The sequence below is a fragment of the Oncorhynchus mykiss genome, chromosome 30 (assembly GCF_013265735.2).
Source record: "Oncorhynchus mykiss isolate Arlee chromosome 30, USDA_OmykA_1.1, whole genome shotgun sequence".
In the NCBI taxonomy this organism is placed as follows: Eukaryota; Metazoa; Chordata; class Actinopteri; order Salmoniformes; family Salmonidae; genus Oncorhynchus; species Oncorhynchus mykiss.
Window position 1 is genome coordinate 31409229 of NC_050570.1, and position 251968 is coordinate 31661196.

Consider the following 251968-nt stretch of genomic DNA (forward strand, 5'->3'; position numbering starts at 1 on the left):
GGGAGAAAGCAGATATTGTGTCCATTCATACAGTATGGACAGTTCTAGCAATACATATCATTTTTGATATAAAGTACCAGTCAAACGTTTGGACACATAAAACTCGTTCATGTTTCTTTATTTTCACTATTTCTACAATGTAGAATAATACTGGACATCAAAATGATGAAATAACACACATGGAATCATGTAATAACCAAAAAAGTGTTAAACAAATCAAAATATATTTTAGATACTTCAAAGTTGCCACCCTTTACCTTGATGACAGCTTTGCACACACTTGGCATTATCTCAATCAGCTTCACCTGGAATGCTTTTCCAACAGTCTTGAAGGAGTTCCCACATATGCTGAGCACTTGTTGGCTGCTTTTCCTTCACTCTGCGGTCCAACTCATCCCAAACCAATTAAGGGGAGGATAAGGTCTGATACAGCACTCCATCACTCTCCTTCTTGGTCAAATAGCCCTTACACAACCACGCAGAGATCATCAGTTCACCTACTCTGCGTCTCACAAAGACATGGCGGTTGGTACCAAAAATCTCAAATTTGGACCAAAGGACAGATTTCCACCGGTCTAATGTACATTGCTCTTGTTTCTTGGCCCAAGAAAGTCTCTTCTTCTTATTGGTGTCCTTTAGTAGTGGTTTCTTTGCAGCAATTTGACCATGAAGGCCTGAGTCTCTGAACAGTTGATTTTGAGATGTGTCTGTTACTTGAACTCTGTGAAACATTTATTTGGGCTGCAATTTCTGAGGCTGGTAACTCTAATGAACTTATCCTCTGCAGCAGAGGTAACTCTGGGTCTTCCTTTCCTGTAGTGGTCCTCATGAGAGACAGTTTCATCATAGCGCTTGATGGTTTTTGCGACTGCAGTTGAAGAAACATTCAAAGTTCTTGACATTTTCCAAATTGACTGACCTTCATGTCTTAAAGTAATGATGGACTGTCGTTTCTCTTTACTTATTTGAGTTGTTCTTGCCATAATATGGACTTGGTCTTATACCAAATAGGGATATCTTCTGTATACCACCCCTACCTTGTCACCACACAACTGATTGGCTCAAACGCATTAAGAAGGAAAGAAATTCCACAAATGAACTTTTAACAAGGCACACCTGTTAATTGAAATGCATTCCAGGTGACTACCTCATGAAGCTGGTTTAGAGAAGAATGTGCAAAGCTGTGATCAAGACAAAGGGTGGCTATTGTGTTATTTCATAGTTTTGATGTCTTTACTATTATTCTACATGTTGTTGAAAATATGTTGAAAATAGTAAAAAGAAAAGAATAACGCTGGAATGAGTAGGTGTCTCCAAACTTTTGACTGGTACTGTTTATGATTGACCCTGTATTCTGATTATGGCTTCTATAGGCCACAGTTAAAGGTAACGGACAAAGCATTTATCATTTACACAATGCTGAGGTGTCAGTTGTCTCATTTGGTAATGGGTTCAACGTACTGACTGGCTGCTAAACAGTGCAAAGAAGGAAGCAAGAAGACACATTTAACATGTGTACCTGTTGCAAGATGGCAAGATTACCTGGAGGTAAAACTTCACCTAAACATAGGAAAGTAGAAGCGGTTACAGAGTGCAAACGTTCGGTTAGAAAAGTTGAGATACAAGGTTCTGAACTGACTACTGTTCTAGCTTCAGCGATTGTTGGCATTTTTGCATCTCAAGCACAAGTCTTTGTTTCTGTACATAGAAGTAACAAGATCCATCATATACAGTATAGAGACAGGTCTTATAAAATAGAGGGAAGGGCTGGTATTGTGCATATTAAGAAAAACATATAGCTTTAGAATTGTTCTATCTATCTATATTTCTATGTGTCTATCCATATTTACATGTAGAGGATAAAGATATAAAGTGAAAATGTGTAAACAACCGTCTAGTTCAGGACGCCACTGGAAGAAGCTCTGGAAAGGACGTGGCCGTGTGCTGCTCCAGGCTTGGGTGCTCATTGGACGAGGGGTGTGCATGGTGCAAGGGATGCTCATCATGGAGCTCAGGGTGCTCGTGGGTTTCGGGGTGCTTGTTGGGCAAGGGGGGCTCCTGCTGGGGCAAGGGGTGATCATGAGGAGAGGGGTGTTCCAAGCAGGAGTGCTCATGGTGCGTCTGGGGCTCATGAGCCGTGGAGGGCTCATTGGATGTTGGGTGCTCCCGAGAGGGGTGCTCCTGGGGGGGCAAGGAGGGCGTCTCTTTGTGTAGTCGCAGGACCTCCACCATGCCAGCTCCTGTGCGAGGGACACTGGTGTGCATGAGGTGCCTCTGTAAATGCCTGAGCCAATCCTCCTGGATGGACAGAGGACCCTGGAAGACGAGGTCACAGAATCTGCATAGGAGAGAGAGAGTTAAGTTAGGCTAGGTTATGTTATGTTAGCATACATATGGATACTATTAAGCATCTGAAGTGGCAATAACATTTTCCTGTACAGGTGTACAATATATTTTAGAACCGAAGCATGACCATTTCACAATATTAAAGGAGCAATCCGTAATGTCTTTGTGCCTTGTGGCCACAGGGTGGAATGCACAACAAATCAATAAGCATATAAAAACAGGGAGGGGACAGAGAAGCTTGTTGTGGTCCTACATACCTGCAGGTGAGTCTATACATCTCCTCAACAGCACATGGGAGAGCTGAGAACAGGGTGTTCTTTGGTCCAGCCCTCAACCTAGGCTTCTTCAGTATACAGGAATAGGCTGAAAGACACAAATCATCTCATTACAGACCAAGTCAGTACAGACCAACTTACTATAAACAACTCTATGCAACTTAGCAGACTGACACCAGGACAAAGAGAGTCACAGGCTGTGTCACAATGGGGGCCCTGGTCAAAAGTAGGGCACTATACAGTACTGTACATTCGGAAAGTATTCAGAACCCTTGGACTTTTCCGCATTTTGTTACATTATAGCCTTATTTTAAAATGTTTTTTTTTTTATTATTTAAAAAAAAAATCATCCTCATCAAATCTATACACAATACCAATACCCCCTACATTTTTGCAAATGTATACAAAAATAAAAAACAGAAATACCTTATTTACATAAGTATTCAGACCCTTTGCTATGAGACTCGAAATTGAGCTCAGGTGCATCCTGTTTCCATTGATCATCCTTGAGATATTTCTACAAATTGATTGGAGTCCACTTGTGGTCAATTCAAATGATTGGAGATGATTTGGAAAGGCACACACCTGTCTATTTAAGGTCCCACTGTTGACAATGCATGTCAGAGCAAATCCAAGCCATGAGGTCGAAGGAATTGTTCGTATAGATCAGAGACGCGATTATGTTGAGGCACAGATCTGGGGGAAGGGTACCAAAACATTTCTGCAGCATTGAAGGATCCCAAGAACACAGTGGCCTCCATCATTATTCAATGGAAGAAGTTTAGAACCACCAAGACTTTTCCTAGAGCTTGCCGCCCGGCCAAACTAAGCAATCGGGGGAGAAGGGCCTTGGTCAGGGAGGTGACTGAGAACCCGATGGTCACTCTGACAGAGGTCCAGAGTTCCTCTGTGGAGATGGGAGAACCTTCCGGAATGACAACCATCTCTGCAGCACTCCACCAATCAGGCCTTTATGGTAGAGTGGTCAGATGGAAGCCACTCCTCAGTAAAAGCCACATGACAGCCCGCTTAGAGTTTGCCAAAAGGCACTTAAAGGGCTCTCAGACCATGAGAAACAAGATTCTCTGTTTTTCAGCTTCAGGTACTGGGAGAGTAATAAGGATCGAGGGAAAGATGAACGGAGCAAAGTACAGAGAGATCCTTGATGAAAACCTGCTCCAGAGCACTCAGGACCTCAGACTGGGGCAAAGGTTCACCTTCCAACAGGAGAACGACCCTAAGCACACAGCCAAGACAACGCAGATCTGGCTTTTGGGACAAGTCTCTGAATGGCCTTGAGTGGCCTAGCCAGAGCCCAGACTTGAATCCGATCGGACATCTCTAGAGAGACCTGAAAATCTGACAGAGCTTGAGAGGATCTGCAGAGAAGAATGGGAGAAACTCCCCAAACACTGGTGTGCCAAGCTTGTAGCATCATACCCAAGAAGACTCGAGGCAGTAATCGCTGCCAAAGGTGCTTCAACAAAGTACTGAGCAAAGGGTCTTAATACTTATGTAAATGTGACATTTCTAAAAACCTGTTTTTGCTTTGTCATCATGGTGTATTGTGTGTAAATTGATGAGGGAAAAAAAATGTAATCCATTTTGGAATAAGGCTGTAATGTAACAAAATGTAGAAAAAGTAAAGGGATCTGAATATTTTCCGAATGCACTATATAGGGAATAGGGCACCATTTGGGATGCAATGTTCTGTACATGTTCAATAAGGTACACTGTTCAATAAGTTACACTGTCATTTCAGAAAGGTGCCTTTATGTTCTTGACTTTTGTGACCAGGCTTAGTGAACTTACTTGTCCCTTCTAACATGGCAACCCTCTTCCTGCGTGCGTAAGCGCGAAGATGATTGGACAGGCTAACAGCACTGGGAAATGTTGTGTTACAGTGAATACAAATCTTCTTATTAGATGCATTTCTCTCTGGAAAGTGAGAGAGACATTGAAAGAGAGAAAAATCAAAAGAAAGCAAAGCACACAGAAGTTGAGTTCAAAACTTTAAACATGTTCCAGAAGCTCATTGACAACACTTTTCTTGCAAGGAGAACATCTTTGAACAAGTGTCAAGAGTGTAGCATCGAATCAAAATGCCTCCGGATAACCATGCTCTGTTTGTTTTTAACTTCATTAGCAGTTACCTTCCATTAGAGACACTTTGTTTGGATGCTGCCCACTTTTTAAAATAGTTCAACTTCTACACGCATTACATCTGAATTAATTGCTGCTTGGGTTTCAGGGTCTTTGATAAGCGTCTTTGAGAAATGAAATCTGGAGGTGAGTTGAGGTGACTTTAAGGGAAGAATCTGAAGAAATATAAGAAATATGACTACAGAGCACATAGATGAACATGAAGTACAACTGCTATTCCCTGAGTGCCATCACCTCTCCCTCCATCTGTTTTCATATTTTAAAGATCTGTTTTGCACTTAGCAGTTGGAGACGTGTTGTTGAGAGTAATGTTTATCACAATCTAAGGACTCCAGGGTGCCTATTTTCACCTGTAGCAGAAGATTTACGCAGGGTTTGGAACAATTTGGGGCTTTAAAATGTTATTTCGGCTATGACAAGAAATTCGTACTGTGCTGATTGTGTCAATATTGCACATTAATTACAATGGTTTGGCATGGCACTGCAGGCTACATCTAGAGCATGTTAAATCGTAAAAGCGTTAGATTATGAAAGGTCTCTTCGAACACCTGTTAAAACAGATTTGATTGGGTAACAAGCCCACACCGAGTTTCTATGCAGGCTGTCCTGAAGCTACTGGCAGTTGTGTGAAAACAATAGCGACAGCTTCCCATTCATTTCACACCTAATAGGTGAAAAAACATCTGCTACAGAGGTGTTTTTTAACCATGACAAGCTACTAAAGGTTATTTAAATTACCAGCAAATTGTTTGCAACAATTTGTTTGCAAAAATGTGTGTTAAATCTCCATTTAACATAACACTGATTACAGCGATATGGTGTAGAAGCCATTGTTAGATGGTTAAAACCAAATGCTTGACTCAGTCTATTCTACCTTCAAGGTTTCAGCTATAATGTAAAAAGTAACTATGACATTCAACACTGTCAGTCACAAAACGGGCAATCACTAGAATTCTGACAGACCCCCAAAGAATTGCTATCCGATTTAAAATCTTTATTAATCATTCTGCAAAAAGGACTCTTATTTGGACAGACATTAAACAAAGTTGTGTAAACACAGCTGATGTGCTTCCAGAGCCACATCAAAAGAACGTGGCCCCTTTGGTGACATTCATTATTTTTTTGTGTGCGTTAAAATAATTAAATTGACTGTGAACTTTTCTTTTTTTCATGTTTCTTTTTATTTTTTTTTTATCCAAGTCCATTTGATTGACATGTTGTGATTTAACGTGGGCTCCTGTAAGTAATGAAAAGCTGTAGAGTTAGTAAAACATACAAAACAGCTGTGGAACAAGACAAGTTTGTGTTTCATTAAAGCAAGCTAACACTGTAATTGGTGTGCACAAGTCACATATTATCTTCATCTGTTATCATCGCACCTCTATAAAACTATTCCCGAAGAACACCTAAACGAATCATACTCATCTGCAAAGGACTAAACTGATCAATCTTATGAATGAAGATAGAACACTGTGAAAAGAACAGACCGCCGACACAGTTTAGCTAATAAAGCTGTGTCTGTCACTTCTATCCGTCATCTATCTGCCTTACCTGGATTTCTTGTCTTCTTTGATTCTAGTTGAAACAGACTGATCATATGTCATATATGTTTTGCCATCACAAAGGGGGGCCTTGTTGCACTACAATAATAATGACCATCAAATAAAATATACTTGGCAGACAAAGTAACTGCAGTTTGTAACTCTATAGTTTTTAACTCCGTTATTTGGCAGAAAACAGAAAAATGGCACATTTTGGTTAACTGGGTTCAGTCTCATCACAATAAAATAATGTTGTTTTTTTTTGGGGGGGGGGGGGGGGGTGACATGTAAAAATACCTTTTCAACTTTACCATGATGTCACCAATTTTGAAATTGTACAATCTCAATGTCTTTTTCAGTTCTGAAAGTGCTCTAAAATGCTGATATTCTGATGTGTATAGAAATGATTTGTGAGGCTTCTTTACCATGGGCCCAGTGTGTTTCCAGGTTGCTGGCCTGTTGGTTCTGTCTCCCCTCAACCCTCTCTTTGGTCACAGTAAAGTGGTTCTTATCCGCATCATCCTTGTCCAACTTCCTCTTCCTCAAAAGCTTGCCTAAAGTGCTCCGGGAAGGTTCAATGACACCTCCTATCTGTAATAATAATAATACATAATACATTTTACTTGCACCTTTCAAGATACCCAAAGACACTTACAGAGTCAAATAAAATAAAGATATTGAACATAAGCAAATCAAATCGTATTTGTCACATGCGCCGAATACAACTGGTGTAGACTTTACCGTGAAATGCTTGCTTATGAGCCCTTCCCAACGATAAAGAGTAATATATATATATATATATTAGTTGAAGTCAGAAGTTTACATACACTTGGTTGGAGTCATTAAAACTTGTTTTTCAACCACTGATTATTAGAAAACCCTTTTGCAATTATGTTAGCACAGCTGAAAACTGAAAACTTTTTCAGCTGTGCTAACATAATTGCAAAATGGTTTTCTAATGATCAATTAGCCTTTTAAAATTATAAACTTGGATTAGCTAACACAACGTGCCATTGGAACACAGGAGTGATGGTTGCTGATAATAGGCCTCTCTGTACGCCTACATAGATATTCCATTAAAAATCTGCCGTTTCCAGCTTCAATAATCATTTAGAACATTAACAATGTCGACACTCTATTTCTGATCAATTTGATGTTATTTTAATGCACAAAACATGTGCTTTTCTTTCAAAAACAAGGACATTTCTAAGTGACTCCAAACTTTTGAATGGTAGCATATACATTTAACTTTTACTTTTTTTAATTTATATATATATAAAATAGCATGGTACCAATACAGCACAACAACAGTACCTCTATACTCTTCCTCTTAGGAAAGAAATCCTCTCTCTCAACTCCCTCCTGCCTGGGTGTATTTGCACTGGGATCCCATGGAGTGGGAGTGCCATTCTGGCCCAGCTGGCAGCCATGTTGGATCTTCACTGGGATCCCCATCGGTGTTAGGAAGAGCCCGTCGCTGCCAATGAACTTCTGGGAGATGATTGGTCGAGAGATTAACTGCTTCCTGTTCAGGTTTCAAATAAAACACAACAATGATATAGCCAGAGAGATACATGAAAAAGTACAATAAAATAAAAATAGCCATAATGAAAAATAAATACAAATTAAGACAAATACAAAAAAAGAAATCCTATCTACAGTACCAGTCAAAGGTTTGGACACACCTACTCATTCAAGGGTTTTTCTTTATTGTTACAGTTTTCCACATTGTAGAATAATAGTGAAGACATCAAAACAATTAAATAACACATATGTATATCATGTAGTAAGCAAAAAAGTGTTAAACAAAACAAAAGAGATTTTAGATTCTTTGCCTTGACGACAGCTTTGCACACTCTTGGCATTCTCTCAACCAGCTTCACCTGGAATGCTTTTCCAACAATCTTGAAGGAGTTCCCGCATTTTCTGAGCACTTATTGGCTGCTTTTCCTTCACTCTGCGGTCCAACTCAACCCAAACCATCTCAATTGGAATGAAGTCAGGTGATTATAGAGGCGAGGTCATCTGATGCAGCACTCCATCACTCTCCTTCTTGGTCTAATAATACACCACCTCCTCCATGCTTCGCGGTGGGAACCACACATGCAGAGATCATACGTTCACCTACTCTGCGTCTCAAAAAGACACAGCAGTTGGAACCAAAAATCTCAAATTTAGACTCATCAGACCAAAAGACAGATATCCACCGGTCTAATGTCCATTGCTCGTGTTTCTTGGCCCAAGCAAGTCTCTTCTTCTTATTGGTGTCCTTTGGTAGCTGTTTCTTTGCAGCAATTTGACCATGAAGGCCTGATTCACGCAGTCTCCTCTGAACAGTTGATGTTGAGATGTATCTGTTACTTGAACCCTGTGAAACATTTACTTGGGCTGCAATTTCTGAGCATGATAACTCTAATGAACGTATCCTCTGCAACAGAGGTAAATCTGGGTCTTCTTTTACTGTGGCGGTCCTCATGAGAGCCAGTTTCATCATAGTGCTTGATGGTTTTTGCAACTGAACTTGAAGCAGCATTCAAAGATCTAGAAATGTTCCGCATTGACCGACTTTCATGTCTTAAAGAAATGATGGACTGTTGTTTCTCTGTCTATTTGATCTGTTTCTGTCATCATATGGACTTGGTCTTTTACCAAATAGGGCTATCTTTTGTATACCAACCATACCTTGTCACAACACAACTGATTGGCTCAAATGAAATTAATTCCTCTAATTACATTTTAATTTCATGAGCTGGTTGAGAGAATGCCAAGAGTGTATAAAGCTGTCATCAAGGCAAAGGGTGGCTACTTTGAAGAATCTCAAATCTATTTTTATTTTTTTATTTTACCTTTATTTAACTAGGCAAGTCAGTTAAGAACAAATTCTTATTTTCAATGACGGCCTATTCTTCTTTTGGCAAACTCCAAGCGGCCTGTGCCTTTTACTGAGGAGTGGCTTCCATTTGGCCACTCTACCATAAAGGCCTGATTGGTGGAGTGCTGCAGAGATGGTTGACCGTTTGGAAGGTTCTCCCATCTCCACAGAGGAACTCTGGAGCTCTGTCAGAGTGACCATCAGGTTCTTGGTCACCTTCCTGACCAAGGCCCTTCTCCCCCGATTGCTCAGTTTGGTTGGGCGGCAAGCTTGAGGAAGAGTCTTGGTGGTTCCAAACTTCTTCCATTTAAGAATGTTGGAGACCACTGTGTTCTTGGGAATCTTCAATGCTGCAGACATGTTTTGGTCCCCTTCCCCAAAACAGTGTCTAGACACAATCCTGTCTCGAAGCTCTACGGACAATTCCTTCGACCTCGTGGCCTGGTTTTTGCTCTGACATGCACTGTCAACTGTGGGACCTTATATAGAAAGGTGTATGCCTTTCCAAATCATGTCCAATCAATTGAATTTACTACAGGTAGACTCCAATCAAGTTGTAGAAACATCTCAAGGATGACCAATGGAAACAGGATGCACCTGAGGTCAATATCGAGTCTCATAGCAAAGGGTCTGAATACTTAAGTAAATAAGGTATTTTGTTTTTTTGTTTTTAATACATTTGTAAAAATGTCTAAATACCTGTTTTCACTTCATCATTATGGGATACTGGGTGTAGATTGCTGAGGATTTTCTTTTTACTTAATACATTTTAGAATAAGGCTGTAATGTAACAAAATGTGGAAAAAGTCAAGGGGTCTGAATACTTTCCGAAGGCACTGTATATATACATATATATACAAACTACATGACCAAAAGTAAGCAGACACCCTACTCATCGGACATCTCATTCCAAAATCATGGGCATTAATAAATGCGGAAGACACCCCTTTTGCTGCTACAATATCCTCCACTCTTCTGGGAAGGCTTTCCACTAGATGTTGGAACATTGCTGTGGGGACTTGCTTCCATTCAGCCACAAGAGTATTAGTGAGGTCCGGCTCTGATGATGCATGTTTATGCCTGGCTCGCAGTCAACATTCCATTTCATCCCAAAGGAGTTCAAAGGGGTTGAGGTGAGGAACCTGAGCAGACCAGTCAAGTTCTTATACACCGATCTCTACAAATCATTTCTGTGTGGACCTCATGTTGTGGACGGGGGCATTGTCATGTTAAAACAGGAAAGGGCCTTCCCGAAATTATTGCCACAATGTTGGAAGCAGAGAGTTGTCTTGAATGTCATTGTATGCTGTAACATTAAGATTTCCCTTTACTGGAACTAATGGGCCTAGGCCGAACCATGAAAAACAGCCCCAGACCATTATTACTCCTCCACCAAACTTTACAGTTGGCACTATGCATTGGGGCAGGCACTATGATTGCATTCTGTGAGCTTGTGTAGCCTACCACTCTGCGGCTGAGTCGTTGTTGCTCCTAGATGTTTCCACCTCACAATAACCACACTTACAGTTGACCAGGGCAGCTCTAGCAGGGCAGAAATTTGACGAACTGACTTGTTGGAAAGATGGCAACCTATGACAGTGCCACATTGAAAGTCACTGAGCTCTTCAGTACTGGCAATTCTACTGCCAGTGTGTGTCTATGGAGATTGCATGGTTGTGTGCTTGGCCATGTAGTACATATACAAATTATACTAATTTTGTGTCACTGATTTACACACAATACCCCATAATGTCAAAGTGGAATTTAGCTTGAAGAACATTTTAGAAATCCATCCAAAATTAAAAGCTGAAATGTCTTGAGTTAATAAGCATTGAGTTAATAAGCATGAAAAAAAAACAGACATTGAATATCCCTTTGAGCATTGTGATGCTATTAATTACAATTTGGATGGTGTATCAATACACCCAGTCACTACAAAGATAAAGGCGTCCTTCCTAACTCAGTTGCCGGAGAGGAATGAAACCACTTAGGGTTTTCACCATGAGGCTAATGGTGACTTTAAAACAGTTACAGAGTTTAATAGCTGCGATAGGAGTAACGTGAGGATGGATCAACAACATTGTAATTACTCCACAATAGTAACCTAATTCACAGAGTGAAAAGAAGTAAGCCTGTACAGACATCCTGTTTGCTATAAGGCACTAAATAAACTACAATTCGGCAAAGAAATTTACTTTATGTCCTGAACACAAAGCGTTATGTTTGGAGCAAATCCAACACAACACATCACACATCACATTTTTTTTCAAGCACAGTGGTGGCTGCATTATGTTATGGGTATGCTTGTAATCGTTTAGGACTGGGGAGTTTTTCCAGGATAAAAAGTACCAGAATGGAACTAAGCACAGGCAAAATCGTAGAGGAAAACCTGGTTCAGTCTGCTTTCCACCAGACACTGGGAGATTAATGTACCTTTCAGGGCAAATCTACACTTGAGTTGCTTATCAAGAAGACAGTGAATGTTCCCGAGTGGCCGAGTTACAGTTTTGACTTAAATCTGCTTGAAAATCTATGGCAAGACCTGAAAATGGCTGTCTAGCAATGATCAACAACCAATTTGAGCTTGAAGAATTTTGAAAATAATAATGCACAATCCAGGTGTGGAGACTTACCATAAAGACTCACAGCTGTAATCACTGCCAAAGATGATTCTACAAAGTACTGTCTCAGGGGTGTGAATACTTAAATTACATAAATTAGATATGTCTGTAGTTCATTTTCAATAAATTAGCAAAAACATTTAAAAACATATTCACTTTGCCATTATGGGTTATTGTGTGTAGATGGTTAGAAAAAAATATATTCAACACATTTTGGATTCAGGCACAACAAAATGTGGAATAAGTCAAGGGGTATGAATACTTTCTGAAGAGACTGTATACATGATATAGGTTAGAATATTGTATTACATCCCTTAAAGGTGTGGACAGTAATTTTTTCGAGGAAATGTTTACAGTACCTGTTGAGAATCTGGAGGATGTTCTGGTGTTCCTGCTCGTCCTTTAGCAGCTCATTGAGAATACACACTGGACTCTTACTGGTGCTGGTGCTGGTCTTCCCTATTCGCTTCAGGTGGCCCCTCACGTGGTTGGAGAGGCCTGTCTTGGTGTCGAACCAGCCCCAGCACAGGGGACAAGTGTGCTCCGCCTGAGACTCCGGCTTCTCAGCTGAAACATGAAGATCATAAAAAAGGTTACCATTTAACTATCTACATTTACATGTATTGCTCTTATCGCTCTTATCCAGAGCAATCTAGGTAAATTACTAGCTAACTTTGGGGTAACTTTGACCACTATCTATAGAAAAATAACATGACACACTTGACTGGGAAAAAACTGTAATAAGTATAGTTACTGTGTAATTACAGATTACTTTAACCCGATTACAATGCAATAGTGCAGAAAACAATAAGTTTGCTCACCTTTTTTGATCCTCCGCACCACAGAGGGGACCTTCCTGCGTACGCGTGGCTGTCGGTCCTGTGAGGCTACCCGCTCAGGTGACACCACATGGCGAGCGTCATAACTCAGCCCCAACCTGTACAGGTGCCCTCGCACGTGATTGGATAAGCCCACCCCAGACTCAAACACAGCAGGACAGTAGGGGCAGGACTTCCTTTCTGTTCCAAAAGAAGGGGAGAAGTCATAGTCATAGGAGAGACTCTGGTTGTGTGTGCCGGTGGTGGTGGGTGACTCTGGAGAATCGTCACACACTGAGCTTTCTATACACTCTTCTTTGATGATAAGCTTCTGTATGTCATCGCTGTCATACTCCCCGTCCTTGTCTTCAGTCTTATTAAAATGGTGGTCAACCTGAACGGCGTTCTTTTCCAAACGGCCGATGTCAGCAGCAGGTGCAGGATTCTCTTTGATAGAAGAACCCCTCTGTCTGCGTATGAAGTAGCTACGGGCGTAGGGGTTCCTCTCGTTCTCACTACTATCCAGGAAGTTGGCTGTAGCCTCGCTGGTGTAAGCACTAAAGTCATACGTGTCCTCATAATCACCGTCTCCCTCTGTGTCCTCAGGAGTGGTAGTCTCTTTTAATGGGTTCAGTTTTGGCAAAACATTATCAACCACCTTGTCCACACTGTTGTGGAAGGGAGTGGACATTTTTCTTTTGGATGGGGTCTTTTGGGTAACAGCTTGTGCCTCTGACTTCCTGCCGGTCAAGTCGTTGCTACCTCCCTGACTCTTGTCAGAGTTGTAGCTATGATACAGCATCTGGCCTGGTTTAATCATCTTGGATGTAAGCAACACATCAACATTTGAGGGATATTTTGTCCTTTCGGAGATTCCTGAAACCACATGGTCGTATAGTTGATTGTCTTCCTCAACATAAGGGAGACCTGTTGTCACGTCTATTTTCTCTGTTGGTTTAGGATATAATTTGCTTGGCTTGTCACTCCTCCACAGGGATGGTGACAGCTTGTTTGCTGAGCTGACAATGCTGCACTTGAACTGAGAGGAGGTAAGACCTTTGTAAGACTTCTGTGTGTCTGCTGTCTCTCTCATGTAAAAGTCAGCTACACTACCGGACCAAAAGCGAAAATCCGCTCTTTTCCAGAAAGCAGGCTTTTTAATACAGAACTTTGGCTTTAGCTGCAGTAGTTTTAAATCTGCTGCTTTTTTGGACGGGTCAGCTAGGCTATATTGATCTGGTCGGTTAAGTGCTTTTTTAAATGGCGGATTTTCACATTCATCATCAGAATCAGACTGTTGGTGTATCAGCTCACAATGCCTTTTAAGGCAATCTTCATTCTGGGTGCTGAAATGGCACACTTTACAGTGAAACAGAACATGACTGGATTCATCATTGTTATCTGTAAGAAACTCTGACTCCTCATCTTTGATTACGTTCTTGTACTTGGACTTCAGTGTGTCACAGTGCATCGCGTACAGGTGTGCTTCAAGCTCCCGTTCCGTCAATGCCACGTGGTTGCACTCCGCACAGAGGTAATAACGTTTATCCTTGTTGTGTGTCTTGGCGTGCTGGACAAACGTCTTGGGGCAATTGGTCCCGAACACACACTGCGGGCACTGGAGCTTGGCGTTCCTGCCTTCGTCTCGGAGTTTGTTGAGTCCCTGTATCTCCTCCATGAGTTTCTCCCGTCTCTCCTGGTGGATAATCATGTGCTTGAGGAGGGAGCTGCGATCGCGGAACGAACGCCCACACTCCCTGCATATAAAAGGCCGGGGAACTTTCTCGTGGTGGCGTACCTGATGATTTTGCCCATCTAAATGATACATCACATGTCTATGCAAATGTCTTTTCTCCTTGAAATTAACATTGCACATTGTGCATGGGAAGAATGATGGTTCTTGTTCGGATTGCTTTGTCTTAAGCTGTTTGGGCTTTCTACTAAAGAGGGAGACGGAGTGATTGTCCTTCGGGCAATCTGCTCTTACAATCAGCTTCTTAATGATTACAGGGCTGTCACTGGGATGCTCTTGACATGAATTCACAGAAGATTGTACATCAGCCTTTTTACAGGAGGAATCATCTTCATTTATGTTGGAGATGTCAAAATCCTCATCATCCTCCTCCTCTTCAATATGCCACTTTTTGTAGGTGAGATTTGTGCTGCAGCTGTAAACTTTTTCAGGAGTGCCTGCCGTACCCACCAGGTGTATTTTACGCTTCCTCTGTCTTTGGTTGGTAAGCTGAGACATCACTCCCACTCCTGCAGTGTTTGTCTCTAAGCTGCTGTCAACTGTGCGATTCTTCCACAACGCCCGTATGAGCTCTTTCTGTGAATCCCAGTGTAGTGCATCAGTCCCATCAAAACCGTCCGACGAGCTCTCAGAGGACTCTGTGGTGTTTAAGTCCCATATAGATCTAGCTCTAGCCTCGACTCCCTCGGCCGTCCATATTTGGTTAATTGGCGTTTGGTGTGATTGTGGACTGTGGCCTGACAAGGTGGTGTCGAGGGCCTGGTAGGGCAGTTCAGCCTCACTAGCCTCAGAGTCTGATGGTGACGTGTTGTTGGCCCCTGGCTGCGTGGTGGTTAGTGTTTTCAGAACGAGCCCTGCTGGGTTCTTCAGGGCGTCTGATTGAAGCTCACTGGGTGGTGGTAACACCTGAGGGCTTGTGTCCCTCCCAGATTGTCGTAGTTGGGCGTCCTGGGCCTCCACCAGGACATTGTTGGACATTGTGCTGTTTTTGTTCAGGCCACAGCTCTCCTCTGAGGCGGGGTGTGAACCAGGTCCATTAACAAGTGCTCCTGAAGGCAGTGAATGGGCTGCTTGGGCTGTGTGGGGAACAGCAGGGACACTGCTGGGTACAAATGAACTGGGCTGTGCTCCATTTAAAGGGTTTGGGAGTCCGTCAGAAGACAGCTGCTCTGACAGACCTGCAGCATTGTTCTTCAGGGAAGACGTGTGACGCTGTAATGGCTCCTGAGTGGCACCGGAGCTGTCACACACTGGTTCCAGCACATCTCCTTCTTTGTTCTCTTGTGCATTTGGCTTTATATCAGCCATCTCACCAGTATGTTCTGAGAAGAGGGAAACAGAGAGAAATAACCAAATCAGCTTTAAACATGCTCAATAATTTATGTCATGTTTTGAGAGCTAAAGGCGGTGAAAAATGCATTATTAAAATGTGTCAAATTGAAATATGTACAGCCCAACCCACCACAATTATCATATCACTACATTGTATATCGTTTCAAAATCAAATGCAGGCTAATACTACGTTGAATAACAAATCCAAACAATTACTATTTTATTCACAGTGTTAAGTTTCAGCTCTGCCTACTTTCTCCCCAACTGTTCCACACAATGAGAGTTTTATCCGCATTACTTCAGCGCTCCTCTCTGGTGCTGCATTATGATTTTCCTCACACCCTCGTCCGCCACTTCTCTTCACAACAAACCCTGCTGTTAGCCCCAGATACCCCGGTGAGGGCTCTTAATTACCAGAGCACACCTCTGGGATACAACCTTCCTGTTCCTCCCCCGAAAGCTCCCAGACGCCTGCTAAAATTGACCAATTTCCATGGGAACAAAGTAGACTTCCAATGAGATCATACTCAGTCTTAGCACTCTGTGATGGTGCCAACACGGGTCCCAGCACGACGCTGTTGTTGCTCCAATCCTGACAAATTGGCATGCGTCGGGCTACACAATCAGTCTGTCTCACACAAACACACGCATGAACACACACACACACACGTGCACACATGCATGCACGCGCACACACGCACACACACAAACACACACACACACACACACACACACACACAGATATAAAACACACACACACAGCTATTAAAAAACACAAATATATAAACAGAAAATCAATAGTCGTCAGGACAGATTGCTGAATGTAATAGAGACTCAACTGTTTAAACAAGCCACTTAAAAGAGTGAAAATACATGAATAAAATCTTCTAACATTTAACACTCTTCCTAGCCTTGTAATAGTCAAGCTGTGAGACTAAGAGACGAGGTGATGTATTTTACAGCTTGGTAGAATGTGAAGTGTCCAGGCAGGGTTGTTGTAGCCCTAGCTGATAGACATAGGGTTGCATCCCCAATGGCACCCTATTCCCTATTTAGTGCACTACTTTTGACCAGTACCCATAGGGACTCTGGACAAAAGTAGTGCACTATAAGGAATAGGATGGCATTTGGAATAAACCGTAGTGTAGTCCACAATGTATGCTCAGTGGATTTGACATGATCCAGTGTTGGCTGCTCTCTACAGGAAGCTACGTCGCTAACGAAGTGGTAAATTCAGTGTTAATGAGTGGCTTCACTGTTACCACCTCTGAGGTAAAACCTTCCGAGCACCATATTCCCTCCATCTGCTGTAGTGTTACTGTAGGGGCTTGGGTTAGCAGGGAGGGAGAGGCAGAAAAGACGCTCTGCATTTAAAGCTAACGTCACTGCTACCCCCCTTGAACAGCAGGGTGGCAAATCCATCAGAATATGATTACAGCTTTACATTTAGAGGCTCATTAGCAGCAGTACCAGCCAGGGGTGAAAGTAAGGCGGTACGGTCCGGTACCGGGGGCCCAGGAAAAAAATTGTGGGGGTATGCCGTACTGGTAAATCATGAGCCTATCACAATAATGCAAACAAAATATCAAGAAAACTGTTGGCTATTACACCAATATTTATCAGTAGGCTATCACATGTCAGAGGCATGAAAAATTATCAAATGGACTTGAAAACGGGTGGTATAGCCTGCACTCCAAAATGCAATGTGTTTCAACGAGAACAACGACATTTTGCCAAGGTACAGATGAATGGCCGACACTGAGCTGTGCATGGATAGTAGTGGAAGCATACATTCTGGACTAATGACTATCGCCTAAATGTCATTAGACTTTGTGGTGTTTTGTGTAACGGAGGCCTCTTTCCATTCGTCACTAGTAAAGGAGTCCTTTGAATTGACTGGTTGTGTTTACGCCCCAATCAATCACATTTATAATATAAAGCCCTTCTTACATCAGCTGATGTCACAAAAGGCTGTACAGAAACACAGCCTAAAACCCCAAACAGTAAGCAATGCAGGTGTAGAAGCACGGTGGCGGGGGAAAACTCCCTAGAAAGGCCAGAACCTAGGAAGAAACCTCGAGAGGATAAAATAAGTCAAACATTTTAAAAGTTAAAGGACACATCTTTACAACTAGGCGCACAGAGATCCTATTGAATTATTATGGATTCTATATGTAATTATTGGATTACGCGCGTGCATACATAAGAGGTCACCTACCGGGAAGAAATTAAATCTACTTTCACCCCTGGTACTAGCATACAATATGACTCTCCCCTCTTTCTGTTCCAAATATAACAACCACAAGCAAGCAGCTAGGGTTCAACAGCAATGCCATTTTAAAACATGTATTTGCTTTCATTTACTTCATTTAGTTCATGTGAAAAAGGCTGACTTTGCATTGCCAGAAGCTATTTACAATGATTATAGGCTTAAGTACATTTAAGTCGTCTGCGTAGATCGATCGCTATCTTTTCTATGAGATGTATTACTATTAATCCAGCTCTACATCTTTCCCCAAGACTGGGGAAACGGTATACTGTATATGCGAGAATGTTCAGTAATCATTATGTTCTAGAACATTCTTAAATAAACGCTTTGTGTTCAGCCAAATTCTTCTGAATGCATTAAAAATAAAAAACTTGATGAAAGACTTCCCAGATATGTATAATATGTCACTGGGATTTTTCTTTCTTTGAATCCTTTTGGTTCTGGGTGTATCAGCACTTGCAGTAACACTCGTATAGCACCTCATCTTGAGGTTACTGCAGGAAAAACAGTGAGGCGATAATTGCATATTATCATAATTTTTCTGTATTCCCTGAAGATACATAAATCTTTCTGAGATATTTTATAATCAGCTTGTCTCAGCGACCCAATGTTTTTAAAAGCATTGTAGAAAAGCATTTCAAACTTTAGAACATCTTACTTTTGATCTTACACCAAAACCTGTCGACAAAATACACTACACTGAGGGTACAAAACATTAAGAACACCTTCCTAATATTGAGTTGTCCCCCCCCCTCCCCTCCTTGCCTTTGGAACAGCCTCAATTCGTCGGGGCATGTACTCTGCATGGTGTCAAAAGCGTTCCACAGGGATGCTGGCCCATGTTGACTCCAATGCCTCCCATAGACTGGATGTCCTTTGGGTGGTTGACCATTCTTGATACACACAGGGAACTCTTGAAACTGTTGAGTGTGAAAAACCCACCAGCGTTTCAGTTCTTGACACAAACCGGTGCACCTGGCACCTACTACCATACCCCGTTCAAAGGAACTTAAAAAAGTTGTCTTGCCCATTCCCCCTCTGAGTGGCGCACACACAATCCATGTCTCAATTCTCTCAAGGCTTAAAAATTATTCTTTAACCAGTCTCCTCCCCTTCATCGACACTGATTGAAGTGGAGTGGCATTAATAAGCGATCATTGCTTTCACCTGGTCAGTCTATGTCATGGAAAGAGCAGGTGTTCTTAATGTTTTGTATATTCCGTGTATATCACATTTATTACAGTGATGAAACATTTTTATTTCAATTTTGTGTCAAAACGATCATATCAATCATATTGTGTCCCTGAAATGGCTCAAATCTCACGTGAACAGACTGAAACATCATTAAACAAAGAAAGAGCCAGGCTTAACATCAGCAGAGAATCAGTGTTAAAGGCTTTGAGTTTTGGGTGTCTAAGGGAATTCCCTCTCCCCAACTGGGACCAGTCAACCAGACCAGTTCAACCGCTGGAGCTGTCTGGATGGATCAACAGACAGCCACCCATCCCCACGCAGTATATCTATGCCTCCACCTTCACCGGGAGAGAAAACACACAACTGAACCAGGCGGGGCCACTGCCCCGCAAGTGCTGCAGCAGCTCCACAACTTCCTCAGCTAATGGGAACTATTGATTTACTTGACACAATGGGAATTTATGAAGCCGCCTCTCAAGTGTGAGAAGAGTATCAAAGCCCACGGCTCAAAACAAACAGGCAGAGATTCAGCCTGACACAGTCCCAAGGAGAGGAGAGCATAGTGTTGTTCAGCCACAATTCCACAGCGAGGAGGAAAGGCTTGGTTCAGTTCACATTCTGGAGAGTAGTCTAAAGTCTACTGTACCACATAGACCAAGATATACCAGAACACCTTATATTTTGACAAAGGATGGGGTAAGCTTTTGAGGCATTTAGAAGTTATATACTTCAAAAAATCAATAGTTAATACCACAGATTGCACCTTTACCCACACAGACCCATACAGAGACACCAGAGAAAGGCCCAAAACGTTTAGTGTAGCCTACAACCTTCCTAATAGTCTATGGAAATAATTCACTAGTTTCCAGTTTTATTACTCCTATGTACAGGATACACATGGTATACATTACACAGTCCAGATAAATGCTTACTTGCAGGTTCCTTCTCATCAATGCAACAACAATAGTAAATAATAAAAGATAAGAATACAAATATAAAGTAAATGGCTCGGTAAAACAGAATAAACTTTTAGCATAAGTATAATACAGGAAGGCACAATTTATAGTCCAGTATTTACACGTATTTTGGGGAAGTGGGGATTAGGGGGCAGTGTTTCGCAGTAATAATAATAGTCTGTTGTAGTCAGGTGTGTGTGTGTGTGTGTGTGTGTGTGTGTGTGTGTGTGTGTGTGTGTGTGCGCGCGCTAAGGTTCAGACAACTACAGCTATTCAGTAACTATTGTAAATTTAGAGCTCACAATATTAGTTGACAATACATTCAATGGTGCTTGCATTCACAAAGAGAATAAAGTGGACAGTTTCATCCATGACATTTGGCTTGAATATTTATTATCCAGATCGTTTGTCACCAAAAGGTAATTAATGGCATCCACTCTCTCTTTTTGGGGTGTGATTGTGTACGCCTGTATCCTGATTCGGTGTGTGATTATGTATGCCTGTATCCTAAACAGACACACTCAGTCCTGTCAGCCTGAATCGTGATAATGTGTTTACAGAAAGCCTTTGATAACCAAACAATATCATCCGCTGCTAGAGTAACAAGACATATATATGTATTTGACTCAAATGGTTCTAATTAGAAGATATGCATGAGTCACTGGCTACATCCCAAATGGCACCCTATTTCCTATATAGTGCACTAGTTTTAATCAGAGCCCTATACTATTTAGGAAATAGCAAGTCATTTGGGACTCAGGCACCACCGTTATGGATAAAAAAAATGATATATTAATAACTGAAAGGCCTATGATCTAAAATGGGTTCTGGTGTTTATTATTTGGACGCAGTAATCAAAGGTTCAGAATAATTAATTAATTAAGTGATACTGCACTTTAAGCCGGTGTTTTGAGGATATATTGTCACGGGTGTTGTTAGTTCCGAGACGAAGTCCATTCGGAAAGTATTCAGACTCCTTGACTTTTCCCACATTTTTTACATTAAAGCCTTATTCTAAAATGGATTTTAAAAAATAAATAAAAATCCCTCATCAACCTACACACAATATACCATAATGAAAAGCAAAAACAGGTTTAAATAAATCTTTGCAAAAGTATGAAAAATAAAAAAGTATTAAGAACCTTTACTCAGTACTTTGTTGAAGCACCTTCAGCAGCGATTACAACCTTGAGTCTTGGGTATGACGTTACAAGCTTGGCACACCTGTATTTGGGGAGTTTCCCCCATTCTTCTCTGCAGATCCTCTCAAGCTCGGTCAGGTTGGATGGGGAGCGTCGCAAAACAGCTATTTTCAGGTCTTTCCAGAGATGTTCGATTGGGTTCAAGTCTGGACTCTGGCTGGGTTACTCAAGGATAAGAGACTTGCCCCGAAACCACTCCTGCATTGTCTTGGCTGTATGCTTAGGATCGTTGTCCTGTTGGAAAGTCCTGAGCGCTCTGGACCAGGTTTTCATCAAGGATCTCTCTGTACTTTGTTCCGTTCCTTTTTCCCTCGATCCTGCCGCTGAAAAACATCCCCACAGTGTTATGCTGCCACCACCATGCTTCACCGTAAGGATGGTGCCAGGTTTCTTTCAGATACCCCAGCAGTCTTGCAATCTAAGCTAGATGCCCTCAATCTCACACAAATCATCAAGGAACCCACCAGGTACAACCCTAAATCCGTAAACATGGGCACCCTAATAGACATCATCCTGACCAACTTGCCCTCCAAATACACCTCCGCTGTCTTCAATTAGGATCTCAATGATCACTGCCTCATTGCCTGTATCCGCCACAGGCCCACGGTTAAACGACCACCCCTCATCACTGTCAAACGCTCCCTAAACCACTTCTGCGAGCAGGCCTTTCTAATCGACCTGGCCAGGGTATCCTGGATGGATATTGACCTCATCCCGTCAGTTGAGGATGCCTGGTCATTCTTTAAAAGTAACTTCCTCACCATCTTAGATAAGCATGCCCCAATCAAAAAATGCAGAACTAAGAACATATATAGCCCTTGGTTCACTCCAGACCTGACTGCCTTCGACCAGCACAAAAACATCCTGTGGCGGACTCCAATAGCATCGAATAGCCCCCGCGATATGCAACTGTTCAGGGAAGTCAGGAACCAATACACGCAGTCAGTCAGGAAAGCAAAGGCTAGCTTTTTCAAGCAGAAATTTGCATCCTGTAGCTTTAACTCCAAAAAGTCCATGGAGAACAAGAGCAACTCCTCTGCCCACTGCACTGAGGCTAGGTAACTGCCCACTGCACTGAGGCTAGGTAACACGGTCACCGATAAATCCATGATAATCGAAAACTTCAACAAGCATTTCTCAACGGCTGGCCATGCCTTCCTCCTGGTTACTCCAACCTCGGCCAATAGCTCCACCCCCCCTCCCCCCGCAGCTACTCGCCCAAGCCTCCCCAGCTTCTCCTTTACCCAAATCCAGATAGCAGATATTCTGAAAGAGCTGCAAAACCTGGACCCATACAAATCAGCTGGGCTTGACAATCTGGACCCTCCATTTCTGAAACTATCAGCCGCCATTGTCGCAACCCCTATTACCAGCCTGTTCAACCTCTCTTTCGTATCATCTGATATCCCCGAGAATTGGAAAGCTGCCGCCCTCTTCAAAGGGGGAGACACCCTGGACCCTAACTGTTACAGACCTATAAAGCTAAGTTAACAAACAGATCACCGACCATCTCGAATCCCACCGTACCTTCTCCGCTGTGCAATCCGGTTTCCGAGCCGGTCACGGGTGCACCTCAGCCTCGCTCAAGGTACTAAGCGATATCATAACCGCCATCGATAAAAGACAGTACTGTGCAGCCGTCTTCATCGACCTGGCCAAGGCTTTCGACTCTGTCAATCACCATATTCTTATCGGCAGACTCAGTAGCCTCGGTTTTTCTAATGACTGCCTTGCCTGGTTCACCAACTACATTGCAGACAGAATTCAGTGTGTCAAATCGGAAGGCATGTTGTCCGGTCCTCTGGCAGTCTCTATGGGGGTGCCACAGGGTTCAATTCTCGGGCCGACTCTTTTCTCTGTATATATCAATGATGTTGCTCTTGCTGCGGGCGATTCCATGATCCACCTCTACGCAGACGACACCATTCTGTATACTTCTGGCCCTTCCTTGGACACTGTGCTATCTAACCTCCAAACGAGCTTCAATGCCATAAAACACTCCTTCCGTGGCCTCCAACTGCTCTTAAACGCTAGTAAAACCAAATGCATGCTTTTCAACCGTTCGCTGCCTTCACCTGCACGCCCGACTAGCATCACCACCCTGGATGATTCCGACCTAGAATATGTGGACATCTATAAGTACCTAGGTGTCTGGCTAGACTGTAAACTCTCCTTCCAGACTGATATCAAACATCTCCAATCTAAAATCAAATCTAGAGTCGGCTTTCTATTTCGCAACAACCTCATTTGGCCGCCTTTCCTTCCAGTTCTCTGCTGCCTGTGACTGGAATGAATTGCAAAAATTGCTGAGACTGTTATCTCCCTCACCAACATTAAACATCTGCTATCTGAGCAGCTAACCGATCGCTGCAGCTGTACATAGTCCATCGGTAAATAGCCCACCCAATTTACCTACCTCATCCCCATACTGTTTTTATTTATTTACTTTTCTGCTCTTTTGCACACCAGTATCTCTACCTGCACATGACCATCTGATCATTTATCACTCCAGTGTTAATCTGCAAAATTGTAATTATTCACCTACGTCCTCATGCCTATATATGCCTATATATGCATATATATATATATATACACACAATGTATATATATATATATATATATACACACACAATGTATATAGACTCTTTTTTTCTACTGTGTTATTGACTTGTTTATTGTTTACTCCATGTGTAACTCTGTGTTGCTGTCTGTTCACACTGCTTTGCTTTATCTTGGCCAGGTCTCAGTTGTAAATGAGAACTTGTTCGAAAGAAAAGAAAACTTGACGCTTGGCATTCAGGCCAAAGGGTTCAATCTTGGTTTTCATCAGACCAAAGAATCTTGTTTCTCATGGTCTGAGAGTGCTTTAGGTACTCTTTGGCAAACTCCAAGTGGGTTGTCATGTGCTTTTTACTGAGGAGTGGCTTCCGCCTGGCCACTCTCCCATAAAGGCCTAATTGGTGGAGTGCTGCAGAGATGGTTGTCCTTCTGGAAGGTTCTCCCATCTCCACAGAGGAGCTCTGGAGCTCTGTCAGAGTGACCATCAGGTTTTTGGTCACCTCCCTGACCAAGGCCCTTCTCCCCCACGATTGCTCAGTTTGGTTGGGCGGTCAGCTGCAGTAAGTCTTCCAAACTTCTTCCATTTAAAAATGATGGAGGCCACTGTGTTCTTGGGGACCTTTAATGCTGCAGAAATGTTTTGGTCCCTGTCCCCAGATCTGTGCCTTGACACAATCCTGCCTCGGAGCTCTAATTCCTTCGACCTCATGGCTTGGTTTCTGCTCTGACATGCACTGTCAACTGTGGGACCATATATATTGACAGGTGTGCAGTTTCCAAATCATGTCCAATCAATTGAACTGACCACAAGTGGACTCCAATCAAGATGTAGAAACATCTCAAGGATGATCAATGGAAACAGGATGCACCCGAGCTCAATTTCGAGTCTCATAGCAAAGGGTCTGAAAATGTACATTTCTTTGTCATTATGGGGTATTGTGTATAGACTGAAATAGGGGGGATTTTTTAAAATGCAGTTTGGAAAAAGGCTGTAACGTAACAAAATGTGGAAAAAGTCAACGGGTCTGAATACTTTCCGAAAGCACTGCATGTTCTACAAACACCAGCTTCGAGGGCATTATCACTTTTATACAAAGGGTTACCAACATATTCAAATACCAATTGACCCATTTTCATTACAAACGTTATTTTGATGAAATTATTCATACTATTTCATTATTCCACAAGATATAGTCCCGACACAAATCTAGGGTTGCTACCAAGCCAGCCGGTTGTTTGTTCTATCGGTTTGGTTGCTTGAGAAGCGACCCAGTCGTTCATTCTGAATGTTCCATTGCCATACTGGCTGGCAACGTTCTTATCCTTTGCTTGCTAGCTAGCCAACTAGCAAGCAAGCGATGCACTGGGATGTACACTACAGCCCAGTACATCACTGGGGTCAAGCTTCCTGCAATCCAGGACCTACAATACCAGTCAAAAGAAATGACAGACCATCATTACTTTAAGACATGAAGGTCAGTCAATCCGGAAAATGTCAAGAACTTTGAATGTTTTTTCAAGTGCAGTCGCAAAAACCATCAAGCGCTATGATGAAACTGAGGATCGCCACAGAAAAGGAAGACCCAGAGTTACCTCTGCTTTAGAGGATAAGTTCATTAGAGTTACTAGCCTCAGAAATTAAAGCCCAAATAAATGCTTCACAGAGTTCAAGTAACAGACACATCTCAACATCAACTGTTCAGAGGAGACTGAGTGAATCAAGCCTTCATGACTGAAATTGCTGCAAAGAAACCACCAATAATAAGAAGAGACTTGCTTGGGCAAAGAAACACGATGGACATTATACAGGTGGAAATCAGTCCTTTGGTCTGATTAGTCCAAATTTGAGATTTTTGGTTCCAACTGCCATGTCCTTGTGAGACCCAGAGTAAGTGAACGGATGAGTGGTTCCCACTAAGAAGCATGGATTAGGAGTAGTGATTAGGAGTGGTTCCCACTGTGAATTATGGAGGAGGAGGAGGTGTGATGGTGCTTTGCTGGTGACTGTCTGTGATTTATTTAGAATTCAAGGCACACTTAACCAACATGGCTACCACAGCATTCTGCAGCAATACACCATCCTTTTTTACGAAGAAGGAGATTGATGAAGTGCTGCATCAGATGACCTGGCCTCCACAATCATCCGACCTCAACCCAATTGAGATGGTTTGGGATGAGTGAGACTGCAGAGTGAAGGAAAAGCAATTAACAAGTGCTCAGCATATGTGGGAACTCCTTCAAGACTGTTGGAAAAGCATTCCAGGTGAAGCTGGTTGAGAGAATGCCAAGGGTGTGCAAAGCTGTCATCAAGGCAAAGGGTGGCATCTTTGAAGAATCCCAGAATTGATTTAATACTGTTTTGGTTACTACATGATTCCATGTATTATTTCATAGTCATTATTTCACTATTATTCTACAATGTAGAAATTTACAATAAAGAAAAACCTTTGAATGAGTAGGTGTGTCCAAACTTTTGACTGGTACTGTATATACCAGGCGGTGTCAGGGAAAGGCCCAAAAAATGATCAAAGACTTGAGTCAACCAAGTCATAGACTGTTCTCTCTTCTACCACACGGCAAGCGGTACAGGAGTACTAAGTCCAGGTCCAAAAGGCTCCTTAACAGCTTCTACCCTTATGCCATAAGACTGCCGAACAATTAATCAAATGGCAACCTGGACTATATACTTTGACACCCCCCCCCCTTTATTTTTACACTGCTGCTACTCACTGTTTATTATCTATGCTTAGTCACTTTACCCCTACCTACATGTAAAAATGACCTCAACTAACCTTTACCCCCGCACATTGACTCTGTACCGGTACCCCCTGTTATTAGCCTCGTTATTGTTATTTTATTGTTACTTTTTATTTTATTTTTTACTTTAGTTTATTTTGTAAATATTTGCTTAACTCTATTTTCTTAAAAGTGCATTGTTGGTTAAGGGCTTGTAAGTAACCTGCTGTGAGTAACCTTTCAATATGCGCCGAACCTGCTGTGTTCGGTGCATATGACAAATCAAATAAAGTAGCAGCATTTGCATTTGTTTTAGCTGTTTTCTAGTGACATTTATTTGGATACATCCATAACAATGAGCTACTGAGGCGCGATTTCGCCTGCATAGGACACTGTTGTTCAGAGAGGAGCTAGCCAAAAACACAGCTAACACAATCACTTCAAACTGAAGCTAGAAAGACTGCAAACTTGCTACACTTAATTTCATTTGACCTTTTTTCAATTGACCTTTCAATTGACTGGCTGAGAAACGCTGCCTGCCTGTCTGTCTCGTCCCGACTCCCAACACATTCATTACTATGGGACAGCTGAAGATTGAATTTGAATATTCAAACAATTTTGCAAATATCGGAGACAGACAGCAAGGTTTATACAAATCTCCGCTGTTGAAAATGAAATGTTAATCTAAAAGAAATGTGAGATAATGTCTAGATACTTTTTGTAGTAGAGATCACGTTTATAAAGTGCCTGGCTGGGCTGATGAGACAGTGGATTGCGCAGTCAAATGGAACAGAGTAAATATATTTTAACATCATAGATTTAGCCGTCGGTAACTTGTGGAATAGACACCGGCTGGAATGCGGTTTTAACCAATCAGAATTCAGGATTAGACCCACCCGTTGTATAACAGAATAATAGAACATGCCTTGAGCTTTCTTTCTCTTCTATGGAAAAATAACAAAAACAGCTAGAAAGAAACACTGATTACACACACAACGATGGCAATAGTGACGTAAAGTTGTAGCAATGTTCTCAAATTTGACGAGCCCCGAATTTCACTTACCAAAATAATAAAAGTCCGGTCAGTCCAAACCGAGTGGACAAGTATCCTCTCAACGAGTTAACACTAAGAAGCATGACTAAAAAAGCACACAACCCTCTCACCCCTCACCCCAAACCTTCCCATGCCCACTATCTAAAAAACACACAACCCTCTCACCCCTCACCCCAAACCTTCCCATGCCCACTACCCAAAAAACAGACGAGAATAAATGAAACGGCTGTGATGGGTAGATTTACTGATGAAAAAAAAGGTGTAGAGAGAACATTGGGAGTGATAAAAGAGGAGAGGGAGCGAGTGACAGTTGGGTTAAGACAGAAGTCATGTTCAATAGCAGGTAGCAACATCAAACGCTTGAGTTCACAGGGAACCTATGCAACCTTGTCTAGCAGGAGGATTTTCTGTTGTGTGGAGGAGATTATATCTGTTCAAACCGCTGACACGGCCTCATTTGCTGCCCGTAGTGTTAGAGGGGGGATTAAACGATATAAACTTTGAAGCTTTAAACAATACCTTTCAAAATTAAATGGATTAAGGGAGGGATGTCTGATGGGGATTTCCCTGGGCTTTGTTAGTTTTAAACTTCTCTCCTTTTTAAGGAGAAAGGAGGAGAAGGGGAAAAAAAGAGGTCTGAGGTTTCTCAGGCATTCATGTGACGGTTTTAATGAGTTCTCTCTCTCACGTTGAGGAGGAGGCCAGGGCCAGTGGCCACAGAGGAGCTGTTTCTGTGTATGTCCCAAATGGCACCCTATTCCCTACATAGTGCACTACTTTTGACCAGAACCCCTATGGGTCCTGGTCAAAAGTAGTGCGCTATTTAGGGAATAGGGTACCATTCGGGACACAAACACAGTGAACACTACAGCAGACAGATGGCCTCATAAACATCATATCTGCTCTGTTTAGATACACGCACACCAATCCACCCAATACTGAGAGGAAAGGACTCACTAACCAAAGCATTGCCGCAAGACTCATCTACTTGGCTGGTTCTGGCAAGCTGTGCAGTGCTGTTCATGCCTGTTGAAAGTGGCACATTTCCATTTACTACTGTGTTTGTTTCCCCCTTCATGACAATATGCATGAGCTGTTCATTCACCTGTTTTGAATATGTGATGTACACTTAGATGTTGAGATTGCATTGGTAGCTATGCTATTTTTGTTAAAAAAAACAAAAATGTAGTATGAATGTTGGCTTTTATTAAATGTGATGATTACCATATACTCTAGAGCTTACTATATATAAATAGTTTGGGGGTATATGCATGATACAAGCAGTTGCTATGATTATGATTGGGCATGCTCAGATTGCACCCTGTCATTTTTGGTTGAGATGGAATCCCCCAAAAATATAGGCCAATCAAACTTTGTCGCTACCGCTTTGCTTTAGTCAGACACGTGACCAATCACATGAAAGAGAAGTCAGTGTCAAACTTCTCTCCAAACGGAGGACAGGCTCCTCTCTCTCTGCCGAGTGAGCAGACATCAGTACGCTTAAATCTGGAGAAATGTCAAGCGTCGCACACATCAGGATGAAACACCTCTCATTACCTTTCTTTAAAAACATAATATGAATATCTGGCTCCGTAAGTCGTACAGAGTACATGGCAAGCATGGATCAGGCAGAACAGGGTATACCAAGGACCTCTCACTAGCTAGCTATAGTACAAAGCAACCCAAACTCAATTGATTTATCATTATCAATTAAACAGAACATTGTCCTGATTTAAAGTACTTTTGACTTTTAAATCTGTGTGTTGTCCAATATATATTCTGCCGTTTTAAAATTCTTCCAGCAATGTGTGTGTTCTCCAGCTAAATAATGTGTAATCTATCAGGGCGTTAGAGTCTTGCTACATTGCTACTGTGTTGCAGCTGAGCTAAACTATATGGCTGACCAGAAGTGGGGATGTGGTTCTTAGTCCTAGCTAGGCCCATAACCAATAAGCAAATTCTCTGCAACGTCTAACAACATTAATAACAACTGGGCCTGAACTGTTCCACTGGCTAGAAGGAAGAGATATGGCTTTCCCATTCCAAAGAAAGCAATAACATAATAAAATGCACCTAGATATAGCCAGGGATACATAGTAAGCAAACAGAAACCTGTCTAATCAAACCAAATGGGTGGTCAGAGACACTGAGCAACTTGAACGCACTGACCCTGACATCACTGGGATTCCCTCTTGTCATTTCTCAAGGTCCACCTATCTAAGCTGTGCATACACACATACTGAAACACACAGACACACACCTACACGTCCCCCTCACACTCACACGCACATACCACCCCCCCACCTCCCACACACACACACACACCGAGAGACAAACACACAAACGTAACATGAATATTCAGTCATGGTTGTCAATTGCACCTTTCTTGCGTGGATCAAGGAGTGGCCTTGCACCAGGGGTCCTACAACAGGACCAGTCATTAACATGGGACTGCCACTCCATCAGCCCAGCCTCCAAATAAATCAAAGGGTCGGCCGGGGAAGAAAAGAGGCTAATATTTCCTCAATAACCCCAGAGAGGCTCCATGGAGAGATGCAAATTGCCTCCCAGGAGACCCAAGGGGGATGTGGAGAAGAAGGGAAGCTGGCTGGGAGGCACCGCACTGGGGAAGCTAATGAGTATAATGGTAAATGTATACAAGGAGAGGTGGAGGAGAGTAGAAGAAAGCCCTCTCTATTCATACCAATTAATATAATCTTATCAATGGAGGTACACCGTGGAGAGGTGGGGTGGGCTGGCATATATGGTCTAACCCTTAGCCACTGATCACAGGCGAGGGTTCGACACAGACACACTCCCCACATCCACCTCCTGAGCATGTGTATTATTCAACACAGCCTGTCAGGCCTGGGGGGGGTTAAGGAGATTTATCTTTTTAACTCCCCTCTCCTCTCCAGATCAAAACAAATCAGATCAAATCAAAGAGGTTCACAAATGTTCCTTTTTTTTTTAGGAGTGAATGATCCCCCATTGTTCTGAGATCTTATCTTTTATAGTACGGGATGTGGCAACGTTACAACTGTACTAAATACCACTGTAAGTGGTCTTCTTACACCTGTAATCTGTGCTTTTGAATGTAGATGAATGAATTATATACAGGGGTTTATGGCATCTATTGCTAATACATGGTATGACGATATAACTTCATGTATTATTATGCTGCTTTAAGAGTGATTGCATCAGTGTGTACACATGCAGAAAAAAAACATACACAGAATAAGGATTTTGTGAAAAATGATTTGATCTTCCATTCCTTTTATTTATTTATTTCATTCGTTTGTTTGTTATTTTCTTCTCACTAACTTTCTCTTTTATTAACCGAAGCCGCGGGATTCATTTCAAGTTGACTTTTCAAAGACTCCCACTCTGCTGTTCCCCAGGCAGTGTTTTCATCAACAGCATTAGGTTTACACACAATGCACACCTGATCTTGAAGCCCTCAACACATTTTCAACTCTGACGACTCAGCTTATTAGTTTATTACCGTTAAATCACTATCAAAGTCAAACATGAGTGAGTCTTTCGAAACTGTAACATAGAGCTTGTTCAAAATATTTTCCTCTCTTAACAATTCAGTTTATTACTATCAATCATTAATGTCAACCAGTTGAACATGCGTATCTGTAAGACGCTCACCCTTCATCAGTTTCTGTTTACATACTACATGTCTTTTCATTTCTATGCATCTTTACTTCAATAGAGCAGGCTATAAGCAATAAAGCAGAGATTTACCAAACTGTCAATTACCTCAAGTCATCAGATAACTGAGTACTGGTATTAACTAACATTAATCAATGACTGTTGTACTCACATGGGCGCACTAGAGAGATTTGTATCGTGAGAGGTATTTCACCGTAACCTGATCACATGTATGTGGACCTCTTCCAATACCAACCGAGACCAACAGATGGCCCTGCTGCAGCCTTCCGGTCAGAGACTCCACACACTATGAAACACTAGAAGACTGAACTGTGGGTCAGCAAGGTACTGTGTACTTCATTCTATATAAGCGGTAAAGAATAACTGTACCAATGGAGGAAAACAACATCTATTTTCACTCCTATCTTCATACTATTACATATTAAGTCCAAAGATCTGAGTAGGATGCTGTCATTTACCAGATAACAGTCTTTCAATGCAATTGTATTAGAATGTATAATAGAACCTCCCTGCATTCAGAATAATGAGGTTTCCAGCAGTTTAGTACAGCAGCATTAGTATGGACAGCTGACTGTGTGGACGTCTTACCCCTCTTAAGAAGTGAATACTCAAATCAGAACAGGACTTAGTTTAAGGGAGCATTTGCACTGCCCTAAAAAGGGCAAAAAAATCCTTCAAAAACATCATATGAAATAAAGTCCCTGATCTATCCTTCTGAAGGTCATTTATAAATATAGATGAACAGAACGTGTCCAGAAGGAGCTGATTGGACGAGGATGTCTCCCTGAGATGGTTGAGAGGAGAGAAAGGAAGGTTAATCACGATGAAACTACCCATAGGTATAACGGTAGGCTTAGAATGCCATACTTCATTCAGTGTACCCATATGAACCTTAGCATCAGCATAATTGTAGCTAACCTGTGTACCCCTACACTCAAATCTCTAAAATATCACATCAAACTAAAGAATAAATGGTAAATTTAATGAGGAGGACCACAACCTTGATAGATATCACAGAACGGTCCAGCTGCCTTGTTACTAATGTAGTGGCTAACTTCTGCCTTCATCCTTTCAATCAATACAGACAGAGGATTTACATTTTTGGTTAATTGGCGCTCAATGAGTGAATAGCTTCTACATCAATAGAATATTCTTGCGGCCTTGGTCGGATCGATCCTGGAATCTGCCCAAGCATTTACAAACATGTATTTTCCAACTTGGCTTTCTTGTCTGTGGTCTAGCATGTGGTTACGTTTGGATTACATTTTGTGGTCACATCATTTTGTGGATTATATTATTGCTACAGAATGGAAATACGAATGATTGAAAAATCACTAAATGTACATGTAAATATTATGTGCATTCAACATACTGAAGATATATCTATTTCAGTCATAAGTAAAACATTGTATACAGTTAACATCTCAGAAAGAGTTTAATTTAGTATGGAAAACAAGGAAGTGTCCATCAGTTTTCTCTGAAATATTGAGAAGGAACAAAATGGATCGTCTTGTAAGGACTGCCTTCACTGTTGTCAGACTAATACCTGTCTTAAAATGATAGACTGCAATGACAAATCAAAAATAGTAATGAATCACTGATTATTAGGTGCTTTCTATAATGCTTGCTTATGCTATGGGCCATTGTTCATCTAGGCTTGTGATTCAACTCCTCTGAATAAGGGGTTCAAGCATTAGTGATCATAGTGTGCCCCTTAGTGGTGGGAACGCTCTGTAACCTGACAAGGCTGTTGGAGGACAACAGCCCGAGAGGCTGGATTTGTAGAAACACTTCAACAGGCCTGTGTTACTGGAGTGGCCAGTGAGGTTAGGGGTCAAAACCCCAGCAGACCTTCTAGGGGCCAGGGCCCTCTCTCTACACATGATGCACTATATAGTCCCGGTGGGGGACCAACAGGGAACATTGTGAATGTTATGAGGACATCACGTTACCTGGGATATAGATCAAACATACCATAAAATAAATATAATATTAATTTCAATATTACTTCAATATTACTAGATCACACACAGAGCCTTCAGAAAGTATGCATACCCCTTGACCTATTCCACATTGTGTTGCGATACATCCTGAATTTAAAATGGATGAACCTTTTACTGCAGCGTGCTAAATCAGAGTATTTCTTGTTAGTCTTTAACAAATCTATTTTGAAACAAAAGTATACACCTCACACATATAGTTATGGGCTTAAAAAAAGAAGACATGTCAGATATAGAGATGAAATGTATTCAATTTCGAGTTTGCATCCCAATATTACACTTTATATACATTACAGAAGACTGAAATGTAACAAGGAGGATTTTGTTAAATAATGATTACTAATTTGGAAATTCTGAAAAATGTTTTAACATTCCATCAGTAGAGGGCGATTTGGTAATTTGACTCCAGGAAATGGATATATAGAGATGTTTTTTCTCTCACCCATTTATAAACAATACCATAATGACAAAGTGAGAAAACATGTTTTTAGAAATCTTTGCAAATTGATTGAAACTGAAATACCTAATTTATATAAGTATTCACACCCTGAGTCAATACATGTTAGAATCACTTTTGGCAGTGATCAAAGCTGTGAGTCTTTATGGGTAAGTCTCTAAGGGCTTTGAACACCTGGATTGTACAATATTTGCTCATTACTGTTTTCAAAATTCTGAAGTTCTGTCAAATTGGCTGTTGATCATTGCTAGACAACCATTTTCAGGTTTTGCCATAGATTTTCAAGCCGATTTTAGTCAAAACTGTAACTAGGCCACTCGGGAACATTCAATGTCATCTTGGTAAGCAACTCCAACTCTCATACCAACCCATCTCAATTGGGTTGAGATCGGGTGATTGTGGAGGCCAGGTCATCTGATGTAGCACTCCATCACTTACACAGCCTGGGGGTGTGTTGGCTCATTGTCCTGTTGAAAAACAAATGATAGTCCCACTATGCGCAAACCAGATAGGATGGCGTATTGCTACAGAATGCTTGGGTAAGTGTGCCTTGAATTCTAAATAAATCACAGACAGTGTCACCAGCAAAGTACCCCCACACCATCACACCTCCTCCTCCATGCTTCACGGTGGGAACCACATATGCGTCATCCGTTCACCTACTCTGCGTCTCGCAAAGACACGGCGGTTGGTCTCCAATTTGGAGACCAAAGGATAGATTTCCACCGGTCTAATGTCTATTGCTCGTGTTTCTTGGACCAAGCAAATCTCTTCTTCTTATTGGTGTCCTTTAGTAATGGTTTCTTTGCAGCAATTCGACCATGAAAGAAAGCCTAATTTACGCAATCCCCTCTGAACAGTTCATTTTGAGATGTGTCTGTTACTTGAACTCCGTGAAGCATTTATTGGGGCTGCAATTTTTGAGGCTGGTAACTCTAATGAATGTATCCTCTGCAACAGGAAGTCCTCATGAGAGCCAGTTTCATCACAGCACTTGATGGTTTTTGAGACTGCACTTGAAGAAACTTTCACAGTTTTTGACATTTTCCCAGATTTATTGACCATGTCTTAAAGTAATGATGGACTGTCATTTCTCTTCGCTTATTTGAGCTGTTCTTGCCATAATATGGACTTGGTCTTTTACCAAAACGGCTATCTTCTGTATACCAACCCTACCTTGTCACATCACAACTGACTGGCTGAAATGCATTAAGAAGGAAATAAATTCCACAATTAACTTTTACCAAAGACCAATGTTAATTGAAATGCATTCCAGGTGACTACCTCATGAAGCTGGTTGAGAGAATGCCAAGAGTGTGCAAAGCTGTCATCAAGGCAAAGGGTAGTAATTAAAGAATCTCAAATATAAAATATATTTTCATTTGTTTAACACTATTTTGGTTACTACATGATTCTATATTTGTTATTTCATAGTTTTGATGTCTTCAGTATTATTCTAAAATGTAGAAAAGAGTAAAAAATAAAGAAAAACCCCTGGAATAGGTAGGTGTGTCCAAACTTTTGACTGGTACTGTACATTTTACTAATGGGCAATTCCATGCCAGCAGGAGCGGAAAATATTTATGATATCTCAGATTGTTCAGGCAATTCTCACATTGAAACTTCATTGGGAGGAAGTATGATTGACATGCTATTTACATTAGTATCACAATCCATTTTATAGAAAATTATGATGACAATCATGGACGGTAGATAGCCTAGCGGTTAAAGAGGCCAGGCAGAAATCGGAGGGTTGCAAGTGAGCTGGCAAACAAAGGGTTGCTAATATCAAATACTAGATGCCAGTGCCTGACGTTGTGCCCTTGATCAAGGACCTTAACCCCCCCCACGACAACAACTCCCCGGGCACCCAGTGTGCCAGCACCACTCCAAAAACCTGTATATGTATGTGTCATTCAGAGAGGTTGAGTTAAGAGCGGAAGTCAAATTGTGATTGGACCTTGTGTGCAATTGATTAACAAAAGTTAGTTTGATGTTCATCATGATGAAAGTGGCCATTTTAGGCCCTTTTTAGACCTATACATGCCTCCTGTGGTACCTTATGATCCGTTGATGATACAAACAACATCGTGTTGTCGTTATAGTCATTATAATGTGCTCTCAGTGGTGTCATGCACCCATTAATTTAGAAGGGGTATGAAGTACATTAGGATGGAAGCGGGTGGTGTGCCCCCTTCTGGAAGTTGGAGAATTTTGCATTGTTCAGACACCTGAAACAGCTTTTTCCTGAAATATAAACCCATAATCATTATCCCTAATTCTATATACAAAAATATGTATATTATTCTGCATTGGTAATCTTAGTTAAGATAGTTAAACAAGCTACTCTAACTTGATTGATAGTCTGAAATGGCTTGGTAGCTAGTGATGAGGTTGGAAGATAGGGAACCTACTAGCTGGCTAGCTAAAGTCAACTTCATAAAAATGGATTGGTGGCTAGTATTACAGAGAAACAATCCACACATGTTTTAATTATTCATCAAGAAGGAATCAACACAGCTTGATCAAATTAATTTACGAACTTACCTCCGGCAGCTAAAATACATTATTGGCAGCTCAAACCAAATGCTGTGTAAGTCACTATACGCTGTGTGTGTTCTCTTTCGCCACCGACAATACTGCACACACTAGAGTAGCCTTGTCCAGACAGTGTTCCAGGGGGCATGTGCCTGTGTGCCCAATGTGGGCATGACGCCACTGTCTGCTCTAACATGTGGAGTATGTCTAGATTCTGAAATACACATTTTCACATGAATTTATTCAACATTAAAAATATTAACATGAATATCTCAAACCAGCCCTTTTAGATTGTGTTCATTTTAAGACATATTGCTTGGAACAATAAAAAAAAGTTAAATAAAATAAAATAAAATAGTAAAAATAAATGTAAAAAAATTCTGGGACACTGTAAAGTCCATGGAGAATAAGAGCACCTCCTCCCAGCTGCCCACTGCACTGAGGCTGGGAAACACTGTCACCACCGATAAATCCAATATAATTGAGAATTTCAATAAGCATTTTTCTACAGCTGGCCATGCTTTCCACCTGGCTACCCCTACTCCGATCAACAGCCCTCCCCCCCACAGCAACTCACCCAAGCCTCCCCATTTCTCCTTCACCGAAATCCAGATAGCTGATGTTCTGAAAGAGCTGCAAAATCTGGACCCCTACAAATCAGCCAGGCAAGACAATCTGGTCCCTCTCTTTCTAAAATTATCTGCCGAAATTGTTGCAACCCCAATTACAAGCCTGTTCAGCCGCTCTTTCGTATCGTCTGAGATTCCCATAGGGAATTCCCATGGGGCGGCAGGGTAGCCTAGTGGTTAGAGCGTTGGACTAGTAACCGGAAGGTTGCGAGTTCAAACCCCCGAGCTGACAAGGTACAAATCTGTAGTTCTGCCCCTGAACAGGCAGTTAACCCACTGTTCCCAGGCCGTCATTGAAAATAAGAATTTGTTCTTAACTGACTTGCCTGGTTAAATAAAGGTAAAGGTAAAAAAGGTAAAATAAAATAAATAAAAAAATAAAAATAAAAAATAGATTGGAAAGCAGCCGCGGTCATTCCCCTCTTCAAAGGGGGAGACACTCTAGACGCAAACTGCTACAAACCTATCTATCCTACCCTGACTTTCTAAGGTCTTCGAAAAGCCAAGTTAACCAACCGATTACCGACCATTGAGAATCCCATTGTACCTTCTCCGCTATACAATCTGGTTTCAGAGCTGGTCATGGGTGCACCTCAGCCACGCGCAAGGTCCTAAACGATTTCATAACCGCAATCGATAAGAGACATTACTGTACAGCCGTATTCATCGACCTGGCTAAGGTTTTGGACTCTGTCAATCACAACATTCTTATTGGCAGACTCAACAGCCTTGGTTTCTCAAATGATTGCCTCGCCTGGTTTACCAACTACTTCTCTGATAGAGTTCAGTATGTCAAATCGGAGGGCCTATTGTCCAGACCTCTGGTAGTCTCTATGGGGGTGACTCTCTTCTCTGTATACATCAATGATGTCGCTCTTGCTGCTGGTGATTCTTTGATCCACATCTACGCAGACGACACCATTCTGTATACCTCTGGCCCTTCTTTGGACACTGTGTTAACTAACCTCCAGACGAGCTTCAATGCCATTCAACTTTCCTTCCGTGGCCTCCAACTGCTCTTAAATGCAAGTAAAACTAAATGCATGCTCTTCAACCAATCGCTGCCCGCACCTGCCCGGCCGTCCAGCATCACTACTCTGGACAGTTCTGACTTAGAATATGTGGACAACTACAAATACCTAGGTGTCTGGTTAGACTGTAAACCCTCCTTCCAGACTCACATTAAGCATCTCCAATCCAAAATGAAATCTAGAATCGGCTTCCTATTTCGCAACAAAGCATCCTTCACTCATGCTGCCAAACATACCCTCGTAAAACTGACCATCCTACCGATCCTCGACTTCGGCGTTGTCATTTACAACATAGCCTCCAACACTCTACTCAACAAATTGGATGCAGTCTATCACAGTGCCATCACAGTGCCATTTACTACCCACCACTGCGACCTGTATGCTTTTGATGGCTGGCCCTCGCTTCATACTCGTCGCCAAACCCACTGGCTCCAGGTCATCTACAAGTCTCTGTTAGGTAAAGCCCCGCCTTATCTCAGCTCACTGGTCACCATAGCAGCTCCAGCAGGTATATCTCACTGGTCACCCCCAAAGCCAATTCTTCCTTTGGCCGCCTCTCCTTCCAGTTCTCTGCTGCCAATGACTGGAGCGAACTGCAAAAATCACTAAAGCTGGAGACTCTTATCTCCTTCACAAGCTTTAAGCACCAGCTGTCAGAGCAGCTCACAGATCACTGCACCTGTACATAGCCCATCTGTAAATAGCCCATCCAACTACCTCATCCCCATACTGTATTTATTTATCTTGCTCCTTTGCACCCCAGTATCTCTACTTGCACATTCATCTTCTGCACATTCTACCATTCCAGTGTTTAATTGCTATATTGTAATTACTTCTCCACCATGGCCTATTTATTGCCTAACCTCCCTTATCCTACCTCATTTGCACATGGTGTATATAAACTTTCTCTACTGTATTATTGATTGTATGTTTGTTCATTCCATGTGTAACTCTGTGTTGTTGTATGTGGTGAACTGCTTTGCATTTTCTTGACCAGGTCGCAGTTGCAAATGAGAACTTGTTCTCAACTAGCCTACCTGGTTAAATAAAGGTGAAATATATATATATATTTTTTTAAATAGTCTACAAGTACATACAATTTCCAGAGTGGGCTCTCTTCTAATTCTGAAGTTCTGACGATACATTTTATGAGCACCAACAACACAGTGAATGGTAAATGGATTCAAAGGGAACTCGCTCTACTGGTGATTTTCTGAACGTGCAATCCTAAAGGACGGCTGTGATTGGTTAAATAACCTATAATGTACATTTCTATGTATAAAATGGGTCATTTAGTTATAAGTACCAGTGAGCCCACTCTGGAAATGTTATGTATTTAAATAGTATATTGTTCCAAACAATGTGTAAAAATAAGCTAAATCAAAAAAAGGTTGTTCTGATCTATTCATTTTAATATTTGTAATGTTTAATAAATTAATGCAAAAATGTGTATTTCAGAATCCAGACATATTCCACGTGTTATAGCACACTATAGCACACTATAAGGAGTATATTGACTGTCACACCTGTCCTTGTGATTGTCTCCCCCCCAGGTGTCGCTTATTTTCCCTGGTGTATTTATCCCTGTGTTTCCTGTCTCTCTGTGCCAGTTCGTCTTGTATGTCTTTGCCCTTGCCTGTTTTCTGGACTCCGTACCCGCCTGCCTGACCATTCTGCCTGCCCTGACCCCGAGCCTGCCTGTCCCTCTGTACCTCCTGGACTCTGAACTGGTTTTTAGCTTTTGCCTGTCCATGACCATTCCCTTGCCTACCCCTTTAGGAGTGATTAATAAATATCAAAGACTCAAACCGTCTGCATCTGGGTCTCGCCTTGTGTCCTTATAATTGACACCAAGATGTTGTCTGTATCATATACGGTTCACGGATCATAAGATCTTACAGGAGGCATGTATAGGTCTAAAACGGCCCCTTTCATCAAGACTTTCTCTAAAATGGTTTGTGATACAAATGTAAAAAGCATTGTGGAATACCCTAATGCTTATGGTTTACTAATAGATGATTCCAAAGCAGTCATTACTTACCAGTCTATTACAAACCATTGGTTCCACCCTACGGTCTTCTGAAAACCCACCTGTAATAAAGAAATAAACATTTTCTTGATATATTCATACACTAATATAACACAGTATCATAACTTGCATGATAAAAGTGATACAGAAATGTTCCCTCAATGGCAATGGTCAATGGCAGTGCTGGCTACGTAAGTAGCTTCAACAGGACATTTCCAAGATTCAATGGTAATGTTCTTAGTACTATATCCTTCCTAAAGAGTACAAAAAATCTTATCTCTCTGCAGCTGCTAAATCAGGGCAGTGTACTCCCATTAAAGTAGTCCCTGGCCTCTTCATTTATAGCAGTATGAGTGCCTACAGACTCAGAATGTGTTCCAAATGGCACCCTATTCCCTATATAGTGCACTACTTTTGACCATAACCATATGGGCCCTGGCTAAGAGTAGTGCACTATATAGGGAATAGCATGCCATTTGTGATGCTGCCTCTGTAAACATGACTGTTTTGCTATGCCGTGCATTCTGGGAATTCTGGCAGCTTGGTTAAAATATTTGACCTTGTTGAGTAACATATAATCAATTTGCGGTTAACTTGCCTAGTCAATCTGATGTATTGAGTCAAACTGTGAAATTAGTTTACAAGGAATTTGCTGTGTGTGACAGAATGTAGATCAAGTTTCATATAAAGTAAATATAATTTGATTTATGTCATAATCATAGCTTAATCTAATATATTATAAATGCTTTGGCATTTGCATGTATTTCAGGTATAGTGTAATTGGGGTAAGTTACTCCCATACCTACCAACTGAAAAGTGTTCTTAATGTGGGCCTAATTCATTATATCCTAGCAGTTGCTGTGGCAGATGCCCTTCAAAGAGCAAAGATGTCAGTGTCCTTAAAGTAGGCAACTGCAGGAATCTGTTTCTAGAAAATCTGTGTCAATAAACAATGGTGTAGAAAACAGCAGGGCATTCAGAGACATGCTCCTCATATAACGCATATCAGATATTGGAATGTAATGGACACAGTGGAGCAAAGTGACATGTATAGGACTACATGCAAATAGGACTTGATTTCTATGATATTCTATCATTAGTATTCAATGAGTGTAGACTATTACATGACAGCAGAACAAAATAATGTTTTAGAATAGAACAGAACTTTAAGGTGGAACTGACAGCGTTTTCACTACTCTGCAGGTATGAAACAAACAGACAGTCATAATATTAGTCCAAAATATCAATTCCCCAGTTTATGCTACAAAATCAACTTCATAAGAGGTTTTAAAAATAGGTTATATTTGACAAAAAAATCCATGATGTACAGTAAGACATTGTTGGCTGAATAAATGGATGCAGTTCAATGCATGATTAATATAAGTAGTCCAACAAATATTGCTATCAGGTTGTAAATCACAGTTGGCCTGGTACTTTGTTTGCTGCCTCCACCCATTCGGAACACAATGTAACTAAGGCTGGGAATGTCAATTACAATCAAACTAGTAAGGGCAATGATCACAAGTCAGTCATAATGTGGCTAATAGCCTACTGTATCTGTTTATTTAACAAGTTAAAATCACGGAGCCTAACGTTAGCTAACTAGCTAGCTGCTGGGAGGATGTCATGTTATTGGAGGAGTGGATGAGTGAGAGACTTATTCCCTCATATAGTTTCAGTGGCTACAGCTAGAGATACGGGTGTCATTTGGTTAGCTGGCAAGACATTTGAATCGCTATGCTAGCTAGCTATGCTGAACTTGAACGACTGTTAGTATATCTCTTGCGTTCGTAAATTCACTCCGGCTATCTACTCTTGATTTCAAAGCACTCTCTTCTTGAGTGTACCAGAGCGCAGAATAACTGCTGAATTTATGAACGCTCAACACCCGCTGAATATAACCTGTAAACGTCGGCAAAAAAAAGTTAGTACATTCTTCCGTGCAGCACAGTTAGTCACTAACGCTCTAGATAACATGTAAACGGTCTAACCAGCTCTGCTAGGGCGAGTAAAATGGTCAAGAGTGAGGTGTTCTCTCATTTGTGTCTGGAAGTCGCAAGCAAGCTAACCACCATTAGCCAGTTAGCTTGGGTGATTGACTGCCGTTGTGGGGAACGCTCCGATCAACCCTACACCTCTGGCCTGAGCATCCAGTGTCAATAGTGCAGTGCGCTCGGAAAGCGAAACGTTCTCAATTTACCAGCAGACAATCTGACAATGCTCTGAATTTACGAACACAGAGCCCACTCTAACACACTGGAGGAAATTTACGAGCACACCCTTAGTTGTCAATCAAATGTATTTGGTATCGATCAAATGGGCATGCAGGTAAATTCCCATTCAGTTGTGCGTTGGGATAAGCATGCATTGGCAGGCAAGCTACAGAAAAACACTATTCCCGATTGTTTATAAGTGCAATTTTGATGGCCAACTAGCTGAAAAGGTTTCAGAGGGTTCATCCAATGTTCCCTCGTTAGAGTTTAGCTCATCTCACTCTTGTTAGTATTAGTTGTTGATCTTGTTGTTATTGATGAGCATAACTGAGGGAAAGCGAGCCTACCTTTTCATGGTTGTTTGATCAATACGTTTCCAAATATGAGAAGACGCCAGTGCTACATATTTGCAGAAATCCATTCTGGTTCATGTTGTGGCTTTTGGCGAATGCATTCTAATGATCTAAAGTTATGCTGTTGCAACTGTCTGTAAACAAACACATAGTCCAGTTCAAAGTGAATTATGGCAGGCCAGTATGCTGCTTAAAGGCCTACTGTAGCTCTGATTGGCTATGGCTCACTGGTCTGGGTAGTCTCTGGTACTGGACAAGACAGGTGTTTTTATTAGGTTTTATTCACTGCAGTGTCTATTAATTGTCCGTCTATTAATTGTCCAAATGCACGGCCGCTTTCCCACTCTATATTGCTATAGAATTTTCACAAATACCTTTACATCATTCCCAAACATTTTATGAATTTATGGAAATGTGAAAATGGCTACATTCCCACAGAGTAGGCTACAGAAACAAGAAAGAATATATTTAGTAAAAGAAACTAAACACTTTTGGAATGGTGCTCAACTACTGTAGCGGGCGGCAGGTAGCCTAGTGGTTAGAGCGTTGGGCCAGTAACCGAAGAATTGATGGATTAAATCCCCGAGTTGACTAGGTAAAAATATGTCGTTCTGCCCCTGAACAAGGCAGTTAACCCACAGTTCCCCGGTAGGCCGTCACTGTAAATAAGAATCTGTTGTTAATAAAGGTTAAAAAAAAATATTTAAAAAAAACAAAAAACAATTACAGTCAGGACTTAAACAATGGAGTGCATACATTTGTGAATGGCAGTCAAATCCATCAGATACTGTCGATTATGAATGTCGAGCCCAGTGTCTTGCGTTAAATCATCTCTATGCCAGTATGTATGGTGCCAGTGTGTCCCCGCTATGTTCCCTGCCCAATAAAACCAAGAGCTACCACGAACCTATCAACATGACAACAACCGATACGTCAATATACTAATCAATTGCCTATATGCGTGTGTATAAAAGCATGAAACTTACCTTCCCAATGCAGAAAACAATAATAATTAGAACGTTTGTCATTACACTTGACATTACGTTTTTCGTCCTCCATCCACTACACTGTCGCCATTTTGCTTAAAATTCTGCAGGTTAAACTATAATCTGAGAGGTATTTTCGCAGCGGATAATTTTTTTAAATGTCAGTTGAATAGCACAGCGCATGGGACTTCTCTCTCGTTGATACTGCAAAATGCCATGAACATAATGTCATAGAATCTGTATTTTATTCCACTCCTGCTCAATTTAATTGTGGCAATGATCTCAACAAAACGAATCTTCCCCTATTCAAAATATGGATCATCCCAGAACCAGATCACTGTAGAAAAATCGTTGGGTTAAATTGAGCTTGGAAGATGGTCAAACTGTGGGGTGTAGTAGAGTGATACAGTTAACCAACACACACCGTCAAATATTATCATAACACAGTAGAACATTACATTGTAGCCTGACACCATCAAATGTTACATATTACTGTACATAGATTTCACTCAACATTGTATTGGACAGGTAGCCTCTTACAAACCCTCTTGATCTCGCGAGTTTACATTCTATTTGGACAGAATGTAAGCTTACGTTCTATTGTGGGCACGAACTATCTTGATCTCGCGATGGTTCGTACGAGGCTATTGGACAGGTGGGAGTGGGGGGAAAGGACATAATAGCGAAAGTACATTAAGACATTACGTAATCGTTTGAGCACTACCCACAAGAGGTTTCTTTCTTTTTTTTATTGCAGCTGCCTTGTGGCTAGAATTGGGATCATGCACACTGATGGAGATTTCCAGTCTTTTCGGTGAACCACATCATTTGGCTCCGTTCACGTAAAAGAACCGCTTCATTTGCAGCAGTGTAAAGTACTGTAATCATTTTGCAGTAATACTTAAGTATTTTCGGGGGATATATGTACTTTACTTTACTATTTATATTTTTGACAACTGTTACTTTTACTTCACTACATTCCTAAATAAAATAATATACTTTTTACTCAATACATTTTGCCTGACACCCGAAAGTATTTGTTACATTTTGAATTGCTTAGCAGGACAGGAAATTTGTAAAATTCGCACACTTATCAAGAGAACGTCACAGGTCATCCCTACTGCCTCTGATCAGGCGGACTCACTACACACACATGCTTCGTTTGTAAATTATGTCTAGTGTTGAAGTGTGCCCCTGGCTATTAGTACATAAATAAAACAAGAAAATGGTGCCTTCTGGTTTGCTTAATATACTTAAGTATATTTTAGCAATTATATTTACATTTGATACTTGAGTATATTTAAAACCAAATACTTTTAGACTTTTACTCAAGTAGTATTTTATGGGGTGGCTTTCACTTTTACTTGAGTGATTTTCTATTAAGGTATCTTTACTTTTACTCAAGTACATGTATGACAATTGGGTCCTTTCCCGCCATTGATCATTTGGCCCCAAATCGACCTGCAATTGCAAATGTCCAATGTAAAGCCAAAAAAGTAAGCTACCATTATGTCAGAATGTGATATGCATGTTCAAATAAACGTTTACTTGGCCAAATTATTAGATCGCACTGCTAAAATGAGCGTGGACCAGAATGACATGCTCTCCCTACTATTATTTTTTTTTCTGCAGTGAGGATTCACCATCTTCAGATAATGATTTAGTAACTTATTTATATAAAAAAAAAGCAGCAGTAGCAGTATGCATATCCGGGAGCCAGCCTTATACCCTACAGTTTCTTTGTGCATTACTTTACATGTGGCTGAACTGTGCTGTAATCAATTACATTATATTACTGTATGTCAGGAATGGATACCTGTACAAGTCTATTCCATCCTTATTCAAAGACAAACTTGATAAATAACTGGTCTCTCACTCACTTTATCACTTTTGAACGCATCACTCCTAAGAACTGATAACCCTGTGGGGGGTTACTGTTAGAACTTCACAACTGTCTAATAATACCACTCGCATATCATGTATCATATGTCCAGACTCTGTTTGTGACTAAATAAATCAGGAAAACACATAGTAACATGTACTTTCTACAGTCATTGGAAACAAGGCTACTGTACATTTTCAAAGCAGTATATTTGTGAGTTGCCACAACTTCATTACAGTTGCATATAATATTCAGCAGGGTCTGCAATTTAGTAGGCTATTTCTCGACAAAGCACAGGTAGGCCTACTGTAGTCTATCTTGACCAATCTATCAAGTTCAAGAGGAAAGGCGAAAAGGCGAAAAGATAGGAAGGATAGCTGCCAGCCAGCAAAGCATTATAGTGTATAACATCCTCTTCTACGGGTCTAAGGTAGATGATATGTAGCCAACAGTACAGTATATCGTTATATCCCCTGATTGTGACTATGCTGTCACGGTCGGCTGTTGGACAGAATAGGGATTACAGTAAATTTGCCTAATGAGCTGGTCCTTCTAGAAACTATGTGAATTCTAAAATGTTCCATGTTAAATATTTTACTGGTGAAAATGTGCTACTATTGTATTTTTAATGCCTCGCTGCTCTCACACAAGTAAACCAGTCAGCTTTAACCCTCATTTAAATGTTATAATGATGATAACACACGGATTATACATTATTGATGTGATTACATTATTTGCCCAAACAGATGGCCCCAACCATCCATCACGTTCTCGTTGCTGTTGCTATGTTTAAGTAAACAGCATATTGAATGTTTCTACAGTTACGTTTTTAAATATTTTCCAAACCTCTTGTGTCTGAAAGGGAGTGTGTTGTCAACAGGCTACTTACGCTGAACTAATGATGCACATTCTTTAACAGCAATGTTATAAGAGTTGATCATTAATACCTGCAACATTATAGTGTACCCACACAAATGATATTGGGGGCAGAGTTGCAGAGTGGATGTGTAGACTGCCACTGTTCTATTGTTCTAAGTTAAGTGTGTCAAGCTACAAATGAGAGTCATAATATACTGTTTTACTACATAATGTAAAGCATGCACTCTAAAAATGTATTGGTTTAAAACAAACCAATTTGGGTTTTTCGGTAATCCAGTGCTGGGTAAATATTGAACAGAACACACGCTGGTGTACGTTGACCCAGCCCGTTGGGTTGCGTGAATAACCCAACATGTTGGGTTGTTTGGATCACCCAAATATGAGTTCATTTAACCATCAGTTGGGTTTGCATGTAGGTTATATACAGTGGGTGTTGCCTATGAGGGGCATGTCTTTGAGTGAATCATTTGCACGCTACATATTTTGATGTTTGATAGTTACATATCCCAACATTGGGGTTTGGTATAGGCTCTATCAAAATTGTAATAATACAACCCAACTGATGAACCAGAATGACATTTACTCTCACAGGTAGCAAAAAAAAAACTATCTGAAAGCCACTCCCCTACTAAGCCACGCCTCTAGTCTTCTGAGCTGACCTGCTGGGTCATATCTCAATAACCCAGGATCAATAAACCAGCAACCAGCATCAATAACCCAGCAGTTTTTAAAGAGAACAACCCAACTAAGTGACCCAAGGCCTGCAAAACAGCAGTTGGATCAACCAAACAACACAGACGTTTTTATAATGTGTATAACACAACTTCCAATTGGCACCTGTATCCATATGGTTCATCCATCCATATGGTTCATCCATCCATATGGTTCATCCGTCCATATGGTTCATCCATCCATATGGTTCATCCATCCATATGGTTCATCCATCCATATGGATTGCTACTATTTTGACTCAAATGTTTATATTTCTTATCATGTAATCTGGATCATTTTCATTTCCTGTTCAATTGTGTATCTTTAGTGTCTTGTTTACTCCATCATGAGACCTCATTTATATTTAATCAGAAGATAAATCCCAATATCAGGGACAAGCTGGCGATAAATGGTTTCATTTTAAAGACCTTGGTTGAATTTCTTCCAAATGATATTGCTGACAGAGCCTCAATTACATTTAAACTAAACCTTCTGGATAATAGCCTCAGCCATGATCAATTATAGCAGTAATACCTAGGAAATTGCTTGTTTTATCCCCTTCTCCTCCTCCTTCTCTCAGGTCAGACTTGATTTAGCCAATCCCTGTTCTTCGTTCTAATCTAATCTAATCTGATAATACTAGTAATTTAAATGTATATCAAGGATTGGCTAACAGTGCCTTGGCAACAATACTTTGAGGCGTCGAATCAGGGATTTGTTCTTCAGTAGTAATTATGTTTTTATCCCTAAAAGTTTGATGGCTGTCCTGTCTCATTACCAATGTGAATCTAACACTGGATCTTTACATGTCCCATTTAAAACTCATTTAACTAACATATGATGAAAGCAAGGTCATTCTTAAATCACACTAAGGTGACCTTTTACACAAAAAATACATTAAAAAATATATACAGTGGGGCAAAAAAGTATTTAGTCAGCCACCAATTGTGCAAGTTCACCCACTTAAAAAGATGAGAGAGGCCTGTAATTTTCATCATAGGTACACTTCAACTATGACATACAAAATGAGAAAAAAAATCCAGAAAATCACATTGTATGACAGAGGTCAAACATTTTCTGTAAGTCTTCACAAGGTTTTCACACACTGTTGCTGGTATTTTGGCCCATTCCTCCATGCAGATCTCCTCTAGAGCAGTGATGTTTTGGGGCTGTTGCTGGGCAACACGGACTTTCAACTCCCTAGGCCACTCCAGGATCTTGAAATGCTTCTTACGAAGCCACTCCTTCGTTGCCCGGGCATTTTGTTTGGGATCATTGTCATGCTGAAAGACCCAGCCACGTTTCATCTTCAATGCCCTTGCTGATGGAAGGAGGTTTTTACTCAAAATCTCATGATACATGGCCCCATTCATTCTTTCCTTTACAAAGGGATCAGTCGTCCTGGTCCCTTTGCAGAAAAACAGCCCCAAAGCATGATGTTTACACCCCCATGCTTCACAGTAGGTATGGTGTTCTTTGGATGCAACTCAGCATTCTTTGTCCTCCAAACACGACGAGTTGAGTTTTTACCAAAAAGTTCTATTTTGGTTTCATCTGACCATATAACATTCTCCCAATCTTCTTCTGGATCATCCAAATGCTCTCTAGCAAACTTCAGACGGGCCTGGACATGTACTGGCTTAAGCAGGGGGACACGTCTGGCACTGCAGGATTTGAGTCCCTGGCGGCGTAGTGTGTTACTGATGGTAGGCTTTGTTACTTTGGTCCCAGCTCTCTGCAGGTCATTCACTAGGTCCCCCCGTGTGGTTCTGGGATTTTTGCTCACCGTTCTTGTGATCATTTTGACCCCACGGGGTGAGATCTTGCGTGGAGCCCCAGATCGAGGGAGATTATCAGTGGTCTTGTATGTCTTCCATTTCCTAATAATTGCTCCCACAGTTGATTTCTTCAAACCAAGCTGCTTACCTATTGCAGATTCAGTCTTCCCAGCCTGGTGCAGGTCTACAATTTTGTTCCTGGTGTCCTTTGAAAGCTATTTGGTCTTGGCCATAGTGGAGTTTGAAGTGTGACTGTTTGAGGTTGTGGACAGGTGTCTTTTATACTGATAACAAGTTCAAACAGGTGCCATTAATACAGGTAACGAGTGGAGGACAGAGGAGCCTCTTAAAGAAGAAGTTACAGGTCTGTGAGAGCCAGAAATCTTGCTTGTTTGTAGGTGACCAAATACTTATTTTCCACCATAATTTGCAAATAAATTCATAAAAAATCCTACAATGTGATTTTCTGGATTTTTTTTCTCATTTTGTCTGTCATAGTTGAAGTGTACCTATGATGAAAATCACAGGCCTCTCATCTTTTTAAGTGGGAGAACTTGCACAATTGGTGGCTGACTAAATCCTTTTTTGCCCCACTGTATGTCATGGTCATCTATCGTGTTGTCCGCCTTGATAGATAATACCTTGATATAAAATAAGTTATGCCAAAATGTATCTCATTATATATCTTATCTAAGCTATTCTTAACTTAATGTTGTGAAACATATGGAAACATATGCAGTCTCTTACACTGTGTACAGAATACATTTAGGTGCGTATAGCAAGTACTCCTAATCTCTCGCAGTTGTTACATTATGAAATATTCATTAAATGAAGCCAATGTTTAGAGCAAAGTCTTTGTACTGTGTGCACAGTGTGGAGATAACGATGTTGGGAGCAACAGCCATTATCTACAAGAAACAGTATGTGGACACAGATTCTGAAATGTCTGAAGTATTTGGCCTATTGAATATTAATAGGAATTCAATTATTAAATGTGTGGATCATTAATCATGAATGTGGAAAATGTGGAATATTTGCAATGCAATACCAATGAATTTTTTTTAGGCACAGTTCTTTATTTAACGGTGGTGGAGTTCAGAGATTCATTATATGTATTTAAAGAAAAATACACATAAGATGAGAGGTTATTTATGACTTAGTCTTTCTTTTCCCTGCGTATACAGTATTATTGTATGTACTCCGATGGAAGAGAGAGCACAATGTAGTTAGTAAGCACTCCCAAAGAGTGTGCTGTCTCTTTGTGTGAGGTATCAGAATTGACACCAAGCCTCTGTTTTCAGAGCACTAAATCATTGTTTTAATGGTCTGCCAAGTGTACGCACATTCCTAAAGTGTGATTTTGGTCTGCAAAACGAGGAGCTCAAAACCTCGGTCAATATATTATGCTGTTTGTGCCTCGCGCTACTAGTTATCATCTGCAATTTATTCCCTACCTTGGGGTACTTTGTGCCATTTTTTCTCCATCATTCAGTGGCTCACTTCTTTCTGTGATCCTGTGTGCTGCAGACTAAACTCCTGCCTCCAGCCATGGTGTCAGAACATCACAGAAAACTACATCATTATACTGAAATCACTTAACAAAGAGAGAGGCAGAGATTCGGTCTAAATCATGAGGCACAAGAAAGAATACATACGATTACAGAGTTCAAGGGGGAGGGAGGGAGGTTTGCTTGTAACGTGGAACAGATAGAGAAGAGAGGACAAGACTCCGGCATTTTGTTTCATCCCTTGTACTGAAGGGCTGCCTCTAAATGTCACAGGTAGTATTGTTGCCATGGCACTGTTAGCCATTCGTTGATATACATTTAAATTACTAGTATTATCAGATTACATTACAACGAAAATGTTGAATCTATTTGGCAAATCCCACCAGTCTCACCGTGTTTTCATGTGTTTTTGTCCGTGTTTTATTCAGAAAGGCTGGCTACACTCTAGCAGCTTCAGTCGAGATGGGGTACTCTTAACCATTGTATCATGTTTATTGGACAGTGCCTTTTGGTGCGTTAAAGATGTGCTAGCCTGAATACCTCTGGCCTAAAGAGATCATCTTTACTGTCCCCTTTCAACATTTAATGTGTGTATATTTCCCTCTGACACTGCCAAAGGGAGACACATACAGCAGACTTTTCTTGTTGATGAATGAGGAGAGTTCAGCCTCAAATCAGCTGGGCTGACCCACCTTTGTTCATCACATACTTGAAAATCTATCTTGATTCTCTCCTTCTGTCCTTAATTCATATCGTCAATTGTTTGTATCATGAGGGCATCACGTGTGAAATTACAATACATATAATAGTCAGAGAAATGATATTTCTACATATTTTATGGGAATTTTTCCTCTCTATGCAGTGGGGGCATATAGCCACAAGGTGGCAGATGATCTTGTTCTGTAGCCCTTTGAGGTGTGCCATTTCAAATTAGACCTATAAAACCAATATTACATCAGCAATCTGAAAATCATATTGGATATGTAAAATGATTTTTAAAATGCATATTATATGCTGTTTTAATTCTTAATATCAGTAAATATGGCATATTAGAGTCTTTAATACTCTTCAGAGGTTAACCACCAGCCACTCGTTGCCTGTGTGCTTTATGCAGGGATTCAGCTTTATCAAATATTTATTCTTCTTAACTTTCTCTTTTAAGAAGATTTCTTTGAAGTTGCTGTAATTTCTAACAGCCTAAGCAAAACTCTGCGGCTAGTGCTGGTGCTGGTGCTGGTATCCGTTGGAAAGCAGTCCAAGGGGCATGTTTCATTGATGAGTGGCGTAGATCCATAGACTCCCATCCATTTTTTTTATCCTATAAAACTGTCATCAACACTACTCAGTTTTAGTCATGAAATCAGAAAACAGCTTGTTATTTTGCTTGCTCTCTCTGCTCCTCTTTCTTCCTGTGAGGATGTCTATGGTCATTCCAGGGACAACTGTCTTCACACCAGGAGTGTAAACGTTTGTGTGCAGATAAACTACTAGAACATATATGTTATATCACAACTGTTGTGCCAAATGTGTTGTATATCAGTTGTACAACCTGAACATGTACTAGGCCATTGTTGAGGTGAGCACAAACTGAGCAGTACTGAAGGTTGATATACAGGCATTTGGCAAGTCATCCTCACATATAATGGCAACCAATAACAGACAGGCTACAGTGGCCTACCACTGCATAATGTAGATCAACATTTAGTTTCAATTTGAAACGGTCATATCTGTGATTTCTCTCGTTTTACAGTTTTTCTCAATTGCTAAAGCAATTCGCAGGAGGGCAGTTGTATTTTTTTGTCTCTATGGTATGTGTCTTGTATTCAACAGTACATTTGTAATTTAGAAAGTTCTGCAAACATTGAGAGACATAGAATTGGCAAATAACTCTACTTTGACAATGCTTCTACTTTTGGCCAAGCCCAAGCAAAAGCACACAGATTCAGAGTTGATCTTCCCTGCATTGTTTGAGGAGACATATTAGAGAGGCAGGTATGGCAAAACAGAAAGTTTAAGGTTATCGCACCAATTAAATTATTCATCACAAACAAGATAGCGATGTTGGCCCATGGAGTTTGGGAATTGATCTTTCTGTTAAAGCAAGCAGGATTTAAGTAAATTGAAAAAAAAGACGGAGCACTCTTTAAAGCTGATGTGCCCGTTCCCTTTCATGTTGCCTGGCGGGGGGGATGAACAATGTTAATCACATTGGGAAGACCTTGGGTGAGTAACGAAGGCAGCCTGTTTCGCTCACTTGAGACGAGGGCCGCTTTGGAAGTCTGCAATAATATTTGTTTTCTTCTTGGCTGGATATCTGTGGAAAATAAATAAACAGAATATTTTATATATCACCAATGTGTTTGTTCTCTTCCAAACAGAGAAACATCTTGTGATTCTGTTTTGTGGTGTTTTTTTAGAGTGGGTGTCAGAGCTTGGATGCACGTTCTAATTATTTCAAAAAGCCTATTTGTGCCTCTCAGTCTCGTGCATTGCTCTCTATAAAGAGAATTGTGGATGACCCACCATATTCTCCAGTTAATTCATCATTACAAAATAATACTAGACAGCTGTGGATAGATAGGACTGAGGCTAGGGTGGGACGATGGAAACAGGGAGCGCACAGTCCCCAGTCAGTCTGAATTGCTAACAAGAATATTGCCCCAATGCCTGATGGAATTGCATGGTTACATCCAAAGAAATTGAGTCCTCAGGTAGATGGTGGAGTTAAGGGGGTTGAAGTAATTATATTGTTTATATTTTATAGTTTATATTATATTTTTATCATGTTTTTGGGTCATCTTGAAAATGTTTTACTAAAAGGAGGATTGATTGATAATCATAGCACAGGTTCAGTCGGCTTTAGTGCAGTTGGATTGTACTATTTTGCCTGATGAAAGCATTTGTCTGAATTGAAAAGCATCGGGGAATAAGTACCACCATTGGGGGAACCAAACATGTGCCTGTTCGAATGACTCCCCAGTCATAAGACGTTAGACTACTGTTTCCTCAACAACACTACTGATATGACCTCAATGAAATAACAACATACACAAAGTGAATAGTCAATGTCATGTGTTTGGTTGTTAGGTGTAGTTTTCTCAGGCCTATGGTCTGCCATAATGGACGCCTCTATATTGACATAATTCAGGGAACTGGCCACAACAGTTTTGGTAATTGTCATACCTTATTTGGAAAATCAATCTATACTGTTGTCAACCCATTCATTTACTAATGTTTGGTCTATTCTCTTCTTAATAACAACAAGCACCTCTTGAGAAGTCTGCATAGTATGGCATAAATGTCTCTTGCAGAAGCATTTCATAGGAGTGTGTCAGCATACTCCCCCTGGCTCTGAGGAGTCCCAAATAGCACCATATTCCCTACATAGTGCACTACTTTTGACCGGAGCCATATGGACCCTGGTGAAAAGTAGTGCACTATATAGAGAATAGGGTGTCATTTTGGAAGTAGACTCTGGCATGGTCCACACAGACAGTGAGCCAAGCAACTTCCTGAACAACCAGCTGCAGGAGTAACTGTGCTGTCCTACTCAGGACTGTAGTATGCTGCTATGCTGTGCTGGAATGCTGACTATTGGCCCGTGGATGCAGTCTGCAGTCGTCTGGACTCCCCAACATGCATGCCCCTCACTCAACTGTTGTGTAGTCTGCATCAATGAGGTTCAATTCTGTTCAAATGGCTCATATGGTTTTGTGTGTCATTTATTTGCAATGTGAGAGGAGACCGGGAGGACGGACAAATGTGTGTCAGAAAAGGCACTCTCTTCCTATATAGTGCACTACTTTTGACTATGGTACATTTGGGATGCATAAATCCTGTAGCATTTAATGGACTGTAACCTCTAGGAAACAAATTGACCTGGGTAGTAATTTGCTCCAAAGTACAGGTCTGCGTGTGGGCCACTTTATTAAAAACTGTTCTTTAGTCGTAGTGTTCTTAGTTTAAATGTGCTGTTCCTGTCCATTAGGGCTCTGTATTATGTCATGGTCTATGTTTTGTGTGGACCCCAGGAAGAATAGCTGCAGCTTCTTCAACAGCTAATGGGGATCCGAATACAAATCATCCCGCAAAGTGATTTACAGCGCCTTGACTTTTTTGATTCACACCCCTTGGACTTTTTTCACATTTTTATGTGTTACAGCCTGATTTTAAAATGGATAAAATTGAAATGTTGTGTCACCAGCCTTAACACAACACCTCATAATGTCAAAGTGGAATAACATATTTAGAAATTTGTACAAATTAATAAAAAATGAAAAGATTAAATGTTTTGAATCAATAAGTATTGAACCCCTTTGTTATGGCAAGCCTAAATAAGTCAAGCCCACGGACTCGCTCTGTGTGCAATAACAGTGTATGACATGACTGTTGAATGACTACCTCATCTCTGTACCCCACAAATACAATTATCTTTAAGGTCCCTCAGTCGGGCAGTGAATCTTCAACTCAGATTCAACCACAAAGGCCAGGGAGGTTTTCTAATGCCTCACAAATAAGGGAACCTATTGGTAAATGGGTATAAAAAAATCAGACATTGAATATCCCTTTGAGCATGGTGAAGTTATTAATTACACTTTGGATCGTGTATTAATACACCCAGTCACTACAAAGATACATCCATCCTAACTCAGTTGCCGGAGAGGAGGGAAACCACTCAGGGATTTCACCATGAGGTCAATGGTGACTTTAAAACTGTTACAGATTATAATGGCTGTGATAGGAGAAAACAGAGGATGGATCAACAACATTGTAGTTACTCCACAATACTAACCTAAATGACAGAGAAAAAGAAGGAAGCCTGTACAGAATACAAATATTCCGAAACATGCATCGTGTTTACAACAAAGCACTAAAGTAAAACAGCAAACAATGTGTCAAAGAAATGTATTTTATATCCTGACTAAAAAAGCGTTGTGTTTGGGGCAAATCCAACACAACACATCACTGAGTACCGCTCTTCATATTTTCAAGCATGGTGGCGGCTGCATCATGTTATGGATATGCATGTCATTGGCAAGGATTACGAAGTGTTTTAGGATAAATAGAAACAGAATAGAGATAAGCACAGGCAACATCCTAGAGGAAAACCTTGGTTCAGTCTGCTTTCCAACAGGCAATGGGAGACAAATTCACCTTTCAACAGGACAATATATACGCTGGAGTTGCTTACCAAAACGACATTGAATGTTTCTGAGTGGCCTAGCTACAGTTTTGACTTAAATCGACTTGGAAATCTATGGCAAGACTTGAAAATGGTTGTCTAGCAATGATCAACAACCAACTTGACAGAGCTTGAAGAATTTTGAAAGTAATATTGTGCAATCCAGGTGTGCAAAGCTCTTAGAGTTACTCAGAGAGACTCACAGCTGTAATCGCTGCCAAAGTTGATTCTAACATGTATTGACTCAGGGGTTGGACTACTTATGTAAATGAGATATATTTCATTTTCAATACATTTGCTAAAAGTTGTATAAACTTTTTCACTTTGTCATTATGGGGTATAGTATGTAGATCGGTAAGAGAAAAACAACTATTTAATCCATTTTGAATTCAGGCTGTAACACAACAAAATGTGGAATAAGTCAAGGGGTATGAATACTTTCTGAAGGCAGAGTATAATGCAGTTTTACCTGCTGTTGTCACCTAATCTATCAATGTTGTTAGGTGAGAGATAGAAGCAGAGAGAAAGGGGGGTGAAGAGAGGTATCGAGAGGGGAAAGAAGAAAAGAAATTGGGAGAGAGAGAGGAAGAGAATGAGAGAGAGAGGAAGAGAATGAGAGAGAGAGAGGATAGAGATGTGATAGAGTAAACTTGGTGCCTCTGGGCAGACTAAACACAGCAAGGTTCTGCATCATGCTGATCACGGAATTCTGAAGGATAACAGAAAACATATCCATTCCATATGATGCAGCATGGGAGGTCATTCATCTATGGCAGGAGAGAATTGGAGAATTCACATTGAAAAAGAGTAGCCAATACCTTTTTATGTTATAGCTATCTAGCTATCTACCTAATGACAGAACGATAATGAATCTTAGACACTTCCTTATTTCCTTTCTTACCTACTTGTAGTGAAGTGTACATAAAGTTAAAGTTCCAATCATATATTTTAGTGTAATAGGTGCGTTTTATCACCTACATCAACACTAGAGGGTGCTGTAGATGGACAAATCTTTCAGAATGGATTCTCTCTGTCCAGTGATTCCGAACGTAGTGCTGTTTTTTTGGGGGGGGGAAGTCTCAAGTTATTTTTATAACAAAAATAAGTTACCAAAATATTTCCTGTGTGTGTGTATCTGTTGTATGTGTACATTTTTGGGTGAACAGTCTGTGCTAATTTGATCGTGATCAGTCTCAACACCTTAACCAGAGGCTGTGTTTATTATCGCCCCTAGCAATGGGTCCTGACAGGGCTGAAAATGAGCTCTGGGCCTTAACACACACAAACAGACTCTCTCTCTCTCTCTCTCTCTCTCTCTCTCTCTCTCTCTCTCTCTCTCTCTCTCTCCCCCTCTCTCTCTCTCTCTCTCTCTCTCTCTCTCTCTCTCTTTCTCTCTCTCTCTCTCTCTCTCTCTCTCTCTCTCTCTCTCTCTCTCTCTCTCTCTCTCTCTCTCTCTCTCTCAGCTGTGTGTTGGAGTAAACAGGAATCAGACAAAAAAGGAATCAGACAATAATAAACCATCCATTAAGCACATTACTTGCACTGCCATTTAGTTAAAGCCGTCCCTGGAGGAGAGAATAACAAAGTTGGACAAACAAGTCCTTGGAAAAGAATACCTGGTTAGCTGGGCAGTTGAAGAAGTCTCAGAAGTCTATGTTTGCATCCCAAATGGCACCCTATTCCCTATGTAGTGCACTACTTTTCAACAGAGCCGAAAGGGCTTTGGTCAAAAGTATTGCAATAGATAGGGAATAGCGTGCCCTTTGGGATGCAAATGATCTGGTCAAAAGTAGAGGAGGATTTAGACGAGTCTTCCCCGAGACCTCCCTTTCCTTCTGGACTGTCTTCTTCTTAGACTAAGTCTACACAGACACACACACACACCCGCGCGCATGCACACACAAACACACACACACATGAACACGCCTACACAGACACACACACACATGAACACGCCTACACAGACACACACACACACACCCGCGCGCATGCACACACAGACACACACACACCCGCGTGTATGCACACACAAACACACACACACATGAACACGCACACACAGACACACACACACCCGCGTGCATGCACACACAAACACACACACACATGAACACGCACACACAGGCACACACACACCCGCGCACATGCACACACAAACACACACACATGAACATGCACACACATGCACACACTAACCCCAGACGCGTACACACACACCTCCGATATTAAACACAGGGGTGAGCTCAGATAGAGGATTGCGCAACCCTGAGTTGGCACAGGCCCATGACAAACCTTTCCCTTCACAGAGTTTGACAGTGGCCCTGCACCGTGCCAATCAACACATCTCAGGCTGGGGGCAGTGGACAGTGCTGTACATTTTTCTAGCGAAACAAGGTCTGACATGAAGCTGTGCCTCCCTCCGTTCACTGATCTCTGTTACAGCAAAGGGGATGGGATGGAATCCCTACATGTGTTGTACTTGCAGGGAAGACGATTGGTCCATACAAATATTTTTATGTTGTCAATTTTAAGTTGAACAGATTGGAATCGTGTCCTATTTGAGGAAGATTTGATTATCCACATCAGATATCAGTCCTGTAAGACTGAAATATAAAATACTGCACATCACTAAAAACATATGTGTACAGTACACACCAGTGGGGGCTGCTGAGGGGAGGGCGGCTCAAAATAATAGCTTGAACGGAGCAAATGGAAGACATCAAACACATGGAAACCATGTGTTTGTTGTATTTGAATCCATTCCATTGATTCTGCTCCAGCCACTACCAAGTTCTTCCTCCCAATTAAGGTGCCACCAACCTCCTGTGGTACATACAGTGCATGTTGAAAGTATTCAGACCCCTTGACATTTTCCACATTTGCACTGCAGCTTTACATACCTACCTCAATAACTCCAGTACCCCCTGCACATTGTAATCATGGTACTGGCACTGACTTGTATATATAGTTTTTTCTTATCTTGTATTTTTTAAATGTTCTTATTTATACAGTGCCTTGCGAAAGTATTCGGCCCCCTTGAACTTTGCGACCTTTTGCCACATTTCAGGCTTCAAACATAAAGATATAAAACTGTATTTTTTTGTGAAGAATCAACAACAAGTGGGACACAATCATGAAGTGGAACGACATTTATTGGATATTTCAACTTTTTTAACAAATCAAAAACTGAAACATTGGGCGTGCAAAATTATTCAGCCCCCTGAAGTTAATACTTTGTAGCGCCACCTTTTGCTGCGATTACAGCTGTAAGTCGCTTGGGGTATGTCTCTATCAGTTTTGCACATCGAGAGACTGACATTTTTTCCCATTCCTCCTTGCAAAACAGCTCGAGCTCAGTGAGGTTGGATGGAGAGCATTTGTGAACAGCAGTATTCAGTTCTTTCCACAGATTCTCGATTGGATTCAGGTCTGGACTTTGACTTGGCCATTCTAACACCTGGATATGTTTATTTTTGAACCATTCCATTGTAGATTTTGCTTTATGTTTTGGATCATTGTCTTGATGGAAGACAAATCTCCGTCCCAGTCTCAGGTCTTTTGCAGACTCCATCAGGTTTTCTTCCAGAATGGTCCTGTATTTGGCTCCATCCATCTTCCCATCAATTTTAACCATCTTCCCTGTCCCTGCTGAAGAAAATCAGGCACAAACCATGATGCTGCCACCACCATGTTTGACAGTGGGGATGGTGTGTTCAGCTGTGTTGCTTTTACGCCAAACATAACGTTTTGCATTGTTGCCAAAAAGTTCAATTTTGGTTTCATCTGACCAGAGCACCTTCTTCCACATGTTTGATGTGTCTCCCAGGTGGCTTGTGGCAAACTTTAAACAACACTTTTTATGGATATCTTTAAGAAATGGCTTTCTTCTTGCCACTCTTCCATAAAGGCCAGATTTGTGCAATATACGACTGATTGTTGTCCTATGGACAGAGTCTCCCACCTCAGCTGTAGATCTCTGCAGTTCATCCAGAGTGATCATGGGCCTCTTGGCTGCATCTCTGATCAGTCTTCTCCTTGTATGAGCTGAAAGTTTAGAGGGACGGCCAGGTCTTGGTAGATTTGCAGTGGTCTGATACTCCTTCCATTTCAATATTATCGCTTGCACAGTGCTCCTTGGGATGTTTAAAGCTTGGGAAATCTTTTTGTATCCAAATCCGGCTTTAAACTTCTTCACAACAGTATCTCGGACCTGCCTGGTGTGTTCCTTGTTCTTCATGATGCTCTCTGCGCTTTTAACGGACCTCTGAGACTATCACAGTGCAGGTGCATTCATACGGAGACTTGATTACACACAGGTGGATTGTATTTATCATCATTAGTCATTTAGGTCAACATTGGATCATTCAGAGATCCTCACTGAACTTCTGGAGAGAGTTTGCTGCACTGAAAGTAAAGGGGCTGAATAATTTTGCACGCCCAATTTTTCAGTTTTTGATTTGTTAAAAAAGTTTGAAATATCCAATAAATGTCGTTCCACTTCATGATTGTGTCCCACTTGTTGTTGATTCTTCACAAAAAAATACAGTTTTATATCTTTATGTTTGAAGCCTGAAATGTGGCAAAAGGTCGCAAAGTTCAAGGGGGCCGAATACTTTCGCAAGGCACTGTATATATACTTTCATTACTGTATTGTTGGGAAAGAGCTTGCAAGTAAGCATTTCTCTGTACTGTTTTGCACCTGCTGTATCCTGTGCACGTGACGAATAAACAATGAAACTTGAAACTATACGGTTTGTTGGTCAGAGACGGTGACCTCAGCTGACTGTCCAGTGTGTCTCTTCTAAGACCGTGCCTCTACTACAGAGATGTACCTTCACATAGCCCAGACAGACAGCTGGTCTTAACCCAGGCTGTTAAACGCTCGTCCATGAAGACCCTGCGGGCCAGACCTCTATCTGAAGCCCAGACGTGACACAGGAGAAGCAGGACAACCCTACAGTGTCAACACAAACACACACACACACGCTCACGCTCGTGTCCACGTGAGGATGAGTTATACCCCTCCGTCCTAAGGAGACACAGCTGAGGTGTGTGTGTGTCAGCACCCTGCCAGGAGTTTCCCCCTGGGAGCCTCTTCCTCTCCTCTCTCTATGCACGGAACGTTCCGTCATGTCCTCTGCAGAGCGAGCCAAACGTCTGGAGAGATTCAATTGACATTCATAGACATGTCTGTCTATTTTCCAATTGAATCTCCCTTGCATTACTTCTCTGTACAGCATCTCTGTGTCTCTCCCCCTCCCTCCTTTCCTCAAACCCCCTCTCCTTCCATTGCTCTCCCTCTTTCGCTCTCTCTCTTTCGCTCTCTCTCTGTTTCACTCTCTCTCTCGCTCTCTCTCTCCCACTCGCTCACTCACTCACTCACTCACTCACTCACTCACTCACTCACTCACTCACTCACTCACTCACTTACTCACTTACTCACCCTTTCTCTCTCTCTCTCCTTCTTTCTCTGTTTATAACTACTCTCTGGTCCTGAGCCAGGCAGCCAGGCAGTCATCCCTCTCCTCTCAAGGCCACAGCTGTTTTTGCTGCTCCATCCAGAGCAACAGGTGGCCGCAATACAGCAGCAGGTACATCGGAGCTCTGTCTCCCACCAGACAGACTAGGAGGAGAAGGGCGCCACATACTCAAGGTGAGCCAGGCCACGTCTCAAAATTTAAACAGGTTAGAGAGACTGTAGAATGAAGATCAACAACATCTAACACCTGCACACTATGTAACGGTTTAAACAGCTAAGTAAATCAAGGCCTGGAAATTCAGTTTCCACAGTTTGAAAAAAGAAGTAACATTTTCAAAAGGAAGAGGCATCTCTCAGTTTGTCTGTGTTTACAAAGTACATTTGTGAAGTTGATTTGTGACACTAGTAAGCTATTTCCTGTTTAGAGGAGTTGATGCTGGGATACAGCATGTGAGTTAAAGACATGCTCCGGTACCTTGGCGACTAAGTAAGTCTTTTTTAAACCTCACGCTTTTGGCTGGATGTGTCAATGTGTAGTTCATACATGCATAATCTATGAGCAGAATTACTGTCACCTCAATTAGCCACGAAATCCCTAGTTTGAAAGTGACTGTTTTCTGGAAGCTGTGAGCTCCATTTTGAGAACTGCAAGCTTGGACCATGTGGGCCACCTAAATGTCGAATACCAGCCAATGAGGTTCAGCCCCTTGCCATTTGAATGACAGCTAGCAAGCTGCCCCTGTCACACCCTGATCAGTTTCACCTGTCTTTGTCTCCACCCCCCTCCAGATGTCATCCATCTCCCCATTATCCCCAGTGTATTTATACCTGTGTTCTCTGTTTGTCTGTTGTCAGTTCGTCTTGTCTCATCAAGCCTTCCAGTGGTTTTCCCATACTCCTGTCCCCCCCCCTCCCCCCTCTAGTCCCTGTTTTCCCGGTTTTGACCATTCTGCCTATCCTGACCCTGAGCCTAGCTGCCGTTCTGTACCTTGTGACACCGCACTGGATTACTGACCTCTGCCTGCCCTGACCCTGAGTCTGCCTGCCGTTCTGTACCTTGTTACACTGCTCTGGATTACTGACCTCTGCCTTACTGACCTCTTACTGACCTCTGCCTGTCATTTGCCTGCCCTCTGTTTTTGTAATAAACTTTTGTTGCTTCGAACTGTCTGCATCTGGGTCTTCTCCTGAGCCGTGATAGCCCAATGAGATTGCAGGGTGGGCCCAACATCTCATTAGATACAGCATAGAGAGAGAGCAATGATATGGTAGTCATATCTGCACATCTGTGGCAATCGGATTAATTTAAGATGAAGGATGACGTTTCGTTTTTTCATGAGCATGGCCTTACTTCTATTACAGCATATTGGATGACTGTCATTCATATTCCATTCTCCCAGCTCAATGTAACATTGATAGGTTTAGGCTACTACATGATACTCAAAATGTCCTTATACCCGTCATGAGGTTGCTACAACCTAACCTATGCATGAAAGTTTACAACTTAGGTGCACAGGTTGAAAGGAATTTGAGTAATCAAGGTGATAGACATTGATACATTCAGTACCGTCTTGCACACTTTTGCCTGCATCTAGCTGATCTAGGGTGTAATCATTTGTCCAACAGTTGCAAACGAGAGTGTCTATTAGACAAATTCAGGTATGTTCATCCCTGTTTCGTTCTGTTTGCTTCCATTTAAGAAACGTTTTTCAACAGATAGCAGCCACATACAAACAGCATGATCCCTTTGATCGTTGTATTCCTTCTTGCATCTGCACACTCTCCTCCTCTGACCTTTTCCCTTCGCTTGTGGACTTCAGTGCACAATACATCAGCTTTCTGTGACCAGGAGAAAAAAACCTTTCCAAGCCAAACCTTCATATCATTACCGCTAACCGCTACACACAGCCTACATTGTTGTCACCATATTAACGTCATAGTTAACATAGCTACTAGAACTAACGCGTTAGTAGACCCACTACAATCATGCAGTACAGTGTACAGTCAGCAGCAAGCAGTTTAGCAGTTATACCGGCAGGGCCCAGTGGCAATAAAATAATACATCCAAAAGCTTACCTTGTTGGATATCCATAGCCAGCTAGCTAACATAGCATCCCTCTCTGTTTTTAGCTTGGTGTTGAGTAGGCTAACCTAGCTAGCTGCTAGCTAAGTAAGTTCAAGTGAAAAAAATACAACAAAATATATTTATCTGTCTCTGTCTCTGTCTCTCTCTCTCTTGCTTCTCCTTAATTTTTGGATACATGTATTTATTCAAAACCGTTCAACTATTGTCTTTCTCCCTCTTTGAGTCAACTACTCACCACATTTTATGCACTGCAGTGCTAGCTGGCTGTAGCTTATGATTTCAGTAATAGATTCCTTCTCTGATCCTTTGATTGGGTGGACAACATGTCAGTTCATGCTGCAAGAGCTCTGATAGGTTGGAATACGCCCTCCGGAAGTTGTCATAATTACTGTGTAAGTCTATTGAAAGGGGTGAGAACCACGAGCCTCCTAGGTTTTGTATTGAGTCAATGTACCCAGAGGAGGACGGAAACTAGCCGTTGAGGCTACTGTAGACCTTCATTGCAAAACAATGTGTTTTAATCAATTATTTGATGCTATGTGAATATATTTAGTCGTTTTATCTAAAAAGGAAAACTTGTTTCATGTTTCACTATTTTTGATGAAAAAATTGTCCTCCACTTTCTCTTCTGAGCAGCCTCCACTGCTGCACATACTGTATGCGACGTAGTATGCAATTTTCAGCGACCACTTTTGGCTCGTGAGTGCTACTTTCAGAACTACTGGCTAAAGAGTATACAAAAGTACCAGAGAATATCGTTAATCCATTAACTACGTATCATTGCAATGCAGACAGATGTGCTTATTGTCTTCATTACTGTAAATAAACCTAGATTCACTGCTGCTCAAAATGCTGCACAAATGTCCTGACTTCCTGTTTTCCTGATATTACAGCAGATTATTTTCTGTACGGTATTTGGATATTTTGTATTTGCTTGAACATTCCCTCAAAACAAAGTGAAAGGCTAACATGTTGACTTCTAAGTTCCAAGACTTCTAATGGATCATACTATAAGTTGATGTGACTGAGCTGTCAGCATTCAAATCCTGTTAAAAATGCAAAACATTTTGAGAGAAAAAACTCTCTCTCTCTCTCTCTGGGAACCAAGAGTATTTGGCCTTTAAAGTGCCATTTTGTGGCTACTTTAAAGGCCACAATATACTTTATAAGACGGAGAGGGAGCTTTGTGTGACATGCCCACAAACACACACACACACACACACACTTACACACACACACACACACACACACACACACACACACACACACACACACACACACACACACACACACACACACACATACACACACACACACACACACACACACACACACACACACACACACACACACACACACACACACACACACACACACACAGCTCCAGTCTTATTGGTTGACTCTGATTACATCAGCCCTTAATATTGGGGATTTGGTGAGGCAGCCACAGCTGTCATACTGCTAGCCATACTGGTATCATGAACCATGCGGTTTACAGCCAAACTGTAGAGCTTCCTCTAGGGTTAGTGTAAGTCCCAAATGGCCATGGAGATCGCTCTAGTTTGAACTCAAAGTTAGACGTCCATCAAGGTCCCAAGAACATTTAGAATTGCCTTCAAATCCGGGCCAGTAGGGGCAACGGTGAGTGCTATTTCCTCAGGCAAATGCTGCCCTATTCAGAGTATAGCGGACTACTGTAGAGCAGGGCCCATATGGCTCTGGTCAAAAATAATGCACTATATGGAGAATAGGGTGCCATTTTAATCTGAGCTTGCCATAAGGATGAGGTTTGTGTTCTTACACAACAAGCTAGCTACATTTCTCTGGTAGTGTGGTGCATCACACAGGCTATTGAGCAATGTCAGACCAGAAGCCAGTCTGATATGTCATAATACCAGGGTTTCTTTCCAATTTCTCTCAACGAGTCAAAGGCATTCAGAATGGCTGTTTTATAAATTCCGTCTACATGGTCCACTTCACGGCCGGTTCTGATTGAAAGTTGAAAATGTGTATTTTTCGGATGTTGAAAAGGTGTATTTCAGAAGTCGAAATCAGGTTAAATTTAGGTTCTGAAGGAAAGTTGAAATCATTTATAGACATCTATGTATGGGCCAAATAAAGGCTGGTCCAGACCGGACCAAAAACCAACTTCCGTGGATGTGGAAATCAAGGCCGGTCTGGACTGCACCAAAAAAAGACAGCCAGTCCTGACAGGACCAAAAAAAAAATGTCAAAAAGGCGTCGGCAATGGTCCATGCTGACTGGGGTACAGCCTACAGTGTCAGCGTGCAATGGAATTTTATGAATGCCCATCCATGAGTTAGACCCATCATTTGTAAAACAGGCCAATGCAACCAATTTGGCTATTTAAGCTCTGAATATCAGCTACCCAACTTTATCAGGAGTTATCCTGAGCCTATTTGCAACGTGTTCACACAGAGGGAAATGCAGAAGTATTTTCTTTTTCGCTATGATCAGCTCGTCAAAAATGAACGGATACAAACCTGAAACTACTGATCATGACAATTTAGCCCACGGGGTGAAACTCCTGGACTGCAATTATAAGTAGCCATTTGTCCATTCAACTTTAACCTGTCCTGTTTTTAGGATACATTGTTAGTTAACATGTCAGCAAGTGTTTTATTTAATTGAGAGACATTTAGGTTAGGCTATTTGATCGGATAAACCTGCACGATGTAAAAAGTGCCTCTCATAACATTGTCATACATTATATCTCCAGCCTGTAGGCTACAGAAAAGCCCACAAACTCTTCCTACCATATACTATATCTGCTACATGATTGATGCAGTGGTGGAGAAAGTACTCAATTGTCATACTTGAGTAAAAAGTAAACATACTTTAATAGAAAATAACTCAAGTAAAAGTGAGTCGCCCAGTAAAATACTACTTGAGTAAAAGTCTAAAAGTATTTGTTTTAAAATATACCTAAGTATCAACAGTAAAAGTATAAATGATTTCTTATTCCTTATATTAAGCCAACCAGACGGCGCCATTTTCTTGATTTTATTTATTTATGGATAGCCAGGGGCACACTCCAGCCCTCAGACATCATTTACAAATAAAGCAATGGTGTTTAGTGAGTCCACCAGATAGGATGCAGTGTAGATGATCAGGGATGTTCTCTTGATAAGTGCATGAATTTGACCATTTTCCTGGGCGCTTTTGAGGGTCAGGGAAATTGTATGGAGTGAAAAGTACCTTATTTTCTGTAGGAATGCAGTGAAGTAAAGTTTAAAAAATATATTAATAGTACAGTAAAGTACAATTTAAGTAGTACTTTAAAGTATTTTTACTGAAGTACTTTACACCACTTTTTGACGGAGCATTGGTGGAGGGAGGCAGGGATGCGTCTCTCCAACAGCACCCTTGAGAGGTGTTCTGGGAATGGACAATCAAAATTGTCATTGTTTTTGGGCAGAATTAAGAGAAGGCCGGCCTTCTCATTTGGCAGGATTTGGGCAGAATTATGTGTGCTTCTTGGTCAGTTTAGCTCAGAAAATGCCACCCTCTTGAATCTGCCAGCAAAAGGTGGCCACCCAATCCTGCCAAATGAGAAGGCCGGCCTTGGTTCAGTTCCCGTTCCAGAGGTCTGTTATAGAAAACAACAAACAAAATACTTTTTTCTTTAGATTTCTGGAATTGGCTATTGCCTGATATAATCTCGCACCTCAAAGCTACTATTTTTTTCTTTCTGAGCCTCACCATCCTAATAGGCATGCAAATAAAGTCAAGATTGTAATCATTACTTTTTACAAATCCCTGTGAGCTCAGTACCAAAGTCCTTGGCTTTTGCAAAAAGGGAGTTATTTTAGGTTTGCCATTGCGGTGGCCAAGCTGGACTCAGGGATAGACGTAACATAAAAAATGAAATGCCAGGACACTCAAATTAGGATGACATGTTACGTTTGGTATGCTATGTATTAATTTGTGGATGTCCATCATCCATTTTGTATGATATGTTACAAATAAAAATGTATAGATTTCAATTCATAAAATATGTTACGATTTTGCAATACCTATGGTATGTTACAAATTCCAATTTGTTGTGGTTACCGTTATATAGGTGGTTAGGTGGCTAATGCTAACGTTAGCTACGTGTCTAGCGTTAGCTAGGCTAGGGGTTAGGAGTTAAGTTTAGGGTTAAGGTTAGGGTTAGGAGTTAGTTTAAAGGGTTAAGTCTAGGATTAGGGGAAGGGTTAGCTAACACGCTAAATAGTTGCAAAGTAGCTAAAAAGTAGTAAGTAGTTGCAAATATGCTAAAATGCTAAAGTTGTCCGTGATGACATTCGAACACGCAACCTTTGGGTTGCTTTTTTTCTTAAGTAACCTTCTGTTTAATGTAACAATACCAAAAGTAACATATCATACTAATTTGAGTGTCACAGATTTTTGTTTATTACATGAGACCAGCCTATGGTGGGGCATTCTACTAATAGATTATATTAATCCTAAATGGTTATGTAAATGGAAATACCTCCAATATGTTTGGGTGGGTAAGCTAAATTTAAATGACCTTCTCAAGCCATGCATTACGTAAGACTCATAATAGTTTATTCTTACTATACAGCGATGCCTGAAAATAAAATCATTTTTTTAAAATAACTTTAGAACTGCTGCAAAAGGGAGGCAGGTAGCCTAGTGGTTAGAGCATTGAGCCAATAAACTAAATGTTGCTGTTTCGAATACCCGGCTTGACAAAGTGAAAAATCTGTCCATGTACCCTTGAGCAAGGCACTTAACCTTAATTTGCTCCCAGGGTGCCGTAGTACTATGGCTGACCCTGTAAAACAACACATTTCACTTCCCCTATCCGGTGTATGTGACCATAAAAACTCTTTAGTTATTTGTTCTTTGCTTTTAAATGGCACCTTATCTGTAAAAGGCTTTTTTAAAGCTATTATTTACAGCTAATTAACTGTACATTTACAAAGTATTTGCAGGGTTACCATTTACTAATGGGCTTTTGCATTGCGCCATTCTATCCATTATACAGTGCCTTGCGAAAGTATTCGGCCCCCTTGAACTTTGCGACCTTTTGCCACATTTCAGGCTTCAAACATAAAGATATAAAACTGTATTTTTTTGTGAAGAATCAACAACAAGTGGGACACAATCATGAAGTGGAACGACATTTATTGGATATTTCAAACTTTTTTAACAAATCAAAAACTGAAAAATTGGGCGTGCAAAATTATTCAGCCCCTTTACTTTCAGTGCAGCAAACTCTCTCCAGAAGTTCAGTGAGGATCTCTGAATGATCCAATGTTGACCTAAATGACTAATGATGATAAATACAATCCACCTGTGTGTAATCAAGTCTCCGTATAAATGCACCTGCACTGTGATAGTCTCAGAGGTCCGTTAAAAGCGCAGAGAGCATCATGAAGAACAAGGAACACACCAGGCAGGTCCGAGATACTGTTGTGAAGAAGTTTAAAGCTTGATTTGGATACAAAAATATTTCCCAAGCTTTAAACATCCCAAGGAGCACTGTGCAAGCGATAATATTGAAATGGAAGGAGTATCAGACCACTGCAAATCTACCAAGACCTGGCCGTCCCTCTAAACTTTCAGCTCATACAAGGAGAAGACTGATCAGAGATGCAGCCAAGAGGCCCATGATCACTCTGGATGAACTGCAGAGATCTACAGCTGAGGTGGGAGACTCTGTCCATAGGACAACAATCAGTCGTATATTGCACAAATCTGGCCTTTATGGAAGAGTGGCAAGAAGAAAGCCATTTCTTAAAGATATCCATAAAAAGTGTTGTTTAAAGTTTGCCACAAGCCACTTGGGAGACACACCAAACATGTGGAAGAAGGTGCTCTGGTCAGATGAAACCAAAATTGAACTTTTTGGCAACAATGCAAAACGTTATGTTTGGCGTAAAAGCAACACAGCTGAACACACCATCCCCACTGTCAAACATGGTGGTGGCAGCATCGTGGTTTGGGCCTGCTTTTCTTCAGCAGGGACAGGGAAGATGGTTAAAATTGATGGGAAGATGGATGGAGCCAAATACAGGACCATTCTGGAAGAAAACCTGATGGAGTCTGCAAAAGACCTGAGACTGGGACGGAGATTTGTCTTCCAACAAGACAATGATCCAAAACATAAAGCAAAATCTACAATAGAATGGTTCAAAAATAAACATATCCAGGTGTTAGAATGGCCAAGTCAAAGTCCAGACCTGAATCCAATCGAGAATCTGATGAAAGAACTGAAAACTGCTGTTCACAAATGCTCTCCATCCAACCTCACTGAGCTCGAGCTGTTTTGCAAGGAGGAATGGGAAAGAATTTCAGTCTCTCGATGTGCAAAACTGATAGAGACATACCCCAAGCGACTTACAGCTGTAATCGCAGCAAAAGGTGGCGCTACAAAGTATTAACTTAAGGGGGCTGAATAATTTTGCACGCCCAATTTTTCAGTTTTTGATTTGTTAAAAAAGTTTGAAATATCCAATAAATGTCGTTCCACTTCATGATTGTGTCCCACTTGTTGTTGATTCTTCACAAAAAAATACAGTTTTATATCTTTATGTTTGAAGCCTGAAATGTGGCAAAAGGTCGCAAAGTTCAAGGGGGCCGAATACTTTCGCAAGGCACTGTATCATTATATCCAGGCGTTTATTTGCTGCAGCAGTAAAACCAATAGACGAACGTTCTCAGGACTTTGAACTACAGAGGAAAGTTTGACCTCACATACTTATGTCATCCGCCGTAGCAAGAAGCGTTGTCCCAGATAATATCATTTTTTTACATATGTTATCAATTTTGTCAGGAGGCATATATTCCAAAGTGAATATGTTGAGAGAAAAGTATTTCGTTAACAATACTTTCATCGTATATTATCTATTTGGTTTTGCAAAAACAATGTGGACTGTGAGACAAACAGACAGACAGATAGACATTACAATCCTCTCAGGCTATGTATAATCAAAAGCAGAGAAGAGAGAAGAGAGAAAATTAGAGAGATTCTAAATATTGATTTTATACCATGTAGTTTTGTAATTTATTCTTCTGCCAAGTTTATTGGACCGAAAGAGAAATGGACAGTTGTCGGAGGAGATGTAACACAGAGGATGGTTCTGGGATGGGGGGAGGGAATGAGGGAGTGTGGGAGGTAGAGAGGAATGGAGGCCTACTGAATGTTTGATACTCTTCATGAAAGACAGTTCGCATTGCAACTGTGAGAAACTGACCATCAAAGCCTTGGGAACAAGTGTGTGGCTAGCAGGGAAGAGGGGCAGGGAGGTAGTGGACAACCAGGTCCTATAGGGCATTTTTTGAATGAATATTACTAACAGCCACAGATGAAGAACAAAAATTGGCCAATAGATCTGTGTAATATGGTTAAAGGGTGTAATACAATACAATATAATACAATATGTTCTTAACCGTGGTCAACATGGGCCTGGAAGTTTTCTTTCTGTGTGACGTGTATGCTGGGAGTCGGGAAGCAAGTACAGGGACTGCAAATTTAATAATAAATAGAACATAGTACAAAACAAGAAAGACGAAAAGTGTACAGACATGAAACAGAAACAGAGTCAATAATGCCTGAGGAAAGAACCAAAGCGAGTGACCGATACAGGGGAGGTAATCAGGAAGGTGATGGAGTCCAGGTGAGTCTCATGAGGCGCAGGTGAGCTTAACGATGGTGGCAGGTGTGCGTAATAATGAGTAAACTGGCGACAACAAGCACCAGAGAGGAGGAGCGGGAGTAAACGTGACAGTACTCCCTCCCTGACGCGCAGCTCCAGCCGCAGGACGCCGGCCAGAGGGACGGTCCCAAGGACCAGTAACGGGCCGATCGCTTCTGCTGAGGCATGGGAACCTGCAGAACCAGCTGAGGCGCAGGAACCTGTAGAGCCAGCTGAGGCGCAGGAACCTGTAGAGCCAGCTGAGGTGCGGGAACCTGTACTGCCAGCTGAGGCGCGCGAACCTGTCGAGCCGGCTGAGGCATGGAAGCCTGATGAGCCAGCTGAGGCATGGAAGCCTGATGAGCCAAACAAGGCTTGAGAACTTGTCGAGCCAGCTGAGGCATCCCCAGTTGCTTCGGCAGCCGCCCTTGGACCCGACATTACCAGTAAAAAATATAAATAAATCCTTGTTGCTTCCCTTTGGTGAGGCGTTACTCTGTAAGGAATACGCTAATAATCGGGAAGCAAGTACAAGGAGTGAATTTAATAAATAAACAAACATGGAACAAAACAAGAAACAAGAATAGCGTACAGACATGAAACATATAAACAGAAACAATAACACACCTCGAGCTTGTCAGGCTTCCATTACCAAAGCTATTGGGGATGCCTCAGCTAGCTTGTCAGGCTTCCATGCCTCAGCTGGCTCGACAGGCTTCCAAACCTCAGCTGGCTCGTCGGGACCCCATGTCTCAGCTGACTCGTCAGGCTCATTATTACACCTGCCACCATCGTTACACACATCTGTGCCTCACGAAGCTCACCTGGACTCCATTACCTTCCTGATTACCTCCCATATACAGTGGGGCAAAAAAGTATTTAGTCAGCCACCAATTGTGCAAGATCTCCCACTTAAAAAGATGAGAGAGGCCTGTAATTTTCATCATAGGTACACTTCAACTATGACAGACAAAATGAGAAGACAAAAATCCAGAAAATCACATTGTAGGATTTTTAATGAATGTATTTACAAATTATGGTGGAAAATAAGTATTTGGTCAATAACAAAAGTTTATCTCAATACTTTGTTATATACTCTTTGTTGGCAATGACAGAGGTCAAACGTTTTCTGTAAGTCTTCACAAGGTTTTCACACACTGTTGCTGGTAATTTGGCCCATTCCTCCATGCAGATCTCCTCTAGAGCAGTGATGTTTTGGGGCTGTTGCTGGGCAACACGGACTTTCAACTCCCTCCAAAGATTTTCTATGGGGTTGAGATCTGGAGACTGGCTAGGCCACTCCAGGACCTTGAAATGCTTCTTACGAAGCCACTCCTTCGTTGCCCGGGCGGTGTGTTTGGGATCATTGTCATGCTGAAAGACCCAGCCACGTTTCATCTTCAATGCCCTTGCTGATGGAAGGAGGTTTTCATTCAAAATCTCACTATACATGGCCCCATTCATTCTTTCCTTTACACGGATCAGTCGTCCTGGTCCCTTTGCAGAAAAACAGCCCCTAAGCATGATGTTTACACCCCCATGCTTCACAGTAGGTATGGTGTTCTTTGGCAGCATTCAGCATTCTTTGTCCTCCAAACACGACAAGTTGAGTTTTTACCAAAAAGTTATATTTTGGTTTCATCTGACCATGTGACATTCTCCCAATCTTCTTCTGGATCATCCAAATGCTCTCTAGCAAACTTCAAATGGGCCCGGACATGTACTGGCTTAAGCAGGGGGACACGTCTGGCACTGCAGGATTTGAGTCCCTGGCGGCGTAGTGTGTTACTGATGGTAGGCATTTTTACTTTGGTCCCAGCTCTCTGCAGGTCATTCACTAGGTCCCCCCGTTTGGTTCTGGGATTTTTGCTCACCGTTCTTGTGATCATTTTGACCCCACGGGGTGAGATCTTGCGTGGAGCGCCAGATCGAAGGGGGATTATCGGTGGTCTTGTATGTCTTCCATTTCCTAATAATTGCTCCCACAGTTGATTTCTTCAAACCAAGCTGCTTACCTATTACAGATTCAGCCTTCCCAGCCTCGTGCAGGTCTACAATTTTGTTTCTGGTGTCCTTTGACAGCTCTTTGGTCGTGGCCATAGTGGAGTTTGGAGTGTGACTGTTTGAGGTTGTGGACAGGTGTATTTTATACTGATAACAAGTTCAAACATTAAAAATCCTACAATGTGATTTTCATGATTTTTTTTTACTCATTTTGTCTGTCATAGTTGAAGTGTACCTATGATGAAAATTACAGGCCTCTCTCATCTTTTTAAGTGGGAGAACTTGCACAATTGGTGGCTAACTAAATACTTTTTGCCCCACTGTATTTGTCACTCCCTTTGGTTCTTTCCTCAGGTGTTGTTGTTTCCGTTTATATGTTTCATGTCTGTATGCTACTCGTGTTTCTTGTTTTGTTCCATGTTCGTTTATTTCTGAAATTCACTCCCTGTACTTGCTTCCTGACTCCTAACGTACACGTTACACTCTGCCTCGTGGCAAAATGTGTAGAATTGCAGGAAATTCGCTTGAAAGCTGCAAAAATGTCTCCACGATGCCAAGAGGCGGGCCTTTAAAATGTTCCTTTGAGAACCCCTGCTATCGGGTACTGACTGACTTCTGAGAGAACTCGACTATGCAGCACAGTAACAGTACCGTAAAGTATCGTCACTTTGGGAATGGAAATTTGAGTTGAAGGTCTTCTAAAGGAAGTGCAATGTCCATGTCCCTTGTGTCAGAACGGAGAGCGATCACAGACCAACTGATGCCCAGTGATCTCTACTTGCTCTTCTACATGTGGCCGTGTGATGTTCAAAGGTTGGCTTTGATTTGAAAACTAGACCATATTCATCTGACTGAACATCAAGACAGCCCGACAATACTGGTCAAATGGGTATGATTAATACATAAAAACATAAAACTGTAACTAATAAAGATGCATGTGATTTTGTGTTGGTACAAGTTTGGATGTTGTGGAATAGAAAATGACATAAAATACAACAAAGCATACAGAGAGATTTTGAGAGATTTTCTTGCAGTTGTTTTCAGTTATACCCCGTCTTGGCTCTTTAAACTGTAACTACAAAATAAAGGGATTATAGGGCCTTGGTAGTTCATCTGAAGAGAGCATAATGAACCCATCATGGTTGTCCCCAGTCCCCCCAAGCTTTCTGCACATCTGTGTGCAGTCTCAAATAAGATAACCATGGTTAGAACAGAATAGAATAGAATAGAAAATAATAGAACAGAATGCAATGCACTACAATAGTTCTAGACTGGCATCACGTCAATTATTGTTGCAATATCCAATGGTAAAAATACTCATTCAGAAGAATCATCTCTACAAGCAGTGAAGTAAATTATAACTGTAAATTTGGAGCCACAGCTACAAAACAACATATGGAAAATTGTCCCATGAAAATTGACCACCACAGTCGTTGTTTTGTATAATGCTATAATGCTTGTTTCTAGCCCCTTAGTGTATAGCTAATAAACATAGCTGGTGTACGGGACTATAGCATCAACAACTATATAACTACGTAAGAAATGCACAGATGGATGGTGGTGGTGCAGCTGTGGTAAACATTAGTGGATCAAACCAGGGACTGCTTGCATCCCAAATGACACCCTATTCCCTATATAGTAGACTACGTTTGACCAGAGTCCGTAGTGCCCTGTATAGGGGAAAGAGTGCCATTTGGGACACAGCCACCGACTCCTTGATTAGCACCACTCACCACTGCCTGCCTGTTGTCGATCCACGGCCCTCCGCACCATTTATCCCTGTCTGATTTATCCCCTGACTGAGGAGTTCAGTAAACACATTCCACTCATTATTGGAAATGCAGCACAAAGGAAATGCATCTGTTTGCTTATTAAATGGAACAACTAGTAATGAGCGGCAACATCTGCATGAGCAGTTCTCAGGGGTGAAGAAATATGCTCTGTATTTTCATGGACCTCAACTTTTTAATCCTATTTTTGTGACATTTCCATCACTGGGGAAGTTTTAAATTTCATTTCAGAGAAAAAATTATTCACAGCATGACGTTTTGCAGGACAAGTTGTTAACCCTGCAGTCGTCGACTATCCCAGTTCAAGGTCATGGTATTACTACAGAGGTTACTGCAGACACGTTCCTGAGGTGTAGTGTACCATAGTAACCTTACAGCTGTGCTATTCCAAAGGATACCCTCAGAAACGTTACAGAAAAACTTACAAAAACACAACTCAGAGACATTGACATAAACAAGAAAGTCACTTTGAATAAATTGTTTGGGTCGTGAACCCTGGGTGTTTTTACTACGATGACCATATAGGGTGAGAAATCTCTCTTGGGCAGCAGACCATGGCTGGGCCAATAGGCTGCGGGGAGGACTGCTTACACTAAAGCAATCAGGGCGATAGGACTTCGAATAAAAAATATATCTTTTTTAAACATTTATCTTCACAGAAACTCTCAAAAGACATTAGTATTAGTGTGTCTGTCCACGCTGCTCTCCTGGGAGTGGCAGGTTCCTGATCGAGGATTAGGTCCCCCAGGTCCATTAATTATAATCTAAAAGGCATCACTGATCCTAGATCAGCACTCCTACTGTGGGACGCTTTATGAATGAATACAGGTCCAGGGCCCAGGGTCCAGGAGAATAGGAGCAGATGTCCCTCCCAGCATGAGAGGGGCCCTATCTGGCAGCACACAGAGATGCCCTATGCTGTGTAACCTGGTCCCCATCGAGAGGACTGTTTATGTCCACTCTAGCATGGCACGTCTGTCTGGGGTACATTATGGATCTAGTAGAAGTAGAACTTGAGAGGTAGAAAAGCTGGTCTGTCAGACGGCATAAACTGATACATGGTGGATTCCTTCTAAACGTCTCTTGGCCAAAATATTTAACCATCAGAGATGAGCTTAACAGAGCAGAAAGCACGACAGCTAGCTCCCTTCAAAAGAGTCCTGCTATAGATTGGTATTTCATAGAAAGGCCCTTCAGTCCCTCCTTAAAGAATGGAGTCTGAGTGGATACTGAGTGGAATGGAATAAGCTCAACTGCCATTGTGTTACAACCATAGACATATACATACGCCATTGGTTTCTACAGTGTTTAAACTTCTAAAATGAAACACTTGTGCTCGTGTGTCACGTTCTGACCTTTATTTCTTTGTTTTTGTCTTTATTTAGTATGGCCAGGGCGTGAGTTGGGGTGGGCAGTCTGTGTTAGTTTTTCTATATTTTCTATTTCTGTGTTTGGCCTGATATGGTTCTCAATCAGAGGCAGCTGTCTATCGTTGTCCCTGATTGAGAACCATATTTAGGTAGCCTGTTTTCCTTTGTGTTTTGTGGGTGGTTATTTTCAGTCTTTGTGTGTCTGCACCAGACAGAACTGTTTCGATTGTTGTTTTTTGTTGTTCAGTGTTCAGTTTTGATTATTATTAAATAAGATGAACACTAACCACGCTGCGCTTTGGTCCTCTCCTTCTTCCACCCAAGACAACCGTTACATCGTGGGAGGACTGGCTCAAGGATTGAAATGGCATGGCACAACAAGTCACTAACTGGGGCTAGTATTTATGTGATTAAGTCATTTAAATAACAAAGAACACCATTACATTGTTGCCAGTGGCGACCTGTCATTCAGGGTAGCTGGGGCACCTGTTTTTAGCCCCACCTGTTTAAGTAAAAAAAATAAAAATATATATATATATATATTGTATATCACATCAGTTTACAAACAATGTAAAACAAATAATAATTGAGTTAATAAAGCCACATATAAACATGGTCTCTTTTTTGCTTTCTTGAATAAGGTAGCTCCATATTGTAGGTGTTTCAACCTGGCTCAGTGCTTTCTGTGGTGGTGGGGCAGCCAGCAGAAAATGCAGAGCGTAGGGTTTGGTAATATTCTCTAGTTGAGCCGTGATTGGCTCAGTGTTCTGTCACTCATGGGGACACTGCTGTACGTCATCGCAAAATCTACAGGGAGAGCAAGAAAGTTCAAGCCCCTTTGGGTGCTGCCGTAGATTTACAGTATAAGTTCCCGTCCAAGAAGGCTCAAGGTCATTGGCCACAGATAAAATAAAGTCAAATCACGTTATATCTACTGTCGCTTTGATTGAACTGATCATGTAAACATCATACTTTCAAAATCTTAGCTAGCACTGTAGACAAGCGTAATCATGAATTACGTTGACAATCTACTGGCAAATCCTTTTCAATCCTTGTCATATGAAGATAAATTATAGATAAAACGTATCAGTGCTCGTCGGCCATTAGACAAACATTACACAACAAGTTGAAAATTGCAAATTCAACAATGAGGGGTTTGGAAGGAATCAGTGGCTAACTGCAAGTTTTGCAAAGCAATCACCTGCCTACTATTCAGTGGAGTGGGTGTGTGGTCCAAGTCTGGGTTCAAGGGTCTCTTTTCCATGCTTAAAAGGACACCATGGGCCAGAAAAGGTTGAATACATTGGCCAGGCTTTCAATCTAGAATGACTTCTGTCGCGTTCAAAACAACTGGAAACTCGGTACTGGGAAATCTCAGGCTTCAGTGAGTTCAAGACAACTGGGAACTCTGACTGGGAAAATACGTTTTTAACGGTAATCGGAATTCCAAGTTGGAAACTTAGGCCTCTTTCTAGAGCTCCGACCTGAAGATCACTGACGTCATGAGTCGACCTTGTTCCCAGTTGTCTTGAATGCACCATAAATCCAGAGAATGCCAGACTTTGATGCCAATGTTTGATGACAAGATTTGCCCACAAGGACCACCGCGTGACCTTCCTGTTCAAGTGAGTCCAAAAATGTTTTATATGCTGGTGCATAAATGATGTAATATGCCAGGGAGATATGTAAACTGTAGCTAAGAAAGTAATACTAAGTGTATGTGTGTAGTAAGCTGTTGGTAGGCCATGTGCTTCACCCTAATAATTTGAGTCCTTTCCTACTCATAACTTAGCCTACTGTTCTGACTTGGGGGTGTACTTGTAGCCTATTGCCTGTTTTAGAGAAATCTAATCATCGAATATTGTAAGAGCTTTCATTGTCTTCTTTATATGCCCCCTTTATGTATCCTACAGTTCTGATTTGGTGTACAGGGAGAATACTGTAAAAACGGCCCATGCTCTGAATTCTGTCGCTGTATATTTCAAAAGTGCTGAACAAATACTTATATTGACTACGTCCGGCCCAGCTCGATCATTAATGTCTTAATCGAAATTTGGGATTGCCACTCATCCACTAGTAATCCTCTTATGTCATAGGTAGTCAGCCATATCAGTTATGTTTTTTTAAAAGCCATTAAATGAGGCTGAATTAACTGTTTTTCTGCCAGACAAGGCTCTGCTGATAGCCAGGTGTAGCGGTGGCAAGGTTTTGGAACAGTTTTATGTAGGCCCTAACAGTTTTTGGGCACCGTTTGTCACCGTTATAGTGCAATTAATGTATTGTTTAGTGTTGTGTTGCATAGTGGCTTTGCTGGCATGCGTCTAAACATTTTTGGGGAGTTTGTCCCATCAAGATTTACATGCTAAAGTGACCACCGATTGTTACTGATATTGCCATTGTGTCATTACTATACACAGCAAATCCCCAGTTTAGTTGAATATTATTGATGTTTATTGATTCTGTATTGTGCTGTGCTGTATTATGCACCTTCTATACTGACCTGGTTGAATGTTGTCAATTAAGAGATTGGATAGAAAATACTGTTTAGCATCTGGAACTATGTAATTAGAAAGGTACAGTACGGCCCCCTTGAACTTTGCGACCTTTTGCCACATTTCAGGCTTCAAACATAAAGATATAAAACTGTATTTTTTTGTGAAGAATCAAAAACAAGTGGGACACAATCATGAAGTGGAACGACATTTATTGGATATTTCAAACTTTTTTAACAAATCAAAAACTGAAAAATTGGGCGTGCAAAATTATTCAGCCCCTTTACTTTCAGTGCAGCAAACTCTCTCCAGAAGTTCAGTGAGGATCTCTGAATGATCCAATGTTGACCTAAATGACTAATGATGATAAATACAATCCACCTGTGTGTAATCAAGTCTCCGTATCAATGCACCTGCACTGTGATAGTCTCAGAGGTCCGTTAAAAGCGCAGAGAGCATCATGAAGAACAAGGAACACACCAGGCAGGTCCGAGATACTGTTGTGAAGAAGTTTAAAGCCGGATTTGGATACAAAAAGATTTCCCAAGCTTTAAACATCCCAAGGAGCACTGTGCAAGCGATAATATTGAAATGGAAGGAGTATCAGACCACTGCAAATCTACCAAGACCTGGCCGTCCCTCTAAACTTTCAGCTCATACCAGGAGAAGACTGATCAGAGATGCAGCCAAGAGGCTCATGATCACTCTGGATGAACTGCAGAGATCTACAGCTGAGGTGGGAGACTCTGTCCATAGGACAACAATCAGTCGTATATTGCACAAATCTGGCCTTTATGGAAGAGTGGCAAGAAGAAAGCCATTTCTTAAAGATATCCATAAAAAGTGTTGTTTAAAGTTTGCCACAAGCCACCTGGGAGACACACCAAACATGTGGAAGAAGGTGCTCTGGTCAGATGAAACCAAAATTGAACTTTTTGGCAACAATGCAAAACGTTATGTTTGGCGTAAAAGCAACACAGCTGAACACACCATGCCCACTGTCAAACATGGTGGTGGCAGCATCATGGTTTGGGCCTGCTTTTCTTCAGCAGGGACAGGGAAGATGGTTAAAATTGATGGGAAGATGAATGGAGCCAAATACAGGACCATTCTGGAAGAAAACCTGATGGAGTCTGCAAAAGACCTGAGACTGGGACGGAGATTTGTCTTCCAACAAGACAATGATCCAAAACATAAAGCAAAATCTACAATGGAATGGTTAAAAAAATAAACATATACAGGTGTTAGAATGGCCAAGTCAAAGTCCAGACTTGAATCCAATCGAGAATCTGTGGAAAGAACTGAAAACTGCTGTTCACAAATGCTCTCCATCCAACCTCACTGAGCTCGAGCTGTTTTGCAAGGAGGAATGGGAAAAAATTTCAGTATCTCGATGTGCAAAACTGATAGAGACATAACCCAAGCGACTTACAGCTGTAATCGCAGCAAAAGGTGGCGCTACAAAGTATTAACTTAAGGGGGCTGAATACTTTTGCACGCCCAATTTTTCAGTTTTTGATTTGTTAAAAAAGTTTGAAATATCCAAGAAATGTCGTTCCACTTCATGATTGTGTCCCACTTGTTGTTGATTCTTCACAAAAAAATACAGTTTTATATCTTTATGTTTGAAGCCTGAAATGTGGCAAAAGGTCGCAAAGTTCAAGGGGGCCGAATACTTTCGCAAGGCACTGTACATAAAAAGTTAAGAGGTCTAGAACATGAAATTAAATACTAAAGTTGACACATATTAGGTAAGATACCTTACTACATTACGTGCCTTCACTAAAAATCCACCCGTTTTACCTGGATTATTGTCACATTGGTATGAGACTAAAAGACTAACAGACACAAACCATGGTCATGGTCCGTGACAGAGAAGAGACGAAGAGTCTGGTTTTGAGATTGAGAGGAGAAGTAGACTCCTGAGGGAGGCCTTACGGTAACGTGTCTGTGGAATTCAACCATTCAGCCAACAAGACAGTTAATCACCCATCCCATTCATAGCGTAAATAAGACTGCTGCCTTACTTCTGCTGCGTCCCAGTACACCTAACTGCCATCTGCAAAAACACCTCCACTCTAAATTAGCCAAATGCCATATATTTTTATCCTTCATTTTGTAGACATAAACATACAGTATAATGTTAGAATATCTGTGCTATGCAAATGGAGTTATTTTAGGGCTATACTGTATTATTGACTATGTTTTGTTTATTCCATGTGTGTTGTCGTATGTGTTGAACTGCTATGCTTTATCTTGGCCAGGTCGCAGTTGCAAAAGAGAACTTGTTCTCAACTAGCCTACCTGGTTAAATAAAGGTGTTCTCAACTAGCCTAAAAAATAAATACGAATGAGAACCACCTGGATCACCTGACCTGTAGTATGACTTCCTCCTGGTACCTCAGTGTTGTTTAAAAAAAAAGGAAACTCCTGTAAACTACATAAACAATATGGTTGACCTGTGACCTTAGAGCTCTGCTGATGGTCCAACTGAGAGCAGTCTCGATCGCGACGAAATGAAGAAGAAGAAACTACTTATTGGCTTAGTGAGGTTTCATTTTCAAAAGCAGACCTATTGCAGAGGACAACGTGAAGAACACACAACATTTTTTCATTAAAGGCCCACAGACTCCCACTCTCCTACTGCTGCCGAGCCCTGATCAATAAAGCCACCTCTTCTTAATCACAGAATTGCTAACACAGGTAAAGGTTGGTCATAATAACACACACACACACACACACACACACACACACACACACACACACACACACACACACACACACACACACACACACACACACACACACACACACACACACACACACACACACACACACAGTTAGTGAATCAGAATAACAGGCCCAGGCCACCCTGTTTCTGGCCTCATGGCACATGCATGATGGCCTTCACGAGGCAAACATTTCTCACGTTTATCTTTGAACTGTTCATGGCCCCAGGTCCCTCGGGAGGCAAGGCACATAAAATATATGACCCCACACCCCCACTTCCAACCTCCAACCTTTCACAGCTCCAGGCGTGGGATTTGGATTGTGGACCCCAGGAAGAGTAGCTGATGCTTCTGCAAAAGCTCATGGGGATCCAAATAAGCAAATAAATAAACAAACAAATACATCTGGGATAGACTCCAGCTGCGGACTGAAAAGGTCATGCTAAGAGGATGGGGTGTTCAGGTATGGATTAACTTGTAACCAAACTCGAATCCCCTAATAAATCTTTGACGCTCTTGTACTAAAGATAATAGAGGAATCCCATTCAGATTGATGACCATCACAGAGAAAAGAAAAGGAAGTAGCACATCTTAGATCAGTGTTTCTCAAATCTCTCCTCCCAGACGTTTCACAATTTTGTATTAGGCCTGAACTAGCTCACCTGATTGACAAAAGCTTGATGATTAGTTAACAAGTTTAATCAGGTGTGCTAGCTCTGGAAAAGATCCAATACACGGAACGGCTGCGAGTCCCCAAGGAGAGGTTTGAGAACCACTGTCTTAGATGAAGCACATCTGAAGGGTGTCAATTGGAAACACAATATCACAATCTCTTTCAAACATGTTTTCAAGTACATAAACACAGAGTACGAGCAGTCAGCAGCAGAATGTGTACAGACATGTGGACGTTCAATTTTTCCGGGCACACACAAACACTTTCTCAACCTCAGCACAGGTTTGCCCTCTTTTCCTCATGTGATTTCCTGTCAAGGCCCAGCAGACCCGTGGTGTATATTTCCATCATGGCATATTTATACCTTTACCTCTAACTGCAGGTCAGTTCTGCGCCATTCACCTTCCAGTGGTTCCCTGAACTACAGCGGCGTTTAGCACTCTCGGCACACCCTACATTTCTGTTTTGTAGTTGACAGCTTTCAGTGATCGACTGGGACATGCCATTGACCAATCAGAGCGGAGGTATGTATTTGATGTGATTATTGGTTGAGAGGGTAGACATCTGGTTGTGCTTAAAGCCTGGTAAGTAGTGCTGCTAGAGTGTTTTTATTCTGTTTGGTTATGGTGGTGCAGAGTGAAGCAACAGAGCTCAGAGCCTTGGCAGGGCAGCACTCTCTCTCCATCTTTCTCTCCCTCTCTCTCCCTCTGAATCATGTCTGGGATGGAATAACAAATCTTAACACAGTCTGGCCCTCCTTTCCTACTTCCCTCCTAGTCCCAAAAGGACCACAACATCTGTACCCAGTCTCAGGCAGAGAGATCAGACAGGCAGGTAGGCAGACCAAGCAGGCTGAAAGACAGGCAGCCAGGCACAGAGACAAGCAGACCAAGCAGGCAAGCAAGCAGTCGCTGGCAGCTGGTATCGGTGTGTTTACAGCCCTCTGCCATCCTCCAGGAAGAGGGGTTTATTTTCCAAGGGGGCTTTACTTTCCAGTTTTGATGAAATTAGACTTTGCCCGTGGTTTAATTAAGAAAGGTACTTAAAATCCACTCCAACACCAGAGCCCGAAAAATTAGCCAAGAGCCTTAATAACAATGGCTCCAATTCTCAGTAAATGCACAATTAATCAAATAAATGTTCGTATTATTGGAATAACATTTTGGGGTTACCTGTATCGTAAAACTACTTTTACATGACGTACTCTGCCAATATATGCAAATCTATACATAATTGCTTCAATGCTCAGTATTTCCTTATGGACTTTGATGGTCTTTAAATCATTATCAATAGCTGTGCGTTTACTGCAGTGTAATTACACTGTAATTACTGTTAAAAGGATTGAGAAGACTACAAATGACCACAGTCTTTTAAATGATCCATCACAAGTGGTCTCCATTCTGGATGATTTTCTGTTTGAAAGATACGCTTGCTTTGGTGCAAGTCATCATGACAGAGTTGACTGTCAGTAGGAAATAAACAGCAGTAACCACACTCTCTGCCCATCTATAATCTATCCCTGCTTCACAGTTTACACATAATCAAAACAAAGACCCTTAGCAACAGCTATACAGTTTACAGATGTCTTGTATGTATGCATTCACATTTTCCATAATACTAACCAACTATGTTGGTGCATACTACTGCATTGTGAAGTCTCATGATATATGTGAACAATAGGCCTTACCCGTGAGCGTTGTTGTATTTGTGTTTGGCTTCAGTGTGCGGGAGAGTGGGGGTACAGGCCGTAATAGACCTCTCGGTTTAAGGAAAACATGGTTATGTCATAGTCAATACCGTGGGTTCACTTGAACTCTGTCATTGTCAGCATTCATCTCAGAGCTTGAAATTCTGAATTTGACACGCAGATGTATAAACCATTACTGCAATAAGGCTAGTTGCCCAACTAGAAAGGCCACAATGAGGAATGTATTTTTGTATAAAAATTATTCTGTTGTTTTGAGACCCATTTCTGTGGTGTGTGTGTGTGTGTGTGTGTGTGTGTGTGTGTGTGTGTGTGTGTGTGTGTGTGTGTGTGTGTGTGTGTGTGTGTGTGTGTGTGTGTGTGTGTGTGTGTGCGTGCGTGCGTGCGTGCGTGCGTGCGTGCGTGCGTGCGTGCGTGCGTGCGTGCGTGCGTGCGTGCGTGCGTGCGTGCGTTTTTCATTATATGCGGTGGTGTGATTCTGTGTGGTTCTGAAGCTATGGATATTTTATTGGAATTGCTCCAGTGTTCCAGCTATAAAAGTGAGGCCTTCCAACCTCTCAAGTAAATATACACACAGTACCCATGTGCCACAATCAAAACACCGTCTGCAAGTCTGCAGAATGAGACTTTTTGATGGACACTGGCAAGTGATATCAAATGTACCGTAGTCATTTTTCTTTGTGTGTGGAGCGAACGGGGGCCAGCTGTGCTAGGAAGCTAAACTTAGATTGTCTACTACTATGTCAGGTGTGGTTGGAATTTATGTCTGGGTCATACACATCCGCAGGGTAAACCTGTGGGGTGAAGTTATCTTGGTGTTTGAGATTTCTTTGACGTTCATGTTTCTGCGAGCTAGTGTTCATATCTAATGAACACTAGCATGCAGAAATCACTGACCATGTGTTTGGAGTCTGTAACAGGTGGTATGGTACACTGTATCTAAAGTCTACTCCGAGCAGCATTTGTATCTAAAGCCTACTCCGAGCAGCGCTTTTGGAAAAATTACTTTTTTACAAATGTAGCATTGAAATTACTACTCCTGATTAGTATCTACACCTCATAAAATAACCTCTCACCTCACCCACACCTCTCTCACTCACACAGAAACACAGACACGCACACACACACATACAAACACTCCACACCAAGACATGACCCTGTTGTCCACCTCCTCTAACCACTCCAACGACCCCCCTGGGGATTGACCAATGGCTGCGAAACAGGATGTGGTTCTCTGCTCTGTGAGATGTCTCAGACCATCCTCTTTATGGGATTATAGTGATGACAGAACTCCGTGAGTTTATATTTCAAATTTTGTGGTCGCACATTGAGTTGTGGTTACAAGTACGATTCGCAAATGTGTCATTTAATTTCGCAAGCTTGTATCATGATGTGCAAAAGATTTAACAACGGTCGCAAACTTGCAACATGACATAATTTATTTTCAGAATTATTACAAGTCTATTTACAAGCATGAATATTCTGCTGTGAATCAATAATACACTTGCAGATTTCTGGTTCGAGGGAAGGATGAACAGAGCAAAGTACAGAGTGATCCTTGTTTAAAATCTGCTCCAGAGCGCTCAGGACCTCAGACAGGCGAACGTTCCCCTTCCAACAGGACAACGACAGAATCTGCGTGCGCTCTGAGTTCTGTCACGTTACCAAGAGATTCGTAAACTTGCAAAAAGTTTTGTAAATTTGTAGAAAGACATTCGCAAGTAAAAAAAATTACTCCTGGCCAATCAGTTCCCTCTGCCAAAACCACAGCCGCCTAACCATTGGCTGGATTGTTCCATCCATCAAATCTCAAAAAGTAGCTTCCCACAAGAGAGGATGAGGTAAATTAAACCAAAATGATCTACTTGTAAGTAAATTTTATCTGTGTTCATTGATTGTTTTGTGAAAAGGCATGACAGTAGTTTACATATGTGAAATATAGTGGTACAATTCAAACGAACTCCAGACCAGCCATTGCATTGACAGCCGCTATCACGTTAGCTAGATGGCCTCAGACATTCATCCTAGCTTTACTATCAATTCAATTCAAGGGCTTTGTTGGCATGGGAAACATATGTTAGCATTGCCAAAGCAAGTGAAGTAGATAATAAACAAAGTAAAATAATCAAAAATGAACAGTAAACATTACACTCACAGAAATTCCAAAATAATAAAGACATTTCAAATGGCATATTATGTCTATTTACAGTACAGTGTTGTAACGATGTGCAAATAAATAAACATGGGTTGTATTTACAATGGTGTTTGTTCTTCACTGGTTGCCCTCTTCTTGTGGCAACAGGTCACATACAGTGCCTTGCGAAAGTATTCAGCCCCCTTGAATTTTGCGACCTTTTGCCACATTTCAGGCTTCAAACATAAAGATATAAAACTGTATTTTTTTGTGAAGAATCAACAACAAGTGGGACACATTCATGAAGTGGAACGACATTTATTGGATATTTCAAACTTTTTTAACAAATCAAAAACTGAAAAATTGGGCGTGCAAAATTATTCAGCCCCCTTAAGTTAATACTTTGTAGCGCCACCTTTTGCTGCGATTACAGCTGTAAGTAGCTTGGGGTATGTCTCTATCAGTTTTGCACATCGAGAGACTGAAATTGTTTCCCATTCCTCCTTGCAAAACAGCTCGAGCTCAGTGAGGTTGGATGGAGAGCATTTGTGAACAGCAGTTTTCAGTTCTTTCCACAGATTCTCGATTGGATTCAGGTCTGGACTTTGACTTGGCCATTCTAACACCTGGATATGTTTATTTTTTAACCATTCCATTGTAGATTTTGCTTTATGTTTTGAATCATTGTCTTGTTGGAAGACAAATCTCCGTCCCAGTCTCAGGTCTTTTGCAGACTCCATCAGGTTCTCTTCCAGAATGGTCCTGTATTTGGCTCCATCCATCTTCCCATCAATTTTAACCATCTTCCCTGTCCCTGCTGAAGAAAAGCAGGCACAAACCATGATGCTGCCACCACCATGTTTGACAGCGGGGATGGTGTGTTCAGCTGTGTTGCTTTTACGCCAAACATAACGTTTTGCATTGTTGCCAAAAAGTTCAATTTTGGTTTCATCTGACCAGAGCACCTTCTTCCACATGTTTGGTGTGTCTCCCAGGTGGCTTGTGGCAAACTTTAAACAACACTTTTTATGGATATCTTTAAGAAATGGCTTTCTTCTTTCCACTCTTCCATAAAGGCCAGATTCGTGCAATATACGACTGATTGTTGTCCTATGGACAGAGTCTCCCACCTCAGCTGTAGATCTCTGCAGTTCATCCAGAGTGATCATGGGCCTCTTGGCTGCATCTCTGATCAGTCTTCTCCTTGTATGAGCTGAAAGTTTAGAGGGACGGCCAGGTGTTGGTAGATTTGCAGTGGTCTGATACTCCTTCCATTTCAATATTATCGCTTGCACAGTGCTCCTTGGGATGTTTAAAGCTTGGGAAATCTTTTTGTATCCAAATCCCGCTTTAAACTTCTTCACAACAGTATCTCGGACTTGCCTGGTGTGTTCCTTGTTCTTCATGATGCTCTCTGCGCTTTTAACGGACCTCTGAGACTATCACAGTGCAGGTGCATTTATACGGAGACTTGATTACACACAGGTGGATTGTATTTATCATCATTAGTCATTTAGGTCAACATTGGATCATTCAGAGATCCTCACTGAACTTCTGGAGAGAGTTTGCTGCACTGAAAGTAAAGGGGCTGAATAATTTTGCACGCCCGACATACCCCAAGAGACTTACAGCTGTAATCGCAGCAAAAGGTGGCGCTACAAAGTATTAACTTAAGGGGGCTGAATAATTTTGCACGCCCAATTTTTCAGTTTTTGATTTGTTAAAAAAGTTTGAAATATCCAATAAATGTCATTCCACTTCATGATTGTGTCCCACTTGTTGTTGATTCTTCACAAAAAAATACAGTTTTATATCTTTATGTTTGAAGCCTGAAATGAGGCAAAAGGTCGCAAAGTTCAAGGGGGCTGAATACTTTCGCAAGGCACTGTATATTGCTGCTGTGATTGCACTGTGGTATTTCACCCAGTAGACATAGGAGTTTATCAAAATTGGATCTCCTTTCTAATTATTTGTGGATTTGTGCAATCTAAAGACTATTATCGCATGGAATAGCCTTCATTTCTCAGAACAAGAATAGACTGACGAATTTCAGAAGAAAGTTCTTTGTTTCTGGCCATTTTGAGCCTGTAATAGAACCCACAAATGCTGATGCTCTAGATACTCAACTAGTCTAAAGAAAGCCCATTTTATTGCTTCTTTAATCAGAACGACAGTTTTCAGCTGTGCTAACATAATAGTAAAAGGGTTTTCTAATGATCAATTCGCCTTTTAAAATGATAAACTTGGATTAGCTTTCCCCCAGCAGTTTCAATTTAGCTATCTAGATAGCTAATGACATTTATAATCAACTTTATCAATCAGATGGTAACTAACAAATATATAATTTCCCCCCTCGCATCTAAAGCTGCCTGATAAAGCTAGCCAGTTGATAGTCAAGCTAGGATGAATGTCAGAGGCCAGCTAGCTAATACAATAGTGGTTGTCAATGCAATGTCTGGAGTTCGTCTGAAATGTACCATTATATTTCACATGATAAGCAAACTACTGTCATGTCTTTTCACAAAAACATTGATGAACACAGATTAAAAAAAATATCATTACTTTCAAGTAAATAATTTTGGTTTAATTTGATCATGTGGGTAGATACTTCCTGAGATTTGATTGATGGAACAATCCAGCCAATAGTTAGGCGGCTGTGATTTTGTCAGAGGGAACTGATTGGTCAGGAGTAATAGCTCCTGCCCCCAGGGTGCAAATATTTAATTTGCGAATGTCTTTCTACAAATTTACATTTTTTTTTTACAAGTTTACAAATCTCTTGGTAACGTGACAGACTATTCATACTCGTAAATGGATTTGTGATAATTCTGAAAATAAATTATTCTTGCAAATCTTATTGAACGTATTCAAATGTCCCGTTACACGTTTGCGAACATTGTTAAATCTTTTACACATCATGATACAAGCTTGCGATATTAAATTACACATTTGCAACCACGAATCGCAACATGCGACCACAAAATAAAAATGACAAACTCACGTAGTTCTTTCGTCATAATAATCCCATACCTACTTGGCCACGTTCACTAACTAGGACAAAGCCCCCCAAAACTGTCTTGACCTACTAAGTAATAATTGGTTACGTCCCTATTCTATGGTAATCCTCTCTCTGGGTTGTTGGTATGATTCAATACTTTCTGATGTACAGAAAGGCTGTCCCACGACCCAAATGGCACCATATTCCCTATATAGTGAATGGTCCAAAAGTAGTGCACTACTGTATATAGAGAATATGGTGCCATTTGCAACCTGGTGTCTGAGTGCTTTAGCTGTGGACTGTACAAACTGGTCTGGTCTGGTTGAATGGTTGTCAAGGAAGAACACATTTTCTCTGTTATAGAAAATAATCATATCAAAAATCAGTGATCTCAACATCTGGCTGTGGATCTGAGGAGGCATATGAATGAAGAGTTGGAGAAGTGTGCAAAACAAATTAGTCATAACTTGGAGAGGGGCCTGTCCCGCTGAGAAATCACTCCTGGACTGGTTCTGGGCGCCTTCACACACAGGTAACATAAAACAATGCTTGAAGCCAACTGTCCATCACACAAAAATGACAAACGGCTGAGCACCTTCATTCAGTTGCAATTTAATCTTTGTTTGATATTCTTTTCCTTTGCAAGCAGCGTGTCTTACTAAAAGCCTTTAAAGCCATGGGGAAATGGAAGGTGTAGGGGCTGACACTCAGGCCAGCAGAGTGACATCATACAGGCAGGGCCACATGCAGGACTTTTTGCCCTCCAGTGGTCAGTAAGTTTTGAGAAGTGTGGTCTGGACTGTTCAACTCAAACATGGTTGGGATGGCATCATTATCAGATCTCCTATCCAACTCACCCTGGGCCTCTCTCTCTCTGACAGTATGACATCCCACTATGCGTATACATGACTCCACGGACCCCTAATCAAAGGAGAAGATGGGCCTGATTAGCTTGTGGGGAGAGAGATCGAGAGCGTGCGTGCGTGCACGTGCGTGCGTGCATGTTTGCGTGCGTGCATTTGCCTGAGTGTGGTCGTACACGTGTGTACACGTTTAGGCGGTCTCCCCCTCGTCCCCTGTGCTAGAAGGCCACATGGTCTGCATCATGTAATGACCTCACCCAAGAGGAGCCTGATGACATCATCAACACGCTGCCAAACCTAACACATCATTACTACAACTCATTAATATAAGACAAGGCACACAGGAATAGGGATATCTACACTGTTCTGGGTGAGATAATGACTAAGTAAAGTCCAGAATGAAGCATATATGGCTCCGTCCTCACCAACATTCAATAGTCCAAAATGTACTTTCAGCCTGTTGTTATTTTACAAATTTGACACTTGATAGAAACATAAGAATAATTGTTTAATCAGAGGAAGACAAGAAACAGACCGAACAAGTTATGAAGGATTATAAGAATTTATTATGTATACAATTGTGGATACAAAATATCATGCATATTTACAGCATGTTTTATTTACAAAAAGCTTTGCAAAACAAAAACAAAAATCGTATTAAGAAATAGCTTTGAGAAGAAGGGTATTTCGACTAGCATTTGAGAAGGGACTTCTTTGGTTGTGTTATGAAACTACAAAAAAAAATGTTTTATTGTCACATATACCAGAAAGGTGCAGTTTTAAAGGGTCAACCATAGTAGTATGGCACCACTGGAGTGGAGCAAATGTTAGCGATAAGTGCCTTGCTCAAGGGCACATCGACATACTCATGTTTTCAAACCAGCAACCTTTCGGTTATTATCCCAATGCTCTAACTGCTAGGCTACCTGCCGCCCTACAGCCAACTGACCAATGGTAGGGAGAGGGCATCTACAGTACATTGACTATCAAATTGTGGAAAAGTTTGAAAGATTTTAGACTTGAACATATACAGGTCCTTCAGAAAGTATGCACACCATTTACTTTTCCCACATTTCGTCGTACAGCCTGAATTTGAAATTGCTTAAATATATATTTTTTTTGTCATTGGCCTCCACACAATACCCCATAATGTCAAAGTGAATTATGTTTTTAGAATCTTTTACAAATTCATTAAAAATGAAAAGCTGAAATGTCTCGAGTCAATAAGTAGTCAACCCTTTTGTTATCGCAAGCCTAAATAAGTTAAGGAGTTTAAATGTGATTACACATAATAAGTTGCATGGACTCACGCTGTGTGCAATAATGTTTCAAATTATATTTTAAGGACTACCCCAAGGCTGTACCCCAACAAAAACAACTATCTGTAAGTGAATTTCAAACAGATTCAACCACAAAGACTAGGGAAGTTTGCCAATGGCTCACAAAGAAGGGCACCCATTGGGAGAAAAAAAAAGAGATATTGAATATCCCGTTGAACATGGTGGGGATATTAGTTACACTCTGATATATAAACCGCTCAGGGATTTCACCATTGAGGCCAATGGTGGATGTAAAACAGTTAAGAGTATAATGGCTGTGATAGGAGAAAAAGAATGATGGATCAACAACATTGTAGTTACTCCACAATACTAACATAATAGACAGAGTGAAAATAAGGAAGCCTGAACACAATAAAAATATTCAGACTTGGCCGACTTACAGTTTTGACTTAAATCTACTTGAAAAAGTATGGCAATACCTGAAAATTGTCTAGCAATGATCAACAACCAATTTGACAGAGCTTGAAGAATGTTGAAAAGAATAATGGGCAAATTTTGCACCATCCAGGCGTGGAAAGCTCTTATAGCCTTACCCATAAAGGCTCACAGCTGTAATTGCTGCCAAAGGTAATATTTCTGTATTTCATTTTCAATAAATTTGATAACATTTCTGAAAACACGTTTTCACTTTGTCATTATGGGGGTATTGTGTGTAGAATAAAAATCTATTTCATCCATTTTGAATTCAGGCTGTAACAACAAAATGTGGAATAAGTCAAGGGTTATGAACACTTTCTGAAGGCACTGTACAGAAAAACATAGAGCCCTTTCAACCATTACAACATATTAAATAGTAGAACACAACTCTCTCTCTTTTTCTCTCACACAAGTACATACATATTCATACACATTCAGCACACACACAAACTCACAAAATGAGGTAGATAAATGTTGATAAAAAGGTTCAAACAACTAAAGCAATACAATTTGCTATTATGTACTGTATGAAAGTGGGGCCCCTCTTACAGGTTGGCTGTAACCAGCAAAACTCCCCTGTGCTACTTTCCACAATACTCTTATCACTGTAAGATTTACTAACAGTGATTTGCAATCTTAACTTACAAATAGAATGTCTAATCGAATCCAAATTCATAAAGTGTAATTTCAGATGGAACTTCCTACAGGGAGGTTATTCCTCTTCATAGGTATTTGGACAATAATGGGAATATGAAGGTCCTCAACCTCCTGTACCCCGTTAGACAGGGAGGAGATAAAAGGAAGAGACAGGTTCATGGGTAAACGTCGAGCAGTCGGTAAGAAAAGCCAGTGAACTACAGGAATGTTATCAATGCAAAATGATGAATGTTGAAGACTGCCATTCCACTAGAGAAAGCAACATTTCAGAGAGAACTCACATACACTATAGCTACAACTAAAAAAAAAGGAAAAAAACTCTTCTGGCACAATCACAGAACAAGACATCGACCAAGACCAGAGTTCAGAGAGTATGAACACAGCTAAACCTGTACTACGACAGATGAATATGTGATAGGAACAGACTATACAGAAAATCTGATCTTTTGATTTATGGAAATAAAATGTTATACTACTTTTCCGTTGTGTTTATATAGCACTTTAGTCTTGCTTACTTATATATTATCAATAATGTCACATTCGTGTTCATATGTAAGATGTGGGTTTCAAATATATTACTTTTGTAATGCTATACAATATCTAATCGTCTCTATGTTTACAAAGAACAAATTCAATTAAAAACGGTATCCTTTTAAGGTAGTCAATGGAACCAAATTCAACACGGAGTGAGAACTAATGGGTTTGGAAATGTTCTAAAAATCAAAACATCACATGAAGAAAAATTGCTAATATTTATATATATCTTTTAGAAACAGAAATATATAAAGTAATATACAGTGCCTTCGGAGAGTATTCAGACTCCTTGACTTTTTCTACATTTTGTTACGCTACAGCCTCATTCTAAAAGGGATTTAAAAAAAACATTCCTGATCAATCTACACAAAATACCCCATAATGACAATGCAAAAACAGGTTTTTAGAAATATCACATTTACATAAGTATTCAGACCGTTTACTCAGTATTTAGTTGAAGCCGCTTTGGCAGCGATTACAGCATTGAGTCTTGGATATGACGTTACAAGATTGGCACACCTGTATTTGGGAGTTTCTCCCATTCTTCTCTGCAGATCCTCTCAAGCTGTCAGGTTGGATGGGGAGCATCGCTGCACAGCTATTTTCAGGTCTATGCAAAGATGTTTGATTGGGTTCAAGTCCGGGCCACTCAAGGACATTCAGAGACTTGTCCCGGAGCCAGTCCTGCGTTGTCTTGGCTGTGTGCTTAGGGTCGTTGTCCTGTTGGAAGGGGAACGTTCGCCTGTCTGAGGTCCTGAACGCTCTGGAGCAGACTTTAAACAAGGATCACTCTGTACTTTGCTCCGTTCATCTTTCCCTTGATCCTGACTAGTTTCATAGTCCCTGCCTCTGAAAAACATCCCCACAGCATGATGCTGCCACCACCATGCATCACCGTAGGGATGGTGCCAGGTTTCCTCCAGAAAATGATGCTTGACATTCAGGCCAAAGAGTTCAATCTTGGTTTCATCAGTCCAAAGAATCTTGTTTCTTTTGGCCTTTTGGCAAATTCCAAGCAGGCTGTCATGTGCCTTTCACTGAGGACTGGCTTCCGTCTGGCCACTCTACCATAAAGGCCTGATTGGTGGAGTGTTGCAGAGATGGTTGTCCTTCTGGAAGGATCCCCCATCTTCACAGAGGAACTCTAGAGCTCTGTCCGAGTGAGCATCGGGTTCTTGGTCACCTCCCTGACCAAGGCCCTTCTCCCCCGATTGCTCAGTTTGGCCTGTCGGCCAGATCTAAGAAGAGTCCTGGTGGTTCTAAACTTATTCCATTTAAGAATGATGGACCTTCAATGCTGCAGAAATGTTTTGGTACCCTTCCCCAGATCTGTGCCTCAACACAATCCTGTCTCGGAGCTCCTTCGACCTCATGACTTTTTTTTCGTTTTTTGCTCTGTCATGCACGGTCAACTGTGGGACCTTATATAGACAGGTGTGTGCCTTTCCAGATCATGTCCAATCAATTGAATTTACCACAGGTGGACTCCAATCAAGATGTAGAAACATCTGAAGGATGATCAATGGAAACAGGGTGCCCCTGAGCTTCATTTTCGAGTCTCATAGCAAAGGGCCTGAATACATATTTTTTTATACATTTTCAATAAATTCTAAAAACATATTTCCGCTTTGTCATAATGGGGTATTGTGTGTAGATTGATAAGGGAAAAATATATCTAATACATTTTAGAATAAAGTTGTAAAGTAACATATTGTGAAAAAAGGGAAGGGGTCTGAATACTTTTCAAATGCACTGTATGTACATTTATGAAAAATAGAAAGAGCACGACACAAAAAAATTCACAGTACTGAAAGAGTCAACAATAGATTGTCTCTAGGTAAATACTTTCAAATATATATCATTTTATCCACAAATATATTTATACTCTGTTTTCTTCTGTGGAGACAGCTACACATGTTTACATACAACACAGGCTCAAAGCTTTGCGATAAAACACTTAACACATAAAAGTAGGATCTAACGCAAATTACGTTTACTTAATGTATTGGGTTTTCTTTTACACGCCCAACCACAAAGTAAAATTAGTACAAACCATCCCTTTTCTCCTAAAAAAAGATATTTCTATTCAAACCCCCCAACTACTAAAAGTAAAGGCACACCAGAGAACATTCATGGATTCTATGACGGTGGAACTCTTTTGGCTTTGCATTAGCATGGCACATGACATAAAAAAACAAACATGTTGTATTGTCACATACACCGAATATGTGCAGTGAAATGTGTTGTTTTACAGGGTCAGCCATAGTAGTACAATTATGTGCACAATTATGTACACAATCATGTACATCTAAGTGCCCATACTGGGGCGGCAGGTAACCTAGTGGTTAGAGCATTGGACTAGTGACCGAAAAGTTGCAAAATCGAATCCCCGAGCCGACAAGGTAAAAATCTGTCGTTCTGCACCTGAACAAGGCAGTTAACCCACTGTTCCTAGGCCGTCATTGAAAATAAGAATTTGTTCTTAACTGACTTGCCTAGTTAAATAAAGGTAAAATAAAATAAATATGTCTATAAACACAGAGAGAAACAATACATGTTGAACATGACACCAGGGCGTAAATAATCAGGATGTGGAATGTTTGTCGGAACAAGTACACCATTAAGATGACAAGATGGCGCCAGTATATTGCAACATTGAACTATTTCATGCCCTGGTGAGTAAGATTGACAATGTATTTACCACATACAGAAAATATACTTGAAAGCTGAGAATCTGAGTATGATTTACTGAACAAAACCAGACAATTACTATTTTGGCTTATATTTTCATTCCACAATCTCAACTATATCAGGTTCTCAATTATTTGCTGTGAAAAATGTAAATGTTGGTATGAAATTGTGTACAACATTATTATGTACAATCAGAATGAAAACAGCTGAAGGCCTAGTGGTGTCGGACCCAGATCGAATGGCACGTTGTTTTTGTGGTTTAAATGTAATGCCCAATTACTGTGCTCCAAATGTAATGCCCAATTACAATACTGTATATATATTTATGATCCAACACTGCAGCAAGTAGCATTTTAGTTACCTCACTCACAGTGGATAAAAACATAAAACATTATAGTATATATGGGAATACTGGCCAAACATAGCCACTTTACCATGTCTTATTTAACAACATAAGGCTTCGAATGCACACAATCTTGCACATTATATTTTGACTTTCTCCTTATAACATTTTAGATTATTTACAATAGTTGCAAAAATATATATATAGCTTTACAATGGCTGTTTTTATATAGTATATGAGAAACCCATACTGCCGAAAGCCAAGCTGTGTAACACCAATCAAACTTGAGACGAAGGACTGCAAAGCAATCATCACTCAATATGACCAAATGCACACCGCTGATACTTTGTCATCGATGTTGTCACAACAGTATGTTTAGACGGATGCGTTGCCAAAGTCCTGACCGATTGTCATGACTAGCTGGCTTGCAAACAGGTTTCATCAAGATATCTTTCACATTACTTTTGTCTTTCACATTTCTTGGTATCTATCTATGTATATATCTTGCTTGGTTATTAAGTCCTTTCAGATTCCAAGTGATTAATAGCACATGGCAGGATGCTTTACTCTATCTGGCTTTGAGGGGAAAAGAGACTGCCGAGAGGCTCCTTCTCACACTATTGCTCTCTGATTCAACTCGTTGATTTGACTATCTCCTATAACATGTGGATAGGAGGTAGCATCTATTATTTATATAGCATATTGATAGGGGTTAACACTCTGGTTGACAGCCATGTTGTTCCGCTCACTAGTCTTGCTAACACCCACAGATGGTGTGTGCAGACAGGCAGCTTTACGGTCTCCAGTGCTATTGGTGTACACTAGCTTGTTTACAGCTTCAACTAGACATTTAAGGTCAAAACTCTGTTGTGGTTGCAGAAAAAGCAGCATTTGGATAAGAAAAAAAGTCTGGTATTTCACTAACAGTTGTTTCTTGTCCGTAGCTAGAGTTCTATCGCTCTAGAGATGTGAGGCCTTGTTGCCTTTCTGTGGTATTAGTACTATTTCCCCTTCAGACCAGTCCTTCCAGTACAGTAGCTCTGTCACAAAATCTTAACGACTTGTGTTGAAATAAAATGGTACACATCGAATTTAAACAGCAACATCAGGCATTCTTACAAAATCCTTTTGTTTGTCTTCTTTTTTAATAAATTCTTCTTCTTTGTTTTCACAAAGCATCCCAAAATAATTCCTTTCATTGAGCGGGGAAACAAATGTTAGCAAACCCAGTTCCCTGTGACCCGTGTGGCCCTTCCTGTGGCCCTGCAGAGGGGTGGGGGGCTCTCCTTCTCCGCTGGCCCCGGACTGGCCCCAAGGCTACGCTGTGCTGCTGCTGGAACAGGGCGTGCTTTGTGTGCTGCCAATACTGTGGGCCGCACTGCTGTTCTCTGAGGCTGGGGGCTGGGGCTTCTGGGCCTGCTGTCGGCCAGCTGTATCACCTGGATATGGAGGGGGAAGGGTTGGCAAGAGAGAGAGGGAGAGGGGTGGGGGAGAAAGGGGAGGAAGAGCAAAAAAATAGAGAGAGAAGTAAAAAAAAAAACAGAGAGAGAAGATTGCGTGAGGGAGGGAAGGGGGAGAGAGGGAAAGAGAGAGATAAGGGTTGATGCAATACATCACAATTATACACATTTCAGCTATGTTCTTCTGTGCCACTGCCATTTATTCAAGATGTCTTGTTATCTAGAGGCCACAGGCTCAATCTGGTAAGACTGATGTTTAAACGAATCTCCTTAGTTCTCCCAGTGATACTGGTTGTCCCATGTGGTGACCATCACTTCACTGGGAGTTGTTGTTAAGTGAAAGCAAGTCGCTTAACACACAACGACTCAACTCCTTTAAGTCAGCCAATCAAAGCGGAGTGTCTCTAATGGAAAGAACTGAATTGAGGTATCTCAATCCAGCTCTCCCCTCTGTTATCTGCAAGCAATTAGCAGAGCTTTAGCAGATGTAGCAGAATAAACATGAGACAGAGGCCTTCTGCCTGGATCTCAAATCACTGACTTGTTTATTGTTCTGTGTTTAAATGAGCATTCCCGCTTGTAGATTCCTGGGCTACAGAGCTGGAGACAGAAAGTTAGGAGGCAAATAAAAATGCTTCCATTTGTTTGGAAAGCTTGTCTGACTGGAAACTGAAGGCATCTGAAAAAAGCCCTGTGTTTGTTTTACATATCTGGCACACTGTGCTTCTGGTATTAAAATGCACTCCGTCCGTTGTTTGTTTGCAAGCTGAACTGTCTTCCTTCCTGCATAGCTTAGTGAGGACCATAGAGGATTCGTCCTGGTGAGACATGGTACACTATAAAGCAGTAGCCACCAACCTTTTCTGAGTCAAGATCACTTTCTGAGTCAAAAAGCAAGCCGAGATCTACCACTCAGATGTGTCTTAAACATGACTTATAAAATATTAGCCTATGAAACATTAACCAATTCACCAATTAACAATTCTGTAGCAATGAGGTTAGTGCACCTAGCTATAGGTCCAATACATTATCACTGCATATTAGCTACGCTTGAATTGCCCAGCCTATGTTGTTATTCTCAGACCAATTTGAAATAAAATGTAACAAAAATGTAGGTATATGATTACACTGGTAATAGATCATGTGTTGTGTTACTTGTGAGGCACTGCTGAGTGAGCATAATCATTAGCTTAAAATGTGTTTACTGGACTGATGGCCTGCATCTGATGGTCAGTCAGAGAAGGGGGGAGCAGCTGTGAGGCTGCCTCTCACCCAACTCACCGTCCCTCCGCTCTCCCTCCGCTGAGAAAGGGGGACAGTCTTCCAGCTGATGCCAAAACTCAAGCCGTACTGCTTTACTCCTATGACCAGAGAAAGTTAAATATTCTTCGATATTTAAAAAGTCACAAGCCGCTAATAATAACAAGCTCATTGGAACACTTTGCTACACTCATTCATTGCAGCTGCAGTGCTGGTTGTAGCGTGAGTGGAAGTAGGCAGAATGGACATTTTATGGCTTATAAAAAAAGTGTTGAACAAAGTGTTGACATTGCTGAATAACAACTTAAACATGAACTTAATCATAAAAACAGCAGCTCTTTGCTGTACTCGTTGAGTCTCTCTCTAGTCATGGTTTTAAAAGGTATCAACTTTGCTGTGCGTTCGAAGCTTATTTTTTCAGTCTATAGCTTGAAGAAACTGTGCAGACACGGTGATCTGAGCAATTGGCCAGTGGTAGTCCTATAAGAGCACTTGATTTGCTTACAGGGGCTGTCGGGTAGGCGGCGTTCTACTTTCAGACACATGATGGGAACACTGCCTTTCCGGCGCTAGGGCTGCTGAATCAAGAGCACCTACTGCCAACAGTGTGAAACAAATAAAAATAAATGGAACTCAAGGCTTTATCATTAATATTTTTTTTTACAGAAGTGTTTGGTGATCGACTAGGAATGCCTTGACCGATAGCAATTGACCGGTTGGTGACCACTGCTATAAAGTGAATAGTGTGTCATTTGGGACGCAGTCTACAGCTACCATATTGATCTTTGTTGGTTTCTGAAGTGGTTCTGTGTTTGGGTATTACTGTAATTTATGTTTTGCATGTGTGTATGTGTGTGTGTGTGTCAGTGGCAATCGGTGTCATTTAAGATGAGGGAAGATTTTTTTTTTTTTGATGAACGTGGCTTTATTTCTATTACAGCAAATTGGTTGACTGTCAATCATTTCCATTCCCCCAGCTCAATGTAACATTGATAGGTTTAGGCTACTACATGATACTGGAATTTTCCTTGTACCCAACAGGAGGTTGCTACAATCTAGCCAAATGAATGAAAACGTACAACGTAGGTGCACAGGTCGAGATTATTTTTAGTAATCAAGGTGACAGGGAGTGACACTTTCAATACCATCTTGCTCACTCTTGCCAGCATCTAGCAGACCTAGTGTGTAATCATTAGTCCAACAGTTGCAAAGAAGAGCTTATTGGACAAATTGAAGTACGTTTATCTCCGTTTCATTCCGTTTGCTTCCATTTAAGAAGCGTTTTTCAACAGAATCGGAGCAATGAATAAACTCCTAATCACACGCAAACACAGTTCACTTTCATAGCAGCCACATACAAACAGCTCGTTGTATATATAATTCCTTCTCACATCTATCTATGTGCTCTCCTCCTCACACCTTTTCCTTTCGTTTGTGGACCAGCGCACAACACATCAGCTGTCTGTGACCAGGGGAAAAAACCTTTCCATGACTGCTAACCGCTATACAGTCTACATCGTTGTTACATACTGTTATTTACTATAACTAACACATTAGTAAACCCGCTACAATCACGCAGTGCAGTGTACAGTCAGCAGCAAGCAGTCTAGCAGTTACATCGGCGGGCCCCGGTGGCAATAAATTGATAAAACCTCCTTGACTTGGAAAAGTTCCAGTGTTGAATAGCCATATCCAGCTAGCTAACATAGCATCCCTCTCTGCTTGATCCGGGTGTTTGAGTAGGCAAAACTAGCTAGCTGCATTTGACGCTAGCTAAGTGAAAAATATATATACAATGAAATATAAACTCAGCAAAAAAAGAAATGTCCCCTTTTCAGGACCCTGTCTTTCAAAGATAATTCTTAAAAAGCTAAATAACTTCACAGATCTTCATTGTATAAGGTTTAAACAGGGTTTCCCATGCTTGTTCAATGAACCATAAACAATTAATGAACATGCACCTGTGGAACGGTCGTTAAGACACTAACAGTTTACAGACGGAAGGCAAATAAGGTCACAGTTATGAAAACGTAGGACACTAAAGAGGCCTTTCTACTGACTCTGAAAAACACCAAAAGAAAGATGCCCATGGTCCCTGCTCATCTGTGTGAACGTGTCTTAGGCATGCTGCAAAGAGGCATGAGGACTGCAGATGTGGCCAGGGCAATAGATTGCAATGTCTGTACTGTGAGACGCCTAAGACAGCGCTACAGGGAGACAGGACGGACAGCTGATCGTCCTCGCAGTGGCAGACCACGTGTAACAACACCTGCACAGGATCGGTACATCCGAACATCACACCTGTGGGATAGGTACAGGATGGAAACAACAGCTGCCCGAGTTACACCAGGAAGGCACAATCCCTCCATCAGTGCTCAGATTGTCAGCAATAGGCTGAGAGAGGCTGGACTGAGGGCTTGTAGGCCTGTTGTAAGGCAGGTCCTCACCAGACATCACAGGCAACAACGTCTCATATGGGCACAAACCCACCGTCGCTGGACCAGACAGTACCGGCAAAAAGTGCTCTTCACTGACGAGTCGCGGTTTTGTCTCACCAAGGGTGACGGTCGGATTTGCGTTAATCATTCGAAGGAATGAGCTTATGATCGATTTGGAGTTGGAGGGTCCGTCATGGACTGGGGCGGTGTGTCACAGCATCATCGGACTGAGCTTGTTGTCAATGCGGGCAATCTCAACGCTGTGCGTTACTGGGAAGACATCCTCCTCCCTCATGTGGTACCCTTCCTGCAGGCTCATCCTGACATGACCCTCCAGCATGACAATAACACCTGCCATGTTGCTCGTTCTGTGCAAGACAGGAATGTCAGTGGTCTGCCATGGCCAGCGATGAGCCGGGATCCCGTCTGGGACCTGTTGGACTGGAGGGTGAGGGCTATGGCCATTCCCCCCAGAAATGTCTGGGAACTTGCAGTTGCCTTGGTGGAAGAGTGGGGTAACATCTCACAGCAAGAACTGGCAAATCTGGTGCAGTCCATGAGGAGGTGATGCACTGCAGTACTTAACTTTCTCTGGTCATAATATATATATATATTATATATATAAAACATTTCTTACTGAGCCTTTCCATAATTCCACGCAAGCAAGTGTCTTCAACTGTCTTCTGACTGTGATTATTTCTTTATCAACATCTTTATTTAAAAAATGTTAACCTTTATTTAACTAGGCAAGTCAGTTAAGAACAAATTCTTATTTTCAATGACTGCCTAGGAACAGTGGGTTAAGGGGCAGAGCGACAGATTTTTACCTTGTCAGCTCGGGGATTCGATCTAGCAAACCCTCTGTTACAAGTCCACTAGGCTACCTGCCGCCCCATAATGCATTATGCTTTCGATAATAAAAGAATGATACAAATTCTCTCAAAATACAGATGATGATTTAGCTATGGATCCATATTACTATGGGAATAAATATCACTGATTTACAGAACTATTGGAACAAAGTTGTCTAATGAAGGCAAACAATTTAGAATCCCCAATCCTCTGTAGCCTACTCCCAACCGTCACGTTGTACAGCACCATATTTTCCATTCCATCCTAACGGAAACCCTGAGGGTTTCATTTTTTGTTTTTCAAGGAATAATATTAATACACCATAATATTAATCAAATTAATTAAGCCACATTTCTTAAAATCTATCCTATATACTATGTTATCACAAAAAAGGTTTTAGTCTTCTGGCATTACCAGAGAATTTCTCAAATGCTTCTCAAATATGCCCCCTGGTGGTCAGACTAGCACTACCTTGCATTAACAGAAAAAATGATTGACTATTAAATAACGTGCCACAGAATGCTGCAGCCCGCAAGGTGTGCTGCAGTGTGACAACTTTTAAAGGCGGAACCACTGATTTGTCTTTCTCCCTCTGAGTCAACTACTCACCACATTTCATGCACTGCAGTGCTAGCTAGCTGTAGCTTATGCTTTTAGTACTAGATTCATTCTCTAATCCTTTGAATTGGGTGGAAACCATGTCAGTTCATGCTGCAAAATGTTTAATGTTTACTATTTTAATTTTCTGAAATTCACTGAGGAAGAGGTTCCCCCCCTTCCTCCTCTGAGGAGCCTCCCCTGGTGTATGTGTGTGTGTGTGTTGCGTGGCTCTGGGCCCACAGCCTGTCTGGTTCCCTCTTTCAGACCCCTCGTCTCTCTCTCTCTGCTCTAATGTTTGACAGAGCAGCGTTGCCAAAGAGCTCCAGCTAAACACAGTCCATATACACACAGAACCCTGCATGGGCTTTCAAACAAGAAAGGCCTCAGCTCTCTTTAACGTATCTTCTCTGTGGCCATTCTCTAAGAAAATGTCAATAACAAAGTCAGTTCGCCTCCTAGTAGGACTAGTGGGTAAATCATAATTAGAATTTTCACTTAGTCATGCATTGATATCAATAAGAGACTAAGGGTGTTTTCACATATAGTCCTCTTTAAAATAATTTATCTCAGTCCTCTTTAAAGTGAATTCTGGGGCAACCCCCCCCCCCCCCCCAAAAAAAAAATATTATGTGTATTCACACTGCACTTGCCTTTGAATGGGGTCTCAACTCTTTTGCCAGTTCACTTCACCTATTTTGTGGTCCGAGTCCTCTACATTGCTATGCTTAGAAAGGAACCAAGATATTTTCCCAATATTCACTCGATGCACTCTGGGTTTTTACAAAGTGCAGGGAAAAGCCATTCCATCAGAATGTGTTATAGGACAGCTACTGTAGATATAGGAGTTGTAATCGGAAGTTAGGTTGGAGTCATTAAAACTAGTTTTTCAACCACTCCACAAATGTCTTGTTAACAAACTATAGTTTTGGCAAGTCGGTTAGGACATCTAATTTGTGCATGACACAAGTTATTTTTCCAACAAACCATTACAGACAGATTATTTCATTGTATCACAATTCCAGTGGGTCAGAAGTTTACATACACTAAGTTGACTGTGACTTTAAACAGCTTGAAAAATTCCAGAAAATTATGTCAAGCTTCTGATAGGCTAATTGACGTCATTTCAATCAATTGGAGGTGTACCTGCGGATGTATTTCAAGGCCTACCTTCAAACCTAGTGCTTCTTCGCTTGACATCATGGGAAAATCAAAAGAAATCAACCAAGACCTCAGAAAATAAATTGTAGACCTCTACAAGTCTGATTCATTCTTGGGAGCAATTTCCAAATGCCTGAAGGTACCACGTTCATCTGTACAAACAATAGTACGCAAGTTTAAACACCATGGGACCACGCAGCCGCCATACCGCTCAGGAAGGAGACACGTTCTGTATCCTAGAGATGAACGTACTTTGGTGCGAAAAGTGCAAATCAATCCTAGAACAACAGCAAAGGACCTTGTGAAGATGCTGGAGGAAACAAGTACAAAAGTATCCACAGTAAAACGAGTCCTATTTCGACATAACCTGAAAAAACCTGAAAGCACCACCATAAAAAAGCCAGACTACGGTTTGCAACTGCACATGGGGACAAAGATGGTGCTTTTTGGAGAAATGTCCTCTTGTCTGATGAAATAAAAATAAAACTGTTTGGCCATAATGACCATCGTTATGTTTGGAGGAAAACGGGGTTGGCTTGCAAGCCGAAAAACACCATCTCAACCGTGAAGCACGGGGGTGGCAGCATCATGTTGTTGGGGTGCTTTGCTACAGGAAAGACTGGTGCACTTCACAAAATAGATGGCAATATGAGGTAGGGAAATTATGTAGATATATTGAAGCAATATCTCAAGACATCAGTCAGGAAGTTAAAGCTTGGTCGCAAATGGGTCTTCCAAATGGACAATGACCCCCAAGCATACTTCCAAAGTTGTGGCAAAATGGCTTAAGGTCAACAGAGTCAAGGTATTGGAGTGGCCATCACAAAGCCTTGACCTCAATCCTATAGAACATGTGTGGGCGAGCAAGGAGGCCTACAAACCTGACTCCGTTACACCAGCTCTGTCAGGAGGAATGGGCCAAAATTCACCCAACATACTGTGGGAAGCTTGTGGAAGGCTACCCGAAACGTTTGACCCAAGTTAAACAATTTAAAGGCAATGCTACCAAATACTAATTGAGTGTATGTAAACTTCTGACCTTCTGGGAATGTGATGAAATAAATAAAAGCTGAAATAAATAATTCTCTCTACTATTATTCTGACATTTTACATTCTTAAAATAAAGTGGCGATCCTAACTGACCTGAGACAGGGAATTTTTACTAGGATCAAATGTAAGGAATTGTGAAAAACTGAGTTAAAATGTATTCGGCTAAGGTATGTAATCTTCCGACTTCAACTGTCCCTACTTACATTTTTAAACTAATAGATTGCATTTAGTTAAAATATGAGACATAATTGTTTTAATGACAAGATACTATTAACATGTAAATATTATTGGTAAAATAATAAATAGCAGAATAATAACAGCAGATTAAATAATTCTGTAATTGAAAATTGAACACCCATGTAGGCCCCTTTAAGAGCTAGAATTGATTTTGTACCCTACAAAATTCTGATTCTGAACAAATATGTTGTCTTCTCCCACTATTCAAATCCCACAATCGAATGAACAGTTTATGAAGCTCTCTTAACCTATACATCAAAAAATGGCAAACAAATAATCCAAACTAAACATCACACATTCTTGACAATCGCTAATCAATATCCAAAAACAGCCCTTTTTTTCCTGCAAAATTGCAAATCATCATCTTCTGTCTTTTGTGGTACCAATGTGAGGAGTTATGGCATGGGAACCGGTGTTGCAGTAGTCTAGTGTGTGGTGCGGGGATAATGGCAAGTGAACATGGGGAGCTTTGTGTTCGCATTGCCCTAAAAAGGGGACCCGAAACGCAGAATTCACGCAAACCACACTTAGACTACCTCTCGAGATTGCCTCAATGTTTTGGAGTGTTCACACTGCACAAAAAATTCTGCAAACTGCGCTAAGTTCTCAAAAATTGTCTGAAAGGGACCAAGTATGAAAACACCCTAAGTGAAAATTCAACAGAAATGAAAGTTATTATTCACCCCTAAAAACATACTTGGCGTTCCACCATACTCTCACAGAGTTTGAACAAACAAAAAGCTTATAAACAAACGCATCTATAAATCTCATGATGAGCCATCCAAATAGGCTATATAAATCAAATGTGATGTTGTGAACCATCTGGCCAGATTGAGAAGTGTCTCATATGGTGACATCACTTGTCATTGAAGTGAAGCAACAGTCTATTGACCCTGTTCCATCACACATTCCATTCAGAGCCCGGGTAACTCCCACTCCCTGTCTCCGGGGGCAACCTCCTTAACGTTTGGTGAGATCTATCCCAACACAGGCCGCAAGATCACGGCTCCTCTTTTATAACATTATAACAGCAGTCTTGCTCCACATCTGCATCCCAAATGGCAACAGATCTCTGTTCAAAAGTAGTGCACTATTTAGGGAATAGGGTACCATTTGGGACGCAACCAAATTCCTACCGTACCATGTCCTAAAATAGAGGGATACTGGGGTTAGTACTTATCACATCCTGTATAAACAGGATGCACTACTGTACTGAAGACACTCTCATTGCTTTAATAAACCAGCGAGATCACACCAGCCTACTGGACGATAGACTTCAGTATTCAACGTTTTGTCCAGGTCCCTAGGACATCGGGAGATGCCTTCAATACCGTCCAAAATGGGCAATGTGAGCACGTATTACCATCCTGTAGGCTCGCGGCTTGGGCGTTGTGGATGGGGCTAGAGGAAGGGCATAAACGGCGCGCTTCGGCTCTGAGGATCGAGGGTTCAATCCCCGTGCAAGGCACTCATTAGATTTTTTTCTGTTTGAACCTTAACCCAAACCTTAACCAGTTGGAATGAATCCTGTTTTAACAACCTTAATCCTTACCTACTTTTACTTCACCCATAGACGATTATCCTCCCCCGGGACAAACATTGAACACCCATAGACGATTATCCTCCCCCTGGACAAACATTGAACACCCATAGACGATTATCCTCCCCCGGGACAAACATTGAATACCGAAGTGAGATCTTGTGTAATAAACAACTTTCTCATAGCTGTTTCAGTTTATGTTCAAATATCTCTTATTTAAGATTTTTATTAAATAAATGTCCCTTTCCCTGTGGTTGCTAACACAACGGAATGATAAAGAAAACTTGAGAGTAGACCCTCCACTAGACCCTCCAGACCCTCCCTGGGTCTACTTGTGAACGTCTATACCAGTTATTGGGAATATCAAAGTAGGAGCTAGCAGTCCTATCTGCAGAGTCTGATAAGGGAAACCACAGTTCACACTGATACCTGATTAGAATGTGTTCTCATGCCTAGTCTGTTGAAAAGGTCAGTTTTGAGCCATCAGGAGAATGCTTCAGTCATCATAGAGTTTCATTTAAAGGATTTAGCCAAATGGGGTCTCCACAGACCAAGGTTAATGTTTTGTGAGTGGGTGAGACAGTGTAGATACTTCTTTTGTGGTTTTGGCATTTAATGTGAACAAACCTGTATTTAACATTGTCCTTCGCCTCCTGAGGGGATATGTGTGGGTATATTTGATGTTTCATCATTCACTGGTTTAAAAAAATATTCTGCCGCAGATATTTTAAGAAAATATATATTCTTGGAGTAAACTTGACTATGCCAATGTTTCCATGTAGGGATATGTTGGTCTTACAAGTCAATAGTTTCCAAGACTACAGCAGAATAGAATAGGGGTACATCCCAAATAGTACCCTATTCCCTATATAGTGCACTACTTTTGACCATAGCTATATGGACCTCATCAAAAGTAGAGCACTGTATAGGATAGAGTGCCATTTGGGACGCATCCTAATCCTCTCTGCCTGTTATGATCCAACAGAGGAACCACTAGCTAGCTATAACACCAATATTAAAACCACATGCCTGCAGTGTTTTAAAAAAAATCACTTCTAAAAGGGCTTTACTCTCCTAATAGAACTACATTCCATACACTTGTTTCCCTAAAGAAGTTAAACTTCTGACCCCAGCTATCTTTGGGCCACAGACCAATCTAAGGCTTGGGTTTCTTTTGGTGGGTCTCTATAGGAAACTCATAAAAGTGTTATGAAGTGGACATTTTAAAGAGGTGTTAGTATAAACAAGCGTGATGAAGATAAGGTAAATCACGCCTAACACCTGATCGCTCCAACGAGCTGTAGAAATGAACACCCCGGCTATAAAGTCCAAAAATTATGGGCGGAGCTAGAAAGTTGGCTGTCAGAAGTATTACAATGTAAACTTACTTTTAATCCATCTATCTGCATATTTCAAGACATGGAGGTGTAGTGAGATGCCCAATGCACTGGAGGATTCTCTTTTCATCACTCATCTTGAAAAATGTCTACTAAAAACATGGAAATCAATCAATCCGCAATCATTAACACAATGGAAAAATCAAATGATTTATTATTTAAATAATGAAATAGCATGGGCGACAAAAAAACAAATTGGTACAATTTAAGGCCAAGTGGCAAACAGTAATGCAGGCATTAGGGATGGGGGTGTGAGCATGCAGATCTGGGCAGATGAGATGAAGTCATTGTTTGTGTGCGTCTGTAAGTTGTTGTTCGTATGTATATTTATATGAACTGAAATATACCTCAGTGGAGTTTTCCACACTAATCCAATGTGCACTTCTCAGGAGACAGCTGTAAAATGACTGCCTGATGCCTAGGGCTGGGAATTGCCACAGACCTCACGATAGAGTATTATCACAATACTTAGATGCCGATATGAAATGTATTGAGATTCTCACGATTCTATATGTATTGCAAATCAATAATGCAATTTTATTGCCATTTGATGTTCCAAACATATTGCTCACTATACCAGTTGAAGTTGGAAGTTTATATACACCTTAGTTTCCACAATTCCTGACATTTGATCCAAGTAAAAATTCCCTGTTTTAGGTCAGTTAGGATCACCACTTTATTTTAAGAATGTGAAATGTCAGAATAATAGTACAGAGAATCATTTATTTCAGCTTTTATTTCTGACCCATTCCCAGTGGGTCAGAAGTTTACATACACTCAATTAGTATTTGGTAGCATTGCCTTTAAATTGTTTAACTTCGGTCAAACATTTTGGGTAGCCTTTCACAAGCTTCTCACAATAAGTTGGGGGAATTTTGACCCATTCCTCCTGACAAAACTGGTGTAACTGAGTCAGGTTTGTAGGCCTCTTTGCTCGCACACGCATTTTCAGTTCTGCCCACACATTTTCTATAGGATTGAGGTCAGGGTTTTGTGATGGCCACTCCAATACCTTGACTTTGTTGTCCGTAAGCCATTTTGCCACAACTTTGGAAGTATGCTTGTGGTCATTGTCCATTTGGAAGACCCATTTGCGACCAAGCTTTAACTTCCTGACTGATGTCATGAGATGTTGCTTCAATATATCCACATTATTTTCCTTCATGATGCCATCTATTTTGTGAAGTGCACCAGTCCCTCCTGCAGCAAAGCACCCCCACAACATGATGCTGCCACCCCCGTGCTTCACGGTTGGGATGGTGTTCTTCGGCTTCCTTTATCCTCCAAACATAACGATGGTCATTATGGCAAAACAGTTCTATTTTTGTTTCATCAGACCAGAGGACATTTCTCCAAAAAGTGCAATCTTTGTCCCCATATGCAGTTGCAAACCGTAGTCTGGCTTTTTATGGCGGTAGCAGTGGCTTCTTCCTTGCTGAGCGGCCTTTCAGGTTATGTCAACATAGGACTTGTTTTACTATGGATATAATACTTTTGTATCTGTTTCCTCCATCATCTTTACAAGGTCCTTTGCTGTTGTTCTGGGATTGATTTGCACTTTTTGCACCAAAGTACGTTCATCTCTAGGAAACAGAACACGTCTCCTTCCTGAGCGATATGACGGCTGCGTGGTCCCATGGTGTTTATACTTGCGTACTATTGTTTGTACAGATGAACGTGGTACCTTCAAGCATTTGAAAATTGCTCCCAAGGATGAACCAGACTTGTGGAGGTCCACAATTCTTTTTCTGAGGTCTTGGCTGATTTCGTTTGATTTTCCCATGATGTCAAGCGAAGAAGCACTGGGTTTGAAGGTAGACGTTGAAATACATCCACAGGTACATCTCCAATTGACTCAAATTATGTCAATTATCCTATCAGAAGCTTCTAAAGCCATGACATAATTTTCTTGAATTTTCCAAGCTGTTTACAGGCACAGACCTCGGCGTTACTCTGGACCCTGATCTCTTTTGACGAACATATCAAGACTGTTTCAAGGACAGCTTTTTGCCATCTACGTAACATTGCAAAAATCAGAACTTTCTGTCCAAAAATGATGCTACTTCTAGGTTAGACTACTGCAATGGTCTACTTTCCGGCTACCCGGATAAAGCACTAAATAAACTTCAGTTAGTGCTAAATACGGCTGCAAGAATCCTGACTAGAACCAAAAAAATGTATCATATTACTCCAGTGCTAGCCTCCCTACACTGGCTTCCTGTCAAGACAAGGGCTGATTTCAAGGTTTTACTGCTAACCTACAAAGCATTACATGGGCTTTCTCCTACCTATCTCTCTGATTTGGTCCTGCCGTACATACCTACACGTACGCTACGGTCACAAGACGCAGGCCTCCTAATTGTCCCTAGAATTTCTAAGCAAACAGCTGGAGGCAGGGCTTTCTCCAATAGAGCTCCATTTTTATGGAATGGTCTGCCAACCCATGTGAGAGACGCAAACTCGGTCTCAACCTTTAAGTCTTTACTGAAGTCTCATTTCTTCAGTGGGTCATATGATTGAGTGTAGTCTGGCCCAGGAGTGTGAAGGTGAACGGAAAGGCTCTGGAGCAACGAACCGCCCTTGCTGTCTCTGCCTGGCCGGTTCCCCTCTCTCCACTGGGATTCTCTGCCTCTAACCCTATTACAGGGTCTGAGTCACTGGCTTACTGGTGCTCTTTCATGCCGTCCCTAGGAGGGGTGCGTCACTTGAGTGGGTTGAGTCACTGATGTGATCTTCCTGTCTGGGTTGGTGCCTCCCCTTGGGTTGTGCCGTGGTGGAGATCTTTGTGGGCTATACTCAGCCTTGTCTCAGGATGGTAAGTTGGTGGTTGAAGATATCCCTCTAGTGGTGTGGGGGCTGTGCTTTGGCAAAGTGGGTGGGGTTATATCCTTCCTGTTTGGCCCTGTCCATGGGTATCATAGGATGGGGCCACAGTGTCTCCTGACCCCTCCTGTCTCAGCCTCCAGTATTTATAAGTAGTTTATGTGTCGGGCGGCTAGGGTCAGTTTGTTATACCTGTATACTTATACTTATATCTTTGTGTAGCATAAAATGTATCAAACAATCAATGCAAAAACACATATATTACATTAAAACAAACAATTCTGTAAATCTCCCTGCCATAAAGCATGCTGAGAAATAGGATATGGTTCTATGTAGAACCTTTCTTGCCTTCCAAAGAATCCTTCTTGCATCATCAAATAATGCTTTCTTCCCCAAAAAATGTTCTTAGGATGTTAAAGGTTCTAGGTAGAACCTTTTGCCTTACAAAGAACTCTTGTATTCCAAAAAGCTAAAACCCTATCCCCCTACAAAGAACCATTTTTTTCTAAGAGTGTATGCTGCTGGTGTCCTCAGCACAGAACCCACTGATCCTGTTTATGAATGATTTTACTGTGTTCTGTGTAGAACACATCAGGAATGAATGAAGATGGGTCACCAACATAATGGCAGGCCAGGCAGATCCACGGTCAGCCAACCAGCAGACAGGCCTGTTCTGTTCTACAGTATGCGCTAGAGTGTCCTCTGCAGACTTCAGGGACCACTACACTTCCTACTAAAGGTCAGCAGGGATCAGAGTTCACCAGAATGGGGGTGCTGGAGGGGAAGGTATTGGCGTCTAACGGACAGATTGTGTCTCTCTTCCTGCGAGCCGAATTGTGAGTGCACCACAAAACGGACAGGGGAAATTCCAGCTTCCAGCCAGTCCCCTCTCTGTCCGAGCAGAGGCCATTGTGTCCGAGAATACTCACTGACCACTCCTGACCACCCCACAGGACCTAAGACCCATTCAAAAGGCAGGAAAGAGAAGAGACGCATACGCTGACAAACAGGATATATTTACAGTAGAGGAGTCAATGTGTTATTGTTAACTCGCCTCTGTCAGCTCTTGGATGTTTTCCGATTATAGAATAGCAGCCTTCTGGCACTGTGATGTTTAGGACATTCTTTAGGATGGTCTTATCTTTCCATCAGAGTTGGGCTCAATTTGAATTGAAGCCAGTCAATTCAGGAAGTGATTTGAATGAAAAATTCAGACATGTAAAAACTATTGAAATAACTAGCTTCTACTTTTCAGTTCATTTTTGGGGGGGATTTTTGAATTGTAATTTTAGTTTACTTCCCGAATCAAGGTGAAACCTTCAGTCTTACATGAGGGCCAGCAGGTACGACCTGATGCAGCAGCAGGTAAAGGGACAGAATACAGATGTATACAGTACATTCCAATGAGGGTCTACGTTCCAAACTAGCATAGCACTAGTGAATGTTCCATTTCACTTGAAATGAAGCAATGTATTGGGTATACATTCTAAGTAGTATGCCAGTGTAGATGTAACTGTATGATGTATTTATTTATTTAACCAATACTTAGGCAGGGAGTCCCATTGATACCAAGGTGTCTTTTTAAGGAAGCCCTGCATGGCAAGACCTACCTTTGTCTCCAGATACAGTAGGTAAAAGGACAGGTCAGAATGACGTACCTGTACGAGAGTAGATGAACCACAGGGCTCCGGTCAACAGGGCCCCGATCACAAATGCGGCGAAGGCGATCCCAACCACGGTCGGGGTGTCCAACACATACAACACAGCTGAGGGAGAGAAAAGGATGATTTTTTTATTCAACGCCATTTCTTTTTCTCTGGACATGACCGTATGGAAACAAGTTATATGCACATGACATAACTCAATCTGGTCAACAGTTATTTTGTCAAAGTGAATTAAAATCCTGACATACAAAAACCATTGGTTTAGAATCTCCTAGCAACGATTGACTTACTTTCCCCTGGTGGGTCAGGAGGGCCTTCTGATGCCGTGCGGGTGGGAGGCACTGAAACATAAAACACAGAACAACAATGTAACACATTTGTAAGATGCATGAAAACACCACATCTCAACTACGTGTTGAAGCGTCAAGAACACTTGCTGTGACGTAAAGTGCCAGTGCCTATGAATGGAAGCTGAGCAACCCAATGGACATAACTACCTTGGGATAACCAGATCCTGAAAATGACATTGTGTTGATAACTGTAGTTCTAACGAATGTGATACAGAGATCTGATGCAACTCAATGCAGTTCCAGTAGCTAACTAACAGAAACTTAAGTCTATGTTTCAAATGGCACCCTATCCCCCAATAAAGTGCTTTTCTTTTGGCCAGAGCCCTATGTGCCCTGGTCCTAAGTAGTACACAATCAAAGGAATAGAGTGCAGAGATTAACCTGTTGACTTCTAACAGTTCTCAGCTTACTCCTTCATTTCCGGTCATCTGGATGGCTTTCAAAAGTCAAATTAGCTTCTAATTTCTTCTGAACAAACAATACAATGGTGCTTATTGTGTAGAGGCGAACTCAAGAGCAGGCTTGGTCCGGGTCCAAGACCGGCACAATGAACAGCTATTCTGGGAAAGAACACCTTTGGGTTTTCATTCCCTCGTGACAGACGATGACAGAACCATCACAGGAGATTTTGGTAACACGACAGCCCCCCTATCTTCAACCCTCCATCCCTTTCCCCCTCCCCTCCAAACCGCTCCGTGAAAGTCCCCCTCCATTTCCCAATCTATCCCCTCCACCCCCCTTCATCCCTCCCTCCAACTCCTCCTCCTCTCCAGTCTTATCTGTTCCTTTCGGCCTGTTATGTAGAGAATGCAAAGCTGACCCGTTAACACCCAGAGACGCCCAACGAGTTCCAGGTCAGAGGAGAGGATAGAGGATCCTCTGTGATTAAAGGAGTTACATTAACCACTACTCGTGGAGATTTGTTTTACAGTACTGTTGTAGTTTATGAATTATGAAACAACGTATGAAAAGACCATAGCAGAAGAACTTTCTAAGCCAGGTCAGACTATGAATGGATAGCCCCACCTCTGTTGGGGTTTTGGGCCGGCTGAGATTCCGAGTATGGGTGAGAGCTCTGAGGTTCCGTGTAAGGGTCACTGCCCTGTTCCCACCTAGCCTCGCCCGCCAATGTGCTCTAATAAAGATGGTTGAGTGGTCAGCTGTGTCTTCCTCCCAGGCCAACTCTGCAACTAGCACATCTGACAACAGTATGAAAGACACCCTGAGGTCCAACCATTCTCAATGTAAGAAGCAAAGCTTTGTTCTTCATACTTATGTAGCTTTCACAATGATCTCAGCTCCGCTACGTGAGAGAGGAACGGCGAGAGAGAGGGGGAGAGAGACAGAGTGAAAGACAGAAAGGAAACTTAAGGCATGGCAATGTTCTCATCTCCTTATGCTCTAGGCACAGTTGACCCTGAAACGATAGCCGCTCAATAGAATCAACGTCATTTGCTTGCTCAGACTTTGCTGTTCACAGAGTGGAACAGAAAAACACTCCTTCGGTGGTGTGGTGCCTTGTTTCTCTTAACCTCTGAACCCTGAACTCCAACCCGTCTCCCCAAAGTGTGTAGAATTGACAAATGGAGTCCCTGTGAGATCCTTGACTTCTGAGGTCTGTATTCAGATAAACGATATGCCAGTTGACTTGGTTGCACAACTTACTGTCAGTCAGTCAGCTAACAGGCACTCAGTCAGACAGTTTTATGTGTTGTATAATTTCTGTACTGAAAACAAGTCAAAGGAAGGCATAGGGAGATATGGAACAGGGGATTCAGAATGGCGGTGCTCTAACAAAGTTGGCTGTTGACTGAAAGCTTAGCAAATTATATATTTTATCTGAAGCTTAGCACTGAAACCTGCATCTGATTCAAGTGTGGGGAGACTTATTTTCGTAGCTCAAGGTTCTTACCACTATTCAACAGTACTCACTATCTGTGTTCGAATACCCATACTAACATACTGTATACTACATACTTAATGACTATATACTACTAGTTCATTTTAGTATACTGTAAACGAACGGTATCCTTTCAGTTGAGCATACTAGCGCTTCAGCTGTCTACTGGAAGGTGATGCTGTTGCTATGCAACCTCTCGCTAGCTTGTTAGCATAAAAAATGACTAGCTAGACATCTTCCGATTTCGGGTGTGTTCGTCAATTCAATCTGGAGTGTCAGAGTGCGCTCAAAAATTCAGAGCATTGTCAGATTGTCTGTTCGTAAATTCAGAGCCTTTAGCTCTCGGAATGTTCAGAGCGCAAACTGGACGCTCTGGCCGTGGAGTAGGGTTGATCAAAGCGTTCTCGTCTCACAACGGTAGTCAAGCACCCAAGCTAACTGGCTAACTATTTCCAGACACGAATGAGAGAACACCTCACTCTGGCCATTTTACTCGCCCTAGCAGAGCTGGTTAGGCTGTTTTCAATAATCATTGGGTAGTTAGTTAGATAGCATATAGTTAATATACTGGTAAGTTCAACAATGTATTAGTAGCCAACTAACGTTAGGTAGCTAGCTAACATACAGGTACATACTGCTGATATGCTATGCGGTTCGCAAGGATAGCGTAGCTAACAAATTATCAGCTAACATAACGTGTAACGTAACTTATTTGAAAAGTAATTACTTTATTACATTGCTCAACATTTTCATAACATTAGTCTTAATTAGTTAAAGCAATTAATTTTTATCCGTTCTCGTCGAACTTTGGCTGCATAGTTTCCACCATTTTCTTAAAATCTGAAAACATAGTGAAACTACGTCCATTTTCTGAAGATTTGCATTACGGGCCCTAAAAGCACAGAAAGTGTCCACTACTTGTAAACTTCGAATTTAGTATGACGTTAAGGGAACTTTTGGCATACTAACTATATCCATACTATGACCAAAAAGCATACAACATACTCAATTTACATCACAATAGTACAGTTAGTATGAGTATTCGAACACAGCTACTGTCTCTTTCACTAATAACCACATGACAAAATACTATAGTACAGTATGGTATAAATACTATAGTTTTCAATGTAGTGTTTTTGTGGACTAAAGTCCACTGCACATTGTAAATATGGAACTGGAACTGTATATAGTATGCTTACTTACTTTCTCGTACTCTTTTTATTTCTAATTTCTTGCGTGTTTTTGTTCTACCTTATGATATTTTTAGGATTACATTGTTATTGATTACTGCATTGTTGGGTTTAGTTATTGCAAGAAAGGCCTTTCACTGTACTAAAACTTGACATTTGTATTTACTGTAGAATTTACAGTTAACTATAGTATAAATACTGTAATAAAATAACTAATATATACTATAGTAATTAATGTAGTGTTTTTGCAGATTGTATTATACTGTAGAATTTACTGTAGTGTTTGAGGACATTAGTGTAATATTTACTATATTGTTTTTGTTTTATTATCTTTGACATAGAAGTGGAGGCTTTCTCCTTCAGGAAACCTACTGAAGAAATACTAAAAGTGCACATTTTCCAGGACCTGTAGGTAGGTATAACTGGGTTCTGAAAGGAGAGTTCAGAGCTTCTGGTATATGCAAATTAAATACTGTAGTACTTACTGAAGTGTTTTTGCGGACTATGGCATTTTTGCGGACATTACTGTAGTATTTACTACTGCTTATTTTTTGGGGATAAAACTGTTGTATTTACTATAGTATTCTACAGTATAATATAACATTCTATAGTAAGTATTACACATGATCAAGGGATACTGCAGTGTGTAGTATAGTATTCTACAGCATACTACAGTTTACTATAGAATTCTATAGTAACTATTGTAATATTCTATAGTAAACTGTAGTATTTTTTCATGTGGGTAACTAGGGGGAAATGGATGATTTTGTTAACATTTCCTTACGCTCGCAGTTCCATAAAAACTTTGAAAATGTATTGATGCTGTGAGGCAGTAAATGTACCTTTGATGGCTGAGCTTTGAGGCATTTATGTTCTTCTGTGCACCAAACTGCCCTCTTTGATTTGGAGATCAAGCTGAACTCATTGGGATCGTGTCCAGTGCAGGACTCCAGCTGCTTAGAGATGCCTTTGTATTAAAATCATGGTTTCTAAGCCCAGCTGTCTTATTTTTTCATTTAGATTTTTTGGCATATCTGTGCTTACTTAAACACATGCACCGGAACATTTGCATAATGTACTATATAGGGAACAGGGTGCCGTTTCTGACGCAGCCTGAGTCTGTGCCCAATATTCAGGCCCTGCAGTGGCATGGTGCTCATTCCTTAACACAGGCCAAATCAAGTCCATTATTAAACACTCCCCAAGTCCCCATTACTGTTTGCCATGCTTCATTTGCTCTGGGCACAATGGCAGCTCTTAGTGATTAACACAGTATGATTAAATCTGTGAGTCAAGTACTGCATCCTAAATGGCAGCCTATTCCTTTTATAGTGCACTACTTTTGACCAGGGCCCATAGGGAATAGGGTGCCATTTGGGACGCTACTTGTGAGTCAAAAGGGGTTAACTCATCCCACCCACCGACCACAGTCCACTTGTTGATGTAATCACCCCATAAGGGGAAGATGATTGGAAAAGCCATGGCAGTGAAAACAGCAAATGGGCTCTCATGATATCACCCCATCTATGGTTTAGATCATAATGGGTGCAATGTGATGTTTGGTATCAGAACTCCCTGGACCAGCCAGCCTAACGACGCATGGACCACAACACACACGCCCGCACACAACTGCAGTTTTATCAGATATTTTTTCTGTTTTGTCCTCTGTTATGTGAGTGATCCTGGGACTGCGTGATTCCAGGACCTCCCCAGTCTACCCCACCATCTGATCACACACACCCATACACACACACACAGCCCTCTGTGCCTGACGGAGTGAGTGAAAAAGCATTTGACTAATGCAGCGATGAGAAGGCCTCTAGCTCTGGATACACTCCCAAAGCTAGCGAGAAGACCACTCCTCTCCCTCCCTCCCTCCTTACCTCCTCCTCTCTACCGGGAAGGGGAGGCCACAGAGAAGGGCTAAATGAAAACAACTGGAGCTGCGTGCTGGATGGATGTGGATATGTGGATGACTCGTCTTTTCCCGCTCCTTCTGCACAGTATTGCTTGGTAGAACTGTGGTAGAACTGGAATGGGGCCTCAGCGCTAGCAGCAAGCCCCCCAAACCCAAGCTATGCTCCAATGAGCACACTTACACCCCCCCCCCCACACACACACACACCACACACAAATAAACTCCAGATGCAGGGAGGCACGGGGGTGGAGGGAGGATGCGATGCGCTTTGCATTGTGACTTGAACAGTTTTCTCTGCCTCTCTTCCTGCAGAACTGAAGTTGGTTTTCTCTGGGATGTCCTTCCTGCCACCCAGTTCTCTTATTTACTCTGTCTTCCTGTTCTTCTTCAATGACCCTCAACACAGCTCTGTCTCCTCTGGCCAACTGGCTCAGCTCTCTGCATGTGTCTTCGTCAGGCAGACTGCACATACAGTATGTCTCAGTTAACACTTTCTCCATAGACATTCATATATATATTTTTTGAAACGTAACCTATATTTAACTAGGCAAGTCAGTTAAGAACAAATTCTTATTTACAATGACGGCCATATAATGTTAGAATGAGACTTTTACTCTTTTACGAGATTTTACTCTGATACAGTGTTGTAGTACTCGAGTCCAGGATTCGGACTTGACTCGGACTCAAGTCACGATTATCATGACTCGTGACTCGACCAGTGGTGACTCAGACTTTGACTAATATTTGATTTGATTTGTTGTCAGAAAATCTCTCCCTCTTGCATAATTCAACATATTAGCTACAACAGAAAATGTTAGATGGCTGTATTATCTATTTAGCGTTACAAATGTGCAACACTATTATCATTTCATTTTTTTTTTTTAAATGGTTGGACCGCAGCTTTTAGCACTACCAAGAGACTTGTGGCTTGAGTATAAAGGAATCGAACACTAGGGACATGGGACTCGACTCGGACTCCAGGTTTAGTGACTTGACTACATCACTGCTCTGATGTATTGGGAGGAAGGGAAGAAGGGAAAGAGGGAATGAGTACTTTCAAGTACTTCTTACTCCAGCATATTTATGCCATCCTCCCCATATATTCTGGATAAGCTGGTTCATCATAGAGGTTACATTGCATATGAGGTCTGTACAGTACGTTAGCTTTCTTAGTCCACTCACCTGGTCCCTCCTTCTCCACTGTGTCATGTCCTTCCACCACCACCACCAGGGTCTTGGTAGAAGTCTTGGCGTTCATCATCATGGCTAGGATGATCTCTCCGTTGACAGACGTACACGCCTCGTCCGGTTGGATACACTGCATGGAGAGAAACACAATAGGACCACTGAGGAATCCCCGATAACTCAGCCTTGGATTTCCTATATCACATGAACTTTTTCTGCATTTAATTCATTTCATATGTAAACATAACTCATTCATTTTCCCATTAAAATGTACAGTTTCTTGTATGATTTACTTATCGGCCATGAGACTGTTACATGTATTCATATGATCAAAAGCAGTTTATAAGACCAATCGATACATCAAATCTCTACACCTTTGCCCAAGACCAAGCATCCCTTTTGATCTTTGACCACACATATAATTTATGGGAAATCATACCTAGTGAAAACTTGTGTTCCTTCCCTTGATCCCTATACTGTGAGTCAGTTTGGAGCCCCAGCCTGACTCTGAATCAGTTTTAATGTAGAATACCATCAGAGACCCAGATAGAGGGTGGCTGGGGAGCACTGAGCAGAAAGAACTGCTTGGAAAAGGTTATGAAAGTGCAATGACATAGCAGAGATTGAAAGAGTGGGAGGGAGCGAGAGAGAGGCTACATTACAGCGAGGCAAAGGAAGGAAAAGTGAAGTGACACTTGAGCTAGTGGCTTGTTTTGTTTCTACAGATGGTTACTTAGGAAACCTTAAGTAGATGTATGCTTCCTGCTTCTGGTTCAGAATGGATTGAGACTGGCAGATTGTGCAGCAGGCCTAGCTTGGTGCCAAGTCTCCGCAGACTGGAGCCCAGACCTAACCTACGCTAGATGCTGCTCAAATTACCATAAAATGTATGAATCATTGCACAGACCACAGATTCAGGTCATGCCAGTTGAGTCTATGTTACTTGGAAGTAGGGCCCTGAAAGAGGCAGATGGTTTGGCAGTGGCACAGCCGGCTCTGGACAACACCTGGGTTCCAGGGTTCAATCCCTGGGCCGACCTCCACAACTCTTCATACTCCCCCTTTCTATTTAAAACATACAGTAAATCTATCCCAATAAATAATATTACTGATATCAAATCAAAATTCGAAGCTTCTCTCTTCTACTTTGTTTCAGAGGTCGTAGCGTACAGGATGAACAGACACGAAAGAAAAACAACGTACCATAGCCCGTCCCTGGTTGTTGTGGGGTCTCTTGGAGCAGAGAGACATTTCACAGTGCAGAAACAGCAACGATTCGTTGAAGTAGGAGTTGAAGGTGAAGCTGAACCTCTTCCTGTCGGTCTGGGAGTGGGGAATAGGGAGGTCTCTCTGAGGGTAGTACTTGACCGTGTTGTCCGTAGGGCAGATGTTCTCGATCAGGGTGTAGTAAGACGGGATGTTCGGGTTGGAGTTGGCAGAGATGAAACAGGTCTGGATCATGAACCCTAGCTCTGGGTCGACTTTGAAGGCTCCAATCTGAAGCACGGGAGAAAAGAGAAGGGAAAAAAATAGTCATTTTTTATAAAAACAATAAACTCAAGTCATACAAATGTTTTACCGTTTATAACGTGTCAGCAATGTGTGGAGGCTCAGGCTATATGATTGATATAGCCTCCAAAGGTATCCAATGATTTTATTGTTGAAACCTCTCATCGACGTCGTCAAATTGACAAACTATCTGTTTCGGCCTGCAAAGTTTTGTGAAGAGCACCATCTTGGCATTCGTCTGTCTGTACACTCTCTGTCAGTCCAGGACCTGACAATTTGTTTTAAGACAGAGAACAAGCAAAAGGAACACTATCAGAGTGTTATCAGGTCCAAGAATCACAAATCCTGAAGCGGATTTCAGTCCCTTCAAAACATTTTAAGAGGATCTCACCGACGGCAGACCACAAGGCATTTCCATGAGATATTATCCCTCTGCTGCTTTTTTGTCCTTTTTTTCCACTGAAAACCTAAATGTGTTTTTCTGTTTTGTGTCGGTGCCATCACCATGACAAGGTTGTCAAAAAGCTTGCCCAGTCAAAAGCACAGACACAGACATGCATGCACAGGCACACACACACGCCGCTTTCAAAATGACAGCTTTCATGCTCGACAGGGACTTAAACACAACAGCAGTTTCCTACACACCTTAGTTTGGGCCATAGTCTCAGGTACCAGGACAGGGCATGGCAGGTCTCATCCCAGTGTGAGAGGTGTGGATGTGGGAGAGAGTGGGCTCAGTATGAATCTCTAACTTTTCTTACACAACCTCCCTGTAGGACCTCTCTAGTAATAATTGTTCAGTACTATTTGCAAAGTGCATTCTGGACTTGCCAGACAGAATAAATAGAAGTGCCAAATGTGCCAGGACACTGAGGGGAGGACAGAGACCATGGCTGCGGGGAAGCTAATAGCAGAAAGAGATGTTCCCTTTATATTCTCCCGAACTCAGACCAAATATCAACGGACCCCGTGGAAGCTAAAACATTCAAAGATGAAAGTAGACCCGACAGTCCAGACACAGCGTACACACAGAACAGTCCTCACTGTTATTTTGACAGGCCTCATATCTAAGAGAGACAGAAACACGAACACACACACGAACACACACACACCTTGTGAAATCGCTCCGACAATTCAGGTTCTAACATCTGGATACTAGCCTACTAACTATCTTTATCTGAGCGAATCACAAACAGCCAACAAATACAACAGACACACTGTATTACTTCAATATATTCCAAATGGTTACAGCCAGCCTGGTACAGTGCATTTGTAGTAGTTCACTGCTCCATTTACCTCTACGAAGACCTGTTTATTTTTGGAAACGGTGTGGAAGGCCTGGGTTGAAGGATAGCGGAAGAGTTGGGTGTTGTACAGCTCCATGTTGAACACCCCTTCGGTTCTGACTGGTTCCTTAGCTGCCGGGGCGAAGTGGGAAAACGATCCTGATGATCCTGATCCTCCTAGGGTGTTCTGGTTCTTTCTGTAGGTGCAGTTGAACTGGGGGAGGGGGACAGAGAAGGAGAGACAGCCAATCAAAACAGTTGAACTGGGGGAGGGGGACAGAGAAGGAGAGACAGCCAATCAAAACAGTTGAACTGGATGGAGAAGGAGAGACAAGCCAATCAAAAAAATATATAATTTGTCAGGAATTAAACAAATAGCCCAAGGCAGATAAGTCAAAGTTGAAGCCGAAATTGAGGATAGTAACTGCCGATCTGATGTTCAGAGGATAGGATTTTCAGAGGATTTTTTTGCAAAAGAAAGTCGCACGGCAAAAAAATAACAAAAGAGTAAATTGGGTCGGCGCGCGACGGCAGCCATATAGTACGGCGCCATCTATAAGATGGGAGTCAATTTATTTGTGATTAGTGGTCTGGTCTTGACTCCCAGCTCTCCCAAACCCAAGCAGGCCCTGTCATGCAAAGCTGCTCTCTTAATTCCTTTTTCATTTAGCCTCAATTTAACCAGAATAAACTCCCTTGAGGTTAAAAACCAACCTCTTTTTCGAGGGAGACCTAATGTTAAAAAAAAAACCATCATAATTGAGAGAGTCATTTAGCTAAATGTCTTACCAGAATGGATGACCTGTGTTCTGGTCCTGAGAGAGAGTGAGTCATATAGAATCGAAACATATTATAGATGTCTTACCGGAATGGAGGATCTGTGATCAGGATCCGTGGTGTGCCCCAGGAAAGCAGCCCTCTCCAGCCTCTCCAGCTCATCTGCCTCCCCAGGGAAGGTCACGTCTCCGGACTCTAGATCCTCGTCATCTGGGGGGCCACCACTCCCATCCTTAGGCTCAGCAGGACTTATCAAGATCTGGATGTCAACCACAGCGGAGTTGAACACATCAGTGAACACAGTTCAGATACAGCATGCGTCCCAAATGGCACCCTAGCTATTCCCTTTAGAGAACACTAACTTTGTCAGGGCTCTGGTATAAAGCAGTGCACTATATAGGGAATAGGGAGCCATAAGAGACACACCCCAGGACACTTTCCCAGTGATCGGCGCCAAACTATTTTCTAATAATTGTCTGTGTGTGAATGGTGTTGCTTCATTCAAGGGCCCAGGACACCAGTGACAGGGCTCTGATCTGAATCTAGCTGCCAAAACACTCTGCAACAGATGAGCTGGAATTAAAAACGTGGGAACGTCCAGAGATTTCAACAGTCCAGAGCTCTCTCAGGCAGACCCCGTGAAGCATATTTCTCATTTTGTCAGTTTAAAGAAACAAGGGAAGCCTGCTGTGTACTTCAGACGTTTACAGGGTCAAAGGTGAGTTAGGGGTGGAGGACACGGGCTAAATTAGGTGAATTATTATCATTGCCATTTCATTTATTCTGGCTGGTGTGTAGATAAGTAATTAAAACACCTTATCGACGAATGGGACAAACAAGGACCATACAAGGATATGGGGCTTTGATATATTGAGAAACAGGTAAATTAAGATTCATTTGTTTTGACCATAGGGGTCTGAGAACTTTGGGTGTGTGCCTGTTATTTCTAATCTGTATTTGGACACAAATGTGTTTTGTAACTTGTACTAAATTTGCTACGAAAATGATTCAATAGATCCGCGGAGAAGTGATTTATCGTTGCTTGTTAGTGAAAGCACATGTTGCATTCCATGTTAATGATAAACTCGGCTCAGAAAGGGTTTGACGGTAATACTGAACCTCATAACATTTTCATAGTGTTGTCTTAAATTTTTCCCTGGGTGCTTCTCCCATGCGTTCCAACAGAGATAACTGAGTAACAGGCTAGTGTTGGGGGATACAGCACTCATAGGGCTGGTTTCCCGGACCCAGATTTATCCTAATTCTGGACTAAAAACTATTTTAAATGGAGATATTCCATTGAACCTTAGTTTTCAGTCCAGGAGTAGGCTTATTTGGGTCCAGGTTGCTTAAATGTTCAGGCTTCACAAGACTTGGGAGTATGGTAATGCAAGACTAGCGTCTGGAAAACTGGCCCTCGATTCGTTTTTGTAGATGCTGTAGCCATTGTGTGTGGTACTCACTGAGTTGATGTAGAGGACCATAGAGCTGGGGTGCATGGGGTACTTGGCTGTCTGACAGCCCTCCAATGGCGTCTCTAGGGTGTAGTGGGTGGAGTTAACCGTTGCTTTGCATTCTGGGTCTTGAAGAGTCAGGTTTGCATTACCATAACCACTGGCCTGAGGAAAGAGCCAAAAAATCATGATCAACAAATCATCTCAATACTGTCAGAAGAGGTTACTGAGACACAATGTGGCACTATACTTCATTGGCATTAGACGTCACTATGCCACTATACAGCACAGACTACTTCTCGGTGTGATATTAAGTTCCCGGAAGACATAAAAACCACAGGATGGTCCAACTCTAACCATAACTATCCCTAATTGCAGTGTGTGTCTTTTAATACACTGTGATGTGGTCTGTTGTGTTCTGCCTGCTTCACTGTAGGGCACACATGCACACACATAATAGCACAACACAGTAGCGCGCGCACACACACACACACACACACACACACACACACACACGTTGAAAATACACACAATTAATTCAACTCCATACCAGTCACTATTACGTAAAGAGGAAGACTCAGAGATAAACCAAGTCTGTCTTCTATTGCAGACACAATTAGTCTTATTGATAAACCAGTTGGCTGTCTACTACAGTACACTATCCATCCACTCACCTCTAGACTCTCTCTGTCGATGCTGACCACCATCCTGTTCTCCTCACACTGAACACTGAGCCCCACACTGAGGGTCCCCTGCTGCTCCTCAGGCTCTCCACCCTGCTCCCCTCCCAGCCAGGAACGGTCCTCCAGGGACAGGTAGGGCAGGCCATGCTCCTTGGGTGGGGGGAAGGGGAAGGGCAGGCCACCGGAGCGCGAGGCAGCACCCCCCGGACCACCAGACAGGAGGGGGTTGGTGTCCCACGGGATAGACAGGTCTGGAAGGAACATGGACTCCAGGGGATCTAACACATCTGGAAGTCACAGAACACACACACAAATACGTGAGTGCACTCACAGACTGGAAAGAAGGGACAGACAGACAGACAGACAGACAGACAGACAGACAGACAGACAGACAGACAGACAGACAGACAGACAGACAGACAGACAGACAGACAGACAGACAGACAGACAGACAGAGAGAGAGAGACAGAGGCCTCTGTTAAAGTGTCATCTGGTGGTTTTAGAGCCATGGAAATTACACGGAGCAGAAACTGGCCCAAGATTTGGCGATATTGTCTTCATAAAGAATAGTTAAACTGTGATGGTCTGTGGTAGACATTCATTATTTAACAGTTAAATACATTATAACAATGTATGCTCATGAAAAATGCCTATAAATCAAAGCATAGCTCATTTATTTACATCGTAGATATCTTTATTGAATTGACTAAACCTAGGTATGTTTGTCATACATGATCTACCGTATTAGTTTAATTACAGTCAACTTTAGTCAGACACACACACACAAACGCACATACACGTGCGTACACTCAGACACCTACACCATGCATGCACACACTCAGAGGGACAGAGAAAGAAGGAGGGAGAGAGCGAGAGAAAGAAAGAAAGAAAGTAGGGAGAGCGAGACAGAGCGAGAGTGAGAGAGAGCAAGAGCGAGCGAGAGAGAGAGAGAGAGACAGAGAGAGAAATAGCGAGAAAGAGAGAGAGAGAGAGAGAGAGAGACAGAAACAGAGAGACCGAGACAGAGAGAGAGAGGCCTCTGTTAAAGTGCAATCTGGTGGTTTTAGAGCCATGGAAATTACACGGCGCAGAAACTGGCCCAAGTTTTGTTGATATTGTCTTGTTAAGAACAGTTCAACTGTGATGGTCTGTGGTAGACATTCATTATTTAACAGTTAAATACATTTCTAACGATGTATGCTCATGAAAAATGTGTATAAATCAAAGCATAGCTAATTTATTTACATTGTAGATATCTTTATTTCATTGACTAGACCTAGGTCTGTTTGTCATGCAGTGGTGCAAAAAAGTATTTAGTCAGCCACCAATTGTGCAAGTTCTCCCACTTAAAAAGATGAGAGAGGCCTGTAACTTTCATCATAGGTACACTTCAACTATGACAGACAAAATGAGAAAAAAAACAACAGAAAATCACATTGTAGGATTTTTAATGAATCTATTTGCAAATGATGGTGGAAAATAAGTATTTGGTCAATAACAAAAGTTTATCTCAATACTTTGTTATATAGCCTTTGTTGGCAATGACAGAGGTCAAACGTTTTCTGTAAGTCTTCACAAGATTTTCACACACTGATGCTCAAGCACATTCCTCCATGCAGATCTCCTCTAGAGCAGTGATGTTTTCGGGCTGTTGCTGGGCAACACAGACTTTCAACTCCCTCCAAAGATTTTCTATGGGGTTGAGATCTGGAGACTGGCTAGGCCACTCCAGGACCTTGAAATGCTTCTTACGAAGCCACTCCTTCATTGCCCGGGCAGTGTGTTTGGGATCATTGTCATGCTGAAAGACCCAGCCATGTTTCATCTTCAATGCCCTTGCTGATGGTAGGCTTTGTTACTTTGGTCCCAGCTCTCTGCAGGTCATTCACTAGGTCCCCCCGTGTGGTTCTGGGATTTTTGCTCACCGTTCTTGTGATAATTTTGACCCCACGGGGTGAGATCTTGCGTGGAGCCCCAAATCGAGGGAGATTATCAGTGGTCTTGCATGTCTTCCATTTCCTAATAATTGCTCCCACAGTTGATTTCGTCAAACCAAGCTGCAGATTCACACTTCCCAACCTGGTGCAGGTCTGCAATTTTGTTTCTGGTGTCCTTTGACAGCTCTTTGGTCTTGGCCATAGTGGAGTTTGGAGTGTGACTGTTTGAGGTTGTGGACAGGTGTCTTTTATACTGATAACAAGTTCAAACAGGTGCCATTAATACAGGTAACGAGTGGAGGACAGAGGACCCTCTTAAAGAAGAAGTTACAGGTCTGTGAGAGCCAGAAATCTTGCTTGTTTGTAGGTGACCAAATACTTATTTTCCACCATAATTTGCAAATAAATTCATTAAAAATCCTACAATGATTTTTTTTCTCTCATTTTGTCTGTCATAGTTGAAGTGTACCTATGATGAAAATTACAGGCCTCTCATCTTTTTAAGTGGGAGAACTTGCACAATTGGTGGCTGACTAAATACTTTTTTTCCCCACTGTACATGATCTACCGTAGTAGTTTAATTACAGTCAAGTACTGGAACACAATTCTGAGTCTAATGTAAATGGCCTGGCGTGTCTTACCTGGCTCCCTGAGCCTCAGGTTGAAGGTGTTAGCCACAGGGGTGTGGGTGTAGGAGGTGACCGGTCCATAGCTATGCTCCTCTGCCCACTTGATCAGGGCCTGAGAGCCAGATGGGAGGTGGTGCTTGGGGGTCTTAGACACCTCCATCAGCCTCTCTGTGTTGGGGCTCAGACTGATGGTATCTGACGTCTTTTGGGGGAAAAAATAGGAATTAACAGGCTTAGTAGCCTATACTGTATGGAAATATTGGTAGAGGAAATATTGGTAGAGGAAATATTGGTAGAGGCAAAACTACCAGCAATTGATTTTATTCAATGAGTTTTTAATCAGTCATCAACAAAGAAAAAACTGCTATGAATTCTTCTTCTGAGAAACAGAACATCACAACCATATCTTACATGGCAGCACACTCTTTGTCATGATCATTTTAGTCATTTAGCAAACACAGCGTTAAGTGCCTTGCACGGGGATCACACTCACATGCACAAACACAGCATTAAGTAAGCATTTTGTCAATGAAACCCTTGCTATAATACTGGGCAGTTTCAGTTTACTTTGGTCCTAGATTGATTAATGGGTTCTAAACTCAGAAATCAAAACCAGAAGTGAAAAACAAATCTGGGCACGTCGGCAGATTTTTCACCTGGTCGGCTCGGGGATTCAAACCAGCGACCTTTTGGTTATTGGCCCAATGCTATTAACTGGTAATCTACCTGCTGTCATCAGTCTTTTTTAATGTATATTTTTCATTTTACTTTTACCCCTTTTTCTCCCCAATTTCGTGGTATCCAATTGGTAGTTACAGTCTCCCCTACGGATTCGGGAGAGGTGAAGGTCGAGAGTCATCGGTCCTCCGAAACACGACCCTGCCAAGCCGTACTGCTTCTTGACACAGTGCTCGGTAAACCTGGAAGCCAGCCGCACCAACGTGTCGGAGGAAACACTGTCCAACTGACGACCGAAGTCTGCTTGCATGTGCCCGATACGCCACAAGGAGCCGCTAGAGCAAGATGAGACAAGGACGGCCGGCCAAACCCTCCCCTAACCCGGACAACGCAGGGACAATTGTCCACCGCCTCATGGGTCTCTCGGTCACAGCCGGCTGTGACACAGCATTGGATCGAACCAGAGTCTGTAGTGACGCCTCAGCACAGCAATGCAGTGCCTTAGACCGCTGCGTCACTCGGGAGGCCCTTGCCGTCATCAGTCTTATACAAACCAAAGTGGGTGCTTTCTTCTTTTCTAGTTAGCAGCATTTACCAGTAATCTCTAGGTCTATGTTGGTTTCATTTCCTTTGTCTGACTGTATGAAATGGTAAAACTTCACTATAGAGCTTCAAAAGCCGGCGTGACCACAACCCACAATGAAAGTGTGAGAATATTAATTTTACTCTCATATCTTGAAAGAATCAAAGTCAAAAGAGACATTTTAGGTCTCGGCATGGAAAGGCCCTGACCAATGTAGCAGTGGTGAAGGGTCACGTACACACACACATGCACACGCACGCGCACACACCAAAAGCCTGATCAATGGTGGGACTAAGTCTAATGTGTCAGATTTCTACCAGAATTCCTCATTAGTTCCCCAGTGTTCCATGCTGTATAATGTGAGGAGGGCTAATCCTTTCCCAAAGACATTTCCCACAGATCCACTCTGTCCAAAGTGGCATCCTATTCCCTATTTAGTGACCTACTTTCCCTCAAGGCTCATGGGTCTCTGATGAGAAGTAGTGCAGTATATAAGTAGTAGGGCGCCATTTGGGATGCAGATCCCCTCTGTCCTCTGGAGCAGGAGCAGAGCTGTGGCCAATCCTCTGACAGTAGCTAGCAATACTTTGATTTTACGAGGCTATCATATCACATACATAGCTGACATTCTCTGTTTTGAGATATTCACTCTGACACAGTGGCTGGTTCCCAAAGACAGATATTTATACTGGGACACACATGCAAAAGGAGGCTTGCAGGCAAGCACACTCACGATCACACTCACATGCACACACACAGCATTAAGTAAGCATTTTGTCAATGAAACCCTTGCTATGATACTGGGCAGTTTCAGTTTACTTTGGTCCTAGATTGATTAATGGGTTCTAAACTCAGAAATCAAAACCAGAAGTGAAAAACAAATCTGACCCATCATAACTGAACTCCTCCCAATGATTTATGCTGTTCTGAGTTCAGTACTGTACTCTGTGTCTAGCCCTTGCCTGTAATTTCCTAGCCTGGTCCCAGATCTTTGTGCTGTCTTGCCAAATCCTATGGTCATTCATGCCAAATGTCATGTCATGCCAACAGATATGGGACCAGGCTAGTACTTTCGCAGTACAGTAAACTATAGGTCAGCAGCACAGCACATCGCTGACATGTGTTCCCAGTTTCCAGTCCCCTACTCCCCCTAATGTTTCTCTTAGCGTAGCCCACTACTGTAGCCAACCGTAGCCCTGCTCTGCTGGTCTGATTGATTCAGTGACAGCCTAAAGGGCAGCTGTACAAACAGCCAGGCTGGCAGGCAGGCAGTGAATGGGGCTGTTCAGTCCGCATCCCAAATGGAACCCTATTCCCTATTTAGTGCACTACTTTTGACCAAAAGTAGTGCACTGGTCAAAAGTAGTGCACTGCATAAGGAATAGGATGCCATTTGGGATGCGAACTGAACTGAGCTGGCTGACTGGGAGAAGTGCAGAGTCATGGACTGGCAGAGGCACACACACACACACAGTCTGCCTGCATGAGGATCACTGTTACAGAGTGTGGAACCAATCCAGAGAAGCAGGTATCTAGAGCCCATAAGACAACACACCTCCACTGAGGTCAGCAGTCAGCATAGGATAGGGACCATTGGAGAGACTTGTAGAGAAGATAGAGCGAAGGTCAGGCCAGGTTGGTTTGGGATAAATTGTGTCAATGTCACTTTGTTATAAATTAATAGGCAAAACACCTTTCATATCTACTAGGTATCTAATGGCTATGTGCTAAAGGTGTAAGGAGCCAGCTCTCATTATGACTTTGGATATTAGCAAATGGTCTATTTAATTTTTTAACATGCATGTCTAGACTGATGTAAGTGGGAGGTAAACATGCAATGCCAGAGCAAATATGGTCAACTTAAAACCAAATAAATCGTCCTTAGGTGTAAACTGTGTAAATTAGTGTATGCTTTTCAATGACTAGAACAGATTTAGTCAATTCTTTTTTTGAAAGTGTATACACGACCACAGTGTTTGTGGGTGTCAATGTTAACAAGTATGACACAATATTTAAATTCTACAGACAGATAGCCAGTCACTGAGGTACTACACAGTATTTGGGCAGTGATCGTGTCGTCACTGTTTTTGCAATGCTATCCACATAGATGGGGAATTAGGGTGCTATTTAGGATACAAACAGGGCCTGAAGCCAGCAACGCTCATCATTCACATTATGATGGAAGGCAAACAGGTCAGGCTGTGTGAGGCTGTGAGCACAATGAAAATACAGTTTGTGTGAACATGGCCTATGAAAATATATAGTATCGCCTCCCCTCCTCCTCTCTTCCCCCTCTCCCCTCCTCATTCAATACGATGACAACCCTTGGAGCTGTCAGCATGATTTTTCACAGTTCATCTCTTTATCCCTCCATCCCTCGCTCCCTCCCCTGCAGGCAGGCTGAAACCAGGTGCCACTTCACCACTCCTCGGATTGTGACAAATGTATCGGTCAGCAGTCGAAAAGTGGTGACATGCCCGTCTGTCCGCTGTGCTTGTCTAGTCATGTGTTGTGACATGGATCCTCTGCCTGCCTCCCCAAATACCATTCGTGCCATTGTGATCAGTGGAGGCTGCTGAGGGGAGGACGGCTCATAATAATGTCTGGAACGGAGCTGACGGAATGGCATCAAACACGTGGAAACCATGTGTTTGATGTACTTGAATCCATTCGACTGATTCCACTCCAGCCATTACCAGTCCTTGGCAGTTAACATCTGAAAGTTGAACTACTCAATAGAAAAGAAAACGCTCAATAGCAGTCTTGTCACCTGGTTTGCTAGAAACCTGTGGAATGGAGTCTTGGGACTCTGGAGTTGGCCATTAAATAAAGTGCAACTACTGAAAAATGGTTTATTTCGGTCAAAGCAGCACCTTCCTATTATTCATGAGCTGCACGTTTTGTCACTATTGCTGTGAACATTCGCTTTAGGACTGACGCCCAACTGAGCCTTGTCAATTGGAGCTGATGAATATTTTAGCACAATGGCATTACAGTGGCTGGGAAATACAAAAACTTTTGTTCATCACTGTGATGTCGTCAGACTGATCGTATTTCCAGGCCACTACGGGTGACATTTAGACGTAACAGTCAATAGCCCCCGTTCAGAATGACTGGGCACAACTAGACTTTCGGGCACCACTATGGCAGAGAACAACTTGAGAAAGTACATAACAAATGGCATGAAGCGACCGAGTGAAGGAGGTGCACTCCATGAATAGAAGGGCTGTTTTTGTTACGTTCAGAGCGACGTTTTGAGTCATGCACCACCCAAGTCCAGTTTGCACTTCCCACTTTCTCAAGCTGTTACTGAAAATATAAGTATTTTTTTTATTTAGAAACAAAATATTTCTCCGTAGCGTTCAGATTCAGCGTTACGTACCACCACGTCCAGTTTGCCGATGACGCTGTGAGCCTTGATGACCCAGTTGACAGACTTCTCACACTTCAGCAGCAGCACGACCTTACGTTTCAATGGAACATCTGCCTCCAGTGGTCTCAGGTCCACAATCACATCCACCTGGAACGCACTGCTCAGGGAGGGAAATAGAGAGACAGAGAGAGAGAAGGGAAAAGAAAGCCAGCCAGGAGAGAGCCATAAGAGTTTTGGAAGACCCAAAATACTCAGTATTTACATGCCTTCCCTCTGTCTGGCCAACTGATTAAGAAACTGGAAGTCTTCCCAGAAAAAGGAAGACATGTGCGTAGCAGACCAGACCACATAGCAGCCGTATGGTGAAATACATCATGATTGCCATATTCCCTGTATTTCTGGGCTCTTAATGCATATACAGAGTAATCACACCGCTGGGAGAGTGAGGCCATCACCCGGCAGACTGGAAATACAGACTACAGTCCACGAGAAGTTGCGTCCCAAATGGTTGCCAACCTACACTATATACAGTGCATTCGGAAAGTATTCAGACCCCTTTACTTTTTCCTCATTTTGTTACGTTAGTCTAATTAAAAAATGGCTTAAATAAAACATTTTCCTTATCGATCTACACACAATAACCCATAATGATAAAGCGAAAACAGGTTTTAAGAATCATTTAGTAGAGTATTCAGGCCCTTTGCTATGAGACTCGAAATTGAGCTCAGGTGCATCCTGTTTCCATTGATCATCCTTGAGATGATTGTACAACTGGATTGGAGTCCACCTGTGGTAAATTCAATAGATTGGACATGATTTGGAAAGGCACACACCTGTCTATATAAGGTCCCACAGTTGACAGTGCATGTCAGAGCAAAAACCAAGCCATCAGAACAAAGGAATTGTCCATGAAGCTCTGAGACAGGATTGTGTCATGGCACAGTACTGGGGAAGCGTACCAAAAAAATGTTTGCAGGATTTAAGGTCCCCAAGAATACAGTGGCCTCCATCATTCTTACATGGAAGAAGTTTAGAACCACCATGACTCTTCCTAGAGCTGGCCACCAGGCCAAAAGCATCAATCGGGGGAGAAGGGCCTTGTTCAGGGAGGTGACCAAGAATCCGATGGTCACTCTGACAGAACTCTAGAGTTCCTCTGTGAAGATGTGAGAACCTTCCAGAAAGATAACCATCTCTGCAGCACTCCACCAATCAGGCCTTTATGGTAGAGTGGCCAGACGGAAGCCACTCCTCAGTAAAAGGCACATGACCGCCCGCTTGGTGTTTTCCAAATGGCACCTAAAGGACTCTCAGACCATGAGAAACAAGATTCTCTGGTCTGATGAAACTAAGATTGAAATTTTTGGTCTGAATGCCAAACGTCACATCTGGAGCAAACCTGGTACCATCCCTACTGTGAAGCATGGTGGTAGCAGCATCATACTGTAGGGATGTTTGTCAGCGATAGGGACTGGGAGAGGTGCCAGGATCGAGGGAAAGATGAACGGAGAAAGGTACAGAGAGATCCTAGATGAAAACCTGCTCCAGAGCACTCAGGATCTCAGACTGGGGTGAAGGTTCACCTTCCAACAGGACAACGACCCTAAGCACAAAGCCAAGACATGGCAGGAGTGGCTTTGGGACAAGTCTCTGAATGTCCTTGTGTGGCCCAGCCAGAGCCTGTTCTAACATTTCTGGAGAGACCTGAAAATAGCTGTGCATCAACGCTTCCCATCCAACCTGACAGAGCTTGAGAGGATCTGCAGAGAAGAATGAGAGAAACTCCCCAAATACAGGTGTGCCAAGCTTGTAGCGTCATACCCAAGAAGACTCGAGGCTGTAATTGCTGACAAAGATGCTTCAACAAAGTACTGAGTAAAGGGTCTGAATACTTAGTGGCAAGAAAAAGTATGTGAAACCTTTGGAATTACCTGGATTTCTGCATAAATTGGTCATCAAATTAGACAAACATAGTGTGTTTAAACTAATAACACACAAATGATTGTATTTATCTTGTCTATATTGAATACTTCACTAAAACATTCACAGTGTAGGATGGCAAAAGTATGTGAACCCCTAGGCGAATGACTTCTCCAAAAGCTAATTGGAGTCAGGAGTCAGCTAACCTGGGTTCCAATCAATGAGACGAGATTGGAGATGTTGGTTAGAGCTGCCTTGCCCTATAAAAAACACCCACAAAATGTGGGTTTTCTATTCACAAGAAGCATTGCCTGATGTGAACCATGCCTCGAACAAAAGAGATCTCAGAATACCTAAGATTAAGAATTGTTGACTTGCATAAAGCTGGAAAGGGTTACAAAAGCATATTTAAAAGCCTTTATGTTCATCAGTCCACGGTCCATGGACCTCTGGTCAAAAGTAGTGCCCTTGGCAATAGGATGCCATTTGGGAGGCACCCTCAGACTTTGAGTCTGAGATAAACCTCAAAAGGTCAATATTATCCTACTCTTCCTTGATATCCAACACAGACTACCAGTGAGACTAGAGAGAAACCATCCTGAAGAGAGAAACCATCCTGACCTCTTGTAATAGGGAAATTACACTGAGATTACTAAGGTTTATATTTAGAGTTAGTGTGATTGACATAATGTGTAGCATATTGACATAAAGGGCCAGTTTACCAGAGACAGATTAAGCCCACTGCTGGACTAAAAGCATGTTCAATAGAGAATCTCCATTGAAAGTGTTCTTTGGTCCAGAACTAGGCTTAATCTGTGTCCAGGAAGCCAGCCTAAACTGGATAAATGTGCACTTTATTTGGGTTGGACTATGTTTTGGTTCTGGTGGTGGGCTACAGTACTGACCTACTGGAGTTCTGGTTGTGTTATGGTTGTATTGGTTTACAGTACTGACCTGCTGGAGTTGGGTGCTTGCAGCTCAATGATGTGGACCTCTTGGTCCTGGTCTGGTCCAGACAGGACACAGCCTTTAGAGGGCTGGGGCTCCACGTAGCCAGCTAGGTAGTTCAGAGACAGGAACTTGTTGTCAATCTTACAGGTATCTGAGAACACTGGGTCTGGAAGACGAAAGAAGAGGGTGGTTAGATGAGATGAGACGAGACTATGACTCAAGGTATAATTCGAACACTGGAGGTGATGTGATTAAACTTGATTAATCCTCACGAGCAAGAAGTTCCGGTGGAGGCAGTCAAGGTTAATACGTACACTTAATATACTGAAGTGATACTGGCAAGTGCAGTGTGCAAGTTTTTCATTTTCTTTCAGGATTAATCCTCATGAGGAAATGGGTGAGGTATTTACATTACTGTTCAGCCAACGTTTTGAGATATCGGAACACTTTGGGGTTGCTGGTAAAAGACAGGGACATACAGACAGCTTTTGCATTGAACACTATGATTCATGTTTCTGGGAAAATGAAAAGACATGTTGAACAATAGCCGTCATAAACACGTCCAATCGGTCATTCCTGTCAGGTTTCCCACCATTCTAAATTACTACCATTTATTTACTCAAATGTTATTATTCTCCATCCAACTGTCCGGGCATGCGATCCTCTTCTCAGTCTTTTACAAAACATGAAAAGTTAAGCCCAGATGCTTCCTTATTTGGCAAACAAGGTCTTGGACAATATAAACTAAAGAGGTTGGAATCTTCCTCCCTAGACCCACTCGTGCCCCCCTCTTGCTTGTTTTAAGTACCTGGTAGGACACAAAGCGGAAATCTGTCCAGCCTCATGAAAAAGTACCAGAGAGAGATGGGGGGGGCGGACTGAGGTAAACATGGCACGTTGGGCCTTCGCCAAGCCACAGTGTCTAATGACAGAGAGAGTGGCTGAATAGATGACTGCTTCAAGGCTAAGCAACCACACACTCTCTGTTTTCCTCCAAAGTGATTGATTACATGGAGAGAACAGTACATACCCCGGCTGTAATGTGTAATGGAGCCAGGACTACTCCTGGCAGTCACAGTGATACTGTCATGCAGTTGAAAGATAGTCGTTAAAAATGAGGTGCCCTATCTATCTGGATGTTGACGTAGGATGAAGTTGGACGTGCTGTCGGTTCGGTTTACAAAGGACCAGTGGGGAGTGATGAAGTGAAGGAAAGAGTGAAGCATGGCTTCAATGGATCAATCACACACATCCGTGGAGGAAAGCCCTCAACTTCAAACAGCCTTAGTCCCTGCTACAGTAACTCCACTGCCCGTTGGAGAGGAGACACCTCTGACAGTTTGTCTCCACTCACAGCTCACAGTTGTCAAGGAACAGTTGACATTTTCTATACCCATTAATGCCTTCCAGTTAGGTTTACTACAAACTCTGCTTCTCAGAAGTGGTCTTCTTACAGACAAGTTAAGGAACAAGGCCCTTATTATCTTGTTTATTGGTAGCTCAAGGGGTTAAAGCTAGAATCTTTAGTAGAAACAATAACAAAGCGATTCTCCATCCCTGTTTAGTTAAAAAGCGGAGGGATGGGCCCGGGGAAATGTAACCACGCTCAAATTCATAGACAGACCTATGGATGGACTGACCATCCGTGATATCAAAAGTATCATTTTAAACATGTTTCGAGGCTATGAAGTGTTTGCTTATATTTACATTGTTTACAAACAGAGTAAAACAAGCTCATATTTTGGGTTCTGATGGGGTATGAAAGTTTAACTAAGCTCATGAGGCATTTATAAGTTATAGTCTTCAAGAATCAATGGGTATATATATATTTTTTTATTTATAATTCCAAAAATGGATATAGCAACTAAGGATTCTAGTTTTAAGAAGGAAAGAATACCATAAATGGATCCCTCCTTTTGTGTTGGACCAAAACTGCTTGGAGACTTGAAACAGTCCCAGTAAAAAACTCTGTGCCGGTACAGAGTCAGTGTGTGGGGGCACCGGTTAGTTGAGGTAGTATGTCCACGTAGGTAGAGTTAATTAAAGTGACTATGCATAGATGACAACAGAGAGTGGCAGTGGTGTAGAGAGTGGGGGGGGGGGGGGGGGGGGGGGGCAATGTGAATAGACTGTGTAGCCATTTCACTAGATGTTCAGGAGTCTTATGGATTGGGAGTAGAAGCGGTTTAGAAGCCTCTTGGACCTAGACTTGGTGCTCCGGTCCCGCTTGCCGTGTGGTAGCAGAGAGAACAGTCTATGACTAGGGTGGCTGGGGTCTTTGACAATTTTCAGGGCCTTCCTCTGACACCGCCTGGTATAGAAGTCCTGGATGGCAGGAAGCTTGGCCCCAGTGATGTACTGGGCCGTTCGCACTACCCTCTGTAGTGCCTTGCGGTCGGAGGTCGAGCAGTTGCCATACCAGGCAGTGATGCAACCAGTGATGCAGTGATGCAACCATGCTCTTGATGGTGAAGCTGTAGAACCTTTTGAGGATCTAAGGACCCATGCCAAATCTTTTCAGTCTCCTGAGGGGGAATAGGTTTTGTCGTGCCCTCTTCCCAACTGTCATGGTGTGCATGGACCATGTTAGTTTGTTGGTGATGTGGACACCAAGGAACTTGAAGCTCTCAACCTGCTCCACTGCAGCCCCGTCAATGAGGATCGGGGTGTGCTCGGTCCTCTTTTTTCTGTAGTCCACAAGCATCTCCTTTGTCTTGTTCACGTTGAGGGAGAGGTTGTTGTCCTGGCACCACATGGCCAGGCTGTCTCGTCGTTGTCGGTGATCAGGCATACCACTGTTGTGTCATCTGTGTCATCTGTAATGGTGGTGTTGGAGTCGTGCCTGGCCGTGTAGTCATGAGTGAAATGGGAGTACAGGAGGGGGCTGAGCACGCACCCCTGAGGGGCCCCTGTGTTGAGGATCAGCGTGGCGGATGTGTCGTTACCTACCCTTACCACCTGGGGGTGGCCCATCAGGAAGTCCAGGATCCAGTTGCAGAGGGAGGTGTTTAGTCCCAGGGTCCTTAGCTTATTGATGAGCTTTGAGGGCACTATGGTGTTGAACGCTGAGCTGTAGTCAATGAATAGTATTCCCATCATAGGTGTTCCTTCCGTCCAGGTGGGAAAGGGCAGTGTGGAGTGCAATAGACACTGCATCATCTGTGGATCTGTTGGGGCGATATGCAAATTGGAGTGGGTCTAGGGTTTCTGGGATGATGATGTTGGTGTGAGCCATGACCAGCCGTTCAAAGTACTTCATGGCTACAGACGTGAGTGCTACGGGTCGGTAGTCATTTAGGCAGGTTACCTTAGGGTTCTTGGGCACAGGCACTATGGTGGTCTGCTTAAAACATGTTGGTATTACAGACTCAGACAGGTTGAAAATGTCAGTGAAGACACTTGCTAGTTGGTCAGAGCATGCTCACAGTACACGTCCTGGTAATCCGTCTGGCCCTGCGGCCTTGTGAATCTTGTGAACCTGTCTAAAGGTCTTAGTCACAAAAGCTGCGGAGAGCGTGATCACACTCTTCCGGTACAGGCTGGTGCTCTCATGCATGTTTCAGTGTTATTTGCCTCGAAGCAAGCATAGAAGTAGTTTATCTCATCCGGTAGGCTCATGTCACTGGGCAGCTCTTGGCTCTGTTTCCCTTTGTAGTCTGCAATGGTTTGCAGGCCCTGCCACATCCGACGAGCGTCAGAGGCGGTGTAGTAAGACTCGATTTTAGTCCTGTATTGACGCTTTGCCTGTTTGATGGTTCATCGGAGGGCATAGCGGGATTTCTTATAAGCTTCCTGGTTCGAGTCCTGCTCCTTGAAAGCGGCAGCTCTAGCCTTTAGCTCAATGCGGTAGCTGCCTGTAAACCATGGTTTCTGGTTGGGGTATGTACGTACGGTCATTGTGGGTACGACGTCATCGACACACTTATTGATGAAGCCAATGACAGATGTGGTGTACTCCTCAATGACATTGGAGGAATCCCAGAACATATTCCAGTCTGTGCTAGTAAAACAGTCCTGTAGTTTAGCATCTGCTTCATCTGACCACTTTTTAATTGATCTAGTCACTGGTGCATCCTGCTTTAATTTTTGCTTGTAAGCAGGAATCAGGAGGACATAATTATGGTCAGATTTGCCAAATGGGGGGCAAGGGACAGCTTTGTATGCATCTGTAGAGTATAGAGTATAGGTGGTCCAGAGTTTTTTCCCTCTGGTTGCACATTTAACATGTTGATAGAAATTAGGTAAAACTGATGTAAGTTTCCCTGCATTAAAGTCCCCGGCTACTACAAGCACGGCCTCTGGGTGAGCGTTATCTTGTTTGCTTTTGGCGGAATACAGCTCATTCAATGCTGTCTTAGTGCCAGCCTCTGTACAAAGAATATAGATGAGAACTCTCTCGGTAGGTAATGTGGTTTGCTACTTATCATGAGAAACTCTACCTCAGGTGAGCAATGGCTCGGGACTTCCTTAGATATCGTAAACCAGCTGTTGTTTACAAAAATACATAGACCGCCGCCCCTTGTCTTACAAGACGCCGCTGTTCTATCCTGCCGATACATCGTATAACCAGCCAGCTGTATGTTGATATTGTCGTCGTTCAGCCATGACTCCGTGAAGCATAGGATGTTACAGTTTGTAATGTCCGGCTGGTAGTTTAATCTTCCCAATTACTTGTCTATTTTATTGTCCAAAGATTGCATGTTTGCTAGCAGAATTGAGGGGAGTGGGGATTTATTCAATCGCCGCCTATTCCACAGAAGGCAGCCCGCCCTCCGGCCTCTCTTTCTCCACCTCCTCTTCACACAGATCACTGGAGTCAGGGCCTGTTCCCGAGGGAGCCGTATATCCTCCGCCCCGCCCCGGGCTCGTCAAGAGTCATAAAATAATAAAAGGATTCTGGTAGCCCATGGTGAGTAATCACAGTCCTGATGTCTAGAAATTATTTTCGGTCAAAAGAGAGAGTAGTGGCAACATTATGTACAAAAATAGTTTAAAAAAATAAGTTACAAACAACGCAGATAAACTAACAAAAAACTCCTGCTCCGGCGCCATTTTACAGCTAGCAATCAGAGCAGCGATTCTTCTCACAAACCTACTACAAAGACACACACCCTTCTTACAAACCTACTACGAAGACACAGACCCTCTCACAAACCTGCTCTGCATTTCCATCAGTCACTTCCTCCTCACTCCACTGACTCTGGGCTCACAGTCAATGAAGAAAAGTGACAAGCAAGGAAAGCAAACAGCCAGATTACAAAAGAAAGAAAAGGTCCTTTCCTCCCGGCCAAGTCTATTTGCTTTTTAAATGGAACTGAAAGCTGACCAGTGGAACTGAGACACAGAAAGAGTGTTAGCTCTGCTTCTCTGGGATTGTTTTATTTCTCTTGGGTCCAGTAAGTCCCAGGACTATCAATGGCCTCCATTGAGAGGCAATTACTGCGTGGGAACCACTTGATTAACGTTTAGTGGGGAAGAAAAGGCCTGTCACGAGGCAGAGAAAATATACTGTTAGTGAAGGTAGGTGTAAACGTCTCCCTAGGCATTCGAAACGGAAATGTGGCACTACCTTAGGACTGAGGCAATGTTTCTAACCTGCCTCTCAGAGTGAAACACACCTTCTCCCACTTTGATGTAGGCTTCCACTTGGAACCAATAGTTATCCTACAGAAGGGGCAGCCAAAGAACCCTGTATGGTTATAGGTAGCACCTTCCTCTAAGAGCGTCCTTTACAGAAATATTTCTAACTTCCCTCTGAAAGTAAAACACACCTTCTCCCACTTTAATGTAGATGTCCAGGGCGATCTTGAGTTCAGAGAAGGAGGTGACGGCTCTGTACTTCTTGGTGGCCCAGCTGAGGAGGTGCTCGTTGCCATGGGGAAGCACCTCCTTCTGAACCTGACAGTGGAGGGAGAAGTTCCCTGGAAGGAAGTAGACATCAGATCCCTCAGATACCTGGAGGAAGGAGAGATACCACAACGACAGTCAGTCAGAGAGACACAGAGAAGTGGACATCTGAGCTCTCTGATACCTGGAGGGTGGAGAGACACAATGATGTTACAGATAGACACTGTACATCAGGAGACATAGCCCCTAAGACATGTCTGTAGACTGCTATGGCATTGGGTGTACTAAGACGCATAGTTATAACAGCCTACAGCCATTTCTCAGGGCTATAGGAGCCACAGAGGGACATCACTTTGCCTGTGAGGAAAAGAGCTGGAGACAGGGGTTCCACAGAATGACTGTGATACAGTAGGTTTCTGTACGACACTATGGGCTGGTTTCCTAGCCACATATTAAGCCTAGTCCTGGACTAAAGAAGAAGATCAATGGAGAATCTAGAAGTAATTTTAGTCTAGGACTAGGCTTAATCTGCGTTTGGTAAACTTGTCCTAAGAGACTAGCGCTAGCATTATGCACCTGGTGTGTCAGTAACTCAGAGAGAGACTATAGGAACAATAATACGGAGTGGGGATTTACAGGATTTGTAGTTCTAGAGAACAATAAGCATGGATTTAATGGTCGACTCAGCGAAATGACAGATACTGAGATGAGCACTATGCGGCTCACTTTCTGCACCTACGTCATATCGCTGAATCTACCTTTAATATCAGTGGGTATGATTTTTTTTTTTTTTGATTCCAATTTACATCAGATAACTCTGGATTACTTTCATCTGTCTCTATTGCAGATACTGAAGGAAATACATGTATAGAGTTACTGAGAATATAAAATGGTAAAGCTAAAAAAAAAAAGTTGTGGATCAGACCTGTGACGTGATTTACTGTTAAGAAGCTGTGCTTTCTCTATTGGGCTCATGAAGTTAGTTTTCAAGACTTCCACTCACAAGGACTTCTTTGTTGATAAAGATATATATGCCCATAAAATCCAATGCTCTATTGACATGCTCATCCACTTTATGGGGAAAGACTAAATTCAAGACAATAAAAGTCAAGGCCTGCCTCGAGGCAAACAGAAAAAGGGCAAAGAGAAGACTTTTGCAAATTCAAACCTTCCATCTGAACTTTGCCAAAAGACATCTTTGACACTCCATCCGCGATCGTTATTTCAAGGCCTCTCGCAATGTGCGCTCCGTATTTTTACACATGGTCTCCTTACCATGCATCTTATTGTGTATCTACTGATTACGTAATGTTATTGTGCGTCATCACTATTGTGCAGTATTTTCTCAAAATGGCTGCATGCAGCTGGAGAGGTATGGTCGCTGCCTGTCATGAACGTAGCCAGCAGACACACAAACACACATATGATGGCATATGTTCACGCTACTTTGTCTTTGTCGTAGGAAACACAACTGAAAGACACACGTGTCTGTGTATGCGTGCTCACACACACACACACACACACACACACACACACACACACACACACACACACACACACACACACACAAATAAATAAATCCGAGGCACAAAGAAATAGACTACTTTTAGCAATGCAGTTTGTTTGGAGTTAGCATTATAATCTAAAAGTTAATCATTTTGCCATATGAGAGCGGGATAAATTGCATCCAGGTGTGATACAGGGGGACGTAGCCTAAGCCTAGGTAGGCAAAAGGCTGCGAGACCACAAAACCCAGCTGTGATACGCAGTGGGACAAAAAATGAGCGTAAAATGTGTGCGGAGCTCTGAGACCACAATGAAGTGCTGATTTGTCTTCTGGCAGGGAGGGAAACTTGGCTGAGCTTGGCGTGTGTGCATGCATGCGTGTGAGTGCGCAGAAGAGAGAGAGCGAGAGAGTGAGACCACCCCTTTGGCCCTTAACGGACCTCAACCCATATGCTTCACTTCATAGAGATAAACATTCACATGTGCTGAAAAAAAAACGACTGACTGTACTACAACTGTGAGCAGAGCTGAGTATCCCAGGCCAGCCAGGCAGCCCTAACACACGGTCTGGTCTAGATAACCTACCTCATTATATTTATCATGATGTTTTTCTTATTCCCACGGCCTCCTATCTAACATGGGGAGGGCAGTTGACCATGCTGCCTGGCAGGCCCAATTAAAACATTAACTCATAACACTTAGGATCGTTCCCAGTTTGTTGCATTACCCATAATAAGTTTTCCAAAGAGGGGGAAGAGGAAAACAAAACACATTATTTCAGATCATGGTGTTTGCTTGTTTGTTTGAAAATTGGGTATTTGGAACTCCAGACAGAGAGGTTCTCCATTTCCCTCCAGCACACACACAAACACACGTCACACACACACGGCCCAGCCAGCACCATGTGCAACATCTGCCTGACCCCTGGCCGCTCCTTTCTACGTTCCTGGCATTGTCACCACAGATGATGAATGCCAAGACCAGGGAGACAGATACTGTCGAAGAATTCACCGCAACGTAGCTATTTATTTTGAGTGATAACGTTTACTACAACTACGGCAGGAAGGAAAGGAAAACTTTAGTGGAGAAAGACGGAGTGCCGTGCCTCCGCCTGACTGCCTCACCTCAGCAATCAAAAGTGATATAGAGCCGTGGACGAGTGCTGAAACAAGGAGAGGAAGAGATGTCGGAGGAAAGGGTTGGGGTTTACTTTGGGAAACCTTGCCAAGCTCAGCAGAGTTCATCAATTTAATTGCGGCAATACGTCTGTAATTAGTCTGAAAGAATTAGAGGTGGAAGCCTGAAAAACCAAATTGGCTCCAGGCCGTTCGAGGGTGATTTAAAATGGTAATATGAAAGAAGAGACTCCGAGAGACACTGGGACTCAACAAACCTGCTCACTCTATCTAAACCAACCCGAGATCCTTACTCCGTTAGCTGAGAGAGAGAAAGAGAGAGAAAGCTTGTTTAGAAGAACGTGTTAAAAAAAAAAACATTGTACAGTGCATTCGGAAAGTATTCAGACCCATTTTGCCACATTTTGTTACGTTACAGCCTTATTCTAAAATTGATTAAATAAAACATTTTCTTCAGCAATCTACACACAATAACCAAAAATGACAATGCAAAAACGGGTTTCTAGAAATGTTTGCACATTAATTAAAAATAAAAAAGACATACTTGATTTACATAAGTATTCAGGCCCTTTGCTATGAGACTCGAAATTGAGCTCAGGTGCTTCCTGTTTCCATTTATCATCCTTGAGATGTTTCGACAACTTGATTTGAATCCACCTGTGGTAAATTCAATTGATTGGACATGATTTGGAAAGGCACACACCTGTCTATATAAGGTCTCACAGCTGACAGTGCACGTCAGAGTAAAAACCAAGCCATGAGGTCAAAGGAATTGTCCTTAGAACTCCGAGACAGGATTGTGTCGAGGCACAGATCTGGGGAAGGGTACCAAAAAATGTCTGCAGCATTGAAGGTCCCCAAGAACACAGTGGCCTCCATCATTCTTCAACAACTACCTCTTTCCCTACTGTATTTATTTTATTTATTTATTTTGCTCCTTTGCACCCCATTATTTTTATTTCTACTTTGCACATTCTTCCACTACAAATCTACCATTCCAGTGTTTTACTTGCTATATTGTATTTACTTTGCCACCATGGCCTTTTTTTGCCTTTACCTCCCTTATCTCACCTCATTTGCTCACATCGCATATAGACTTGTTTCTACTGTATTCTTGACTGTATGTTTGTTTTACTCCATGTGTAACTCTGTGTCGTTGTATGTGTCGAACTGCTTTGATTTATCTTGGCCAGGTCGCAACTGTAAATGAGAACTTGTTCTCAACTTGCCTACCTCGTTAAATAAAGGTGAAAAAAAATATATATATATAAAAATGGAAGAAGTTTGGGACCACCAAGACTCTTCCTAGAGCTGGTTGCCAGGCCAACTGAACAATCGGGGAGAAGGGTGACAAAGAACTAGATGGTCACTATGACAGAGCTCTAGAGTTCCTCTGTGGAGATGGGAGAACCTTCCAGAAGGACAACCATCTCTGCAGCACTCCACCAATCAGGCCTTTATAGTAGAGTGGACAGACGGAAGCCATTCCTCAGTAATAGGCACATGACAGCCCGCTTGGAGTTAAAAGGCACCTAAAGACTCTCAGACCATGAGAAACAAAATTCTCTGGTCTGCTGAAACCAAGACTGAACTATTTGGCCTGAATGCTAAGCGTCACGTCTGGAGGAAACCTGGCAACATCCCTACGGGGAAGCACGGTGGTGGCAGCATCATGCTGTGAGGATGTTTTTCAGCGGCAGGGACTGGGAGGCTAGTCAGGACCGAGGCAAAGATGAACGGAGCAAAGTACAGAGAGATCCTTGATAAAAACCTCCTCCAGAGCACCCAGGACCCCAGACTGGGGTGAAGGTTCACTTTCCAACAGGACAACGACCCTTAGCACACAACCAAGACAATGCAGGAGTGGCTTTGGGACAAGTCTCTGAATGTCCATGAGTGGCCGAGCCAGAGTCCAGACTTGAACCCGATCGAACATCTCTGTATTGACCTGAAAATAGCTGTGCAGCAACACTCCCCATCCAACCTGACAGCGCTTGAGAGGATCTGCAGAGAAGAATGGAAGAAACTCCCCAAATACAGGTGCGCCAAGCTTGTAGCGACATACCCAAGAAGACTCTATGCTGTAATCACTGCCAAAGGTGCTTCAACAAAGTACTGAGTAAATTGTCTGAATACTTATGTAAATGTAATATTTCAGTTTTTTTATATATATAAATTAGCAAACATTTCTAAAAACCCTGTTTTTGCTTTGTCATTATGGGGTATTGTATGTAAATTGATGAAGAAAAAAAAACAATTGAATACATTTTAGAATAAGGCTGTAACGTAACAAAATGTGGAAAAAATGTCAAGGGGTCTGTTCGTGCTGCTCTGTTTTCAACCAGCTGCAGATTTGCTAGGTCTTTCGTTGCTTAATTTGACCATATTACCGGACAGTAATCAAGATGGGACATACCTCTCCCCATCTTCACAACAACTTAGTCAATATGAGTTCACCATGATAATTGACCATCCAATGTTATACCTAGGAGTTTAGTACCTCTAACTTTCTCACTCGTCATTATTTAAGATTCATTAAGGATTATCTGCAATCATAAGCAATGTTTTTATCAAAGACTTGAAAATTGGGAAAAATAAGAAATTAGCATCTACTTTTACAAGAACAAATAAAGTGTGAAGCCAGGACTTGCAAAAGACTTGAAATCTATGCCATTTCCAAGTTAAGGTATTGTTCATTGTTTGGCTCCCAGAGTATTAACAATACTACAAAGTAGTGCTACATGCAAAGACATCAAAGTAGTGTTGCATGCATACACTCTTAGATAAAAGGGTTCCAAATGGGTTATTCGGCTGTCCCCATAGGAGAATCCTTTTTGGTTGCAGGTAGAACCATTTTTGGCTCAATGTAGAATCCTCTGTAGAACGGGTTCTATGTGGAACCAAAAAAAAGAGTTTAACCTGGAAGCAAAAAAGGGTTCTATCTGCAACCAAAAAGGATTATTCAAAGGGTTCCCCTATGCAGACAGAATCCTTTAAGGTTCTAGAGGTTCTAGGTTCTATAGCACCTTTTTTTCTAAGAGTGTAGACGTCAAAGTAGTTATACAACCATAGACATCAATAACTGTCACAAAGGAATGATTAACTCAATGAAACAATTGGGAGAAAAATATTCATACAATACACAGTACAGTCATTTTTGTCGGTTTTATAGTCCCTACTCTCATAACACGTACACTACTCATTGCCTTGAGCGTATCAGCCATTTCTCCCTGAGAAGAGAAGAGGAGGACCTGTCTGGAAACAGGACTGAACGTGCAGAGAGAGAGGGCCCAATCCCTGAACACATACATTTATGTTGTTTATCCATCCTCTTCTCACAAACAGAACCAGACAGACAGACAACCTAGATTAGTCCTGGGCTCATTTCACTGTATGACCTCATACCGAACGCAACCAAGCAGGGGAGCTGAATGTCTGTTTGGCCTCTTTCTGTCTGTCTGTCTGGAATCAGCTCAGGTTTGCACTCAATAGCCATGGAACTTTGCAAAGCCAAGAGTTTACCTCATTCTACCTAACTGGGCAAGGAACTAATAGAGCTAATCTCCAATGAGGTGTTCTTGGGCAGTCAAAGAAGAGGGGGTGCTTGGGTGGAACCAGGGATGGACCTCTAGTTTGGCAAATTTTCTTAAAGCCTGCTCTGAAAAATACTAACCTGGGGCTAGCGGACTAGCCTAACTTCTTTCCATGGGTGTAAGACAATGAGAAGGGTGTCTGCTGCTCTCCACTTCATGTCTGTTGAAAAGCAACATCAGCTTTGACGTCAGCCAGCCTCAACTGCTCAGCAGATTGCACTGAACATGCAGTGGGATACAATGAAATATTACGCCTGACTTTTCAAAAGAGATAGCTGCTGCCATAATTTGTCGGCATTAGTCTAAAATGTTCCAAAGTCTACAGTTCCTAACAGCCATAGAGAGCGAAGCCTCCTCACTGTAAGATTGGTCCCTTCCTTCCCTCCCCAAGTATAAAACCCAACAATAACATGTGCCTGCTGCCCAGTACCCTTTACGGTCCGTGGCTTTTTAAAAGCATATGCCTGTGGTTGGTTTCCTGGCCTCTCTGCCTGTGTGTGTGTGTGAACGTCTACATATTATTGCCATATGTGCTGGTCGGGTGAGGGGAGAGAAGAGACGCCGTGCCAAATTAGATCAATTATCAGAGTGTTGCAATCCTCCAGCTCTCTCGCTAAGCAACACGAAGCAACACCCAGAGTACAACCGGAGAAAACACCATGTCTGTCTGGAGAAGACGAGGTGTTCCAAACAGTGGGAGACAGGGAGGGAGGCCTCAGGGACAGAGAGAAGATGTGAGATAATAGAAGCGTGCTCTAATGCAGTGATGTTATGAATGTGATAAATGCTTTTTTGTGGGTGATTTGATCTGCTCTCTCTATATAGGCTCCAGAGAGCTAATCAAGTTGCTGGCGTGTGTGTGTGTGTGTGTGTGTGTGTGTGTGTGTGTGTGTGTGTGTGTGTGTGTGTGTGTGTGTGAGTGAGTGAGTGAGTGAGTGAGAGTGAGTGAGAACTGGCAGGGAGAGGTGTTGTGTAGAAAACAACACCATCTGTCTCTGCACCACGGCAGAACGTTCCTGTAGATCTGTCTCTGAAGAAAAAACAATATTGGCCTGGCCATGGTTCCATTTAACGAGCACAGAGAACGAAAGAGGGAGCGAGAGAGAGAGAGAAAAGTAGAGAAAGACACCAAAAGGAGAGAGAGAGAGAGAGAGATAGAGAAAAGAGAGAAAGAAAGAATCACACCAAATCCAAATAATGCAATAAAAGAAGAAACGAGAGAAAAGGATAGAGACTTGGCAGACACAGAAAGAGCAACAAATTCCAACAGCTAAACTTTACAGTGTTGGTCCATCAAAAGGCGAGAAAGAACAGAGATGTGTTTCAGATCAAACTAGTCAAACAAGGCACGATAACCCTTTAAAACATAGGGGCTGTGTCTCAAATGGCACTCTATCCTCTATGGGCCCTGGTCAAAAGTAGTGCACAACATAGGGAATAGGCTACCATTTGAGACGCAGCAATAGAGCCAACTTTAATTAAAGACACCTCTCTGGAGATGTGCCCTCCTACGGATCCTGATTGTCTCCCGGTGAAATTACATTGGCTTGATTTGTTGTGTCCATCCCTCATCTCATGTCCGACTTCATGTTTTTTCATTACTCAGTACTTCGGATTGACAGGGAGTGCTGCGTAGCATGTTTTACAACAGAATGTCTGGATTTGAGGCCAAGGATTTGAAAACGCTGCAGGCAGGAGGGTCCAGCGGGCCAACAGCAACAGTGTGCTCACCAGGCAGAGCAGAGCAGGGCTGAACTGTAGCGGTTCCAGGGCCCATGTGTCCATCTGTGGACCCTAGAACCAGGGACCAGGAAACGAAGCCTTGCAGCGCTGATTCAGGGCAGATTCAGAGTTGATTCAGGGCCCCATTAGCCCCAGGATATAGTCAATCTAATGGGGGAACAGCGTAGAGGAGGTCTGGCTGTGTGGCTAGACCCTCAGGGTCTGAGGTGGTAAGATCTAAAAACCATTACTGTTCATTCTGTTACTCTGCATACCCACCACACAACACCAGCTCCTCTCCAACTCTACAAGAGGGTTTACTCAAATGTGGCCGGTGGTGCGCAAGCTGAACTTGGCAGTCTGTCTCACTAGCTCAGGCTTCACATACAGTACACATTCAGTCCTCCAGACTGTAAAGAATATCGCCAGTGAGAGTATAAGTGTGGTTCTGATCTGGTTACTATGGGTTGAGGAAGGTGCTGTGACATGCAGATATTGCATTTATACTGCAGTCTTCTTCTGCAGGTCAGACTGTCAGACTCTGACACGTGTACTGCAGTTGATGTGAGCAGAGCTACGGGCCAGGGATGCAGAGTGAAACACTGACTGAGTGTGAGAGGATTGGGGATTCGTCCATTCTCTCAGCAGCTCGTCCCGTCTCTTTGTCCAGACCGGTCAGTGTTTGAGTTCCATCATGGCGGCATGTTAACGAGGCATCCCCGTGGAGCCAACCTGAACCTGAGGAGAGGAGCTGGCCTTACAGATGGGATGTAACAGGCAGCTCATTCTGCTCACAGCCAGAGGACCCAAGGATGTCACTCAAACACACAACTCAACGCTAACCTTACTTTGCCATAGCTAAGGACCAGAGTGGCTCTTCACAGACAGACAGATAATCTGGTACATTCACCTCACCGTGAATGTGCCGGAATAGGACTTAGATATGACTCATAGGTTTCACGTGTCTACAGTATATGCATAACTTGCCAGGCCATAAAGAGAATGTCATCTACAGTGAGGGGGAAAGTATTTGATCCCCTGCTGATTTTGTACGTTTGCCCACTGACAAAGAAATGACCAGTCTGTAATTGTAGGTTTATTTGAACATTGAGAGACAGAATAACAACAACAAAAATCCAGAAAAAACGCATGTCAAAAATGTTATAAATGGATTTGCAATTTAATGAGGGAAAGAAGTATTTGACCCCCTCTCAATCAGAAAGATTTCTGGCTCCTAGGTGTCTTTTATACAGGTAACGAGCTGAGATTAGGAGCACACTCTTAAAGGGAGTGCTCCTAATCTCAGTAAACTATGAAATAACACATATGGAATCATGTAGTAATCAAAAAAGGGTTTAACAAATCAAAATATATTTTATATTTCAGATTCTTCAAATAGCCACCCTTTTCCCTCTAAGCCCAAACCAGATGGGATGGCGTATCACTGCAGAATGCTGTGGTAGCCATGCTGGTTATGTGTGCCTTGAATTCTAAATAAATCACCGACAGTGTCACCAGCAAAGCACCCCCACACCATCACACCACCTCCTTCATGCATTACTGTGGGAAATACACATGCCGAGATCATCCGTACACTCACATCGAGTCTCACACGGCGTTTGGAACCAAAAATCTACAATTTGGACTCCAGACCAAAGGACACATTTCCACCGGTCTAATGTCCATAGTCATGCAATAAAATGCAAATTAATTACTTAAAAATCATACAAAGTGATTTTCTGGATTTTTGTTTTAGATTCCGTCTCTCACAGTTGAAGTGTACCTATGATAAAAATAAAAAAAAGACCTCTACATGCGTTGTAAGTAGGAAACCCTGCAAAATCGTCAGTGTATCAAATACTTGTTCTCCCCACTGTATATGATACTGTAAATCTTATGAGTGTACATTAAAATATCCCTGAACAGTAAAACTGTCACCAGGGAGGAGTCCTATCCCTCCCCTTGACATTGGGAAAGCAGGCACAGGGCCCCATGTCAGATCTAACAACATTAGTTACACTACAGAATAAGGTCGGCTAGCCTAGTACTGTACTGTAGGCTGTGGGCTGGGCTTCATGGCTGTTGTCAGCTGTTATATGTCTGATGAGGAGACATTCACTACACTGTTGACCTGCTAATGGCTCCCTCTGAGACGACATCCCCAATGGCACCCTATCCCTATATAGTGCACGACTTTTGACCAGAGCCCGCACTATATAGGAGTAGGGTGCCATTTGGGATGCACACAAGAGAAGACTGGCTCTAACCGCAGGTAGAATTCAAGTTTACAGCTCTGAAAACGTAAGCAGCCTGGATGCCAATTCATCTGAATGAACTACATCCCCGTTTTCAATCTTACATGGAAGTATTTCCACTTAGTACAGGAAATAACTGGAATTTAGTTCTCATGTTGTCACACTGTTTGATGTATTCACTAGGGGTGTCACAGTGAAACCTGAGTCTGTGGTTAAGACAGAGACAGACTGAGGCTGGGGTTTGCGTTTTAGACCTGGGTTCAAGTACTATTTGAAATATTTCAAATTCTTTAAGCGCTTGTATTAGCCTGCCTGGAGACCCAGATGGGCGGGGTTTGAAATGTGCAACTTTTCTACTGGTTCCATTGCTCCAGTTAACTCAAACAATCCCAAGCGGATGTTTTTGGAATGATGTCAAATAGTATTTGAACCCAGGTCTGGTCTGTAATATGGCTATAATGGTTTATCTGCTCAAGGCAATATGCTGGGAAACATGGATGTTAGCACATCAGCTAGCTAACTTCACATAATCACAGTAATCCTACTCAACACAGAGGTGATGACGGAGTCCTAAAGTCTTCTTTTTGCAAGGTCGTCCCACCGCCGAAGGTCGGATTTCAGGCTCAGTCTCTGAGAAATTTGGACGTGTGTGTGCGTATGTACATGCGTGTGTATGAGTGTCTGTGTTAAATATTGTATGGACTCTGGTTTACATGGTGGATGTTTTGCATGCAATTAGAACACATCACCGCCACATATGGAAATAATATGAATTAGTGCCTGATGTCGCATTCTTGTGGAACGCTATGGTGTTAACAATGATTATTTCAGAAGAACCACAAGCTACATGAACATGGTCACAGCATATATGGCACAGGAGGAGTGGAAGAGTGTACAGATCCAGCCAGGCTTACAGTGTAGAGCAGCATGGTTGAGTTAAGCCATGCACTAATTTCTCTGGGATTGTCTCATGTGATACAGTGTCTTACCCTCATTTTCTCATTAAGTCTCACAGTGAGAGAGAGCGAGAGAGAAGCCCTCTGGTCTCCTCTGGTATCATTACTAAATATGGCTAGCTGTCCAGGGGGCCTGCTGGGGCCTGCTGCCTCCCAATATTCCTTCAAGAAACCTCCTCCCCATCGGTGTGTGTGTGTGTGTGTGTGTGTGTGTGTGTGTGTGTGTGTGTGTGTGTGACGCCCTGGATGATTTGTACCGCTGCCCAGCCATCAACAAGATTGTTTGGATGGAGTTAAGGAGGGAGGGAGGGAGAGAAAGAACGGGAGGAGGGAGGGAGGGAGGGAGGGAGGGAGGGAGGGAGGGAGGGAGGGAGGGAGGGAGGGAGGGAGGGAGGGAGGGAGGGAGGGAAGGGAGGGAAGGGAGGGAGGGAACAGCCCTCCACTGTTTAAAAGCCAGATTGAAAAACAATGTTGTTAGGGACTCCAGTGCCAACAGAGCTGATGTCACCGACTCACTTTATCTTCTAGTATAAATACGCTTCATCCCCGACTGTGTCAGAGGGTTTCCGGCCAGCACACAACTCTCTATGGGACACTGGATGAGCGTAGCATAATGTAGCCTGGTGTGACAATGACCGTAGGAATTGGCAAGACAGCACTTAAACAGATCTGGGAACAGGCTAAGCATATAGTCCATGCCAACCTATAGTCTTATCATTTGGCATGTAAACAAGAGTTCACTAATCACTTGAGGGTTGATAGCAACAAAGTCCCAAAGCAGTGGTGTGTTAGCCATTAAAGTGGTGTATGTCTGTCACTGATTATTAGGGTTTACAACAAGAGGAAGTGGAAAGGGTGTGTGTCTGCACAGTGTAAGGAAGAGCCTGTATCCATGGATAAACCACTGCTGCACATTACACATTAACTACTGCCACACAGACATTAACGTCTCACCACAGGGCATGTGGGAGAGTGTGTGTGTGTGTCTGTCTGTTTGCCTGCATGTGTGGTTGGTTGTTGTTGTCCACAGACTGGGGTTGTTGTTGTCCACAGACTGTGTGTAACACATGATAAATCTGTAACCCAACAGCTGAGAGCTCTTCTCGTCTAGACCATAACGTAGCACAGGTTTCCTCTGCAAAAGAATTGCTTCCTTAACGTCTCACGGAGAAAAGTGGACGACGCCTGAATGTTAATAAAGAATGGTATGAGGAAATAAATACATGGAAGTAAGTGGACTAAGAGAGAGAGAGATTGGAAATGGACCTAATGGAGTGGGACACACACACACACAGAGAGACAGAGAGAGAGAGTGACAGAGAGAAATAGAATGACAGAGGGTGAGAGAGAGCGAGAGAGAGAAGGAGCGAGAGCGAGCGAGCAAGCGAGAGATTGGTAGGGGAACTTAGTTCAATCTTGACTTACATGGAAGATGTGTTTGATGCCCAGGGCTAGTTTCTCTGTCCTGATGTCCCAGACCACAGGCTGGGGGGAGTTTAGCACAAACACCAGGGGCTTCTGGTGCATCAGTAGGGACTGGATGGGCTTCAGGTGCAGCTCCACCTGGGAACAGGACGACAGCAGGAAAAGGTTAGAGGACATTAGATAACACTTTATATGAAGGGTACCTACAGTACATAAGGACTTCATGACATTCAATCCCCGTGATTGATGGAATGGTGTAAAAGTAGTATTGTTAAAGGACAGAAATCCCAGAAGAACCTGTGTTTTCAATTGGGTCCTTGGGGTAGGAGAAAGCAGGACATGCAGTGCATTCAGGCAGTATTCTAACCCCTTCCCTATCTCAACATTTTGTTACGTTACAGAGAGATCAGAGAGATCATTGATGAAAACCTGCTCCAGTGCACTCAGGACCTCTGACTGGGGCGAAGGTTCACCTTCCAACAGGACAACGACCCTTAGCACACAGCCAAGACAATGCAGGAGTGCCTTTCGGACAAGTCTCGAACCTGATCGAACATAAATAGCTCTGCAGCGATGCTCCCCATCCAACTTGACAGAGATTGTAGCATCATACCCAAGAAGACTCAAGGCTGTAATCGCTGCCAAAGATGCTTCAAAAAAGTACTGAGTAAAGGGTCTGAATATTTACGTAAATGTGCCATTTTTTCCCATATACATTTGCAAAGAATTCTACAAACCTGTTTTTGCATTGTCATCGTGGGGTATTGTGTGTAGATTGATGAAGGATTTTTATTTTTTTAAATACATTTTAGAATAAGGCTGTAATGTAACAAAATGTGAAAAAAGTCAAGGGGTCATAAGCAGTACAAAAGCATGTCATAAACGCTTATGTCAACAACTGCAACTTGATAAATGCAGGAATAGTGACATTACTGTGCCATTTACAATTTACATCAACTTGCGGTTGTTGTCATTAGCATTGCTATGATTGGAGCCATTTCCACCAGGTGTGGGAGTAACACAGCATAACACTGCGAAACGCACCGAAATTAGGAACCGGAACCTTTACAGCGCTAAGGGGAGGAACCCACAGTATAAAATGTAAGAGTCAGCGTAGGGTCAACTACAGTGCATTAAAACCACCAGCCCCTTTCATTTCACACAGCTGCTTCACTCGGCAAATAGCAGAGCTTTTTCTTTACTGCAGCTATTTTTGTGGTATCAATGTTATCAAAACATTGCAGACCACTCTGTTGACTGTTCCTGCTCAATTACAGAGCTATAATGTTACGGATTGTTGTCTTTTTATTTTTTGTGTGTTTATATACACTAACTGTACTGATAATCTCAATGAGCCTGTATGACCGTGAGCTGTGAATCGCCGGGGAAGGCAGTAACTCAGCTCTAATACGTGGTCTCTCTCTGGACGCTGCTATCTGAACGCTCACACACTGGAGGCTTTGTTAGGAGCGCTGAGGAAAAACATTTTGTTTGTTTTTTTACGAGCGACGGAGCAAGCCTCTGTTACCCACAACTCCACAGTGTGGAGCTATGAGCGAGCTATGTCTTCCCTTCTCCTTGACGTGTGCATGCGTGCGTGCGTGCGTGAGCTACGGCTTCAGCTATGGCTTACAGACTGACATTAAATTGTATTCTCGCCGTCTGTCAGTGACGGGGAGAGGAGAACTCCAGTCAACTCCCACTGTTGGGATGTGTGTTGTTGCCCTGCACTGCTGGCCTAGGCTGGGTCCCCATGACCAAATCTAGCCTGGTGATTTAGAGGCCTGAAGGCCTCACTGAAACCAGACCCTGCTTTAGACATGTTACAATCCCCCCCCCCCCCCATCAGCTGTTTGATAAATAGGCCACAACTTTATCACAATCAATGTTTTATGAGCTAAGCTCCACTATCAGATTGGAAGAGGTGTTCTGTTACCTGGGAGTTAACCTTTTACTGCAGTGGGATAAATCATGGTTACACAGAGTGTTCATTGGTAGTCTTAAATAAATCTACTTTGAAACAAAATTATACACCTCACACACATGGTTTTGGTCTTAAAAAAAAGAAGACACCTGTACTATGTCAGTTATAAAATTGAAATGTATTACATTTTGAGTTTGTATCCCAATATTAAATTTCATATACATCACAGAAGACTGAAATATAACAAAACCGTTTGCCATAGAAACACCGGGTTTTCAGCATTTAAAATAAATATATGTTTATTAACTATGAAATTATGAAAAATATTAATAACATTCCACCCATGAGGCCACTAGAGGGTGATTTGGTCATTTGACTGCAGAAAAGATGTCTTGTTCGCAGACACTTCCGCGCAAATGTGGAAAGACTTGACGCTTTGGTTCATCAAAGCGTCAAACTTGGCCTTCATTGTCATGTACTGTCATGTTGTATTGTCTCTGTCCTTTCCCTTCACCCTGTCTCCCTCTGCTGGTCGTGTTAGGTTACCTTTTCTCCCCCGCTTTCCCCCAGCTGTCCCTTGTCTCCTCTAACTACCCATTCACCCCGTTCCCCACCTGTTCCCTTTTTTCCCTCTGATTAGGTCCCTATATCTCTCTCTGTTTCTGCTCCTGTCCTTGTCGGATTCTTGTTTGTTTGTGTCATTCATGCCTGAACCAGACTGTCGTCATGTTTGCTGTAACCTTGTCCTGTCCTGTCGGAATCTGCCGGTCCATCTGAGCCTACCTATGTTTGGTAATTAAAGAAGCTCTGTTTAAGTTGATTCGCTTTTGGGTCCTCATTCACGCACCGTAACAGAAGAATCCGACCAAGAATGGACCCAGCGACTTCGGATCCTCTCCACTCAGCCGTCGAGATCCAGGGAGCGATGCTAGGCAGACACAAGCAGGAATTGTCTGCTGCTCGACATGCCGTTGAGACCCTGGCCACCCAAGTCTCCAACCTCACAGAACAGGTTCACCATCTCCGCCTCGATCCACCGGCCACTTCCAGGGCTTTCGAATCTCCGGAGCCCAGAATCAATAACCCGCCGTGTTACTCTGGGGAGCCCACTGAATGCCGCTCGTTCCTCACCCAGTGTGATATTGTGTTTTCTCTCCAGCCCAACACTTACTCCAGGAGCACTGCTCGTGTCGCCTACGTCATATCTCTCCTTATTGGACGGGCTCGTGAGTGGGGCACGGCAATCTGGGAGGCAAGGGCTGAGTGTACTAACCAGTATCAAGACTTTAAGGAGGAGATGATACGGGTTTTTGATCGATCTGTTTTTGGGGAGGAGGCTTCCAGGGCCCTGTCTTCCCTATGTCAAGGCAATCGATCCATAACAGACTACTCTATTGAGTTTCGCACTCTTGCTGTCTCCAGTGGCTGGAACGAGCCGGCCTTGCTCGCTCGTCTTCTGGAGGGTTTCCGCGCAGAGGTAAAGGATGAGATTCTCTCCCGGGAGGTTCCTTCCAGCGTGGATTCCTTGATTGAACTCGCTATTCGCATTGAGCGACGGGTTGATCTTCGTCACCGAGCTCGTGGAAAGGAGCTCGCGCTCTCCGTCGCCTCCCTCTCCGCATCACTACCATCTTCCTCTGCCGGCTCGGGTGCTGAGCCCATGCAGCTGGGAGGTATCCGCATCTCGACTGAGGAGAGGGAACGGAGAATCACCAACCGCCTCTGTCTCTATTGCGGTTCCGCTGGTCATTTTGTCACTTCATGTCCAGTAAAAGGCCAGAGCTCGTCAGTAAGCGGAGGGCTACTGGTGAGCGCTACTACTCCTGTCTCTCCTTCAAGATCCTGCACTACCTTGTCGGTCCATCTACGCTGGACCGGTTCGTCAGCTTCCTGCAGTGCCTTAATAGACTCTGGGGCGGAGGGCTGTTTTATGGACGAGACCTGGGCTCGGGAACATGACATTCCTCTCAGACAGTTAAAGGAGCCCACGGCCTTGTTCGCCCTGGATGGTAGTCCTCTCCCCAGGATTCAGCGTGAGACGCTACCTTTAACCCTCACTGTTTCTGGTAATCATAGTGAAACCATTTCTTTTTTAATTTTTCGTTCACCTTTTACACCTGTTGTTTTGGGCCATCCCTGGCTAGTTTGTCATAATCCTTCCATTAATTGGTCTAGTAATTCTATCCTCTCCTGGAACGTCTCTTGTCATGTGAAATGTTTAATGTCTGCTATCCCTCCTGTTTCCTCTGTCTCTTCTTCACAGGAGGAGCCTGGTGATTTGACAGGGGTGCCGGAGGAATATCACGATCTGCGCACGGTGTTCAGTCGGTCCAGGGCCACCTCTCTTCCTCCACACCGGTCGTATGATTGTAGTATTGATCTCCTTCCGGGAACCACCCCCCCCCGGGGTAGACTATACTCTCTGTCGGCTCCCGAACGTAAGGCTCTCGAAGATTATTTGTCTGTAGCTCTTGACGCCGGTACCATAGTCCCCTCCTCCTCTCCCGCCGGAGCGGGGTTTTTTTTTGTCAAGAAGAAGGACGGGTCTCTGCGCCCCTGCATAGATTATCGAGGGCTGAATGACATAACAGTGAAGAATCGTTATCCGCTTCCTCTTATGTCTTCAGCCTTCGAGATCCTGCAGGGAGCCAGGTTTTTCACTAAGTTGGACCTTCGTAACGCTTACCATCTCGTGCGCATCAGGGAGGGGGACGAGTGGAAGACGGCGTTTAACACTCCGTTAGGGCACTTTGAATACCGGGTTCTTCCTTTCGGCCTCGCTAACGCTCCAGCTGTCTTTCAGGCATTAGTCAATGATGTCCTGAGAGACATGCTGAACATCTTTGTTTTCGTTTACCTTGACGATATCCTGATTTTTTCACCGTCACTCCAGATTCATGTTCAGCACGTTCGACGTGTCCTCCAGCGCCTTTTAGAGAATTGTCTTTTTGTGAAGGCTGAGAAGTGCACTTTTCATGCCTCCTCCGTCACATTTCTCGGTTCTGTTATTTCCGCTGAAGGCATTAAGATGGATCCCGCTAAGGTCCAAGCTGTCATTGATTGGCCCGTCCCTAAGTCACGCGTCGAGCTGCAGCGCTTTCTCGGCTTCGCGAACTTCTATCGTCGTTTCATCCGTAATTTCGGTCAGGTGGCAGCTCCTCTCACAGCCCTTACTTCTGTCAAGACGTGCTTTAAGTGGTCCGTTTCCGCCCAGGGAGCTTTTGATCTCCTCAAGAATCGTTTTACATCCGCTCCTATCCTTGTTACACCTGACGTCTCTAGACAGTTCGTTGTCGAGGTTGACGCGTCAGAGGTGGGAGTGGGAGCCATCCTTTCTCAGCGCTCCCTCTCTGACGACAAGGTCCACCCATGCGCGTATTTTTCTCATCGCCTGTCGCCGTCGGAACGTAACTATGATGTGGGTAACCGCGAACTGCTCGCCATCCGGTTAGCCCTAGGCGAATGGCGACAGTGGTTGGAGGGGGCGACCGTTCCTTTTGTCGTTTGGACTGACCATAGGAACCTTGAGTACATCCGTTCTGCCAAACGACTTAATGCGCGTCAGGCGCGTTGGGCGCTGTTTTTCGCTCGTTTCGAGTTCGTGATTTCTTATCGTCCGGGCTCTAAGAACACCAAGCCTGATGCTTTGTCTCGTCTCTTCAGTTCTTCAGTAGCCTCCACTGACCCCGAGGGGATTCTCCCTGAGGGGCGTGTTGTCGGGTTGACTGTCTGGGGAATTGAGAGGCAGGTAAAGCAAGCACTCACTCAAACTCCGTCGCCGCGCGCTTGTCCTAGGAACCTTCTTTTCGTTCCCGTTCCTACTCGTCTGGCCGTTCTTCAGTGGGCTCACTCTGCCAAGTTAGCCGGCCACCCTGGCGTTCGGGGTACGCTTGCTTCCATTCGCCAGCGTTTCTGGTGGCCCACCCGGGAGCATGACACGCGTCGTTTCGTGGCTGCTTGTTCGGTCTGCGCGCAGACTAAGTCCGGTAACTCTCCTCCTGCCGGCCGTCTCAGGCCGCTTCCTATTCCCTCTCGACCGTGGTCTCACATCGCCTTAGATTTTGTCACCGGACTGCCTTCGTCAGCGGGGAAGACTGTTATTCTTACGGTTGTCGATAGGTTCTCTAAGGCGGCTCATTTCATTCCCCTTGCTAAGCTTCCTTCTGCTAAAGAGACGGCACAAATCATCATCGAGAATGTTTTCAGAATTCATGGCCTTCCGTCAGACGTCGTTTCGGACAGAGGTCCGCAATTCACGTCTCAATTTTGGAGGGAGTTTTGCCGTTTGATTGGGGCTTCCGTCAGTCTCTCTTCCGGCTTTCACCCCCAGTCTAACGGTCAAGCAGAACGGGCCAATCAGACTATTGGTCGCATCTTACGCAGTCTTTCTTTTCGCAACCCTGCGTCTTGGTCAGAACAGCTCCCCTGGGCAGAATACGCCCACAACTCGCTTCCTTCGTCTGCGACCGGGCTATCTCCTTTTCAGAGTAGCCTCGGGTACCAGCCTCCGTTGTTCTCATCTCAGTTCGCCGAGTCCAGCGTCCCCTCCGCTCAGGCTTTTGTCCAACGTTGCGAGCGCACCTGGAAGAGGGTCAGGTCTGCACTTTGCTGTTATAGGGCGCAGACTGTGAGAGCTGCTAATAAGCGTAGAACTAAGAGCCCTAGGTATTGTCGCGGTCAGAGAGTTTGGCTCTCCACTCAGAACCTTCCCCTTAAGACGGCTTCTCGCAAGTTGACCCCGCGGTTCATTGGTCCATTCCGTATCTCTCAGGTCATTAATCCTGTCGCAGTGCGACTTCTTCTTCCGCGATATCTTCGTCGCGTCCACCCGGTCTTCCATGTCTCCTGTGTTAAGCCCGTTCTTCGCGCCCCCGCTCGTCTTCCCCCCCCCCCCCCCCATCCTTGTCGAGGGCGCACCTATCTACAGGGTCCGTAAGATCTTGGACATGCGTCCTCGGGGCCGTGGTCATCAGTACCTAGTTGACTGGGAGGGGTACGGTCCTGAGGAGAGGAGTTGGGTTCCCTCTCGGGACGTGCTGGACCGTGCGCTGATTGATGATTTCCTCCGTTGCCGCCAGGTTTCCTCCTCGAGTGCGCCAGGAGGCGCTCGGTGAGTGGGGGGGTACTGTCATGTACTGTCATGTTGTATTGTCTCTGTCCTTTCCCTTCACCCTGTCTCCCTCTGCTGGTCGTGTTAGGTTACCTTTTCTCCCCCGCTTTCCCCCAGCTGTCCCTTGTCTCCTCTAACTACCCATTCACCCCGTTCCCCACCTGTTCCCTTTTTTCCCTCTGATTAGGTCCCTATATCTCTCTCTGTTTCTGCTCCTGTCCTTGTCGGATTCTTGTTTGTTTGTGTCATTCATGCCTGAACCAGACTGTCGTCATGTTTGCTGTAACCTTGTCCTGTCCTGTCGGAATCTGCCGGTCCATCTGAGCCTACCTATGTTTGGTAATTAAAGAAGCTCTGTTTAAGTTGATTCGCTTTTGGGTCCTCATTCACGCACCGTAACATCATTAGCCAATACAGAAAGACGGAGAGAAACTTCTGGCGCATAGGCATGGGCTTAATCTACCAACCAATCACTTCACCCTAACCCTTTTTCCCACACCTCACAGTTGTGTGAGTTGCAAAAATTAATTGGTGACAAATACTTTACTCAGTAGGTCACTCCCACAGAATTATATGGTCACTCCAACTCAGGCAAACTTTGAATCGTTGATATCCCAGGCTTACAGGTACAGTTGAAGTCGGAAGTTTACATACACTTAGGCTGGAGTCATTAAAACTCGTTTTAGAAGCTTCTGATAGGCTAATTGACATAATTTGAGTCAATTGGAGGTGTACCTGTTGATGTATTTCAATGCCTACCTTCAAACTCGGTGCCTCTTTACTTGGAGACCTCCACAAGTCTGGTTCATCCTTGGGAGCAATTTCCAAACGCCTGAAGGTACCACGTTCATCTGTACAAACAATGGTACGCAAGTATAAACACCATGGGACCACGCAGCCGCCATACCGCTCAGAAAGGAGACGCGTTCTGCCTCCTAGAGATGAACATACTTTGGTGCGAAAAGTGCAAATCAATCCCAGAACAACAGCAAAGGACCCTGTGAAGATGCTGGAGGAAGCATTTACAAAAGTATCTATATCCACAGTAAAAACGAGTCCTATATCGACATAACCTGAAAGGCTGCTCAGCATGGAAGAAGCCACTGCTCCAAAACTTCCATAAAAAAGCCAAACTACGGTTTGCAACTGCACATGGGGACAACGATTGTACTTTTTGGAGAAATGTCCTCTGGTCTGATGAAACAAAAATAGAACTGTTTGGCCATAATGACCATTGTTATGTTTGGAGGAAAAGGTGAGGCTTGAACACCATCCCAACTATGAAGCACAGGGGTGGCAGCATCATGTTGTGGCGTTGCTTTGCTGCAGGAGGGACTGGTGCACTTCACAAAATAGATGGCATCATAAAAAAGGAAAATTATGTGGATATAGTGAAGCAACATCTCAAGACATCAGTCAGGAAGTTAAAGCTTGGTCGCAAATGGGTCTTCCAAATGGACAATGACCACAAGCATACTTCCAAAGTTGTGGCAATTAAGGACAACAAAGTCATGGTATTGTAGTGGCCATCACAAAGCCCTGACCTCAATCCCATAGAAAATGTGTGGGAAGAACTGAAAAAGCGTGTGCGAGCAATGAGAACTACAAATCTGTCTCAGTTACACCAGCTCTGTCAGGAGGAATGGGCCAAGATTTACCCAACTTATTGTGGGAAGCTTCTGGAAGGCTACCTGAAATGTTTGACCCAAGTTAAACAATTTAATGCTACCAAATACTAATTGAGTGTATGTAAACTTCTGACCCACTGGGAATGTGATGAAAGAAATAAAAGCTGAAATAAATCACTCTCTCTACTATTATTCTGACATGTCACATTCTTTAAAAAAAAGTTGTGATCCTAACTGACCTAAAACAGGGAATTTTTACTGGGATTAAATGTCAGGATTTGTGAAAAACTGAGTTTAAATGTATTTGGCTAAGGTGTATGTAAACGTCTGACTTCATCTGTATATGCGCTGTGCAAGGTTACCTGGGCGTCACGGGAGGTTGGTGTCACCTTCATTGGGAAGGATGGGCTCGTGGTAATGGCTGGAGCGGAATGGCTGGAGTGGAATGGTATCAAATAGATCAAACACATCGTTTCCATGCGTTTGATGCCATTCTTTTTACTCCGGTCCAGCCATTATTATGAGCCGTCCTCCCCTCGGCAGCCTCCACTGTTGGGGGTAAATACACTCTGAGAAGTTATCCCATACAGTACACATCTAGTTTTGAGAGATACTGATACAGGGGAAAGAGGGGGAACTATAGTTTAACTTGTCAGTTTATTAAACCTTCCTTCACTTCATCTCTCTCTTATCTGTCTTCGTTCCGTCTAGCTTTAACTCTATTCCCAGGCTAATCATATGAAGCTCTTCCTGTGTGTGACTGGACAGAGCTTGTAAATCACCCACAAGGAGTTCTGTCACTGACATATTATTAACATTTACTGGCCATAAATCAATCCTAACTCAATCAGTCAGGGCAGGTTCAGATGTCAAAAAAGAGGGAAGACTCCTTGTTTTTTAAGTCGCAACTGGCGACAGCACATTTCAAATCACAGTACAGGGAGCGTCAATGAACACACGAATGCGCGTTGTGTCTGGGAGTTTCATGACATTACAGTTGTATACGAGAGCCAAGAAAATGTTCAGAGCATGTACGTACAAACAAGTTGTTTGTTCACGGCTCTGCATAGTTCAAACCTCAGATACTGATCTTCTGAAGAAAACCTTTTGCCATGTTTATATGGTCTGTTACATTTACGGATAGGCTCTTAAGATGTAATGGTTGATATATTCCAAGGTTAACCACAGTTAAACATAAACAATGATTAAATTCTTCAGACTCTCATGAGGCAGACAACGTCTTTAAAGTAGCCGGTAAATCGCTTAAGCAGAACTGTTAGCTCAGACAACAGAAACTCCATTGAACCAGACCAAACTACAGCATTGGACAGACAGAAAGTTATTCAGTTGTATCAATCATACACTCCCACACACTTTCTCTCTCCTTCTGGGTTTTTTCATGCTGTCACTGAGACATGATATGAAGCGCGCGCACTCGCACACACACACACTCGCACTCTCGCACACACACACTCGCACACACACACTCGCACACACACACACACACTCGCACACACACACACACACACTCGCACACACACACACACTCACACACACACACACACACACTCGCACACACACACACACTCGCACACACACACACACACTCGCACACACACACACACACACACCCCACCTTGCCAGACCCAGTCTCCTTACACCATCTCCCCCATTGACCATCTCTAAAACACTCCAGTTTATGCCTCAACAGAACTCTCCAGGATGAAGTGAAATGTGTATCCACTGTCTGTGACAGGCTGTTGATAGTCAAGTGGACAGTTGTATCCCTTTGACACATTTTTAGGCCAGCTGAGAGAATAGTCCTAGAGAGAGTAGATGCATGGTGTCAAAGCCTCCTGATCATAGTCTCCCACAGATCTAAGACCCTGTAGAAGTGAGGAGGAGGAGAAGGGAGGAGAGACAATGAGAGTGTTTAGCGGTATGGGCCATAAAAGTGCTGCAATAATCATAATAAAAAAGAACTCGGAGAACGACGAATGGAAGAAGTTACAGTACGCTTATCTCCAAGGGGGCTTGGCTCAGAGACGCTCCACACACAGTCACACAAGTCTGGCAGATGCTCGACACACATGCAGTCACACAACAAGCGAGGCGAAAGCCCCACAAGTCTCCCACAGCTTTCTCTACCTTTTTTTCCTCTCACTCCTTTCTTCATGTTTGTCCACGTGGAAAATCTTAGATGAGCATCTAGTCTACTTAAGCCTCCCCCTCTGTCCAGACTCTGGAAAAATCATCCCCATCCCTCCTGGGAGAATAACCGAACGCACGGCAACCCAGAAACAATCATACCTGCTCTCATTCTGCTGGCTTCAGGGGCCTTGGCTTTGAACAGAGAGAGGGGGGGGTAGAGAGAGAGAGAGAGAGAGAGAGAGAGAGAGAGAGAGAGAAGAGAGAGAGACAGACATTCAGACAGACAGAGAAAGAGAGAGACCGAGAGAGATCTGTAAAAGTTATGGAATTTTAGCACCAGACAGAAACAATTCCAAAACAAGTGAGTCACCAGAAAAGCAAAGGCAATAAGACATAAACACAGTTGCGGGGAGACAAAATGGCAGAGGATAAGAGAATTAGTGCAGTAGAGTCCAACATAATCACATTAACAGTGTCCTGATACCCTCTCTAATATCAGACTGAATGCGCCGATGGGAGGGTCACTCACGTAGAAATACCTGGAGAATATGCTTCTCAATGTCCACCTTGAGACCATTTAGCCAGTCAACTTCCAGACATTATAGATCAACGGAGGACGGCATCAATCCATGATCTTTCACACTTACCAATGTGGGAAGCTAAACTTGAACGACCAGCGGGAGATAATGTGATACCAATCTATCAGATGTGGAAGAACTGGAACCAACAGCCACTTTCCCACTGCACCCCCAGTCCACACTCCCACTCCCAGTCCCAGTCCACACTCCCAGTGCCAACTCCCCATCCCCTCACATACTTTTACCAGTCAGATGTGTAGAGGACAGAGGCGAGCTGAGCAGCAGCTGCTGTGTGTCTCTATCTGCCCACAGAGAGACTGAGATGCCTTCCATCCGGGTTCCATCTGGCCCATTGCCGTGGTAGCAGATAGACCGACATAAACACTGTCCAGCGTTGGGATTGTCTATACTCTGCATTCTACAGTCCTCAGTCTGTGATAATGTGATTAATGTGATTTAGACCATGTCACAGCAGGCAGGGCCCAGGGAGGCTGCAAAGTGTGTCTGAAACCAGGGGTCTCAGCAGGAACGGCCCAGCCAGGGAGTGAAGACAGAAGGACCAGATGCCCCTGGGATCAAAGCCCCTACGGCCCAGTTGCACGCCTGTTCAGCAGGCTGGGATCAGGTGGCGTTGCCCTGCCCCGAAGTACACATGGAGTGTGAGTCCCAAATGGCTATCTATTCCCTATGTAGTGCACTACTTTTGACTAGAACCCTATGGGTCCTGGTCAAAAGTAGTGCACTAAATAGGGAATAGGGTGCCATTTGGGATGTACATAGAGGCTACCAGGCACCTCCAGATACCCCTGTAGAGAGGCTCTGAGAGTCCCAGAAGGAGCCAGGAAGCCCTGCCTGATTGATGATGGGGAGCCTGGTCCAGGGATTTGTGTGTCCTGGGTCCATTACAGTCTCAAATGGAACCCTATTCCCTGTATAGTGCACTACTTTTTACCAGGGCCCTGTCCACTATATAGGGATGGGAATAGGCTGCCATTTGAGACACAGCCATGCTAGTGACTGGCCAGGGACGGAGAGGGAGGGAGGTGCGGACAGGACTGTGGGGGGAGACTTGTCTGGACCTATCACGTTACGCTGAAATCAAACCCCTCACACAACCCTCACAGGACGACAGCTGTTGCCAGCCCCGGCCCGCCAGGCCAATCCCAGATGGCATACCGTGACTGGTCAGAGCATGTACGTAAACAAGGAAAATACCATTCCATTAAATACAAAACTATCTCAGTTAATGAATCATTACTGTAGGCAATCTTAACAGATTTTAACACATTTTCCGTAAAATACGCAAAGGGAGGATGATGCAATTGCAATAAACAAGAACTATGTCTGTCGATTAAGGTATGTCGAAAAACATATTCCAAGTGAGACATTCTTCTCTGCCAGACAGTAATAACTACAGGACGATTCAAGGCATTCGGCCAGCCGCCTGCGTCGAGCATTCAGAATGCAATTTCATGACCAAACATTCATCAATACATCAGCACAGTCGATAATGATACTTCCATAAACAATGTATGTACAGCCTCCTGGTATGAAACTTTTTCTTTACCCCAGCAGTAGAACACAGCTGTCAGAGACCTCTCTCTTTACACCTCCATCCAGTCAGTCAGACCTGACACCATTACACACCTCTAGCCATCAGTAGCCCCGGCAGCAGGAACCAGGACCAGGGAGTTTTCCTTCATTGACAGAACTAATTATGAGCCTAAAAGTCCTCAGTGACTCAAAACATCCTTCAATTAGCCAGCTAGTAAGAGTAATCTTATCAAAACATTGTCCCTTCCTTTGCAAATAATAATAACAGGCAATCAACGTCAGCATGAACGCAGCAGACACTTTATCATAACAGAAATAGAGTTGGCTGGAGCAGCTGCCTGTAATAATGGATAATGCCTTTCAATACAAGCAGCCCTTTGTAGCTGGGTTGATATACTGTCGAAATAACCAAAGGGTGACTTGCCATATTCTATACTTAGGCCTGGGGAAACATGTCCCTGCATGCTCAACACAGGATGCTCAGCAAAACAATCATCACTCGTCTACAGCAGACAGACAGCACTAGCCGAGCACTGAAAAGTCAAGGCTGTTGGAAAAGCCTTGCACTGCCTGGAACTTATCCCATGAACATTAAGATCTAGCTTCATCAGATATGTGTGTGTGTGTGTGTTGTGTGTTGTCTGTATCATGGCTCTTTCTGGATCACTGCTCAGACAGAGGGGAAGAAGGGAACCTGTTGACTGCTCTTATCACAGGCCCCACCGGCCTTCACCCTGCTGATCTGAGGGCCGATGGGGAGCCTCTCCACTGCACCTGATGCTAATCAGTCTGCCTCCAACCTCCAACTCCAGGTCACACACCCACCCACCGAGACACACACACACCTCAAATGGGCCCCGCAGAACACAGCAGGCAGATAAGACGTCAGGGGCAGATACGACTTCATAGGACGATAGTAATCAGGGTCGGATAAAGTGGGCTGCAGGGATGCAGAGGAGCACAACACCGCCTCAAGGAGAGAGAAAGAAGTAGACCCAAATATTTTCCAGATGAGTTTAAGCGGACGCAGTCCTCACAACTCCCCGCCTGCATCGCCGAACACATTCACGTCACGTACAGTAAGCCTACCGAGCCCCCTGGGGACAACAAGTCTAGATGTGGCATCACATAACTACATCCATTCAACATGTTAAAGGATCCTTCAGGTTATAGAGTGTCAGTCTGCACGATTCAAATTAACCACACATCTAGAATATGTGTCCTCAGCATAAAAACACTGTCAGGACACCCAGGAGGAGACATGTTTGAAGAGATAGCTGGTTTTGACATCTGACACTCGTGATAGTTGGCTCCCATCGCTGCTTGGTTATTACCAGGCAGATGACTAGAGGAACGTTGTTCTCGGCTACTACCCTTACCTTATTCCAAGAGAACCTGTTCGGAATGGAAGGCCCCAATTTTCTTTGTCAAAGACTCGAGTCACCCAGGTCATAGACTGTTCTCTCTGCTACCGCGCGGCAAGCGGTACCGGAGCGTCAAGTCTAGGTCCAAAGCTTATACCCCCCAATCCATAAGACTGTTGAGCAATTAATCAAATGGCTACCCGGACTATTTGCATTGACCCTCCCTTTGTTTTTACACTGCTGCTACTCGCTGTTTATTGTCTATGCATAGTCACATTACCCCTACCTACATGTACAAATTACCTCGACTAACCTGCACCCTCGTACACTGATTCAGTACCAGTACCCTATGTATATAGCCTTGCTATTATTTTATTGTGCTACTTTATTTTCTTTAGTTTATTTAGTAAATATTTTCTAAACTCTATTTTCTTATAACTGCATTGTTGGTTGAGGGCTTGTAAGTAAGCATTTTACAGTAAGGTCTACTACACCTGTTGTATTTGGCTCATGTGACAAACAACATTTGATTTCATTTGAATGGAATTGACTCCTTGTTAGAATGAGTTCTCTAATAAGAGAGAGAGAGAGAGAGAGAGAGAGAGAGAGAGAGAGAGAGAGAGAGAGAGAGAGAGAGAGAGAGAGAGAGAGAGAGAGAGAGAGAGAGAGAGAGAGAGAGAGAGAGAGAGAGAGAGAGAGAGAGAGAGAGAGAGAGAGAGAGAGAGAGAGAGAGAGAGAGAGAGAGAGAGAGAGTAATGCTGGAATTGTGTTCATGTACAGTATGTAGCTTGACTTGTCTCTTGCCCTTTGGATTGTCTCTAGCGATCGACTGTTAGTGCCTCAGAAGCTGTTATACTCCTGTCCTTTAGAAGCTGTGACTGGGGGGCTGTACTGACAGTCACCCTCCAGGCAGAGCTCCGAGCAGCTATCGTACAATTCCACCTGATAAAACAATCATCTGCTCAGCCTCACACTGATCCGCGGCCAAGAGCGTCTCGTTTGATGTTTGCCTCTGGTAAGTTGATTAGACAAAGATGGCCTGTGTGAGAGACAGAGAGATATATACACTGCTGGCCGGGCCCTCTCCCTAATTTTGTTTATTTTCAGCCCTATCAGCCAATCATATGGCCAGACCCAGACATGGCACCCTATTCCCTATACAGTGCACTACTTTTGAAAGGGCCTGGACAAAATGTGTGACCTAAATAGGGAAACGGGTGCCATTTGGGACACAGCCCTACACTAGGGCAAGGAGCTTCGCTCAGACCTCTGCTGTTAATCTCTCTGCTGCTACGACAGAATGACGTTTGTTTTTCAGAAAGTGTCTGTGCTTATTTTTGTGTAACAGATGCCAGCGACATGGGAAACACCACCTCGAGGAAATGCCAGCATGATATTTCCCACGATGCCCCTCACTGCGTTAGCAGTGGATGTGCTGGTGGCAGAGATGGAGATAGAGGTGTGAAAGCCACTTTGACACTTTGATATTTCCTCTTAAACTTAAATGAATAGCGTGTATTAGCTTGGCTTATTAGAGACGGGATTCTATTTGAGCCAGGCATCTATTTCCTTAACGCGCACAGCTTTTGCTAAATAAAGTGTTGACAAAACGACCACGCTGTTTATTGTAACCAGTATGACCAAATCCATTGCAGTCAGATCAGAAGTGCAAAGGCTGCCTACCATACCTCACCGATTTTGCAAGATCTCACGCAGGATTTAACATTTGTCCACGTACCCCAGTTGAAATCGATGCCTAAACCTAACCGTCGAATATGTTATGCTTAACTGCATTTTTTCCCTGTTTAAACAAACGTAACCTTACCGCGTGATCTTGGTATCACTAAAGTTCATTCGTAAAGAACATTTTTTTTATTTAGACCTGCCGTTTATTCGAAACAGGTGTTAATTTGCTGAAATGTGTGCCAATGCCCAGCTATTAAAAAGGGATGGGCGGCTATTTGAGACCGTTTCATTTAAGTTTTACGGTAGTTCTTGAAAGAACACATGGAGAAACGTTAAAAACCTGACACCAAAACCTGTTCACAAAGGCTCGTGGCAACAGTAGAAATGTGGACTTCCAATGAGAGCTAAAGAGAAACGACTTTTACACCTATGGGTCAAACCCCAACCGGAAAAAGGCAAGTAGCAACACAATCCTAGGGGTTTAAGACATGGCTGAAATATGAGCCCGTGGCAAGTCTGGTAATACAGTTAGTTTACTGTTCCCTTCTTTTCCTCCCTATTCTCTTGCTCTCTATGACTCTGGGAAACGTATTAACATTAGAAGTGGTGCATCTAATCTTGTGCAAATGTGCCACAAAATAATGATGTCCCTTATCTGGGACCAGTATTCCCCTCCCGCGCTGCTGTGCACGCAGCCGCAACCTGGTACTTACAGGTCTTATCAGGGATCTGCTGGTGGAGAATGAGTGCTTTGTTCCCCCTATTCTGGGCTAGTGCCTCTCCAGTCCCCTGGCTTGTCTCTGCTACCTCACTGAGACATACCCTCAAACACGAGGGAGGGAGGGAGGGAGGGAGGGAGGGAGGGAGGGAGGGAGGGAGGGAGGGAGGGAGAGCTTTGATCTGATACTTTGATCCCGGTTGGTCAACATAGACTGATGACATCATAGCTGTTTAGTACATACAAGCTATAGTGGCCGTTAACCTGGAACTAAAGGATTACAGATTACAGCCCACTGAGCCAGAGTCAAAAGAAAACACTGCCATTGGATGGAGAGAGAAAAACAGATTGTCACATATTACAGCCAGTTCTTTGTTGAAGGTGGTGATGATTGAAAAAGCAGGCTTAGTGGTGATTGAAGAAGCAGGCTAGGATGTGAGACCTGTGAGCTGATTGGGCGCTTTCTTTACAAAATATACCAACGTTCTCTTGAGTGATGGGGGCAAAGTTTTATGGCTCAGTCCATCCGATCTCAAGGAAGCTCAAGCCAGGAGCATCAGTCAGTCCTTCTGAAGTCTCATCCAATACAGCCAGCTCCTCCCCATCTCTCTAGCTCGTTCTCTCTCTCTCTCTCTTTGCTCAGAGACATACAGTAAGTACTGTAGCTTCTTTGATCTAAAATTTCTAAAGCAGGAGATGTGTGCCTTCATGTCTTTGGTTACAGAGAGAAGTCCTGCTACGATTCTATTCATCAATAAGTCAATGAAGAAAGGTGAAGATTTCAGCTCAGCACTGTCCAGACAGAAGGACAACAGCAATTCTAATTCACAAAAGTTTCACAAAATGGTGATATATTTCAGTACTTGGTTTCGTTGTAGGTACACTAAGTGTCAATCGTTTGGTTTTCCTCCAAGCCAGAGCGCAGTAATTGACCAGAGTTGGTGTTGTGTTCCATCAGAAATGTTTTCTTATTGTTTGAACACTGAGACAGAAGTACAAATGTGAGCTTATCACTGTCAGAGTCACACCCGCATGCAGTCACCACCGAGGTGTTCAGTTTCACTTAATTTGCCAATTTATCTGTGCAGTATTGGACAGCAGCCAGGAGGCAGTGTATTGTGAAGCAGGCAAGTGCAGCTGTGCATTTCTCTCTGTTATTGGAAGGATAAGGGCCCAGACCCCCTGACTTGTATCCCAAATGGCACTCTATTCCCTACATAGTGCACTACTTTTGACCAAAGCCCAAGTAGTGCACCATACAGGAAGTAGGGTGCTATTTGGGATGCAACCTCTGACTGGTTTATGCCCATACAGAATGGGTTCACTGGGAGCATGGCAGGAAACTATTAATTTCTCTCACTTCTGGACTGAAAACGTGGAGGAACTCAAAAAAAACATTTGAGGGTTTCACACGTAGATGTGGAAAAGATATAGAGTAGGCCTGACAGAATGCAGCTGGTGTGTGTGTGTGTGTGTGTGTGTGTGTGTGGGGGGGGGGGGGGGTATACAGTACCTTCGGAAAGTATTCAGACCCCTTTACTTTTTCCACATTTTGTTACATTAGTCTTAATACCCCATAATGGCAAAGCAAAAACAGGTTATTAGAATAAATTATTGAAGAAAAAAATAAATATATATTACATTTACATAAGTATTCAGACTCTACTCAGCACTTTGTTAAAGTACCTTTGGCAGTGATTACAGCATGGAGTCTTCTTGGGTGTGATGCCACAAGCTTGGCACACCTGTATTTGGGGAGTTTCTCCCATTCTTTTCTGCAGATCCTCTCAAGCTCTGTCAGGTTGGATGGGGAGCGTCGCTGCACAGGTCTGAATACTTTCCGAAAATCACTGTGTGTGTGTGTGTACGTCCTGTTCCTCTTCATGCTTTTTGTCCTGTTTTCTCTAAGCCCCTCCTTGTAACCATAGGAACCAGATGCATGTCTCTGCATGGATATCAGGATGGAGATATCATGGAGCACATTCTGGTAACTAGAGAGACTCATGCAACTAAACCTATTTACATGAATATCTTGAACCTATACCCAACGTCCAATTAGAAGCATTTTCGAGGAACACTATTTACAAATAGGCTTGACTGTATGGAAGATCATGGGTTTATTCGGATCTTATGGTCCATCAATACCCCTGTGTCGACAGTGGACCTTGGAGGTGCACTGTCTGTACATACAAGGTGTTACTACTGGGTAGAAGTTGGGTTTACAGGGAGCTCTGTACTTGGACATATCTGTGTACTTGACTGACCCTGGCTGCTGTACAGTCAGTTCAAAACAGAAAACAACATGTTCCACATCGGCCCCTGAGCCCAAACAGCCCAGTCAGAGAAGAGCGTCTCAGCCAGAGCAGGCCACAAGACCCCTGCTTGTGCTGCAGGCCAGGCCAATCCACTCTCTAAACATCAAAACACACACACACACAGTCCGTTCTGCGGCCAAGATGCCACTTCCTCTTCCATCACGAGAGGCAGAGAAGGAACCCGGAAAAACAACTCTCCATAATCACTGCCTGCCCTGACTTACCAGCCACCTCTGTGCTGACTCTGACAACAACAAGCATCCGAAATACACTCCAAAGCAAAGCAGAGGAAAAGGCTCATTACGTAGAGTGGAGGGTGATGAATGTGCAAGCCTCCTGAAAGGACTGAATGAAATGTATTTGAGTGTCGGTATCAGCAAACTTTCCCTCGTGTTCGTATCAATACGTAGGCCAGCAAGCCATCTTAACTCAAGGAGACAGTAGATGCATGATTGCCATTTGATGTTGGTAACAGAAGCGGAGACAGACTAGGCAGAATTAGTCAACCAGTTGTCCAGTGAAATGTTTATGTGTCCGAGTATCTCCTCCATCTGCCACTGAAGGTCATGATCATGGGCAGCTTGTGAAACCAAACCCTTGTCCCTGCCTGGGCGGTAATGCCAAATTCACGTGCTAGTCGGAACTAGGAAACTCTCAAATGTTCGACTTGTTAATTGGTTGTTTAAAAAATATATATATTTCACCTTTATTTAACCAGGTAGGCTAGTTGAGAACAAGTTCTCATTTGCAACTGCAACCTGGCCAAGATAAAGCAAAGCAGTGTGACACAGACAACAACACAGATTTACACATGGAGTAAGCAATAAACAAGCCAATAACACAATAAACAAATCAATGACACAGTAGAAAAATGAAAGTCTATATACAATGTGTGCAAAAGGCATGAGGAGGTAGGCAATAATAGGCCATAGGAGCGAAAAGTTACAATTTAGCAGATTAACACTGGAGTGATAAATGAGCAGATGATGATGTGCAAGTAGAGATACTGGTGTGCAAAAGAGCAGAAAAGTAAATAAAATAAAAACAGTATGGGGATGAGGTAGATAGTCCATCTGTAAATAGCCCACCCAATCTATGTATAGCTGCAGCGATCGGTTAGCTGCTCAGATAGTTGATGTTTAAAGTTGGTGAGGGAAATAAGTCTCCAACTTCAGCGATTTTTGCAATTCGTTCCAGTCACTGGCAGCAGAGAACTGGAAGGAAAGGCGGCCCAATGAGGTGTTGGCTTTGGGGATGATCAGTGAGATATACCTGCTGGAACGTGTGCTATGGGTGGGTGTTGTTATCGTGACCAGTGAACTGAGATAAGGTGGAGCTTTACCTAGCATAGACTTGTAGATGACCTGGAGCCAGTGGATCTGGCGACGAATATGTAGCAAGGGCCAGCCGACTAGAACATACAGATCGCAGTGGTGAGTGGTATAATGTGATTTGGTAACAAAACGGATGGCACTGATATAGACTGCATCCAGTTTGCTGAGTAGAGTGTTGGAAGCTATTCTGTAGATGACGTCGCCGAAGTCGAGGATCGTCAGTTTTACTAGGGTAAGTTTGGCGGAATGAGTGAAGGAGGCATTGTTGCGAAATAGAAAGGCGATTCTAGAGTTGATTTTTGATTGGAGATGTTTAATATGAGTCTGGAAGGAGAGTTTACAGTCTAGCCAGACACCTAGGTATTTATAGTTGTCCATATATTCTAGGTCGGAACCGTCCAGGGTGGTGATGCTAGTCGGGGGGGCAGGTGCGGGCAGCGAACGGTTGAAAAGCATGCATTTGGTTTCACTGGCGTTTAAGAGCAGTTGGAGGCCACGGAAGGAGTGTTGTATGGCATTGAAGCTCGTTTGGAGGTTGTAGTTATACACGTGCAACGAATCAGCAAGTCGGAAATTTCACCATTCCCTAGTTCTGACGAGCATGTGAACACCGTGGATTATGACTGAAGGACAAGCGAGGAGGGAAGGCAAGACAGAGACAGAAATCTGCATCCCAAATGGCACCCTAACCCCCAGTAATAGTGCACTACTTTTGAGTAGGGTCCATAGGGCTGCCATTTGGGACACAAACTGAGACTACTGAAGGTCCAGATGGACAAATCTGCGCCCCCGTCTTAGGTAGGAAGGCCAGCCGTTATAATGTCAAGGAAAAGGATTGTTGTCTAAGAGCCAAACGGCAGGCTGCCAGGTGTCCCTTAGTTCGTTACAACGCTTATCTCCACAGAAATACTCCCCAACGGTCACAGGCAGAACCGGTGCAGGGCCAACTTATCTCTATCTCTCTCTGCCTGAGACGGTGGCCTTCTGCAGCCAAGGACAGGGTCAGGAGGGGTGGGTGGAGGGTGGGGATAGAGGGGTTGACCAGGGACAACAGGATTTATGCCTAGGCTCTTCCACAATCCACCACCCTAGAATTCTAGAGCAATTCAGCACGTTCTGTCCTATCCCGGTAAGTAAACCAGCAATTCTTCAACAGCAGAACGGAGTGTGCGAATCATCATCCATACATGAGTTGTTGAGCAAATAATTGGGATACATCTTGGAACTGACCCAAAACAAACTGCTTAGGGGAGTTAATGCAATATTCACCTACATAAAAAAAGACCACAGTTTACTATTGAATACTACAGTACCTACTATAGAACTGTAGAATAATATACTACACACTGTATTATCCCTTGATAATTTGTAGTACTTAGTACAACATTGTGTTGTATACTGTAGAATACTATAGTAAATACTACAGTATTATCCAGAAAAAAAATACTATAGTAAATACTACAGAAATGTCAGCAAAAACACAACTTTTTTTTACTTCAGCATTTCATTTGCGCATACCCTGCCCTTTCCCCTACCCCATATCCCAATTTTTGCCACCCATAAGTGAGAAACGTACATGCCAAGTATAGACAATATATTGTGAATATACAACACAGTTAAAAAGTTCAGTCTTTTTTGGTTACTACATGATTTCATAGTTTTGATTTCTTCAATATTCACAAAAATAGCAAAAATAAAGAAAAACCATGGAATGAGAAGGTGTGTCCAAACTTTTGACAGGTACTGTATATAGAACCAGCCCAGAACCATCCAACACCATCAGACCTTCACACGGAGCGAGCAGACCACAGGGGAGTGCCATCGCTGACCCCTGAGTCTAGGGCTTCCTTGTGTGTCTGCTTGCTCCTCTGGTTGTTTTTCCTCCCCTCTACAGATCCTTACCCAGCACCAGTTCCAGTTCCTGTTTTTCTCCCAGACCCACAGTCCTAGAACCAGCACCAACCTCTGGTTTTCCAGCCCTGGTACCAGCACGATTTCCAACCCTGCCCCAACACCAGCACCAACCAACCACAACTGCCTCCATCAACCCTCCCCGAACACAACACTAACACAAGGTCAACCACTCCACCAGACCAACCTGACAGACTGATGATTCTTTCATGTTATTTGAAAGAATGCATTTTAGTTTTTTTGGTAATTGTTTTACTTTTGATTTGATTAACTTAAATTGGATTGGTTATTTATTGTTTGAATTGTTTATTATTTTGAAGTTCAACTCAATTTGATTTAATTTTAAATTTGAACATGTAATGAATTTGAGTATTTCTTCAGCAGACCCCCCCACCAACCTTTCTATGTCAAAGATAATAAAACAAAAACACTTCAGTAAATACTACAGTATGCTACAGTCTGCAAAAACACTACATTAATTACAATAGTATACACTGTAGCATTTGTTTTCGTGTGGGTCTCAACGATGTGAAATGAAACTCATGAAATGAAATACACTCTTTGCAACGATGACAAGGACAAGCATTTCCCATGACATTTGAACATGTCCCTTTTCTCTCCCTCAGTGGAAGACATCACTTATATAAAGTACCATCTATTAGTCTGATGTACAGTCCAGCTATTGCAGTCGGAAGATGAACAAATGACACAAAGTCACAAAAACATTAACACTGGCCAAAACGACAAAGACATTTACATTAGATATATTACGTCTGAGAATTTCACCAGCAAAACAAGCCCAGTCTCAAATGTTGACATAAGGAATGTGTGTGCTTGGACTTTGGGTTTTGTGGGCTCTGTACCTCCCAGGCAGAATTAGTTGACAGTAAAATACGTCATTATTTGGGTGGTGACACCAAGCAGGAGAGGTCTCTAAAGAGAAAATAATTGCAGGACTTTAGACAGCTAAACTCTCATGGGTTATCCTCATTGCTCAGCGTCGAGAGCACCACCTCAACACTGCAGAGTGAGAAAGAGAGGCCTTGGAGTCCCAAACCACACCCTTTTCCCAACACAGTGCACTACTTTTGACCAGAGCCCAGCTCTGTTCAAAAGCAGTGCACTACTGTATATAGGGAGTACGGTGCAATTTGGGACACATCCTTGGTTTCCCCATTATGTCTCTGGTTGTGTATCAGTCTCCAGACCAGAAAGATCCCAGATGTAGAAACTGTAGTGAACGTCAAAGGGCCCTCTCTGGCCTTTGTCCCACCTTTCCCCAATCTCTACCTCAAATCAAAGAGGCCCAATAATTGGGCAGGAGATATCAAAGACCAACAAATACCTGAGAGGTTGGAATGTGCTGGTAAGCGGTGAGTGGAACAATCTTATCTGCCAGCCACTGTAGACACAACCTCATGCAGATTGGGGGGGTTGTAGGAGTATCTCTGCCACACTTCATAATCTGTCCTGACACAAGTATATGTTGCTGCTCTTGTTCAAAAGCAGCAGGAGATCTCTGTTCTTGGCAAAGTTGTTCTACTACAGAACAATGTTACAATCTAAAAAATGCTGGGTTGTTTGGTTGACCCAACTGCTGGGTTGCAGGCATTGGGTCACTTGAGTTGTTTTCTTTAAAAACTGCTCGGTTATTGCTCCTAGGTGCTGGGTCATTGATCCTGGGTTATTGCACTCATAAGACTAGAGACATGGCTTAGTAGGGGCGTGGCTTTCAGATAGTTATTTTGGCCACCCGTGAAAGTACATGTCATTCTGGTTCATCTGTTCTGTTGTATAGTTAGCACATGTTAAGGTTGAACACTGACACTTTTTTTGTTGCTTTAACCTCTTGAACCTCTGGGGGCAGTATTTCATTTTTGGATGAAAAACGTTTTAAACAAGATATTTTGTCACGAAAAGATGCTCGACTATGCATATAATTGACAGCTTTGGAAAGAAAACACTCTGACGTTTCCAAAACTGCAAAGATATTGTCTGCGAGTGCCACAGAACTAATGCTACAGGCGAAACCAAGATGAAATTTCATTCAGGAAGTGAGCCAGATTTTGAATGCCCTGTGTTCCAATGTCTCCTTATATGGTTGTGAATGCGCAAGGAATGAGCCTAAACTTTCTGTCGTTTCCCCAAGGTGTTTGCAGCATTGTGACGTATTTGTAGGCATGTCATTGGAAAATTGACCATAAGAGACTACATTTACCAGGTGTCTGCTCGGTGTCCTCCGTCGAAACTATTGCGTAATCTCCAGGTGCGTGCATTTTTCCATTTTGAACAGAGGAGAAACCAAACTGCCACGAGTGATTTATCATCGAATAGATATGTGAAAAACACCTTGAGGATTGATTCTAAACAACGTTTGCCATGTTTCTGTCGATATTATGGAGTTAATTTGGAAAAAAGTTTGCGTTGTAATGAATGAATTTTCGGGTTTTTGTCTTAGCCAAACGTGATGAACAAAACGGAGCGATTTCTCCTACACAAATAATATTTTTGGAAAAACTGAACATTTGCTATCTAACTGAGAGTCTCCTCATTGAAAACTGCCGAAGTTCTTCAAAGGTAAATGATTTTATTTGAATGCTTTTCTTGTTTTTGTGAAAATGTTGCCTGCTGAATGCTAGGCTTAATGCTATGCTAGCTATCAATACTCTTACACAAATGCTTGTGTAGCAATGGTTGAAAAGCATTTTTTGAAAATCTGAGATGACAGTGTGGTTAACAAAAGGCTAAGCTTGTGAGCCAATATATTTATTTCATTTCATTTGCGATTTTCATGAATAGTTAACGTTGCGTTATGGTAATGAGCTTGAGGCTATAATTACGCTCCCGGATACGGGATTGCTCGTCGCAACAGGTTAATGAGGCTTACACAAGTGCATGAATTTCTTACGAGCCCATGCACATCCCAATGTTGGGTTATGTAAATCATGCATATGACAAAATTGTATCTTAATGTTGGGCTATGTAAATAATAATGTTATGAATTTTATATTAGAATATGTAATGGGGAAAAAAATATAGGAAACTTGAAGTGTACAAACTTAACATGATGAGAAGGGATTACATTTACTCTTACGGGTGGCCAAAAAAAAAATATCTGAAAGCCACGGATTTGGAGTAATGACAGGTATGGCATCACACAAACTTCACTTTGCTGCATACATTCCTTATCAGTGTAACAATTACCTCAGTGTGTTCCATAACATTGTCATGACTCCCACCGAAGGTGGCTCCACTGCCTGTTCGGGCGGCGCCGGTCTACTAGCCGCCACCGATCCCCTTTCCCTTTTCTGTTTGTTATGTCTTATTGGTTGCACCTGTTTCTTGTTTTAGTTTTGATCCAGGACTAATTAAGCCTGTTAGGCCCGTCTGTTTTTGTGCGGGCTTGTTTTCTATTAGTCGAAGTTGTTGCGTGTTGTGTTCCCTGTCTGTTTGTGCCCTGTTCTGGGTTGGACACTTTTTTTGATATTCGCCTGTTGTTTTGGATGCCGCAATAAAGTCCGGTTCCCCCCCCATTATCCTCAGCTCTCTGCGCTTGACTCCGCACCCACCCCTCCAGGCTGTGTGACAAACATTGTGTTTATATTCTAATTTTGAACATCGCTCTTGATCCTTATTGGGAAATGTGTTGATACGTTTCAATGGAACCTTGTAATTATTTGACCTCAAGCTTGTTCTCTACAGTCTGTTTTCACCATAAAGGCAGTGATGAAGCTAATTAATCACAACATCTAAATGCTATTCTATCACAAGGTTTCATTCCAAAAGGTTTAGCTACTACAGTTACATAAACATTACTGTAGTTGTCATTCAATCACTAGTAGCAGCAATTTAAACAGTACTCAGTAGAAGCAGAGATGGCTTTAGTACAATATCGTAATGCCCATTCCCACTTGGGACAACAATGTAAAGAGTGTAATAACAGACCTTAACACATCTCAAATATGACTTCCTATCCCATCTCCTATCTATAGTACTTACTAGATATTCACTACTTACTTTTAGTCCTATCTATACTACTTACTTACTTACAGAACTTAGGCTCATCGCTCCTTTGGGAGAATAGGTCACAGTGCAAGTCCTATCTATTCAATACAGTGTTAACACTAACGTGTTATGACAGAATCACAAGAGTGGTGTCTTTATTTACATGCTGACTCAACATAACACACCCAGCCTGACACCCAGCTCCTGTTCTTGTCTATGCATCTAGCCTTGGCAACATTTAGATCTGCCTACCTCAGCAGTAAAATGCCCAGGGCAGGCTGCTTTTCACACTACCATGACTGAAGGAGTGGGGGACACGTAAATATCCTGACACAGCACAAGCCCATCCTTCAGTCCGCAGGCTACAGAGAGATAGACTTATAGTCGAGCAAATGTTAATGAAAACAGAGTCATTCAATAGCCTGATATAAGCTCTGAAAGAGAGAAGGGTAGATGGGTTCATGCTTATAGGCACAGAGGTACGCACACTACAACTCTCAGGATCGGGAGAGCTAAGGAGTGTCTTCTTCAACTGTTATTAAACATGTATACTCATCTCCTCAAGTATTTACCACTTAGCCCGTCTTGAAAATGCGTGGATACCATTTTGGATCCTCATTTTAAGAGCCATAGAAGAATGTGATGACAGGCTTCTTTTCTGTCTCGCAACAGTGTGAGGAGGTGCAGAGGCTAAGTAAGGGGTTCGTTGAAACACAGCCATGGAGATAGCTGGGGGAGATAACAATTTCTCTGATTCCGTTTTATTGATGTTGCCGAGCCCTTCAACAACAATGCCTGTGTTCCAAATGGCACCATATTCCCTATATAGTGCACAGGTAGCGCACTTTGTCTGGGAATAGGGCGTAATTTGGGACGCAGCGGTGCAGCCCTCCAACAACAATCTGATCTCCCAGAGATGTTTACCATCTTCTGCTGCGTTGCTTTGGCCAACAAGCCTTTCTTCGGCTTCCTGTCGGCACCAGGGGGGAAGGAACGGACGCCATTTGCTGGGCCCCTGATTACAATGGGGGCAGAAGAGGGCAGTGGATAGATGTACCAGATAGAGTGTTCTCTACTGTATCTGACAGCACCATGGAAGGAGCAGCTCACAGGGATAAGAGGCCTGGGTACATAGTGGCAAGAGACAGAAGAGCCATCCATCTTTACACTGATAACCAATGCCTGGGAAGTGTTCAATAGGCACAAAAAAAGAAGAACACAATGTGAAACAGGGAGGTACTACCTGTCCAATAAAAAAAACACTTGTTTACGGTGTTGAAACATTTGCCTTATTGAACATGACCCACCCAGCTCTCTGATGTATCAATAACTAGAAAGGTAATGTAGGGCTCTCTCTAGCGTCTAACATCACTCTGGGTCAAGCATTCAAACTCCTATTGCCAGCGACATACAAACACAGTATAAAATCTATGCAGCTGATAACACCTACAGTTGAAGTCGGAAATTTACATACACTTAGGTTGGAGTCATTAAAACTCGTTTTCAACAACTCCACAAATGTCTTGTTAACAAACTATAGTTTTGGCAAGTTGGTTAGGACATCTACTTTGTGCATGACACAAGTAACTTTTCCAACATTTGGTTACAGACAGATTAATTCACTTATAATTCACCGTATCACAATTTCAGTGGGTCAGAAGGTTACATACACTAAGTTGACTGTGCCTTTAAACAGCTTGGAAAATTCCAGAAAATGATGTCATGGTTTTAGAAGCTTCTGATAGACTAATTGACATCATTTGAGTCAATTGGAGGTGTAACTGTGGATGTATTTCAAGGCCTACCTTCAAACTCAGTGCGTCTTTGCTTGACATCATGGGAAAAATCAAAAGAACTCAGCCAAGACCTCAGAAAAAAAATGTAGACCTCCACAAGTCTTGTTCATCCTCGGGAGCAATTTCCAAACGCCTGAAGGTACCACGTTCATCTGTACAAACAATAGTACGCAAGTATAAACAGCTTGGGACCACGCAGCCGTCATACCGGTAAGGAAGGAGACGCATTCTGTCTCCTAGAGATGAACGTACTTTGGTGCGAAAAGTGCAAATCAATCGCAGAACAACAGCAAAGGACCTTGTGAAGATGCTGGAGGAAACAGGTACAAAAGTATCTATATCTACAGTAAAACGAGTCCTATTTCAACATAACCTGAAAGGCCGCTCAGCAAGGACGAAGCCACTGCTTCAAAACTGCCATAAAAAAGCCAGACTACGGTTTGCAACTGCATATGGTTGACAAAGATCATACTTTTTGGAGAAATGTCCTCTGGTCTGATGAAACAAAAATAGAACTGTTTGGCCATAATGACCATCGTTATGTTTGGAGGAAAAAGGGGGAGGTTTGCAAGCCGAAGAACACCATCCCAACCGTGAAGCACGGGGGTGGCAGCATCATGTTGTGGGGGTGTTTTGCTGCAGGAGGGACTGGTGCACTTCACAATTCTGACATTTCACATTTTTTAAATAAAGTGGTGATCCTAACTGACCTAAGGCAGGGAATTTTTACTAGGAGTAAATGTCAGGAATTGTGAAAAACTGAGTTTAAATGTATTTGGCTAAGGTGTATGTAAACCTCTGACTTCAACTGTAACTACTGTGTATTGTAAAATCTCCCCTACATTGAGCAACACAGATTCTTCTGCACACTCCACCCTTGTGCAAGCGAGTTTAAACAAAGACTCTACAAACCCCCACCACCACCTCCATCCAAATCAAATCAAATGTAAAATGTTATTGGTCACATATACATATTTAGCAGATGTTATTGCGGGTGTAGCGAAATGCTTGTGTTCCTAGCACAAACAGTGCAGTAGTGTCTAGCAATTCACAACAATACAAACAAATCTAAAAGTAAAAGAATGAAATTAAGAAATATATAAATATTAGGACAAGCAATGTGGGAGTGGCATTGACTAAAATACAGTAGAATAGAATACAGTATATACATATGAGAAGTAAAGTAGCATGTAAACATCCTCAGTTAACGCTGCTGTTATTCTTGGAACGAGTACAATTTGAGAAGCGGAGGGGGTCCACTATCGTTTCTTTTCTATTTCTTCCTTCTCGTGTTAATAACATTTTGTGATCTTCTCACTGAATGTGAGCAGAGCAGCTGCTGAGCAATGATAAAGTAAATAAGAAATGATGCACCTCTCCCCAGAAAGCTCTTGAGTTAGCCTAACTTAACAGACTTCCAGTCGTTATAGCATCAATTAACTTGGTACAAAGTGTTTTTTAACCTGAATGCCAACCCACACTGTCATCTACTTTCTTAGGATGGCATACTGCCCATGGAACGATACGGACCGAGATAAACAAGAGGAGGTGACGTTTTTTACATTTTTTATATTTAATCTTTTAAAATGTGCTCATCTGCTGAGGCCACTAAACTCAAAATGACACCAGTGTTTTTGTTGACATCCGTGTTAATGCTATGGTAGAAACAGCATGCTGGGATGCATGTTGGATGTTTAGCTGTCTGACAGAGGTGTGCACTTTGGGTTACAGTTATAACAGTATACACAGGTGAGGATAGCGTGAGACTACAGTATATGTATATGACTCCCTGGACCAGGTGTGGCTGTTCTGGGTTAGCTCAGCCAGGTGGGTGACTGACCTCTGCAGGTGTGTCCTCTGGTCCGTTATATTATATACAGCATATTGTTATACATTGTATGTAGGTGGTTACACTATATACACACACATGTGTCTGACCTCTGTAGTCTTGTGGTCTGGCCCCTTAGGACTGTGGCCCCTCAGGTTGATGATGTGGACCTCTTGAGGTAGTCCTGTTGTGCCGCGGGAGGCACAGCCTGACATGGCCGTGAAACTCTTTAGCAGGGCCTGCACCGGGTGGCCTACGCCGACTGGCAGCAGCTCACACGGGCTGCGTGACATCGGGCCTGTGGGGCAGAAAATAAAAAGGAGATGAGTGCTAACTCGTGCAATTGCTTTTCGAGAATCCAAGATCACCAGCGTGTAGCTCGAGAATCTGCATTAAAGGAAACACACTTTAACGTCAACTGAAGTTCTAAAGGAAAAAAGCCAACAGACACAAGAGGCAAGTTTTCCACACTGCAGCGTCGGTCCAACGAACTGGAGAACACTTTATACGGAGGTTATGGAAATAATTTATAGACTGTTCATAATTAGAGAGTGTACGAATCAGCTGCTCTTTTATGAATGACGAGGGCAAATAAAGGAATGTCCGCATGCAACCATAATGAGTGGCATAATCATTATCTACATTGGGCGTAGCAAAATAAAAGGCTGCCCGCGCACATTGTCCGGGCACAAAGCTCACTACTTCTCAAAGTAGGCCATTCTCTCCAGTCCACAGCCCACTACACAGCAGACTGGCTTCTCAACAAAGAGCAGCATCATTCTTTCTGACCCTCAACAGGCCACTAACACAGACTGGCCGCGCCTCTGAACAAAGCAGTGTCTAGCTAAGCTTCTACAGGCTGTTACGGTGCCAGACCTATAATCAAGATGACCCAAAAGAGCCCTCCAATTATAATCCCCTTTATTTCACTTTCATTTCTTTCTCTTTTCCCTTAAAATGGTCAAAATCGGGCCTTCTCTTAATTCTCTAATCACTACAGGAGGTGGACCAGACTTCACAGTGTAGTGCTCTTGGCTCTGGACAACCCATAATTAGCCGTTATGACTGGGGGGTCAATTATAGAAGTTGCTGTGGAGAGCTGGCACTGGAGGTGTTCCTGTGAGAGTCTGAAGCGAGAAGCCTGTCAGATTGGTCTACAGTGTGTGTGTGTGTGTGTGTATGTGTGTGTGCGTGCGTGCGTGCCCTGCAGCACTGAAAAGACTGGTGACCTTGGAATTGGAGGATAACAAGAACGGATGGACTATAACAGGGATCATGTAATTGACGATAACGAGCACAACTTGTTAACAACACTTCCTCAAAAGTAAAAAAAAAAAAAAATTATGTTGGAGGCGGTGGGATAAATTTCTCTCTCTATGGATCAGAATCTCGCTTTTGTATTCTTTTTTTCATTTCACTCCACAATGATGAGCCTAATAGGTGGTTCAGGTAACATTGTGAGGTATAATTAATAAAAACTGAAGGTAGCTAAAGTCAATTATAATAAATAGGCTACATCTAAATCTCGGACTGCCATAGATACTCATTTCCTGAGGGCAGTGGTCCAAAATAGGGCCTTCTGCCTCTTTCCTCTCTCTGTGTCCATCCGTCCGTCCGTCCGTCCATCCGTCCGTCCATCCATCCATCCATCCATCCATCCATCCATCCATCCATCCATCCATCCATCCATCCATCCATCCATCCATCCATCCATCCATCCATCCATCCATCCATCCATCCATCCATCCATCCATCCATGGCTGTCATGTGGAGAGGAACAGTGGGCCTAACGAGCCATGTCAGGCATGCAGAGCCAAGTCCCAGCGTGGTGAAACCCCAACCCCACCTTGCGAGTAAAACATTTTAGCGGCCCCCCTCATAACAGCAAAGAGAAGATAGATTTGTTTTAAAGTTAATTTCCTGCAATTCTACACATCTTGGTATGGGACGGAGAGAAAAATTAGCAGTTTTACAGCTAATTTCCTGTAATATTTATTTTTTATTTAACTAGGCAGGTCAGTTAAGAACAAATTCTTATTCACAATGACGGCCTAGCCCGGCCAAACCCTAACCCGGAAGACGCTAGGCCAAATGTGGACTCCCAATCACGGCCGGTTCTGATACCGCCTGGAATCAAACCAGGGTCTGTAGTGACGCCTCCAGCACTGAGATGCAGTGCCTTAGACCACTGCACCACTCGGGAGCCCACATTTTTGCCTCCACCCTGTTTGCAGTTTTTAATATGATAATTGATGATCAACGGGCCTCACCCCGATCGGTAATTCGACCATGATTACTACAAGTTTAGATAGCTGGCCGCTAGACTAACTTCCCAATCTAAATACAAATTGCTGACATGAGCTAATTAAGTGACTGCTGATGCACAACCATCTTTCTAAATTGCACCTTGTGCATTATATTATTGTATTCTATTATTCTAACTCTAACACTACTTTTGACTGATTTTACCTACTTAAAACACACACACACATACACACACAGACAGCCCTACGGTTTTGTGCAAGGCGTTGGACAGGCCTTTTCCATTAGAGAAACTGTGTCTCAGGGGACTAGTTGTGGCCAGGCTTTCCTCCTGTAGGTCAGTCCCTACACTTTTACTCTGCCTGCCAGCCCTACAGGCTCGCCTTGCGCCAGCCTGCGCAGGGCCTGCTCACGTTTCAAACACTGCACGATAAACACGCTATGGTTGCCGATGGCAATCGGTGGGGAACATTTGTAAATTATTAAAGAGAAGTTAAAGACAGGGGAGATAACTTTAAAACTCCTCTGTCTCTGACATAAATACTGTACCTCAACAGTGGGTTGCTAGAGGAAGGTGTCTCTCTGAGTGCAACTATTGTTTTGCTGTACTGTACACACAAACACACACACACACACACACACACACACACACACACACACACTGCACATGTGATCCGCACAAAGCCTGAGACATGCGTACCTTCCTCTCTGTGTCTGTCCCCCACCTTCCACCTCTCCTTACCCCCTTCTCCTCCCCTAGGAGTACACACCGGTCCCTCTCGAACCAAAGTCATCAGCCTTCAGTCCTCATCTCACAGCACTTACAAACTCACATTTTCCCCCACACCACACAGTGGAATAACAACCACCCCCGTCAGCCAGACAGAATAAAAAAATGGTCCTTTTTGGAAGACGGCCAAGAGATTACGGTACTTGTTGGGCAGTGATGTTGTTTCTTCATTTAACTTCATGGAAAAAAAGGGCTAAACTGAGACAATACAGTGTAGTGGAAGAAAATAATCTGGAAGATTTGGACAATAATTGAAGGAAACCAAGCATTTGTTTTATAACACTAAACACAAATGCAGCTGTGGGTAATAAACAAAGACAGTGTTTCCATCCCATAGAATAATGTTTTGGAGATCCAGGGTATCTTGTTAAATATCATATCAGGACTGTGTGGTTTTGGCCAAGAAGCAATTGAGCAACAATATGAGCATTGTTTCCCCCAAAAACTAAGTGTACAACGAAGAGAAAGAGATACAAACTCAGAAAGCAGCTCTGATTATGTCTGTATTACATATTCATCTATGGCCAGCCATATTCACAACATTATTAAACAATGATGTATTTTGGACATTTATAAGCGGGAACTTAGTTTACTACATATATTTACACACAGGAACTTTAAAAGACATGTACTTATACAAACATCCTCTATTATAACCATAATATCCTTGTATTATTTATATTTTTCTGTGTAGCTGAAACCAACTGGAGTCTAATCCTGCACATCTGGTATGGTCATCACAGTTTGGAGCCTCCACGGAGGGGGAGGGGGGCGGACTTGTGGCCTTGCCACAGCTTTGTCTCTTCTGTCACCTTGTCTGAGCCCTCTCCCCCGTCTATACCTCCTTCTCTCTCCCTTTATCACTGTCTGTACCTCTCCATCACTGTCTGTACCGCTTTCTCTCCCTCTATTGCTCCTGTCCAGCAGCTGCTAAGCCCTCTGGCTGGCCAGGCCGAGCAAACACCCACAGAGCGGAATGAGAGAAGTGGTTGTTCGCCCCACATGAAAAACAATCCCGAAACAGAGTGCCCACAAGACAATTCACTAAACAGACTATACACTGCAGAGCAGGCTCCTAAGCCCAGCAGATGACAGTAAAGTGATATTCAATCTGCGATATCTACCGTAACAGCAAAATATTTATCTTAGATTTTGGTTAGGAGAATAAGATATTAATGCTGGGTGCTGGATTATTGGTGCTGGTTTATTGAGATACAGTATGATCCAGTGGGTCAGATCAGAAGACTGGAGGCATAGTTTGGTATGGGCGTGGCATACAGGCAGTTATTTTTTTAGTCACCCATGAGATAAAATGTCATTCCTGTTCATCCGTTCTGCTGCATAGTTATCACATGGTAAGGTTGAACATTGACATTTTTGTAGCTTCAATGACGCTTACGCTTGAGTGAAGACAGCATGGTCTGGTCCTGCCAGGTATGGCCTGGACCCACAGACTCAACATCCTACTATCCTCAACACCTAGACCTATCCACAACCAGAAAACACAAAAATGTTTTTAAAAAATGAATACTCAAAACCCACAGAAAACCATTCTGTGTACCTCAACAGTTTCAGAACTGATATACCTGACTGATCTAGAACGGTAAACTCCTGTTTCCTTTCAAGGGTTCAGGGTAGCATACCTTCACTAGGAAATAATTCTCTGATATCATAAATGAGTAACTAAAGTAAGTAACAGAAAGATGAGGTTCCAGTTACAGAGCGGATGTACTGTCGTTGATGGTAGACATACAAGATAAATGGATGCATAAAAGGTGACATGTTTCTGCTGCTACCTCAACTTCCTGACTGAAAAGTCTACGCCTCTCTCTTTCACACCCACACGCACCTGTTCATAGAGGGCAAAGGGCAACAGACAACAACTGTTACAGCTATTGACCTACATATTTACATAGGTATTCTACCTTAAGTTAACACATTTAGATGTGAACATTTTTACATATGGTATAATCATCATAACTTGGGGAAGGTATGAAGGGTGACTGAAATAACCCATTCCTGAAACCATTTGCTAAATGTAAAAATGTCACTCGGGTTGTTGTTTGGCGTCATGGGGCAACAGTACTGAAAAGGCATTTGTTACATACCTTACATTACCATTACCGTATGACCCACAGTTTCAATTAAGTCCTGTGAGTCGAGGGAGACGTAGAAGCCACCCACACACATGCTTCACGGCCAAAGTCAAAATATGCCAGGGAAAATGAAAAAGAGCTGATAACCTCCTGCTGTGCCTTTGACTCTCTCTCTTTCCCACTCCAGTAAGTAAGTAAGTAAGTAAGCCAGAGTCTCTCTATATCTGAATATTCTGACTAGGTTATATAGTATGCGTCCCAAATGGCACCAGGGAATAGTGTGCCATTTGGGATAAAGAATGAATGAATATGCTGACTGCGATATATAGTACTACTGGGAAAAGCATCAAGAGGAAATGACGACTGTTTAGGTGACTGAATTTAGGCAGGGTAGAAACCAAAGGCATTCACATCTTCACACATCAAACCAGAAGTTTAGTAAAAGACACAAGCGAGAAAGTGAGAGCGAGAAAGTGAGAGCGAGAGAGAGAGAGCGAGAGAGAGAGAGAGGTCACATATGGGGGAGGCTCTGACACTGACAGATAAAAATGCACTCTGACTCAGATGAGCATAACTCCTTGCAACTCCACTTAACCTTAACCTACAACGGAGGTTGTGGGAGTTGAGAAGCACAGGCAGCCAGTAACAGGACTGGTCTAGTTCTCATACTCTATCAGTCTCTACTCTACGCCTTACAATACATATAACATCTACTGAAGTTCGCGTGTCTGGTTATGCCCATCTTGTGAATTACAGTTAAGCACACACAGATTCAAATCAGGTGGTCCCGGTATATCAGTCTCTACTCAGAAGATATATGTGTGAACTGAAATGTATTCTGTAGTGTGGGCTTGTTGAGTACTTTGATTATTACACTAATGTTGAAGACTGGGGAACGTGGATACATTGGGATCACTCACAAAAGGGTTAGTACTAGGAGGAGAGTCAGGATGTGAGCATATAGAAACTCAAAAGGATACTTCAGTCTCAGAGACTGTATAAATACTCTGTAAGCAAACACGCTTAAGACATATTTAAAGACACTGGATACGCCCCAAAAGGCACCCGATTCCCTATACAGAGCACTGTTTTGACCAGAGTTTCCAAGAAATGCACTCTGTTGCTTCAACATGCTGCTGGTGACATGCCAAGACTTGGGTACAGGATGTGATGTCATACCATGTGCCCGTTAGGAACATATCTGATATTCCCACAAAGCCATTTCCGAAGAGAAACAAACAGAGCCTTCCCCCAGCGCACTATACACAACACACACAGCGTGTGCACACATACACACACGCCCGCACACACACACACTCAGAGACAGACATGTGCACATATGGACACACACACACACACACACACTCATGTGTCTTGTTCCAGGCATCCCCCAGCAGGAGACCATTGTATATACACAAAAGTATGTGGACACCTTTCAAATGAGTGGATTTGGCTATTTCAGCCACAGCCGTTGCTGGCAGGTGTATAAATCTAGCACACAGCCATGTAATCTCCATAGACAAATATTTGCAGTAGAGTGGCCTTACTGAAGAGCTTAGTGACTTTCAACGTGGCACTGTCATAGAATGCCACCTTTCCAACACGTCAGTTCGTGCCCTGCTAGAGTGGAACCGCCGAGTGCTGAAGCGCGTAAAATCGTCTGTCCTCGGTTGCAACACTCACTACCGAGTTCCAAATGCCTGGAAGCAACGTCACAGAATAATGGTCTGGGACTTTTTGTTATGGTTCGGGCTAGGCCCCTTAGTTCCAGTGAAGGGAAATCTAAACGCTACTCCACACAATTACATTCTAGACAAGTCTGTGCTTCCAACTTTGTGGCAACAGTTTGGGGAAGGCCCTTTCCTGTTTCAGCATGACAACTCCCCCTTTCACAAAGTGAGGTCCATACAGAAATGGTTTGTCGAGATCGGTGTGGAAGAACTTGACTGGCCTGCACAAAGCCCTGACCTCAACCCCATCGAACACCTTTGGGATGAATTGGAATGCAGACTGCGAGCCAGGCCTGATCGCCGAACATCAGTGCTCGACCTCACTAATGTTCTTGTGGCTGAATGGAAGCAAGTCCATGCCGCAATGTTCCAACTTCTAATGGAAAGCCTTCCCAGAAGAGTGGAGGCTGTTTTGGCAAAGGGGGGACCAACTCCATATTAATACCATGATGTTGGAATGAGATGTTTGACTAGTAGGTGTACACATACTTTTGGCCGTGTAGTATATCTTCAGAAGGATATGAAGGTCACTGTAAAGAGATAATTTTACACAGCTTTAATTCTTACACCGTGTGTTTCACAAAATAAACTAAGCAAAAAAAGAAAAGTCCCTTGTTCCAGGACCCTGTCTTTCAAAGATAATTTGTAAAAGGGTTCATTGTAACCCTTCATTGTAAAGGGTTTAAACACTGTTTCCCATGCTTGTTCTATGAACCATAAACAATTAATGAACATGCACCGGTGGAACGGTCGTTAAGACACTAACAGCTTACAGACGGTAGGCAATTAAGGTCACAGTTATGAAAACTTAGGACACAAAAGAGGCCCTTCTACTGACTATGAAAAACACCAAAAGAAAGATGCCCAGGATCCCTCCTCATCTGCGTGAAGGTGCCTTAGGCATGCTGCAAGGAGGCATGAGGACTGCAGATGTGGCCAGGGCAATAAATTGCAATGTCCGTACTGTGAAACGACTAAGACAGCGCTACAGGGAAACAGGACGGACAGCGAATGGTCGGATTTGTGTTTATCGTCGAAGGAATGAGCGTTACACCGAGGCCTGTACTCTGGAGCGGGATCGAATTGGAGTTGGAGGGTCTGTCATGGTCTGGGGCGGTGTGCCCGCATCATCGGACTGAGCTTGTTGTCATTGCAGGCAATCTCAACGCTGTGCGTTACAGGGAAGACGTCCTCCTCCCTCATGTGGTACCCTTCTTGCAGAATGTCAGTGTTCTGTCAAGGCCAGCGAAGAGCCCGGATCTCAATCCCATTGAGCACTTCTGGCCATTCCCCCCAGAAGTGTCCGGGAACTTGCAGGTGCCTTGGTGGAAGAGTGGGGTAACATCTCACAGCAAGAACTGGCAAATCTGGTGCAGTCCATGAGGAGGAGATGCACTGCAGTACTTAATGCAGCTGGTGGCCACACCAGATACTGACTGTTACTTTTGATTTTAACCCCACTTTGTTCAGGGACACATTATTCAATTTCTGTTAGTTACATGTCTGTGGAACTTGAGTTCAGTTTATGTCTCAGTTGTTGAATCTTATGTTCATACAAATATCTACACGTTAAGCTTGGTGAAAATAAACACAGTTGACAGTGAGAGGACGTTTCTTTTTTTGCTGAGTTTAGATGACGCTGCAGAATACATCCTTTACCCCGTACACATTCCCAAATAAAGACAGACAGGATTTAAAACATTTGTTTAATTATACAAAGAAATTGAAAGGCAGGAAATAGATGTAACAGACAGGGTGGGGCCACTATGTCAGGGTGTGGCCATTAAACCTGTGGTATCTCAGTTCCCATATGGACCAAGGGATTATCTCTATCCTGCAATGTCATTGGTCTTCATCTCCTAGCAGACATTCCCAGGGTCCGTGGACCATGCAAACCAGTTTAGGGAAAGCAATATTCTGCCCTGTCATGTTAATCTAAGGAGCTTTTAGTTTGGAACTACACAATCGCTAGGGCCACAGCACTGACAATAACAGTAACTCACTCAGCACTGAGTTAGCCAGGGGCCACAAATACAGGAAGCAAATAAATCTTTTCATAGGGGTAGTACTAGCTCAATTCATTCTGTCTGCTAGCTGTGAAATATGGATTCATCATGAACCAATCTGTGCCTGTAAAATTGGAAGCACGGTAGGGAGGAAGTTGGTTGGAGCAGGATAAATGGGGAGACACGGAGGAGTCAGGCGATGTGAGGTGGGGGAGGAGAGGGGGGAGACGGGGGCTGTCAGTCAGGGAAGTCGTTAAACTTTCCCATCAAAGCGTGAAATCTGAGCGCAAGAGTCCGAAAACCTGTCCACGGTACAACGTCACACAAACAATCCCTTATTTGACGAATACATCTGATTTGACAAAATGGCACCAGCTATTGTGAAACAATGGTAATAAACAACAGAAGTATAGTTATAATTGAAAGAGCTGCCACTCTGCAAAATAAGATTCATAATAAGCTTGATAGCATGCTTTGTCTGTGGAGATTTACATAAGGAAAAAACTAAGGGGGAGGAAAAGATTCAACTGAATCTTTGTTCCATCTCCAAGTGGGTTACCAGGTGTGTGGATACTAGTCATACGTCCTACATCTGTGTCCATAAAAATTACACTGACAATTGAGCCATTGACGTACGACTGAAATAGTCACTCCAAATGAAGACCCATCTTTCAATCAAGTGATAATAAACAGACCCAGTCTAGGAATGGCTAACTTTTATGATTTTATAAACAGGGCATAGTTGCAGAAACTGTACATCCTGAGGTGGATTCATACAGAAGTGGGCTAGAATGTGAATATACCTTAACAGTTTAGATCACCCTTGTAAAAAAGATATAAATCCAGTCTACTGTGCTGACTTAATTATCCAGTGCTTAGAAACAATGGAAAGAGGAATCTGTGAGTCAATATTATTTTTCTGACACAGAATAAGGCAAGTAGATAATCAACACTATACTGACTGTGTAGGGGTGCAGAGGATGTCTGTTACTGTACTAAAACATCTGTATGCACTGCAAATCCAGTTAGATTCAGTTTAGAGAGCGGAGATGGACATTAGCAGTCCACAATATACTACAATGCCATCAGAAAGTATTCATACCCATTGACTTATTCCACATTTTGTTGTGTTACAGCCTGAATTCAAAATTGTTTAAATATTTTAAGACATCTACACACAATACCCGCTAATGACAAAGTGAACACGTTTTTAGAAAATGTTTTAAAATCTATTTTAATGTCTTACCGATTTAAGTCAAAACTGTAACTAGGCCACTCAGGAGCATTTAATGTCGTCTTGGTAAGCAACTCCAATGTAGATTTGGCCTTATGTTTGAGGTTATTGTCCTGCTGAAAGGTGAATTTGTCTCCCAATGTCTGTTGGAAAGCACACTGAAGCAGATTTTCCTCTAGGATTTCGACTCTGTGTGTAGCTGTATCCCGTTTATTTTTATCCAGAAAACTCCCTAGTCCTTGCCGATGACAACCATACCCATAACATGATGCAGCCACCACCATGCTTGAAAATATGAAGAGTGGTCCTCAGTGATGTGTTGTGTACAATTTGCCCGATACATAACGCTTCGTATTCAGGACAAAAAGTGAATTGCTTTGCCACATTTTTGCAGTACCTTGTTGCAAACAGGATGCATGTTTGAGAATATTTTATTCTGTACAGGCTTCCTTTTAACTCGGTCATTTAGGTTAGTATTGTGGAGTAATTGCAATATTGTTGATCCATCCTACGTTTTCTTATATCACAACCATTAAACTTTGTAACCATTTTAAAAATCACCATTGGACTCTGAGCATCTCTGAGCATTTTACTTCCTCTCCGGCAACTGAGTTAGGAAGGACGCCAGTGTCTTTGTAGTGACTGGGTGTTTTGATACACCATCCAAAGTGTAATTAATAACTTCACCATGCTCAAAGGGATATTCAGCGTCTGCTTCCTTTTTTCCTCACATATCTACCAATCAGAGCCATTCTTTGCGAGGCATTAAAAAACCTCCCTGGTCTTTGTATTTGTATCTTTGCTTGGAATTCATTGCTCGATTGAGGACCTTACGTATAAATTGTATGTGTGGGGTACAGAGTCATTCAAAAAAATCATGTTAACCACTATTATTGAACACGGAATGAGTCCAAGCAACTTATTATGCGACTTGTTAAGCACATTTTTACTCCTGAAGTTATTTAGACTTGCCATAACAAAGGGGTTGAAAACTTATCGACTCCCGACATTTCACCTTTACATTTTTTTATACATTTCTAAAATGTTCTACAAACAAAAATTACACTTTGACATTATTCGGTATTGTGTATAGATCAGTGGCACAACATCTCAATGTAATCATTTGAAACTCAGCCTGTCACACAACAACATGTGGAAAAAGTAAAGGGGTGTGAATACTTTCAGAAGGTTCTCTCTCTCTCTATCCCTGTATGTATATAGGTCGGTCTTGGTATGTCTCCCTCTAACCCTGCATGAATATAGACATACATCTTTATCCCTTTAAGTGATGGATGACATGGCTAGTTCCCCCAGAAACACAGTAGCCACTGTGTAAAGTGAGACAGATGGGATGGCCAGATGAACCGGTAACGTGTGTACGCGACGAGAGGTTTTAAACGTCTGTGATATTATGTCTCTACTGAAACTGGGTGCTGACTACATCCTCTCCGGACATAGTGAAGATGATAAAGCTGTGAACATGGCTAGAAAACAAGTATGGACTCCTAGGTCATAGGGGTAGAGACCAAAGTATGTGAGCGGAGTTGAGCGGTCGGAAGTCACGCTCATTGCGCATGGAGCTCCACGTCCTTTTCAACCGCTCCACTAAGCACCGCTCCACTAAGCACCGCTCCACTAAGAATCGCTCCACTGAGAACCGCTCCACTAAGAACCGCTCCACTAAGCACCGCTCCACTAAGAATCGCTCCACTAAGAACCGCTCCACTAAGGACCGCTCCACTAAGAACCGCTCCACTAAGCACCGCTCCACTGAGGACCGCTCCACCGAGGACCGCTCCACCGAGGACCGCTCCACCGAGAACCGCTCCACTGAGAACCGCTCCACTAAGCACCGCTCCACTAAGGACCGCTCCACTAAGAACCGCTCCACTGAGAACCGCTCCACTGAGAACCGCTCCACTAAGAACCGCTCCACTAAGAACCGCTCCACTGAGAACCGCTCCACTGAGAACCGCTCCACTAAGAACCGCTCCACTGAGAACCGCTCCACTAAGAACCGCTCCACTAAGCACCGCTCCACTAAGGACCGCTCCACTAAGAACCGCTCCACTGAGAACCGCTCCACTGAGAACCGCTCCACTAAGAACCGCTCCACTAAGAACCGCTCCACTGAGAACCGCTCCACTGAGAACCGCTCCACTAAGAACCGCTCCACTAAGAACCGCTCCACTAAGAACCGCTCCACTAAGAACCGCTCCACGCTCACAGGAAGAAAAAAAAATGCCGCTCTGAATTCGCTCCATTCATTAAAATCACAATTTAACCAACACACATCTATTTTTGTGAATACCTGGACTGGGCCTATCAATTGGTTTTGAAGTATTGAAACCAAACCATATGATTTAAATGAAAAGTATTTGAATAAACATGAAAAGGTGAACGTAAGAAGCGCTCATCATTTCAAATAGGCTACATGTCAGATTAAACAGCATATGAACACTATAAATGTGTCATGTGCCAGACAGGAGAAACAAAAATGAATTATTTACTCAATATTATTTAAATTATTTCAAGGCTATAGCCTACAAAGAAATAGATTGTGAAGCACTCAGCATTTAAACAACATTCAGTTGTATTAAATCATTATAGTCTATAAATTGAACGTATGACTATGACTTGCTGAGAACAAAAATGGAAGAAACTTTTAAGAGATCAGATTTTTTTGTTGATAAATACTTTGCTACAAAATGACACAGTTAGCTACTCACCTCGTTCCTTTCTTTTAGCATGTGCACGTAGTAAGTACACCATCATGCTTTCGGGATTACGTGTCTTTTCAGATTCCACCATGATTCTTTAGTTGTGGACACTACATCACCACACACCGTCTCTTGCTCTTGATCTTTGTAAGTCACCTTGATTTTGCACCTGTGTGTTTTATCAGTTTGTATATGGAAATATTTAGCAAACTTCATGACAGTAGCTAAAGCAAGGGGATATAGATCCACACAAGTAGCCTACAAATGCATGCTGGACCAGGGTTAAAAAAAATATATATATTAAAATGCTGGACCAGGCATGCTCTGAGCTCCTGAAGTAAGCACTACCGACGCGCTAATGGAGCGAAATTGGAGCAGGCGAGAAAGCCAATGCACCAGCCTTTGGGAATCTCGCTCCGTGCTCCAGTCAAATTGGGCACTCTCCACTCTTTGCTCCGCTCCAGCTCCGCTCACATACTCTGGTAGAGACTACAGAGAGTATTCCCAAGTCAGGTGATTCTTTAGTGTAGGGTCAACTAAGTGCTCAACAGAATGACTACAAAGGATTGTGTTTCGAAAAAGAAAAATGTTTCTGGTGGCACCTTTTTATTACTGGATATTCAAGAATGAGGCTGACATGTTATGCCATGACCATGAAATGAAAGCCAATCATTTCGCCAGTTTTAACATCACCACATTTCCAAAATAACATACATTTAAAACGCGCTTGCTTTTTCGTTCCTTGGCCTTCTGCAACAGGAGACAATAATTGTAAATGAATGAATGCATGAATGCCCTGCCACTTCAAGGACCTTTCACCCATCACCCACATGCTTTAAAGAAACCCCCGGCCTTTCATCCAGTCTTGTCAAAGAGGTCTCAGGAGAACCCTCCTACCCCTGTCCTCTTAGCCTCCCACCCGTCTCAGCCCTCTTTTCAGGGTATCAGACCCAGTGTGAGTCACACACACACACACACACACACACACACACACACACACACACACACACACACACACACACCTCTCAGCCAGGGTCTCCGGCCCAGTGGGGAACTTGAGTGCCACTTGTCCTGCTTGTTCCTGACACCATTCATTTTCTGAATGACCCACCCAGCCAGCTCTCATCTTGGCCCTTTGTATTGTTCGTATTAAAATGACTTTAGTACAATAGAAAACGCAGAAAAGACAGTCTAGTATTGTTCAAATTAATAATGACTTTCGGACAATAGAAAAGGCTGAAAAGGCAGCCTAACAAACTACCAATGTGAAGTTTCCTCCCACCTCACTTGAAGGAATGAACAACAGTTGTTGATGTCCTTCAAACTCTGAGTCCCATTCAGACCCTGTGAAGGTTCGGCAGCTACAGGTTGAGGAGGCTGCAAATGCTATGTACAGGAATGTATTTTTTAAGGACATACTGACTGTCTGACACCAGTTGTTTATTAGTGCTTATTGGGCTATATACATTACCGTTCAAAAGTTTGGGGTCACTTAGAAATGTCCTTGTTTTTGAAATAAAGCTAATTTTTTGTCCATTAAAATAACATCAAATCTTTCAGAAATACCGTGTAGAAATTGTTAACTTCACTAGGGTAGGGGTCAGCATTAAAAAAAATTGATGAAAAGCATGCCCAAATTAAACTGCCTGCTACTTGGGCCCAGAAGCTAGGATATGCATATAATTAGTAGATTTGGATAGAAAACACTCTAAAGTTTCCCAAACTGTTAAAATAATGTCTGTGAGTATAACAGAACTGATATGGCAGGCGAAAACCTGAGGAAAATCCATCCAGGAAGTACTATTATTTTGAAAGGCTGTTTTACCATTGAAAGTCTATCCACCATACAAAGACTTAGGACCCAGTTCACGATATCTATGGCTTCTTCTACATGTGGCCAGTCTTTAGGCATTGTTTCAGGCTTTTACTCAAAGAAATGAGGGAAATACAGCACTTTCAATGAGTGGATAGAGGACATTTCCAGACATGAGTCCAGCGAGTGATCGGGAGCAGGTCTTGCTTGTTTCTCCTTTTCTATTGACGAAGCTTTTGTTCGGTTGAAATATTTTTGATTATTTCTGTCAAAAACAACCTGAGGATTGATTTTAAACATTGTTTGACATGTTTCTACGAACTTTTATTGTACTTTTTTGGCTTTTCGTCTGGATGTTGAGAGCGCGCATTGTGCCTTTGAACTAAACGCACCAACAAAACTGAGGTTTTTGGACATTATCAAACAAAACAAACATTTATTGTCTAACATGGAGACCTGTGAGTGCCATCTGATGAAGATCAAAGGTTAGTGATCAATTTAATCACAATTTCTGACTTTTGTGAGCCCTCTCCTTGGCTGGAAAATGGCTGTATGGTTGTCTGTGACTAGGCGCTGACCTAAAATAATCGCGTGGTGTGCTTTCGCCATAAAGCCTTTTTCAAATCAGACACTGTGGTTGGATTTACAAGAAGTTTATCTTTAAAATGGTGTATAATAATAGCGAGGTAATAGCGAGGTTAATGTTGTAAATATATAATTACTAATATTCCAAGCACCACCCTCCTTTTGAAGCTTTCAGTCTGTTATTCGAACTCAATCAGCATGACAGCGTGATCTCCAGCAATGTCCTCATCATCACTCACACCTGTGTTAACGAGAGAATCACTGACATGATGTCAGCTGGTCCTTTTGTGTCAGGGCTGAAATGCAGTGGAAAAGTTTTTTGGGGGATACAGTTCATTTGGCAAAGAGGGACTGCAATTAATTGCAATTCATCTGCTCACTCTTCATAACATTCTGAAGTATATGCAAATTGCCATCACACAAACTGAGGCAGCAGACTTGTGAAAATTAATATTTGTGTCAAACTCAAAACTTTTGGCCACAACAATACAGCCGTTTCCCCCTACAATAGTCATTTACAACATTAACAATGTCCACACTTCATTTCTGATCAATTTGATGTTATTTTTATGGACAAAAAAAAGTGCTTTTCTTTCAAAAACAAGAAAATGTCTAGGTGACCCCAAACTTTTGAACAGTAGTGTATATCAGATGAAATTGCTAACATACTGTATATCACAGTGCTCTCTCTCTCTCTCTCACACACACATACACTCCAAAATGTGGAGTATGATATCAACTGAATAAATGTACCCCTGCTTGTTTGTACTCCACCATAAACAGCAGGACGGGATTGAGTATTAGAGTAAACACAGTATAGCCCCAGTTGTGGTTTATCTATACTGACTCATACACACTTTAGCCTCAGCACATAAATATCTACTGTATGTAATGGTCCTACAGGAAAAAATGTAACCAAACTATAATCTTCCAATGGAGATATAGCTTACTGTACTGTAAACAAGTACAGTCAACTGAAAATATAGGACCATTATACAGCATATCCCTGGAATGCCATGGTGATGGCCGGACTGTTTTTGAGGGATTATCTCCCAAACATGTCAATCACGCTGTGGCGCTACCACCTAGCGTTATGATCATAGACAGTCTTATATTACATGGTATATACATTATTGGTTATTAGTGATGTGTTGGGAGAAGCAGCAAGTTGCCGGCGAGGCAACAATGAATAGAAAACAAAGGCAGGTCTTTGTGCCAGTGTCAAGGAGCCTGAGAGGCGACTAGAGGGGGCAAAGGACATAACACACAACTACTTTTACACACACACACACAGACACACACACACACACACACACACACACACAGCTACTTTCACAGAGAGCCCAATGAGGAGACCACATTCCAGTGGACCTCCTCATCCCATTGGGAGGGTGGGCTGAGGAGAATGACATGATGTCAAATGTCATGCCGCTTCACATATTAACACACACAAAGGAACCTGGGAGAGAGGGAAGGCCCCTGGACAAGATGCTGGTTAGTTAATAAAGAGACTGAGTAGAAAGGGAATATGTGCTGCTGGTGAATGAAGTCTTCTGTCTAAGGAAGACCTCAGATCAGCCTCCACTAAAACCCCAATGGGAGAAGCATTACACAACTGATTTACTGCCAAACAGCAGAGCTGGCTCACCAGCTAGACAAATAAATTTTTATTAATACAATATAACAATTTAAATATGGTATATTTAAATTGTTGATATAGTTCATCAAGCAGGGTGGACAACAAGTCATTTTTCGACAACAAAATGGAAGATACTGTACCATGATATCAAATTAATAAAAAGTATGGTATGAAAGTGAGAGTGGCGCGTGGGTGAGACGTTCACACTTTCACACTGCAATAAACACTCCAAATGAGAAGAAATGCATATCCCACCTTGCACATAACAGTGCATCCCACTGTGGAGGGGAAACCTTTGTCGTAAATATGACGAGTCCCTCGATACTCTACACAGCAGTAATGAGGCTAGCCACAACCAACCACGCTCTCTCTCCGTGAGGCAAGTCCCATCTTCCAGAGCTGATGCCCAAGGTGAAAAAACAGAGAATATTCCATTTGTGTGTCACTGTGTGTGTGTGCCAAAGGAAATCTGTTATTTAGTGTTCATACTGGGGAGGGTCTGTGTCTTTGGAAGAACACTTTTCCTCCATTTTCCAAAGAAACTTTCCGACGGTGGGGCCTGGCCGACGTGGCCTTTCAACACGACTTATCTGAGGGAAATGGGGGGGGGGGGAGGTGGGTCCGCCTGAGACGGGCGGCGAGAGGAGAGACACCACCTGGAAGCCTTCAGCTAACTCACTCACATCCCTGTTCCTACTTAAGATGTGGGAGGGAAGGAGGGGCAAGTTGACATTTATTTTCATGAATCTTGCCCTGGAAACAGAACTGAGCGATTTCTGCTAGATGGGCCAGGTGCAAAGTAAAAATTGTCGATATCATAAAAAATCATGGGGGGGGATTAAAACCAAAAAGCAATTTAAGGTTAGGGTTAAGCATTAGGGTTAGCAGTGCGGTTAAGGTTAGGTTTAAAATCTGATTTGATATGACTTTGTGCCTGTTCTAGCTAGTGACCACTCCGCAGAGCTGACTTCATGTCAGGATTCATTACAATAAATGCAAGGGAGGGAGGGTAATAGATTGTGTGGTGGTGATAATGAACCTGTCATCAATAAAGAACTCAAAATGAGAGCATATCAAGTGTCAACTCATATCCACCCAGAAAACATGTGGGGACAGAGATCAGGGCTTTTGGCTAAACCGGCAGTGAATACAGGACTCAAACCCACTCGCTTAGTCAGAAGAGCCCCAAGTTCTGCAAACCTGCCTACAATGAGAGAGGAAAAAACTGAGACATGCCCTACTACTCTGTCCATCTTCCTCTAACACCAGGACAAGAGAGAGTTAAACTCTAGTTATATTTTTTCCTTTCTATTTCTTCAATGAAACGCTCCACATAACCGCCTTACTCTTACCCTCTCCAGCCTCCATTCAGTGGCCTGCCTGTGTTTTTCATAGAGCTGTGAAACACAATGGAAAATGCAGGATCACTCCAGCCGTTTCCCATTACGGTTCTGGCTGAATATTATCAGAGAGGAAGAGGCAAAGCAAGAGGTTTAACTCTCGCCAAAAACATGTCAAGAATAAGCACAATGCATTTCTATGGGCTTATTTTGGAGCTAAATTTGTCGCCTACCTTGGGACAACAACTCCCATTACTAGGGCGAAGACATAAGAATCTCATATATATATATATATATATATATATATATATATAGGACCATCACCTTTGTCTTGAGACGTCTTGAGATATGCAATTGAGACATCAAGACATCTTGAGATACTTTTGTTCTCATGAAGTCTTAATTCACATTTTGAAGATGTCTTGAGGCACTGCCTGTGAGAACAGACAGGGTGCTTAACTGATTCATTGGATTTTCAGACTGGACCTACAATAAAACAGGGGTCCCACAGTGCCTTCAGAAAATATTCAGGAAGTGAGTCCTTTTGACATCCCTTCCTGTTGAACGCGGAACGAGGAAGAGTTTGTTTTTGTTGAAAATGTATTGGAAATTTCTTGGTAGCTAGCTAGCTCTTAGTTTGGATCCCGCGATGCAGTTGGCATCAGCAGCTGGGACAACTTGTCTCTTTCCAGTGACCCTGCCGACCAAGAATGGGTCTGATGAGCTATTTGGCTAGCTAGTGGGGTTTCTTGAACGCAGCCCGCAATGCGGTTAGCCATTGTGGCTGAGACTGCGGATTGTCGTTGTTGTTTTCAATCTTCCCTGTGACCTGCCCTGTCTGGAACTGTGAGGAGTAACAGCGTAACCTACGATGCTAGCTACCATGACAAAGACCAAAGCCGGCGGGAGTACCGTTGAGGACAGTGGAGTCGCTTTATTACATGTGAAGGATCTTTTAAACGAACAAAAAGAGGCCTACAAGCAGTTGTTACAACAACAAGAAAATAGCTTCCAAGTGTTTTGTCCAAATACTTGTGGATTCTACTAATAAAAGAATGCACTACCTGACCTGAGAGGTCCAGGACCTGAAGAACAGTTTGCAGTTCTCCCAGGGTCAGCTCGATGAGTTGAAACAGAAGAACGGCAAGATGACAGCAATCTGTAAGTCCTTGAGAGAGGACATCAATTATGTGTGTGAATCAGTGATAACAATGACAGATAAATCAGATGACGGACAATCAAGGCGGAACAACATGTTTGTGGACAGAATTCCAGAATCTCTACATGAGACCTGGATGAAGACCTGGATGGAGTCTGAGGACAAAGTGAGGGAAATGATCTGAGAAATTGAAGATGGACCACATGAAGATTGCAGTGGAGCAATCAGGACTGGAAAACCCACCACCGGCCCATGTGACCCAGGCCGATAGTGGTCAAGTTCCTGAGGTTCAGGGACACCCTAGCAGTTCTGGAAAGAGCCAAGAACTTGTGAGGAACGTATATCTTCCTCAATGAGGACTATCCTGAAGCTGTGCGCCAGAAGAGGAAATAACTGATCCCAGCCATGAAAGCTGCCAGAGCGCGTGGGGACATTGATTACATCCGCTATGACAGGCTCATTGTCCACCCTCCCACCCAGAAGCCTGGAAGGGATGAGAGAGCCACGCCTATGGGTTCGTAGCTTCAACCCCACAGCACACACCAATTGATTAATGGACTGCTAAATGTATATTTTTTTCTCTTGCTTCGTTTGCTCTTTTCAGTATTATGTCTGTCTCTGATAAGCTACCCAGGAAATGGCTGAAAATAGCCCATATTAATATATGTAGCCTTAGAAATAAGGTTCATAAAATCAATAACTTGCTAACATCAGATAACATTCATATATTAGCCATTTCTGAGACTCACTTAGATAATTAATTTGATGATTCATTTGCTACTGCTGTAACATCTATAGAAGAGACATACATGCTTATGGGTGAGGTGTTGCAGTATATATATATATATATATATATATATATATATATAAGTGGGGAGAACAAGTATTTGATACACTGCCGATTTTGCAGGTTTTCCTATTTTCAATGCATGTAGAGGTCTGTAAGTTTTTATCATAGGCACACTTCAACTGTGAGAGACGGAATCTAAAACAAAAATACAGAAAATCACATTGTATGATTTTTAAGTAATTCATTTGTATTTTATTGCATGACATAAGTATTAGATTTTTTTTGTGCCTTTACCTCCCTTATCTCACCTCATTTGCTCACATTGTATATAGACTTATTTTTCTACTGTATTATTGACTGTATGTTTGTTTTACTCCATGTGTAACTCTGTGTTGTTGTATGTGTCGAACTGCTTTGCTTTATCTTGGCCAGGTCGCAATTGTAAATGAGAACTTATTTTCAACTTGCCTACCTGGTTAAATAACGGTGGAATAAAAAAATAAAACATGTTTATAAAGGGCATGTACTGCACTGACACAAATGATTGATGATTGGTTGAAAGAAATTGATAATAAGAAGATTGTGGGAGCTGTACTGTTAGATTTCAGTGCAGCCTTTGATATTATCGACCATAACCTGCTGTTGAAAAAACGTGTTATGGCTTTTCAACCTCGGCTCTGAATCCACGATATGGCAATCAAAGAAAACCCTTTGAGTTATATTAAATGGAAGCTTCTCTAATGTCAAACATGTAAAGGTTGGTGTACCGCAGGGCAGCTCTCTAGTCTTTTCTATTTTTACCAATGACATGCCACTGGCATTAAACACAGCATTTGTGTCCATGTATGCTGATGATTCAACCATATACGCATCAGCAACCACAGCTAATGAAGTCACTGAAACCCTTAACAAGGAGTTGCAGTCTGTTTTGGAATGGGTGGCCAGTAATAAACTGGTCCTGAACATCTCTAAAACTAAGAGCATTGTATTCGGTACAAATCATTCCTTAAGTTCCAGACCTCAGCTGAATCTGCTAATGAATGGTGTGGCTGTTGAACAAGTTCAGGAGACTAAATTACTTGTCGTTACCTTAGATTGTAAACTGTCATGGTCAAAACATATAGATTCAATGGTTGTAAAGATGGGGAGAGGTCCATCTGTAATAAAAAGATGCTCTGCTTTTTTGACACCACACTCCAAAAAGCAAGTTCTGCAGGCTCTAATATTTTGTCTAATATTGATTATTGTCCAGTCGTGTGGTCCAGTGCTGCAAGGAAAGACCTAGTTAAGCTGCAGCTGGCCTAGAACAGAGCGGCAAGTTCTGCTCTTCATTGTAATCAGAGGGCTGATATAAATACCTTGCATGCTGGTGTCTCTTGGCTAAGACTTGAAGGGAGAGACTGACTGCATCACTTATTTTTAGAGGGAAACATTAATGTGATGAAAATCCCAAATTGTTTGCATAGTCAACTTACACACAGCTCTGACACACACACTTATCCCACCCGACATGCCACCAGGGATCTTTTCAAGGTCCCCAAATCCAGAATAAATTCAAGAAAGTGTACAGTATTATATAGAGCCCTTATTGCATGGAACTTCCTTCCATCTGATACTACTCAAATAAACAGCAAACCTGGTTTCAAAAAACAGATAAAGCAACACCTCACAGCACAACGCCGCTCCCCTTTTTGACCAAGATAGTTTGTGTGTGTGCATTGATATGTAGGCTACGTTTGCCTTTAAAAAAAAATGTAAGTAGTTATAGACAAGAAATGCTCAAGTATATTGATATTCTGTATGTCATTGTGTATTGTTTCACATTTTCTGTGGACCCCAGGAAGAGTAGCCGCTGCTTTTGAAACAGCTAATGGGGATCCTAATAAAATACCACAACACATTTGGTTGTGTTACAAAGTGGGATTAAAATTAATTTAATTGGCAACGATCTACACAAAACACTCTCGTGTCAAAGTGGAGGAAACTCATTTGTAAAATAAAACACTAATATACCTTGATTTGACAAATTCTCAACCCCCTTAGTCAATACATGTTAGAACCACCTTTGGCAGTCATTACAGCGCTGAGTCTTTATGGGTAAGTCTCTAAGAGCTTTCCAAACCTGGATTGTGTAACATTTGTCCATTATTCTTTTCAAATTCTTCAAGCTCTGTCAAATTGGTTGTTGATCATTGCTAGACAACCATTTTCAGGTCTTGACATAGATTTTCAAGCATATTTACTTTAGTCAAAACTGTAACTCGGCCACTCAGGAACATTCTGTCTTCTTCGTAAGCAACTCCAGTGCAGATTTGGCCTTTTTAGGTTATTGTCCTGCTGCTGAAAGGTGAATTCATCTCCCAGTGTGTCACGCCCTGACCATAGAGAGCCCTTGTTTCTCTATGGTGTAGTAGGTCAGGGCGTGACTGGGGGTATTCTAGTTTATTATTTCTAGGTAGTGTTCTAGTTTATTTTTCTATGTTGGTGATTTGTATGATTCCCAATTAGAGGCAGCTGTCTCCTTGTCTCTAATTGGGGATCATATTTAGGTAGCATTTTTCCCACCTGTGTTTGTGGGATATTATTTTGTGTTTTGTGCATGTGAACCACATAGTCAAGTTTCTTTGTTTAGTTTATTGATTTATTGTTTTTGCTAAGTTGCACTTTATAATAAATATGTGGAACTCAACATCTGCTGCGCCTTGGCCACGATCGTGACAGAATATCCCACAAACCAAGGAACGAGCAGCGTGCTACGATGGGGAAAATAAGTTGGACCTTTGAAGAAATAATGGAAGGACAGGAGATCCTTCCTTGGCAGGAGTCACAGAGGACGCTAGAAGGACGGCGACGACGCCGGGGACCGCGGCCACAGAAAATAATAAAATAATAATGGAGTTGGCTAGGAGTATGCGGCAATGCAGGCATTTGGCGGAGCTTGTTATCAGTCCGGTGAAACATGGGCCGGCTCCACGTATCTGGCCTCCAGTACGCCTCCCCAGTCCGGTACGTCCTGTGTCTCCTCCTCACACTCTCCCTAAAATGTGTGTCTCCAGCCTGGTACGTCCTGTGCCTGCTTCCTGCACTCTCCCTGAAGAGCCAGATACTGTCTGGGAGGCAATGGGGAAGTTGGGAGCGAGAGAGATGAGAGAGATGTTGTGCAAGTGTGTCCTGCTCAACATCCGACCAGAGGATACAGTTAGCAGTCTGGTGTAACATGGGCCGGCTCCATGCTTCTGGCCTCCAGAGCGCCTCTCCAGTCCGGTGCGTCCTGTGTCTCCTCCTTGCAACTCGCCCTGAAGTACGTGTCCCCAGTCCGGTACGTCCTGTGCCTGCTCCCCGCACTCGCCCTGAGGTGCGTGTCACCAGTCAGGTACTACCTGTGCCAGCTCCACGCACTAGGCCTCCAGTGCGCGTCCCCAGACCCGGGAACGTTCTGTACCAGCTCCTCGCACTTGCCCTGAAGTGTGTTACCAATCCGGTACCACCTGTGCCGGCTCCATGCACTAGGCCTCCAGTGCGCCTTCCCAGTCCGGTACATCCCGTCTCTCCTCCCCGTACTCTCCCTGAAGTGCGTGTCACCAATCCGGTACCACCTGTGCCGGCTCCACGCATCAGGCCTCCAGTGCACCTCCCCAGTCCGCTACATCCTGTGCCAGTTCCACACACTCGCCTTGAAGTGTGTGTCAACAGTCCAGAGCCTCCGGCGAGGGTTCACGGTCCGGAAACCCCTGCAACAGCCCAGAACCCCCTGCGACGGTCCACGGCCCGGAACCCCCTGCGACGGTCCACGGCCCGGAACACCCTGCGACGGTCCACGGCCCGGAACACCCTGCGACGGTCCACGGTCCGTAACCCTCTGCGACTGTTCCACGGTCCGGAACCCCCTGCAACGGTCCATGGTCCGGAGCTTCCAGGCAAGGCGTACAGTCCTGCACCAGGGCAGGAGTTTTCCTCTGTGCCGATGTCCAGTCCAGGCACGGTGTTCCGTCCCGCTCCAAGGTCGGAGTCTTCCTCTGCGCCGGTGTCCAGTCCAGACACAGCGTCTAGTCCCGCTCCAAGGCCAGAGCCTTCCTCTGTGCCGGTGCCCAGTCTGGGCGCAGCGTTCAAACCGGCGCCATGGTCGGTTCCGGGGTCTGGGGATGGGCTACAACCCGCACCGGAGCCGCCACTAATCACCCACCCTCCCCTCCCCATTTGGTTTCCAGTTTTGCAGCCGGAGTACTGTCATGCCCTGACCAGAGAGCCCTTGTTTCTCTATGGTGTAGTAGGTCAGGACGTAACTGGGGGTATTCTAGTTTATTATTTCTAGGTAGTGTTCTAGTTTATTTTTCTATGTTGGTGATTTGTATGATTCCCAATTAGAGGCAGCTGGTAATCATTGTCTCTAATTGGGGATCATATTTAGGTAGCATTTTTTCCACCTGTGTTTGTGGGATATTATTGTGGGATATTATTTTGTGTTTTGTGCACCATGTAGTCACATTTCGGTGTTAGTTTATTGATTTATTGTTTTTGATGAGTTTCACTTTATAATAAATATGTGGAACTCAACATCCGCTGTGCCTTGGTCCGTCTCTCCTCACGATCGTGACACAGTGTCTGGTGGAAAGCAGACAGAAGCAAGTTTTCCTCTAGGATTTTGCCTGTGCTTAGCTCCATTCCATTTATTTGTTATTCTGAAAAACTCCCCAATCCATATCAATTACAAACATACCCATAACATGATGCATCCACCATTATGCTTTAAATTACGGAGAGTGGTACTCAGCAATGTGCTATATTGGATTTGCCCCAAACATAACACTTTGTATTCAGGACAAAAAGTTAATTGCTTTGTCACATTTTTTATGGCAATCCATTTTGTCACATATTTAGGATTGAATACTTAGATTTTTTTAAGAAAAGCTGAAACGTCTTTAGTCTAAAAATAAACTATATATAATTCCACTTTGACATTATGGGGTATTGTGTGTAGGCCAGCGACAATTCATCTCAACTAGAGGTCGACCGATTATGATTTTTCAATGCCGATTATTGGATGACCATAAAAGCCGATACCGATTAATCGGACGATTTTTTATTTATTTGTAATAATGACAATTACAACAATACTGAATGAACACTTATTTTAACTTAATATAATACATCAATAAAATCAATTTCGCCTCAAGTAAATAATGAAACATGTTCAATTTGGTTTAAATAATGCAAAAACAAAGTGTTGGAGAAGAAAGTAAAAGTGCAATATGTTCCATGTAAAATATGTGCCATGTAAGAAAGCTAACGTTTCAGTTCTTTGCTCAGAACATGAGAACATATGAAAGCTGGTGGTTCCTTTTAACACGAGTCTTCAATATTCCCAGGTAAGAAGTTTTAGGATGTAGTTATAGGACTATTTCCCTCTATACCATTTGTACATTTGTATCTAGCGTGTCCTGCATTGCATACAATCTGACTGAGCATACAAGTATCTGACTGAGCGGTGGTAGGCAGAAGCAGGCGCGTAAATATTCATTCAAACAGCACTTTCATGCGTTTTGCCAGCAGCTCTTCGTTGTGCGTCAAGCATTGCGCTGTTTATGACTTCAAGCCTATCAACTCCCGAGATGAGGCTCGTGTAACCGAAGTGAAATGGCTAGCTAGTTAGCGCGCGCTAATTGTCGTTGTGTTGCTGGTTCAAGCCCAGGGAGGAGCGAGGAGAGGGACGGAAGCTATACTGTTACACTGGCAATACTAAAGTGCCTGGTCGAAAGTAATGCACTATGGTCAAAAGCAGTGCACCACTGCATATAGGGAATAGGTTACTAATTGAGACGCAGCCATAGTCTCCGTACCGCTCTGGCTAGCTGCTCTGACTGTTAGCATGAATCACACTCCAACGTCTGGTTTAACGTCCTGGGAAGGAACTCTCTCTCTCTCCCTTTGGTTTGGCTCAGTGTGTGTGTGTGTGTGTGTGTGTGTGTGTGTGTGAGAGAGAGAGCATGCGGAGTGTGCCGATTTGGACTGACTCTCTCTCCTCCCACTCTCGTCCTCCATCCTCCCCTCTCAGATTACAGCAGTTGCACAATCCATTTTGGCAGTCCCCTCCTCATGCTGCAGGCCTTAACAGCAGCGTTGTGGATATAGATGGTGATTTACAGGCTAACCTTTTCTTCAACTATGGGGAAAAACAGCTTTTCTAGCACCCAGAGGTGTGTGTCTGACAGCCGAGCTGTAAATAAAATAAAAGAGTTAAGAAATGTAGGTAACTGAGAACAAAGTTAAATTTATACGAGTATTTGAAACCATATTTATTTCACTTGGAGCCATGGAGTTAAAGTCCCACTCAAAAATAAAGTCCCACTCTATATTTGAACTTTTCCAGTGGAAAAACTATATTCCAAGTATACATACAGTAAAGTACACACACTCAAGGTAAAAAAAAAAAAAAATGTTTTGAGCAAAATAGTGTTTTTTAGACATTCAAAGGTTTGGCAATTGGAGGAGTTGGTCTGATGATGCACTCTGATATCATCTGCCTCCCCCTTGCTTGCGGGAACAATAAAGGAGCAATTGAGAACAAATGAGTAAAGGCCTACCCCCCTCCACTTGTGCCATGTAGCACCTATTGAGATGTGCCTTTTGTTAGGTAAATCTGGTGATCATTGAGGTTCTAGGGAGGGTGGAGTGGGTTTTTAAGTAATTGGTTACTCGGGTCTGGGTGTCTCACTTGATTTGTCACGTTACCATTGTCTTTTATAGCTCTTAAAAGTAGACATGAGTGAATCCTGAGCACCATCTATATGTGTCGGTCATCATTCCAAAGTCCTAACATACAGTAAGTACCACCATGCCTTCCAATTGAGTCTAAATGATCCAGAAGATGAACAACAACATGACAATATTCAACCCAATCTGGCATTACAGACCCCTCTTCTCTCGGCTATGTATCACTCATCAGAACGAGCTGCCTGTGAGATCATAACACATGACGGAACAGATCGAGGAGAAAAAGTGCCTTGGCACTCAACACGTGTTTCTGAGAGAGCCTTCAGCCCTGCGTTGTGCCTTCATAATAACCACCATCCTGCCAGAGCTGTTTTTGGCAAGTGCATCAAATTAATATCTGGCATGACTTCCACTTTTTATTTCGCAGCGAAACCTGAGGTCGACACGATCCATCCATAATATATCCTTTGGAGAATAAAGAGTTTTGGCAAGGTGAAGAGAGGCACACAAAAGGAACAAAAAGGTAGCAGGGTAACTGCACCAAAAAGAACAAACAGTCTCAGTGAAAAGAGAGCGAGAGAAAGACAGCAAAGCAGAGTGGGGCAGACAGACAAACGGGTAGAGAGAGAGATCAAGGTGCTTGGAGTAAAACTTCAGAGAGTTATGGCTTGTATCCTGGATTGCATTACGGCGAGAGAGATTCATCACAGACCAATTTAAACATTACGTAACTTAAAAGCACTCCTGACAAGTTTAAAGGGCAGATGTGACTCTTCAAGACAGAGACAGAGAGACAAACAGAAGAGATTGTCACGACTTCAACAGCACTTAGTTCAATGACTGAGACAATATAAGATCATGATCTTTCATCATCGGTAGGATATTCACACTTACAAGACTTCACAAATATTAGTCCTGTGTGAAACCCTAAACCTTGTGATGATAAAGATGTGATTGAAGACTAACTGTGCCGGGCCTTTATGAACTAGTGTGGTACAATTCTAGAGCTACGGATTATAAGGTTTTAGCTGCAAGAGAACGCTTCTGAGATAATTGGGTTAAAAGTCCCTAACCCTCACTGGTTTGAATGGCATCAGCAATTTTTATTTTTTTTATCTTGTATTCTTCTGAACTATTGACTTTTTAGAGTACATTGGACATTGAACAGAACAAGGCTTTGTCAAAAACTCAATTTTAACAAAAATGCAGATAGAACCTTATAGTCCCAAGCTCTCGCACTGTTACTGTGTGTGTGTGTGTGTGTGTGTGTGTGTGTGTGTGTGTGTGTGTGTGTGTGTGTGTGTGTGTGTGTGTGTGTGTGTGTGTGTGTGTGTGTGTGTGTGTGTGTGTGTGTGCATGGTTGTGTTTGTGTGTGTCTGTCCGTCTGTGTGCATGCGTACATCCGTGTTTATGCTGTGAGGTGTGAGGTGAATTGGGACATTGGGAAGGCTTCAACATAAGTGCCTCAAGAACGCACACATTTACTTTACATAAGAACTATGCAAGAAATACCAGTGGTGTAAAATAACTAAGTACAAACACTTTGAAGTACTACTTAAAGGTAGACTAGAACTGTATGCCACATGCTTCGCAAACAACAAGTGTAGTAGATTTTCACAACAACTAAGAGCGTTGAAGCGCAAGGATAATCTTCTCAGCAGTTTCGGTCCCGTACCTACCATGCTCTAACAGCGTGAAGTGAAGCCATGCACATGGGTAGATACTGTGTGTGACTGCGTAAGAGCGAAGTCTTGCATCTTGCTCATCGCAACATCTGTGGTGCTGCTCGTGGCAACGTCATTTAGCTACAATTAAGTAGTTTAAGCTTGGGCGATATACCGTTTATACCACATATTTTAACGATTTTATATATTATATATATACAGTGCCTTGCGAAAGTATTCGGCCCCCTTGAACTTTGCGACCTTTTGCCACATTTCAGGCTTCAAACATAAAGATATAAAACTGTATTTTTTTTGTGAAGAATCAACAACAAGTGGGACATAATCATGAAGTGGAACGACATTTATTGGATATTTCAAACTTTTTTAACAAATCAAAAACTGAAAAATTGGGCGTGCAAAATTATTCAGCCCCCTTAAGTTAATACTTTGTAGCGCCACCTTTTGCTGCGATTACAGCTGTAAGTCTCTTGGGGTATGTCTCTATCAGTTTTGCACATCGAGAGACTGACATTTTTTCCCATTCCTCCTTGCAAAACAGCTCGAGCTCAGTGAGGTTGGATGGAGAGCATTTGTGAACAGCAGTTTTCAGTTCTTTCCACAGATTCTCGATTGGATTCAGGTCTGGACTTTGACTTGGCCATTCTAACACCTGGATATGTTTATTTTTGAACCATTCCATTGTAGATTTTGCTTTATGTTTTGGATCATTGTCTTGTTGGAAGACAAAATCTCCGTCCCAGTCTCAGGTCTTTTGCAGACTCCATCAGGTTTTCTTCCAGAATGGTCCTGTATTTGGCTCCATCCATCTTCCCATCAATTTTAACCATCTTCCCTGTTCCTGCTGAAGAAAAGCAGGCCCAAACCATGATGCTGCCACCACCATGTTTGACAGTGGGGATGGTGTGTTCAGCTGTGTTGCTTTTACGCCAAACATAACGTTTTGCATTGTTGCCAAAAAGTTCAATTTTGGTTTCATCTGACCAGAGCACCTTCTTCCACATGTTTGGTGTGTCTCCCAGGTGGCTTGTGGCAAACTTTAAACAACACTTTTTATGGATATCTTTAAGAAATGGCTTTCTTCTTGCCACTCTTCCATAAAGGCCAGATTTGTGCAATATACGACTGACTGATTGTTGTCCTATGGACAGAGTCTCCCACCTCAGCTGTAGATCCCTGCAGTTCATCCAGAGTGATCATGGGCCTCTTGGCTGAATCTCTGATCAGTCTTCTCCTTGTATGAGCTGAAAGTTTAGAGGGGCGGCCAGGTCTTGGTAGATTTGCAGTGGTCTGATACTCCTTCCATTTCAATATTATCGCTTGCACAGTGCTCCTTGGGATGTTTAAAGCTTGGGAAATCTTTTTGTATACAAATCCGGCTTTAAACTTCTTCACAACAGTATCTCGGACCTGCCTGGTGTGTTCCTTGTTCTTCATGATGCTCTCTGCGCTTTTAACGGACCTCTGAGACTATCACAGTGCAGGTGCATTTATACGGAGACTTGATTACACACAGGTGGATTGTATTTATCATCATTAGTCATTGAGGTCAACATTGGATCATTCAGAGATCCTCACTGAACTTCTGGAGAGAGTTTGCTGCACTGAAAGTAAAGGGGCTGAATAATTTTGCACGCCCAATTTTTCAGTTTTTGATTTGTTAAAAAAGTTTGAAATATCCAATAAATGTCGTTCCACTTCATGATTGTGTCCCACTTGTTGTTGATTCTTCACAAAAAAGTACAGTTTTATATCTTTATGTTTGAAGCCTGAAATGTGGCAAAAGGTCGCAAAGTTCAAGGGGGCCGAATACTTTCGCAAGGCACTGTATATATATATATATACACATTTGAAGTCGTAAGTTTACATACACCTTAGCCAACTACATTTAAACTCAGTTTTTGACATTTTAACCTAGTAAAAATTCCCTGTCTTAGGTCAGTTAGGATCACAACTTTATTTTAAGAATGTGAAATGTCAGAATAATAGAAGAGAGAATGATTTATTTCAGCTTGTATTTCTTTCATCACATTCCCAGTGGGTCAGAAGTTTACATACACTCAATTAGTATTTGGTAGCATTGCCTTTAAATTGTGTAACTTGGGTCAAACATTTCAGGTAGCTTTCCACAAGCTTCCCACAATAAGTTGGGTGAATTTTGGCCCATTCCTCCTGACAGAGCTGGTGTAACTGAGTCAGGTTTGTAGGCCTCCTTGCTCGCACATGCCTTTTCAGTTCTGCCCACACATTTTCTATAGGATTGAGGTCAGGGCTTTGTGATGGCCACTCCAATACCTAAGAAGTATGCTTGAATCATTGACCATTTGGAAGACCCATTTGCGACCAAGCTTTAACTTCCTGACTGATGTTTTGAGATGTTGCTTCAATGTATTCACATAATTTTCCATCCTCATGATGACATTTAATTTGTGAAGTCTACCAGTCCCTCATGCAGCAAAGCACCACCACAACATGATGCTGCCACCCCCGTGCTTCACAGTTGAGATGGTGTTCTTCGGCTTGCAAACCTCCCCCGTTTTCCTCCAAACATAACGTCATTATGGCCAAACAGTTCTATTTTTGTTTCATCAGACCAGAGGATATTTTTCCAAAAAGCACGATCTTTGTCCCCATGTGCAGTTGCAAACAGTCGTTTGGCTTTTTCAATGGCGGTTTTGGAGCAGTGGCTTCTTCCTTGCTGAGTGGCCTTTCAGGTTATTTTGATATAGGACTCGTTTTACTGTGACTACAGATACTTTGTACCTGTTTCCTCCAGCAAGGTCCTTTGCTGTTGTTCTGGGATTGATTTGCACTTTTCTCACCAAAGTACGTTCATCTCTAGGAGACAGAATGCGTCTCCTTCCTGAGCGGTATGACGGCTGCGTGGTCCCATGGTGTTTATTCTTGCGTACTATTGTTTGTACAGATGAACGTGGTGCCTTCAGGCATTTGGACATTTGGAAATTGGCTGATTTTCCCATGATGTCAAGCAAAGAGGCTCTGAGTTTGAAGGTAGGCCTTGAAATACATCCACAGGTACATCTCCAATTGACTCAAAATTATTTCAATTATCCTATCAGAAGCTTCTAAAGCATGCTTTTTGGAATTCTCCAAGCTGTTTAAAGGCACAGTCAACTTAGTGTATGTAAACTTATAACCCACTGGAATTTCGATACAGTGAATTATAAGTGAAATAATCTGTCTGTAAACAATTGTTGGAAAAATTACTTGCGTCATGCAGACAGTAGATATCCTAACCGACTTGCCAAAACTATAGTTTGTTAGTGGTTGAAAAACAAGTTTAAATGACTCCAACCTAAGTGTATGTAAACTTCTGAATTCAATTGTATGTATGTATGTATGTATGTATGTATGTATGTATGTATGTACGTACAGTGGGGCAAAAAAGTATTTAGTCAGCCACCAATTGTGCAAGTTCTCCCACTTAAAAGATGAGAGAGGCCTGTACTTTTCATCATAGGTAATATTTACATGTTTCAAGCAGACCACCATAGTCCCTGTGCCCAAGGAAGCGAAGGTAACCTGCCTAAATTATTACCGTCCCGTAGCACTCACATCAGTAGCCATGAAGTGCTTTGAAAGGCTGGTCATGGCTCACATCAACAGCATCCTCCCGGGTCCCTAGACCCACTCCAATTCGCATACTGCCCCAACAGATCCACAGATGACGCAATCTCAATCGCACTCCACACTGAACTTTACCACCTGGACAAAAGGAACACCTAAGCTAAGGACCCTGGTACTAAACACCTCCTTCTGCAACTGGATCCTCGGCATCTGACAGTAAGGTGCTACAGAGGGTAGTGCGTACGACCCAGTACATCACTGAAGCCAAGCTTCCTCCCATCCAGGACCTACACAATAGCCTGTGTCAGAGGAAAGCCCATAAAATTGTCAGAGACTCCAGTCACCCAAGTCATAGACTGTTTCCTCTGCTACCGCACGGCAAGCGGTTGCGGAGCACCATGTCTAGGACCAAAAGGCTCCCTAACACCTTCTACCCCCAAGCCACAAATGGCCACCGGACTACTTACATTGACGACCCCCCCATCCATTTGTTTTGTACACTGCTGCTACTCACTGTTTATTATCTATGAAGTCACTTTACCCCTACCTACATGTACAAATTACCTCAACTAACCTGTACCCCCACACACTGACTCGGTACTCCCTGTAAATAGCCTCGTTATTGTGTTACTTTTGTATTATTTTTCACTTTAGTTTATTCGGTAAATATTTTCTTAACTCTGAACTGCACTGTTGGATAAGGGCTTGTAAGCATTTCACGGTAAAGGTCTACTACACTTGTTGATTTCGGCGCATGTGACCAATAAAGTTTGATTTAATAATCATTGTACCATCTAAACCGCTATAAAATATATTTTCCATGACCAAAAACATAGTATTTTCAGCTGTTTGAAGCTGGTGTACAAAACCTAAAGTAAAAGACGTAAAAATGTCACTTCAGAACGGGAAGCACAGAAGTAACACACATAGAACAGATCTGCCACTTCTTAGACTTGCTTTCAATGAGAATGACAGATCTATAACTCACATTCCTATGTCAATTTTGTCAGGTCGCCCGAAAAGTTACATATTGCAGCTTTAAGGTATATTTACTTTTACTCAAGTATGAACATTTTGAACTTTTTCCACCACTCTGAAATGCAACAATGCTGGCAGCCGAGTGCATGTGGAGGAATTTAGTGGAAAACATGCGTGCGTGAGCTCATTGTGTCAATGTGGGAGAGATAGTGTTTGCTCCACTCAGAGCAGATACTGCCTGGACCGCTATTGTTCGCTATATGGTCAACATCAAGTCTCTGGAGAGAGTGGCTACTGCCTACAGAGAATAGGCTGTAGTCGAAGCTGATGTGTTAGTAAGTTCTTTCCTACGGTTGTCATCAAAATGTTCCACTTCAGGCACTCACAATACAAAACTATGTTTTTTTTATGTTAGATCACACATTACAGGCCGTATAGGGCATTCATCAATTCTTAATAAAAACAAGATAAATGCTTCACAAATCATTGACAAGCATAGTCATTACATACAAGGTAATTCCTTCCATTCACTTATGAATGATTTCTGAAGAATCTACATAGGTCTTAGGAGGAGTTTATGAAGTTTGGTTATTAAAGTGGGACCCAATGTTGGGCTCAACATCCAACACTCTTCCTACAAAGCTTCATCCTATTTGTTTGCTTGTTGTTGTTTTTCTCTTCTCTCGCGGTGGTCTGCCTTGCCAAATGGCTATAAATCACTGTGCTTTTGGCTTTGTCTGAAGGCAGATAAATGTGGAGGCATTCTAGACCTGCTATAAGATTGAAGCTGTCAAAACATTCTTAATGCAAATCTCCCGGTCTGAGCCCTGCCTCCTCAGCGCGGCCTCCGTCCCAGTCCTGCCTCCTCACCCCTGCCTCAGCCCAGTCTCATCCCAGCCTCAGGCCTGCCTCCTCAACCATGCCTCAGCCCTGCCTCCTCAGTCCTGTTTCAACCCTGGCTGAGCCCTGCCTCCTCAGTGCTGTTTCAACCCTGGCTGAGCCCTGCCCCCTCAGTGCTGTTTCAACCCTGGCTGAGCCCTGCCTCCTCAGTGCTGTTTCAACCCTGGCTGAGCCCTGCCTCCTCAGTGCTGTTTCAACCCTGGCTGAGCCCTGCCTCCTCAGTGCTGTTTCAACCCTGGCTGAGCCCTGCCTCCTCAGTGCTGTTTCAACCCTGGCTGAGCCCTGCCTCCTCAGTCCTGTTTCAACCCTGGCTGAGCCCTGCCTCCTCAGTGCTGTTTCAACCCTGGCTGAGCCCTGCCTCCTCAGTCCTGTTTCAACCCTGGCTGAGCCCTGCCTCCTCAGTCCTGTTTCAACCCTGGCTGAGCCCTGCCTCCTCAGTCCTGTTTCAACCCTGGCTGAGCCCTGCCTCCTCAGTCCTGTTTCAACCCTGGCTGAGCCCTGCCTCAACCCTGCCTCAGTCTCAAAGCACTGACAACCACTCTCTGCTCTGAGGAGGCTTGCCTGCCTGCTGGGGGAGACAGTGGAAATTCCCCAAGTGTGTACCGATTTGTGATTGTCTGACAAAAACAGGCAACACTAGGCTCGTCCTGACGAGGCCTGGAGTGCAAAGTGTGCTTCCAGTTCCTACGAGTGATTCCACTGTTTGGCTGCCTTCCACAGTGAAGCCTCAATCGAATGAAGCATGCACGTGTACTCCCTCAAACAGAAAAATATCTCTCTCTAAACATACCGTTTCCATTTCAATGATTGCTACAGCATTACCAAAAGCCTTTATTCTTATCTTTCTGAGAAAACTTGTAATAAAAAGTATAGCCTGTAATATATCATTCAAATCCTTGTGTCTACAGATATGCAGCCAAACATAACTTACCTGCAAATGCTGAGCAGCAGAATGCCAGAAGCAACAGGGGTAGAATGGGTCTGTCTGCCATCAGAGTATTGTAGTCGTACTGTTGTAGTACTGGCCTACAGCTTCTCCAGAAGAGGACAGGATGTGGTCACTGGCCGGCCTTCCCTTCCTCCTGGTTCCTCACAAGGACAACTCTTCTTTCACCTCACAGTCCGTCAGTAGAGAGAAACCTCACAGAAGTGCCTGCTGCAAAGTGAATGAGATGAAGTAGAGAGAGAGTTAGACAGAGAAATGTGGTGCATAACCGTTCAGCATGGCCAGAGCAGAGTCAGAGAGAGTGTGTGTCTCAAATGGCATGCTATTCCCTGCATAGTGCACTACTTTTGACCATACTCCTATTGGCCCAGATCAAAAGTAAAGCACTATATAGGGTGCCATTTGGGACGCAGAAGTGGTAAGTAACAGAAGGGGCATTAGGATCTAGTTCCCTGTTGGACTGATTAGAAGAGACGTGAGAGAGGGGAGAAAGAGGGAAGACAGCGGCCTGGAGACCAGGAGGATTAATCTCATAGGGATAATTAGATGTCATGTGAGTTCTTAAGGTCCCTGTTTTTGGTACCCATACCGGCCACCCACCTACCCCACCACAGCCCATGCCCGGTCAGTCAAAGAGGGGTGTCTGAGGGTCGAGGAATTGCTGGGTGGCTGGTGGGTGTTTGAAAACCCTGTTTTCTGAACATGGTCTGGGGGTGATTTCACACAGTTTAATTGAGATCGTTGGGAAAGACTGGATCCTCCACCGGGGTCTTGGCTAAACTGCTTAGCGGTGGTGGGGTTGACCGTGCTGCTAATCAGCATGACCATGGCTGAACTGTTGAACTTGACAGGGCTAACTAAGCTCACATACTGCTAGCCCACCCTCTCTAATAGGGCTAAGGACCATAACATCCTTACGGTCTCAATTCATTCAATTGCTATTGTTCCTCATATTAACACAATAACAATAAATGCTCTCAAATTAATGAATGGATAATCAAACGGATCATATGTCCCGATAAAACAGAATAATATTAATCAAAAAACGTGTATTTTTACCATTATATTTAATTAAATGTGTCTGTATTGTAGTTCTAAACCACAGGTTCTCGACATTTTGCAACTCAAAGCTTTGATATGTCAAAACCGGTAACAACAATGCAACAACTGTGTGTCATCCACGTGAAATCAGTCTTTAAAAAACAACAACCTTGTCAGTCATTTTCACAAACACAAAGGCATTGGAATTAGACTGGTGGTCCAGTCTGTCTGTGTCTTAGCCAAATGCTCTCGGTGTCCATTTGTTGGCATGCCAATGATACAGTATGTATGGCTCGACAACTATAGAAAAGTTGGCTACAGCATATAAGGTAGGGGACCAGCTAGATCAAAAATATGCTTTGAATGTAATTTATCCTGGATATTTTTCAACATGGTGACAGGCCTTGTTATTATTCAGTTATATTCGGGTGAAACTGTTTGTTCGTTTTTTTCTTCTTCAAACAGACTATGAGCAGATTGAACTTTTTCTCTTTAAAAAGTAAGATGTTGAAATATTTTGTAAAATAATAAGTGAACAATAAGCCTGCCTCAGTATCACTATCACAACATCAGTCAAAAAAGGGAAAAACCTTTTTCATAGCTCATTGACTTGTTAGGATTACCTTACAAAAGCAGTGGATTCTCTGAACAATAGAGCAATAATGCAGCACACACAGGAATGCAACACTGCAGTAAAGCCCTTCAGATTAGGACCCCAGTGCAGAGTCCTGACGGGCCAGCCCCATTGGTTTCCTCGCTCTGTCGAGCCAACACAGACTTAATGAATGCATTGTGCGCTGTATTTCTCTACTCTGTATGTACTGTCTGCCTTATCACGTGATGATCTGACGTGTCAACGTCAGAATCGTATTTAAATGTTAATGTTTGTTCCCCTTAGATTTACCTGCCAACCCACCTTAAAGCAACATGAGTTCAGAATCTACCCTATGGGAAATGTAATAGTTGGGCCAGTAGCCAGCAGCGCTCATAGACCATGGTGGCCGTCGGTTGTTTTCAAGTCTGGTGAAAGAAGACATGCTGGTCATCTGATGTGACCGCCTGGCCAGTGATGAGATCCGAGTGAGAGAGATGTGGTCATGTCACAGATGGAGCATCTCTGTCTCTTTCCGACTTCACACACCTCTTCACCTTCCCGCAGCAGAGTGCATGGGAGGAGAGCTGGACGGACGGAAGCCTAAGGAGGGCTACGGTGCACCGCTGTGCTCCACAGTGCAAACAGCGGCTGGAACAAAGGGCCTTTCAGACCCTGGCGGCTGCGTGGGCTGGGAAGTCATTTTGGAGGATCACGGCAAATATTACACTTCCAGCTCGCTGGGCGGGGCTAGTGCCTTCTTTTGACTTGTGGGCCCCTTTCCCAACGCCCCTCTTCCCCCTTCATGTGGAGGTAAACTGTGTCCCTCCATTCTCCTCTCTAGGACAAAGACCATATCAAAGGGAAAGTAGATGACAAGATATTATTCACACAGCGTTGAGGCCAGGGCTGAACTGTTTTGCGACACCAGAGCACAGAGTGGCCTAGGGCAAGAAGAGCGAAACAAGAGAAAGTGCTGAGAAAGATAAACAGACTGAAGGGTTTTGCTTGCTCCCAGAGATCAGATTGAGGGTTGTGACAGTTGGTTCAGCAGCACTTTCATTATGCCTAATTGTTGCCAGAGGGAAGAAAAACACTGGCCCAGCCTATCGTGAAAGAGTCAAGTCAACCATTCTATTGGTTGATTGCATGGGTCTGGACTCTGGATTCAATCCGACACGAGAAATTGACAGACTTTTTGTTGCCGTAACGGTAGGATCACCTCATGTGACTTCTCTTTCAACTCCAGCCGTCCGTCCAAGCAGAGCAACCATTTCACTCCAAGCTGCTCTGGAAAACATATTAGAAACACTGCAGAACCCAGACTGAACATAATAAGTAGCTATGAAGTACCATACACTCTTGCAGCGTCAGAGGGAGCATAAATGCCACGAGGTTTCTGAAACAGGCATAGTTGTTACTGAGATGAACGAACGAACTAACTAACGTACTACTATGGCCGTATGTAGCAACCGTCTAGGAGTAGGAGTGCTGACCTAGGATCAGTCAAGCCTGTCCATGTAATCGTATTAACTGTGACCTAAAAGGCCAAACTGATCCTAGATCAGCACTCCTACTCTGAGACGCTTGAAACATATGGCCCTTGGTCACATCTAGGCCTAATGCAAAAATGATACTAAAACAGTTCTATGAGTTTTAGGCGTCCCTAGTAGGCGGACTATGAATCAACGGTGTAATAGGGCTGTTAATGTAAGTCCCTCCTATCTAACAAAGGAGGGAAAAGGCTGTGTAATGAAGGATGTCCATTGCCAGTCCCAAACCACCCAGAGACCAGTTACTTGCATGCTCGGCCACTCTTGTGCCAGATCAAGCAGAAGTCACCTATTAAATCCGACTAATGTGTCTGAATGAGCATCCCCAACCACCTAATCTCAGTTCATTAGTCCATCTGGACATTAGTCCATCTGGATAACGACCCCTCCAGAAAACGAACTACGTTTCTGCACTAGAAAACGGAGAAGTTTCATAACCTAAAATGACACATTTGTCTGCTGTCACTTCACGACTTCACTGATTGAAGTAGGCTGGCTGGTTCTTCAGACTAAACAACGTTCCATTTCTCAATTGCGTAAGACACCGATGATGCAGACTAGAGTAACTCCACTTGTTTATAATAGAAAATGTGGTCGTTCAGAAGAGACCAATCTTCCCTCCCCACATCCCCTCTTGTGGAAGTGCAATGCCAAGTGTCAATGCAAGGATACACTAGGGACGCAAGTCTTGATGCATGTGTGAGTGTGTGTGTGCGTGACCGGGACTGACCAGCTGCACACTCTCCCCATCCATCTGTGTACTATTTACTATGCCTATGACCCCTGAGTGAGTGAACCCACATCCAACACACATACACATACACACACATACAGCCAGACCTTCCGCTCATACACTAGTGATGGGGGGTCGATAGTTACATATCGGGATATTATTTTTGACAATATATTGTATCGTTTTGACAATATCGCAATATTATTTTTGTGCTAGTCGGCTGTACCGGCACCAAAACTCCAGTATTCTTCCTTCATAGCCTGTTCTTCATCTTACATGTATTTTTTAAATAGGGAGACAATTTGTTTTCAGCTATTTTATTCCATGACTGTTCGTAACTCGTTTTCTCATGGCTCTCTCTTATCCCTCCGCAGAAGACATATGGTGAGCAATATGTTTGGAACATCGAATCGCAATAAAATCATAGTATCGAATCGCAATACATATGGAATCGTGAGAATCGCAATATATATCATATCGGCACCTAAGTATCATGATAATATAATATTGTGAGGTCCATGGCAATTCCCGGCCCTTGACAGTATTTGTGATCTATAAGAGTGAGTCACAACTAAGTACATACACACAAGCACCAACAAGCACATATTCAAGGAATTTTCCCTGGCTCTGCTTTTCTCTCTCTCTCTGAGTCAGTTCAGTTATTCACTGATATAGAGACTGAGGGCATGCTTTGTTATCAGGCACGGCCCCACCTTGTGTGTTTTCATCACCTCACCTAAGGCATGAGTCACAGGTCTCTCACCCGTCTTCATACTTCTGACACCATGGAATAGGTACAAGCCCTTACCTCAGCTATCAAACATAGCTATTAAACACAGGTAAAAGCTAAGCTATCAAAAATATAGCATTCAAAACATTGGCACAAAGCTATAGTTGCTATCAAACATAAGTATGTCTCGTTATGCAGTACAATGGGCTTAGCGTCACCTGATTAACACAGTCTATCATGCCCCAGACTCTACCTACCATGCCCTTCAGAGCTGCACAATACTAATCATCCTCGGAACTCCCTTAAAGCAAGTCTTTAGAAAGCAATTAAATCAGCTTTCTGACACAGAGCTCAATTTGAAATCAAAAGCTTTTTTTTTTAGCTCATGTTTTATAACGACATTAATCACGACTTTTCCCATATCAGATGCACTATATCTCGGATATTATTTCATCATGACAAGGGAAACAGTTACTGTATGTCCACTTTCATCAAGAGTCAATAACATTATTATGATGCATAAACGGGTTTCTGAAAACGGCTCCTAAAATGACAAAATCAGCATTAGTTCGTGAGAAGTCAAACCAAAGGAAGATACTGTACATGCATACTGCAAACGTGCCAATCGTTACTGTAAAGGCATTCACATCCTATCGGAAGTAAGTTTGTATCATGCATTGCTTTCAGATCAGTGACGTCACACTGGAACACAACTTGTTGAAGGCAGGGATACACAACAAAATAACACAGAAGATTGATGTTCAGCACGAAGATGCTATATGTTTATGGCAGGTCAGTAGTGTAACTTTGAACTTAATTCCCAACAGTGATCCTCTGACCTTGTTGTCTAAATCAAAGGTTGCACAAATAAATACCCTAGTCTAATACAAATGTAACCTAATATCATAAAGCCTGCATTACTATGGTGTTTTAGTTATAGACCGTTATAAACCATTAATTGCCTATTTGAAGCAACAATGATGACATCAATTGAGAGGGGATAGGTAGCTGTAGGTGTGTGGAAAGACCATGCAACTGCCATGTGTATTTGGTTTTGAGAGCATGTTTCCATATACTCAACATGTTATGTTTGCAAATAGCTGTTGGGACAGTTGTTTAGCCATGACAGCATGGGAAGTCATACAAGTAGATAAGAAAAACAGCCATAATGCTGAATTTCATGTGTACTCATCGGAAGAACATTTTGCGCAGCACTGTGCCGTGTTATCAAATAAACAATCAAAACAAAAGCCAAAGCACTTTTTGGTTTGCGAATGTGTAACACAGTCGACAACAAATTTCACTTGCAAAAATACTGTCCATCAAACAACAGACATAAAACGTGCCGTATTTTGTATCCAGTGAGGGGCTGTGAGCCGCGGACATACTAATTATTTGCTTCAGAGTCAGAGTTGTGTACATTATAAAAATGATTTTCATAAAACAATGTACTATGTAGGCTTAACGTAATTCTTTCTTTTTCTTGCTATACGCTAGCATAACAGGTTGGAAAACGTGTAAAACTTCTGACGTAGCCTACCATGCAGAATCTCCAGAAATGTCAAAGTAAACTTTGTTGGAAGTTGTAGCTTGCCTTGCAGCGGTTCGAATGGATGCGAAATGTATCCTTTCCTTTCCTTTGAAAATCATTAAAACACAACCGCGTCCTTGGAAAACAACGTCAGTTGTCAGGTTACATAATTTTCCAAGTTTATGGATAGTGAGTCCACTACTATCGCTTAAAAGTTTGAAATAGGCTACCTATCCCCCTTTTCACTAAGAACTTCATTTTGGGGGTGGGTCTTGTGATAGGAGGAGGGTACAAGGTAGACTAGCTACATCAATCAAGAGATTAATGCTGTCATTGGAGACGAAGAGACAGTTGCGGCCCTGCTGTCATTCAAGTGCAAGTATAATTATTGGTAAAAACAGATTGCACATTGTCATTAGACACACACAATATAGGCTAATAAAACGATCTAATTCATAACAGATTATTGTTATGGGGATGTCAGGGGAAGTTAAAATATGACATTAATTATTCATATTAAAGGCCAACGTTTGTACTCTTCCAGCAGCATTTTCCAATGTTGTTGTTTTTTTAGTTGAGAAAACCATGACCAACCAAGTTGGAGCTATGGCGTTTTATTGATGCCAAGTCTAACACAAGGGAAGGCTGGTTCGTGCACACAGACATTAAGGCGTGAACCCAAATGATTCGATTGCACGTTACGTTGCAGACTTGTATCCTCTAAATCGTGAGAGGAAAACAATATGTGCATGCCTGTAGGCTTCACCTGCACAAGCACAAAATGTTTCAACGCATGCACAAATAAAAAATTATAGACATTCCGGACACGCGAATTGCTAACTCTGCGTGCGCACAAAACATATTTGAGCACATGCACGAAACTGTTTCTCCTTGCGCTCAACTACTTGTCTACACACCTCGTTCAGGCAATCAGGGAACAATTGTATTGCCAAAAAAACATTGGCCCGAGTAGTGGAGCCCTGGTCAAGGGAAAGCATTAGACGGGCATCAGAAATCTAAAACTGTCTAAAGATATGCCAGAAGTATTCTCTCTCTCTCTCCCATCAAGGTCTTGTTCCTTGGTTTTCTCTATTCATGCCATTGACATAACATGTAGAAAAAATACAAATGTAGATTTCTGCAAGGGGGCTATATTTAACGTTTTAAAAAAGTTTAATAGTAAAATGTTCCATATGCTCTCAGCCTCCCAGAGTTATCATCTGGCATGTCTATGTAACTATCTTGTTCGCTATCTTGTTCGTTGTTCTTGTTCGCTGTGCGTGCTTAGTAACGTTTCAATCAGTGACGTCACTCGGTCTGAGACCTCAATGTAGTTGTTTGCCATGCACTGGAAAGGCTGCAGGTTTTGTGGAGTGGTGATCCTGGTTGAAGCCCAAATTGGGGCGAGGAGAGGGACGGAAGGAAGCAAGTCTGCATGTTTATTTTTGGTTTTATTATCCTCGTGGAGACCAAAAGTCCTCACAATGATAGTAAAACAGGGCACATTTTGATAAGTGGGGACATTTTGCAGGGCCCCACAAGGCAAAACACTATTTTAGGTTTAGGGGTTAGGTTTAGGGTTCAACTTAGGGTTAGGGGCTAGTTTTAAAGAAAATAGTATTTTGAATGGGAATAATTTGTTTGGTCCCCACAAGGATAGTCAAACAAACATGTGTGTCTGTGTTAGAGAGGATATTGACATTATTTCCTGCATATATGTACCTACCTCGACATCTCTGAACAAACAGACATCACAGCAAAGCAAAACATCATCTCTCCACAGAGAGGTAAATGCTATACGGAAGGGTACAACACAAATTTCAGAGTGGATTTGCCACTAATTAGCCGGCACCTGTGACTGGAGGGGAGGAAACTTTGTTATGGAACACCTTGATACCTTCACGGCAACACTGATGTGCCGCTTCTGAGAGTTGACAAGCTAACGCTCAAAGGGCTAAAATCATTTTACATCTCATACATATGTATGATGAAGGTGAAAGGCCTGCATGTATTTTATGTTTATTTGTGTTCAATGTTTGGGTTTAGGGTAGGCTGACATCTCAGACAGGGAGAAAAAAAATGTATGAATAAGAAAATAAAAATAACATGATATATTTGAATTTCTGTGAAGTAAAAGTAATACTATAGCTAGTATAGTATGCTATCCTGTAGTAGCCTACTTATCAGGTCAGTGAAAAGAAAAAAAAGTAACTTTGAGAATTGGCTAAAAAGAGGAAAGGAGCTTTGTAGGAAAAATTAATTCTTCACATTTTAATATAAACCCGAAGAGTAAGGGAAAAAATACATTTGGCTTCGATTTTGACAAAACCATTGCAGATGCAAGGTCAAACCACACTCTATTTTATCGTGAGCCAGCCAAGGGATGTGCCTTTGGCATATTTGGCTCTACTCTGTTAACTAGTCGTTCATTTACTAAGCACAGTTTGTCACAGGAACCATTTCTCGCATATGAGCAATGATCTCTGTGAAATGTGGTGTATAACCACTGACCTCTGTCTCACGAAGAGTGATAATGCTTTTTACCTGAGGTATGAATGAGCAAACATGCAAAGCCATTGGACAATAGCTCATAGTTTGAATAGAGTGAAAAGCCAACAGAATGGCACAGCCTGTTCATCTGGTGCAGAGAATAAAAATCTCAATATAACCTATTTTGGGGAATTAGTTGGTCCTAGCATGTCAGAATTTTTTATAAAACATAATACTGCCCTCCTGTGGCTGTTTGCAAATACCACTCCTCCTGATACCTATGAAGATGCAGGCCAACAAATGTTTCCTCTTCCTCACCCTTCTATTGTCCGCACTATATTGTCAGACAAATGCTAATGTATTTGTGGTTCATCATGGCACTATTTGTAAGTTTGAAGTATTGTCTGTGTTTAAAATAGACACTTACAAAGCAACTCAGCCAAATTAACATTAATTATATTTCTATTTCCTATGGCTGCATTTACACAGGCAGCCCAATTCTGATATTTTTTCCACTAATTGGTCTTTTGACCAATCACATCAGATCTTTTCACATCAGATATTTTTCAGAGCTGATCTGATTGGTCAAAAGTGAGAGAAAAAAATTGGGCTGCCTAAGAAACACCTGTCGAGCGCAGTTCAAAATCAAATGCAATTTTATTGGTCACATACATGTGTTTAGCAGATGTTATTGCGGGTGTAGCTAAATGCTTGTGTTTCCTGCTCCGACAGTGCAGTAATATATAACAAGTAATATCTAACAATTTCACAACATATACCCAATACACACACATCTAAGTAAAGTAATTAAGAACATATAAATATATGAACGAGCAATGTCAGAGCGGCATAGACTAAGATACAGTGAATATAATACAGTATATACATATGAAATGAGTAATAGAAAATATGTCAATATTATTAAAGTGACTAGTGTTCCATTTATTAAAGTGGCCAGTGATTTCAGGTCTATGTATATAGGCAGCAGACTCTAATGTGCTAGTGATGGCTATTTAACAGTCGAATGGCCTTGGATGATAGCGGGGTGAACAGGCAGTGGTTCGGGTAGTTGTTGTCCTTGATATTTTTGGCCTTCCTGTGACATCGAGTGCTGTAGGTGTACTGGAGAGCCCTGTGGTTGCGGGTGGTGCAGTTTCCGTACCAGGCGGTGATACAGCCCGACAGGATGCTCTCAATTGTGCATCTATAAAAGTTTGTGAGGGTTTTAGGCGCCAAGCCAAATTTCTTCAGCCTCCTGAGGTTGAAGAGGAGCTGTTGCGCCTTCACCACACTGTCTGTGTGGATGGACCATTTCAGTTTGTCAGTGATGTGTACACAGAGGGACTTAAAGCTTTCCACCTTCTCCACTGCGGTCCCATCGGTGTGGAAAGGGGGGTGCTCCCTCTGCTGTTTACTCAAGTCCACGATCATCTGTTTTGTTGACATTGAGTGAGAGGTTATTTTCCTGGCACCACACTTCCAGAGCCCTCACCTCCTCCCTGTAGGCTGTCTCATCATTGTTGGTAATCAAGCCTACTACTGTTGTGTCGTCTGCAAACTTGACGATTGAGTTGGAGGTGTGCATGGTTTGATTGCCTTACAGAGGGAATAACTACACTGTCTGTATTCTTCCATATTCCCAGTCACCTTGCCATGGTTAAATGCGATGGTTCACACTTTCAGTTCTGCGTGAATGCTGCCATCGATCCATGGTTTCTGGTTAGGGTAGGTTTTAATAGTCACAGTGGGTACAACATCTCGTATACACTTCCTGATAAACTCAGTCACAATATCAGTATATTCATCAATATTATTCTCGTAAGCTACCCGAATCATATCCCAGTACGCATCCACATAGAACTTGCTTTCCAGAATTACACTACCGTTCTAAAGTTTGGGGTCACTTAGAAATGTCCTTGTTTTTGAAAGAAAAGCACATTTTTTGTCCATTAAAATAACATAAAAATTAATCAGAAATGCAGTGTAGACATTGTAAATGTTGTAAATTACTATTATAGCTGGAAATGGCAGATTTTTTTATGGAATATCTACATAAGCGTACAGAGGCCCATTATCAGCAACCATCACTCCTGTGTTCCAATGGCACATTGTGTTAGCTAATTCAAGTGTGTCATTTTAAAAGGCTAATTGATCATTAGAAAACCCTTTTGCAATTATGTTAGCAGAGCTGAAATCTATTGTGCTGATTAAAGTAGCAATAAAACAAACCTTCTTTAGAGTAGTTGAGTATCTGGAGCACCAGCATTTGTGGGTTCGATTATAGGCTCAAAATGTCCAGAAACAAAGCACTTTCATCTAGGCCACTCCAGGACCTTGAAATGCTTCTTACGAAGCCACTCCTTCGTTGCCCGGGCGGTGTGTTTGGGACCATTGTCATGCTGAAAGACCCAGCCACGTTTCATCTTCAATGCCCTTGCTGATGGAAGGAGGTTTTCATTCAAAATCTCACGATACATGGCCCCATTCATTCTTTCCTTTACATGGATCAGTCGTCCTGGTCCCTTTGCAGAAAAACAGCCCCAAAGCATGATGTTTCCACCCCCATGCTTCACAGTAGGTATGGTGTTCTTTGGATGCAACTCAGCATTCTTTGTCCTCCAAACACGACGAGTTGAGTTTTTACCAAAAAGTTATATTTTGGTTTCATCTGACCATATGACCATATTACATTATCCCAATCTTCTTCTGGATCATCCAAATGCTCTCTAGCAAACTTCAGACGGGCCTGTGTAACGGATGTGAAACGCTAGCTTAGTTAGCGGTGGGCGCGCTAAAATAGTGTTTCAATTGGTGACGTCACTTGCTCTGAGACCTTGAAGTAGTTGTTCTTGTGATCATTTTGACCCCACGGGGTGAGATCTTGCGTGGAACCCCAGATCGAGGGAGATTATCAGTGGTCTTGTATGTCTTCCATTTCCTAATAATTGCTCCCACAGTTGATTTTTTCAAACCAAGCTGCTTACCTATTCCAGATTCAGTCTTCCCAGCCCGGTGCAGATCTACAATTTTGTTTCTGGTGTCCTTTGACAGCTCTTTGGTCTTGGCCATAGTGGAGTTTGGAGTGTGACTGTTTGAGGTTGTGGACAGGTGTCTTTTATACTGATAACAAGTTCAAACAGGTGCCATTAATACAGGTAACGAGTGGAGGACAGAGGAGCCTCTTAAATAAGAAGTTACAGGTCTGTGAGAGCCAGAAATCTTGCTTGTTTGTAGGTGACCAAATACTTATTTTCCACCATAATTTGCAAATAAATTCATTAAAAATCGTACAATGTGATTTTCTAGATGTTTTTTCTCATTTTGTCTGTCATAGTTGAAGTGTACCTATGATGAAAATTACAGGCCTCTCTCATCTTTTTAAGTGGGAGAACTTACACAATTGGTGGCTGACTAAATACTTTTTTGACCCACTGTGTGTGTATATATATATATATATATATATATATATATATATATATTATTACTTCACATTTTCAAACAGTCCATTTATATTTTCCAATGGTGCAGCCCCTATCGTGACATTTGGTTGAGGTTTTTTTCCTCGCCTGAGTAGCCTCATTTCACTGCCAAAAATACAATTAAACCATCTAGTGTTCAGCGAAATAACAACACAGTATCAAATACAGGTAGCCTAGTCAAATTATTAACATTCAAATCACATTAACCGTTACTTTCCCGAGGGAATTCCACTAACGGTCCGTATGTAGCCATAATTGTTAAATGGTTCAAAAAAAGCAAGGCCCTTGTCCATAGAGACTGATGGGGTTCACCTTGGGGTCATGATAGGGGCTGCACCAAATGATTGATGTATTATAATAATTGATTATGCTTATGTTGCATTAATAGAAGTGGAAGGGCTATAAGACCCCTCACCCACTGCATTTATAGGGTCCTGGACTACAGATTAGCAATATATATATGCATTATAAGGTTTAATATTGTTCCACAGTTCCTTTCTAGTCTCTGCTTCTTATAAGAAACTGTCAGAGATGTGTGAGTTATTGCAGTCAAAACAGGGTGTCTGTGAGAAAGCGCCTCAAGGCTAAAAGAGATTAATAGACACAGAACCCTGCAGGGGAGTGAAAGAGATGAGACTAGTCAGACATACCACTATAAAGCAACTTTGGGGGTGGAAAATTCATGCTGAGCCCTTAGAAAACACTGGAACTATTGTCTCTCCTGATGCATGGGATTGGTCTCATGAGTAGAAGGTGTTGACGTAGGCAGTTACATCACTAGGGGTTGACTGCAAGCATATTAAAGCAGCGTGGACCCTTTCCTATTTTGCAGAACTTACTCGGAAACATGCGTGCTATGTTCCCGTTGTCAACTTCTGTCTGCAATTGTATTAATAAATGAATGATTGATTTACTTAAAGATATTGTCTGATTGCTGATTTCACCAATAAGCAAACGATTGACATGGAACAAGGAACCTACCCCAACAAGACACATACCAGCTCTACTGGTAGTACTGCTACGACCAGCAGTACTACACCTCCACTTGATGACGACACAAGTTGTTCTGCTTCCACGAGCACATCCAATGCTAGCATCAGTAATTCTACATATGTTGTTAGCCCAGCTAGCATGGACAGTGACAGTTGTGAATCTGATGCAATCAAAGAGCTACTCCCCCCTTACCCGGTAAAGCACCGAACAACAGACAGGGAAGTTGGATCATCGAAGGGGAGCAAATATGAGAACTACATTGATTTGGGGTTCACTTATATTGGGAGTAGTGCCTTTCCTCAGCCACAGTGTTATAAGTGCCTATATATGAAACCTTCACTCTTGCGCAGACATTTAGAAACAAAACATGCCAATTTTAAAAATAAGCCACAGGAGTTGCTTGAGTGAGAATTAAGATGACTTTCGAGTAGTAAGACATGTATAAAAGCATAAGATACCATTAATAAGAAGGGACTAGAAGCATCTTATATGGTGAGCTACCGAGTGGCTAGGACCGACAAGCCCCATACTATTATTTAATTATTTCTGCTGCTGCGGAATATAGCTGGGACATTGCTGGGAGAAAAGGCCCAAAAAACTATACAGGCAATGCCTTCATCAAACAACACTGTTTCACGACGCATCAGTTACATTGCAGGAGATGTTTTGAAACAATTACTGCTTCGCATACAAGCCAGTGAATTCTATGCGTTACAGCTGGATGTGTCAACAGACCTGGCACAGCTCCTGGTGTATGTCCGCTATGTTTACGGGGGGGGGGGGGGGGGGGGGGGGGGGGGGGGGGGGGGGGGGGGGGGGGGGGTGTCAATAAAGGAAGACATCCTCTTCTGTAAACCTGGTCAACAGGAGAGGATATTTTTAAAGTACTGGACAGCTTTATGACATCAAAGGGACTTTGGTGGTCGATATGTGTTGGAATCTGCACTGATGGCGCAAAAGCCATGAGACATAGTGACATAGTGGAGCGGTAACGCGCATGCAAGCAGTTGCTCCCAACGCCACTTGGGTACACTGCAGCATCCACGAGAGGCTCTTGCTACCAAGTGAATGCCTGACAGCTTGAAAGATGTTTTGGACACTACAGTGAAAATGGTTAACTTTGTTAAAGCAAGGCCCCTGAACTCTCGTGTATTTAATGCACTATGCAATGATATGGGCAGCGACCATGTAACGCTTTTACATGTGCTGGTTATAAAAGGGCAAATTATTGACACGTTTTTTTAAATTGAGGGACAAGCTTAAAGTTTTCTTTACTGACCATAATTTTCACTTGTCTGACCGCTTGCATGATGACGAGTTTCTCACAAGACTGGCCTATCTGGGTGATATTTCTTTCTCGCCTGAATGATCTGAATCTAGGATTACAGGGACTCTACGCAACTATATTCAACATGTGGGACAAAATTGAGGCTATGATTAAGAAGTTGGAGCTCTTCTCTGTCTGCATTAACAAGGACAACACACAGGTCTTTCCATCATTGTATGATTTTTTTGTGTGCAAATGAACTCAAGCTTACAGACAACGCCAAATGTGATATAGCGAAGCATCTGAGTGAGTTGGGTGCGCAATTACGCAGGTACTTTCCCGAAACGGATGACAAACAAAACAACTGGATTCGTATATCTGAACAATAGAGCCTCATCGAAATTGCAACAGGCGGTTCTGTGACAATTGAATTTAATCAGAAGCCACTGACAGATTTCTAGATCGGGCTGTGCTCAGAGTATCCTGCCTTGGCAAAACAAGCTGTTAAGACATTGACGCCCCTTGCAACCATGCGAGAGTGGATTCTCGGCCCTTACTAGCATGAAAACTAAATACAGGCATAGACTGTGTGGGAAATGATTTAAGACTGAGACTCTCTTCAACACAACCAAACATTGCAGAGTTATGTGCATCCTTTCAAGCATACCCTTCTCATTAAGCTGTGGTGAATTATTCACAATTTTCGATGAACAAATAAGGTTTTATATGTAAGATGGTTAAATATAGAGCAAAAAGATTGATTATTATTATATTATTATTTGTGCCCTGGTCCTATAAGAGCTCTTTCTCACTTTCCACAAGCCAGGTTGTGACAAAAACTCATACTCATTCTTATGTTTAATAAATGTATCGTATAGTGTGTGTGTGGCAGGCTTACAATGATGGCAAAAAAACTACATTTGAGAGTGCGCTGACCCTTGTCCTAGAAGGGGTATGCAGCTGGAGGTTGAATGTTTGAAGGGGTATGGGACTATGGGAACCACTGGCTTAGGCCTACTACTCATCCTCAGCATATGACACCTTCTGTTCTACTCTGACCATGGCAATTTCAACCGGTCTCTCTTGCACCGGAAAGTTCTGATCCCCAGCAACATGAGCATCCCCACATATTGATACATTTTTTTTCCACCGATACAACACATTCCTATGTCCCATGCCCTCCTACACAATTATCACATCTCGGGAATTCCCCTCCTACATACTGCTTCAACACTTGACATCTGAAACACCTTAGTGGGTTCTGCACAAAGGCTCTCATTGGATAACTTAGCTGACATATCATATCATGCCTTTATCAGGTAAAGACCCTACTTCAAAACTCAAAATTACTGTCAATGTCTTGTCAGTTTCACCAAATAGCGGGCTTCATCAAATTATTTAATCTGTAGCCTGATAAACTGCATGTTTTCACAAAAACGTAGTGGGAGGACCACACCATATCATCACGACTCCAAGTTTAATTCCATATGACGGTTTTTAAACCAATATTTTGCGCATATATGGCGTTTCCACCACCAGTTCTCCATTATTCATTTTACCAACACAAAAAGATCCCACCTTTCTTTGAAATAACAAATTATCTGTCAGCATTTATAAAATTTAACTGAATTTTCCATCACAGCTTTCGTGATTTTTTTCCTCACATAAAAGCTGTGGATGGAAACCTGGTTACTGTAACAACAGCACGCGCTCCAGCAGGTATATCTCTCTGGTCACCCCCAAAACCAATTCCTCCTTTGGCCGCCTCTCCTTCCAGTTCTCTGCTGCCAATGACTGGAACGAACTACAAAAATCTCTGAAACTGGAAACACTTATCTCCCTCACTAGCTTTAAGCATGAGCTGTCAGAGCAGCTCACAGATTACTGCACCTGTACATAGCCCATCTATAATTTAGCCCAAACAACTACCTCTCCCCCTACTGTATTTATTTTGCTCCTTTGCACCCCATTATTTCTATCTCTACTTTGCACATTCTTCCACTGCAAATCTACAATTCCAGTGTTTTACTTGCTATATTGTATTTACTTCGCCACCATGGCCTTTTTTTTGCCTTTACCTCCCTTATCTCACCTCATTTGCTCACATTGTATATAGACTTATTTTTCTACTGTATTATTGACTGTATGTTTGTTTTACTCCATGTGTAACTCTGTGTTGTTGTATGTGTCGAACTGCTTTGCTTTATCTTGGCCAGGTCGCAATTGTAAATGGGAATTTGTTCTCAACTTGCCTACCTCGTTAAATAAAGGTGAAATAAATATATTTAAAATATAAAAAAAATGGCATACGATGAATGATAGCACAAACAGACTGCCACTCAAGTTTAGCGGCTAGTTTACCATATCCCTCCCACGACGACAAAGTATCAGAGAAGTTTGGAATGTAGTAAATCATCAACTCTTTGACAGCATTTTACCACTGAGCTCAAATCAATTATGTGTCAGCTGGGCTAACAACATGGCTAGACATGACGTCCGTTAAACTCCAATTGTTGAGCCAATCGCAGAGCCAAAGAGTACGCATGCGTATTTTGACGGAATTCCCTAACCCTACTCGAAAAGCTTTTCCAACATGTTTCTCAGCTGAACTACACCGTTTGGTTGAACGCTTTCTTTAGGACGGGCACCATATCGATTAAACAGGGATTAGAAACGCATTTTTGTATAATGTTCGAAAGAAATTGATTGTTTAGAGGACATGTCCTACTCACACATCAACCGAAGGTTCTAGAATGGTCATGTGATGTGGTTTGACCAGTTGTGTTGCATTTTGAAAAATACCCTGGGTTACCCGTGATTTTTTTTTAAACGAATGCCTCTGTAGCTGTCAAACTATCTAGGTTACTACATTGAAAAAAGGACGTGAATGTCGGTGAGCTTACGGTGAACCGATGTTTGATGTTAGTAGGATATTTGTGTTTAAGTAAAACTAAATCCTGTCCCACGCTATAGAATAAATCAAGAACTGAATGTAGCACGTGAACTGGTTTGACCAATCACCGATCGACTTCTGAACTGAAGTGTATAAATATGAGGCGGTTGCCCATAGAGACGTGCGCCATTGAAGACTGGTTTTCAACGTACTTAATATTGTTTAAACCTTGTATTGTGTTTTTATTCGTTAAAAGGCAAAGAATAGCACCGTTTTTATCCACCGCATCATCTGCGAAAGTCTCATTGGGCATCCTTCCAGCAGAACACGGTCGGCAAAGAGCGTCTGTCTCAGTTCGGCAGTAAAAACAATCTTGTGCCAGAGACGGAGAGGTAAATGTGTAAAGAGTTCAGGGCTCGATATCCAACACATTGCATTTAATCAGCTGGTTACTTTATTGTATCTCATAACGTTGAAACGGAAGGCTTGTGTGTGTGTGGCGGGGAGAGCTGTTTCATTTGAGAGGTTGACCTACTTTTTGTGTGGTGGCCTTTAGACAGATCCGTTTCCTGTCACCATTTGTTCCGTCAAACTAGCTAGCTAACATGTTTCACTAACGTTAGCTACTAACGTTACTGTATACTGTTATTGCTAAGGTTAGCTTGTGTCACATGCGGTACAATAATCTGAACTAGGTTTAGGATTCAAACATAAACGGTAGAGCCCTAATGTAGAATTTGATGTTGGCTGGGAAAAGCGTTCGTGTTTTGGTACGAATTCCGCGTCAGCTATCTTGCTAATCTAGGCTAACATTCTCTAGTTCACGCGCTACTGGACACCACATTTTGGTCGACTAAGCTTGAATGATGCATTCAACGTGGAGTTGACCGACGATGGGCGCAAACGAACTAACAGAACTAACGATTGTTTATTGCTAGTTACTAACGTTAACTGGTCTGATCATCATTGTTGTAGCCTACTAGCTATATTTGTATTAAATTACCCCCCCCTTCTAGTTTGATGGCTAACGATGCCAGCTAACTAGTTACTATCATCTCTACCAGTAGAGGGCAGGCAATCGGCAGTCAGAAATGGCAGTGACGCATTGTTTCTCGGTCCTATCTGGGATCCTTGGGACGTCCATACCCTAACCTTTGTTAACACACAGTCAGAATTACCTTCATTCGCTAAGTGAAGGACTTACTCTGAATTTTACTTGGTGATATTGTGCTACTAGTGATAGGCAATATTTCGAATGATAATACTTTCCTCATCTGGCACCAGGTACTTTCCAACCATAACCTTACCTTAAACCATTGTACATTGCAACTTCAGTGGTTAGGGACGTCTCAAAGTATCCCGGATAGCACGGACCGAGTAAACAACAGCTTTTAATAATGACACGCACCCATACCATCCATCACATGTAATACACCCATTAATGTGTAACGTTAGGTTCTAGTAAATAAAACAATTATGACATTATTTTTCTTTCCATTAAGTCCTTGACTTTCACACCTCAAATGTTTTGTTAAGTATTAGTGTCGTGTATATATTTTTTTAAATAAGATAGATACTACCTCTTAGATTCTGTAACGTTAATTGGAAACTGATTTGAGTTTTGTTATGAGTGTTTATTTTCTTTGTTGATACAGGTTTTGTATGTTGTACTTGGGAGGACAAATGATGTTTTCTCTGTAACAATCCAATGTATTTAATGAAAATAAACTGCCTAGAAGATCAATATAACTTGTAATGTAAATTCTTTGATTGGGTATCGGCAAAAGTCCAAGCTAATTGAATACGCACTTTGAAGATAGCAGAATTCTTGATGGGTTAAGTAGGTGACAAAGGCATCCATCTGTGCCAGCACAATTTTTTTGTGTGTGTGTGTGAGCTATCACCTAGTTTGAATTTCACTGCTTTATGTTACAGTAAAGGTCCTCAGCCTACGCCAGAAACCTTGTCTTTTACTGACTGGGCATTTCCCAGCGAGATGGCGCCTATAGTTAACCTTATTATGGACCATGTAGTTTGTTCATATGTTATGGAAGTAATTTCTTATGTATTTAGGTATTTTATGAAGCTGTTTTGAATGGAATACCAAGGGGTTGACCCATCATAAAAATATGTAGTAGCGATTGTCCTGGAATATAATGTTGGCACTGTGAAGCAAAACCTTGAACTTAGTGATTATTTTCTACTTTTGGGACACTGAAGAGAAAATAGGCCTAATGCTTTTTCATGGGTTGATGCCTAGAAAGTTGCTTCTTGAGTGTAACTAATTGCAAAAATGTTTGACTGAAAACATTGATATTTTGAAAGTTCATCAGTTCGCATGCTTTGTAGTGTCAATTGATACAATCATACTTTTCATAAAACTAATTTAACTGTTTTAGTTGATGGTAGCGAGGAAAGCGCAGCTCACAGAGGTGCTTTGCAGAGAATTGGTCAAATTATTTCCGGTCTTGTTTTTCAAGCCATGTTCCTCTGACAGATATGAGGTAAGCGAGTTTGGTGCTTCAGATGCCACATTGGACACCAGAATTGTAATGTTGACTGTGGCCAACAATGCATAGTTCCAGTAGATGGCAGTAGAAACCAGCAGTTCTGAATTGCATAGGGTTAAAGATGCCAGATGCAGAAATGGCTCCGCCATTTCCTGGTTGCTAAAATTTGGCCTAATTTCAGTTTGTGACAAAACCAGCAAGTGTAGTGTAGAGAATCATTGTACTGTCGAAACCGCTGGTGTACTAAACCAAAAGGAAGCATAGAAATAGCGCTCATAGACCAGATCTACTACTCCTTAGACTTGCTTTCAATGATCATGATGGATCTACAACACACCTTTCTATGTGAATTTGGTTGGATTGTCCAAAAGGTGACACATTGCAGCTTTAAATTGGTTGCTTTTTGTAGTCGTGTTTTGCTCTAAATTTTATTTATCAAAACCCCTTGTTACTAATGTTACTTATGTTTTTTTTTGTTTTTTCGTCCCCTGCACAAAATAGTACCAAAAAGGCAGATTGGTTTCGGTCTATGGACACACACTGGTGTATGATATGGCAGTGACTAGATTACCTATTGCAGCGGTTCTCAACTTTCCTTGGGGATCCCTAGACAATTTTGTTTGAGCTCTGAACTAGCTCGCCTGTTTCACCCACTCAAGGGCTTGATAATTAGTTGAATCAGGTGAGCTAGCTCTGGAATAGATCAAATGCATGGAACGGGTGGGGGTCCCAGAGGAGAGGTTTGAAAACCACTAACCTATTGGACTTGCAGGGCAAAAGCCTTCCTGTGCTAATTAAACAGTCAGTTCAGCAACTCGCATGGCAGTGTGACAACATTTTTTTTGTCACACAATTGTGCAGTTATCTAGTGCAGGGAGGAAACAAAACACATCCGTGCTGAAAACCACCCCTCTCTTTCAGTGGTCTTGGAGGAATATGTGTGAGAGCTGAGCTACAGGAAACAAGTGCCGCTCTGAACTCCTACCCCGTGTCTACCGACCTTTGGACTGCACCACGATGACAGACGCCGTATGTCCCCCAATGTCCATGTTGGGAGGCGTGAACCCTCCTCCCCCGGAGTTCAACAATCCCAAGAAGCCCGGCCGCATCACAAACCAGCTGCAGTACCTGGAGATGGTGGTCAAGGTCCTGTGGAGACACAACTTCTCCTGGCCTTTCAGGACGCCTGTGGATGCTGTCGGACTGCACATTCCAGTGAGTCTCTCACTTTTTGTTACTTGCAATGTCTGATATGGAGTTTTTCCCTACTTAACTAAGTTGAATGCGCTGACTATAAGTTGCTAGCTGATAAGCGCATCTTAACTTACTGAAATGTAATTATCAAATGTTTTTCATTTTAGTACTTGGTCATTTTTTACATTTCCTCCATGCACAGCCATCACGACCTCTTATGAATGATTTTTTCCGTTCTTTTTTCTGTTTTTAGGATTACTATACAATTATCAAGACGCCAATGGACTTGAGCACCATTAAGAAGCGTCTTCAGAATAATTATTACTGGAAAGCGATGGAATGCATAGAAGACTTCAACAAACTGTTCACCAACTGCTATGTATATAATCGGGTAAAGAAAAAAAAAAAAGGTTGAAATGTCATAATCATATTGTATTTACTCACCACACACATAGTGTCAGCCTACATACTCTCCCATTCAGTGAATGCTCAATAATTGTTATTCAACATGTTTTCAGCCTGGAGATGACATAGTTCTGATGGCCCAGGCCTTGGAGAAGATCTTCCTACAGAGAGTGGCTGAGATGCCCCCGGAGGAGACTGAGATATCTGCCATCACAACCAAGACCCCAGTGAAGGGTGGGAGGAAGTCCTCTGCTGGTAAGCTACACAGCCTCTCCAGCGGCTTAATCTTACACAAGCATTGTATGCTTCCCAAATGGGTGGCACCCTATTCGCTTTTATTGTGCACTACTTTTGACCAGGGCTGTTGGGCTTTGGTCAAAAGTAGTGTACTACAAAAGGGAATAGGTTGCCATTTGGGATGCAACCGTACTATCTTTCATGTATTCCAATGTCTACATTCTGACTTCTTAATGTCCTCTTTGTAGGTATGATAAAGCTGAGGCCCCAGTCCCCTGTGTCTGAGGTGGTGTTCCAGCAGACGGTGACGGTCATCCCTCTTGAGGCCCACCACACCATCCCCCCTGCTGCCCAGCTCTCCTCTCAGATAGCAGCCAAAGTCAGTACCTCTTCACAATTACCTCACTATATGTACATTATATATTTTATACAACGGGTGGTTCTAATTCTCAATGCCAATTTGGTTAAAACCGCTTTCCAGCCGGTGTCTATTCCACAAGTTACCACCTGCTAAATCTATGACATTAAAATGCCTGTTTACTCTGTTCCATCTGACTGCACAATCCACTGTCTCATCAGCCCAGCCAGGCAATTTATATACTAGAGCTCCACTATAAAAATTATGTATACATGATCTCACATTTCTTTTAGACTAACATTTTTATTTCAACAGCGGAGATTTAACTTCTATAATGCTTAAACATGACCCATCACCTTTTTGAAGTTTGTGCAAACGGTTTAGTCTGTATTTTGTGAATGCATTTCTACCCTTCTCTGTTGTGTTCACATCGTTTCAGATCGAGAAGGGTGTGAAGAGAAAAGCAGGCGCCATGACAGCCTCTTCTCCCATCACCAGCTGCGAGTCGTCCCCCGTCGTCGACGGCTCGACGCCCTGTAAGCTGTTCTCCAGGCGGGGCAGTGGTCGGCCCATCAAACCCCCCAGGAAAGACCTGCCTGATTACCACCAGAGACAGAATAGTAAGCTCTCGGATCAGCTCCGCTTCTGTAACTGCATCCTGAAGGAGATGTTCACCAAGAGGCATGCGGCCTACACCTGGCCCTTCTACAAGCCGGTGGATACGGAGGCCCTGGGTCTACACGACTACCACAACGTCATCATGCAGCCCATGGACCTGGGCACCATACGGGTTAGATGGCCGTGTTACACTAAACCTGTGTTGAACGAGAGAGGCCACTTAGTATCTGCCAGGGTTACATTGGCCAATCAATATCTTGTCTCTTGTTCTCTCTCACTATTGAAGATGACAGTATTTGTGATGATGCTGAAGACGTACGTGTTTTTTCACAGAAAAAAATGGTTGAACGTGAATACATGGATGCCCAGGATTTTGCTGCTGATTTCAGACTCATGTTCTCCAACTGTTACAAATACAACCCACCCACCCATGAGGTTGTTATTATGGCAAGAAAACTCCAGGTATGATTGCCCGTGTTTTCAACCAGTCTTGTCTGTAGAAGTTGTCTAAATGAATTGCAATGCAATAACGATATTACAATATGCAGGCATGCATTTGATCTTAAAATGGGCCAGCCACGTAAATCGTGTAGATCTGAAGGGGGGGGGGGGGGGGGCGCGCAAATTCAGACCGTGATGTTAGATATGTGCTCTATCCAATGTCACGTGTGACCGCTGTGATCAGCCAGCTGCATCCCCTACCAACCATTGCTCACGCCTGCTTCTCTCTGTCCTCTGTTTCTGCGCATCTCCAGTTTTAAAATGTAATTGTGTGATGGCGGGCTGGGGTGTGCAGACATGAATGAATCCCTGTGGTATCACGATACTACTCTGTATTGTGATATCGCTTCATTAGTCAAATGTTGGTTTTAGGACAACACTACTCTGAAAATAAGCACATTTTCTTGGACTTCACACGCAGTTTTCATATGTTACAGTGCAAAACAAAAGTCACCAGTTTGCGTCCCTAAATATGAAGATGGATGGTTGGTGAGAATGTTTGACTAGATGAATTGTGGCCCTACCCACCAGGATGTGTTTGAGGAGCGCTGGCTCAAGCTTCCAGATGAGCCGGTGAGGAGGGCGGGTGGGCCAGGACACCACGGTCACCACAGGGACAAAGGGAGAGGAGATGGGCCTGAGAGCTCCAGCACAGGCAGCAGTACCGGCGAGAGCTCCTCAGAGTCCGAGTCCTCCTCAGACTCTGAGGAGGAAGAAGAGGCTAGAGCTCTACGGTTGGCTAAGCTAGAGGAACAGGTATGCCGTCACCTGCTGCTGTCATTGTACCTGGCCATGCTGACGTCACTGTTCTGTTACCTACTACTGTGTATCTAACTGATGCCCCCTCCACTCTTCTTCTCCTCAGTTGAAAGCGGTGCACGATCAGCTGCAGAGACTCACCCAGGAGCCCCTGCTCAAACCAAAGAAGGAGAAATCAAAGGAGAGAAGAAAAAAGGAAATGAGTAGAAGACCGAAGCATGAAGACTTGAGGAAACCCAAAATACAGAAGAAGTGCATTAACAAGGGAACATCATCTGTGTAAATGACCAAGTCGTTGTTGATGATAAATTATAATCTCCCTCCCCAGTGGAACCACATTTTTTTTTTTACCAATTCAAAGGATTGACTTTCATGTTGCCAGTGGCCTGTTATTATTTTACTAACTTTCATTGGCCTACAAAGTGTTCCTGAATGTCTTTTTACCTCTCTCGAAAGGCACGGCAAGAGGAGGAAGATGGCTCTCCCTGTGGTGCCCTATGAGTCTGAGGAGGACGAGGTGCTAGCGGTGCCCATGTTGTACGGTGAGAAGAGGCAGCTGAGCCTGGACATCAACAAACTGCCGGGGGACAAGCTGGGCAAGGTGGTGAACATCATCCAGGGCAGGGAGGCCTCGCTCCGTGACGCCAACCCTGAGGAGATAGAGATCGACTTTGAGACCCTCAAGCCCTCCACACTCAGGGCCCTGGAGAGCTTCGTCACGACCTGCTTCAGGAAACGACCCAAGAAACCCAACCGTGAGTAATTGCAGTGCACACCTTCTTTTCTTGGTTCCTTGCGGGTTGGTCATTGCACATGTATCTCTGTACTCCTGACCAAGGACTTTACTAGGCTCAAATGTCATTATTTCCCCTATTCTTCCAGTGAATAAGCTGGTGAAAGCCAAAGGAGAGATGCAGACTGTGAAGGAGCAGGATGCAGAGAAACCTCGCCAGAGTATTACCGACGAGCCGAGCTCACTGGCCAAGAAGAAAAAGGCAACAAGTAAGTGAACTCTGAAGCTGTGGTAGTAAGGACCAGTATGTCTGACTTAGTGGCCTTGTTGTCCAGGGGAAACGGGTTCTTCTGTTTTCTCTGCTGTCCAATAGTGAGTAACGCAATTGTGCAGTGCTCGTCTCTGTCTTTCTCTCTGTTGTCCTACACGTGACCATTGTCCCTCTGTTTCCCTCCAGATGAGCCCCCTATAGCTCCTCCTGTCCCAGACTTGGCCCGGCTGTCCCGTCTCAGTGAGAGCAGCAGCTCTTCCTCCTCCGGCTCTGACCGCTCCAGCAGCAGTAGTAGTGATTCTAGCACTTCTGATAGCAGTGACTCTGAATCAGGTTAGCTGTTCACCTCAGCACTAAGCACTACCCCCCCCCCCCCCCCCCACACACACACACACACATATCCACCCTGCTTTCCTGCAAGGGCACACTCCCCCCACTCGCTGTACACTAATGGAGTGAGAGAATACGATATGGCTAAATACTCACAAGGACTCTAGCCTCTGTAGCACAGAACCTTTTCACCTGCTGGCAAAACCAAAATACTTGAAGAAATATTAGTGTGTTATCGTTTCATATTTTTGTATGTTCGTTCATTGGGTGTATTTTTTTAATTTTATTTATCTATTCGTGCACTTAGTCTGTACTACAGAGAGCAGTGAACTGTCACAAAAGTCTATCTTTTGATTATTACAGTGCTGTATTTATTTGTATGTTATTGTTTTAATGCAAACAAATGGTGCTTAGTTTGAAATGAGGCCAGCCAGATTCCTGTGCCAAATGTCATTAATCCAGCGGGCACCAGACTGCTGCCGTGCAAATCTGAAGTAAATTAAGAATTGGGACCAGTTCTTAAAAACAGCCCATACAGGCCAAGTGCTATTTATAAGCCAAAGATCTTATTTACACTCCTACCGCTATACATCTTCTATAAACATCGCAAAAATCAGATGAATACGGTTCGAGAAGTACCAGACAGCATTACAATACCCTTCAACCCCCCTCTCATCTCACCCTCCATACTGTTAGAGTTGCGTAAATTCAAATCTGGTATCAGGATAAATATAACAATGAGTGATTGTATACTATGTATTTTTTATTAGCTAAGAAATAAATGGCAAATGCAACTTTCGTATATATGGGCTCACTGTAATACCACGCAGGGCAGAACAGAGAACTGACAGGATGTATGTAAACAGTGTTCTTATACTGTGATGGACATAGTTCCAACCCGTCTGTTGGCCTATCACAGTAGAGGCTGGGCGGGGTTTAAACTTGCTCAGCCTATTGCAGGCGCTCAGGCGGGTCCCCGCCTCGTGGCGCTTCTTGGAGTCCTCCCTCCGTCGATGTATAGATTCTTACTGTTCTGGTATCGCAGCCTAGTTATAACAGTTGTTCAGTTCCTGCTATTGTGTTGTTCAGTATTTTTCCATATCAGTTAAACCTCGTGATGACCACCCCTCCCTATGCCTGCTGAAACACAACTTTGTAAGATACAGCAAGTCACACCATGTGCTCAATATTGTTACATACAAACACAAAGACAAAGCATCTGCTGGACTGTTATCTACAGTTTTGCAACATGCAGGTCACACCATGTTACTCAGTTCTTGTCTCACACACAAACAGGCAAGTAGATGTAGCAAGCAGTTGTTTAATCTCATGATGATGCTCAAGTGCACAAATGCAGATAATTCACACAGCCAACATCAGATAATATTTAATCAATAATATATGGTAATGGCTATAATGTAAAACACAGAATCCCACAATACTCTCTGAACCGTTGCAGAGTCAAAGCTGGTCCTCACTTTAGACAGCGGCACTCATCTCTGTTCACCAATTGATTGTACTCAGGTTTTGGTTTTTGCAAGATTTTGTATGGAGCAATATAAGCATAATACACGTACATCAGATTTGTATTTGAAGTACTCGACAGATTGTAACGCTAATGCAGAGCTTGATGGGGTAGGATTTCTCCTACACTGCTTCATTTTGTAGCCATTGCAAATGTTTTTTTGTTTGTTCCATTTGTACCTCATATGGGTAGAATTTTAAATGTATGTGTCTTGGTGGTCGAACACCTAGAGTTTCAAATAAATAAATTTTGATAGACAATTTTACATTTTACGGTTAAATGGTTTTTCTTTGAATTTGTATCGCATCGTCAAACAGTTCAATCCTACTAGACACATTAGCTTGCAACCACAACTTTAGTTTTTACTGAAAACTGCGTGTGAAAGTAGTGATTTCAGAGTAGATCAGTGGAATTGTTTTTAGTATTATTTAAAGGTAAGTAAAGATGTTTTTATTTATCCAACTGTGGATAAATTGAATTACTATTGCGCATGTCTTTCAGTAAAGAAATCTGAGAAGAAAAAGAAATTCAAAGACACTCTACACAAGTTCAAGATCAAGGTAAATATCTAACAGCCCCTACTTCCTCTAACCCAGTGGTCTAGTTCACATGGGTTATACCTTCTATTTGGATTAATATACTTGGAACTACAGTGTTTTCATTATAAATTGTAAGCCCCCCCCCCCCCCCCCCCCCCCCCCCCCCCCCCCCCCGTCAAACAGAATTTCAAAAAGAAGAAATCTGCTAAGAAAGACCCAGTGTCGGAGTCCTCTCTCCAGACCAGCCAGCCCCCGCCTGCCTCTGCCTCGCTAGTCCCAGCAGTAGTAACAAAAGACCTGCCTCCTCTAGAGCTACTCACGTCTCCCCCAGGTAGCAAACGTTTGTCGCCTTGACATTCTGTGTTAGTGTGTTGGCTATCAAGGAACTCAAGTTCTGTAACACTGTCTTTTGGTTATTACATTTTTAAAGGTTGTTGACAAATCCGTAGTGTCAGCCCTATCTATGGAAATACAATTTCCCCTGTAAAACAGTAGGTTTTAAGCCCATGGAAAGTCTCTAAGACTGGACCGAGGCCCTTGTGGAAATCACATAATGAAAAGCTTGTATTGTTTGGATTAGAGATGGAAAAAGCTGGATTGCCTGGTCATTTCGCTGGGCCGTGTTGCTATGTCTCATGGGATGTGACGTTTTTAGTTTAATCAGGAGGTCCGATTAGGGACAGATGCCTACAACCTTTACTCACTATTTCTATTGAATCTCCCCTCTTCCTTCCTTCTCAGCCTTACACAGCCGCCTGCCTCCGCAGCCTTCAAGACCAAGTGCCAAAGCAGCACCACTACCTCGCAAAAACAGGGTGGCCCCCCTGCAGCTCACTGACAGTCAGCCCCAACAACAGCAGGACCTGCTGGTCCCATCTGAGAGCCCCACTACTCCCTCTCTCACTCCCCCTTATTCCTGTGACCCCACTCTTACTCTGCCCACAGACCCACTCAACACAACAGCTGCACTCACACACGCACCTCCCTCCAGCCTGCTCTGTTCCCGCCAAACCCCTCCCTCTCCCCTAGCACTCCTCCCTTCTCCTCGGTGTCGATCACTAGCCCAGACACAGGAGGTGAAAACTGGGCCACCTGATAGGGCACAACAGGAAGGTAAGGGCTCTTCAGTCAGCTTAGCAACCCCCCTAGCTTTTAGCATGTCCCCTCCACTGCGTGCTGCATGCTTCCCAACCCATAGCTGCTAAGGTCTGTGTGTTGCCTGTAGATGTTGTTTTGCCTCGTTGTTTACAGTGTTAGATGCCATGTCACCATCGCTGTAGCCCTGGCTGCGTGTCTCATCCTGTTCCTCAACTGCCTGCCTGCCGGCTTTCATCCATAGTGTTTGTGTCTGTCTGTGTGGAGAATAAGGCCCTGCTTTGTTTTTCTCCTGTCTCAGGTCTGTCTGTGCTGCTGACCCATCTGACCTCTCCTCCTGCAGTTTTACTACAGGCTGCTGATAGCAGATATGAGGTATGCTCTCATCTTCCTGTTGTTGATAGATGAATTGTGACGTTAGATTAAAACACTTTTTAAATAAATGTCTCCGTTCTTGGCATTTTATAAATATTGCAAGAGTTGATTGGTATATTTTCTTTGACGGTAATTTAATTAGAATCGATACGAGTCTACAGAGTGCTTTGTGTTGCAATTGAAATGTGTTTTTCATTGGCCAAATCTTTCAGGGGTGGAGACAGCCGGTTGATTGTGTGAAATAGCATTGGCCTTAGCCCTGGAAGTGGTAATGGAGGTATAATACTCTAAATCTCACTTTGCGATAGCAGCAGCCGTGCCCAGTGCTGTCCCCTCTACAAGACAGCCCATTACAGCCAGTGAAGGATGACTGGAGGCTCTCTGAAGCACTGGGGGAGACCCACTCCAAGATTCTGCAGAAACAGCCTTGTAAGCAGAACTGTGTGTGGGTGTGGAAATGTTTTTGTGTATGGAAATGTCTGCAAATAAATTACAAATGAAAACATATTTTTAATGGACCTCCCCAGATCCCAGACACTCTGATGTTGTGTTTGATGTTGGAAACACCATCCTCTCTCATCCAGCTAATAAACCCACTGCAGATGGAAAAAGCACACCTGCCAAAAAGGTAAGGTAATGTAACTGAAACATAGCACTAGCACAATGAATTACTTCAAATATACTGTATGCATGCCCATCGGAGGCATTTGTATTTGTCAAAAAAAAATGTGACACTTCATTTGTGAAACTATCCTGTGTAGGATATTGTCCTGAAGAACGCAGACTCCTGGGCTAGTTTGGGGAAGATAGCCATTTCCACTCCCTCCACGGTGAAGTCTTCAAAGGAGAGCTTTGATAAGTTCCGCAGGGCAGCCATTGAGAAGGAGGAGAGAGAGAGAGCTCTCACTCTAAAGAGGATGCAGATGAAGGCTTCAGGGAACAGCAGGTACTTATTCATCCAGCCAATCATTTTTTATTTGTTTTTGTCTTATCAGTTGTGTGTCTTGTAGGTAATGCTGCTTCACCCAAACTCCTCCAATAAAGTAGATCTCTATTAATATGTGAGTGGTACCTGATGAGCCAGCTAAAAGTGTTGTATTTTCAGCCTAACCATGCCAGTATCGTTGCCAGTGGCAGTACCAGTGCCACCTAGAGCTGCGGAACAAGAGCACCTTCCATGTAGAACTCCGGCAGCAGAGATCCCCATGCCGACGGAGGCAATCGTGGAGCCTCAGCCTCCTAGAGCTCCAGAGCCCCTGAAAGAGGAGCCTCCAGCGGCTGCCTCAACCCCACCTCCGCCCTTCACTACCCAGACCTCTGTAGACGGAGAGAGGGAGATGGCCCGCAGGAGAGAACAGGAGCGACGCAGACGAGAGGCTGTACGTTCCTTTCCTTCACTTTTTGTTTTATTGTGCGGGTCATTCTTCTGTTCCTTGTTGTAGTTTTATCCAGACTGTAATAAAACGTCTTACCTTTTCTTCCTCAGATGTCTGGTGTCATTGACATGACAATGCAGAGTGACATCATGGCAACATTTGAGAAGAACCTGGACTAAAATAAAATGGCAGCAGACCATGCAGCTGGTGACTGACGTCTGTCTTCTGTTGTTGTTGGACAATAAATAATAGAGCTTGTTGTTTTAGTAAACGACACCCTAGGCGCCTTCTCTCCCTCCAGACTGGCTGTCTGAACCAACCACGCTGCATCTAGATGACGGAAACGGGTCATTATGCCTGTGTCCCAAATTACATCCTATCCCCTATATGGTGCACTACTTTTGGGCCTCATTGGCCCTGGTCAAACGTAATACACACAAAAAAAAATGGAATAGAGTGCAATTTGGGATGCAGGCTATTATTATCCTTAACAGGAGAAGCATGTACTGTAGCATGGCAACCTCACATGACATAACCCCAGTACATTTTAGTATTGTTGTAAGAAGATGCTGTAAAATATTGATATTGCAAAAAATATACAGTACCAGTCAAAAGTTTGGGGACCTACTCATTCAAGGGTTTTTCTTTATTTTTACTATTATTATACATTGTATAATAATAGTGAAAACATCAAAACTATGAAATAACACAAATGGAATCATATAACCAAAAAAGTGTTAAACAAATCAAAATATATTTGAGATTCTTCAAAGTAGCCACCCTTTGCCTTGACAGCTTTGCACACTCTTGGCGTTCTCTCAACCAACTTCACGAGGAATGCTTTTCCAGAAGTCTTGAAGGAGTTCCCACATATGCTGAGCACATGTTGGCTGCTTTTCCTTCACTCTGCGGTCCAACTCATCCCAAACCATCTCAATTGGGTTGAGGTCGGGTGATTATGGAGGCCAGGTCATCTGATGCAGCACGCCATCACTCTCTTTCTTGGTCAAATAGCCCTTACACAGCCTGGAGGTGTGTTGGGTCATTGTCCTGTTGAAAAATAAATGATAGTCCCACTAAGTGCCAACCAGCTGGGATGGCCTATCGCTGCAGAATGCTGTGGTAGCCATGCTGGTTAAGTGTGCCTTAAAATCACACATTTGGACTCATCAGACCAAATAACAGATTTATCCCGGTCTAATGTCCATTGTTCATGTTTCTTGGCCCAAGCAAGTCACTTCTTATTGGTGTCCTTTAGGTAGTGGTTTCTTTGCAGCAAACTTAAGGCACACCTGTTAATTGAAATGCATTCCAAGTGACTACCTCATGAATCTGGTTGAGAGAATGCCAAGAGTGTGCAAAGCTGTCATCAAGACAAAGGGTGGATACCTTTTTGAAGAATCTCAAATATAAAATATATTTTGATTTAACACTGGTTACATGATTCCATGTGTTATTTCATAGCTTTGTCTTTACTGTTCTTCTAACAATGTAGAAGATAGTAAAAACCCTGGAATGAGTAGGTGTGTCCAAACTTTTGACTGGTTGTGTGTGTATATACTCAGAAAAAAAAGAAATGTCCTCTCACTGTCATGTTTATTTTCAGCAAACGTAACGTGTTGAATCTAATGTTCATACAAATATTTACAACTGAGACAAACTGAATAAGTTCCACAGACATGTGACTCACAGAAATTGAATAATTTTCCCTGAACAAAGGGGGGGAGGGGGGTCAAAAGATGATAACAATTTCAGTCCGATGATGCTGTGACACACCGCCCCAGACCACAACGGACCCTCTACCTCCAATTCGATCCCGCTCCAGAGTACAGGCCTCTGTGTAACGCTCATTCCGTCGACGATAAGCGTGAATCCGACAATCACCTCTTGTGAGACAAAACCGCGACTCGTCAGTGAAGAGCACTTTTTGATAGTCCTATCTGGTCCAGCGACGGTGGATTTGTGCCCAAAGGCGACGTTGCTGGTGATGTCTGGGAGGACCTGCCTTACAACGGGTATACAAGCCCTCAGTCCAGCCTCTCTGTCTTTTGCGGACAGTCTGAGCACTGATTGAGGGATTGTGTGTTCCTGGGGTAACTCGGGCAGTTGTTGCCATCCTGTACCTGTCCCGCAGGTGTGAACTTCGGAGGTACCGATTCTGTGCAGGTGTTGTGCGTGGTCTGCCACTGTGAGGATGATCAGCTGTCCGTCCTGTCTCCCTGTAGCGCTGTCTTCGGCGTCTCACAGTACGGACATTGCAATTTATTGCCCTGGCCACATATGCAGTCCTCATGCCTCCTTGCAGCATGTTCACGCAGATGAGCAGGGACCCTGAGCAGCTTTCTTTTGGTGTTTTTCAGAGACAGTAAAAAGGCCTCTAGTGTCCTAAGTTTTCATAACTGACCTTAATTGCCTACCGTCTGTAAGCTGTTAGTGTCTTAACTACAGTTCCACAGGTGCATGTTCATTAATTGTTTATGGTTCATTGAACAAGCATGGGAAAGAATGTTTAAACCCTTTACAATGAAGATCTGTGAAGTTATTTGGATTTTTTTTTTCCTTTGAAAGATAACGTCCTTTTTTCAGGACCCTTTTTTTTTTTTGCTGAGTCATACACACACACACACACACACACACACACACACTTACTTAACGGACCATATATAGATGGAATTTGACTTTTTGTACTTGTCATGGTTGGTTTGTAAATGCTTAACTCTTAGAGAAAGAAGAGTAAAAAATTAAGAGCTGTTGAAAAATGTTCCACCAACATGTTCGGTCCTCTTTTCCTTTTCACCTAGCTTGCGTCACAAATGGCACACTATTGCCCTTCTGATCAGAGCACTATATACGGAATAGGGTGCCATTTCAGTAGTCGACTTGGTGAGTCCTCCCATGTACACCAGAGGAGGCTGGTGGGAGGAGCTATAACAGGATGGACTCATTGTAATTGCTGGAATGGAATAAATTGAACGGTGAACATATGGAGAACACATGTTGGACTGTTCCATTTATTCCATTCCAGCCATTACAATGAGACTGTCCTCCTATAGCTCCCCCCACCAGCCTCATCTGGTGTTCACATCAACCTGTTTACACGCTTATTAACGTTCCAACTTTTTGACTTGGCTGAAATGCATAACCTGACTTTTTTGGGGGGGGCTTCACTCCAATAGTAATACTATTATGTATACCATGTACTGTATAGTTTATCTCCAGTTCTTTACTCCTTCATGCCATTCATAGTCAATTCTGCACATTTTTTGTGGAAAAATATTCAATCTAATGCTCTGAGCTATACTGTACATGTCATTTTTGACTTATTTGGGAACAGATTTTTTTTATATACTTGTGTGGACATACAATATTTGTCTGTATCAAATTATACTTAGTATTTTAATATTTTATTACACAGAGGCTGGGGATGTCAGTCTTATTTAAAACTACACTTTACCTTGTTTAGGTGCCATATATAGTGGTGTGCTTAGGAAACTTTAGGCATTGTTGGTGCCTATATTGTGTTTTTTTCTAATGGGATCCAACCCTGACTACATTTATTTTGGCAGACAGACTTTAATGTTGTTTTTTATCCTATGGTTCTAGCTGTTCTGCAGTGTGTTTTTTTTTTTTTTTTTTTTTTTCACTTTGACATGAACAGCAGCACTTTACTCTGTATCTTGTGGTATGAGTGCATGTCATACCACATAGAGAAAGAACTAATATAATTGAGAATCACACAAAGCTAAATCATTAAATATTTTTAATTAAAGCACTGTTTATTTTCTGTGTTTTGATTTCATGGGTGATCAGCCAGTCCCATCAAGTGGGATATCCAGAAAGTCTTCATTACAATAAAAAGGTGATTACTCAATAGTGGGCAAAAAGAGTGCGCTCGCGGCACTATGCAGATCCACACACTTGAATTTGTTAAGTGATGGAGATTTGACAAGACATGCAGGACTCACTACATGCCAATTAAGTGTGTTATTCTTAGCAAAATACACAGTATACAAAACATTAAGGACACCTAATGTGGAGTTGCCGCCCCCCCCCCCCATTTGCCCTCAGATCTGCCTCAATTCGTCAGGGCATAGACTACAAGGTGTCAAGTGTTCCAGAAGGAGGCTGGCCCATGTTGACGCCAATGCTTCCCACAGTTGTGTCAAGTTGGCTGGATGTCCTTTGGGTGGTGGACCATTTTTTGATC

At 42.7% G+C, this 251968-nt stretch overlaps 3 protein-coding genes across 6 annotated transcripts; 1 reads left to right on the forward strand and 2 right to left on the reverse strand.

Moving 5' to 3' along the window:
• Window positions 1–1242: 1242 nt before the first annotated feature.
• LOC110521710 (zinc finger protein 644) lies at window positions 1243–44152 on the reverse strand. Of its 2 annotated transcripts, none has more exons than XM_021599502.2 (9): window positions 43609–44152; window positions 40069–40118; window positions 12640–15711; window positions 12178–12385; window positions 7640–7850; window positions 6751–6916; window positions 4434–4559; window positions 2604–2709; window positions 1243–2338 (listed from the first exon to the last, which is right to left on the reverse strand). In XM_021599502.2, exons 3-9 carry the CDS (start codon window positions 15695–15697, stop codon window positions 1900–1902), a joined length of 4314 nt encoding a protein of 1437 aa, XP_021455177.2. In that variant the 5' UTR covers window positions 15698–15711; window positions 40069–40118; window positions 43609–44152; the 3' UTR covers window positions 1243–1899. The 2 variants fall into 2 exon arrangements, with proteins under 2 accessions (XP_021455177.2, XP_021455178.2); XM_021599503.2 differs by lacking the exon at window positions 43609–44152 and adding an exon at window positions 42617–43267.
• Window positions 44153–94331: 50179 nt separating this feature from the next.
• On the reverse strand, window positions 94332–224071 carry LOC110521712 (transforming growth factor beta receptor type 3). The gene is made up of 17 exons (XM_021599505.2): window positions 223823–224071; window positions 217619–217843; window positions 182775–182962; window positions 152763–152900; window positions 140094–140277; window positions 134326–134488; window positions 131461–131608; window positions 126830–127019; window positions 124243–124538; window positions 123578–123733; window positions 122203–122373; window positions 121348–121551; window positions 119746–120039; window positions 118540–118675; window positions 112290–112340; window positions 111994–112101; window positions 94332–96959 (listed from the first exon to the last, which is right to left on the reverse strand). Exons 2-17 carry the CDS (start codon window positions 217677–217679, stop codon window positions 96838–96840), a joined length of 2610 nt encoding a protein of 869 aa, XP_021455180.2. The 5' UTR covers window positions 217680–217843; window positions 223823–224071; the 3' UTR covers window positions 94332–96837.
• Window positions 224072–234605: 10534 nt separating this feature from the next.
• LOC110521713 (bromodomain testis-specific protein) lies at window positions 234606–247976 on the forward strand. Of its 3 annotated transcripts, XM_036968792.1 has the most exons (22): window positions 234606–234935; window positions 235192–235327; window positions 238367–238660; window positions 238893–239030; window positions 239158–239299; window positions 239530–239660; window positions 240079–240429; window positions 240591–240719; window positions 241290–241514; window positions 241624–241796; window positions 241974–242272; window positions 242400–242519; window positions 242708–242854; window positions 244878–244936; window positions 245099–245246; window positions 245657–246028; window positions 246312–246385; window positions 246694–246814; window positions 246913–247013; window positions 247147–247331; window positions 247491–247764; window positions 247872–247976. In XM_036968792.1, exons 3-22 carry the CDS (start codon window positions 238463–238465, stop codon window positions 247938–247940), a joined length of 3456 nt encoding a protein of 1151 aa, XP_036824687.1. In that variant the 5' UTR covers window positions 234606–234935; window positions 235192–235327; window positions 238367–238462; the 3' UTR covers window positions 247941–247976. The 3 variants fall into 3 exon arrangements, with proteins under 3 accessions (XP_036824687.1, XP_021455183.2, XP_021455184.2); XM_021599508.2 differs by lacking the exon at window positions 235192–235327; XM_021599509.2 differs by lacking the exon at window positions 234606–234935 and having other exon boundaries at window positions 234960–235327; window positions 246697–246814.
• The last annotated feature ends 3992 nt before the right edge of the window (window positions 247977–251968 follow it).

What these genes read in the sequence shown, in the direction of transcription:
- LOC110521710 (XM_021599502.2), bottom strand. Translation starts at nt 15,697, where the DNA reads ATGGCTGATATAAAGCCAAATGCACAAGAGAACAAAGAAGGAGATGTG. An exon ending in ATCCTCCAGATTCTCAACAG is followed by an intron (nt 7,851 to 12,177) that starts GTACTGTAAACA and finishes AAACCTGAACAG; the next exon opens with GAAGCAGTTAATCTCTCGAC. An exon ending in CTAAGAGGAAGAGTATAGAG is followed by an intron (nt 6,917 to 7,639) that starts GTACTGTTGTTG and finishes TTATTATTACAG; the next exon opens with ATAGGAGGTGTCATTGAACC.
- LOC110521713 (XM_036968792.1), top strand. Translation starts at nt 238,463, where the DNA reads ATGACAGACGCCGTATGTCCCCCAATGTCCATGTTGGGAGGCGTGAAC. An exon ending in ACGACCCAAGAAACCCAACC is followed by an intron (nt 242,273 to 242,399) that starts GTGAGTAATTGC and finishes CTATTCTTCCAG; the next exon opens with TGAATAAGCTGGTGAAAGCC. An exon ending in CTGCTGATAGCAGATATGAG is followed by an intron (nt 246,386 to 246,693) that starts GTATGCTCTCAT and finishes ACTTTGCGATAG; the next exon opens with CAGCAGCCGTGCCCAGTGCT.
- LOC110521712 (XM_021599505.2), bottom strand. Translation starts at nt 217,679, where the DNA reads ATGGCAGACAGACCCATTCTACCCCTGTTGCTTCTGGCATTCTGCTGC. An exon ending in CAAGCACCCAACTCCAGCAG is followed by an intron (nt 131,609 to 134,325) that starts GTCAGTACTGTA and finishes CTCCCTGAGCAG; the next exon opens with TGCGTTCCAGGTGGATGTGA. An exon ending in CCTGAGGCTCAGGGAGCCAG is followed by an intron (nt 124,539 to 126,829) that starts GTAAGACACGCC and finishes TGTGACTTCCAG; the next exon opens with ATGTGTTAGATCCCCTGGAG.